At 45.8% G+C, this 288,358-nt stretch overlaps 3 protein-coding genes, 1 non-coding gene and 1 pseudogene across 4 annotated transcripts in view; 3 read left to right on the top strand and 2 right to left on the bottom strand.

The window, feature by feature from the left end:
• Positions 1–1,235: 1,235 nt before the first annotated feature.
• Positions 1,236–1,423, top strand: LOC126527785 (U2 spliceosomal RNA). Its single transcript, XR_007598839.1, has one exon. It is a non-coding gene; the product is annotated as a U2 spliceosomal RNA (small nuclear RNA).
• A 12,350-nt stretch (positions 1,424–13,773) lies between these two features.
• On the bottom strand, positions 13,774–13,955 carry LOC126527788 (U2 spliceosomal RNA; annotated as a pseudogene).
• Positions 13,956–81,825: 67,870 nt separating this feature from the next.
• LOC129383906 (uncharacterized) lies at positions 81,826–219,205 on the top strand. Its single transcript, XM_055068918.2, has 8 exons — positions 81,826–82,655; positions 180,173–180,399; positions 190,676–190,920; positions 192,099–192,259; positions 208,291–208,572; positions 212,125–212,562; positions 217,582–217,716; positions 218,579–219,205. Exons 1-8 carry the CDS (start codon positions 82,556–82,558, stop codon positions 218,920–218,922), a joined length of 1,932 nt encoding a protein of 643 aa, XP_054924893.1. The 5' UTR covers positions 81,826–82,555; the 3' UTR covers positions 218,923–219,205.
• A 1,226-nt stretch (positions 219,206–220,431) lies between these two features.
• On the top strand, positions 220,432–250,796 carry LOC126527649 (adhesion G-protein coupled receptor G6-like). The gene is made up of 11 exons (XM_050175460.3): positions 220,432–221,387; positions 222,569–222,663; positions 224,215–224,431; positions 226,370–226,556; positions 228,153–228,275; positions 238,252–238,346; positions 241,694–241,818; positions 244,050–244,318; positions 246,293–246,362; positions 246,952–247,669; positions 248,718–250,796. The coding sequence occupies exons 2-11, from the start codon at positions 222,581–222,583 to the stop codon at positions 249,252–249,254; spliced, it is 2,424 nt and encodes an 807-aa protein (XP_050031417.2). The 5' UTR covers positions 220,432–221,387; positions 222,569–222,580; the 3' UTR covers positions 249,255–250,796.
• A 25,356-nt stretch (positions 250,797–276,152) lies between these two features.
• Positions 276,153–288,358, bottom strand: part of LOC126527648 (uncharacterized) — a 279,332-nt gene continuing 267,126 nt past the window's right edge. Inside the window, exons 17-19 of the mRNA XM_072284527.1 lie at positions 285,254–285,323; positions 283,429–284,161; positions 276,153–282,730 (exon numbers count right to left, since the gene is read on the bottom strand). Of these exons, the coding sequence (XP_072140628.1) occupies positions 282,206–282,730; positions 283,429–284,161; positions 285,254–285,323 (1,328 nt within the window). The 3' untranslated portion in view covers positions 276,153–282,205. The remainder of the gene's footprint in view (positions 282,731–283,428; positions 284,162–285,253; positions 285,324–288,358) is intronic.

The raw sequence follows: 288,358 nt of genomic DNA, 5'->3' as shown, positions 1-288,358 counted from the left end.
AGCCAGATCATGCTAGACGCTCGCAGAATCCCTTCTACTCCCACTCAAGCCAATCGCGTGGGTGGAAAGCCTCTCTTTGAAGACGAAATTTCGGAGTTACAAGCTCTTGGTGTTTGGAGCTTTCCGGCGCTACCTTATGCGCGTTCTGAAGGCGCAAGCAACATACTCCCGTGGTATCACTCTCGCCAATCGCGCGTCGCGTTTTCCACAAGCGTGAGTACCGAAAGAACATTGTTGCGGGCCCATAAAAGGTGCTACAAGCTTATCCCTGTAAAATTCGGTGCACGTGAAACTAAACGCGTCGCCACAGCCGAGCTAACTTTTCGCTAACTGCGTCACAACGCCAAGTGCGGCGAGCGCGCCCGGAAAGTACCGAGATAAGCTACAAAAATGTTGAGGCTCATAAAAGGCGTCGCAGGCATGTCCTAGTAGGATTCAATACACGTCAAACTAGCTGTTTTTCACTTGTTTAGCCACACCGCCGTTCAGCGCCTAAATTGCTTTAAATGCAGCGCAAACTGTAAAACGGAATTTCTCACCTTGTCGCAATCCGCAAGCGCAGAGGCGCCGTATCGAAGTACATACGAAACGCAGGAATACGCCGAAAGCCCCAGAACCCAGGGTAGATAAACAAAAAAGACAGAGAGAAAGAGAGACAGACGTGTCGCCGAAAATGCAAACGCGATGGGGGCGAAATGCGAAAACACCCGTGTACTTAGATTTAGGTGCACGTTAAAGAACCCCAGGTGGTCGAAATTTCCGGAGTCCTCCACTACGGCGTGCCTCATAATCAGAAAGTGGTTTTGGCACGTAAAACCTCATAATTAATTAATTAAATTAAAAATGCAAACGCTCACATGCGCAGTCGGCCGCGCTCACTTCGGTGGCGTCTCTGGAACACGGCACACGCATCTGGCACGTCCGGTACGTCATTGGCTTGTTGCTAGGCGACGCAGGAAAATCATGAGTCATTCCACTCTGTGAAGTCGGATGACCAGCGAAGCTGTTCAGCACGACAGAGACGTGACACAAAATTTTGAACAAAATTAACAAAGCATTTACCATCATCTTTAAACAAATTCGCGTGGACGACGGTGCCGCCACCTCGAGGAGCCGGAGGAAACCAGACACCCGTGACGTTTCGACGGGACCGCCGCCAGGGGAGAGTAGAAGGAAAGGAAAGTAGATACGCAGGCACTTGGAACGCCGACAAAGAGAGGGCGGTGCGAACGTAGATACGGTCAACGCGAGTCAAAGTGCAATATCTGTTCTTATCAGCTTTATATCTGAAACGGGTTCTATTTGGACCCTAGAATTAAACTTTTTTTTTTTTTTTGCAAGTTGGTGGAATGCTTGAAGCCTGCTTCACCACCGCCGCCGGTCGGCCCGGTATTGCACTATATCCGGGATCGGCGCACGGTTTTCGCCAACGCAGACTAAGATGCACGGAATCCTAGCCAAAAACAGCTTTGCTGTAAAAGTAAGTCGCAGAGTATACGTTTATTTATACGCAAAGCTTTCTTTTTTCAGTTTAGCGGGAAAGAATACAAGAATAAGACGTTGCCTTAACTTCGTTTCACAGCGTTTCTTTTTTTTTTTTGCGATGCTCACGTCAGCTGTACCTTGATGTGAATGCTAGCGTGACGTATTTTTTCCTGTATGGTTGCGCCGCTACACCCTCTGCCACTTCATTACCGACTCACAGCATGAACTTCTCCGACACGGAGTACGCCGTATGTGTAGAACATAAAATGCGCACAGCAGGCGAAAGATGCAAGCCATAGTCACGCAGACTCCTCGACTGCGTTAGGAGCCGGAATGTCAAATCACATCTGAACATGTTGCCTCAAAGAAACCTCCTCCTTGCACTGGCTTTCCGAGTGGCATGTATCAATGTAACTATCAGAATGCGCCGCAGCTTTGCCAATTAAGAATGCAAATGTGTGAACTTGGTGTAAAGAATATGTCTTTTGTCTAAATGCACTGAACCGTTATGAATTTTTTTCGCGAAGATTCAATTTTTAGTCAAATTATTACATTCTGCACTTATGACCGGAAAGCTGCAAATAACTTGCTTTTTTTTTGTTTAATGTGAAATCATCATATGTTCCATGAGACAGTAAAGGTGACGTCGTCCGCAACGTGTGTCAGGAAAGATCACCAGTGTGGATTGAGGCGGTTTAAATTGAATTAATATGCATTAGGGTGGATTAAGGCAGATTAGGATTGATTAAGACAGATTAAAGCGCATCAGGGAAGATTAGGGTGAATTAAAGTACATTAAGCTGGAATAAGGTGCATTAGGTTGATTAGGGTGGATTAAGATGAAGTAAGATGCACTAAAGTAGAATGAAGTGGATTAAGGTTGGTCAACTTGGGTAAAGGTAGATAAGGTTGATTGAAGTGCATTAAGATGAAATACAGTTGATGACTAATGTATTAAAGTGAAATAACATGGATTAAGGTGGAATAAGGTGGATAAAAGTAGATTAACGAAGATCAAAGTTGGTAGAAATTCGAGCAACGTGGATTACTGTAGATTGAGGTAGAGGTTTAATTTAAAGTGATAATTAGAGAAGTCATTATGCTTTCGAATCCAGATCACAATGGGATATTTAACTAACTGTCAATTTATTGTTTGTTTCTTTTTTATAGCGGTAGCAATTATTTCTGCCCTCCAGCCGTATTTCTATGGCTTGCTTTATGTTTTACATCCTCCTCCGCTCATCATGCGCCTCTTTTTTCCCTCTATCTTCCTCTCTTTCCCTTCCCCCGGCGCAGAGAATGTGGCAGGAGGAATGCACGTTAGGCTGAACTCTCTCCATTTCATATCATTAAACATTTCTCTCTCTCTCTCTCTATCTATCTATCTATCTATCTATCTATCTATCTATCTATCTATCTATCTATCTATCTATCTATCTATCTATCTATCTATCTATCTATCTATCTATCTATCTATCTATCTATCTATCTATCTATCTATCTCTCCCGTCGTCGTGACGCTGCGCATAAAGTCTAAGGGCGATAGCATCGTCTGTAAGTTCGACCGACTATGGCGGCTCAATCTCGCACGCGCAAGGGAGGAAAGCGGGGTGGACTGGCGCCATGTTCCGTCGAGCGCAAGGCATCGGGTGGGCGGGAGGGGGGGGGTAGAGTGTTCAACTTTGACGGCTGCTGCGTATGGCGCAGCCGCGCTGGCCCTATCTCGAAAGTGATCTGCGGTGAGTACAGTGTGTAGGTGAGCCGACAGCTCAACGGTTTGTGTGCGGCTTAGTTTGCGTGGAAGCGAGATGCAGCAGGAAGGTCACTTCGCCCGCTGCTGCTGCCGCCATTCCTTAGAGCGAGTTTCCGCGCTCATCGTAAGAGATGTGTTCACGTTTTCTTGCGCGCGTGCGGCACCATGCTTCTTAGTTTACTTTGTAAGAGAGAGAGAGAGAGGAAAGGGAAAGGCAGGGAGGTTAACCAGAGGGGAAGATACGGTTTGCTACCCTACGCTGGGGAGAGAAGGGAGGGGGAGGTAAAGTGATAACAAAGTGGAGATGAGCAAAGAAAGGAGCGTAGACATACAATCACAGTCGGTCACTGTCGCCGCATACTGCCACCGCACAGCACAGTAGCACTTGCAGCACTATAAACATCTGTTCAGGCTACAGCCGCCTGTCCAATTATGTTGCCTTTAAAAACTTCAACAGTGCCCTCGTCGCCCTCTGCGGCGATGGCTTGTGATGGCGGCATTTTAAAATAAGTTCCTCTGTTAGAGGTCTTCGGTCAAAGCGCGCTATCGCGATTGCGAGTGATCGTCTGTGTAGATTATAGCGCGGACGGTCACAGAAAAAGTGTTGAAGAGTCTCCTCGTTACCACAGTCATCACACGAGGCGTCGTCGGCCCATCCGATTCGGAAAGCAAAAGCCTTGGTGAAGGCCACCCCTAGCCATATTCGACAAAGCAGGTAGCTTCACGACGGCAGAGCGAATGTTTACAAGTTCATACGGTCGATGAAACTAGTATCCTTACTTCGTATAGCTGTCTACTAATTTGCTATCGCTATTGATGCTTTGTCTTTCGGGCGAAACTGTGACTTTTTTTTAGGGTGAGACGAACGCATTTCGCGGTGGTTGCAGGGTTTTATGTGCTTATTTTGTCTTTTGACGGCTTACCATGACATATCTTGATATAAAGAGGGTTTATTCGGCGTGGTTCTAGCTAAATTCGGCGAGACACGGTCATTACGTGGACTGCGACCATTGGACCCGGCTCAACAGCGCGTGCATCAGCCGGTTTGTAATCACTATATGCCTCCGACATTGATGAAGTGCGGAGAGCTAGACTTGTAAACAAATCTTATGCCAAGAATCCGCGCTGTATATTTGCCACGCAAATAAATTGTTCACCTTAAAACAGGATATGCTTGGTGATTGCTTGCGTGGTTGAGCAATTCTGACACGGCACTGCAGTTATACAGGGGGCGACAGCTCTCTGATTTAACAAGGATAGGCGGGCTAGTTGGTGGTCGATATGGGAATGCATCATGTAACCGCGCAAACAACAAAGGACAAAGAAGGAAACACACAGGACAGGCGCGGATTTGCAGCACTATATCCGTGCCTGTCCTGTGTGTTTCCTTCTTTGTCCTTTGTTGTTTGGGCGGTTACATCATGCATTCCGATATCGACCACCAACTAGCCCGCCTGTGTCTGTTCCGCGCCTGTCCTGTGTGTTTCCTTCTTTGTCCTTTGTTATTTGCGCGGTTACATGATGCATTGCAATAGCTCTCTGATAAAAGGAGAAAAAAAAAGAAATTGTAACACGCTGAAGCTTCGCCTTGAAGAGTCGAACGCAATAGCATTCAAATACCCCTGCCTGGATTTCACGCCTCCCGGCAACTGCAGCTTGTGTAATCGTAATGTTTACCGGAAAACGCTGGCGGCAAACGATAGGCACGAAGGTGAGTTTCTGGTAGAAAGGCGGCCTCTTGTGTGGTCCGAGATGCGCGGAGGCGAGCGCCATCTAGAGGTGTCGCAAGGAACCGGGCGCGCCGCTCTAGGAATGGTAGAAACGCTGGAAAACGGGTTCATGTTGGAGATTCCGCGTGACAGAATCATGTTTTCTCGTTCATTCAAATTACAATCCGACACTTTCACGGGTGGAGGTTGTGGTTTAGTCGAACTTTACAATTCTTCTGACGCATTTTACTTTGAGAAATTCAATTCATTCAGTCAATTATCTGGGCCACGCGGACGGCCTACGTAGTTGGGTAAGCGTGAATATGAATTATTTTTCGCGGGACGGTGGTAGACGCTGGACGCGGGACGCGGATTCCGGATTTCCTGCGGCATGGGCTCCTTACCGCTATGACGTTAGCAAGAAAGCTGCATACCAAAATTGTTCTGCATTACCCCTTTTTTCGAGTTCCCGTGGCATCGAGTTTTGAAAAGCCGACGCCGCAGCGCGTGAAATGCTGTGCGTTGGAGGCGATTACGCTCGCTAACCCTGGTAATATGCGCCACAATCTGCCGTTCTTTTCTCGTCTTCACTCATCGTTGCGTACGCTGAGGGTCGATTTTGCGTCGTGCCTGCCTTTGCATCACGTGAACCACTATCGAAAGTGCTTGGATTGTGGTTTGCGGCCTGGGGGGTGAAAACAAGAACACGTGGCAATTAGCGTCACTTGCGGTGAGGCGGCGTCTACGTAGGCTGAGACAGTGCTGCGACTGGTGGTTCCTGTACTCGTGGCTGGTGTTTGGCGCCCGCACAACAACTAATTTGCATACAGTGCCGCTCGCTCGCGCGCGGGCCTCGGCACTCGGCGCGCTTTCGAAGGTTGTACGCGTTCGGCGGTCGTCTCGCGCCACCGAATCGATTCGTGCTCTTCAACCCAGCGTCCGAGTAGATTATGCGGGCGCTAATCATTACGCCACGCTTCGCCGCGTAGTCAAAGGTAAGCGGGCGTGGTAATTGCTTTTCTTCCGGCGAAGTGCGTCGACTGACGCGAAAATTGAATTGACGGTGCGGTGCCGTACGGGCCGGGACTGTTCGGTGGGCTGAGAGGGGTGTCGAACATGGTGGAACATCCCCCGATTATTATCTCCTGAGCGTTTTCACAAACGGTGTGCTTAGCAATAATAACCCCAATTTCATGATATTTCCCTAGCCATATGATCGTCCTCGCCGATACATATATATATATATATATATATATATATAAAGTTGTATATCCTGGGAGCTTTTAACTGTTACCTTGCCTCTTGCTTTAATTTAAAGGCAGCACTAAGTTGGCAAGTTTGCTCTAACTCCTGTTCTTTGGCCGTTTTTTGTTTGTTTGTCCAACTAAATCTATGGAGTCCATCTATTATCCTAATGTGATGAGATGTGCCACGCGCTGAAGCAAAAAAACAAAGTGATCTTCAAAAATAGCATGCGCAAGAATTTAGGAGGAATTGCTCTGAGTTTTGTGTAACATAAAAACGTTGTTGAGAGGTTTCCATGGAAACATATAGGGGAACTTCAAGTGAGACGGTGAGCGAGAGAGAAATGCTTCTTTTCTCCCGTTTGCTTGACTGAGAGGTATCCCTTAGTACAGTGGCCGTCTGCCACTCCACTTTGGGATGGGTCTGTCTCGGTGCTTCAGCGCAACGTTCAGTTTTCGGGCCGCTCTTGGTCACGTGTCGAAACGCTTGCTGTGGACGTGTGCAGTCATAGAATGACATGTTTTTGTCGCTCATATCTCGCCAAGTTACCTTCACAAGTGGTATTCTTATTGAACAGCAGTGTCTTAGTATTCCGCCCCACATTTTGCAATAATATTGGGCTTTCATATAAAAAAATAACCTCCATGCACTGCCCCAAAAAAGTATACCTCTTGCAGAGGTCTTTAATTCGCTTATAAATAATAATTTAATTGTTCTACCTGCAATATACCTTAAACCTTTAACAACTGGGGGCACATGGCAAAACCAACCCCAAACTTTTAGCTCGTGTTCTCCACGTGCAAAGGTAGTCAAATATTGATCTTTTTTTTTTTCCACGAGCAGGTACGACGGGCTTCTGGCACTGATTAACTCGTACGTATATTTATGTCTGTTTGAATGTTACTTCTTTCCGCTTTGCTTAGACCTGTACATGGTCTGCAATACGTTTAGGTAAACAAGTGTGTAAATAAAAAGAAATTCGGACCCCACTCTCATCGAAGTGTGGACGCTGCTTCAGGGAATGGAACTCAGGACTTGTTAAGCCGCAGGACACCGTAGCCATTAGGTGACTTTTAGAGAGCCGTCAAAACGAGAACATTAGCGTTTTTGTTTCTTGAATAAAACAACTGCTTGCTCGTTTTCTCCAGCACTTAGCTTTTATAGCACTGTGACTGACGTGAAGCAGTCACACGCATAGTGCCGTGGTGCTTCGATTTACCACGGGTGACGTTGTGTGCTCGCGCACACAAGCACGTGGCACTACGTCATAACGTTTCAAAAAGTAGCATACGAACCATGTTACGTGAGCCAAGCGGAAATCGACAGATAATTACCTAATGATAAGATCACATGATACCATTACAATGGAATCCAATGTGTCGAGCGTGCGCAGCTGTGATTTCAGAAACGGACGGAGACGGAAAGGCAGGAAGGCTAGCAGGGGGCGTGCCCGGTAGGCTGCCCTAAACTTTGGGAAACGAGAGAAAGGTAGATAAGAAAAAGGAAAGATAACAACAGTGATAAAGACGCATTCACTGTGAACACACCGTCAAGAGAATGGGCGCTCAAGAGTCGTGCAAGCGTGCGTACTAGTCCAGTTGCCTTCAGGAGGTGCACTAGGGCTTTTGTGGCCTTTGCGCATGCCACACTGTGCTTAAGCCAAAGTCGCGGGATGTTTTCCTCCAACCACAGTATGTCATTGAAGCGGCGCAGGTTAGCTCGTAGTGGGCTTCGTTGAGCGTCGAAAGATGGATTGCTATTGTGACCGCAATACTCGTGATAGCGTCGTTGTCTATTCACCTGGCAACCTGTTTAGTGGGAAGGGCGATTCTCGTCGAGCCACCACTACAGCGTTGTCGCGGTTAATATTTGTTAGTACGCCATGCGAGGCGGTCTCGTGTTTACAGTTTGCGGACCTCCACGGTTCTTGCAGCGGCGCTCGGCCGCGTTGAACCAAACAACACGTTTCGTCCTGATGACACGCTAATCGCGAAAAGAAAAGAAAAAAAAACGCAAAAAACGAACATACATTAAAATGACACAGAACGCGCCACGGCTTTCGGTTCGTGGAGCACGCGTCGTTGGAAGAAATTTACGGTTTCCACGCGACCTCAGGTTTGCGTGGTGAAGGCCACGGCGAGACCGTTTCGAGGGGCTTGGCTAGCCAACCCTGTCCAATCGGGAGCGCTAGCGTCACGATTTCGTGTCGTTGGCTTTACTTTTGAACGTTTCCTTCTGTGAATCTGTTTTCCTGTACCTCACCACTGCAACGTTCGTTTCCTTTGTCTCTTTCACCCCCTTTTTTGTCGCTCTCTAATATTTTTCTTTCTTTTTGTGTGTGTAGTGCAACCACAAATAATGAAACACGTTTGCGTGTGACTCGAAACGTGGCCTTCGTTACGCTGCGTAACTCATTCGGGAAACGCATATCGTGTTTCCCGTGTTTCACTGCTAACTCTTTCGGTGGCGCAGTTGTTAAATTTCCCGGGATGGCACGTGCTCTTAGCGTACAAGAGAAATACATGAGGTCACAGAAAGTGTGTCTGGACGAGGGGAGGGCAATAGGAACCGAAATCCATTCCGCAGGCTTCTGGATGTAAGTAGGTGAACCGAAAGTAAATTTTTAGGTGACGACCTTAAGAGCTCGAAACTGGGTTTCCCTGCGTCCTTCCTGCCAGCAACAGCCTAGTCGTCAGGCGTCCTCAGTTTCACCTATGACGACTAAGAACAAAACATTGCTGCAAACTACCGTCTCATAGATAGCTTGCACCTGACGTCACGGACGCAGCTCCTCACCGTGTTGGGTCGGATAACATGGCGCCTAGGATGACGTCAGTGAAAGCCATCTATAAGCACCCTGCAGTGTAGTTTGCGCGCGACCTCTGCGCCCTCTACAAGTGAGTCTGGGGCGGCCGACGCTTCTCAGGGTTGGCAGCAGCGCCATACCACACAGCCGAACGAGTGGCGGAAGCGCAACGGCAGAGACGCTCGCTGCCTGCATTCGCCGTGACACTTTCGATCGCGTATCACGAGGCAAAACTATCGGAGTTATGAAACAAAAAGGCGAAGTGCGCATGTTCTGCACATGGCTGCACACGTTCGCGATCGATATCTGAAGCGCGAACTATTGTGAGCTTGATCTCGTCAAAGCGCAGCGCATGGCACTCAGGCGGGTGTCGGAAGGTGAGCCACTGTCGTCTGGAATGGCGAATCATTTCCATCGACTCTCTAGCGGCTGGACATTCGGCGATATTGGGGGAAAAAAGGCGAAAACGTCGTAGCGCCCTCTGAACGGTGCACGATGCATGTTGCATTTCGGTATGACGTCCCTGTTGCAATGTGCAGTTCGAAGCCAGACGCGCTAACCAGTCCTCTGTCGAGCCGATCTGGTGCTTGCAAACTTGTTGGTGGTGCTATCGACGCAGACTCTTACACTGGTGGTACGTCTTTTTACTCCGGAAGCCACGACAGGCATTGCTGTGGTAGACGAAGTCAAAGGTTGCTTGGATCGCGAAGTTGTTCGTGAGGTGTTTCCGCTGTAAGAGGTAGGTGCTGCTGCAGTGGCCGCTATGGGTAATTGATGTAGCTTGGAGGCGGACAAATAATTGAAACTGTGAAAAGTATTTTTCTTTTTTTAAACATGGAAGGAAGTTGCCGGGAAGGACGGCGCTGTCATTCACTCATTCGTTCGCTCATACGCTCGCTCATTCGTTCGTTCGCTCGCTCTCTCCTTTGTTTATTCGTTGGTGCGCCCATTTGTTCGCTCTCTCGTTCGCTCATTCGTTCGCTCGCTTGTTTGTTTGGTCCGTCATTGGTTAACGTTGTTCGGTTACATTTACAATCATCGTCAGGGGTTTCTGGACAATTTTCTTTCTTTTTATCTCCACCGCGAGTAGAGTGCGGCCGCTGAGGCCGAGTGTCAAACCTGCCGACTTGTGCTAGTTATCGAACCTCCAAATCCGCTGCTTTTTTCTTGTTGTTTTTGTTTTTGTTTTAAAGGTGGGGGGCGGCGTACTAACCAGCAAGGCGAAAAGCTGCGTAAACACACAAAACGTGACAGAACGGCATGCAGGCGCGTCTCGCGCAGAGCGACAAATCGATAACCGCGACAAGCCGATCAATAGATGGTCAGCGTCAAAAACGAAAATGCATGTGCGATGAATCTGGCACACCGACGTTATCGTGCCCGCCATGTTTGGGTACAAGCAAGGCTCTAAGTTGCGCCTGGGGACCTCCCATGAAAACTATTTACAGTGTGTCGCGACATATAACGCACCAATATTTAAAAATATGCAAATGCCACGTAGCTGGAAAGACCCAGTTAAGGTAATGTAATTTGGCGTCGCTTGGAGATACTCAGATTATTTTGTGCATTCCGCTTATTTAGACAATCATTCTTAATTAATTATTCGACCCCTCAATTAGCATAATTAGATGAAAAGTGTCAATGAGAGAATTGTACGGTAACATCAAAAGCTCCCCGTACTGTTCTCTGTTGCTGAATCATCATCATCATCATCATCATCATCATCATCATCATCATCATCATCATCATCATCAGCCTGTCCAAGCCCACTGCAGGGCAAAGGCCTCTCCCATACTTCTCCAACTACCCCGGTAATGTGCTAATTGTGGGCATGTTGTCCCTGCAAACTTTTTAATCTCATCCACCCACATACCTTCCTGCCGCCCCCTGCTATGCTTCCCTTCTCTTGGTATCTAGTCCATAGCCCTTAATGACCATCGGTTATTTTCTCTCCTGATTACATGCCCTGCCCATGCCCATTTCTTTTTCTTGATTTCAACTGAGATGTCAGTAACTCGTGTTTGTTCCCTCACCGAATCTGCTCTTTTCTGATCCCCCCAACGTTACACCCATCATTCTTCTTTCCATAGCTCGTTGCGTCGTCCTCAATTTAAGTAGAACCCTTTTCGTAAGCCTCCCGGTTTCTGCCCCTTACGTGAGTACTGGTAAGAGACGGCTGTTATACACTTTTCTCTTGAGGCATAGTTGCAACCTGCTGTTCATGATCTGGGAATGCCTGCCAAACGCACCCCAGCCCATTCTTATTCTTCTTATTATTTCCGTCTCATGATCCGGATCCGTGGCCACTACCTGCCCTAAGTAGATGTATTCCCTTACCACTTCCAGTGCCTCGCTACCTCTCGTAAAGTGCTGAATACATGCTACAAAAAAAAAGTATTTTTTCTATCGTGAAAGGAGCCCGCGAATACACGCAAAGTGCCTCGAGCGGTCAGTCGCGCGCCAATTTTGCGTGTATTCGCGGGTTTCTTTCTCACTCGGAAGAAATACTTTTATGTAGCACGTATTGAGCAACAGTAAGCTGTAGCGGGAGTTTCCCAAGTTGCTCTACAGTTTTATCATTGACACTTGTTATCTAACTATACAATTTGAGAAGCTGAATAATTAATTGAGACTAATTACGCAATTAGGTGGTATGCAAAAATAATCTGAGTATCCCCACGCGACGGCAAACATTACCTTGGTTCTGCCCAGCTACGTTGCATTTTGCGTACTTCTTTAAATCTTGGTGCATGATAGTTGGGACACCCTATATACGAGCTGAGTCGACCATGCCGCCTACCTAATCGTAAGGACTCGAACAGGATGCAGCCATAATTTTCAAACCATTCGCCCACTCCACAAAGTACCCTGAAACCGCTGCACCCCCCTCCCAACCCCCACCCTCTCCCTACACACATTCGTCGAATTTCCATGAACCATCAACTGAGGAACGAATCAGTTCGTGAAGCACGGCTGCCGTCCATCAGTCAGAGCGGCGTAAAAAAACCTCTGGACGCTCATATTTAATGTAGCCTGCGGTGGACACCGCGTATTTGGCCGGCTTAGGCGCGTATACGTATCTCGTCCCTCGACCACTCACAGGCGTCCGCATGAATAAGCGAGTGGGTTCGTTCCGAGCACGACATTTCCGCCCGCCGGCGAATCCTTTCGTGTCTTGCGCGGTCGTAAGGAATTCATGACCGGTAGCGCGGAGATGCGATCCACCCTCCATCAGCACGACTGCGCGGACACGCGCATTTCGCGAGCTGTCCGTCCGACCCTTCCTTGCCCCGCGACTCGCGCCGCGGGCTTCTTTTTCAAGCTCGCGTGCCGTGTGGGAGAGCCAGATTGATCGCGCACCGACTCGACGGACCGCTTTGACGCTCTGTTTGCCGAAAGTAAGCGCCCGGTGCTGCTGCCCACGCGCGGTAACTCGAACGAAGTCCCCGACGTATCGGTCGATGCCGCTAACCTGACGTGACCTCACTGGCGCGAGATCCGCTCAGTGGCGGTTGGAGAGAGAGAGAGGGAGAGAGTGACACAGAGAGAAAGGTAAAGGAGAGACAGGGAGGATAAGCAGAGATTATCTCCGGTTGGCTACCCTGTACTGGGGGAGGAGCAAGGGGATGCGATAGGAAGTAGTAATGCTGCGAACTGAATCTTCGAAAAAATGGTCCATCTGTCCGCGTTCTTTTTCTTTTTTTTAGCAGTGTTGTCCTTTGCACCTACTAGAAGTGTACGGGTGTGCGCCTGTGTCTGTTCCGCCTTGAATGCGCCATGGTGACGACGTTGTAACTGTATGAGGGTCAATTAATTCAGCTCGATGTGATATGGTATGATTTTTTTTTTACAACGAAACTGTATATGGCTAGTTTCCAGCGGATCGATGTCCGTAGACCAAGAACGTGGGCCGATCCCGAAGATAGTGCGATACCCGGCCCACCCGCGGCGGAGGTGAAACAGATTTCAAGCACTCCGCCAACTTGCAAAAGTAAGTTCAATATTAGGATATAAATACAACCTGTATGAGATATTAAGCTTAAGTGCAAGTCATAACCGCGGAATGCCGTGAATTAGACTGCAAATCTCAGCTTTGCAGAAAAAAAAATTCATAAAGGTTGAGCGTATTTAGACAAAAGACATATGCTTTACACCAAGTACATTCATGCGCATTCTTAATTAGCAAGGCTGCGACAACATTGTAAAAATGACATTGAAACATACCGCTCAGAAAAGCAGTGCGAGCAGCGGGTTTCTTTGATACAACATGTTCAGATGTGATCTGATGGCTTGGCTCCAAACAGATTGCAGCACAATCGGCAACGCAACCATGGCATTCTAAAGGTTACATTGAAACGTCGCACTCAGAAATACATTGCAAGGAGGGGGTTTCTTTGAGACAACATGTTCAGATGGGATGTTTTGTGATCTTCAGATGCGCCAACTCCGTGTCCAAAAAGTTCATGCTGTGAGTCGGTAACGAAATGGGAGAGAGTGTAGCGGTGCTGGCATAGAGAAACAACATATGCAAAAGCGGTCACTCGGCGAAAACTGGCAACAGAAAATACGTCCCGCTATGCTAACATCAGCTGATAGCTGACGCGAGCATCGCAAAAAAAAAAAAAAAAGAAAGTGAAATGAAGTTAAAAAGGAACGTTTTATCGTTTTATTCGTTCCCGCTAAAGTGAAAAATGTTTTGCGTATAAATAAACACATACCTTGGGACTTACATTATACAGCGAAGCTGCATTTGTGTCCACCCGTGCAAAAAAAAAAGAACGCGGGCGGATCCCGGAGATAGTGCAATACCGGGCCGACCTGAGGCGGAGGTAAAGCAGCTATCAAGCACTCCTCCAACTTGCGAAAATAAGTTTAATAGCTTGGCTGTAAATACAAGCCGTATCATATAGTGAGCTGATGAGAACAGATATTGCACATTGACCTGCGTCGGCCATATCTACGTTCGCACCGCGCTCTCTTTGTCGGCGTTTCAAGCGCTGGCGTATCTACTTTCCTTCCGCTCTCCCCTGGTGGCGGTCCCGCCGAAACGTCACGGGCTTCTTAGTTTCCTCCGGCTTCTCCGGCCGTCCCGTCGTCCACGTGAATGTATATATAAATAAAACGAAATGTATATATAAATATAACCAAAAGGAGGGATTATGTGGGGAATCCATTTGGTCTGGCCTGTATTGCGCGTGACCGCTTCTGGTTGTTGAGTGACCTCACAACCATTACTGCACTGCGGGACGTCGACCAACGCGCGATTGCCTCGGCTACGGTGAACCAGTGTGTGCCCTAGGAGTGCAGTGAGGTGCGTGTCTCTTCTGCGTGCCGCGATTCGTTAGTAAAAGGTGGCGCACCGCATTTTGCAACAACACATGGGTGTGTATACCCCCCGGTGCCTCATCATCTTCCGAGGCTCAACATCGTGGAGGAGTGACTAGTCTCGCCTCGCCTACCATTTATGTGCACACGGCGTTTGACGCAAAGCAAAGGACAGTTCGGCGTTTAGGGGCCCACATACACAGCTTCGCTGGTCATCCACCTTCACAGAGAGGAATGGCACTGAATGTCTTGTCGTCTATCTTGGGAGCCTAGTGTTGACGGTTGCTTGTGATTTTCGTCTGATACCTGTACATGATCCCTGATTTCACACAGAGAAGTGTGCAACCCTTGCCTCCCCCCCTCCCCCCCTCCACCACCGCTCCGCCTCTAAAATGCCTTGCTGACGCTCAGGGTAACGTGATAAATAAATAAATAAATAAATAAATAAATAAATAAATAAATAAATAAATAAATAAATATAAAAACAACTATATATTACAACTATAAGTGCATTATGTTCGTCTTGTATACTGTTTTCCGCTCTCTAGGCCTGCGCTGCGTTCCATTACAATCAATACGTCTTACGTTTGAGCGTCGTTTTGCATTTCACCTTTTTGATTAAAGACACACAAACACACAAAAAAAAAAAAACAGGTCCTCATGCTTCGTTGAAGTGATTGTGACATCATAGCATTACGAGATCCTGTGGTTTGATAAAATCTTTTATCGACATTCACTTCCCCCCCTTCTGCCTCGTGGTCATCTGAGAAGTCACTCATTACGGTCGTCTGCAGTCTAGTGCACAGCTTTTGCCACGTCTAAAAGGTCGCCTGTGGTCAGCCGAGACAAAACAGCATGACCGATTCTCGTTTGTTCCTCTTCAACGGGATACATACAGAAAAAAAATTAAATTGTGGGGTTTCACGTGCCAAAAGTACGACCTGATTATGAGGCACGCCGTACAACTCTGAAAATTTGGAACACCTGGTTTTCTTGAACGTGCACCGAAACCTCAGTACACGGGTGTTGATTTCCCATTTCACCCCCATCGAAATGCGGCCGCCGTGGCTGGGGTTTGATCCCGCGGCCTCTTGCTTAGCAGCACAGCACCACCACCATAGCCGCTAAGCAACCACGGCGGGTGGGATACATATAGAGTGATCCATGTATCATGCACGAAGCTTTAAGAATGAGAGCCGACCTACGCCATGCCGATAAGACCAAGTGCGTGTCGTTGTGAGCCAAGCTGAAAAAGTGCCAGCAGAACTCAGCATCCAGCATACAATTAGTAATTAAAGGTAATTGCTAATCTGTCATTTTTTTGTTATTTTGTTTTAGTTTGTTGTTTTGTTTTATGTTCGGTTGGTGCTTATATCCAGCTTGCGCGTGTTGGTAGTCACGTGATGTTTCTTATATTTCGCAGGCTCTCGCTCTCTCCCCGCCAGTAGAAATAAACACACGCGATGTTTACTTACCGTGGGTAGCTCAGTGGCTGTGTCGTGACGCTGCTGGGCGTCGCGGCGCGACCTGATTGAGGTCGTGGGTTCGATCCTCGCATTCATATGGGGACGGGATGCACAAAAAAAAAAAAGACGCTCGTGTACCGTTCATTGTGTGCGCGGTAAGAAACTCCAGGGGGTCAAAGTAATTTGGAGTCCCCCAATACGTCGTGCCTCGTTACAGTATAGTGGTTTCGACGCGTGTAAACCATAGAAGTTTTCTTTTTTTTGTTTTTAAATTGATAAACTAACGTGATGTGCACCGTTCTGGAAACCTCTCATTTGGACGTCTCTTACGGTTCTCTACAGCTCCCTAATGTACACATTAACAAGTGTAACGATAATAAACGTTACCTAAATAAGTTTAATTTACTAATTCGATGTTGAGGACTAAAAACATCATTGGAATTCATTAACAAGACCCCGAACAACGCGTACTTTAAATATATTCGCCCTGAGTGATGCGTCTTTCTTTAGCAGCTTCGACCGGACAGACGGAATGCCGTGTATACGCGAGAGCTGTTTTAACATAACATGTCGCACTGATTTCAGAGGCGACTCGCCCTCACATCATTTGAGTGCACTGCCTTTGGGATCGGTCCTCATTCCAATCTAGCGTAAAAGTCGACTGCTCAGTTTCGATCCCTAAATGCTATCGCGTTGAAAGAAAGAGTCTCAGAGTGGTGATTCAAGGCGAGTCTAAAGCTTACTTCGAGCCTCCATCACATCTCGTCAGCTCAACCCAGCTGATCGATTATTTGGTTTGCTTCACCCGGCTGAAAGTAACATTGTAAGAGTAAGGGACGCCGCATCGGCATGTTCGAGAATTACTTGGGCAATTTGAGGTTCTTAACTGTGCGCGCTTTCAACTCTGAGAAAAGGACTACTATCGCCGTTTAGGCAAAGTCAAGTTACAAGCGAAAACATGGATAACCTGCTACGAAAGAAGAAAAATGCTGCCGCAGTGTAATCCCCGTCGTAATCTGTTTCGCACTGACACTGCCAGTCCTTCCCGCGTCGGGATCACGCTTCTATGCGAAGTCCGCTCCAATGCTCTAAATCAAAGCTCCATGTAAAGACAAGTTAGGAGACGTTAAGTTCACTGACCCTTCTGTTGTGTGCATCGTACCATGCACGAGAAACACAATTTTGCACTTTTTATTATGTTTCTATACACTGCGCGAAGACATAATGAGAACTATATAAACGACCAAGACAATACGCCTGTCTTACTTTATATTTTCTTCCGGACATATAGCTTGCGCTTCCCTTAACTTTTTTCGTTTCGTGCTCAATCTCCCGGCAATATAGACTCCGGGACCTCCTGCTGTGCATAATGTGCCAAGCGAAAGCGCACGCGAAAACGAAGAAATAAACGATCGCCAAGTGAGCGAGGCTGGCGCAAGAAAAAATGATATTCCGTCGAGACAAGAGCCTAGCGACGATCGAAGTCAAATATACGAGAGATTAGGAGGAAATAAGAGGAAGATATTAGGGGGAGCGGAAACGGGTGAAGCGTTCCGGAACCCCCGATGCCAGCCGCCTACGATGAGGGTGTCGAGTAGGGCGAAGCAAAAAGACACCGTCGCCGAATAAGCCGTGAAGCGATCCTGAAAAATGAGAGGCTCCCCCCTTGAGCACAGCTTGACTTCATGAGGCAGGGCGCGGCAATCCTTTCTCTTCTCTTTTGGTGCGCATGTAATTCGACCCCCCCCCCCCCCATCCCCCCACCTCCCAGCACTGTTTTTTTATTTTTTCGTCGTCTTTCTTCCATCGTTTACCCGCCGCCTTGCTCCATCCGCCTGCAACGCGTCATTTTCTCGTCTCACCTTTGCCGAGCATTCGGTTAGAAGAGAGAAATGACACCAACGGATAACTCCGGGCTCCGTCAGCGTGGAAGTTTATTCAGTCGACGTGATCCGATAATATACGACAGCTGTCGCTCTTCACCTATGTTCAGCTCCAAAATTTTTTTTTCTACTTATAGTTACTTGCGTTCCTCAAACCGTGTTCACTGCACAGAGTAGATTGATAGATTCCTAAATTGATTTATGGGTTGATTGGCTAAATGACAGAAGCAGTTAGCGAGTGATGGAGTGATTCAGTCGCTGATTCATTGCCTGACATGGAGACGGACTAACTGACTGACGTATTGATTATTTCAGACATTGATAGATGGGAGGGGAGGGAGTGGAGTCGGTTGATAGATTCAAGAATTTACCGACTGGTGCGTGGTTAAGCCCAGACCAATAGTTTGTAGCATGGGCGAATGGACGGCTTATTTGAAATGTCTGCATGGGCTTTGTGATTTTCTCAACTTCTTTTAAATGAAAAGCTTTTCAAATTTTCTGGTGCTTGGTAATGGCAATCCTCAATATACACACCAAGTATTGTTTGAAAATATTTAGGTGTCAGAAGTGCCAGCTTTCGTAACTATCTGTGTGTATTTCTGTGTAAGAGAATTTACGAAATAACGCATCCAATTATAATGTTCAATATACCGCCAAGTATTGTTCACCAAGTCAGCTTTCGGCTGAACTGAAATATTACCGTTCACACTGTAATTTGCTTCCAAGGAAGTTTTTCAACCTTGATATCTAAATATGAAACTAATGTGGCAGTGGAAAATTTTAAATAAGAAAAGTTCCTTCTTGAGGTAGCACAACTGTTTTGAAATAGATGCATTGGACACATTACAACAATTGCGCAAGATCTCGCCGCAATATTAGCTGCGCAGATAATGGTCCTTCTGTGGCAAAAAAAATTACTGTCTCTCCCATAATCGAGAGTAGACGTAGGCATGAAATGGCGACCGGCAAAGCACATCGGTTGGAGGCGATACTGTAGCCACAATACTAAAATGGACCTAGTGCGCGTTCGCAACGACACACCCCACCACACCACGCCATACTGTGCACTGGTCCATATGGAAGCTGCCCAGCTAGAAGAAGAAAACCGGCTCTAGGTGGCGCGACAGGCAACGAAGGACACCAGGGAGGCAGAACGCACTGTCTAGCTAGAAGAAGAATGTATTCAATTATGAGGTTTTTACATGCCAGAACGACGATTTGATTATGAGGCTCGCAGTAGTGGGGGACTCCCGATTCATTTTGACCGTCAGGGAATCTTTAACGTGACCCGAACGCACGGAAGACGGCCGCTTTTTGCAAGTGTTTGCAAACGTGGCCGCCGCGACAGGGATTTGATCCTGCGGCCTCGTGCTTAGCAAAGCAACACCATAACCGCTAAGCCATCGCGGCGGGTAGAGGCGCCTGAAGGAGTTGCCACGCAGCGTGGCGCCATCTCTTGAGGCGACGCCAAACGCGCGCCGCGGAACTCGCGGACCGCTGACGTTCAAAAGAGCGCTCCGCGCCCAATGAGGACAATGAAGTATGTCGTGCTCTCTATCTGGTTTTTGAACGTCGCTATTGGAAACGACGAATAAAACTTCCGCGTAGTATAAGTTGCAACTTGAGTGATATTGTGAACAAAAATTACGAAGGACTCGGAAGCAATATTTTTTGTGACTTGTTTTGGCAGTAACTAGCTGATTGAGGCGGTCCTGTACAAAGAGATGGGGGTTTGAGACTGTATTTTCCTAAATTTTGACTGGTTACCCGGTTGTTCTCGTTTGAGCGCCCGGATAACGGCTCTGGATTTTGGCGCAAGGTCACTTGAAGGTCGCCGACAACGGGAGATAAAAGCGTTTCATGCTTAAAACGCTGTCTTACAGAAATTGGATTGCGAACCACAGAGCTTAATATGAACCAGGGGCACAATAACCAGCTTCATCTATCTCGAATTCATTTGCAAAATCCTTCCTAGCTCTAGATCTCATTAGAGCGACGCTGTCTTTGCTTTTTCCGTCCACTGTTCCGCTGCTGCTGCTGTATTGCCCGTCACGTCGGAAGGCGATTCAGAGAGTGCATATACATTGCCGGAGCGTAACAGAGAAAAAATGGAACGTGAGAAGCTCGTTTGGTTTGGACCTTTTCATCGCGTCCTCACACTCCTCTCTGGAGTTCCCTGAGCGTCGCTAGGGTACCCGTTTGACGGCTGCAATTATCCGTGAGACCCCTAAAATCCATTGTAGAAATTGCAGCGCTTGCTTTTCTAGTAGCACTCAACTCTAGAGGCGAGGTGGGTAGAATGGTAGAGAGGACGCGGGTAGATGTAGACGCAATCAAGAAACGAGGGAATAACAGCATTGCCACTCTTTACTCGCAGCTCCCATGCATGGAGGGAGGGTGGGAGAAGGAAAAGGCGACGTAAGAAGGCGATGAAACGCTACCACTAGTCACGACAGCGTTTGCGGACAGACCGGATAAATTTACGTTACGATGCGGCACGTTTCTGCAGTTCCCGAAAAATTAACACCGTGCAAATTTGTCAAGCGCACAACTAACGCAATGCGGGCAAACGCAAAGCCTCATTAAAACACCGTGGCGTCTAGGCAACTTATGGAAGCGGCCGCACGTCAAATGAACCCTTCTGTGCCCGCCGTGGTGGCTTTGAGCCTATCGCGTTGCTCGAAGTCACTGCTTCGTACCCTACCACGGCAGCCACATTTCGACTAGGACGAAATAAAAAAACCCAAGTATACTCACACTTAAATGCGCGGTAAAGAACCGCTATGGGGTCGAAATCAATCCGGAGTCCTCCGTCACGTGTGCCTCATATTCCAGTTGTGGTTTTGGCGCGTACAGCCCCGTGATTTAATTAAAGTTTCGCCCTTCAGGCACGATACGACGTCCCGTGTGAGGCAATGACAGTGGTAACTGTTTCACATGTTATGAACCATGTCGCACAACAACGCCTCAAGCAAACATGTCTCACTGTGCGTTCTGTGTACTGCACAGATAAAGATAACAGTGGCGCACGCAAGGTAACATTTAACTTCAACCAACCACTCTCGTATTGCACTAAACGCTGAATGAATCAAACATTCGCCGTCAACATCACCGCTAGTTGTAGCCAATCAAAGTAAAGCGCACATGAAGCTTCGCTTACAGCGATTCCCGCAGTGCGTGGGACCGTCGTGATTTTTTTTTTAGTTTGCTTTTGAGCGAGACCCCATTGATGTTCGTGGGACTAGTCCTAGCGAACGCGGGCTGACCACGTTATTGACGCCGTGTGGCATATTGGTTACCGCAGATTCTGCGATCGAGCTCGCCATTTTGATGAGAAACGAACAACGCTTCTCTTCTGAGTGTGGCATGTGCACTCCACAATTTTGTATGTATTGAAACACGGTGACAATTTCAAGTACGACAAACAAAATTGCTGGTGCGCAACTAAACGGGCTTCCGCCAACGGTCAGCAATGCCATTTTTGATGAATAATAAAAACCTCTGAAAAAGGTAGAATCTGTGAAGCGGAAAATCGATAGAGAGAAAGCGCGCTGCCCGAAACTATGGAACTAAAATCAGTTACGAAGCCGCATCCTGAATTGCGAGACCGAAAGAACTACTTGTTGCAAATTTCTAGCTATCTTGAAGAAGTCGGGTAATATCGCTTAGCCTATTTTCATCGACACGCAAGGTAATAACAGCGCCATTTCTGGCGACGCACTTCTAGCGTTCGTTTCAGCATACGGCATGTCATTTGGAGAATACATTCGCCGTTAAATGAAGCACATTTCGCAGCAAAATTGAAGAAACCGTTTCAGAGGAATACTACTTACCACCTTTCTTTTAAAGTTGGCGTGCATTTCAAAGAAAAACGCCGCAACATACAGGATCGCTGCAAGTGTTACAGGCGACAGGTTGCTTGCAAAATCTATTTGCCCAAACGCATTGCAGCTTCCAGCCTCTCTGAGTAGGCGAAACGGTGCTTCACAACGTGCTTCCAGCACACGTGCGGCCGACCTAGGAGCGCTGGTTTTTGGCAGCCAGAAATCTTAGCCCTGAAAATCTGGCGGGCCGTTCCGCGAGACCCTCATATATAGCGTGCAGCTGCTTCTCGACGCTGACGGCTTTCCCAAGAGAAGTTGCCGGACAGAAAAAGAGATGGATCGCTGCGAGGTGATGAGAGGGCGCGTTCTTTCATCGTGGAGCGCCCATTGATGGCTGACCGCACGCGTTCTGCAGCCTATACGTGACCTGCCTCTTTCAGCGGCGCCCTCGAACAGTGCTGGCTATCCATTACTGTCGGCCGCGCAACCTACCAAGCATACGAGCATCCTTTCCACCAGCCCACCGCGGGGCGTACGCTGAGATGTGACGTTAGCTAATAAAAAAAAAAAAAAACGCCGCAGAAACTTCGGATGACACTGCGCAAGCATCGTGTGCTGATGGTGAGGCCATCAGCAGACGATGCTTGCGCGCGCCGCTCTTTCCCCTCTCTACCCGCCACACTCTCTCTCGGAGAAGGTCACGTGTTTTTTTTTTTTCCCACTCGACTAGACGCCGCGTTCTTTTTTTCAAGGCCATCGTGCAATGAGCCACTTAAGGCTTTCGCCTTAATATTCATTCACAGTAAACAATGTGCACAGCACCGACCAACGTTTAATTGAAGTGAATATATTTTGCATTGGTTAGCGCTGTGTCTATAATTTCCTTCCCTGATAAGGCAGGAGTAAAGTTTCGTTCGTTCTCTGTTGTCCTCGCTTCTCCGTTGGAACTTGAAGCTTCTCGGACGATGATCGGCAGTTGTTGATTAAATGCAGACAGGAAGCGATGGAGATCAGATGTACAAGAAATATTTATAGTTGAACTTTTCTATATACATGGCAGGTAAAACAAATACATTACAAACTTGAACAATTGAGAAACAAAGTCTCACTCTTCGACTGTCTCCATGACTGTTAGAGCCCACACTCGTTTTAACATACCTAGTACGGAGGCTCACTGATCTATCAGCAATTCTGATTTCAGCCATGTCTGAGGGACAGCATGTCGTCCCGATTTTTATAGCCCAAATATACAAAGAAAAAAAAGCGGTAGCGCCGTTGGCCCGTCCCACAGGTTCAGTTGCCAATCAGAGTCAACCGTTTGTTAAGCCACAACCCACAGGGATGGGCTTACTCTTAAAAATAAACATATTGGAAAACAAAGCTCTTTTCCTTCTTCCCTAAAAACTCCGTTGCCCTCTCATTTCTACGTAGTTAGTGACGGGCTCAGCAAAACACGCTAAGCCCGAACAAGTTATCGCTAGGCCGACTCAAATCCCAAGGGCGTCTCTAGGCCACAAATGTCTCGGAAGCAGGGGCATCGATACCACGTAGTGCAGCTGTACTCAAAGTTTGTCCGTGTGGGAGACTGATGGCCCTCCTGGTCCTTCAAACTTGTTGTCTACAAGACAAAGTTCTCCGAGTGCGTGTTTACAAGACGCCGCCGTCCGAATGCACTCTTCACGTGTGCACCGCATCCCTACAGCGTGCACTGTAAGCTGGCCTTCGACACCACACAGGCAGTCGCACCCGACAACAAGGCTGGCGATTGCGTTCCGGACGCATAGAAGAATAGATCCCTGCTCCGTATATGCGGCACGGGGTCAAGGTTGCTAAGCCCTTCTTAACCTCGGCGGCGCCTCCATTTAGTCAGGTACTCGGGAGCCAGACCCACAATACCGTGTACAGCGGTCTCTTTCAAGGCTGGTCTGTGTGGACTCGTGTGACCGTCGGCGGACTGCCAACACCGTGCGCACAATACCGACTTCCCGGAATCGGCACTCGCCCTCCTGGCGCCTGCCGCGACGCGTCACCCAACACCGCGCGGTCCCTGTGACCCCACATAACACAGAAACGGTTGCCCCGTTGACATGGGGGGGAAGTGAACCCCCTCTCTATACACAAAACACGTGGCCGATTCGTGACACTTAAGAACACGAACAATCAGAGCGACCTTACAGCGGGAGTCCCAGACCCCCACTTCCTAATGTTCATGCACACGGGAAAGGCCATTGTTCGAACTGTGGTTGCCTACCGTTATTACTGTTCTATCTATACTTTCACCGTTAAGCTTAATGTTATACTTCCCAAGTAAGGGAGGCGCTAAGAAGATGCATTGTTGGGGCTCTTCATGTCGCCAAACGCCACGACACGTGTATGAGCTACAGCCATCGGTAGTACAGCACGAGGGAGCATTATCATCTTTGGAAGGACGGCATGTAAGTGGAGCATAACCTCGAGCGAATAGAGAAGAGTGCTTGTATGTTAAACTTCTGTGTATGTGTGCGTGCGTGCGTGTGTGTGTGCGTTAATGTTATAACGTGTAATGCTCTTCTTTTGGAAATAAAACTTGGTTGCGAGTTGTAGTGTTAGTGTCGTCCTCTTCTTTGTGTGTATTTCTTCTTTTTTTTTTTGTACTCAGCCCCCTTTTTATGGGCACCCAGATCTCTGCGCAGGCGTGTTATTGCATTCGGCCGGGGTCAGAATGAAGTCTCACCTGCCATGAGCTGAGCTCACGACTTCGTCTCGGGTGGCAAAACAACATAGGTTTTTGGCCAACACGGTGGTTGAGAAATCCCTGTATACTATACTTCTCGTTCTCGTTCACGGATGTCGCAGTCTTTCTTTACCGCTACGTTTTTGAACGCCGACTTAAATGTCTGACGTATTCGGTACGTATCTCTGTAGTCGCATTAATTTCACCACTGGTGAGGCCGGATAATGTGGGCCGACCGCGAAGGCGCGTGCGGTCAAAACGCGAGCTGCCGCTCGGGGTTAATGCGAGAAACGCACGCAGCGTGACGTGCGTGTCAAACGCCTCAAGGTTGGTACAAGGGAAGTGCGCGCGCGATTGTGACCTGGTGATTCGTGTATCGGGATGCTGTGCTAAGTCAGAGGTTGAATTCCACGCCGGTCCCGTATATGCATTTTGATTGAAGAAGTCCGAAAGGAGGGGAGGCAGGAAGCCACCCACTCAGTGACATAACCAGGGGGTGGCACACCGGAAACGTGCACCCCGCCGCGAAAATAATTCCGGCTACGCCACTAAAGCCACTTACCTACCGACCCGCGGCTTAGTGTCTGGAAGGAAGCAAAGGATGATTCGCATTAAAAATACACAAACTTGATTTGACGTATAGCAATACAACTAACTAGTATGCCAGATACGATCAGCAGAGCACCTAATACGTTTGCTAACTTTGCAGTAGCGTGAACCAGTTCAGTGGATGTGCATTTCGATATAGCACTCTGGGAGCGGAACTCCCTTTCCGACTCTGCTTGGTGGCGCCGCCTACAGAATCGATTGTGGGGCACGAGGAACAGGTTCGTGCGCTCGTCGCTAGAGGGCCACTAACGGGTGCTTGCTCCAGGGAGGCCTTGCTCTACCGCGCTTCTGCATGAATGTTCCCGTGCCTCGCTTAGACTTATGTACTGCAGTCCTTTTGTTTTCTGCGTTTCATAAGGACCCAGTCGCAGGATCATTCTCAACGCGGGGAGGGCCAACAATTACCAATTTGCGGTGTCCGGCTCCATTCGTGTCTTTCTTTGCCCAAAAGCTATGTGGCCCTCTTTTTGGCATAATCATCCGTTCTTATGTTTATTTGTCGTTTTTGTTATTTCAAAGCGAAGCCTTCTGTGCCTATGCCCGCGCGTATCGTTGGGTGGTGGGTCAGCCAGAATAACGCCGCGTGCTTTGTTGTGTATATAGCGCAGAATTTTAGCAAACTATGCAGTGGTAGTGAGCGCGCCTGTGTTCTGCGTAATAAAACAATAAATCGCGAATAAGACCTGTACCATTTGTTAACTCACAGGTATTTGTTCAGCGCACATGCCTCTCAATGGAAAATCGAATAATATTCAAGGTTTCTTTGACTTAAATTTCCTAAACTTGGGCTACTTCAGTCCTACTTTACTCGGAAAAGGGGAGGCACGCATACAACTTGGCAATTATCGCCGGCTATGTGCCCATCTTTGGCCAATGCTCCGGAGTGCGTACGTGTGCAACTGTGACACAACTATAGCATGCTTAAATGGGTTTACATATGGGTCGTACGTACCTCTTTGTGCATACACTTGTCATCTCTATTCTTGGATCTACGAGAATCGTACATCGTCTTCGTCCTTGTAACATGACGGAGTCCAGGTCTCACACAGTGCTTTCGCCTGAAGTGGTGCTTGCACTTCGGCCTATATAGTGAAATCTGCAATGCATCCACCTAAATATTGCACCCTATTAATTGTGGCTGTGAGATAAAAACAAACACACCCGCCGTGGTTGCTCAGTGGCTATGGTGTTGGGCTGCTGAGCACGAGGTCGCGGGATCGAATCCCGGCCACGGCGGCCGCATTTCGATGGGGGCGAAATGCGAAAACACCCGTGTGCTTAGATTTAGGTGCACGTTAAAGAACCCCAGGTGGTCAAAATTTCCGGAGTCCTCCACTACGGCGTGCCTCATAATCAGAAAGTGGTTTTGGCACGTAAAACCCCAAATATTATTATTATTATATTATTAAAAACAAACACAATTGATTGCATCGAATTTCTTTGTTTAGCATTGAATTAGCTGCTTTTCTAAAGTTTTGCTTCACATAGATTTCAACCTACGCTTTGAATCTGTACTAGTTTGGTGAAGCCCTTCCGTGCTATATGCTTAGAAATGCCAGACGCTTCGTTTCAAAAGCGGGACACAATTTAAATACATGCGGTGTGTCCACACAACACCTACCCAAATAAATTCATCAGAGCAGTGGACACCAATCTCGAAGGCATTGCTTTTGACCATAGTGTGCATGCCAAACGGAATTGCAGCCACCGTTTCTCATGCATCGCCCCTGTGGGCTATTCACTTTCTTGATCTTCAAGTTCACAGATGCAGAAGCAACAAATGGAAAGTATAGATTTTTTAGAAGTATTCGTTTTATTTGTTGTTGTTTACCTATCTGCGCACCTCCAGTTATAATCGAGAAAAAAAAATCAAGAGACAAGAACTGGCCTATCAAATTTAAATTCATCTTTATTTCTAACATCACACATACCCGAAACTGATGTCAAAGCGGTCGGTCAAAAAAAAAGCCACAGAAAAGGCGTCACTGAGGCTTACACACCTTGAGGTCTGGAGCTTGTAATAAATTAAAGCGAAGTTGAATTTGTGCTTGCGTTTAATAGCAGTTAACGAGAAAGTTGTATTTTCTTAAAAGAAAATTCATATTTGTTGCGCTCCATTCTATTTTGTTTCATCCTTATACGCCAGTTTCTTACAGGTTGCAACATTTGCTGCCTCGAAGAATAGAGGCGCTCTCCCTCCACGTAATGAACACGACTGCACGCACGTCTGCTTTCATGTTCCTTGAACCGCGAACATGAAACATGAGGTTCTTTACCATGCCGGTATTTCGAGCAGCAAAATAAAGCTGGAACTCTGCGCAGCAAGCGCTGTGCGGAAGCAGAAAGAAAGGGTAATGCATGCGTACGTAAATTTCATAAGCTCCTTCATGCTTCGAAGCATGTATAAGCATCACGGAAGAACCGTCGTGAATAGAAATGTTTCCTCGCGCGACTTAGGGGCTGTAAAGCATACCCCGAAGTGCCCACTCTATGCCATTGTTCGCAGGCGTTTTGTAGCTTCTGGTGCTTTGCGCTGCGCGACAAATTACGCCAGAGTCTTCGAAAAAGGAAAGAAAAGGAGACGCAGAACAAGAATAACCAGCGTGGGCTTCCACTTGTTTGAGAATGAGGGCTCTTGCCTCTCGCGAGAAGTATGCGTAGTTCGTGCTGCAGTAGAATGGACGTGTTTATTCATCTACATTGAAGAACTAAAAAAAAAAAACAGAAACAAAAAAAGAAAATCAGCTATGAAAAAGAAGGTAGGGGCTTCGCCGTCACGGTTGGCATGTTTCGGTGGCCATGTAAAACAGAACGCAGGTCGCTCCCGTTCATGCTAAGGCTTGCATCACGCGATAAGCTCTCAAAAGAGTCTCATTAAGGTCCGCGCTTGCGAAAAAACTTGTGGAAGCTGCGTTCAGGTTTTGGCTTCGAGCTCGCGCTCTGAAGTTCGGAAGTCTTTTCCCCTTTTATTTTTCTCCTTTGTGAATAGCTCCAGTTTGTAAATCTTCGCGATGCGCTGTCTTTTACTTTGGGCCGGTTCGAGAACAGCGTGGAACTTTCCTCTGGTTTTCGTTTTGCGCCCGCGAGTGACAGTGTGCGTGTTTGTGCGTGTGTGTGTGTGTGCGTGCGCGCGCGTGCGATTTTGCGTCTCAACGCGCAAACTCAGGTGTTTGGGACACTGTATCTGAGCACGTGCTGTTATTTTGCCCTAAATGTTAGCTCTAGGAAACCGTGCAAACAAAAAAGGTTCCTTTTTTTTCTTTTTTTCGGAGCAGTGTCTGTTTTCAAACATTCAAGCTTGGACCTTTCTTGTTTTAGTGACTCGAATTATACGGGTTTGAACGATAACGCCGCTGCTTCGGTGTTTCTGTTGTTTAATTGATTAAGAAAAAGAATGCAATGTGATAGGGCTGCTATATAGCGGCGAGGGTTGCAAGATGTGCGTCGCTTGGCCGCTCTCGAAAAAAAAAAAAAAAATAGAGGCTTTACTCAGGAGTAGATTTGTCCTTGGAAGATCTCACCGTTTCTTCATCACTACTACATTTTTTTTTCCCTTTTGCCCCAGAAATAGTAGACGGGTTAATGAGCGGGCCGCTTCGCTTCTGTTTTTTTTTTTTTTTTTTTGTAGGTGATCGTTTTTCAGCATTTCTCAAGCTTAATTTGGTGTAGAGAGGAAAGCAGGTGAGGTTGGTTAGTGCTTGAAGATTACAGCGCACATATGGACGGGCGCACACAACGGAGTAGCGTTCTCCAGCGATGCCTTTTCGTTCCGCTCATAGCATTTGTGCGCTGTAATCTTCAAGTACTAACCAACCTCACTTACGTCTCTCTCTAGACCAAATTAGGCTTGAGAAATGCCGAGAGCCATGCGATGCCCACCAGTGACAAACAGATTCTGCAGTGGAACTATCACTTCAAATGCATACGACATAAATTGCAAGAATAGTAGGCTAAACATCAACTTTTTTAATGTACTTGATTATAAAGTGACGTACTTTTCTTCTAAAGAAGTACATTCCTGCGCGAAAGATGGGACCACAATACGAATGCACGCGTAAGCGGTACAGTTGCTGTCTTGCCTCTGTGTGTATTCCTATCGAGCTCGTCTGCTTCGCAGAAGAGTCTCTACTCATACACTGTCACGAACCTTCTGGTCCGGCGTCACGCTATTCTTGGTTTTCTCGGTTCGACTTTGTTCAGTTGTTTGTCGGTTGCTGTAGAAGCTTGCAGACTCAAATACTCTGGCTACGCCATTTAGCTGAGCTACACGGAAAAAGGCGAATTATGACAGTTACATTGAAGATAAGACTATCTCTACGTAGGGTTCTTTCTCTCTAATTTTATGCCAAAACAAAAGTACGGTATGCGCTTCAAAGTCTCTAATCTTTGGAAAAGGAAGCTTGCGTCTTGCGAATTCGCCCCTTCGCCTTCCACCGCTCGCAGCATCACGTGACGATGAAGCCTCCCCCGCCCCTCCCCCGCCCTGCTATCAGGTCAGATGGATGACCGCGAATTACGCCTCAAGAACCAGATAAAGCTATCGCTTTAGAACTACACGTTTCGATATTAATAATTTTGGACGTTCAAACACCTCCTGCAAGACTGCATTAGACCTCCAATAAATGTCTATTCGACGTGAAGTGACCGAGAATAGAAATAAGTAAAGTAAGAAAACATATATAGTGCTCTTTGAAGCGGAAGGTTAGGTTAGGTTATGTTAGGTTAGGTTACACGAATACGCCCATCCAGATTCAAAGCATTCTAAGAAGGCTTTTTTAGGTTTTTATCGCCTTATCTTCTATGATTACTTTTTTTTTTCTTTGCACCCTACGCATTCCTGAGTTTTTCTTTGCCGTGCACTCATCAGTTCCCAGTCCTTCGTTTCGTAGTGTTTATTTCGAGTGCCGCTTTTATTTTTCTCTCTCTCTCAAAACGGATGCATTGTTTCTTTTATTTTTTTCCCGATGTTCTTATCTCTAGCCACTAAGTCCCACTGAAGCCCCTCGCGGCTAACGTGGCTGTCAAGCGTCTCTGGTCACCGTCAACAATGAGTCGGGAGCGACGGCTGCTATCTATCTCTGTGCTCCACCGACACGGTCGCCTTGACATTCCTGGCAGCTCTGACACCCGCGTGACATGTTTGCCGTTCATCTGGAGATCCCGCCGTATAGTTTGAGAGTGTGGCATTTTATGTTGCGATAAAAGTTTCCTTCTATTTTTTTTTTTCATTCCCGTTATTTTTGCCACTCCGACCTAGTTTCTAGCCCTATGTTCAGGTATTCTATTGAATGTAGGTGTTTTAGTACGTGCATGCGTGCATGTGCGTGCTTGCCTTCTAAGGACAAAAAACAAACGAAACCAAAGAACATGCTGTTATTTTTTTATGGTATGGACTAGGGCAAATACTTTTGTTCTGGCGGCCCAGAAATTACCCCTCCTATTATATTATAATATAGTATAATATCATCATCATCATCATCATCATCATCATGTTTTATGTCCACTGCCAGGACGAAGGCCTCGCCCTGCGATCTCCAATTACCCTTTGCTCTGAAAACCGATTTCAACTAGCACCCGCGAATTTCCTAATTTCATCGCTCCACCTAGTCTTCTTCCGTCCTCGACTGCGTTTCCCTTCTCTTGGTACCCATTCTGTAACGCTATTGGTCCAACGGTTATCAAACCTGTGCATTACATGACCTGCGGAGCTCCATTTTTTTTTATCTTAATGCCTATTAGATAATCGGCTACACCCGTTTGCTCTCTGATCCAAACCGCTCTCTTTCTGCCTCTTAACGTTATCCCTAGCATTCTTCGTTATTATATGCGAGGTACGATATTCAATTTTTTTTACGACACTGAATATATTTTTGTCCCCTCTCGTCGTCGTTGCCTAATCTCTGTTTGGGCTGTATAATAGCACGGGTACGCTTTCAGCTCTCGCACAGAATTACTTGATCGATCATCGTTGACACTAGCCCTTTGGGACTTCACGGATGGCCTGCTGTCCTCCCCCGCACGACACGCTTGAGATTACTACATAGCGGGGCTCGACTGCCTCGCCAAATCTGGAATGTCTAGTGCAGTATTGGTGTGCTGGCACCTAAGAAAAATAAAGTAATACCGCAATATCGAGACAAGGATAGTTCACGCGAGGCACGCAAGCGCTGGCGTTCGACAAATGTTTATTGCAATTAGGAGGAGGAACCTATGGCCTCCCGAAACGAGTAGGCGGGTCGAGGACATATCGTCTCAAGACGTTTCTTATCAATTTCAATGTTTGGTTTTTTTTTTTTTTTCAGAGGTGAGACGCCTCTAGAGTCGGGTTTTGCTCGGACAATATAAAGCGAGCACAATGGTTTATTTCTGGTTACGCAGGAAGGCAAAAAAGAAAATGGGACGGGTGATAGCAATTGCTCTCCTTGTGTGGTCCTCCCATTCCTGTCTCACAAAAGGAATGTCAAAAGAAAGATGGCTGGCGGGACAGAAATGCGGAAACGTACGGGTACGTCAGTGACAAAGGAAAGATCATTACGGACTAGGGTGTTGCAAATACGGAAAACCAATTCTTCGTTAAAGCACCAGGTTAGGTTGGTGAAGAAACGTCGAGAAAGTAACAGCAAAGTATTGTTTTTTTCTCAAAGGGCATCACGGTATAAGTAAAGAATCTGGGTCTCGCAGACACTAGATATTAACTTTCTTTTTCTATTGAGCGCAACAGATGCCATCAAAATTGGTCAAGTATTTGCACAGATAAATCTTTTTTTTTTATTTTCCAAGTATTTGGTAGGAGATCTCTAGCAAAAGCTATGTCGTGAAGGCAAACTGTTGTGCGTGGGAATTTTCGTAAAGATACGATTCATTCAATCACAGGGGTAGAACACTGCGTTTCCAATACGCTCACGAAAAACCACCATAAAATTCGTCCAGAGATATGTTGTCTTGTTATCGTCTATTTGTTAGACTAGTACTGTTTTTTCTTTCTACTCACTTGTGCTAAACTTGTAGAGTAGTCTAGATAGTGCTGTACCACATTTAGTGGTTATGTGCATCATGCTCCGTATAGCTTCTGACATTTCTGCTTAGAAGTATCGGTAGTATTATAAATAAGTAATATAGGAACACAAGGATCAGGAGAAAAGAGATGTCTTGGTGTCGTCGCATGCTTTCATTTTCTTGCTTTTTATTATGTCACTGCAGCGCAAATTTCCTCATTTAAAAGGCGTTCCGCGCCAATAAAACGTACTTCTAGGTGAAGGCAAACTAAAATATTGAAAGTTGCATGCGAATAAAAATAATTCTGCCGTTTTACATGCCACAACCGTGATGAAATTATGAGGCACGCCCTAGTGTGGAGCTCCGAATTAGTTTTGATCACCTGGTGTTCTTTAACGTGCATCTAATGCACGGTACGTGAGCGTTTTTGCATTTCGCCACCGTCGCAATGCGACTGTCACGGTCGGGATCGAACCCACGACCTCAGCAGAGGAAAGCCGTAGCCATAGCGCTACCACGTCGGGTACAGTTGCCGAACGAACATCTGTTTTCTTTCTTGTGTTTCTATGCCACGAGCTTCTGTAACAAGCCAATGTATTCGTGATACTAAGGACCGTCGTATTACTTAGCTGCTCCACTGGAAAGCTTCCACTGTGGGATTTAACAAGTCGAACATTAGGCGTACCACCCGGGGTGTGCCATTATATGACTTTGCTTTGCGTTGAGTATTGCTTAGAATGACAGCCATAAAGACTTGCAGGTAGTAAACACCACAGCCACCCGCCGTTCACAAACGTTGGATTCCATGTCGGGCAAATGACAGCTGTGAACTGGAAGCGTTGGGCCTTGATATCTGTCCACGGAATCTCACTTTGCAGATAATGTCGGGCTGCTTGGCCATATGGAATTCTTCAAAAAAGGCTCTCAACTATTCTGCCTCAGAAATCCATAATCGCTGGGTCGCTATTACGTTTATTTGCGGTTTTTTTATCTATAAAGGTCCGGCGGAAAGTAAAATGTCAACTTTTTATTGTGGCAGTGACTAAGCCTTTATGACTGTAATAGTTTATGATAGTTTTTTATGTTCCTGACGTATCTTGCGTTATGTGGGGTTGTTGCTTCCCTGAATTTGTTAAGTACGTTGAATGGAATTCTGTGGTCTTACGTGCCAAAAATCACGATTTGATTATTAGGCACGCCGTAGTGGGGGACTCCGGAATAATTTTGACCACCAGGGGATCTATTACGTGCCTCCCAATGCACGGGGCACGGACGTTCTTGCACTGAGCCACCATCGAAATGCGGCTGCCTCGGCCCGGGACTTGAACCCGCTACCTCGTGCTTAGCAGCGCAACACCATTGGCGCTAAGCCACTGCGCCGACTAGTTGTATAATTTAAATGCACACTTTACATAAGTAACTTACCTGAACGAAGTACCTCGATTCGTCGATGTTCTAGAAGCGTCGCAGAAATCGTACACATGTACACGCGATGAATAACACGTCAGCCACCTTGGCATGTTCTTTCGTGTTTATTCTTTTACGGGTCATCAACGAAGACAGTTGAATAATAATGTATAATCGTCTGCATACGCGAGCTCACTAGTACATTCCGCTTTGATCTAGCTTTTGATCAACTACTTAACTTTTTTGAGCTGTACTCAAATGATTTCTTTTCATTTCCCAGCGCCTTGTTTGTACCTGTAATATTATAGCGATGCTCTTAAGGAAACGGCAACAACCGTCATTTATTTTTATGGTGAGGACGCGCTGTGGTGCGCTCGCTGTAAAACCTCGATCAAAGAACATTCAACCATACAACTTGCGTCGGAGTCCCGAATTCTCACTTGGAAATGTTATCAATCACTATAAGATAAAAATTACTTCGAATACACAACTTCCTTGCAGAAATTTTCTTTTTAATCCAATTATCCGTAATTATTGCTTGCCGCTTTTACCTGCTCAGTGTTGGAGGTCAGTTACGAGTTCGTAGAGCTGTGGCGCTTAATGTTGGTGGCGTTGTCCACCAAGGCGGTCAGCCTGGGATCCCCGAAGCGACTGTACCACCAGGACGTCGCTGGACACATGCAGATGGCGTCGGTGATTAATGATCCCTTAGAACTGCGAGCAGACAGACCCCCAATACTTGCGATGAATGGTTTGCTGCCTTTCATGCATCAGCTGTTCAGATTAGCATACGCCTGCGAAATTAATTTTCGTGCTTGAGCATTAGGAGTGTCAGAGTAAAGAAGTGGTATCTGTGTGAAGTGCGGGAAGATGGTCACATGGCAGAGATAGAGAGGGGATCGGAGAGCTATGAAGAGCCTGTATATATATATATATATATATATATATATATATATATATATATATATATATATATATATATATAAACTTGTCAATGAGGGTGGTCTGCTCCAAATCAGCAGTGTTTATTCGCTCCTCGCAGACAAGACGTGTGTCGAGTGAGCTTCTGAATCAACAGTACTTTACAATGTGACAAACATGATTCAAATCCGGAGCCTCAAAGAGGCGCGACATAGCTAACGCATTTGTTTGGCATTTAGCGCTAAATCTCCACTGAACATTTTTAGGGGTGCTTGCGAAGCAATAATATTGAATAGTATTGAATACAAATATTTGATAGAAAGGACCTTCTACTATTGAATCGCCTAAGGGATATTCAAACTTAATAGAAAAGGGAAATGTAAGGTTCCTGGGAGTCTGCTTTGCAACAAAAGGCTTGTTTACGTTATTTCATCCGTGTAATACCATTAACAACTGGATGTATGGTCCACTGAGAACCTTGTAGATAAGGAACAGGAAAAATGGTCTTATCTGGTGCACTATGACAACTCCAGTAATGGAAAAAAGAAGAAACAGGACGTATCAAATGTATGTTGTCGACTAGCGCTTTCTGAATAAGAAAACGGCTACACTCCATCACTCCGCATAATAGTGGTGAAATTCAAACATCGTGAGTTTTGTCAAATAATCAATTGCTTCGTTTAAATAGAGACAGCCAATCCATAGGCTGCCTAAAGCGATACGTTATTTCTCGATGGCTCGAAGCTATTTGGTTTGGTCACCTTCTCAATCTGCTCTTTCCGGAATTGGATCGCCTGTGCAACAATCGCCTTTAACCTGCGCCAGAGTCCTTTGAGAGAAGTCCCAACTTGCATCAGTCTTTTTTCCTGTAGACTAAAAATACTTTTCCCCTAAAGTATTCAGCATTTCGAATATTAGCACACAATTTGTTTTTCATATAAAGCTGAAGCGAATGCTCTACGTTTACGCAAGCTTTCCTGGCGCTGTTTGAGGTATAGTTACATGAGTCTGTGCTTGCTTCCAGATGCGATGAAGCACAATATCGCCAGCCTTTTCCGCCCCCTGCGTTCCGTGCGTTCCGAGTATTTCTTTTGTATTGACTATCACTGAAAGTTGTTTAAAAAAAAACAAGCAAGGGCATCCCGCGATTCAATTGCCTCCATTTCTGCTTCTTAAAAAAAAAGAAAAATGCAACGAAGAGTTTTGTTTTGTAAAGGATGCTCTGCGGTAGTATCAATCACTGTGAGGTGAAGCCAAACCTAGGACGTCCAAAGTTGCCGAACGTACATTTTGTTTCTTCCACCCCCCACCTCCCCAACTTTTCGGAACGTGCAACACGTCAGTTTCGTCGTGACCGAAAACGGACAAAACTAAACTCAATGCACGAGGGCCACGTTAACGCAGAATTCAGACCAAAGTGTCTTACCCAAGGCATATGCAGCGCCGCGAACCTAATAACTGGCAGCGCAGTTTCGCTACGTAAGCCACTTTTAGAGAGATCAGCATTTATTTTTTCGCAAACTGTGTTTGGTAACTTTCACTTCAGCACCTCCGCTTTCCGTACAGCTGACTCGCGACGTACCTAAAGCTTTTTTTTTTACAGCAAAAGCACACAGCTAAGCACCGATGAAACCTGCTCGGGCCCATTTGTAAGCACCCCATCTGGCCCTGACACGACCTCGCCTCCGAAATCAGGCGTCTCCCTCCCCCTCCCCCTCTCTCAGCACCTTCGTGCGTGTAGCCTGTCCGTGACAGCCCTCGAAATTGTCGTAGCGATGGTTGCGCACATTCGGGTTCCACAATGGGAGAAGTGCCTAGCGCAGGTGTGCTAGGCTTACAATGGTGCGCGATAGGTGAGGGTATTGTTCTAATCCACTCTCGGAAGAAATAAAGAAAAAGAAAAGCTTGCTAGAAGCTCGCGCTATTCGCGTTGACATCGAACAAAATACGTGCGTATGCAGGTGTCGGGGATAATGGGGATTCTGGCACCTTTTCCACTGCGGAGTAAACTCGCCTACTTTGAGAGGAAACTCCGCGATCAATTTCTGCAGTGTGCGTACTCGCAGTGAAATTGGTGTGTGTGTCGTTCTCTCATATGTGTCGCGAAGTATAATTTAGACGAACAAGTATGTTTATAGTAACCTCAATGCTGTTCTGAGCTTTATAGCTTTGTTTATGTATGTCGTTGTTCATAAGTTCCAACTTAACTTCGTCTGCTTGTTTATTGTTTTTCCTTTCTTTAGGTAATTCTTTCATTAAGGGTGTAGAAGAACATGCCCTGTTGAGAACGGGGCTTTATGTAGAGAGGACGTCTGGTCGACGCGATCAGCTTTCGCTGTTCACGCATTTGGAAGAACTTCTGTACTCTCAGATTTCACAGTGCAATTGCAGGAGAGCTTTTCCATACCCAACAGCTGTAACTTCATCTTGGTACACTTGTTGATGTGTTTTTTTCACGTTCTGCTCAACATGGCTACGATCTGGTGCCAACATTGTGAAGAATTCACCAAAAGCTCTATTTAGTTCATCTGACAATGCTTTTTAATTTCGCGCACTGTACTCGTGCTTCTAATGCTTGAACCGCTTGGAAACACTGCCCATGCTAAGAAAGATAGCAGGAAATACATTGCAGAGAAAACATATATATTTACCTAATAAGGAAACGTGTGTAGTTAGCCGCGTTATCTTAATTTTTTTTCTCGTGTCCTGAATGCAAACACAAAAACTTGCACTTCTATTGACTGATAGGTACGACACCCTTGTTTCTGTGCGACACGTTACAAATGACGATCGAAACGTTATTTAACGTTACACTGTGGGAATTACCCTTTGGTACGATCCCAATATGCAAATTTTCATTACTAAAAGTGCACGTGTTATGTCAAAAACGCACAACACAACGCTGCGCTGACGTTGCTGACGCAGCAATACCGGGGCAGCAAGCCGACCGCATTTCAATTGAACAAGGTTAAAAAAACCTCAAGAAGAGCTCGAGCATGGTACACTTGGCGAACCTCACTACAGAGAAGGTTGCGCGACGTTATTTGCTTCTTAACATAACGGAGAGACTGACCTCGACACAGAATGACCGTCGCTCGCAGCGGTGTACTGTCAGTTAAGAAAGGTCCCTTTTGTTACAGTGTTGTCCGTGTGACCAGACGCCCTTCTCTCCCCACCCCCACTACTTTTTTTCTTTCTTGCAGAATAAATACATTCAACCGCCATGGAGGGCTAGCGGATGTAGTATTGCGTTGCTAAGCACGAGGTTGCAGGATCGAATCCCGGCCACGGCGGCCGCATTTCGATGGGGATTAAATGAAAAAAAAAAAAAAAAGAAACGCCCGTGTACCGTGCATGGGAGGCACGTTAAAGAACCCCAGGTGGCCCAATTTATCCCAGAGTCTCTCACCATGGCGTGCCTCATAAACATATCGTGGTTTTGGCGCGTAAGAACCCCAGAATTCAACACTTTCTGTTTGTTCTGGAAAATTTTTCTCTTAGGTTTCGAAGCTATTTCTCTTTATTTTTGTGCACGCGAAGGCACCGAACTATCTGCTGCAACAAATTCCGCAATATGGCACGCAATAAAAAAAAAAAAAAAAAAACGAAGGCAAATGATGCCAGCGCCGGTTCTAAACATATGCCACAAAGTAAACGCCCACTCGACGATACTAGCCATATATCTCTCAGCTTTTTATTGACTAAAGAAAACCGGAACGGGTTATTGCGAGCGAATGCACGTTGAAGGACGACATCAGCATGCTGCTCCCATTGTTTAGAGCGGCAAGCATTGTTTAGAGCGGCAAGCGGCAAGGAGACACAAGCTCGCCTGCCTCACCCCGACTCTTTGCGCGCGCTTGTTCACGTGTCCTCCAATGTTTTGCGCGGGAAGGCGGCGGCGGGCATGCAGCCGCCATCCCTTCTTGGCTCACCCTCGTACACTTTCTCTCACACCCAAAGCATACGGCGGGCGGGGTTCGGTTGGGCCTTTCGCTCTCGTACTTTATACGGAACACCATGGCGAGGGCCAAAATTACCTGGGTTGTCGCTATGATTGCTATCGGATTATTAAAGCAACCTCTACAAACGCTTAGATCATATCACGGCCATCTCGACGAAAGCAACAAGGCCGAAATCCAGTTATCTTGAGCGGAAAGGATCGCCTAGCAAGAAAAAAAAGAAAAGAAACGTGACGATAAAACACCTAGTTAATGCGGTAATGGCGTGTATAAGAAAGAAAGCAAAGGGGGAATAAAGCAAATCCTCCACGAAGGCAATGATGCTATAAGGGGCAGCCTGTCGGCGTCTCTTCACACTATCAAGCAGTTAAGCCTGAAATATGCAAATGTGTTTTTTTCTCCAAATTTGCATTCCAACGAATCACCGTCGACTCGGCGATTTCGAATGCGCGTGCAGCGCGTTCCTCCCACACCGAGCCCCCGCTCTTCGTTTACCCTCTTCAAAGGATCCTGGCCGGCATTTAGCGAGAACCGTTTATGCAAAACTTCCGGAAGGGTAAACAGTGCGCATCTGTTTTTGCGAGCGCTGGCGTGCGGCTCGCATGAAGTGTTCGTGGTTTTCTTAGTCGTTATCTTAGTACTTCGTGCAAACTCACACAAACGTAAACTCATACACGTGTGCGTGCATGTTTCTACGTATGTGTCACGTGTGTGCTTGTGTGTATGTTTGTGTGTATGCATGCATGCACGCATATTGCATACACACGTGTGCAGTCGCGTTCAATACGAGCTGCGGAACGGCGCCGACGATTGAAAGGAATGAAAGACTATACGGCGCTGCCGGCGTAAGCAAATTGGTTTAGCTATTATCAGTACTCGAAATGGTGTTTAGTTCTCCAATATTTTTTTTTATGTCGGAGCCAGCTGGCAGTCTTCGAGCCCTTTCAACTACGAGCACCGTGTTGCAGGCTTATACTGCGCGAGATTGTATGCACGTGTACGTACGGGCACAGAGCTCAGCGATTGTAACTCCATACTGCGACCACATAGCACCCAGCGCTTATTGCGCCGGGGGTGTGCGTTGGGTGATCACTGGGCTCGGGCCATATGCGGCGGAAATGCGTCCGAATACTTGTGCACCATGTATACATTCTGTGTCCCCAGAGCCCACCAGTAGCTCGAAAAGCGCCGGCAATCATGCGCTCCCAGTATCGCGTTTCAATCGCTGAGCCCTGTACATACATACATACATACATACATACATACATACATACATACATACATACATACATACATACATACTTACATACGTACATACGTACATACATACATACATACATACATACATACATACATACATACATACATACATACATACATACATACATACATACATACATACATACATACATACATACATACATACGTACATGCGTACATGCATGCATGCATGCATGCATGCGTACATACATACATACATACATACATACATACATACATACATGCGTACATGCATGCATGCGTACATACATACATACATACATACATACATACATGCGTACATGCGTACATGCATGCATGCATGCATGCATGCATGCATGCGTACATACATACATACATACATACATACATACATACATACATACATACATACATGCGTGCATACGCGCACACACCCGCACACATATATACGCGCGCGCACACACACACGCACACATATGTACACACACACGCACACATACATACGCGCGCACACACACACACGCGGTGCGCTAAGCTTTCCCTCGAAGACGCAGTGGCTTAACAAAAAATGATCGCAAATGACAAACATTCATGTATAGATGGGAAAACCCACAAGTGACAATATGGGCAGTAACACTTTTCACATTAGCCAGTACGCATTTGCGAGATTGCAAAAAAGAAAACATTGTTTGCACATCTGCCTGCTTTAGCTCCCACTTCAGCATAATTACGGCGACGATGAGAAAACGTTTTATTTTGAATGTAGCTTGAAGCAGTGCGAAAGGACGAGGATTTGAACATGAAAACAAGCGCGACAGGACTAGGGCTGTCCTGCCATGGTTGTTTCCTTGTTCTTGTATCCGCGTCATTGTGCTGTTTCAAGTGATGTTCAAAACGAACCAACTCGCCTAAAATGAAGTTGTTACAGCTACGTTTTTATTACTTTAGCAGTGAAAGGATTCCAAAGGGAACGGAACTCGAAATTCAAACAAGCAACGACAATAAACGCGCCGAGCTTTGCTCGAACCTGAAAATGGCGGAATGCGCTTCAATTACGCGGCTTAAAATCGGGCGCACCGGAAGAACGTTTACGCGGAATAGTGCTGTACAACTTCTTTTATTTTAGAGGCTAGGCGTATTGAGTAAACAGTACGATGTGAAGCGTCAAATAAAAGCACGCAGATTTACATGATGCGCCTACTGTAGGAACGTCTTAGAAAATTTATTTTCGATAAATAACAATACGTCTCTTTGGTCTCTCTCTTTGGGTTTCCATAAAATATTTCTTTAGGTGGTACCTTTACTTTACTTCGTCGACTTGCGTCAAGACATATTTTGAACACGTTTCGAAGCGTACGACCGTCCACGTTATTTTTTTTGTGTGTATGTGCGTGAACTGTACAACAATAGCGTATGAGAGTTCATTAGAGAGTTTAAGCGCATGTGGTATTCCGGTATACTCAAGCGCTCTCCCCTGCCTAAACTGAGAAAGAAATAGAGTATCCAGAAGGTGTACGGAAATAGAACATGGCATGTTTTCCGCTTATAACTTAAAACCATACATTTGGAAGCATTTAGGAGTATTGTTTATGCTCCACAATAAAAGTAGAAAGTTACCTATAAAGAAAGGGGTCAGGCAAGGCGACAAAATCTCTCTGATGCTTTGCACTACATACTTGGAAGAAGTGTCGGAACTATTAAACTGGGAAGGCTTAGGAGTGAGGACAAACGGCGAATATCTCAGCAACCTTCGGTTTACAGATGACATTGTACTGTTCAGCAACACTGGGGACGAATTGCAACAGCTCACTGAGGACCTCAACAGAGAAAGTAAAGGAGTGGAGATGAAGATTAACATGCAGAAGGCAAAGATAATTTTCAATAGCTTGGCAAGGAAACAAGAGTTTAGGATCGCCAGTCAGCCTCTATAGTCTGTATCTAGGTCACATATTCACAGAGGACCCTGATCACGAGAAGGAAACTTACAGAAGAATAAAAATGGGTTGCAGTGTATACGGCAGGCATTGCGAGATCCTCGCTGAGAGCGTACGACTATCATTGAAAAAGATGTACAATCACTACATTCTACCGGTGCTAACATATGGGGCAGAAATTGGAGGTTGACAAAGAAGCTCGATAACAAGTTAAGGACCATGCAAAGAGCGACGGAACAAAAAGAAGTTAGCATTACGTTTAGAGACAGGAAGAGAGCGGTGTGGATCAGAGAGCAAACGGAGATTGTCGATATTCTAAATGACATTAATAGTAAAAAAATGAAGCTGGGCAGGCCATGTTATGCGTAGGATGGACAATCTGTGGACCAATAGAGTTACAGAATGGGTGCCAAGACAAGGGAAGCGCGGTTGACGACGGCGGAGAACTAGGTTGGATGATGAAATCAGGAAATTTCTAGATGCAAATTGGAATCAGTTGACGCAGGACAGGAGTAATTGGAGATCGCAGGGAGGAGCCTTCGTACTGCAGTGGACACAAAAATAGGCTGATGATGATGATGGTTTCTGCACCAATTTGAGAGTTAAAAATGTCGTTTGGGGGCTCAATGCAGTTGTGAAAACGCTGACAGTTAAAGAAAAGCTTTGGGTTGTCAGCATATAGAAGGAATGATGAGTGTTTAATTGCTGAATAAATGTTATTTATGTACAGTAGGAAGAAAAAGAGGGCCAAGAAAAGATCCCTGAGGAACTCACTAGTGACCTCACAGCTAAAAGAGCTGTGTCCATTAATACCACAAAACACGATCTATTGCTTTGGTGATTAGGTACCAGGGCAGTGATAGAAGAAGGTACGAGCATTTGCGTAAACTTTGTAATGAGGAGCTCATGGCACGCTACATCAAATGTTTTACTTATATCATTCTAAAGAGCGTGTAATTGGCCCCTCCTGTGTACCACTACCACAGTGAATGCATGGGTCATAAATATGACATATTTCGTTGTCGTAGGGCACCCTAATGCAGAGCCCAGCTGTCCATCTGTTAATGCGATTACGATTCGAGCAATGTAGGGACGCACCATATTACTGTAGTCATGTTTACTTAACATCTGTAGTGGTTATTCTGAGAATTCCATTGCTTTAGCTATAGCGACATCGGTATCATCCCAATCTTCTATGGCACTCGTTTGCCAAGGTCATCCATGAGCTTGGCTGCACGATGATGGGTGTATGACGTCGACGCCACCACGATGAAATGACGTTGAGGGAACGTAAACGGTGGCATGATGACCACGACACGACGACAATGAGATCACGACGAGTGTATGACCGCGATGGCGTGACGGCACGACTACAACCGGATGACGAAGCCGGAACAACAACGAGGGAACTGCCGCGAAGGCATCGAGACGGCTGTATGACAACAAATGCATGACGAAGACGCAGTGGCGACGGTGAGATGGCAACGGTAGCAGGACGTCGGAATGCGATTGTGTGATGACGACCGCCTCGCAAAGCGTGTATGACGACAAAAGCGTCACGACGATGGAATCACAAGAGTCGGATGACGAATTTGGAGTGACCGCGACGGAATGACATTGGCGGCCTTATGCCGCCGGTGGGGTAACAAATGCACGATGGCGAGTGCCTGGCGACGACGCAAGTGACTACGATGGCGCGGCAACATCGGTACAGTCACTCTGACATTGGTACAGCGGAACATACGAAGGAAGAAACAAGCCTGGCCGGCCATTTGGAGCCGAGTTGGAAGTCAGCACTCTGTTCCTCCACCTGGCTGGCTCGGCTTGTTTCTTCCTTTGTACGTTGCGCTGTACCAGTTTTAGAATGCAATACAAACTCGCCCAATCCGCAACCCTAGGCACAATCACGACTGAATGATGGGAGCATAATTACAATAGAATGACGAAGGAGGATTGATGTGGACGTAAGGACGAATGTGGTATGACGACGACGGTATGAAGACTATTGGATTACGTTTGTGGAGTGATGGCGATGGTAAAACGGCAGCATGGGGTGGATGGATCGGATGGATAGAGCAGGCAGGCAGGCAGGCTCGAAACGGCTGAAGTAGGCAAAGAGTGCTAATCTCATTAATGAACTAGACAGATGCAGAAAGAACGTACAAGGTGTACGAGAACTCCATAAAATAAACACGTATGCTGCGAGAGCACTTACACCCGCGCGAAGAATCCGAGATAGCTCCGTTGTTTAGAGGCAGCGTATTTTGATTATTACGTTCCTTTAAGGTCCGGGCCTCAGAGCTTTGGAAGCAACGCGTAAAACTTGGGAGTGCCTTATACAACCGAGTACGGCAAGCCTGCGGGCATTCGAGCTGTCGTGCGTGCTATAATTCAGAGGAATGAGCGGAGTTGCAAGAATGCGGCTCGTCGTGGCCTTGCGAGTTACGGTTACTGTAACCAGAGCACTTAGTGCTAACTGCTTCTCGCAGTTTCAAGAATTACACTGCTCCTCTACTGAGCTCACTGCGACTCGCGATGAACAAAGTTATGAGCTCGCATAGCGTATACCTTGTTTCCGTTTTCGCTTCGAATTGCTACAGAAGCGCAACCACCGACCGCGTACCTCTCCAGCTTGCGCAGTAAAATTTGTTGAGCCTAGATTAGAAGTTGCGCATACCGCTATAGGCTCCTGCACTTGCGAGCGGTTGAGCCAGACGTCTTGAGCTGTTAAGACGACGCCATGCACCACATCGTACGCAACATCTACTAAGGAGACTTACGAGCATGCATAATCTCAGTTTGTTTCAGTGGCGAAACCGGGAGTGTTTCTGTGCAAGGGATTCGGGAGCGGAGCTCTGTCTCAGCGTCATAATTCTCACGAACTTCGCTGTTTTCATGCGACTCTGGATTGTGTCCGTCCTTTCGAGAATATTCCGCACTTAAATAATTCTTCTGGGCTTGCTTAAGGACGTAGGCTTATTGGGGATAATAAATGGAGGAATTCAAATAAGTCACGTTGAAGGTCCTGCATATTCACACTTGGTAAACAGAACAGCTGTTAGTGGCCGCGACTGTAATATATCACCAAGTACTCCAAGATATCTTGGATACAGTAAAGCCCAGAATGACAAAAATAAAGAAAATCAATGAGTTATGGTTCTGAGTAAGTGCTAGTGAATAAAATTTCGGCTGAACGTTATGACTGTCTTCGACGATGCAATTAGCATTCGATGCAGGTTGCTACGCACCGTGTTGATGAAAACAACTTTATTTAGAATATGTAACGCTCATTTGGATATTTTAATTCCTTTGGCTATATGCGACTGCCGTGTACTGCCGATCGGCTCACTATTTTATGACATTCGCTCACCCAGGTCGGACATGACCACGATAGCACGACGACGACTGCAGAATGGCGATACGGTGACGTTGATGGAACGGGGACTGAAGAATGACGTCGATGGAAGGACGAAGGCAATGTGATAACCATGAAAATGTGATGACAATGACATTACGATTCTGCAACGATGACGATGCCATAACGGCAATAGCGTGACGGCGAGGGCACGAAGAGAATGGGATGATGGCGAGTGTTTCATGACGATGCCTTGACGATGACGGTAGGACAAGGATGAAATGAGGAAGCGGAAATGACGAAGACGGACCGATCACGACATCGCCACGCAAACTTCCTTTGTTTATGCAATGCACCGTTCACAAAGCTAAGCCAAAATTCAAGCACTAGTTTATGCGTGCCCACCCACACGGTGAGGTTTCCGAGTTCTCGCGAGGTCGAAAACGACGTATGATGTATGGGAGGGAAGAATGGTTAGGATAGGCGTGCGCTAGGAAATACGACACATGTGAACCACATTTGAGACTCCTATTCTGGTTGTATCACAATCTACAGAAAAAAAAATGCGGCAGGCTGGGTGTCGGGCACAAGACTTTTTGTTATGGAATAGGAAAGAAAAACCAAGTTCAAGTTTCTGAATGTATCTGTCGTCTTGCGCTTTCACTGAAATTTTTTACATCTTTGTGCGGTAGAACTTGCTAAATAGGACAATTGGTTACATTGTCATAATGTTCACCTTGCTTAAGCAGGGTCTGCTGGGAAATGAACAGATGGCTCTGCTTCTGAAGTGGTGGTGTTTACTTCAGCATTCATTAGTGCTACTCCCGTGAACAGACTAAGCTTGCTTAGTCACACATATCCTGCACTAAGGAATGCTATTCCCACAGAGAAAACACGTAGGGGAGGCTGTGCCTATAATGCATTCAAGACAGGTACACAATTCACAAAACTGATTTGGAGGAATGGCTTCGTCGACCCAGTGTTGATATACAGGGTGTCCCACGTAATGTAGCACAGCGCGGGTGGTCGAAATGCTTTCGCATTCATCCGCGTAGGAATAACTAAGTGCCCCTCGACCTTTTCTTCCTCCGCAGTGGTCGCTAGATGTAGAAATCCTTCGGTAATACATTAAACTCGCTCCGATGAAAAGCATGTGTCCATTCTAGTGTGCAGATTGCACCAAAGACTTTGCAATATGGCATACGAATGACCTTCGAATGCAGCAAACGGCGAAAATGACGAAATACTTTTCTCCACAAGGTTTCTGCCTCCAACTATTGGAGCGCTGCAACTGCTTCAAAACTGTGTTTACCATAAAGGCCGAGAAGTCATCTATCCTGTGAAGACAATATGAAGGTTGCAGTCTTTTTATTACTCAACCTGTTCATTTGTGCTTGCTGTTATTCATTTCTAAAAATACTGCCAACCCTCTTCTACTGTTAAACAGTGGGTATTATAAAATAGACATGCGGATCAATCAATGTTCTATCAGTAAACACGGAAGCAGCACACAAGCAGCACAGTGAGACTCTATACAAAAACAAGCACACAAGAAATATATCCAACTACTTTTACAAGGGTTAAGTGAATCACAACCACAAACAAATTCACCGACGATTACGATACTCCCTTATGCAAAATTTGAGCGCAGTTCTATATGTGTTTTCATTTCGCGTGTCAATATTTCTGTTTTATGATCATATAGGTACATGGTTTATATTAGGCAGGGAACGCAGTGAGTAGTGCAGTTGTTTTCATACAGACGACGCGCATTACTCTGGCGTCATATCCTAACTCATCGTCGCCGCACAGCCCGTCTTGCGCAGCACTGTGCCTCTCTTCTCACGCTTTTGCTCCACCAACGAGGAGAGCGGCTCCTCGTCGCGAGGTAATCGTGCCACCAGTGTACGCCGCGATAACAACCAAGGAAGCGTCACATCGAGCCTAACTCGTAGCCGCTCGCCATCGCCCCTTGCCGGAGCAGTGATCCCCGTCACACAAGCTGGTACCGCGGAGTGATGGCACCACACACAAGCGTAGCACTCCCCACCTTACGATACCCTCCCCACTCCCCCCACTTCGGAAGCGCAGATGAGACGACCCACGCGGCTGCGGTGGCCGTGGCCATGTGCAGGCCGTCTCTCTCCAGCGCTCTTTGTCTGCCTCATCCTTTCACTGTGGCGTCCTCCTCTACTTTCCTCCTCACGCGCTTTTCTTTCCTGCTGCGTTCCGCTTTGCTTTCACTTTTTCTGTGCTCGTTCGCTCGGTTATGCCACCGAGGTATGACTTCGAGGCTCAACGCAGGAATGGGCGTCTAAAAGCTGCGCTCTAATATGACTCGAGTTAGTTTATTCCAGTCTCTTTTGGTATTAACGAGTAATGAATGTTTGAAAGCGTCGACTCCACAAGGAAAAAAAATTCACAGCATGTTGGTAGCCGGCACTTGGTGTCACACTGAAAAAAAGATCGTCGTCTCGTTGAGCGGGAAAGGTGTCTCAAGATGTCACGAGTTTCAAGGAACATAGTGACGCTCTAAGAAAGTATTACCGTGAAGTTCTATTTCTACAGGGAAGCTGTTAGCCTCTGTTTTGTCGTCATTTTCTGTGTCAGGCATGCGTCAGCTAAAATGTTGGCCAACCCCGGAGGTAGAGCAATTGCGGGCCGAGCCGCGGCGGAGGAGAAGCAGGCTTCAAGCGCTCAGCAAAATGAAGCGCATAGCGCATACATTCTTTTGAAACAAGCATACAACTTACAGAACAGAATACGTTATAATAAGGAACAAACGCAAGCAAGGATCTGAACTACATAATTGATGATAAGGCGCTCCTTATAACATTGCAAAGCGCGTAACACTCCCTGAGTGTGTTTCCCGGTAAAGATTACTGTCGGGCAAGCTGCCGCGGCGACAGCAGCAGCTTGCGACGTTAGGAGTAACGTCACTAGTCTTTCATATATAAAATAACGAGCCTAGCATTAGATTTCATTGTTGTTGCAGCACCGCTAAGGGCAGTGGTGTGCTGTCAAAGTTACAATTAAACCCATTACTCCCATTATTAGCGTTACCCTAACGGGAAAACACCCGCGTACTTAGATTTCATCATCATCATCAGCCTAGTTATGCCCACTGCAGGGCAAAGGCCTCTCCCATACTTCTCCAACTACCCCGGTCATGTACTTATATAGGAGGTACTTAGATTTAGCTGCACGTTAAAGAACCCCAGGTGGTGGAAATTTCCGGAGTCATCCACAACGGCGTGCCTCATAATCAGAAAGTGATTTTGGCACGTAAAACCCCATAATTTAATTTTTTGTATACATTACTCTAAACCAATCAACCATTGCATACCCCCCTCAGCAGCTGCAGTGGTGGTTTTCAACAGCTTCGCTGGACATATACTTTCTCAGTACTGGGATGGTGAGTAAATCTTTTTAAGTGAATATTTTCACGCTATTCCGTTTTGCGTAGTTCGGTAGTAGGGTATACATTTACGCGGAGCATTTGGCGTATAAAACTCATATTTGAAGAAAAAATATTTCTAAAATTTTTTAATACGACACATAAGTTAGTAATAAAAAGATGCCCTTCGGCTTTCACAATTGTGCTCAACCACCCGCAGTGTCCGTCTACAATATTTTAATTATAACCCATTTGAGAAAAGCAAAGGAGCTTACTTGTGTCCTGTAGTTAATTTTTAAACAGATGCTGCTGCCTTTGTTAAACATTTCCACTTCATCGTTTTTCTTTTGCACTTCATCATCCTACTCTAGGGCAATTTTTACCTGTTACTTCGGCGCAATGCTTGAGAATACGTCTTCGCCATTTTTTACGAACATCATTAAGTGGCTGCGCGGGAAATTTGTACAGTTTATGATTTTATTCGCAATTTCTGAAAGCAAATGGGTTTCCCAATTTTTCATCTCTCTAAACTGAAGTTCTAGAGGGCCATTCAGAAAAGTCCTTGCCGCACCTAATTAAAAACTTTGCCTGAAACTCTGTGATACATCGCTCGATATACTTCAGAAACCGCCTGCCGTTGCTCCCCCTGTGCGAGACGAACAAAATGGGGGTAGATTTTCATCTTCGAAGCGTGCCTGCTGAATGCCTCGCAGGAGCAGTAAATCTTCTAACCTCTCTGTAACGCATCATCAACTCACGAGTAATTAGCTACATCTTCGTTATGTTTTTCTTTGTTTCTCTTTTGCTGATGTCTCGGCACGTTTCAGCGGAAGCCATCTTTTACCTGCTGATCGTTTTCGATGAATAGGCACACCGAAAGGATCTGACCACCATGATGGAATCCACCGAATGGAGCTATGGGGAAGCAACGGCACTCTAGGTTCAAAATCCACTTAAAGTCTTCGCTTTAGAGCATTTATAACCTGCGCGAATGAAAGCCATTTCGTCGCTGGCAGTACGCATTCATCTTTCGCTGGTCTTTAATACCGGGTAATGTAAGAAAAAATGAAAGCCAAAAGCATGTGAGCGAATATATGGGAAAAAAATCAGACCATCACATGATTTATTCCGCCACCAATGCTTTCTTTCCCGCGCTTAGGATTCGGAGAGGAACTTTTAGAATGAAACGCTTTCTTGCTTATTTTGTGGGTTGTTTTTTTAATAGATTGGATTATATTGATGAAGTATAGTGTCACGAAGCAAATCAGGCACTACGAGAGAGGTCGTAGTTAAACGAAAAGGGGAGGGAGTATCCTGATTAATTTTGAGCCACCTGTGGTTCCTTAACGTTGATCGACGCAACGGAAACCCGAGCGCTACCGCATAGCTCCCCCTTCGGAATGCGCACTCCGCCATGGTCTCTGCTGAACGCAATATCCTTTCTTTTAGCCCACCCTACCTCACTTTGGTCTTTCTATAAGGCCTCGATGCGATGACCGCGTAAACTGAATTATGAAAATCCAGCCCTTACGATGAATCAAACCGGGGCTTGCAGCGTCGCATGGGATTAAGTATACTCGGAGCCACGCCAACAGTTGAGAAGGAGTGCGAAATACGTGTGGCAGTACAGTAGAAGAGCACCACCATCATCGTGATGTGACGACGGTGGCGGCGACCTGACGGTGACCTGACGGTGACCTGACGGTGACCTGACGGTGACGTGACAGTGACGTGACCGTGACGCAGCGATGACCTGACAATTACGTGGCGGTGACGTGGCAGGGACTTGACAGTGACGTGTCAGTGACCTGCAATGACACTGACACGCCAAGTTCTTGAGATGAATGCGAAGAAAGCATCCGTCTAATGAAGGAATTAGGAGCTTCAAAGGCGTATATTTGTTTGAGCAAGAATATTATAGGTGCAATGTGTTGCTTTTCGCGAAGTTCAGCACTTCAATGTGGAACTACGCCTACAAATGTTCCAGTGATCGGTTCTGCGAAGAGAGTCGATCACTAGAAAATTCGTAGGCGTAGCACGGATATATAAGCCGATTCGTTTTATGTGCAGCACATGCGCTTCATATAGCATTCGCGGTAACAGGACAACCAACCACACATTCACTGAAGGATTGGATCGTCGCGAGGAGAGACAGAGAAGAATTTATTAGAGGAAACGCCGACTGTCTGGCCGGGGATTAAGGAAGCCACCACGTAGGAAACATTCTCTTAGGCAAGACATTTATATTGGTGCCGTGCTTAGGTAATCACGGAAGGAGTGTGCACGGCGTTCACATGTACTGCTTAGCTTACGCATTCAATAACCCGTTGTTTGCGTTCCTTTCCAACTTCGCAGCGTTGATTGATGCAATGCAGCGCCGTGTCAAGAGCTATAGAAAGCTGTCGAGGGTGGCGGGGCAGCCTGCCGTTCATATCGGGACCCGTGACAGGACCTCGCCAGCAACTACTCAGACACATGGACAAGCTCTTGTTTACGTGTGCCACCTTAAGCACATATCTCGAAGGGGTGTTCACGTCTTTTGTTCTCACTACACATAAAGAACTGGATGAAAGGCGCGACGAACAGTCGGCGGCGAAGTAAACTTTCACGGGGCGCGAAAGAAAAGCAAGATCCAGCGCGCTTGCCACGGCTCGATTTTCGTTTTCCCGCTGGCACATCTGCTTCTTTTTTTTCTTTTTTGCGAGCAAGCTTTGAATCGATGGCATGTTTTTTTGTTTGGCTTTTGGTGTTTTGCTTCTGCGGCATCGATTGACGAGACGTGACGGTGCGTGTTGTCTTTGCCCCGAGGTGCTGCGGACGACAGTTCGAGTTTGGTTTTCTCAAGTTCCTTTTTTCTTACCTCGTTTTTTCTCTCTAGTTGTCGCATTAGAGATATGATAACGGCGTAACAATATAAACAAAAACGTGGTCAAGCCTGAAGCAGCAGAATAAATGAACCGAAGATATTTGGCGATGTATTCACCATCATTGATTTTCTTTTGTAAAGGAGAGAAAACCTCTCTTAAGACGTTGTGCGGAGAGCGTTAGTTCATTATTCCTTTACCTTAATCGCCTTTCCTATAAAAGAAAAAAAAATATTCTTAAGCATTCATTTTTACTGTGGACGATCATAAGGTATAATTATCTGGAAGCGCATGTAACAATGCATAATCACATTGAAAAACTTCAAACTATCCTAGAAGAAAGAAATTCTGAGTTCAATGGCGCACCTTGACTTTCTCGTATTGTGTACAACTACGCAAAACATTTCAATGTGATATTCATTTTGTTGTTGCATTCGCTCTTGGATACTGATGTACATGTGTTCTTTGACGTGTGCTGTATTTTTGTATATGCTAATGCATATATGATGATTATTCATGTACGTATGATGTATTTTCTTATTGTTCACTCCACTCGTCTGCGACCACTAGCCTTGGGCTTGACATTACTGTAAATAGGTTAGACAGCCGACTATTTTTAGTGACAAATAACGACTTTTCAGAGCTGCTGCCGATTTGAGACTGACGCGTAAGGAACTGATACGCAACAGGTTAAAATTTGCGCGAAAATGGGCCATTACATTGTTTGTACTATTGGTTTCCTTTTTTCTTAAGGTCACCGTAAAGGTGCAGCTTGTTGTGAACGGCACCGGTCTCGAATGTTGCAGGACTAGCTTCAACACCTTCGATGGCAAAACGTAGTTGTTTGTGTTTATCTTTCCTGTATCCTAGCCTCAAACATTTAGGATAGCCTTTGAGGACAGGGTGATGTCCTCTTACACCTGTTCGCTGAGGGTCAGCACCTCCCCTTTCCTGCCTTCAGTTTTCTGGGCATCACAATTATGCTGTCTTTCTGACCTATGTAAGTAGATTTTGTATCTCATGGTGAGCTATGACCAATTATACTACTACTACTAATACTACTACTACTACTACTACTACTACTACTACTACTACTACTAATAATAATAATAATAATAATAATAATAATAAAAATAATCATAATATTAACAATAATAGGAAGAAGAAGAAGAACTACACATTTTCCTACTTTTAATGTTACTATTACTACGGCTAAAGCTTTTAGGCGAATGCACTTTTGAGATTGTTCTGTAAAGCGTGCTCGGCCACAAGCACATCTTTAATGTAAAAAAGCCAGCATGCCAAGAGCAAAACCATAGCTGGCAAATGTTTAAGCCAGCACTTTTGGGCACTGCAAGTTCACAATAACTTCGTTTGCTTGCGTGACCTCTAGTGCTTTACTTGCCACTCAGTTAACCATAAATATAAGTGACAGATCGCAGGTCTATTTATTATCAAATTTGGAACAGTTTTGAAGCTGTAGGATTTACAGAGGAAATCACACGGAATGTATGGCCCGCAGAACTTTAGGACAGAAACGGTGTACAGAAATGTTATAAGAATTGAAGGGGTCTTTGTAAGGCAAAACAAAGTTTGGATAAATCCGTGTACTGCTCATATGCTTCCTTTTTTGCATGAATAGCCGCAACTGTCGCTTTAAGCAGACACAAGTGCCTGATTTCCCTCTAGTGGTCTTGCTACGAAACTGGCGAGATCAGCAGACGAGAAGCAGACGGCGGTAATCACTCATGTCGTCTGCTCGCGACGGTGGTAGCAACCATTAGCGCACCTCTACATGCCCCCTGCGCGTCATGTTCACACGTGTAGCGCGGTGGAGCAGCCTTTCAGCGACGCCTCCGTGATGCGACTGTGGAATTCGCGTTGTTCCACGTGCCGTGCTAGATGCCCGAGTTGTCACCGCCACTGATCTGCTGTTGCACGCTGTTCCAGTCGGAAGCACGTGCACTCCTAAGAATGAATGATGGCGAACAGAGAGAAATTAGGCGGCCACAACTCGGGCACGTGATGGAGAGGGTGGTGTCAAGCCGCCGCGACTGTCACATATATGTGCTCTAATGCGCTGCCAGCTCTGAGAAAACAACGTCAGAGAAGAGGCATCTCACTCGTTACTCCTTTCTTTCTTTTTCTTTTGCGTAAGTTGCAGCCACTGCAGTGAAAGCTGCAGTGGGGGTCAAGGGGAAGCCTGTTGAAGCAAAATAAAATAGGAGAGTTTTCGCACTTGCAGTCCTTAAAGAAAAGACGCAAAAAGAACGATGCAGGAAACGGGACGTGTTCTTAATTCACAATTAGACAAATGTGTATACATAGAAGCCTATAGAGTTTACTACAAAAATTACTAGAGGTAAATCTGACGCGGCGATCGATTAGCCACTATTGCAATTATGGATAGTTTATGGCTTGGGACTAGATATGTATGTTACGGTGGTGTTATTTCTTGTATTCTGTGCATTTAACTTACCAAGAAAATGTCTTTAACGCGTGAAAGCACGAGGTTTCCGCGCATGTGCATTATCATCGAAAATTGTGGCGTTTATGGAGCACTAGATTGTTGGAAATTATCGCGTTGCAAAGTATAGCGCTCTGTCCACTGCACTCTATCTTGGTCCTATTTACCTTCTGTATCAGTGAAATACTTCCTTGTTTTATTTTCTGCTATGATCCAAATAGCCAGCACCTCCATCCCTCCTCTCCCTCCCCCCCCATGCTTCTCCGTAACACGATTTGCTAAGCACTCCTCATCTGAACTCCGAGGTAAGTGAACGTCGACATAGCTTACAGTTATACGTCAAAGCTCAGGTAGGAGCGGAGTTTGTTTCTATTTAAGACGAATTGAACAAAAAAAAGCAATCGTTAAACACTGCAACGCTGGTTAGCAGTGAAACGTCCTTTAATCAACTCGAGCTCCACCTGCGCTAGCGTTACCATCTGCCACAATGTTTCAGCTTATAGCAAGCTGTGTTTCGTCAACAATAACCACTGCTAACTGCTTCTCGTTAATCCTTGCCTTCTCGACATTGACATTGACACTGACGTTCAATCCATCTGGTGCAGTTGCAGTCGAGTAATGGTGTACCCGCGGTGCCGGTCTTGAGCACATATGTCATCTTGGTTTAATATGAACAATGCAAATAATTTCAAGCGCCAGGTTACGCGGGGCTACGCATTCTGCAAGGCTTGAATTCGTACCGCTCGATTACGCCGTATAAACCAATGGCAGGCTCGTATCAACGAGCAGAAAACAGCGCCGCTAAACTACAGGACGAAGAGAGGGACACAGACCACAGCACTGCAAACCAACCAGCCCGAATGCGCACTCTTCGTATCAACCAGTTGTAGCACAATTATTTTCGCAGCGTAAATGCATAACGCCGTGTTTCGCAACATAACGTTAAAGCGCATGCGCGTGTTTTCACTCAGGCGAGAACGTTAAAGGTGCATTACGCAAGGCTTTACCGAAATGCGGGCCCGTCACGTGTTTCTACGTGCACAAGGGCGGGCACTTCAGGAGTTCTCTATGGTGGTTGTTTATGATTGAGCACGCATCTTTCTATTGGGAGGAACACGCAGCTCAGCGACGAGGCGCATTAACGCCGAGGCCAGACGGCGACGCGAGCAGACGGCGGCGTCCGCATCGTCTCACGTCTCTCACATTCGCGCGCGAGAACCCGTAGCGAGTGATTGATGAGAGACCACGTGACCCTACTTCCTGCAGCTATCGCTTCCTGTGTGCCGATGCTTTAGTGGGTGTCGTCGCTTCGTTTCTCTGTAGTGCGCTGTGTTCTTCTGTTCCGCGTACATTCGCGAAGCACGCGTTGGGAACCGACGTCTTTTTTTTATTTGGTCAAGTTTCGTAGGTTCGTTTGTTGGCTCGTAGGCTGCAATAATTTTTCGTTAGTTTTTTTTTTTTTGCGGGTGGAGGGATGGGGGGAGGGTGCGTAACTGCGTAGTCTAGGCACGTACATATCACAGATGTCAGTCTTCGTTCTTGTCAAGGTTGCGCAACACATTGCTGGAAGCTACGAGGCGAAGTGAGGAGCAACATCGGGCTTTCGCAATCTGCGCTATGTATTGGGCGGACCATAGTAGGGATCGCTCCTATTTTTCCTCTGGACGTTGTGTGCTATTGAAGAATCATCATCTTTTACTGGAACGATAGACTGTATTAGAAGAATACGCGTGCTTCCCAGTGTAGGCTGTGCAGTGTCATTCGGTTCAAACATAGCTTACGTGCTCTTGCAAATACAGTTGCGCGGGCTTGTGATACGGTGATTAAATTTTTTTTTTAATCTCAGAAGTTTTGGTGGTGGCGATGTTGGTCATGATCGATCATTATTGCACGGCATATAGCTCAGCGACATTGCCGGAATGCAATATAGTTGTAGCAGTGGCCAAAGACGACAATCAACTTCCCGTTTCAAGAATACTTGAAGGAAGGGGCAGTAAGTGAATGAATCAGGAGTGCATGGAGCAATACAATACGCTTTGCTCGGATGTCACAGATGGGCGTACGGTTGTCGCTCGAAGGCCAAGGACGAAATGATTGTTATGGAAAGGTTGTTGAACAAAAAAAAAAGATATAACGTTATTTAGCATTTCTCACATTACCGCGTTTTGAATGTGTATACAGTAAACTAAAAAAAAAATATTACCCCCTGCGACAAAGCCTAAATTCATGTTCCACCTCACAGATAGTATCTCTTTGGCACGAAAACAAAAATCAAGCATCTCACAAGGCTTGTCTCGGTTTAGAAATGAGCGCATTTCCCTTTATAGGCACTGCGCATGGGCCAGATGACGTTCAGGCTGTCTTGAACTTCTTAAAGCTGCCGCCAACGCCAGCAGCTCGTGTTACGATGGAAATGACACGACAGTCGGAGCCGTGTGTTTGATGACTTGCTTGAACTTGATAAGCGAAGTGTTGCACAACCTACGAAGGTGTTCGAATACAAACGGCATGTACCGTACGTATATACAGAACGTGGAAACGCATTCCTCGACATGAGCAAAAGGTTAGAACGCACTGTAAATACGTAGCGTCTCCTACAAGGTACGATTCCTCCTATTGCTATAGGGTATGTCTGAATGGAGTACTTCAGCTCACAGTGCCTATGCAGGCGCTCTGCACAGTTTTCCAGATGAAAGAGGCGGACGCAGACAAAACAATAAGACACGCGTTGTGCGAAGTTCCAATATACCGAGTTTTTTTTTGTTACTGTAACCAAACTTTAAATATAATGTGGCGCACCTTAGATGATTGAGACCAACAACGTATTTTTTTTTTTGTAGTCCTCCTGAGGTACTATTACTTGAGAACTATATTTGCCAGCGCAATCAGTCAGCCTGTCGCTTACGTTTAATTGCTACAAAATTTATTTATTTGTTTTACGGTGTAGGTTCTATTAAAAAAGTTATAGCGCGTGCTCAGGAACACCGAATAAAGTTGTTTCCCTTACGTTACCTTTTAAGTGGCTTTTTTTCCCATGCCCTGCCAAACAGGACAGGGCACATACGTAAATTCAGGGGATGCTAAATTGTTGCGAATGAGGTCCCGAAAAAAAATGAAATAGAAGTGCGTGGAAACAGTTTTTGATTATCATCAAGGTAAGCGAACGAGAAAACGCTCTTATATTCAGCTACTCGCCTTATCAAAGCAATGAAGCCCTTCAATGGGTATGTCTCTCGCAGCGACGATATTCAGGTAGCGTGTGTTGTTTCATCGGGTAATTTCGCAGAGAACAGAGCCGTTAACCGTCACACATGTCTGGTTAGTAGTGATGGCTGTATGTATAAGCCGTTTTGTCATCTTTCCTACCTCCGCGGGTGACAGAGAGATAGGGAGAGAGCAAGGGCAGGAATGGCAGGGAGGTCAACCAGACGAGCACTCGGTTTGCTACCCTACACTAGGGGTGGGGAAAGGGGAATATAAAGAGGGAAATAGGGTGACAGTGAGCAATGAGTGCGTGTGGGAGGATGCACAGGGACACTATAAACGGTCTCTTAGTGTTCCTGTGCCCACACGCACTCCGGGGGTGGGTGCGCCGGCGCGAAAGGCGGCTGTCATCCATTTCTCCAACAAACCACCACAAAGGTAGAGGGCAGTGGCGTGGGGAGGAGGAGGAGGAGGAGGAGGAGGAGGAGGGCTGCACTTTCCGGGAGCTCCGCCACCGCGTCTAAAACCTCCAAGCACCGCAAAGCTGTCTCGCTATACAGCGCGCGCGTCTCAAACTGCTATAACAGCTGGCGTTGCGGCGACGTCTGCACCCACGAACTCCGTTGCGCGCGCAAAGCACGCATACCGTTTCGCATCGGCGTCGTCGTCGTATCGGGGGTTGAAAAGTCAGACCACCACCGACAACCCGAGGGCGAGAAAGCCAAAAAAGTAAAGCTATTCGTTTTCGAAGCAAAGCGCGAACGAGCATTTAGCTGGCCAGTCGAGCCTGGCCGCCTGCCAGCACCCGGGACAGAAGTCACCGTTCCGGAACGAAGCTGCCTGATAGCGGTGTTCACCGCAGCGTCCCTCACTGACTGCGTCGTCATCTGTTTTCTCACTGTCGACGAAGAGAGCGAGGAAAGAAAAAAAAAAAAAAGATTGCGGCATCGACGTGGGAAACGCGAAGAGCATAGAGCTGGCGATCTCTCACTCCTCAGCGTGCCACTTTCAGGGTGCGTTGATTGGTCATGCCAGTTGAATCGGGCATCCCCTAATTAACACGGTAAAAGAAAGGGCTTGTTGATTACAATAGAGCGACTACAACCTCTTTATTATTGATTATTTATGTGTCTCGGTTTCTGAAGCTCTAAGCAGATCAGGAATTTGTGAACACTGCCAGATGCCCGAAACACTGCAACACGTACTGTGCGACTGCCCAGCATATGTGCTGGAGCGAAGGACGTTAGACAGTTTCCTAGCCAGCGTTGGCAGACAACTACTGTCGGAGGAAGCTATCCTCGGCCCATGGCCTGACACCGCAACTTCAATGCGGTCAACTAAAGCGCTGTTGAAGTTTCTGCAGGACGCCAAGCAAGACGAGCGGCTTTAGCAGGGCCACTGTCTCGTGTACATAAGCACTCACCACTTTTCTTATCGTCATCAGCCATCCCAGTACTTTCACTCCCCTTCCCTCTTCCCCAGTGCAGAGTAGCAGACTAGAGCGCACTAGCTCAGGTCGACCTTTCTGTCTTTCTTATCAATAAATTCTATTCATTCATAATTTAATTATAGGGTTTTACGTGGCAAAACCACTTTCTGATTATGAGGCACGCCATAGTGGAGGACTTTGGAAATTTCGACCACCTGGGGATCGTTAACGTGCACCTAAATCTAAGTACACGGGTGTTTTCGCAAGTCGCCCCCATCGAAATGCGGCCGCCATGGCCGGGATTCGATCCCGCGAAGCAGATCAGGAACAGACGGTGGGGAGAAGGGGGGAGGGCTCGTCAGCCGCGGTGATTCACGGGTTATGACGTTCTGCTTTAGAGCAGAAGAGCGAGGGTTCAGATGCGGCTGTGGCTAAGCGGGCATGGCGTGCCGCTGCTAAGCACGAGGTCGTGGGTTTGATTTACTGCAACCGCGCGCGTTTAGATGGGGGCGAAGTGCTAAGAACGCCCTCATTTGGCTCGAGCCAGCGAAGCTCGAATACGTGAGATAGTAAATTATATGGGGATGCCAGGAGCGCAGGAGCGCTACGCCAAAGCCACGGGCCTACTACCACGGTGCAGAAAAAACACACAGTTTCATGCTGTTTGTTGTTCTGTAAACTTCTAGAGCGCTCATCCTGAGCAGCATTTGTTTTTTTTCATTGATTTAGCCTTTCCCCTCAAGCCATTGTTTGAACTTGTTGGTATAAGGCATTTAACCGTCAGCTCTCTGGATTTGGGCTTCCGTTGCATTGCAGCGAAAGGTGGCGCGCTCATGAACCTGTAGCTAATTACTCTACGGCGTGCCAAACTTTTAATTAGGTTACCTACCAACGTTTGCCCTGTGGCATGCACTCAGCCCGGGCTCGCATTAAACAGGTCTTTCCGGAAACAAGAAAAACGAAGAAGGGATGATGCGTTTGAAGAAGGTAGTGTATGTGGCCAAGAACAAAGCACCAGCAACGTGTACGTCGAACAGGAGCCTTCCGATAGAGCTACTGCAGCGGCCGGGGTCAGGGTGGACACCGGCTCGAGTGGGGAGATTAATTGGCCACCTAACCTCCCATGTCAACAGCGATCCGGTCCATAAATTAGAGCTCGTGGCAGCGAGGAGGAACCGCAGCAGTAAGAATGCTTGATTACGTCGGTTTGGGTGTGCCCTTGGGTAACGTAGTGTTTCGGCGAATCTGTGGTTTGCGATCGGTTGCAATCGATTTCGCCATTTATTGCCCGACACGGGAACAATTTATCGCGCGGGCAGAACCAGAAACCCCGTTCGCTAACGTTCACGCGATCGACGTTCTTCCCACCAGTAACGAAATGTAACCAACTCTTGAGAAATCTCTCGAGGTTATGTGTTGCTGAGAGAACGTGGGGGCGTACGATACACAAAGCAAGAGTTTGACGTAGTAGTTCTGCGGAAACCCGCAAGGTGGAGAGAAGTAATGAATAAAGGGAAAATCAGACATCCACCCGTTCCTAGCAATTGCTTTATTCGATACACAAAGCAAGCACAGCCCCATTGTGACTAGGTATTTTAGTCACTTTAGGAAATGTTTTCCTTGAAGATAACCTGTGCACTAAGGCCTATGCGTATAATTTATTTGCCTAAAGTTCCTTCTCACATTGTAATCGTCATCGTCATCATCCTGTTTCACGTACACTTAAGGACGAAGGCTCCTCCCAAAAATCCCAACCTTCGCGTTATTCTGTCAGCTGGCAGAATACTGTAAAGTCTGCAAATATTGTAATACCAGCCTTTTCACCTCTGCCTACGATTTGTCCTTATCTTTGGTGCACTGTCTGTTAATCTCGCAGACCGCCGGTTATCTGCTGAAAGCACTACGCGACCTTTGCGGCTTCATGCTTTCTTTTTGATGTCAAGCAGCATATCAGCTACACGCGTGTGCCCGGCAGTTGATGCCGCCATGCTTTCTATCTATTAGCACTACGCCTATTAGTGTTGGTTCCGTCTGGTAATGATGTCAGCAAATTACAATATTGTCTGTGTTTTTGTTGTTGCTGAGGCGACGCAGTGTATTTGTGTGGGTTTTAGCAAACGCAAGCTTAGCTTTAAGGGCGGGTATTGGAGAAAAGTAAGAAAAATTGAGAAAGTGAGAAAGCGACAATCATGGACACAGCAGCGCCGTTCGAGGCTACTAAAAGTCAAAGAAATGATGAACTGCGGTTAAGCGCGTTTCTAACAAAGTGAATGCGAACCGAAACGTTCTCCGTTATTCCACTGACATCGTTATGAACGCCGCGTCCTTTGGAGTGCTCTATAAAGAAATCTTAAGCTTGCTCAAATAAATTAAGCTTTATTGTGATCATGCTGAGATGTTTGCCTTTGAAAAGCAGTGATTTCTTTCTGCAAGCACCGTTCCACAGAGACACGTCCGCAGATACATAGTCTCCGAGGCTTTAAAAAATGTTCGACTATGCCAGCTGGAATAGTGCCGGAACAGGCCGTTGAGACTACTTGTGTAGCAGGAAGCGCAAAATACGTAAGGAATATATATTGGCGGGCTTTTTCGGAAGTATTACTAAACTAGCACCTTTATTATTATTATTATTATTATTATTATTATTCAATTTCAACATCCCTTTCTAATTAGTGCAACGAGCGCAGTTTATGTCCCCTGTTTCTTCGTGTCTGTATTTTTCCTGCCGACGCACTCTATTGTTTGAGGACATCTTTCTTTAGTCTTTGTGGCCTGTCATATCGTTCTTTATTTCCTCTGTACTTGCATCCTTCCTACCTTTAACATCTGTTTCTATACTCGGCTTGCCAAAAGGCAGGCAGGCGTTGTGCCTCTCTTGGTGGCAGTTTCCAGCCAGCTCCCCTCCCTGTTGACCGCTCTGTCCATGGTATATGTTTGTTTTCGCAACTAATAATAATACGTAATTCACAGAGCAATTGACAATACCACCGATATCACAATCGAGAGGTTTAGTTTACGAACAACCTTGTTACCATTTTTAGGCTGCCGCGTTATTAGAGCCGCGAATAGCAGCAGCGCAGTTCGTAGCGACACCATGTGGGGTTTCGTCAAACTACAACGTGTATGGAAAACAAAATTGGCACTTCAGTGTTCTCGTCGAATGAGAATAATAAAAGTACTGCTAGTTAGCGATTATGTCACTATACCAACGCATTTAAGCGGAATGTGCAAGTCAGCACAGCATTAGCTCAGCGCGCCCTCTGGTTCGACTCTGCGTCATCAGATGTCGCTACCATCGTTGTTGCTACCGTATACCTCTCTGCTAAACCGCGGTTCCGCAAAACCGCAACATGCTATTGGACAGACTAAAGCACTCCATTGTGCAACGCGATAGCATGCTCAGAACTTCCGGCAGTGGCACGAGGGAGAGCTTAAGGTAGTGAGATACCGCTAACGCTTTCCGATTTATCATTACTATTATCATCAGTATTCATTCCAGCCGGAACCCCGTTATTGCCCTTAGCGCAATCTGAATATCGTTTCGCATAGGTTTCATTAGGCATGTGGAAGATATTCACAAAAATGTTTCGCTTGCCAGGGAAATCTCTATGGAACGAATGTCCTCGAGCGTCGGGTCTTCCTTCGGTCGAGCCGTTTGCTACTGTTATTGCACGTCACTCTTAATATCATACTTAATATAACTCTTAATGTCACATGTTGCACTAAGCAGAGCATCGTATAATCGTTTTACGTAGGTTCCAGCAGCTAAGTTAAAAATATTGGCAAGTATTTCGCATTTCCTTCGTGACACCTATGTGGAACTGAACTTGGATATTTGTCACTGAATAAACGTTAATGATGCCAGCGCAAAGTCGCAATAAAGAGTCCGTACTGTGGTGTACCTTCACTCTGAAGGACCAAAGTCTCACCAGGGACGCGTGTATTATTCCGTTAATGAGGCTAATCGGTTGTAAAGTTCTTTATTATAGTATCACTCGCCATACTGATGTAAGACAGACATACAGCTACCTGGTCTGGCCGCGTAGTCCTCTTCGTTATACAGGGGAGTTCGTAGTAAAGCGGTTCATTGTAACGGCATTCAACTGCATACTGCAGATTGCAGCAGTAAAAAAAAAGCGGCACAACTATACGTGTACCGTGTATAGATTGTGCAGCTCACGCTACACCCATGGAGTATTCATTGACTGAATCAATGGGACAACAAACTGCCTAGTCGACATTTATATTTCTTAATGAATGGCGAAGTAATTGGGGTAGCTGTGCAACAGTTTAATATGGTTCAGTCAATCAACCAGTCAATGAATCTGCCTACCGAGAATTATCAGTCTGTAAGGAATTAGCAGTGGTGACGACTCACAGTCAGCTCCTTCCAAGCAGACGATATTCCCACGCTAACTTTAGATGACGGCATCAGAGATTTGTTAGTGTATATCGTGATTTGTTTGAATTATTGAGAAAAAACACGAAAGAGTGACAAATACCAAAGCTACCTAATTTTTTAGATTCGCGCAGTTTGGTTGTGCAGATTCGCTACTGAAGGGCGTTTCCAACTTTGATGCTGATGTACATTGAAGAACCACCCAGCTGTTCACTTTATACCTTGGCTTCGATATAAATCGCGCCTTTTTCACTAATTAGATTCCTGCCTCCTTATTCGCTCCAAAATGAAATAGTCAGTTCAATCATAACAAAAACTTGTATAAGTGTCGCGACGTCGCTGACGTCTGGAGAGAGATCGGAAGCACACGCTAAATAGAATGAGACTGAAAACATGTTTCTAAGATGGCGGTGGTTTAAGCTCGCTGAAACTTCGACGACCACGGCATGGCGCCTCTTACAAACAGATACATACCCGAACCCGGTGGCCTACCACCGCTACTATCCGGACCTTTACACGGATAGATGTAGATTCTGTGAAGAAAGGGCGGACCTACAACATATGGTTTGGGCTTGTCCTCGTGCACCCATACAAAATAAAATAATTAAGACCAGAGAGCACTGGGAGACCGCGTTGCTCAGCTGTGCACCAGAAGACCACCTCAAGGCAATCCAGCAGGCCGAAGATGCCGCCAGGGCACAAGGGCTCGAGGCCGTCATTTAGGTAGAGGCCTAGGTCTCAAATCTTCTGTGCACAAATAAAGTTTATTCCTGCTCCTCCTCCAAAGTGGAAAATGATAACGCGGAAAATTAGGAAATGGCCTGCGCTCAAAATTAACCCTTAACAAATACATTCTGCAAGGTGCATAATTGTTGCTATCCTAACGCAACGCCCCCTCACGTCTCTCCAGCAAACCTCAAAACGCTACCACACAGAAATTGTCTCAAATGTCGTTCTCCTTCATTCTTACAGTCGCATATACAGTAGAGACTATTCCCACGTTCGGCGCACAAGAAATAATGCAACGACTAGCGCCTACAAGCGCTGCCATCTTGCGGAATTTTGAGAGCCTGATTTTTAGATAGACTCCGCGCTCGAAAGCTGGGTCTCACCATTATAGGAAAGCCTTCGCTGCAGTCGCTCATGGCGAAAGGGTAAAAAAAAACATACAGCAGGGCACGGCATAACAAGCGACATTCTCGAATCTCAATGCAGACAAATACTTCCCATTGCATTTTCTGGCGCGGTAAATCAGGATTGAGAGACGAGGCGCATTCTTTGCACGTCGCAGCCACGCCAGCTATGCGGGCCTTTACCCTCCGATAATATGGTTCACTCTTTGATTTGTCTGTTATTTCTATTCGTCAATGGTATTGAGATTTTATTCTAAAATGGGGCCATTATCGCTATGTTTACTGCCGGAGCATCAGACCTTCTGGCCCTTTCTTTTCCCTTTACTTTGGGCATTCCGATTCTGGCATCCCTTTTGCTTAGGACCTCTGTTCTGAGGCAATGTCGTTAGATTTTTCCAATTCAGTCTGACGTGGTGCTATTATCTCGCTATGTTTACGACCTGTGCACGAACGGTTCCTCCTTACATTGGGTATTCCGACGCTGATATCACTTTTGTCTTTAACATCTGCCCTGCGATAATGGCCAAAGGCGCTGTGACCTATGACCTTAGTTCACGACTGTTTCAGATGTAATGCAGAAGCGCTAAATTTCACACCTAATGCTCACATTTTTTTGTCTTCTCACGCGTTCAGTATGACAGCATACTCAATGAGAACCTAAGCTTGAATTAATCCGTTGTTATAATCGAGTGTCGAAGAAAACACGCTTTAATCCTTGTCGCTCTTGTTCGACGTTTTCTTCTTCTCTTACGTTTATTACTGTTTAGTCTTTTTTCTTCTGTTATGTATAACGAAATTTTCAAAATCGTTTGGCACTGTTTGGAAACGGATGTTACGAAATTTTTTCTAGTCTCGCAATTTATGCCTAAACAGGTACGCCTTCGCTGCAGGCCTGTTTCAACAAATATGTCAAATTATGTGCCCCGAAACAATGCGTAAGATTAATTTGCCGGAAGTTCGCCGAGTATATCAAACGTAACGTTGCGAATTGCCTTGAAAGAACTGTATGCGCCCATTGGAGCAACCGAGATAAACAATTAGAATCTCCTTGTGACGCAAGTGACGTTTGAAGAAGTTCGAGTTTTGCGATTAATGAGGAGCAGCGATGCAATCGCTGGCGCAGTAACAATATTCGCCGTAAGTCGTACGTGTTTTCGAATAGTATCGGCTGGCGTAAACATTTGCGGATGTGCGCGGTAATCTCGTTACGAGATGAAGCAGAAAGAAAAATGCCGGCTTTATAGTTTCGAGTTGTTAGTCTTCATCGTCGTGTTTGTCTGCGTAGGTGGCACACTGGTGGCAGAGAGACAGCAAGGCACAACTTCTTTCTTTTACGTCTTTCCGATTCCTTCTTTCGTTTCTTACCACTGACTTCATACATGTTCTTTTTTTTTTCGCGTAGGCGCTGCTTTGTGGATAGCCTTCAAAGCAAACCGTCAGCCAGTAATCTTAGCAAGCGCTCAAGTGACCGGGCACCATGTTCTAACGGTGCAGTTACCGTATTCGGTGTAGTATTGGCGGAGTTGTCGTGAGCTATATGGGTATGTTCGCTCGGCCATCTGAAGGCCCGGATGTTTAGCACTGGTGGTGCACCGCGGCCTAATAAAGCGAAGTTATCCTTGCCACTTCTCTCCCCGTTTGCTGGCGACGGCTCCTGCTGTATTCGTGATTACACAACAGGTGGAGCCACATCGTATGTGCCTGAACGAACAACTCGGGCCACTCTGTCAAGGCAACTGAGGGTGCGGACCGGAGTGTTTAAACATTCTTGGAAAATTGAACCGGATTCGACAAGGGCTATTCTGTAGCTGCCCGAGCAGACGAGCAGAACATCAGCTATATAGTACAGAAGTCGGCAATAAAAAGAAGACAGAAGCTGACTGCGCAGAAGAAGTTGGTTGCAGAAGTCGGCAATAAAAAGAAGAAAAGACAGAAGTTGACTACGCAGAAGTTAAGAAGTTGGTTGCAGAAGTCGGCAATAAAAAGAAGAAAAGACAGAAGTTGACTACGCAGAAGTTAAGAAGTTGGTAGCATAAGCGTACGAATGTGCAGAAAGAAGTTAGAGGAACAAAATTGGACTAGAGCACGCATTCAGTGCGGACCGTTGAGCAACCTATAAGTGAAGAAGCAGTAGTGAAGACAATTTATGAAAACATCAAAGAAAACTTGGCTTGTAACCGATTCACACATGTGCGTGAGACACCCCGAGTTTTTTTCTTTCTTCCAAAGTTCTCGCAAACCACTTTGAGATTCCAGTAACGGGCACAAGCTGACTGCAAAATGACTAGAGAAAGGAGCTCATCACAGTTATCGCTGTAGAAACACATGTTTCAAGTACAGAAGTAAACACACCGAGTGCATATTTCCGGCTAAACCAGCTAGCGCTATGAACAGTTGTCACCATTCGTAAAAAAAAAAAAAAAAGAAGGAAAGAAAAAAAAAACCGCTGCGTGCCTGAAAGCTGCTATCATTGGCCGGCGACGTGCCGCATATACCCCCTTAATATGGCGGGGCTTTGACATTTGCGCTCCTATTAAGAGACATCAAGCGATCTACCCTGTCCCGCGAATGGAAACGGCGGGATAAACACGAACGAAACGAAGAAAAAGAAGGGAAACGCGCCATTATCACCGAAATCGCACTTTGCGGGCAGATTGTAAAAGGCTGCGGTAAAGCGTGGCGCGTGCGATGGGAAAATGATCCGCACAAATCGCGGCGTATGACACACAATGATTCTCGTACACTCTCTAATGCACCCAGCACCCGTCGCTCGTAACGATTTCGCGCATATCCCTGCTTCGTGAACTGCGTACATAGCATACTTTAGTGCTCGCTATGGTGCGTATTTGCGTGTATATTTGCGGACGCGCATAGCTTGGATGGCAGGGGTTCTTTTCTGTAATGACCCCCGGCAATAACAGGAAAACGAGCACTTTATGTTTGCTTTATCTAACACAAACAAGACCCGTGTTTGGTTAGAACTTGAAAACTCGAGCAAACAAAACCTGGGCGTATTTGACCGCGCCAATGCCCTCATAATTTCGGGAAAATAAGGTTTTATTTTGTAATAATATTCGTCGAATAATACTAATAATAGTCTGTAATATTCGTTTCTGTAATGAGATACCGTTGTGTTTGTCGTATATTGTTTATTTCTTTTCAGCGTGGATTTTTGCTTGTTTCATCGCTTCTGGAAAATGGTCACTATATAGCGCATCCCGACAACGGTTCACAGCGTTCAAAAGAAATTGCAATTGCTGTAAACAGTCGCTTACTGAATAAGTGCAACGTGGTGTCACCCACCGAAGGACACACACAAAAAAAAATAGTTTATTCGATGACTGCAAGCACCTGCAGTCCCAGCGTTGCCATGATCAGGCAGCAGGTATACAGCGCCCGTGATTGTCCCGAAAATGAATTACCTGCGCTGCCGCTCCCACCACCATTTAACATGTGCCGCCTCTCGAAAACATTCAGCAGATCACGTCACCTCCGACGCTGGGCTCCCCGCGGAAGACGGCGAGGATTAAACCCCCAGCCTTCTCGGCACGCCCCTGCGCATGCTCACTCATGGAGCCCGCCGCAGATCACGTGACCTCGGACACACAGCGCTCGGGCCGCGTGTGCGCTCAGCCGCGCGGTCGGAGTATAGCTCAGCGGGCTGGACCGCGCATGCGCCGTAGCACACGGGACAGCACAGAGACGTCGCGAGCACGCCTAGCGTATCCGTAAATTGCTATCGCGATGAAATGATATAAATACGTAGTGGGACATGAAAGGGGTTAAATACTAGCTCATTGAAGCAAAAGATTAGAGCAGGTTAGGCTGCCTCTGGAGACGGTTACCTTTGTTTTTGCCATTGAGCCGGTCTCTGCGCAGTCGCCTGCGCCAGGACAGTGCATCAAAAGCGAAAGCACTGATGAAAAACGTTACTATTTAAAATGTCTCGCAAACATCTAGAAACGCTTCTGATAGGACCCTTGCGGCAAGCTTAATGTGCTAGGTGTTCTCAGGGACAACGAGTTGGAAGGCACGACTGCCCTAGGAAGCACCGTGTGCTCAGACCGGCTACACGGGCAGGTTATTACGAAAGTACGCCAAGCTTTTTGCGCGTTAAAAGCTGCTGATAGATGCGAAAGCGCACGGTCTTTTGCACTCACCAGAAAAGACGCTTTAGATCTGAATGGGACCCTGAGAGCCAATTACATGTACTAAGTTGTCGTCCGTGTTTCCTTCTTTCTCCCTTTTCTCGCCAACGTACTACGCGACCCCCTTTACGAGAAAGTTAAATTTAGCCATGCGAAGCAGGGCTTTCTCCTGAACTTCGGTCTCAGGCTCTCCTAAGATTTCACTAAAATATAGTGATATAGTAATACTCATATACTATAATAGAATACTGTAATACAATAATAATATACTAATATACGTAGTGTTCCTTTAAGTGGGAGAACATTTGTTCACTTACCCTTGCCTTGCCGAACCTATATATACTGCCATAATGCTCTTCTGATGTTAGTACCTGGCGTGTGTCCGACCACGGATTGGGGGAGGGAACAAACGCGAGTTAATGACATCTTAGTTGAAATCAAGAAAAAGAAATGGGCATGGGCAGGACATGTAATGAGGAGGGAAGATAACCGATGGTCATTAAGGGTTACGGACAAGATTCCAAAGGAAGGGAAGCGTAGCAGGGGGCGGCAGAAAGTTAGGTGGGCGGATGAGATTAAGAAGTTTGCAGGGACAACATGGCCACAATTAGTACATGACCGGGGTAGTTGGAGAAGTATGGGAGAGGCCTTTGCCCTGCAGTGGGCGTAACCAGGCTGATGATGATGTGCGTCCGACGAAGACGTCGCATGGTGGCACTGGACTATGGCGCCGATATTGCTGCGGCGGCTGCTGCTGATGGTGATAATAATAGTTATGATCATGGTAATGCGATGACGACGAGTGTTTCAGATATTCCGCGCACCACATGATGACATGCGGGATGTGGGACATACCAGGGCGCGCTGGGCCAAATTTAAGAACCAAGCTTACTTACGCGATGCATTCACGGTTGCCGGCTCGCGCTTTGGTTTATGCTTGTGCACCGCCGAAAATGTAAACAAACAGTGATTGGTGCTGGTCGACAGCAGGTTCACAGGACTGTGACATGAGAGCCTGTCTTTTTCCTTTTTAAGCCAACGGCATTTAGCCGCCGCAAGAGATTGCTTGCTTGCTTGTGTTTCGTGACCTGAAATTCGCAATGTGACTATCTTTCATAATCAGAGACAGTCATCGCTGTAACACCCCGTATGTTTAAAGTGAAATTCGCAAACTGAAATCCAAGAGAAACTTGCAGGGAACGACCACTGAGACTATTTCTGTGAAAGCGTTGCATTTGAAAGACAGAGCCCAGTTCTATTGTCCTATTGTAGATAAGTTTCGAGTGATTTTTTAAAGAGATATTTGTACCCACCTGTTTTCTCTCCTTTTCTGTCTTTTCACAGGTGAGTCGGCGCCTTTCTGCTCAAGTGCGGTGAGTGTTAAAGGGCTCTTCACCAGGTCCCATACCCGCCATGGTTGCTTAGTGGCTATGGTGTTGGGCTGCTAAGCATGAGGTCGCGCGATCAAATCCCGGCCCCGGCGGCCGCATTTCGATGACGGCGAAATGCGAAAACACCCGTGTACTTCGATTTAGGTGCACGTTAAACAACCCCAGGTGGTCGAAACTTTCAGAATCCCCCACTACGGCGTGCCTCATAATCAGAAAGTGGTTTTGGCACGTTAAACCCCATAATTTCATTTACCAGGTCCCGCAACAAATTTTGGTTATAGGCTGTAAGTTGTTACGTGCCCTCTAGGGAGTGTTCTGCCGCAAGAATTTTTCAGATCGGCTCATTAATAACCGAGACATAAATATGTCAGTGCCGCGAGCCCATGATTTCAGGAGGCGAGCTCCACTGCCAAGCGAGACACTCTCTCCACTCGCCCCTTCTAGCCTCCGCAAGCGAACTTCCTTCCCTGCGTTCTCCCATACCCGACCACGAGGATCGCGTGACGCATACGTCACGGGCCCCGGCTTCATTTTTTTTTTTCTCCTCGCTCTTTTGTGGCGTGGCGCACTTCCGCTGACGGCGTCGCGCGCGAGCTGTATCGATTGTCTCATTTCCCACAGCGCACGATTTTGCGCGCTGTGCACGAGGACACCTGAGCAGCGGTATAAGTGAGTGCTACACGATTACTGAGGCAGACACAAGCGGCTCGCAGAGCATGATTCCCCGCTGGAACATGGCAGAAATTGACATAGTCGCGGTGTCTGCGCGCGCGACTGCACGACGTGGGAACAAGCAGACGAAACGGAAGTACGTCTCTCTTGCTGCGGTGCTAAGTGGAACAAAAACATGCAGACATTCGGTTTGTGTGTTTTATTATTTCTCTAACCTTTAATTCGTTTATTAAAGTAGCATATTACACGAATAAGATATCTTGCCTTGAATAATTCTCGAAGTTACGTCACCACAAGTGACGTCACAGTGCAAACACTTGTACGTAGGCGCAATAGCACGTGTACGTCATCCTACGGCCAGGAGAAGGGAAAACAGCGTTCGGTTTGAAATTTCAGATCTTTCCGCGGCGCGTAGCAATGTAATACTTTGCAGACACTATCGTTATCGCGCAATGTATTCTCTGCGCTTGTCAGCTCAAAAGAAGGGCCAGACGTGGTGAGAGGTCCTTTAAGGAGTTCTCAGGCTATTTCTACAGTTTGTGGTGCTGCCACGGGGATGAGAGTAGCCACCAAAAGGGATAGGAAATTGTATTTACAAAATATATACAGGGACAGACGGCTGCAGGCTAGATGGCAGAACAACACGAGCGCTACTCTGATCGTCGCCTTCACCGTCTTTGTGGCGCGTTCTTCCATGGTCGGCAGGATGCGTGCTTCAGTGCTCGGGAATGGCGCGTAACATTATTTATATATTGCCGAAACAGTAGTGATGCCATTCCTCTTCGCGCATTTAGCGCTTTGTGATTGAACATGATGCAAATATACAGCTCAGCCTTTACGCATGAAGAAGGCACGCACCAGTGCTCCGCCTGCGTTATCGATCAGACCAGCTGAGTGTGAACGTCGGCGATAAGAATGGCATAGAATGAAGTGGGAGGTATTGCTACAATATGCCGGCCCAGGACCGCAACAGCAGTCTTCATGCCTATAGTTCGCGATCGACGACCCTCGCACCCTTGAGGCGACAATGCTTCACTGCGGCGTAATCTTCTTCATTGCAGCGTTCTAAAATTATGTGGATTAACGTGCGAAAACCACTTTCTGATTATGAGGCACGCCGTAGTGGAGGACTCCGGAAATTTCGACCACCTGGGGTTCTTTGACGCGCACCTAAATCTAAGTACACGGGTGTTTTCGCATTTCGCCCCCATCGAAATGCGGCCGCCGTGGCCGGGATTCGATCCCGCGACCTTATGCTCAGCAGCCCAACACCATAGCCACTGAGCAACCACGGCGGGTATTGCAACGTTAAGTCCTGCACATGAACACATGCTCGGATACTGTGCCGATGTCCTGATGTTCTCATATCCAGCCCCCTGCCTCCTCACCTTAAAATTGGCGTGCGCAGCGCCAGCGTAAGGCACGTGACCGACTCATGAAGTCCTTCCTCTCGGTTTTTACTCTTCTTTTGCAGTGGAGAGACGACAAAATATTTAACGTGTATTGAAGAGAAGTCGTGAGCCCGTAAGGAACTCGCCGTAAAGAAAGTTGGCAAGAATGTCGAACTTGGCTCTGCCCAGCGAACTACCAGGCAGAAAGAAAAGCTACAGCTTTATTATTATTATTATTATTATTATTATTATTATTATTATTATTATTATTATTATCATTATTCTTGACCGCACCTGGTCCAACGTTTGCAGTTGAGAATCTATGACATGTGACCAACAAGTAAAATGGAACTGTAGCCACGGCACAAGACCGACCTACGTTCAGTTTTGTAAATAACGCGCACTTGAGAGCATCTGCCGTTGTATAAGACACAACGCTGGACGTTGTATCGGAAATTTATGCAACCCAACAGAGGCCTGCGTGCCTTCACTGCTGCTCTCGTTTAAAATGAAAAACAAATATGTTGCCGAGTCTACCAAAGCGCAAATCTTACTTCCTTTTATGGAGGAAGTGATATAGGAACACAGGAGGGTAGTTTCGACAATACCTTCAAAGATTTATATTTCCAGAACCTCCAACCTGCCAAGAAATTGTCAAATCTGACAAGTTCAACAGTCCTTTCAGACGGTTCATGGCGTTGTTGGTACAAGCATTCCCACGGGGCAAAAAAAGTAACGAAGAAAAGAAAATTAAAAAAATTGTCGCTTAAGTTTATCAATTTCTATAGACATGGTAACGAAACAGTTAATTAGAAAAGTTGCACATAATTACTTAAGCTCAAGTTTCTCCTATTTTCATGCGTTATGCGAGCTTTCTGATGGTAATCTCCGGTGTCCTCTGGGACAGAACACGTGCCCTTTTTTGTACTTGGTGAGCATAAGGGGCTCGTTACGGATAATGTGTAGGCAAAGTTCAAAGTATGTGAGCTTTATTGCGGTATTCCCAATAAACTACGTATGCGGATGCTCAGGACTGAGTGTGTTTTGCGAGTGGCGCAAAATTTTGCCGACCGCTATGAGCTAAGCGCAAAAGTCATCAGAGTCTACATTAGCGAACATGGAGGGAACGCTGTGGCAAATTTATATATGAAGTTACATGCGTGTGGAATAAATGTAGCCTGTATGAAAAAAAAAACATCTTTTATCAAATGCTAAAAAGCATCACGTGAATATTTTACGCTGGGATTTCCCAGTGTGCGGAGGAAACATTAGGGCAGACCAAGTTCATAATTGGTGAAAACAACAAGCACGTTATGGATTATGCATACCCAGAGTTCGAAATATATGAGTTCATTATGGCGTGTGCAATAAGTTACGTATTCAAGAACTACACCCGAAGCGTTATCATTCAGTTTTACAACCAGCGAAAAATTTAACGTAGTAGTTGTTCTGCGGAAACGCACAAGGTGGAGATAAGAAACAAAGAATTAGCGCAAAATTTAGTACCCAGGTCATGACACAACAGCAGATTCCCGGAGAAAAAGAAAAGGAAACAAAAATAGAAAAGCAAACATAGCAGTTGTGTAAAACGAGTCTATTGGAAAGTCTTAGGTGGACAAATTTGATTAATGAATTTGCAGCATAAGCGAAATTGCTTTACTGTGTGCAGGAATTACGTTGGAGTCTTGCCCACAAATTTAGAATGTATTTCAGGGTGGCGTATAAGACCTGAATTTTATCAATATTCAATATGTTGCAGTTGGTTGGGTTTACATATTTGTGACATCCCTTTATCGCTAAGCTATATATCTAAGCTTAACACGCGAGTTTTTTCTGAAATTTCGTAATTTTTCGAGAAAGATCTAAAAGAATATATTTCCCGAATTGAAAGTTCACTAACTACAGTTACAACAACATTTCCTTTTGGATGTAACAAGCCGCCGAAAATCACTGCACCTGCTGGTTTCTCCGTTGTTATGTTTCTGGACAGGAGCATAGGAGATGAACCTTCGTCTTAAGGGATTATGCCGGTGCAGCTTTCATTAGTTTCAATGAAAGCATTTGCCTCGGCCTCCAGGCTGCAGCTTTATGCTCTGTATGACTGTAACACAATCACGCGCACAAATCTGGGTGTGTGAAAAGGGGTAGGAATTTCTCTTCTCTCACCTTCCACCGAATAGCGCCACATTTGTCACGTGACTGCCTGCGTTCGTGTGAACATTTTAGTGCGAAAGCATTATATGACCCATTACGCGAAAAATCCCTCGGCAGTCGGGCGAGTGGCCGAGAGACGGCGCCCAATATGGCCGACGGCGCAAATTAAGAGGGAAAACAGGTGAAAAAATGCTCGGACTGACGTCAGGCTTCTCAAAAAGGTTCCTGTAGACGAAGTAAGTTAATTGCTTTGAAAAGAATATTTCGCACATTTCGGTAGGATGGGAATCTAACCCGAGCTTCCCGGGTGCGAGTCGATCACGGTTCTCACAGAATAAATGTGTGCGAAGTTCGTGCGTTGTTGCTCACGTCACGTCGCATACATCTGGCTAACTACACTCTGAAAACAGTTGCACCCTTTGGGGTGTATATTTGCCACACAACAATAATCGTCATCTGTCTGGTCCGCATTTCCTCTCTTTAACGCGGCGAGCCCGGTATACTGCCCAGTAACGAACGGCATGCGCGTTATCAGCATGACATAGCATTCCCGACAGGAAAGTAACGAGCGCAGCGTTTTCAAGAAAGGAAATGCGGGCGAGACAGACGAAGGTTATTGTTGTGTGGCAGATATACACTCCAAAGGGTGTAAACTTTTCTCAGAGTCTAAAGGCGTGGCCTAGTGAGTGCGTCATTCCGCACATGATGGCGCAGCCAATGAGAAGGTGGCGCCACGTCATGAGGGTACAAAATGAGTGTATAATATAAAAGCATCTCACCAAAGCGACTATAATGCTTTCGCATTTCTACACACGTAAGTACAGCCTTCACCTTGTCCGCCGAATTTTTATAAGCGACGCTGTTAAGGGCTAGTACCCCCGGTATCGTCTCCTTGTGTAGACACTAAACTATCATCAGCATTGGCTCCAGTGCTGTCGTTTTCCACGACTGGCTCGTTGGCGCCCCTCGGCGGTACTGCGCGATCGTGCTCGTGCCACTGCTCTCGCGTTCGTCGTCGTCAATAATCAATTATTAAATTAACTAAGAAACACGAAGATAACCAATTCTACAGCGAAGCTGTTAAGGGCCAGTTCCCGCAGGATCGTGTCCGTGAGTAGAAACAAAACCCCCCATACGTGCGCCGATCCCGAAGATAGTGCAATGCCGGGCTGACCCGCGGCGGAGGTGCAGTTCGCCGTCAAAGGACCCACACACCCAGCTTCGCTGGTCATCCTTCAGAGTGGAAGGGCACTGACTTTTTTTTATCTTTTGCCATTCTTGAAGCTATGGTTCATCGCACTTATTTTCTTTGTAGGCTACGTCTGTCTCTCCCCAAGTTTAAGGAGGAGGGTCAGCGTAGTCATTTGCTCACTTTAGCGCTCAAAAAAGGAGCGAATAAATTCGGGCGCATAGAAAAATAGTCGGGAGAAAAACAGCGGCTTGTTGATATAGTCGCCACTGCACAATGTGCGCATGGTTAATACTAATTAAGTTATACATGTTGCGAGGAAAGAGCACTTGTCTGTTTATTTATTTATTTATTTTTCGTCTTTTTTGTAGCCTATACCTCAGCAGAAATGTCCTTAATTTGCTTGTGCTGCATAAATCGCTGCTCACGGGTTTGCTTTGCCAGCGGCGCCAGAAATATGGCTGGCGCACGCGTTCGGCTTGCGAGGTTGGCGCTACAGAGTGTCTAATTCTCTGCTTCCCATTAGCCGGCGCTTCGAGTGAGCCCAGCTAGCCTCCCGCACCGGTCGCTTTACGCTTCTGCTTCGCTATCACTCACAGCGCACAGAAATGTTCCGCTACTACAGGATATTTCTCTCTCTCTCTCTCTCTCTCTCTCTCTCTGTCTCTCGCTGTTCTTCTCGCATGGGCGTTTCTTTATTTTTGGATATTCGGGCGAGAACCCACACGCACTAGTGCACGTGCGTAATTTATGCGTGCTGCTTTCGGTCGCGGTCGTGCAGGCATCGGAAGCACCCAGCCCCCCCCCCCCTATATAGGCGATCAAGCCCACAAACCATACGCGCGTTCACTTTTTTCTGCCACAGCACTCGCCTACGCACGCACGTGCAGACACCTCCCCCCCCCCCCCCCCACACACACACCACGCATGCGCGCACGGTCCCCTCATGTAGCGCTGACAGTGACACGCATCACGCATGCGCAACATGCGGGACGGCGGTTCCTGGCTGTCTTGCGTTTGTATACTTCTAGAAGAGGATGGTGAAAGCTGTGGGTGGACGTACCCTTGCAGAGGAATGCCGGCATTGAAAGCTTATCTAGACCCGCCGTGGCTGCTCAGTGGCTATGGTGTTGGGCTGCTAAGCACGAGGTCGCGGGATCGAATCCCGGCCACGGCGGCCGCATTTCGATGGGGGGCGAAAACACCCGTGTACGTAGATTTAGGTGCACGTTAAAGAACCCCAGGTGGTCGACATTTGCGGAGTCCTCCACTACGGCATGCCTCATAATCAGGAAGTAGTTTTGGCACGCAAAATCCCTAAACTTTTAAAGCTTAACTAGAGACTGAAGTTACGAATGCGGGAATGTCCGCCATGGGGTTCGGCTATGGCCCTGTGCTACAGTGCTCGAGGTCGAAGGTTCGATCGCGGTCGAGGCGGTCGCATTCCAATGACCGCGGAACGCAGAAAAAAAAAAAAAAGAACGCTCGCGTACCGTCCGTTGGGTGCACGTCAAAGAAGCCCGGGTGGCTCAAAACAATTTCGCGCAGTCCCACGCTGCGGCATGCCCCACTATCATATCGAGGTTTTGACAAAATAAAACCTCGGATTTCGCGGATTTTGTAATTCCTGAGTTGGAAATTTTTGCAATATCTTGCGTCCTCTCTTCCTGCTTATACGCGAGGAGGCGCTGGTGGGCCTTATTCGCGCTTTCTGCGTGGGTTAAAAGTGAAAACGTGCTTTGTAACCGGTACGTAGCTTCTTAGTGTCCATAAAAAGGGCACTTAGTGTTCAGTGTCCGAGCCTGCTTAAGTCAAGCAAATCACAGACTTTACTGCTTCGCGATGCTCTTCTACATACATTATTTACATGACTTGCCAAGCGCGGCCATTAAGGGGCCGGAGAAAAGCCTCTTCCACAAGCCGGAAACATGGGCGGGCCATAAATGATTAAGGCCAACCTGCATCGAGATAGACGGCGGAATTGCGCATATTGATGAGCGGGGCCGAGACATCAATGGAGATGGGAGTAAGAGATTTAGGCAGCGAGGGCAAACTTAAAAGCGCGAGTCCAATCGGTGGACACGGGTAAAACGCACTTATGGCTGCGCGGGGATGAATAATGTACATTATGTATAGCAGGCCTCGTTCGCAATGGTCAGTGAGGTACACTTTCTAGGTAGCGAAGAGGGACTAGTGCAAACATGGCGCCCACGTCACAGACGGTGATCGTGGGAATGCTTGCTTGCTTGCTCTCGACTGAGTGCGCTTTCATTGCATATTCTGGCTTCGCTGGCTCTTTTCCATTCTTGTTGAATGCCCATGATATTCGGAATTTCTTTTTTGTCTGTGTGCGTGCTTACGTTTCAAAGCGAGCTATGGGTCACGTGGACACGCACGGAAAGCGAATAAATAAAGATGATAGAAAGTGTAGGCGTTTTGGGGTTTCGACGTAACTGGGACGTGGGACTCGTTCGAGGAAAACAAAGTGTCGGACAGACGATGTAGAAATCGGCGAAATAAATTACGTGGACATACTCCTTTTAGAGGAAACACTCAGGCTTTGCCGACGTAAGCTCTATCTACAAAGTGGTATCTCGCAGTCTTACTATTTTGCCCTGGGCCCTGGGGCCTGGAAATACAAAATATTTCTTCGTTTATTTGAAGCTCAATGCGAGCGGGCCGAGTCGGAAGTCAAGCGGACCCAGCCTTGACCCGACTGTTTCTTATACGCATCTTGCCGAGCTGGTTGAGCGGGTCAAACCGCACTTTGCAGGCGGGTTGATCGAGCCCTCCTGCACGCTCGCTGCAGTACTGCAGTACGGAACTGCAAGTACGGTGGGTATAAGGCCGGCATGGGAACGATAGTTGGGACGTGTTGGTTATCGCAGTCATGTTCTATTGTACTAGAGGGCGCCACAGGTGGCCCCTTACTTGTACATATTTCCGCTGCTAACTAATAAAGGTGCTTTCGTTAAGCTGCCGCCGTGTATGCTTGCTTGGGTTGAATGTCGTTACCCACGCGCCAGCCGAGGATACAAGTGCATACCATATCGACCTAAATAAAGACAGAGACAGCGGGAGAGAACACATAAACAACACGGGCGGTTCTCTCCCGCTGTCCCCGTCTTTATTTTCGGTAATATGATATGCAGTAAACACCAATTAGGCCAAACTGAAGTTCTTCTGGAGGATACAAGTGATTTGCCTAAAGTCAGTCTTTGTGGCTTTATGCGGCTTTGTGACTTTGCAAACTAATCATTTTCATCGCATTGGAACCGGGACAAAATTAGATTAGATATCAGTTCGCATTAGATATAAATTCCCGTTGTTTTAGTGGGTTCTGGCTAATCTTGCATGACTTTTAATGGTCGGCTATTAGTCTCAATCGAAACTATGGTTGCGTGATATAAAGAGAGACTATACCTTAAATTAAACGCGCAGCTTTCTGGCTGTGTCCACGTAGTCGCCGAAATGCCATCTCGCATGGGGGAGGGGATGAGGGATTGAAAAACTCTAGGACAGAGAGAAGGCGGAAGAAAGCAAACAAAAACAGAAAAAGAAAGTGGCGTCAAAGAATTGTTGCGGGGCGCAGAAAAGAAAAATGAGATACCCCGCTATAAAGAAGCTATCTTACTTTTTCATTGTTTCCCATTATTTTCCTTCATATCCTTCTTCGTTCCTTCCATACGTTACATATATACATTTTTAATAACACTATTCTTCGTATCCTTGTTTGTTTATACAGCTCTTTCTCATTACGTAATTGAGTGCATTATTCTTCTCGGTTCTTTTCTTGCCTTTCCACGACTTCATGAGCCTAGAAAAGCCGTTCGAGTACGCGGCATAATGAGATCATTAAAGAAGAGTCGAGGTAGAGCCCCATCAACCTCCCTAAAATTCTTACCAGGGGCTCAGCGTCCCAATTTCGGCTTCGCGTTTAAATGTCTCAGATTTAGCAAGGAGGACTCGTTTCGGGCTAAGCTCTCCATTCGTTACGCAGCCGCTGACAGCGAGAGGAAGCCCACACAGTGTAAGGACCATCAGGGACGAGTAGCAGCGGTGAGATTGGAAACTGAGATGGTCGGACGTTATCGTGGAATGGAGCGATTTCGCCGCGAGTGGTTGGAGCGCGCAGAAATGTACGTGACTTTCGCTTCATAAAGCGTGCCTATTTTCCCTTCTCGTTAGCTTACCTTATTTCCCATCTGCTCTGCACGATTACTGCGATTGCTGTGAGCGATTACTGTCGCTGAAACATTTAGAAGCGGTTTTTGTTTTTCTTCTTGTTTCACTACACATGTTCCGACTTCCGCGTGTAGCAATAAAACTCGTATAGTAGAAGAATGGAATAAAAAAAAAGGTTATTGCTAACCCCCTTGTCTTAAATGACTTAGCCTGCTTAATGAATTCTACGTCGGTGTTTTGACAAAAAGTAAAAAGAAAAGCGATTTGGAAATCTTGACGTTTCATAACCCCAAAAGAAAGATAATTATTGGGAAAACACTTGCTGCCCGTTTCTTAAATACAGTAATACGAATCTGAAACCCTGTGTGTGTGTGCGTGCGTGCGTGCGTGCGTGTGCGTGTGTGCGTGTGTGCGTGTGTGTGTGCGCGTCCGTGCGTGTGCGCGTGTGCGTGTGCGCGTCCGTGCGTGCGTGTGCGTGTCCGTGCGTGCGTGCGTGCGTGCGTGCGTGCGTGTGTGTGTGTGTGTGTGTGTGTGTGTGTGTGTGTGTGTGTGTGTGTGTGTGTGTGTGTGTGTGTGTGTGTGTGTGTGTGTGTGTGTGTGTGTGTGTGTGTGTGTGTGTGTGTGTGTGTGTGTGTGTGTGTGTGTGTGTGTGTGTGTGTGTGTGTGTGTGTGTGTGTGTGTGTGTGTGTGTGTGTGTGTGTGTGTGTGTGTGTGTGTGTGTGTGTGTGTGTGTGTGTGTGTGTGTGTGTGTGTGTGTGTGTGTGTGTGTGTGTGTGTGTGTGTGTGTGTGTGTGTGTGTGTGTGTGTGTGTGTGTGTGTGTGTGTGTGTGTGTGTGTGTGTGTGTGTGTGTGTGTGTGTGTGTGTGTGTGTGTGTGTGTGTGTGTGTGTGTGTGTGTGTGTGTGTGTGTGTGTGTGTGTGTGTGTGTGTGTGTGTGTGTGTGTGTGTGTGTGTGTGTGTGTGTGTGTGTGTGTGTGTGTGTGTGTGTGTGTGTGTGTGTGTGTGTGTGTGTGTGTGTGTGTGTGTGTGTGTGTGTGTGTGTGTGTGTGTGTGTGTGTGTGTGTGTGTGTGTGTGTGTGTGTGTGTGTGTGTGTGTGTGTGTGTGTGTGTGTGTGTGTGTGTGTGTGTGTGTGTGTGTGTGTGTGTGTGTGTGTGTGTGTGTGTGTGTGTGTGTGTGTGTGTGTGTGTGTGTGTGTGTGTGTGTGTGTGTGTGTGTGTGTGTGTGTGTGTGTGTGTGTGTGTGTGTGTGTGTGTGTGTGTGTGTGTGTGTGTGTGTGTGTGTGTGTGTGTGTGTGTGTGTGTGTGTGTGTGTGTGTGTGTGTGTGTGTGTGTGTGTGTGTGTGTGTGTGTGTGTGTGTGTGTGTGTGTGTGTGTGTGTGTGTGTGTGTGTGTGTGTGTGTGTGTGTGTGTGTGTGTGTGTGTGTGTGTGTGTGTGTGTGTGTGTGTGTGTGTGTGTTTTAGGTCAGCGTTTGGAGGTGTAATGGCCTATGAGATGCGTTATCACTCCAAGCAATACTTTTCGTCCATGTGCGCACACTCCTTCATTTCACGCGCCAAAATCACAGCAACCAATGGTATATTATATGTGCAACTGCTACTCTAATCATGCGACGACGTCGGCGAAAACTTCGCAAAAGCAATACTGGATTTACACTTAAAGCGGACGCCTCGGTATTACGAAATCGCACTTGCACGTGCGACAGAATAGCGTAGCCATTACGAAAAAATCCAGCTTGCTGTCCATTTGCTTTGCCATCATCAACAGAAGAACTATAACGGGGGAGAATAACGGGGGCCAGCGGTTTACTTTCATGCCAAATTACAGTGTGCTCAGGCGCGAACTTATTCGCAAGTGCGCAAAACGAGCTTGCGTACTTTACAAGATGGCCCTTCAAGCAATCCGTGATTGCTGGTGCGAAGAGAGAATGAAGAAGGAGAAAGTGAGGAAGCGATCGTCCATTTCTGTCTTTACTGCCAAGCGCTTCAGACGCGGTCCCAAGGCTTCACTCCCCTCTTTGCCACCACCGAGGCATTCTTTTAATAAAACTTATCTCCCGATACGCTGCCCCTTTCAATAGGGGACTCCTCAGCAGTGATCGTTGGAGTAGCGGGCCATACGTAGAAACGGACTGCAGTGCACGTCGATCAACGAATGCAACGAATAAGGAAGAAAGTGCTTCCTTAAGTAAAACGTGAAAGAGGGTAAGGAAGGGGGGGGGTGCATATTTTTGTTTTAAAAAAAGAAGAAAAGAAAAGCGAATGGGCGGTCATCTTACCAGGAGTGTGGTAGTATTGGTGTACTTTAGAAAAACAGAGAGGGAAACTTAAAATGGGGGGTGAGGGTTGATGTGTTGGAATGGAACGGCGGAAAAGAGGGTCATATAAATTTGGCCCAATTTTGTTTTCTCAACAGCATGCCCGCTGTCCACGGTGCTCGAGCCAAGTGTGCATTATTACTTCGCGGGAGTGTTTTTATGGGTCTGACTCTGTGTGCGTTCGTGTGCTTGTTTGTACGGGGATAGTTTTTATTTCTTTTGGTCTGTCTCAGTGTGTCTGTATGTGTGCGCGCGCGTGTGTATTTGTACATGTGCATTTTTGTGTACTTAGTCCCATGATTCGAACCACGTTGTCAAAGAAGATCATTTGCTTCGGCTTCTTAGCTGCGTTGCGTGTACTCCGATCGTGCGCTCTTTTAACATTCCTAGCCGACTTCGCGCATTTTCTGGGGGCTAAATATCTATCTATGCGTGTTTGTGTGTTACCGTAACATCATCCTCTTCGTACGAGGTGTCACGCGGCTTGCTCTATTTTTCCGCTACTCCGTTGCCGCGCTGCTTGAACCGGCGGCCGCTGAGCGGCGTGAACCGGCGGCCGCTGAGCGGCGCCTCATTCCCCTCCTCGTTCTTTCGAATCATCGGTGCAGCTCTCCTATAATGCTGGTTCGCGCATGCGCACACACTGGGAGAACGCGCTCCTGTTACTATTGTCTCTTCCACTCCACTTCTTTCACTGCACCTCTACGACCTTGCTCTCTCCCTAGCTTCTCCTCGCCTGTCTCGCTCACCCCGCCAGCAGCCTCCGGCGCTCTCTGGCCCGGCGTTCCGTCGAACGATCGCCGAGGCCAAGGAGAGCCCATTCGGCTCTGCTGGGGTTCGGTTGTGCTATCGCAGCTTCGTCTTAGCTCGGACGCGCGTTATCTCGGTCAACCTGCACCTCGTGTCGACGCTCTCCGGGTAGTAAAGACTGAGGCCTGCGGAGTCGGTCAAGCCAGGGCCCTGGCGCTGTGTGCACAGAGAAATTCCACAAGCTACACTGTTTACCTATCGTTCGCGTTATAGCCCCTATTATCGCGCGCCTGTCAGGTGCGTCGTCTGCTTCGCACGCTCTTGATTCAAGCCGTCTGCTGTGCGGCGGAGTCGCCGCAGTGTATAGCCTTCTGGATTGGCTACGGATTTCTGGTCATTTTTTACCACCGTTTCGTCACTCCCATGGCCTTGTGTTTTCTCGCGTGAACGGGAAGTGAGCGACATTGCGACGTGTATGTGTCACACCCGGACAACCGTTTATTGTGTCCTGGTCGTGACAAATCCAAGAGCCACCAGACGTCAATTTAGTCTCTGAAGTGCAGAGTTGGACTGCATTACGACACCGGGTGTCATTTAAGATTGCGTCACCGTAACGTTGTTACAGAAACAACGTCGCTTTCGTTGACATTCCGCTGAAAGAAAAAAAAACGTTTTTCTTCTGGATTTTTTTTCCTTTACTGATAAATTCTCGCTCTTCACTGCCAGCAGCAATGCCGGACATCTTGCGACAAGTACTTCTTGTGAAGTGTTCGTGACTTCGTTGTGGCTAAGCAAGGGTGGACCGCGTTACTGCATCTGTCCATCGGTGTGAAACAATGGATGACTCTTGTGTTTTCCGAAGACCTCTTGGATTTACGTCCATGCTAGTGCTGACGGGATTGCTTTTCCTGTGCCAAAGCGCTCTTGCCAGAAGGGGTAAGTGGCTGAACACTTGTTGCTCTGCGCGAGTTTTTCAAGTTTTCGGTGTATCTTAAAAGGGAGGTTGCTATATTGAAGTGAACACCTAAGGAATGACGTCAGAGCGTGTTACAAAAGATGAACCATTATGCCATCTTGAAACTTCGTGAAACACTTGCAGAACTTTTTCTTTTTTTGCGAAACGTGTGAAAAACACGTTTTTGTTCACTAATATGTCTATTGTAGCACTTACTAAGGATTGTGATATGTGTGTGTCATCAATAGCTTGCGATAGACTACGATGCTGCTTTTTCTTAAATGCATTTTACTTCGAGATACAAAATGCTGGGCCCATGTTCACAAAACTGTTCTTAACGCTAGAGCGCTTCATAAAAGCAGATGTCAGCCAATCGCGATGCTGCGCTGGTGAATTACAATCGGCAATAAAAGCTTTTCTGAATTCGACTTCTGGTTGATGCTGCGTCGCGTAAGACTGATACCAACAGGCCGCGGTCGCTTTCTAAGTTCGTCTGTTCAAGTCACGAGGTACACCGGGGCAGCCGGGACTAAATAGTAGTGAGTTCCAGACGTATTTCCGTTGGCGGAGGAGTACAACGACGCACGCTTTTGCGACCACCCTGCGTAGGGCTACCCACACGTCACAACTACACCAACCATTTCGTCGCCGACCACCTGCGTAGGTCTGGGCGGGCCCTCACCACTTCGCCACTGCAGGAACTCTTGGTTATGCCGTCGCGGAGAGACATCTTACGGATGCTGCGTCACAGCAAGCCTGGTGAGGACGATTTGAGGCATTATCTTTTTTTGTTGCTTTTATCTTCTGTTTTGCTTTATTCTCAGCTACACGTGTTCAATAGTGGTCGTCTGCGCTTATTAACGATTCTGAACATCACGCGAATATCTGTTCAGACCTGTAGACCCACTGGTGTAAGATCTAAGCTAAGCTCCCCCAATTTGTACTCCTGTGCTTTGCCCATTCAATGCCAGATTCAAGACACTTAGGCACTGCGACGACTTGCGTGACAAGGACCATGAAAATAGTAAAATTGGGGAAGAGAGCACGTTGGTTAGGTGGCTTTAGGACTACAGCCCGACTTTGACGTCAATACTGCGTGCTGTGACGTCGCATTTACGTCCTGCATTAGTATGTTATTGCTTTGTTTGCCGTTTTTCTGCTGACTACCTAATACTGCTTGCCAAGAAAATGAACAAAATCAAGATAGGGCAGTCGTACGTAACAAATAAATAATAAGCATGTGTGACGCAAGGCAGGATATGTAATATTCTAGTTAGGTAAGAAAACCAGGTACCGAACGTTGAATTCTCAAAGACGGCAGACTGTTGACCACGAAAATGAAAAGAACGTAGCGCAGTTCCGCGTTATGCAAGTAACATTCACTAAGCGAAATTCATCTTGCGTTAGTAAATGCATAAATATTTTCCCTAATATCGCATTCCTCGCCCGCGTCACTGGAAGCTCGAGTTATAGGGCTCTCATTACCTCCTACATGCACGCGCCTATCACCACCACTAGCACAACTCGGAGATAAACGTTGCCTGGATAAGAGCAAATTGGTCTCGGCGGTCAGAGCCAGAAAGAGAAAAACTGAACCGCCGGTCAATAAACATAATTGAGCAAATGTTATGCGCGCGTTTTTATGTTCACAGCTTACACGAGGCCCGCTTACAGAGCAAGTAACCGGTGCCGCAGCTCGCTTCTTCTCTGATCTCCTTCGCAGTAAATAGAAAAGAAAAAATCAAACCTGCCCACCCACTCGTGAAACAACTTCCGTTGAGGCCACGATGCGGTCGGTGGCGCTCTTCTTCAACTCGACTGTGTGCCTTCGAGGCTTGTAAACAGATAAGTCTTCGAGGAGCTGTCGTAGGCGCTTGTAAACATAACGAGGCACGGACGCCGCCGCCAGCTTTTCCGCTGGCTTCCGTTCAAACTGGGATTTGTTGCACAAACAAGCTCCTACAGCTCGTACGAATGTCCAGTTGGAAAAAAAGAAAACTAAAAGTATAAAATTGCGAAGGAAGCGCCTGTTGTTTTGAGGTCAGCGGCCAGACCTTGTTGGTTAAGCGGACGTGTTTTTCAGCGGTCCCTATATCGTGCTACGTGGGCTGCTATGTTCATTCGCTAATGTAGGTGGTGTTACACTCGTCCCAAGTGAAAGAGCATGTATTACAAAAGTGGCCTTGCTTTTCTTGTGCCAAGGTTATCGTATAACTTCCGCATTGCGCGACGATCTACGCAATGTTTATTCCTCTGGAAGTTTGAACAACGAATGTAACCGGAAAAGGGGCTAGTGCTTAAATAGAGCTCGCCGTGTGCAAGCTAAGAACAATACGTTCGCAAGTAAGTCGGAAGACGCGGAATACTTAATTTCTTGAACTATAATAGTTCTGAATGTGACGCCACAGCTTTCCCACAATTAATGCATGGCCGTGACATGCACGGCGGCCCGTAAACTTTGCGAACTTCAAGACAGCGAAAAAGTATAGTTTTTTTCTTTTTTCCTTAAACGTGCATCAAATTCGCCAAAGCGCATAATGCAACGCTAAGGTACAACCTCTCACACTCCGAGAACTTTTGTGAACATGTGTCTGTAAGAAACAACAAAACTGAGAAAGAGATTGGTTGAAAGAGAAGAGGAAAGGCCTGTCGATGGCACCGTAACAATCTAGCGCGCGGCCGACACCTGAACGTCCGTCAGCACTGTGAAGCAGGAAGGGGCAAGGGCGGAGTGGCCTTGCTAGTTCTTGCGACAGCAATTATGTAAACCCTCGGGGCGCATCCCCGTCGCTACCGTGGTCCTTTCACTGGGTCGACACGCACGGGGAGCCAGCGCGTCGCATGGTGCAATCTCCAGAGGCGCAAAGTGCGTTTGGCTGCACAAGCGAAGGAGGAAGGAAGAAAAGAAACCTTTTTTTTTTCAAAATGAAAATTAGGCAAGCGGTGTTTGGGCCCTTAGTCCAAGGCTACATTGGCACGTGCGGCTCGCTGGGTTTGGTCCAGGAGAGCCACTTGGCTCTCCTTTCCCTTCGTCCGCAAGCCACGCGAAAGCGAAGAAGCCAAGATGACTCGCGGTCCCGCTCTGCTCTATCGACTCTGCCGGTGCCAGAGCGGAGTTCTTCGCACAGACACTTAGCGTTCATGCTGACCTGCTGTGTGCATGCCAGACCGTAGGGCATACACAGTTGTCTAAGTGGAACGGATAGGCAACTTCATGCTGTAGACCTGTCTGGTCTTTTTCGCAGGACGCCGACAAACGCTGGTATCAAACTCGTGAGCATTCGAGATGCGACGCGTGTAACGCCGCTACTGCCGTCCCTCGCCGTATTAGCGTTGTGAGACGCCTGGTTCCTGCCAGGGTGCTGTTCCTGGTGCGCAGTAGCAATTATCTCGCGCGCCACCTCGCACCGCGGGCCACCTCGGCGGATTGTTTGAGCACCGTGTGAGGAGCTTGAGCGGATCGCTAAGCTTTCATGCTTTCATGCTTTCATGTCGCTTTCAATGCTTCGACCATCGGAACAACCTTAAAATTTTTTTTTCTTTTCGTGATGATGCTGCCTGCCCATGCCTGCACTCGTACTTCATCGCGTAAGTAGGTTATGTTTGATGGCAGTAAGTGGGTTTGTCTAATATTAGTACTTTGGCTGACTTTCTTGTTACGTTATTCATTACACTCTGTATTTCTAAATTACCAAGAACTCACAGTTTTCTGTACGCAGCGAGGGATTGGAGTGCGCGGGCTCCTAATCAATGCAAATTAGGGCATCCACAAGTCACTATGTTGTCGAAAATAAACAAATTCCAATGTCACGAAGCCATTTGAGGCCAGGAGGACGGAGTTTAAGCAAATTCACGCACTACCCATAATTCCCATGCTGGTTGAACCGCCGTACATGTCCTGCAGCTCCTGGTGACAGTAATGCGCCGTAGTTCCCTCCAGTACTTTCTGCAGGAAAGTACCGTAGAGCCTCGTTATAACAAAGCTGAAGCGGGAGCCGAAATTACTTCGCTATATCGATTACTTCATCACACCGATTTTATTTGCACGTACTGTACGATATAAACCTCTATGCGGATTTTGAGGGCAATTTCGCTTATTTCGTTATGTCCCTTATTTCGTTATATCAGGTTTTGTTATAACGAGCTTTTGACCGTACGTGGTCATGATAGCGGGACAGTCTGAACAACGTTGTGACGGAAAGCGTTACAGCCATCGCTGAAGCGGCAAGTGGAGCGGCGAGCATCCTGCACCGATTAATATAGGCGTCGATGGAGAGGACGCCTTGTTTAGAGCACTTTGTGATTGACAGCATTCAATGGCGCACGCATTACCCTTCACAGCGCCGCATGGTGGCGAGAAGGTGTTGGAATTCTATGGTTGCGTAGATGCCAAACGCGGAAAGGTGTGAATGAGGACGCGAGTGACACGTGCGAGTTTAGGTTAGTGATGGCTGAAACGATTTCCAAGCGAGCCGCCCGTCTGAAATGTAGATGTAGGTCGTTGTGCTCTACTGGCGGTCTGGAATGTTCCGCCCACATTTTCTTCCTGGAAAACACTCGTAGTTTTTTTTTTCTACGCCCACGCTGAAGCTTTCCTACTTAAGAAGAATGCCAAAGAAAGGCCCCTTCAGTTGCTTCATGCGTGAATAGGACAAATCTATAGCTATTCATAATGTTGCCAGCAAAGATAGCTCACGTTTCTCTGCACACGTAATAGACATACATCGATTGACTCAGATAACAAAAAAGGAAATTCTCAGTCAGTCATTAAAGTTTCTATGAGAGCAGTGTGTCGCATGATTTTCGTTTTTTTTTTCACGTTCACTGAATGCACCACACTCGATGTTGCTTTCCGACGAATTATGTCTCCCAACGCGGCTGTCATGGAATTTGTTGTCCCTGAATTTTCGCACGTGCAGCGCACTTTATTTTAAATTCCTTTTATCGGTTTAGCTAGGCATTTATTATTTTCGCGTCTTCCTGTAGGCCCCACTTCTCTCCGAGTAGATATATAGAACACTACTCTAGATGTCACTGTCACATTACAAAAAAAAAAAAAAAAAAAGAAAAGACGCTCAAGTTACGAAAATTGCACCTATGCCTTGAATTCACCTTAACTATTCCTAACTCCCATTGGGCGCACTGATTACGGCAGAGAAGTGCCTCAATTAGTCCCAACCGTACGAGTGGCCGTGCATCCTTGTAGCTCCATGAAGGGTTCATTGATTTCAAATCGAATTGCCTTCATTCGCTTTGTTTGCATGCCGCTTCAAGGTTTGTACCATGACAGGCCACGTCACCGTTCTCATGGAGCTGTAAGTGTCATAGCCGCATACGGAAGCTGCCGATCGGTCATCCGAGTGGCTACTCCGGTCATTCTTATCAATTTTGTTGTCCTTCAATTGTAAATATCAATACATCATCATCATCATCGTCGTCGTCGTCCTTTTCATGCTACAGACATTTTATCAATCTCTTGATGTCCGCCGTAGGGACAAAGCATCTCCCTGCGAATCTCGACTTACCCGCGTTAGTTGTCACAAGGGTTCCCACGCACCATCTCAATATTGTCTGGCGCCATCAATTCAAACCTTCTGGTGCCCTCGTTTCGCGTTCCATTGCGTTATCACCCGTTCTAATGCTCCAGCATGCATCTTGAGCCATCTGTTGTGTTTGGCGATCGACTGGCCTGCACAGCTGCACTTCTTCCTCCCGTTAACCTGACGAAGACTACCAGTAAGTCGCGTCGTCGTCCTATTTGTTAGCGCGAGTCCCATCACTTTTTCTTTCCGGTCGCTCGTTGCGAAGAAAGTAAGCACTGTTTGCATACAGGACGAAACATACATATATAAAGAAGCCCGCGTGCACGAAACGAAAAGAAAAAGAAAGTCGAAAGACAGCAAGTTTATAGGAGGGCGCGACGTTTCCGGAGCGGGCGCAATTCTGGTGAACCTACGCGACGTATGGGTTCGGTCGCGGCCGGCAGAGGCATTGTCGCGGCGTAGCCACCGCCTCGCTGCCCGCGCGCCATTTTTTTTTTTTTTTTTTTATTTGATACTGTTGACCCTCGCTTGAGGGTCGTTACAGGGAGGGAATACAATGTACAACAATGTACAATTTTGTACAACATACAAAATTCATATATCATAATCATCAAGTTGGGTGCTCCTGACAAAAGATGTCGATAGAACGTTCGAACTTGTGCACGTCCGATTGCTCGACAACTTCAGCAGGCAAACCATTCCAAATTTCGATCACCTCAGGAAAAAAAGAAAAACGAAAAGCATCAACACGTGACTCGTAAGGCTTGATGGATCGTGTGTGGTTTGTTCTCGCGCTCCGTTTTCCCGGAGGCTGAATATATCTATTTGATTTAATCTTAAAGTGCCCTTGAATTATTTGAAATAAAAGCTTTAGTCTTGATTTTTTCCTTCGATTTTCAAGTGACTCGAGCCCACATGAGTTCAGCATTTCCGTCACTGAATCCCTTCTTCTGTATCTTGACGAAATAAAACGAGCGGCCATTCTTTGAATTCGTTCCAGTTTATCTTTTAGGACTTTTTGGTGCGGGCTCCAGACAACACAAGCGTACTCCAAGGATGGGCGGATGAATGTTTTGTAAGCTATCAGCTTGACTTCTTTTGTTGCATGTTCCAATTTCTTCCGCAGAAAGTAAAGTTTTTGGGAAGCTGTCGAGCACACATTATTAATATGTTTATGCCACTGCAGATTATGTGCAATTGTAACACCTAAATACTTGAAGGTATCAACTTTTTTTAGATTATTTTTTCCAATATTATAAGAAAATAGCTGCACAGTCTTCTTATTAGTTATATGCGTAAAAGTTGATTTTGTGTAATTAATTTCCATGTCCCATTTTTCGCACCAAAGATGCAAGGAATGAAGGACACGGTTTATTCTAATTTGGTCGGTAGCTTGTGTTATTCGAGAATAAATTAAACAGTCGTCTGCAAAAAGCTTCAATTCTACGGGAGATTCGGTAACCTCGTTAATATCATTAATATAAATTAGGAACAGTAATGGAGCTAAAACCGATCCTTGAGGAACGCCAGAAAGTACTTCTAGTGTAGAAGAAAAACAATCATCCACATGCACAACCTGCCTGCGATTGTTCAAATAGGCTTTAATCCACTTAAGAATGGTTTCGCTAATTCCTGCTCTGTATAATTTGAAAAGTAATTTACTGTGTGGAACCTTGTCAAATGCTTTTGCAAAATCTATGCAAATGACATCTATTTGTTCTTGGGCATCTATGGCTGAACTAAAATCATGTATCGTTTCTATGAGCTGTGTTATGGTAGATAGCCCTCTTCGGAATCCGTGCTGATACTGATAAAAGAACGCGTTATCCTCGAGGAAAGTTAGTATATGTTTACTTATGATATGTTCTAATAGTTTACAGCTGATACTTGTCAGGGAAATTGGGCGATAATTGTTTGCGAGTAGTCGGTCGCCGTTTTTAAAAACAGGTGTTACGACTGCGCACCGCCAATCTTGTGGCAACGAGTTAGTGTGTAGGGACTTTGTAAAGATTATTGTCAAGAAAAATGATATCCACTCAGCGTATCGTTTTAAAAACTGGGTTGGAATCCCATCCGGCCCGCTAGCCTTTTTAGAATCCAAAAGTAACAATTGATTAAACACGCCGGCCTGAGTCACGACCAGGTCTTCCATCGAACATGAGAGGGAGGAAGGCGGGTACGCGTCAAAGTCGTCATTGCTTGGTTTAGAAAAAACAGACTGGAAAAAGTTATTGAAATGATCTGCTATTTTTGTTTTTTCTGTTACTATGTTGTCACTAATTTGAATTCTATTTATTTCCTCTTTGTTGCCACTAAGGTAAAGCCAAAACTTCCGAGGTGCCGTTTTAACGAAGCTACATAGTTTTTTATTAAAAAATTGCTTTTTTGATTCCATCAGAGCCGTTTTTAAACTCTTTCGTAATTTCGATACCTCAGCTGAGCTGTCTTTTCTCCTGCGCAGCCTCTTTATCTTGCGCTTGATGTGTATAATAGGTCGATTAATCCAAGGGTTACGTGGTTTTATTTTCTTTTGTCGAGTTGGAATGAATCTGTCAACGCAATGTTTTATGATATTCTTGAAACGTAGCCATAGATCTTCAACTGGTTCACAATCGCAGGCAAGTTCGAATTCACTATATGACATTTCTAGGAAATCTTGAATGGATGTGTCGTCTGCCTGCCTATAAGCCTTAAATTGCACAGGTACAAAGGGTTGGCCACGAGTGTTTGTTCTGATCGGAATGTGCACAGAAACCATTTTATGGTCAGATATTCCGTCTTTAACAGACACAGTATAGTCACCCACTCTGCCCGAGAGAAACACCAAGTCCAAAAGTGACCGGGATTCGAGTGTTACCCTCGTGTCTTCTTCCACGATTTGTTTAAGATTGTGCGAAAACATTATTTGCAGCAGTGTTTCGGAACTAGAAATTTCAACGTTCCCAGGCATCAGTCTGTCCCAGTTGATGCCCGGCAAATTAAAATCTCCGGTCATTATTAGTCTGGTGGTACGGTTCAAGTGAGTGCATAAGAACATATTAAGGTCATCCAAAAACTCTGGTGAAGTGGCAGGCGGCCTATACACTGCACCAACAAGGTAAGTAACACTCGCATAAGTAATTTTGCACCAAACTGTTTCAGGCAAAGTGCACTCGACCGTTACTGCATCTATAGATCTTTTGACAATGATTGCAACACCCCCACCACGAGTATCCCTGTCCCATCTGAACATCTGGTAATTTGGGGGTACCATACAGTGACTAGGCACACCGTTGTTTAGCCATGTTTCGCTTACGACGAGTACGTGTGGACTTTCTGTCAGTAATACATATTCTAATTCGGTTACTTTGTTAAAAAGGCTACGAGCATTCAAAGATAAGATTCGTAGCTATGACGGGGTAAGTTCAGCCATTGATTCGCTGGAATTATCTGAGATGTCAGGGCCATCATGCGAGTTGCCTGCTTTTCTAGTGCGTTGCTTGAACTTATCTCGAGAGTTCAGGAGCGAGCGTGCGTTCTTCTCGTTGTCCCATGTGTATAGCTTGTCATTTATTTTGAGCTTGTCGTCGATCAAAAAGACTTTCTTGCCCTGCGCCCTTTCAGCAGAGGCACTTTCCCACAACTTCCTTCGCACCGCTACCGTTTCCTTTGCATAATCATTGCTTACACTAACCGATTGTCCTTTCAGTTTATTGCAGTTCTTTAGCACTTGTTGCTTTTCTCTGCTGTCATAAAATTTCATAATAATTGGCCTAGGTCGTTCTTTGTTCTTTTTCCCTATACGATGAATTTTTTCGACGGTTTTTACTTCAACTCCCAGCGTGTCGTGAAAAATTTTATCTATGACAGCTGCCTTTAACTCCGTCTCTGAATCGCCGATTTTTTCAGAAACACCAAAAACCAGCAGATTGTTACGACGACTATAGTTTTCATATTCAGTCAATTTCCTGGCCTGTTGCTGAACTGTTACCTCAAGATATTCAATTCTTTTGTTCAATTCTTGTATCACTGCCAAGGAATCAGTCAGTCTATCAGTCTTTTCATTAAGTTGACCAATATCCTTGCTGATATTAGTCAACCGGCAGTCAGACGCGGCTTGATTATCAATAATCGTCTGTAACAGTTCAGCTGTCTTAGGCCCGGGGTTTTCTTCTATGTCTCCCGACATCAACAGCATCAGCACGGACCAACAGTCAATAGCAATGCAATGAAGCCTACCAGGGCACGGCAGGACAACTAAAAATCTATTGTCACTATGGTAACAGCAGTCTGTGGATGGGGAACCAACCTGCACAAACAGCAGCAGCGGGTGAGCCATGCTGTCCGCAGGCCAGATGCCGTGCCCTCTGATCTGGTCGGTGTCGCGTCGTTCCTTAAGTAGATCGGCTGCTGGTGACGTCACACCTCGTGGTCGATATCCCTTGAATGTGCTGTTGCTTGTAACGTGGCCCGCGCAAAGCATCAATGGTTGTATCACGGTGATGTTGGTCGTTGATACCGGGGTGGGCGTTGCATGCAAAATCCACGGCAGAACCTGCACAAACAGCAGCAGCGGGTGAGCCATGCTGTCCGCAGGCCAGATGCCGTGCCCTCTGATCTGGTCGGTGTCGCGTCGTTCCTTAAGTAGATCGGCTGCTGGTGACGTCACACCTCGTGGTCGATATCCCTTGAATGTGCTGTTGCTTGTAACGTGGCCCGCGCAAAGCATCAATGGTTGTATCACGGTGATGTTGGTCGTTGATACCGGGGTGGGCGTTGCATGCAAAATCCACGGCAGAACCTGCACAAACAGCAGCAGCGGGTGAGCCATGCTGTCCGCAGGCCAGATGCCGTGCCCTATTTTCCCGATCGGGGCGCACCCTCGTCCTTAGGAAAACGGAGACTTTCTCGGCCAAGAGTTACGAGCGCGACGCTTCGGCGCGAAGAACAAATATATACACACATACATATATACATATAAAGGCCGCGTCGCGTTACTGCGCACGCGCCATTGACTCCGAGGCGGAAGGCGCCCAACGAGGCGGTGGCCATCCTAAGGCGATGCCTCGTCGACGGAGACCGAACGGCCGTTTATATGCATAGCGGAGGCGCGGGCGCCGCACTGCGAGCTTCCGTCCCTTTGTTTCAGCGCGGCGCCCGGAGAAAGTGTTCGCCCGTGAAGGGGGGGCTCGGGCCGGTGGTTCCGCTTTCGATGGCTCTTCTTCTTGGGGTCGCCGTTTACACGCGCTTCTTGAGTGGACGAAAGAAACTGAAGCTCGGATGATAATAGAAGCGGACGTACAGCGTCGAGTCTGTTTATCCCCGTACAAGGCGTGTGAGCCGAGGCTGCGCGGAGAGACACGAACGCATGCAAACGCACGTGTACGAACACCCATACCGGCGTGCATGTGTGCATGCGTAAACACAAGTACATATTTACAGTAGGTATGTACGTGTACATACATACATACATACATACATACATACATACATACATACATACATACGTACATACGTACATACGACATACGTACATACATACATACATACATACATACATACATACATACATACATACATACATACATACATACATACATACATACATACATACATACACACACATACATTACTGCAGTGTATGGAATACCGGGTATCGTCTTATCCCTGTTGATGAACCCCATCATGTAACCATGTTCAAGCGAATATTGTAAATTGTTAGATCAGGACCAATATCATCTCGTGCCCCGCAAGAATCAGTGACCTAGCTATTTAGACCGACGATACAAATGCTTAGTTTTACTGGAATAGACGTAACTTCCATGACGTTGTAACTGACAGGATGTCTGAACTTGCAGTGGCAATATTCATGAAATGTGACGGTATTAGTTAAATGAGGTTAAGACACATATCTTTGTTGTTCTAAGCTATAAGAACAGAAGACTCCTCGTATTCTATCTTTTCTTGCCAGTTCTGCTCTAGCAGAACCCTCAGAGCCTTCTATCTGTACTGGACTAGCAAGTCTATCCTTTAATAACAGTTGCTTCAGGCTGAGCAGATTTTCCATGTAGTATAAGATTACGCGGACCCAACCCACATCGTCGAATCTATTACAAGCGGTCATTCAAATGCTATACATTTACCCATGTCATTCCTGTGTCACTGGCGTAAAGTAAACACGGGGCTCACGCACGGGCTCACGCACGGGCTCACGCACGGGCTCACGCACACTCGTGTTACGCAGTGTGATGAACGCAGCGTTCATGCCAAATAGTTAGTTGGCGTTAGCATGATGAAATATTTGACAGTGACGTAATGGTTAAAGGCATCGGGCTGCCACTCAGAGGGATAGGGCTTAGGTAGGTCCCACCATTGGGCTTCTAATTAAACTTATTTAAGCGTGAGTTGCTCAGCGAGACAGCGGCACCATGCAGCAGCCACGGTAAGAAAAACCCGGGAGCGTTGGCAAAGGAAGCCTAGCTTTAAAAAGCTGGATTTAAAAGTCCTATGTGTAAATGTTTGCGTACCATTACTCTCCAATTTAATGTTACATTTCCTTCTATTCTTGCCGTTGTAGGTACATTCCTCCCTGTGATATTAAAGTTACATTAACAGGAATGAAGTGTCTCAGAAAGGCTGGAATACGTTTCGATATTTGGACCTATCTGAAGGCCTATCTTTGATAAAGATAGATCCACCTATCGAAATGTAGGCGAGCCTTTATGGGGCACTTCATCTCTGTTTATGTAAGTCTTAAAGCACACTGGGCTACTCCATCTGCCGACCTTCACCTTAATTTTTGACATTTCTCCCTTTTTGTATTTATTTGAACCACAATAAATATAGTTACGAGAATATTCGAACTCCATAAAGAATCTGTGCGACCGATTGCTAAAATGAAAAGCATATTCTCCGAATATAACTGCTGTCACTGATGTTTTGATAGGGTGCTGGCCATCCACTTGAGTCACCTTCATCATCAAACATAACAGGGCACCTAAATATCGGCATTTGACATCCGCTTTTACTCCTAGTGTTACGGGTTCACATTACTCGGTGTTTTTAAGAAAACTTAACTTTACGCAACGTCGATTGAGCTCATGCAGGGAAATGCTTGAAATATTATTGGGATAGATGTAAGCAAATAGATGATAAGTACCGATTTGTACCAGGGCTGAGTCCCGCTATTTACGCTCGAGTGCGGAAGAAGGACAAAAAAAATACTGGCGATGAAATATGACCGCGACACACCACAGGCATGAGTGAAACATTCTGTGACCTCTTTTGCAGACGCTCGAACGCTATGAGGTCCACCAATTCTCGTGTTGCTCGCGCTGCCTTTTTTTAGACTGTAACCAAGGACAAGACAAAAAAGGACAAGCGCAAAACAATAGTCAGTCTGGACATACGCTAATTGATGACTGAAGTTTGTATTAAAAAAGAGGTGCTTGCATAATAAGATATTAGAAACAATTAGACAGGATTGCAGAGCCGGAAAAGTTGCAATATAAAAGAAACAACAATAAAGATGTAGACCTTTATCATAAAGAACTTTTTTGAAACATGGGTTGCAGAAAGCGAACAACTCTACTACCGTCACAGATGAGGTGCGCTGTGAAGGTACTTGAATTTCTTGTCTGAGAGCAAAACAGAAGGTTCACGAGTATACACCGCTCTCCACGGTGTTTGCACATTGTCCTTGGGTAATACGGCTAACCACCTGATTGAGAAAGATGGCGACATTCGGCCAGCCGCGACGAAGACACCACAAGTTCGGGAGGTCATCCCTCATCGTTGGTTTCCTAAACTTAATACAGATACGTATAGCAAACCCACTTATGTTTATCAGCGTCAAAATAAGTGTTGTACACAATCTTTACGATACCTCAGCATGCACGTTTCTGTTCTCGGCGAAAACTTTCCGAGTTGTGATTTAGCGCATGTCCGATCTACTTCTTCTTTATTTTCGCCTGTCCTTTAGCGCGTCGCAGTTTACAGTATACGAAGAGGCCGCAACTTCAGGCCGACTTGTCAGTTCAACTGTTCTATTCACTTTTAGCGGTTATGTTGTTCTTTATAGCACCCAAACTTAGAAGGGAGTGATTCTTTCTTTAACGAGAGAGGCCTCGCCCTCCTGGAATGCGCGGCCTGCCTGGTCAAGATTGCCTCAGTTTCTACAGCCTGTGCATAGCAAAGCAGGGCTGAGGTGGGAAAGGCGCAGTGGCGAAACGCTAAGAAACGAACAAATGCGGCTGCGTGCTCACCCAGGAGCAGAGTCACGAGGTGCGTGTATGTGACGGGGGAGGAGTTGAGGAAGGGGAGCAGGGAGGGGTCGGCATGGACAAGAGAAGTGAGTGATTGCGGCCCGGCTCTTCTCTGGAGAGGTTCGCGTCTACTGTGCAACCCGCGCACGTGCCCCGCTTACGGAACGTTGTTTCTCCAAAAAAAAGGAACAAAAAAAGAGCAGTCCTTCGTCGGCTTTAACGAAAAGCCAACACGTGCGACGGCCTTTGAATACAGTTTGCGGGACCTTCCTCGCAACCCTGTGCCCCTGGAGCGCAGACTCCGCTGCGGAGAACTTTAAAGTGGTTTTGGCCCCGGGGTTATCCACCGCGAAACGCACTGCTGTCCTCCCGGCTCTGCCACACGCGCGAGCCCATGGCTTGTTTTCTTCTTATTTTGGGCTGTCTGTCTCTCTCTCCTGAATGCCTTTCAGCTTTTCGTTTTCCTGCGGTAGCTGACATTCAACTGATATAGACGCGACATTCGTGCTATCTTTTGCGTTGTGTTCTTGCTCATTCGGTATTTTATAACTCTCAAGTTATATTGTATACAGAGAACTTTACGCGCTCTAGGGCTGTTCTTTTGTGTTCTTCCCTTCGACTCACTTGTATGCTAATGAGATTGTTGGTATTCAAAGCGTCCATGCTTCCTTTTAGTACAGTGTTTCGCGAATCTCGCATTCGATTGCCAGCTCTCACTGGGCCCTGCGTATTGCGCAGGGTCCAGTTTCGAAATTTCGAAGACAATCGAGTCGACTTTGCTAGTCCATTTCTACTCGATTCGAGGTCAACTGTTGCAAATTATCGAATATTCGTTTCTATTTTAGTGCGATGGATAACAACAAGCATTGCAATCTCGATGGACATAGACGCATGCAAGTGAAGACTGTTAGGAACAATTTTACGGCACCGAATTCGCGACCGGCTCTTGCGTGTGGATGCACGGATTCTTGTGCGAACGCATGGGCAGATAATTCCTGCTCAGCAAGTTCCAGTTACTCAATAAGAATGACCTTTCTTATAGGCAGGCTGTATAGGACTTTCTTGTCTCGATTTAGACGAAAAAATTTATTGTTTAGCCTGACTCGCCACGTTTGCGTTTCTTTTGAACAATCTGCGAGCCCACGATGCGGCCAGGGAGTTACAACTCCGGGTCCCAACGTGGGAGTAGCCCGCTCTTTGGGACTTGCGCCCCGTAGCTCGCAGGATCATTAAAGTTACTCCATCCATCCATCCATCCATCCATCCATCCATCCATCCATCCATCCATCCATCCATCCATCCATCCATCCATCCATCCATCCATCCATCCATCCATCCATCCATCCATCCATCCATCCATCCATCCATCCATCCATCCATCCATCCATCCATCCATCCATCCATCCATCCATCCATCCATCCATCCATCCATCCATCCATCCATCCATCCATCCATCCATCCATCCATCCATCCATCCATCCATCCATCCATCCATCCATCCATCCATCCATCCATCCATCCATCCATCCATCCATCCATCCATCCATCCATCCATCCATCCATCCATCCATCCATCCATCCATCCATCCATCCATCCATCCATCCATCCATCCATCCATCCATCCATCCATCCATCCATCCATCCATCCATCCATCCATCCATCCATCCATCCATCCATCCATCCATCCATCCATCCATCCATCCATCCATCCATCCATCCATCCATCCATCCATCCATCCATCCATCCATCCATCCATCCATCCATCCATCCATCCATCCATCCATCCATCCATCCATCCATCCATCCATCCATCCATCCATCCATCCATCCATCCATCCATCCATCCATCCATCCATCCATCCATCCATCCATCCATCCATCCATCCATCCATCCATCCATCCATCCATCCATCCATCCATCCATCCATCCATCCATCCATCCATCCATCCATCCATCCATCCATCCATCCATCCATCCATCCATCCATCCATCCATCCATCCATCCATCCATCCATCCATCCATCCATCCATCCATCCATCCATCCATCCATCCATCCATCCATCCATCCATCCATCCATCCATCCATCCATCCATCCATCCATCCATCCATCCATCCATCCATCCATCCATCCATCCATCCATCCATCCATCCATCCATCCATCCATCCATCCATCCATCCATCCATCCATCCATCCATCCATCCATCCATCCATCCATCCATCCATCCATCCATCCATCCATCCATCCATCCATCCATCCATCCATCCATCCATCCATCCATCCATCCATCCATCCATCCATCCATCCATCCATCCATCCATCCATCCATCCATATCCATCCATCCATCCATCCATCCATCCATCCATCCATCCATCCATCCATCCATCCATCCATCCATCCATCCATCCATCCATCCATCCATCCATCCATCCATCCATCCATCCATCCATCCATCCATCCATCCATCCATCCATCCATCCATCCATCCATCCATCCATCCATCCATCCATCCATCCATCCATCCATCCATCCATCCATCCATCCATCCATCCATCCATCCATCCATCCATCCATCCATCCATCCATCCATCCATCCATCCATCCATCCATCCATCCATCCATCCATCCATCCATCCATCCATCCATCCATCCATCCATCCATCCATCCATCCATCCATCCATCCATCCATCCATCCATCCATCCATCCATCCATCCATCCATCCATCCATCCATCCATCCATCCATCCATCCATCCATCCATCCATCCATCCATCCATCCATCCATCCATCCATCCATCCATCCATCCATCCATCCATCCATCCATCCATCCATCCATCCATCCATCCATCCATCCATCCATCCATCCATCCATCCATCCATCCATCCATCCATCCATCCATCCATCCATCCATCCATCCATCCATCCATCCATCCATCCATCCATCCATCCATCCATCCATCCATCCATCCATCCATCCATCCATCCATCCATCCATCCATCCATCCATCCATCCATCCATCCATCCATCCATCCATCCATCCATCCATCCATCCATCCATCCATCCATCCATCCATCCATCCATCCATCCATCCATCCATCCATCCATCCATCCATCCATCCATCCATCCATCCATCCATCCATCCATCCATCCATCCATCCATCCATCCATCCATCCATCCATCCATCCATCCATCCATCCATCCATCCATCCATCCATCCATCCATCCATCCATCCATCCATCCATCCATCCATCCATCCATCCATCCATCCATCCATCCATCCATCCATCCATCCATCCATCCATCCATCCATCCATCCATCCATCCATCCATCCATCCATCCATCCATCCATCCATCCATCCATCCATCCATCCATCCATCCATCCATCCATCCATCCATCCATCCATCCATCCATCCATCCATCCATCCATCCATCCATCCATCCATCCATCCATCCATCCATCCATCCATCCATCCATCCATCCATCCATCCATCCATCCATCCATCCATCCATCCATCCATCCATCCATCCATCCATCCATCCATCCATCCATCCATCCATCCATCCATCCATCCATCCATCCATCCATCCATCCATCCATCCATCCATCCATCCATCCATCCATCCATCCATCCATCCATCCATCCATCCATCCATCCATCCATCTGCGGCAGTGTAACAACAGACTTATCTCATTCAAACAACACAACACTATGCACTCATCTGGTGACGTGCTTTTCGCTGTTACAACCGTTTGAAAAAAAGAGAGAACGAAGCCCGAAAAGGCACAGGGTAACTTGCGTGTCACGTCGAGCTCAAATGCAGAAATAATGGGGCAGAATTAAAAGAAAGTGGACGAAAAGACGACATGTTGCCAGCGCGAGCCGGACCCTAAACTTCCACATTACTCGCGCTGCGTTTTATCTATTAGGCTTTACCTCAACGACCATCCTACCGTTCCCCTTTTCTTCGGTATATGTGCAGACGTACAGGATTAGCTCCAGGAGTGTTAGCGAGAGCCACTCGCGGTCATGGCGGCGGATGTGGAACATCCTTTTGACCACTAGCGTCACGGGGTGAGTGAGCTTAGGCGCAGGCAATTGGTGAACGAACTTTCATTGACTTCACCTCGCGCCATCAAGGTTGCCAGAGTTGAGGTCCTCGCTATGCATCGAGCCAGAAGAAACTACGCCCGTATTCTCCAACGATCACCAACTAGCTCTTCCTCGACTCTGCCAAGTGCAGTGAAGGCAACGTAAAGCCCCTTCCTAAAGTAGCGACACGCTCCTCCTCGGCCTTCACTCCTCCTCGTTTCTTATCTCTTTCACTCTCCCTCCTCGACCGTGGCGCAAGCTACATCGCTCGAGCGTAGCAACGGCGCCAACATGTGCTCCTCGCCACTCCGTAGATGCTTCTCGAGCGAAAATGGCGCTGAAGCACGGCGCGAGGGCCCACGCGATGCTATTCGGCCAATTGCGACGCGGCGTCGGCTTCGGCCAGAGCGCGCGAGAAGGAGACGGTATTCTTCAAAGCGTGGCGCTACTTTGCCAAGTTTAAGGGGCTTTAAGGAAGAGTGAGGCGCGGCTCCGCCTGTCGACTGACCAAGGCACTACGCGTCTCAGGATTTGCCGTGGAGTGTCAGTGAGGCGCAGTGACCGATTCGGTTGGAATGGTGGCGCTGCTAATAATTTTCTTGACTCGAGATGGAGCGTGGAGTGGAGGAAAATTTTATAATACAGGACGCAAGATTATTCCGTGGACTAGATTTTCTTTCTCTTTAGCCACATCAATTCAATAGAATGTCAAGCCAGTGAAGCCATAAGGAAAATTAATCGTGCTGTTTGATGGAAATGTAATTGAAATGTCGAAATGATTACTAAGAGGAAAAAGAAACATGGTCGGTTATTGCGCTACGAAGCAGCGTGTCCAGTCGTGAGGTCTCCTGTTTACGCTATGGTTGATGTGAGCCGAGTTTGGAGTATAGTGGAAACATTGCAAGGGTAGGTGTCACCTTGGCTTACTCACGATCGAGACACGTTGCTTCGTACTTGCGTGCTGTTGCGTCAGTTTGTCTTCGCTGTCTCATTTCTTATCTGCAACTTATATCTGCCCCGCACAATTTATTCTGGGGGAGGGGGGATGTTTGTATTTGTTGGATTTTCGCACAGCGCTATTTCCGGTGAGATAGAGAAGTCGTGACTAGCTGTGACTGCCGTGAAGAACTTGAGCTATTTAGACGGCGGATGAGCGTAGAGTTCTGGGGAGAGGGAACAGGGGGAAAGTCAGCCTTATCTATATCGCCGGAGTGTCGCCTAGATAAATGATGATAGAAACGACGCGAAGCCATGAAACTCGTATGTTTGTAGCGTGGACTTGGCAGAATAGCACGGAATGTTCTATATAGAAACTTTGTCCTTGGGGGCAGCAGGTTCATAGAATTCCGTAATATGGCGATATAACAGGAAATAACACAGGAGTCGTTAGGGCACCGGTTGAGAAGCAAGTTTTGCCGCTGGAAAAAGAAAGTAAATTTGTGAAGGGTGCTCCGCGTTTACTACCTACTCCAAGTAAGCCGTCATTGGAAGCATCCTTTTTCTCTCTGCTGCTATTTTCTTGTCGTACGAGCCTGCTGGGAAGCACTCATCTCAATCTGGGGCTTTCTGTTCAGCCGTGACGTGACTGCAATAACCCGTTATTTAACGGGCTGATCGGAAATGACGCGCTAAAATGAGACCTTGAAATGAATGCGCTGAACGAACTGTTACGAGTCTCGCTTTCCACTAAACGTGCCCTGTCAAGTGGCCCGTAGTTCTCCCTAATATGAAGGAGAAATGACAACCTTCTGATCACAGAAGAAAGCTCTTACGCTCTTGCTTTCCTGGTTCCTGTTTGTCTTTAACATGAAGCTTTCTCTGCCTACGATACCATGGTTGCGCCTGGGCCGGCCGCTCGGTCAGCCGGTCGGCCTGCCTGACACTGGTGAAGTTGTCGCCGAATAGAAAGGCTAATTTGACGAAGGGGTTCAAACCTCGGCTTTAAAGCCCGATGATGATGAGGATGATAGTTATGATAATGATGATGATGCCTTAATTAAACTCGCAAGCCCGCTGTGGGGGACAGACCAGGAATTGGGCGCTAATATGATAAAAAATAAGCAATGAACAATTATTTATTATTCGAAAATGATAAGGAAACCGATAATAAATTAAATACTTTGTAATGAGGCTGTCAGTCTTGCAAAGTCGGATGATCTAATTATTAAGCCAGAATCTTCTTTTCCTTTGTTTTCCTGCTTCTCACAATCACACTTATACTGCTCTCGTGCCAACATCAACTGTGGTCGCCAGGTGCCGATTATGAAGATGATTTTTGTACTCTGGCGAATGCGGCCGCAACGGGATTTGACCAATAAACGGGCGGTACATGTCACGTCACCAACAAGCTCTTTGAGATGATCTCAGCAGGTTCATGATTGTTATGAATTTCATTCTACGGCGTGTGCTCACAGCGGGACATCGGCCACAAATAATGTCTGCATGTTGTTGATGATGATGATGGTATGATGTTCATATGATGACACCTAACCCAAACGGAAAGTTGGCCAAGAAGCGGGTGGTACATATTGTGCCCACGCCAGCTAGCTCTTTGAGGTTATCGCCGCGCGTCGATGATAAAATATAAGTTACGTACTATTTTACATTCCCCCAATGGGCGATCGGCTATGAAGCGACAGATGCACTTAGAACAAATAGGAAGAAGTAAAGAAATACCAGCCAGTATAAGATTTGTCACATTGTGTTCCACAGATGCACGAGAGCAGAGGTGCGCGGCAACTTTCTTTACCCTAGCGACGAAGGAGGGATGTGAGCAAATTTGTAGCACTTCATTACTGCTTCACAAAAGTTTGGCTTCATAAATATTTCAACATTTACGCTGGGTCTGTACATCGCCTTGTTCTTCTTTTACGAATGAAAAAAGTCTCAGTTTTTTCCGATGGGGATGCATCGATTGCGATAGCGAATTATTAATCTGGTAGACAAAGTAAGAGTAGTAGTTTTATCAGCCGTGCAAACTTGGAGACATTCACTTACTGACTAATTTAACAAGCATGGTTTCACGCGCGCAGAGGAATACATGACGTTGGCGTGAGGAAGAGCGACTGGAGGAGCGAGCCAATTGGCCTTCGTGCTGCCTCTCACTCCAACGCAAACTAAGCGGCGAGAACACAGCGCACACGAAGCTATCAGTGCTCAGCGCGCGTAGACTAAGCACCCATCGCAGACCACTCTAAAGATATGGCTCGCGCAATCGTGCCATGCGCAGCCACCGCAGGAGTAGAACGTCTTTCACCCCACTCCCCTTATGCCTTGCGCGCAATGGAAGATGGCGCTCTTCCTCCCTGATTTCCCCCCTTGCGCGAGCGAGAATGAGCCACCGTCCTCGGCTCACCCTCGCTCACCCTCAACCTGGCACGCTTTCACTCGCATCCACAGCATACGGCGCGCAATCATGGTGTTATCGCACTTGGAGTTTATACGGAACGTCACGGCGACGCCGCCGACGACGACGGAAACGCGCCTGGAGCATCTATGTAAATGCACACTATCGCAACTAAAAAGCGAAACAGGGTGCATACACTTAGACCATGACCTTAACGACCTGACCATGGTGACGCGAGAACTTAGGCTTAGGCGGTTAGTCAGGCGGTTAGCCAGACAACCGAAGGTTCAGTTTTGGTTTGAGAAGCTTTGTGGATTGAATAATGTAGCATCTATTGAAACCTAGATATAAGCGGAACCCGACGGCAACGCCAGCGCCGACGGCGAAAGTTCGCCTCGAGAACGGAGAACGGAGAAGGGAGAACGAGAACGGCATAACGGAAAGGACGCAGATGCAGAAAAAAGCCAGTTTCTAAATTTATTATGACGTTACTGTAGAGAAATAAACCTTTGCGGACTTAACTGTCATCGTATTTACCAATTTATTTATTTACCTATTTATTTATCTACTCAGTTATTTACTGATTGAGTAACATTCATTTAGGTGCACAACAAAGAAAGCTGGGCCGTCAAAGTTAAAACGCAGCCCTCCACTTCAGCACCTCTCATAACCCCAGCGTGGCATTACCATTTTAAACTCCATGAGTCGGACGTAATCTTTTCAGAAAAGGCGCTGCTTTTAAGGAAGCTTATGCGGTAAGACTGAGCTTCGACATCGATCTTTTCTCTCGCCATGCGTTCACTGAAGTTCACTTCGAAAAATGGGGAGCTAGGGAGCAACTGTATCCGTCCCAAACGACCTCGGTCTTTGCGCAGCCTGCTTTGCTGGTTCACGTCTTGGCTTGACTAACGTCTAAATTGCGTCCAGCCTTAGCTCCCTCGCGAGCCGTTCCAGCGGCCACGCAACTCGGCAGAACCCCTTCAATGGATCGGTTGGTCGTGCCCACTGTTCGATGCGAACCGATCGACATTTTTTTTTCTCCCTTGCATTCCGAGACTCTCCTGACTTACCCTGTCCGGCACAGAGATAACTCCTTTTCAGGGTCTCGCCACTTGACCTCTTACTCGCGTAACGACTAGTTTAACGCTAGATGCCGTCGTGTTATAACTCTCTTTCGTGAACACATACACTAAATTTCTTCATGGTTAGCAAGAAATGCAGATATCTACTTTACAGTGGAGCTTTCTTAACGAACCTTCGTGGACTTTCTTGACCGTGGCTGCTGCTGCTGTTGTTGTTGTGGTTGTTGTTGTTGCGGTAGGCGTCGTCGTCGTCGTCGTCGTTGTTGTTGTCTTTGCTGTTGTCTTGCCAAATGAACACGTGTGCAGGCGCGCCACCCTCCATTAGGCCACTGCATCGAAAGACGCTTATTATAAAAGGCAAGGGTTGGGGAAGCAGATGGTCGGGGCACCTCGTCCGGGACTCCATAAGCCTTGTGCCTCCTTTTCCTCGCTGGTGAGCCTGGTCTCCTAATGCTACGTTCTGAGTTTTTTTTTTTTGTTTTTTGTTTTTGCGCCGGAATTTCGGGTGGTCTGATTTCGCATTCACCACGGAATGTGGCCGGGAATTCACTGGCCTCCACACCACGGGGAAGTATACCCACGTATATGCGGAGGGACGGACGGCACGTTTAACCCGGGGGTGCGGGTAGGTATGTCTCCTGCACGCGCCACTTATGCGCTTCCCTTACGCCTAGCTAAGGATGTGGCGCGGGGAGAACGCCGTCTTTCTCGAAGCTGGTGTTTTAGGACACCCCCGGTTTGTGTGGGGGCGCCTGGGGCAGCAGAAGGCTGTCTGGACGAGGGACAGTCGCTCTGTGAATAAATAGCTCGAGGACAAAGTAACAAAACTAGGAAAAATAGTGGTCAACCTTAGCACTCTGTCCTTCGCTTCACACTTCAATCAGCATACATCTGTCCTCATCGCTCTTCCTTTCACAAACACCGTCTAGTCATGATGAAGCCACTGCGTTGAAGCCGCACAGCGTGCGTTCTTGTGAATAGTAGTGCATAAACACAATCATTGCATCACGTTAAGGTTGTGACTGGTACGATACACAAACATAACCATTTCGCAAGCTAACGCATTCCATAGATGACAACAAAGACAATGGCATGGCATTTATTTTTATCAAGGCTTTGTGTAATAGACTGCAACCAGGGTGTTTGATCTGTGTAGTTTATTTTTCTGCTGAGTTCGTCTGAGCTAAAGCTTCCCCTTAAGGGGCAGCTTTGGCGTTTTAAGCGAATTTTCAATATTAAACAATTTAGAAAAGAAAGACAGTGGTCTAAATCCAAAATCCTTTTCCATGTATATAAATAGGAGCTTCCGAGCTAAATCTTCCTCAAGAGAAAGCCTATTCTTAAGATAAAGTCCTATCTAAATTCATGGAGAGGGAGAAGGTTTTCTCAGGAACCTCTGCACCAAATTTGCTGAGGTTTGTTGGATTTAAATGAAACGTTGCAATATCGTGACTGTTGGAAATAAATATTTATTTATGCCGTCTACTTTTTAATGAAAGGTCTTGAAGATCGCCCTTCTAAATGTAAGTCGCGCTTCTTACTTAAATACAAAGGAAAAGAGAAATTGTTCTGTTCGCCGACCACTGCACCGAATTCATTGAGGTTTGTTGTATTTAATAGGAAAAGTTTATAGCGACTTTAGTTAGCGGATATTTTATTTAGGCCGTAAATTTTTAATAGGAATTGAAAATCTCCAAATGAAAAAAATGAGACTATCAGGTTTACAACTTAGCTCAGCAGTGAAAAACAATATCACCATTCTGTCAACTGCATCCCATAGCAAACCCAATGAAGGACAAAATCAGTGTAAGATTCGTTGCTCTCACAACACAACTTGCGTGTAAGTTATATGTGCAACACCTTCGTAAACATTGCTACAATTTCACATAAGCAGTTAATAATAATATGAAATTTGCCTGATCGAATTTATCTAATGGATGCAGCTTAGAGAACGGCGATATCTGTTTTTGGTATACAGTTACGTAATTATACATTTCTTCCTTCTATTTTTTTTCAAACTTACCACCAATTTTCCGCATTTGCTGTAAAAGGTTCCGCACACCATAGTAACCACATAGTAATCGAAAAACGACATTTTCTATTGCTACAATCATTGGAATTTAACTTTCTCTCTTAAATGCGACGAATTTGATTCAAATCAGTTCAGGGGTTCCCTTATAAAAACATTAGTCGTTGCGATTTAGCTGCGAATGCGAGAGAAATGCCTCAGCATTACGTCGCACCTCTTTCAGGTACCGGATTCCTTATTTGAACCAGTGCATGCCAGGAGGTCACTCGGCACACTTTGAGTGTGTCAGGTCTCGACACTCGACAAACTTGCACGTCAAGTGCAACTGACGGTGGTCCGGTGCAGACTGCCATCATATATATATATATATATATATATATATATATATATATATATATATACACACAAATCTAATATCACACAATATTCCCAATATTCCCGATTTGCCACAATATTCCCAAAAATGCATGACAAATATAGGGCTTACCCTGTCCCCTTGTGTTACAAGGCTCTTCCCTTCTTGAAGTGAAAGCTGTGCTTTTAAAATATATATAGTGGAAACTCCATCTCGCCCTTCATCAATCCTTAAAAGAAAACTAGAATTTTCACTGCACAGAAAATACATTAGCAAACACACCTCCATCCTGCAGTTTCGTGTGCTTGCTTTAACTTGCTTGCTTTAAGTGCTAGGTAACTTCCGCATCTGCGGCGGGCTCCTCGGCTACTTTTGTCCAAATGGCCTTAATCGTTTTTTTTTTTGTTCGAACCATTGTTACACGTGCATCATAAGTATTTTGCTTCTGCCGCACGCATCTTTACTTATTATACCGATAGTACATTGAATTGAGCTGTAAAATAGTACAATAATACAAGAAATGTGATTTTGCTATGGAGATTGCGCATTCTAGTCATTCTTTCTACGAGCATTTCTCTCCTTCTCTTCTCTGTCTTTTTTGTCTGTGTGTTTATGGGTGTGTGAGCGCGTGAGTGTGCGTGTGTGTGTCTGCGTGTGTGTTTTTGCGTGCGTGTGTTTAGGTGCGTGCGGATGTGCGTGTGCAGGCGTGTGTAATTGCACAAGCGCGCGGCGCGTCCGTTTCCCGAGTGCTCCATCGCAACATCTGAACCTTCAGAGTCCCCAGAGTGCTTGCACGGCAAAACTTGCGCTTCTCAAAGGGTTGTAATGTTCAGCGTTCGGACTCGCTTGCGCTATAGGACATGCTGCCTGTCCATCGGCGCCTCGTGTATCGGCCGTCACAATCGGACTACCGCGACAACAGATCAAACAACCTGCAAAACTGTATTTGGACGTGGCTAGTGGTAAGGGAATACATCTACTTAGGGCAGGTAGTGACCACGGATCCGGATCATGAGACTGAAATAACCAGAAGAATAAGAATGGGTTGGGGTGCGTTTGGCAGGCATTCTCAAATCATGAACAGTAGGTTGCCACTATCCCTCAAAAGGAAAGTGTACAACAGCTGTGTGTTACCAGTACTCACATATGGGGCAGAAACCTGGAGGCTTACGAAAAGGGTTCTGCTGAAATTGAGAACGACGCAACGAGCTATGGAAAGAAGAATGATGGGTGTAACGTTAAGGGATAAGAAAAGAGCAGATTGGGTGAGGCAACAAACGCGGGTAAACGACATCTTAGTTGAAATCAAGAAAAAGAAATGGGCATGGGCCGGACATGTAATGAGGAGGGAAGATAACCGATGGTCACTAAGAGCTACGGACTGGATTCCAAGAGAAGGGAAGCGTAGCAGGGGGCGGCAGAAGGTTAGGTGGGCAGATGACATTAAGACGTTTGCAGGGACAACATGGCCACAATTAGTACATGACCGGGGTAGTTGGAGAAGTATGGGAGAGGCCTTTGCCCTGCAGTGGGCGTAACTAGGCTGATGATGATGATGATGATGATGTGGCTATCATATTCAACTGCTGAAAAGTAGGTAGTGGGTGCGACTGCCAGCAGCGGCGTGCTCATTCCAATGGTGGCTGGATGGCAAAATGTCTTCGGCACGTTAAAGTTCTAAATTTAGTTATACTTTTTTTTTACGAGGGCGTATTCTCTTTCAGAGTGTCGTTGCAAGCACACCCATTCTCATCCTTTGTATAGCACAGAAGGTTTAGGAAGACTCGGCTCCTGTTGCTATCTACCTAATGCGAAGCACACTTTGTTTGGCAGAGAATGGTTGTTGTAAATTGTATGACTGCTCTACAGCGAACGGTTAGTGCAGTGGCGCTTTCAGACCGGTGCAATGGACTGCCGCACGGCCGTAGCTATTAAGCCGTCTCGTGAAACCTCGCTCACCTGCCACAGAAGACTCATTAGAGTGGATGGTTCGAGGTATTGTGCGGATAGGTCTTCGTCTTTTTTTTTTTTTTATTTTGAGAAGTTTTCTAGCTAACCGTAGTCTGGTTCTCAGGCTATATTATGCGGCGGTTGCGTTTGTTTATTATCTCTATAAACGCTAACTTGTGCACAAATCTGAGGATTTTCGTTTACGTTGTCGCGGTTACAACCCACGTTATTGTTTAATCATTTCCACGAGCCTTGATAATAGTAGTGCAGAAGTGTGATGGAATCGCGTTATGGGTTTGTGGCTACTGCACTGAGAAAGAAGGTGCAATCTTTGGCGTTATAATCGGTTCGCGATGTGAAGCACACGTGGAGTGTGTTTTAATGCACCGCGTACGCTCGTCGAAACGTCAAATTTCGAGGGTTGTTCTTCACGCTAATCGCGCCTGATCGTTACTACCACTGCCTTCGATTCGTCCTATAGGCATACAATTCGTACAGCGTTCGGTTCAGCCTCTCGCAAAGCTCGTGCGCTGTCGGTCGCGCCATCGGACACGTCGCAGGATTGCCCAGCACCCGCCTCTCCGTCCTCCAAGCTCCAGACTCCGCGCGTCGAGGCGTTACCTGCGCAGCAGTCAGGCCGGACGAGGGATAACGCTCCATTGCAGTTTCCTCGCCCGAGGAAGCTGGCGTTATAGCCCGAGCTCAACGGCCGTCGGAAAGCCTCTCGCGAGAGTATGTAACATACCTCCTGCACGCACGAATGACACCGTCGTTGCTGTTGGGATGGAAGGGGGAGGAGGAGGAGGGGGAGGCAGGAGTGGCGAGCACTTCTTTTCAGCGCTGTTGCCGAAGCCCTGATCCCTCGACCTCAGGCTCTTTATGGCCAATGGCACTTTCCTTGAATGGCCGGCAGTGTGCGCGGCCTGTAAGGTGGCGGCGGAGTTCTAGGTGAGTGGCTCTAGCTGCTGCCACATCGCTGCTTCTCGCTGCTCCCGTGCTCCTGCCTACTTGTTCTCTCGTGCTGGCTTCTTTCTTCTTTTTTTGCGCTTCGTCTCTCGAGCATGGATGCCGAAAGCTTTCTCTCGGTCCTTCATTCTCCATCTCCTTCTTCATTTTTTTTTAAGTGTGTGTAACATTTCTTTTCCCGCTTCAGTGCCTGTGCGGGTGCCGGCGTTTCTTTATTATTATTATGTGTGTTTGTGCGTGTCAGAGGCAAACTTGCTTCTACTCCATTTTCATCGCGTGAATGGTCTTCCCCGGTTCCCTGATGCACTCTGAGCGATGGCACCCAGAAGCATGTGAAACACGATGCGACCGCCTTCGCATTATCGACGCTATTGGGTGTAACGCATTCGCGCACTAATGTGAATTCGACTCGCATTACGAGTCGACCCGCTCGCGTATCGTTCACGTAAACGAATCTACTGTCTTACTTATTACGATGCTTCTTCTTCTATTCGTTTAAAATTGAGCGTTGTGCAAGTTTGTGCTGCACTGCCAGAGATTCCCAGCGCGTCAGACACGGACAACAAGAAGCGACACGAGCAGAGAGAGAGAGAGAGAGAGAGAAATAGAAGACAGGAGAGGCAGGGAGGTTAACCAGAAGCACCTCCGCTTTGCTACCCTGCACTGGGGGAAGGGGGTATGGGGATGAAGAGAGAGAGAGAGAGAGACACGAGCAGCTCTGTGAGTGTCCATTCTAGCTGACCGTGAATGATGCACTGTACTGCCTAGAGGCAGACATGATAATTGAAGGCTGGACGCTGTACTTCCCTACTTTGTGCTTTATCTAGTGACATTAGTGATGTAGAAGAGTTTGTCTCGTCATGCCTGCAGTTGAAAGAGGAAAAAAATGGCGTTAATTTACGGTTTAGAAAAGAGGGGGCACTCCACATGCGGACTTTGAAGACGTGGCGTTCCCGGAAGTGCCCGTAGTGGTAAAAAAACAACAACTTTGCGCCGTTTGATTGCCTATCACCGAGAGGCCTGGTTGATGAACATTTGGTGTCATTATTCGCATCATCGCTTTGAGAGTTTCTTTTTTATTATCGTGGTAGTATTGTGACTTGCATGCGATAACGCAGCTGTATGTTGTATGTATATGCAACCTGCTCGAGAGCCAAGGAATACCTGACGCCGTATTTGTGCACCAAAATCCCTTAACTATCCTGTCCGAAAAAACCCAGAAACTTTTGGAAGGGCACCCAATAGCGTAAGATCCGCTCAGAAGGAATAAGGGCTGGTGGAAGACCCCTGGCTAACGCCGCCTGTTGTGGCAGCCTAATCAATACCACGGCTATGTAGCCGGGTTAAGTAGAAAATGATTCCTTTATTTCTTACTTGCGTACTGTCGCAATGGACGGGCAAACAGTGAGATAGAGAGAGAGAGAGAGAGAGTATATTAAACAGCGGTTCAAGTTAAAAACCACTGAGACATCCCGTTTTTTTAACTCTTGCTATTGAAAGCAGGATATAATGGTAAATACAGACCAAGAGGAAAGACATGGACGCGTGCAAGACAACGCGCACACACCGCTACGTGCAATATGTCACTTGAGCATGCACAGTTAAATAACTGAGGCGCAGCACTCGAGTGGTGGCTTTCTGCGCCATCGAAATGCGTGCTGACCAGTGTCGGAGAGAGGTCACGTGGCCAACCTTTGACCAGATTCAATGCTGGAACATTGTCTCTTCGGTCATCCGCCGACTTCGCACCCGTATCATATGGAATGTTCCGCAGTGGAGAAGAGTAACATGAGATGAGGGAAGATTGTTGGCGCAGGGGCAATGAAAGAAAAGAAACGAAAAAGAAAGAAAGCTGAACGAACGCAAGACTACAACTTTTGGTCATTACCTTAAGGTAGAGAGCTTTAGAAATGCGGGGACTTGTTACCATTGAACGTGGACGTTTGAGTTCAACAGAATACGTTGTGGCTTTCGCTCTCTTTCTCTCTCGGTGTGTATGTGTCTTTGTTTGTGTACTTCAGGCCGTACCGCCAACAATCCTTTCTTGCAAGTTCTCAGAGCAAAATAAATAAATAAATAAATAAATAAATAAATAAATAAATAAATAAATAAATAAAGTATTAAGGTCCTCACACCAATTCTTTTCCGGAACATAGGTTCACATCGTTCATCTACGCTTTCAGAATACGTGCCTGTCCACAGACTTCAAAGACAAGCACAAATCAGAGTGGAAAGCAAAAGCAAGTGAATGGGAGGAGCCGGAACAAACACACAGCATACAAGGCACTGGGCGACCGTATGAGATCCATTAACCCAGTGAATCGAAAACCGAGGAAGAACTGTGCTTACCGGACTGTATACGTCAGGCCGGCGATAGAGAAAAAAAGAAACGAAAACCCGCTAGGAGCGACCAATGTTAGCATGTGAAAAACTTCCCGCCGGCGGGATCAAAGTCAAATTGAAACAGATAGGGCAGCGCTACTCGAGAAGGCAGGAATCGGGCGTCTTCCAGGCACCCCACTCTGATTCCTAATGAACACCTCATTAAGACGGTCCGTGCCAGAGACAACGCCTCCTTCGCAGTTCGTGTTTCTGTCCCGTCGCCAGGTCAGGCTCCGGGGCGCTTTGTGCGCATTTAACACAGGGCGCGTAACCCCCCCCCCCCCCCCCCCCCCCACTTTCATGATTGCACACGTTCGGGAGGCATTCCTTAATTTGCAGCGCGGCTCTCTTTGCTGTCGTTGGGAGCGCGTCCGGCGTCCGTGAAGAGGCACGGGCAAGTTTAGCGGATGCACGGCGTACACCGGCCCTTGACTGCCTAAGATTTAGATCTATGGTCAGAGTGCTATAGCCCGTGCGAGTTTGTTTCTTTCCTGCCTTGGCTGCACGTTCACAAAGGCTTTTTTTTTTCCCCGCTTCCGGCAGTAACCAAAGCTGGCGCCTGCATTAATACGGGTTCCTTTTGTTACGGCTAACAAGCCATTTGTTAGCGCCCCCTAGTCTATGTAGACATAAAGATATCGCTCGTGTTTTCACTTATATTTCTTTCTCGTTATCGTTCGTCGGTTTAAGCTGCTTTTGTTTTTCGTGTCTGCATTATTGTCTCCGTCAACGCCTCGTGTTTTTTCTTTATTGGGCCTTCTGGGTCACAAGAACGACAGTGGGCGTTATCGAGTGTGTTACTTCTCCGTAAACGTATCACCGTTTACGGAAAATCGCGTTACCGGAGCTGTGGACGTCAGTGGATGGATGAAAGAGTGCTAGGAGCGTCCCCATTGAAACGGGCTGGTGGGTTGTTCCGCCAAACTTTTGTTCTTATTTTGCCTAATCTGCTACCTTTCCTTAAAAAAGAAGATAAGAAAAAGACACTGAGAAATATCGGTGTCACACTTTCTGAGCCACTATAGGGGAACTTCGTATTTGTGCACCTCTGTTGTTCGTGGTCACCCTACTTTTCTGCCACCTATCCTCCACGCGCCTCTTACTAATCGCTGTAGCGGACATGTTCACCTTCCCCCTGTTATGCTTGAGCCCAAGGGCTTCAAGGAGGCCAGCGGAACCTGAACCGACAGCTGGGTTCAGGTTCCGCGTTCTCCACGTTCTAATAAAACGTGTTCCGTCGTTTCCCTAGCTTTATTGCCACAAGCACGCGCTTCTTGTTCCTTGGTGTACTTCACTTTATAACTGCGCGTTCTTAGGCATTCCGATGTGGCTTCGAAAAGTATAGAGCTTTCAACTGAATTGGATTCTGGGCTGTTACATGCCGAAACCACCATTCGATTATGAGGCATGCCGTAGCGAGGGACTCTGTAATATACAATTTTGACCACCGGGGGATCTTTCACGTACCGCCAATGCACGGAAGACACCCGTTTCTTTTCTTTCTTCTCTGTTTTTTTCAAATTTCGCCCCCATTTAAATGCGGTCAGAGCGGCCGCGATTTGATCCCCCACCTCATGCTTTGCAGCGCAACACCATAGCCTCTAAGCCACAGCGGCGGGTGAAAAGAGTAAAACTTCATTTGGGCCTAGTTGGTACATAATTCTCAACTTTACTTGAAAAGAGGTTCGCTCCGAGTTATCATAAATTGTATCTGTAGAAACGCTGGTGGCGACATCTTGCAACGCTTTGTCCAACTACAACGAGTTAGCGGTAATTTTTTTTTTTTTTACGTGGGTGTTCTCGTACAGTTGAAAGGAGAAACATTGAACTGCATGTTAACCATGATGCCGTTGTTGACTGTTTGCACCAGCAGCTAAGTACAATGTGGCTGGTCACCACTGCAATAACAGCTCCGGGTCGGCTGTGGTTAAACACTGTGCCGCAAGATGGTGCCACCGTCCCGGCCGCTGACGCAAATGCCTCTGGCAATCCGGTATTCTGTAAACTGAAATGGATTTCTCGGGCGCCTTAGAACTCTATATTGTTGAAGACTGCTGAAAACTAGACTCATTAAGCTTTCACTGCAGGAACGCCAACCACAAGTTGAAGGTGTAGAGGTATTGATTACACACACACACACACACACACACACACACACACACACACACACACACACACACACACACACACACACACACATATATATATATATATATATATATATATATATATATATATATATATATATATATATATATATATATATATATATATATATATATACACGAAACGAAGAAGTAAAGAAAAATATCGGCGTATCGATGTCGGTGCTGGCAACAATGTTGAGAAGTGTGCGCAGGACATATAATATGGAATGCGACACAGAAATGCAAGCGGATTAACAGTAAGTAATAACCTCTGGCTACGAATGCAGAATCTCTCTTAGTTCACTTTCGAAGCTGCTTCTATTCTTAAAAACTTTTTTTTTCGGGGCCTTGCTCAAAGGTGTTCGACGTTATCAACTGTTCTGTAGAGCTGCCACATGCACCTATGTTAGGTAGATAACTACGTCATCCTTACGGAGCACATTTCGCTCATAGCCGGCTGTCTAAACGCTCCCGTAAACTGCTGCTCTGGCTTTGACAAATCTATAACGCACTGGACAGTCTTTTCAACGAACACTACTGCGTGACGCATTTCAGAGAGGACACTTTAGGCCTTTTTTTTTTAGCACATCGCCAGTAAGGATAGCAGAAAAGGGAAAATATTTCAAATCCATTGTGTGGGAATGTCCTTACAGGTTAGGAGAGTAAACGTGCGCTAAATGATGAGCGGTCATCATAAAGGAACCATCTCTAAAGCCAGACAAGAAATAAGATGTGCACGCAGTGCTTCCCATACTAACTCGTTTTTGTGGCCGCGTGCTTTTGTATCGTGCCTTGTTTTTCCCTGGTATACTAGCGGCTATTTTTGGTCGCATGACGGCAAACAAAACGAAATCAGGAAATGTGACCGAGAACGCTGAATGTAGTTGGAGTCTAAGAACAGTAAGTTCTGCACATCAGTCCAGGAAGCAGCACGAGATACTGAGATAGCACGACGCTGAAGGCAAAGGAGTACAGTCCGATAAATAAATAGAAGTACTTGGAATTGTCCGAGCCTGCGTATTCAGTTTCGCGGTCGAGTGGACTAACACAAGTACGCATGCGTAACAAAGTACATAACTACTTAACAGCGTATATAACGAGGTTTGGCTAACACGACATGTATCCGCGTTGCATTCACGACGTTCTTCGTTCCCTAAATGTCTCCATAACCAAAGTTTTCTCGCGGCGCCAACCTATGCAGCGAAGACGATTTCTATGTTCTTCCGGGTCACGCCGGGCGACCCGTTAGAGCGCATTAGCCACCTGGGACGGGCACTAATTTTAACGAATTAGAAAGGAGTGCTATATGCGCTCAAACGATTCAATAAGATTCGTAGCACTCGCAGGCGCCCACCAACGCCAAACCCACCAAAGCCATTCGACCGCGAGGCACGTTCGACAATTGTGTCCTTTCGCTGAGCACCGGGCACCAGCTTCCTGCTTCGTTTCTTCGTTTCTCTCTCTCTCTCTCTATACGTCTCTCTCTCTTTTCTTTTTGCGTTCTTGTCTTGCATGCCATCAGGTCGGTACAGTCCCCTGGGAAACCGAAGAAAGAAGTGTCCGTCTCTAAGCAGGATTTACGCGATGTAGCGGTAAGGAGGGTGCAAGGGGGGGGGGGGCGCTAAGGAAAGAGAGAGAGGGAGAAAGTAAAAGACGACATGCCAGGAGCCAAGCGAAGGGACCATGAAAGTCACATAAGCGGTTCCGCGAACAACGGTGGTAACGGGGATCCCGTCTGGCTACTAATTCCTTCTCTCTATCGTTTTTTTTTTCTCTCTCTCGGGCAGTTCCACTCACAGTTTCTTGTAATCTTGGTCTGCAAGGTACTCCTACTACGCTACGCTGGTTCTCTCAAGCCCTAGGGACGTTCTCGGAATGGCTTGTAAGGAAGCAGGACCACGTTCTCCCCCGTAGTATCGTGGTGTACCAACTTTTTTTTTTTATTCATTTACTTTCGGCCTTACACGACGTGAAGATGGTCCCTTCTGGGATAATCTCTCTCGCTAATAGCGTGCTCCGAGCACGCCGGTGGGCACGCTTTAGACTATGTAGGCCCTGCCTACAACTCATTGTTGATTGATGAAGCGACCGTGATCAGGTGCTTTGTAGTGTGTCAGAAGAATCGCGATTTTATCAGTTAATAACTAATGAATTCCAACATGATATGCAGAAGAATGTACCGCAGTGATTGGCTGTATTGAGGCCTCTTACCGGAAATATACAAACATGGTTTGAATGAAATGGCAGAGAAAGAAATTATACACTAAAGGAATCAAAATCGCAAATAATGCCGAGATAAACGAAATAGCAGGGACACGCACATTTGTGACAACTGGAAGCTATCTGATGTGTATCTGCAAGGAATATCTTCATAAAGGAAATTCTTTAGGCATAAAACCAAGCAGACAATCACGCTTTACAAAATAAAAAAAGAAATATAACTATAGATTAAAGGGAATCAAGCAATACACACACACGCTGTCAGATGTAAAGGAGAACTATACATAGAAATCACAAAGTCTTAAGGTATGTTTTAAAGATATGTAGTGACTGAGAACATCATATCAAGAATGGTGTTGAATTCTGTCATGAAATAGCTGCAAATAAAATGGACCGTTTCCTTACCATAATTCAATCGTACTTGTGGCAAGATGAACTTTCTGGTGTGAGCCAACTCGATAATATCTTCATTTTATTTGTTTTTCAGAGCTGACGCATGAAAATTGTTGCACTTGTACCATCAGTAAAAAGAAAAAAAAAATGAAAGCGTTGGCGGAGAGTTGCGGGGAACATCGATGGGATATGTATTAAGTCGCGTGTTGCAGAACGATGGCATTTGATTTATTGATTTTTAATGCGTAAGCATTCTAGGGTTACTTCCGTCGGAAATATGTCTGCCCGTCTGCCTGTAATGCATGACGCGAATATATATATATATATATATATATATATATATATATATATATATATATATATATATATATATGCATGCAGGCAAGAGACGACGAACCTTTTGGAAGGCGTACTTACTTAACCTTTTCGGCTGGTGGACCAGCCTTCGTCAGAATACGAGTACTCTGACGAAGACTGGTCCACCAGCCGGAAACGTTAAGTAAATACGCCTTCCAAGATTCGTCGTCTCTTTCCTGCATACGTTACGTGTCGGGTCGTGCGTGCTGAACTTTGAAGAAACCCCCATTTATATATATATATATATATATATATATATATATATATATATATATATATATATATATATATATATATATATATATATATATATATATATATATATATATATAACTCACATTGGTGCCTGGCCAGAGAATATATATTTCTCGTTCTGCTTTTGTCACATCTGTGATTCTTTTAGCAGCGCGGAACCAAAATAAATGTATGAATTATAGAGGGTAGTCTTCTTTGCTGGATGTATGCCATGTGAAGCAAATATAACCCCCAGATCATTCCTAATAATGACATAATCATGGTTTGCTACAATAAATGAAGACAGGGAAAAGAACAAAAAGCTTACTGATTTCTTTCAAAGTAGTACTTTTATTTTAGCAGTGAGGAAGAAGTGGCGGGAAGATTTATGTTCTTGAAACGCGCGACTCTTTTGTCCATGGGGTGCATCTACTCGCGACCTCTTCCTAGCACATCTGCATTGTGCGAAGCATTCTACCCAGCTTTGTCAAGATAATTAGGTCTTCCCAGACTGTGCGGTACTGGGACCACACACGCGCACGCAGGTGATATATATATCTCGCGTCCTTTTTTTCTTATATTTATGCGTGACATAGACGAGGATAGATCCCTTGGATATTTGTACAGCCTATAGGACGCCGCCAGAACTGTGTTAGAAGCGTTTGTGGGTGTTTCTATATGTGCTGACAAGTGTTCTTCCAGCACAACTGTTTTGTGTGATTAGATCTTTGGGAGGGAAAAACGGTGGAATACTTTTTACACATCTATATATTGCAAAGCAGGTCGTACACCACATCATATTTTTACAAGATCCTACACTTCAAGTGGTTGACAGACCGCTTCTGTGATGCGGTGTGGCGATGCCCTTATATATATATATATATATATATATATATATATATATATATATTATGTTATATGCAGCATGTTATTTCTCCCTTCACAGTCTTGCATGGCTCCATTACAAAAGGCCCACTTGAAAGCCGGTTATAACGCGTATTCATTTTAATCTTGAGAAAGCATGAAAAATGTCAAGCACTGGAAAATATAAAATATAACGGTAGCCACACAACACTCGAGACAATTCAGGCATAGGGTATAGCGGTTAACTCGTGAGGCTGAATCTGCAAGAGGTCCGCAGAGGTATTTCGAGCGTGGAGGCAGCGGCCGCGGCTCACTTCGCGTATTTTATTTATTTCCTTAAATACCCCACACGGGGATGTTACAAAAGGGGTGGGATTACAACAATTGCGAAAACAATATTAGTTATGGTGAGAGAATCGATGACACTTCTTCCGTGAATTCAGATGCACTGGTGATGGCAGCCATGTCATAAGGAAACCAACTTTTTGGTTATACCGACATTTTGGTTCTTGTGTAAGCAACGACTATTTTTACTATACGGGAGGAGGTCCGCCTACAGGACTCGGGGGCGGGGGAGGGAGACAGTGGGCAGTGTGACTTCTATAGAACTTGCGGAAGCACTCGACCCACGAAGCGCCGGACTCCGAATTCTCCCAGGGCCTTACTTGAGCCTAATCCTTCGGCCACCTGCCCCTTCCCCCCTTTCAATAATGTTTACCATCAACCCCACCTAAACCTGACGCACGGTTCCCGCTCGTTCCGGGCATATAAAGCCGGCAAATCGACAACGCGCATGAGAAGTTTTAATCGTGGTTCACCTCAAGCGCAAGATGATTCGCAACGCTCTATTCTCTGTACCATGTGGGTGTTGAGGGCCAAACTAACCCTCTAATCTCATTCCGAATAAATCCCGATTAGTAAATGCAACATTTTTTTTAAGGAAGGTTCCACTTACTATGTGAAACTAATTGAAGTTCTGTTCTGTCACGTTGTATAGTTTGGTGTAGTGGCAAGATGATCCACCAGTGGAAGAGCGTTCGCTCAGGTGCATTCGTTACGAACTGGTGCCACTCGGTAAGTGGAACGTTTTCGAATGCACGTTCCACCTAATTAGGAGAACATGTATGAATCACTATGAATACTGTAGGCGAAGTCGATGAAACAAGGTTTTCCGGCCTCTTAATAAGTGCAAGTTTAGATCAGGTTTCATTGAATATGAAGTGTAGATTTGTTGGCTGCATCGTCGCACCAAATTGTCCAAGACCATTGCGCGGAAACTTTCTTCGCGATATGTCTGATGTTCCGACTTTAGAAAAGGACAATGGGCCCATTGCCTTGTTTAGATGCCTGTTAGGCCATTTCGTCTGTCTTTGGCTGAACTTTGGCTGGACGCCTACTGAAGTACCACACCATGTGCACCAGATGAACAAACTTCCTGAATTAGCTATACTTTGTTATTCAGACTAGTGGTCACGCGTGTATCGTACTTATTCGAAACTGTAGGGCATGTCAATACTTTCGAATGTGTTTGCTTAATGACGAGCTTCAGACTGCCACTCGACGTGATGCTGAACAGAACGAAGGGAAGAGCTGCTGTTTTCCAGGTTGTTTCTTTATAATACGGCCGTTTTGTTTTAATAATACTTACATTATTGAGACTTCATTTTATTCCCCTTTGCTGGTTTTTATTTTTTACAAATCCTCCCTATTGCCGCTTGCTTATTGTCCAATCCGCCGTGTATACCATAATTGTAAGGATCATTATATGAGAAGCGAGCAAGCGAAAATCAACTCCTCCCTTTTTTTTTTTTTTTTTTTCAAGAATCCGGTAAGAAAGCCTAAGCACCCTTGAGGGATGGTCATAAGAACGTTAACTATATATACAAAACGAAACAAAAATCATTACGGGTTGCCTTCAAAATTTCTTGGAGCACAATTTATTCAAGAGAGTTGCCTGTTGGCCATGTTTATACCTAAAATTTATAGAAAAGAAACTGCAGCAACTACAGTCCTTTTCTCCTTAATTTTTCATATTTTGGTTTCTAAATCTCAACATTTCTCTCTGCAAAAAGACCTGTTTGTCATAATAGCTCTCTACCCTTGGCGGCGTTCTTCTATTTTTCGTTCATATTCTAGTAATGATTAGCTCTTATTAGAACTTCAACGCTCGTTGGGCCACGCGTGATGTGATTATAGCCTCCAGACGTGAGAGAGAATAAAGTTGGCTCCATGCCACGACCGGCTCTGTTTCACGCTAAATTAACTAAAATCGGCCATTGCCTCGGACGATTCGCCTAATTGGACGCTCTCAACTACGCCTGCCATAGTAAGAAGCAGAAGAAAGAAGGACTGTAGAGAATTGAAAAAAAAAAAAAGAAACGCTAGAGGAAGCTACCGCGGCCGCGTCTCGAAGGTTATAAAAGCCTCCTCAGAGAGTACACCTCGGCGAAGGACCTTAAGAGGGCTTATCGAAAATGGAAGCGCACTTAGCGATGAATACGGGCGCAGAGGAAGAAGAAGCAAAAAAAAAGAAGTTAGGCTGAATGCCTCCGCTAATCGAAACGCCGGGCGTTGCAGAGTATTCAAAGAGAGCAGTTCGAAAGAATACTTTTGGGTCGACTGCACTTCCCCAGTCGGTCCAAATAAGTTTTCGCGGCTCGAGTTCCACGAGAAAGAAAAGTGAACTGCTGCCTCTGCTAAGGCTGGTCGTTTGGGGATTTATTGGACCATTGTGCTACCAGCAGACTGTAGCGACTGAAACCTTGAATGCGAGGCTTTAGCGTCGGCGTGTCTGCGCTTGCAGCGCTCGCTGTGTCTGAAAGGTGAACCTACGACTAAATTTGACAGACTTCCACGAAAAAAAGCGGCAGGGGGGCGGGGGGGGGGGGGGGGGGCAGGAGAGACGAATCGCTGAAAGCGATAGCAGTAGTTAGCGTTGCGCTGAAGCTTCTCGCATGGCGTTCTACGAATGCGCGAGGGCGATACGTTTGTAGCCACGCAAAAGGTGAGACCAATGTCGATGTGGCTCTAGGGATGAAACCATGCGCAAGCGAGGATGTCCGGCATGTGCAGTCCAGCACTCGATATCCATTTCAACGATGACCGGCGACGCCCATCAGTAAGACAACAGCGCGGTGCCGCAAAAGCGCGTCTGCGAATTAGGAAAACGGTCTGTACAGGGTTAGCTGAAAGAGGTGCACTACAGCAGAAGCGCTGGCAGTGACACCTTGCGCCAGAGATTTGAACCAGAGAGCACTTAAAGCCGCACTCGGAAACCATTTACTCCGCCATCGGGGGTGACCTCTTACGAGTAGTGGACCAAATCGACGCGCCAGGACAGGTCTGCTGGCTCTCATGAGTGCCGGCATCTTACCCTACAATTACCCTTCCCCCGCATAAATTCCCCCGCTCCTAGGCTATGAGCCAGTCCTTGTGAATAACCTTTACTAGGGCTAACACTACTGTGTCCTGCCATATCCTACTCAAATGCTGGCTCAAAGGGCTGGTAGCGACATATTCTTCGTCGTGAAGTCTTCTTAGGATTACTCTTAGTCGAGAACGTTGACACGATACAAACATTCTTTTTGAAAACGTTGTAGTTAGATAAAGCGACGCAAGATGTCACGATAAGGGTTTTCTACTCGCGTCTAGGGTTCCTGTAAACGGATGATTCGCACGAAGCTTACGGACAAGGTAAAACTTCGTTTCGAGACTTTCGCGTTTCAGGAACGTTGTAGCTGTGCTCCATGGGGCGAGATTGTGTCTGCCAACTTCAGGCTGAGTCTTTATTCCCAACATGCATTGAGACGCACATGCCCTTTAAGTTCGAATGTACCTTGAGATTTTACTGAAACAAAAACGATGTTCTGGTCCTTGTGTTCAAAAAAATAATAATAAGGAAAGACATCCGCGTGCCACTCGCCATTTGCTAACTCTCAACAGGATATTTTGAAAGTGTGTGGGCATGTAGCTCGTGTGCCCCCTTTCCAAGGATGCGTTCATTCCCGGGCTCGAGCGAGACTTTATAATTGGGTTGCGTTCCAATTTGTTAGGAGACTCGCGCGTGTTTACAGTTTGCCTGTGCCGAGCAATCACCGGCTGTGTTTGCGGGGAAAAGCGGGACAAAGGACCCATTCGGCGGGTTTGTTTAATTGCGCGAGCCGTAGCTCGATTTACCGAGTCAGGATGGAGAAATAGGACAGAGCCAGTCGCCACGTCACTGCGTCCCGAGTCTATGCAGCGTGGTTCAAGCTAGAGCTTTTTGCATGCAATTGACAATGCCTGCTTTCCCGGATCCTTGTTGAAAAGCTCTGTACAAACTCTATAGACTTTTGGGCATAATCTATTACAAGCTATCCGTACAAACACTGAATGATCGAGGCGCTCATAACTTTTAATCACTTGTAAGATTGACGAAAGAGTTAGTGTGGAAGTAATGTGCCAGGTAGGCTAATTGAGTAATACTTGTTGGGGTCTAGTTGGTGCATGTTTCCATAAGAGGGTTGTAGCGCCGAAAAAGACGACACATAGCAAGCCTGTCCCGTTTCGCTAGCTATATAAGAAGTAGGCCAATCGCCTGTTTTGGCAAGAGTGTGTCCTTTCTGAGCTCAGTTGGCCTTACTAGTTTGGTTGCACCTTGAATACCGCTTTACGCGGTGGCTCTCGACGTTTTTACTTTCTTATTCGCTGGGTTCAGGGTCCACTAATGAGATATGTCTACGGGCGACGTACGAGTGCAATCTGCAGTGGTCGTTACTCCAAAAGACGTCTGCATGTCTGTGGAAAAACTATATGTACGTTCTACCAAAATCTGGTTTTGTTATGTAGTTCCGGTTTCGGCAACGTGCCCCTTCACACCATGATTTATACCGTCCGCTGGAATGTGGGGGTCCGTGTGACGCATTAGTGCTACTTGCATATTCTTAGGTTTCTGTCTTATGACCGCTTCTCAACATATATTTATGGTCATAGCGCACCTCACTTGTTCATTTCATATTTTTGGGACGTATATATTTTACGCATATATGCAGCGACTGATCTTAGGCTCCTTCTACAGCCAAGTTACATCCTTGCCCCGTGTACCATTGTTATCTCACTACGCTATGGGTTCCGCACTTTTTGGCGACAACTAGCATTTGCGAAATTAAAATCAATGAATCAATCAATCAATCAATCAATCAATCAATCAATCAATCAATCAATCAATCAATCAATCAACTATGAGGGTGTATAATGATGGAGTCCGAGAAAAAGACGGCTGATCATGTGATACATACAACATTACGCATTTCCTCTAAGCACGAAGTGTGCGAGAATCTGGGAAGGCGCTAGGCTTGGCGTTGCCAGCGGTGGCGATGACTGTAGTTTTGTTGAGTTTGGACGGCACTGCTTCAGATGGCATTGAGAAACACGCTAAATCAAGGCAAATATATTTAAAGATCTGTGCGCATCACGATTCACACGGAACCCGCTACTAATGCTACATTCGCGAATGCATATCGTCGGACACTATGAAAATTGATGTCTCGAAACTGGGGCAGTCCTGAGAATTCGCTCCAAGTGGATACGCCTTGCGAACTCACTATCTACAATTCTTGGATTGAAATACGTAGCGTTAAATGATTAATTCAGAAATTTAATTAGCGTAACCGTGTTAATTATTCAGTCAAGTATATTTAGTTATAGCATAAGTAATGTCTGCCTCACCGAGTAATTTAGGTCGAGAGTTACAATAGTGCTATAGGCCACATGCATTTGTTCTTAATATTTGCTGCAGCTAAAAAAAAACCACACTGTATTAGATTACGTTACACTAGCGGCGCAGTATAAAGCGGCTGTACTAGCCACGACAATACCCGCGCGAACAACGGAAGCTGAAGCGGCCACGTGACCGGAACTCGGCCATGAGCTCGCTCGTGCCGTCGGGGCGAAGGTGAGAGCTCCTCCGAGCGCTCCGAGCCGGAGCGCAATGTTCTGATAGAACCATATGGCTACCGCGTTCTGATCGCTCGAGTTGTGCCCATCCGAATGTGTCGCTCCGCAAGAGAGCTCTAGAGCGCTTAAAAAGCGACCGGCCGAATGTACCGTAAAAATGGCCTGACGAAGTTCTCATTACGGCACCCACCGCGCTCACAGCTTCATTTGCGCGACACGTGCAAAATAGCTGCGGACGCCAAATTGCACTAATCACGACAATCTACGAGGAAGAGCCTGAATAGCAGATCGTCGCGTTTCTACGGAACGTGTCAAATCGCCGTGACTTTCTCGTGCGCGTTAAGAATTTCAGTATGTGAAGTGAAGGCCCAACGGCTTGAAAGTATACTGTTTAATACTAATGTCGGTGTGTTAACGAATGAGTGCTTCCAAGAGCCGAAATGCAAGAAAGCTCGTGTAGCTCGGTTTAAGTGCACGTTGAAGCCACAATTAAAGCCTGAACATGTTTCCACGCCAAGGAAAGTTTGTACTTGTTCGCCATTACTTCTGGCGACTGATAGTATATTGGCGCAACAAAAGGCACAGTGAGGTTATATATGCGTAAAAAAATAATATTTATGGTTGAAAGTAGTACTAATTGATTGTAATGAATTGCTCGTACACAAATGCAAATTCGCTCCGCATGGACGTCGAGGCTGTTTGTGTCTGTATACTTGACAAATCTACTTCATCTGCTGCTGAAGTGTTTATTGGCAGGGGGTGCCTATGTCCTTCTTATGTGTACCCCACCCCAGCCAATCAGAGCTTGAGCAGCAGACGAAAAGCAGCAGACGACCTGTCCACTAGGTGGACGCTTACAGACTTATCACACCGAAATCACTAGTTCGGGCTTTCCGTTGTCCTCTGCACCTAAATCAGAAGTTAGACTTGTCAAATTCAGTACATCAAAGAATTACATGCTGTGTTTTGTGGGACGAAACAATCTGAAGTGGTCGAAATTGACAATCCGAATCCTTTCATAATACGGCGTTCCTCATAAACTACCGTGCCGTTTGCTGGCGTTAAACTTGATATTTTCTTTCTTCTATTATAAGTGAGCGACACGGGAGGCATGTCTGGGATGTGTACCATTCTGCTGCACATGACTGCGACCTCAGCACGCCTCCTGGATTAACTAGTTTAGTGCGAAGTATATCGAAAAAATGGCGAACAAGTTTGTTTGCTCGCCAGCTCGTCTCAGCCAGCGTTTGCTCCTGGCTTATTCAAAATGAAACACCCCGACTCCCGTATGTCCCTAAAGTTCGGGCAAACGGGATTAGGCCCGAAATTGGTGATTCACGATGGCTTTATTGCGCTGCCCAACCTTTCTGTCATGCTTTCATGTCTTTTCTTGTTTCTTCTACTTTTGGAACAGTTTTATTGATTTCCTTGTTTCTTTTTTTTTTTATTGGCAATGTAGTCGAGGCGATTTCCTTCCACCTCGACAACGAAACAATTTTCTAAAGCTAATTTGCAAAGGGAGAAACTTAGCAATTGTCTCAATTTTTAATCTTGTTTTCCTGCGCTCCCGTTGATTCTATACTGTAGTGAAAAGTGTAAGAGAATAAAAGGTTGGGGCAATTGTTCGGAAATGAAAGCCCGTTATTAGAAACTCGTTGGTCGCTGCCGCTTATCCTTTTCAAAAGCTCGAGAATAAAGTGCAGTTTCATATCAAACCTAATTAGTTTTTTGCTTATTTTAGTGAAGAAAGAACAATATATTACTAGGAAATTAGCCTTATTCGGATGTCTAAGTTATTCGAAACGACAGGAAACTTGACTGTATTGAAAAAGAATGCCTGCCTGTGCACGCGACATAACTAGAGCGGTTTAGGCAAATTAGAAATTCCCGCCTCATTTTGTTTGAACTCCTTTTTTTTACATAACCAAATCTTTATTGCATATTTTTCCTTCTCGCTACGCAGTGTCCGCCTTCTGAGAAAATTTTATTCCCGCCGAACCACTCGAAGCATTACTGTATTCCATCAACGCGAGAAAATGGGCTGTTGGCCTATTTTAACAAAGAAATAAGCTCTCGCTCCACGAAGCCGTCTTGAAGCTGGGATCAAGCACTATAATAAAGCATTAGTAAGATGGTTAAAAGGTAAAAAACCCGGGGCACTTCGCCGACCAAATAAAGACTTAAAAGAAAACAAGACGTTTCGAGAGAACAGTCTTTATTTGGTCGGCGAAGTGCCCCGGGTTTTTTACCTTTTAACCATGTTTCATCCCGACCAGACGGGCTTCCGTCAAACACTGAACTTCATTAGTAAGATCTTGATAGGGCTAGTTGCTTCATATTTAGAACTGAAGTTGAACAGCGCGAATAAAACACGAGGAGTGGTATTTGTTTCCTCTTGTCCTTGTTTTATTCGCGCTGTTCAACCTCAATTCTAGAATTAAGCCTTCTGCTTAAGTAATATTGATACTCAAACATTCTGAAAACGTTTCTTTGCGCTTAGCATTGTAAACTATTTTGTACGCTATAGATACATTGATATAGAAGTCCTTTCAAGTAAAAAAAATCTATTTACTCCCTGCCTCATTCCTGACTCACGAGGGAAATATTGTTCACATTGCAGTACTTCAACAGGCAATCTCCAGTGTTCTATTTTTCTCCCCGTAGCAAATATGAAGCTTATGAAACGAAATTCCTGCGCCTCCAATGAATCTCGGGCAGTGTTGCCATTTTAGTGGTCTTTTTCGCTATAGATTTAGCAACTTTCATATCTGTAAAGTGACAAAATGTTGTATTTACTGATCTATGACTTCATTAGCGACATGAAAAATACAATTCGCGACATTTTAGTGACTGCGAAATGAGGCAAATGACCTCAAATGTGACTTTCGCGAGCATACCTTAAGATTAAAACAAAACTACAACTGGCCCAAACTTCTCGTATGACGTGTGGGTTCTGTGACCATGACGAAGCAATGTTTTTTTTTTTTTCTAACATCGTTGGTTTTCCCATTGGGCGTGTGCTTCACAGTACGGTGGTCTTAACAGGTTTCCCACGGCGCCAGCACAGTACGTGTTACTTTTTTTTTTGATAGAATCGATTTGAGTGGGTCTTAACACTGCCGCTGTTCAGTTTTAGTAAAAAATGTGTTTGATTGACGAACATTCTAAACCGCAGCAGTCAACTAATTTACGAAAACTACTAATGATAAGTTGTACTACGAGATTTAGAGCACAACAGATGCGTTATCACACAAACCGACCGCAGCAAATCGGACTCATCGACGCGGCTGCGCTTATCGACGCGAGTATGAACGCAACGCCAGTGTTTCTCACGGTTTTTCGGACAACCAAATAATGTATGTGGATTTCATGTCCATCAAGGAGCGGAAGTTAGTATTTCACACACCACAACCAGGAGAGGGAAGGGGGGAGGGGGTTGCTATAGGGAGCTGGGATCTGGCATCTCGTGTACACAGACGTGCGCTCCCGACGACCGGTCGTGGAACCGTAGACAAAGACCACGCATCCTGAGTTGCACTCTTCGAAATGCAAAAAAAAAAAAAACTGTGGAGGCATAGCGACCATAAATCGCATGCTCTGGGCTTGCCCATCACTGAACGGTCTACGTGGGTACAAAGAGTCATGGGAATCCTCCCTCCATAGCCAGGAAGAACAAGCCCAAAAACAAGTCATCGGTCAAGCCCAGGCCGCCGCCGGAACCCAACTGATTCCGGTCGACATCTAGGGGGGAGGTAGACGGTGAAAGCGGGGGCTGCGTCTCACCCCGATCACCCATACTGTCTGACGGGCATAAGTAAAGTGCTTTCTTTCTCTCTCTCTCTCAAGACCACGCAATTGTCATGGAGGTGTCAACAACGTACGACCAAGCGCATGTCGAAGAACCTCGTTTTCGTGGTGTACGAGAGCCGAGAACTCCAGCGGTGGGCTGCGTATGGTGAGGTTGAGCGCGGCCGCGCAGGCCCTATCTCGATTGCGATCGGTACGGAGTTTAGGTGTGCCGAGGGCTGATAGGGTAGTGGGTGCTGTGTTCCCGCCACTCAGTTCGTGTCGAAGCGAGAGGCAGCGCGAAGGTCAATCCGCTCGCTGCTGCTGCCGCTCTTCCTTGCGCCATCGTTTTGCCCAGCGGGAGTCCGCGGTCATCGAGTGAGATGTGTACGTGTTCTCGTGCGCACGCGTGACACCAGGGTTGTTAATTTGGTTAGTAAACGAGTGTTTACAGCTTTATACGGCCGATAAAACTACTGTACTTACTTCGTGTAATTGTCTATTAATTGGTATCGCAATTGGTGCTTCGAATATCGGGTTAAATCGCGACCTTTATTATTATTATTATTATTACTATTATTTTAGTACTATATTTCTACAGGCGTGGTTAGCCTGTACCATGCCTAACCACGCTGTAGCCTGTTGCTACAGCGTGGTTAGGCATGGCTGACTATGGCTCCGATTGGGAGTTTGTTTCCATGTCATAAATGTCTGTCAACATGAGCTGATCAATCTAGCCTCTAGTAAAAATTTGAGTAAAATTGGCAACACTCCCTTGAAAATCATCCGCGCTTCTTTCAAGTAGAAACGCGGTGTACCTTTGCGAAAAAAACCTCCCTCTGATCATGCTCTCCGGAAGTCTCTTGCTTTCGGAAAGAGAGTGCTTGCAGGACGAAATGCCGTGCTCTGCATCGCTAACTTTTTTGCAGCTAGTGGAGCAACGTGAACGTCTACCGTTTATTTATTATTGCGATAACACTCATATGGACACTCCAGGCGTATTTCTACCGTCGTCCTCCACGTCGCCGTCCGCGTCGCCGTGATGTTCTGTATAAAGTGCAAGTGTATATCTTTAAATAGTTGCGCTTAATCTACCTTCCCTACTATTCCTCCTCCCAAGCATTTTACTCCCTAGCCCGTCCCCCCCACTGCTGAACTCCGCTGACGTGTCTACAGTGCAGTAGCAGTCAGTTACAGTGCAGTTACTGTGCAGTTACTGTGCAGTTACTGTGCAGTTACTGTGCAGTTACTGTGCAGTTACTGTGCAGTCTGCAGCAATTTCCTTCCCTTCCTTTTTATTTATTTATTTATTACATTTAGTCATTCTACAACCAGTTACTACTACTACTACTACTACTACTACTACTACTACTACTACTACTACTACTACTACTACTACTACTACTACATGTTGTGGTGATTACAGCTATGAAGATCGCGTTATTGTAAAATATGACTTTGAATATCGCGTTGCCGTTCTTTTTATTTTGTGACAGACATGTTGAACTACAGGGCTTTTGCTGCTGGCGGGGTGGTTTGAGAAGGCTTCTTCCACCATTTCGATGATACGACAGTGACACGTCAAAAATTACACAAATATTGGCGTAGTGACTGCGGCGGCTATCAGCGATAAGATCTGGCGTTATAATTGCAAAAATTCGCTCAAGCAGAGTTTGCGCCGAAGTATCGGTACGCGATCATCTGTGTCGGTGACGATGCGATGTTCTAACCTCGTAATTGTAAAGCTGTCTGGGATGCGAGACGTAATAGCGCGCTCTCTGCTGGAACATGTAATGACGTTCCTCGGTTCTCTGATTGGCGACTCGGGGAGGGGGGGGGGGGGGGTGCGCTTCTCGCATTTGCGTATTCCTCTTTGCGCGTATTCCATCTGCATCTGTTCCGATGGCCATCTGCGGGGGCATGTCGTTCCTCCCGCTCTCTTGTGCCGTGTGGCCCTGCCGCCTGATTTGGAGCCATTTGGAACTAGCGGGGATGTTTACCGCGCAGCAGTTCATGTCGCTTACGTGATAACGCAATACGATCACGCCATGCGAACGTGCTCGTCTCGTGCCATTCTGAACAAAATGCATGTGTGGTCGTTACCATGAAATAACGCGTTGCTGGGCCTGTAGGGTTATACTTGCAGCTTTAGCACCTCCTAATGAATCGCAGATTTGGTTACACAAGTGGGTGGGCGGTAGGATGCAAAAAAATAAAGTTTCGCTTTAAAGAAAAGGACACAGCATAGGTCCTCAGAGGACGCTTTTGAAACTCAAGCGATAGTTTTGGGCCATTTCTGCTAAGGTATGCTTCTGAGGCACTTGTTGATTAGCTTGATTGATGAGCGGCGAGAGGCATGCAGATGTTCTGAGTGTTGTGACGCATGGCTGTGCTGGAGTGCGCTAGGCAGTTACCGTTCATCCTCAGCGTGTGATGGAGACGACATACACGCCGATGTATTCGATCTCCCCGAACCCGTGGGGTCATACAGCGAGGCATGCTGTGTAGCCAAAGTCTCATGAAGCGTTGCGCGCGATAGAAAGTGCTTTTAAAGTGAAGATTTATATATTTTTGGCCTCTCCCCGTGTTCGTGTTGGTTTGGAGGGTAAGCCTACAAGAGGGGTGTTGGGGAGGGGAGGGAGGGGGGGGGGTGAAGTAGAACTGATCGTACCGAAAGCATCTCGTTAAATAAACGCACACGAAGTGCTTTCCACAATTCCTTCCCGGTTCCTCCGAATGCGGTTTGACTGATCATGCCATGTATTCTCTATAACAAAGTATGTACCGACATCTCCATTACAACGAAGTAACTTCTCGTTCCATATTTTAACTCGCCTTTGAAAAGGTTACTCCCTGTTTTCGAGTGTCGTGTTTACTGCCTTTTACAGCGAAGCTGTTAGCCTCTCGTCGGTTGGCATTTTTCGTGTCCCCGTCCTTGGCCGAAATTGTGGCTTGATCCCGGAGGTATTGTGATGCCGGGCCGACCCGCAGCGGAGGTGAAGCAGGCTTCAAGTATTCACAAAAATGAATCGAAAAGAGCATACATTCTTTGGAATCAAGAATACAACGTACAGAAGAGCATTCGTTTCAATAAAGAACAAACACAAAACGAGCATCCGAACCACATATTTGATGACTAGCCCGCGAGAAATTCACAAGGACGTTCCATGCCGCTTCTCGATGCATGCGTCCGCGGCCTAATGGTTTTAATATAGCGCCTCTGCACTAGAGGTCCTGTGTTCGAATCCTGCCGTCAAACAGGCTCCTGTTTTTGTAAGGTCCAACTTTGAACTCGCATGCCTCAGCGACCCCAATCAAACAACCACGCGGCACAGATTGTATTGGAATTTGGCCTTCGCCAAGAATGTAGCGAAAATTGTCGCGGAACCCATCCCGGTCTACCGCAGCGACCAAAAAGCTATTATTACTACCATTACTCTAAAGTAATGAAATATTCCATAGCCCCATCAGCAAGTACTAGTAGTGGTTTTGCAACAACTTTGCTGGACATCCGCTATTTCAGGGCCGGGACGGCAAGTCAATTTTTTTTTTTTTGCGGTTGAAACCGTGTTTAGGAAACCGATACTTAGTTGTGAGGAGTAGACTCAGTAATAGAGAGCCACGTGTTTGACTCCACTGAACGGTGCACTATTTTTACAGAAAGAAAAAAGAAAGAAAGAAATACACATTTTGCGGCTCATTTTCCACTAGCGCAATAATCGTCATCAGGTTTGTGCGTGGAGCCCTTGTTTAACTCTCTGCACACGTCTCTTCTCGCCTGTCAGCAACGCTACATTGCGCATAGACGCGATGAATTTAGTGACTAGAAAGTAGCAGGCTCTCGGAGCTAAAGAACGAGCTGCACTCACCATTGATGCTAAATAATAATGTAAGGTATACGATCAGCTCCAATGGGAGCAAACGGGAGTGAATGGGAGCACTCACTCTATATTTGAAATACATTTATTTTATTCCTTTTCTTTTTTGAAGGGTTTTCTTCATATTAGCAAATCCCTTGATTCCCCTCATTTATTTACACTTGACTCTTTTCTTAATTAGTGCTTTAATTAACTGAATTTTTTGAAGGGATGTGACACGACGTTGCTCCCTTAAGGAAACAAAATTAACGCACCTTGCGGGGCAAAGCCGCATTCGAAAAAAACATTGTCCCCCGCTCGAAATCTTCGCCAGCCTGCCTTTGAACTTTAATCTGGTACATATCTCTGGATTCGCCTTGCAGTACAGCTGTTATTCCCGCCAACACCAAAAGTGCATTAGGTAATTTAACATAAGAATAAGTACGCGGGGTGGAAAAGATAACTCAGCGCAAGTTATTTCACGTTTTCCAATTACCTCAGCCTACTCCTTACATCTGCACTGCTTTCTTGTTTTCTTTTTGTTTTGTTTTTCTGTCACAATGGCAGATGTTTCTGGGAATTTCGCTCGGAATGCGAGATTGAACGTCACATTAGCTCGCTGGGCCGATGCGAGCGGAATAATTTATTTCGAAAGGGTAACAATCTGAGCGTCAATGGAATTCTATAGTGCGGGCGGTTTCGCCATTCCACTTCCATTCTGAAAGCTCATTCCGCTCTTCCGTCGATCGCCAGCTGAATACCTTTTAATTAAAGCTCGCTCGCGCACTTCCGTTTCGAGGTGTTTACGATGCCGCGTATGAACGCAGCTACGCGTCTAAACTTCGCAGCTCAGCCGTTCGTCGAACGACTGCTTAATACTTTCGAATTTGCAAGCTGACTGCTCGGGAAGATGCCTGTTCGGAAAAGAAAAGAAAAAAGAATTTTAGTGTGACGTTACTCGTGTTTTTTTTTTGATGTCACAAGGCTGCTCGGAAAAGGAAAAAAAAAATTAGAAAAAGAGAACTTGGATATGACGTTACAAGCGTTTTTGATTTTTTTTTTTTCAAGGCAGAAATGAGGTGGAGTTCTTTGTGCTGGCACCATGAGGTACTGCGTAGAGTTGGACTGCGACTCGTACGTTTTCGGGTTGCGAAGAACGAAAAAAAAAACCTACGTGTAGATAAACGTTTATTCATAAAAAGCAGGAAGGTCAACCTGAAGTACTTTCCTCTAGCCAGCTACTCTTCGGTGGTGAAAACGTAAGCAGCAGAAGATGGGAGATGGTGACAACATTGTGAAGAGGCAAAAGACACAGCGGGCAGGTCTAGTCATAGCCTGTAGTACAGGCCCGTACTTAAAAACAGTACACCAACGAGGCTTCCATTGTATTTTAACTAGATGTACAGTCACGTCAAAGGTCGTACCTAAAATATTCTGACGATGGTCGACAGCCGAGACGGGTAGCCTGTCTCAGTGTTCGATGTACTGAGAGCAGTAACGTAACAAGTGCTTTAGAACTCCATACATGTGGCACAGCTCAGGGTCCGAAGACTTGGTCTGTCGCATTAGGTGCATGTGACGGACTATTTGACGGACTTGGTCCATCGCATTAGGGCATGTCACGGACTATTTTTTTTATACATCGATGTCTGCCTGATGCATCATATGAATAACCTTTTTGGGATGGTCGAATAAACATTCCGGGTATAAAACATTCATAACGAATTAGTTGTTTCATTTAAACGAACGCATGCTGTAGGTAAGCAGAAAGAAAGACGTGTGATGGACACCGGAGACCGTGCAAAATCCTGCTAATGGAAAATTAACTGAGTTTAGATTGTAGTTCCAGTACCGTTTCGCTAGCGGTGTGAGGTTAGTCCTCTAGTCATTAATCACGCGGCAGAACTGCTCGTTTTCTACGATAAATTTTCTGTAGGCGATGCGTAGACTCCTTTAAAATGACTAAACAAAACTGGGGACTGCAGGCCAAAAAACTCCATTAAGCCCGCTTGATTGCAGTATTATATTATTCTTCGTGCACTTAATCCTACGCCCCGGAATAATAAAATTACACAGCGAATCCCGAATGACCCCAGAACTAATGTAAAAGTGATTACGAAAATGCTAAGCGCAAGAAAGAGGCTTAATTTCAAGCTCTTCACATCAAACAAAAAGCGCTTTCTTTTATTATTATGGCGATACGCAATTTTAGTAATCTATTCGTAGAAAGTTCGTTAATCCGCGGTGAAACCCGAGTTTCTCTTGTCTACGTTTTCTGTTATCAAGTATGCTGCGCAAGATTTTGCGGCTTTAAGGAAATCCTTCTTTCGAAAGACGAGATTGTCAACCCCCTTGTCTTTGGCGTCCGTGCACTTATCTCGGAGGCCACAGTAAGCGATACTGTTGTAGGCGAAGACGACACTGTGAGCATGCGCATTGCAACAGAAACGACGTTGTCGCTGAGACGTTCTCGAGATGTGCCTAAGTTCATTGGGCCGCCCAGTAGGTTGCGCTGCTAGGTTTGTTCATTGTAGAGCTATTTTCTAGGGACACTAAAGGGAAAGCATGAACCAGTTTACACGGACAAAGTATCTTTTGGTAACTCTACTTTCCTTGATTTCCATGTGAGAGTTTGATTATGATAGGAGAAAATTTCGCTCAAAAATTTCATTCATAAATTTCGCTCCTCAACGCCAGAGTCAATACGTCATTGTGACGTGACTGATTGCAAAGTATTTGCTTTTTCTCATTTCGGCCGTTGTCGTTAAATAAAATTTCTGTAAAATTTCCATGCTCGCTCTTTGTGCGCTTTTAGAATACGACGTAGTCCATGTTTACCGATAAAAACTTGAGCCCTAGCACATGGCATAAAAATCTGTGACGTCACGGTGGACCTGTGCGGTAATTTCACGGTGGCGTCTCCACCCGTCTGCTATAGCGTCTTTTCTGGCGTACCGAGCGTCTTCTATCTGTAAGAGTGTTACCTTTTTTTTTGCATTGCGGAGTGAAAATAGAGGGTGACCATTTCTAAAATTTATGGAATTTTCAAAAATAGCCTGTTGCAGATAACATAATTATAGTCCTTGAGCTGGATTATTCAGAGAAGCAAACATTAGTTGCACGAGAAATCAAAACACATAATCAAATAATTAACACAAATCCACTAATTACCTTTTGAATTTATACCCCATTTAGGGGCCTTTTAAGGTGTTTCACAAATAAAAAAAATTATTACTTCACGGCACATATTGCAACTCTCCAATTGTACCCGGTGAGTTTGCAAGTCGTATACTGTTGCAGTGAATTTCAAGAACGACGCCAGGTTGAAGGTATGAGCCATCAAACTTTCCGTAAAAATGCACTCTTGTTCCACTTACAACTACAAACCAACACATACCCCCATTTAAGCAGACTACACGCAATACACCCTACACTATATTCATACAAATGTCCCCTTTGTAATGAGTACACCTCCCTATATCACACCACATGGGCGTGCCCCAACGTGAAGGCGGCCCCGAAAATACCCAACCCCACACCCGAGCAGTGGGAGGCCGTGCTGACTAGTTTCTGCCCTCGTAACCAGCAGCAACTGGTGCGGCGGGCCCGGGAGACAGCAAGAGCCGCAGGAGCCCTGGACTAAGGGCGCCTCCCGCACAAGCAGAACGACACCTGCTTGTCCTATCTTTTTAATAAATGTTTCTCCTCCTCCTCCTCTCCACTTACTTACAGAACGCTCTTTTGGGCATTGAAGCACAAAAGTAACTGGAACGCCCTCGTATTTCGTTCCGCACTTTGAGAGATATCTCGAAACTCGTTTCATCCTGGAAATGCATTTCAAGAGGATACGTATCGCAACTCGCCGGCTATAATTCGTAAATTTTGATAGATGTCGTCAAGTAAGTAATTAGGAGGATAATTAGGTCTTTCTTGTTAATTAGTTGAACATTTGTTTATATTTCGCTCTTGTAATGCCCACTTCTTCGAATAATCCAGCTCAAGGAAAAGAATTATGCAATCTGCCACAGGCGATGCTTAAAAATTCAAGATAACTTAGAAATGATTATAGCGCATAACACAAACAGTTCGAATATTTCTCTTTTTCCCTTTGGAGTCACTTTAAGTACGCCATATCGGAAACTCTGTCGTCCTTTCGTTACCGGATGTTCTGTTTCTGTTTATTTCTTGTAGCTGTCGTTTTTACGTTTACTTTTCATCACTAACAGTGTGGCTTATTCCTTTCGTGGAAATCAACCATTTTTTTATATTTTTTGAAGCGTAGAATTAGTATACTGCCATAAAAAAACTGCTCGAAAGAAGTGGCAACCGCAAAGATGTCGCGATGTTGCTACTCGCCCATTTTTTGTAACGCTAGAAATATTCAGAATATGATGGAAAAAAAAACAACCACTTACACGTAGCACATACGTGTGGGCAAACTGTAAAGTTCATTTCGTACTTTTTCTTTTTTGAAAGATCCCATGGCTACTTAGAAAATTTCGATGTAAAACTTGCGGTGCGTGAAAAGGCGCACTTGAAGGCGCCTGAACTAGATGGCGCCATTATACCGTGGGAGGATCGGGATCACGTTGACTGCGCGTCTCGTCTGCTTCGCATCTAGTCGTCTGCGCATGCGCGCCCGCACGGCGTAGCAACATGGCGGCGCCCTTGGCGCGACCGATTCCGATGCATGGGCGCTGTGGGGAGCCTTGCCTCTAGAATTGGTTATAGTAACTGTATACTTTGAAGGGAGCAGCGTGAAGGGCAGGACAGGCGTATGCAAAACACAAGCGCAGACGTTGTGTTTGTCGCATGCCTGTGCCCTTTTTTGCGCTGTACTTCTGGAAGATGCTGCCGCACCGGTTAACTCAGCTCTAGATCTTAGTCTGTGTGTTTTGAGGCCGCAAGTGAAACGACAATGGCTCTGTCTGCAGTGCGAGCCTGCTTCAGTCGCAGTAAATGAGTCTACAGCTGGAGAAGTATAACTCATCTCTGTTCCGTTCTCTTTCTTTCTTTTTTTTCAGCACCGCTGATAAGAGCGGTGCATACTGCGCGTGTCAGAGGAAAAAAAAAATGTTTAGTTGTGAGTCAGCACTCGGTGTTGGTTATTCTCCAGGCGTTGTTCAGCTTTATTGCGCTGTTTTAAGCAGAACTCGCTGGCTGTAGAGAAATTTTTTTTTCCAGTCGGCGACGTCTACAATGGCGGTCAGAAACCATACAGCCAACTCCGTTTGTTGCAGTGGGTCGTGGGTGGCTGTAATGATGAGGAGGCCGAGGAAAGCGAGGGAAAGGGCACCGATAATTCGCAACAACTGGCGACACCGAATAGTTAGGTGTTGAGGGAGGGAGGGGGGGGGGAGGGGTGTCGAATACGAAGCGGGTCATTAATCTGCTCGGACGCTCAAAACTGCCGAGTGGCCTAATTGGCTCCGGCTTCGTATAGACACGCGTACGAGACAAGTCGGCGTCCCCATTAGCGTTCAAAAGCCATCGGCGAAATATGGCGGTACGTCGTTGCCGGCGAGCACTCGCACGTGCAGCGTTTCACCCTCTCCTTCTCTGTCTGTCTCTCCTCCTTCTTTTTTTTCTCGCTCCATTTCCGGATTCATTTTCTCTCTCTCTCTTCGCTCGCCCCTTCGGTGTCTAGCCTTCAAGCACAACAGTGTTGGACTTCATAAGCTAAAGTTTCCACACTTGCGTCCTCCTTTCTCCAACCAAGATATTTGTATTAGCTTAAAAATTTCACATTTTTTTTCTTGGCATGTGAAATCATCACATCTAAATGAGACATGCGCAACAAACAAAACATGCGTACAGACCGAACATATATAACAGGCACTTCTTATTTGTTAAGTTTGTGCAGTGGACTGCTGTAAACGCGACGACCTGATATTATGCCGGCGCATACATTTCCAGGGTCAGTGTCCTCTTTCAGGCTGCGTGGTTGTAGTCCCTGCTTCCTGTCGAGTGTACTAGAAATCACTAAGTTAAATAATAAAATGAAATTGAATCAAAGTTAAAGATATCCAGGCTTTCGAGCGGTTTTTATGTACTTGCGTGCAATGCTTATAGACGTGTCTTCATTCATCACGTCTCTTGATTCAGCATTATCTATTCATGCAAGATAGCAGTGACGTCCATTATAGATACTGAGGATTCCGGCACTTACATGCATGTTCCCGTTTTGAACCCGCGGAAGGATGTTTTGTAAATTGTAAAGGCAACTGCATTTGTTATTGATTGTTTTATGCAGGAGATATTTGGCTCTGTTCGCATCTCGCATGTTTCGCATCTCCAATTTCCTGTTCATTGACGGTCTCAACAAGTTTTGCCTTACGTGTCGTCGGCAAGCTTTTTGTCGAACTTCTAGAAGTCTACTGTAAGAACAATCCATCAGCTTAGTAAACATTGCCCAAATTAAGTCTGGATGGCAGGCCCTATTCTTACTACTCCGCTGATTGTAGACTTGCGGCGAAGTTGCTTACGTACGTCAGTCAAGAAATAATAGTGGGTGCAAAAAAAAAAAACGAAAGAAATCTCAAAATTGTTTACCTCTCTTCCTCGAAATGACCAAAAAAAAAAAAAACAATGTTGGCGCATCAGGCTGAAATCTTTAGCGTTGCTTCAATGCAACGTTTTCGGTTGTCATGAAGGTACTGTCATCAATGGTGGTGTGCTATAGATACTGGACTAGATTATGTCATACGTCCAGGATAGAGTTCACATCTAGTCGTGTCAGTGGTTATAGGTTTAGGACTTCCTATCACAGGAAGGTTTTGATTGGGATTTTTCTCTCGATGGCGCCGAACAACCTAAATCAACGCTGTCTCGACGCTGTGTTTTCAATCAGAAAATCCACTAACTGTGATACCGTCATGCTGGTAGCCCTCTGCCGTCAATAAAACTGCCGCATCGACACGTCTGTCGGGAGGCCCTGGGCTCTGCTGCCATGATCGGCGTGGCATATAGGAACACGCTCTAAGATCACCATTTGCTGCCTGTTCCAAGCTTCTGATGTTCCCTCGCGATTCTCTGCTGAACATCTCGCGACCCCCTTGCGCGTCTCCCGGAGTTTAGCAACGGGTGCCTTTCGCCGTGGCGTAGTATGTACATGCCACGTAGCGCCAAGCACTCAGGTTAAAATTTTGATTCACTCACCGATGTCCTTATGAACTTCCTCACAGCAAGGGCAACAATGAAAAATTTCGCCGCACGGTACCATCTTCTCTCGCTGCGTGTATGTGCTCTGTTACGCCAAGAAAAGTTTCTTGGTGACCCTGTGACAAAAATTTCGAGGCTCACACTACACACCTCCTTGCAGTTTTCTTTTACAGCGAAGCTGTTCAGGGCTACTTCCCCCAGGATCGGGTCCGTGTGTCTACACAAAACTACTATCATGATTGGCTCCAGCGTCTTCGTCGTCTTCCACAGCTGACTTGTCGGCGCTTCCCGGCGCATCCGCGCGAACGCGCTCGTGCCACTGCTCCCGCGTTCGTCGTCGCCATAAATAATTAATTAACTAAGAAACACAAAGACGTAACCAATTTTCCAGCGAAGTACAGCGAAGCTGTTAAGGGCTGGTTCCCCCAGGATCGTGTCCGTGTGTAGACACAGAACTCCCTATACCTGGGCCGATACCGAAGATAGGGTGATGCTGGGCCGACCCGCGGTGGAGGTGAAGTAGGGGTTGAGCGCTCCCCATACGTGGGCCTAACCCTAAGATAGGGCAATGCCGGGCCGTCCTGCGGAGGAAGTGCAGTTCGCCATTAAGGGGCCCACCGACGCAGCTTCGCTGGTCATCCTTCTCCACAAAGCGCAAGAGCATTGAGTTTTTTTATTAATTAGTGTTTTGTCCGGTTCTCCTTATTCGTAGCCCGAAATTGCTTTTTTACCCTTATGCAAACGCAGCGAGACACGAAAGAGGCCACACGTAAGAGGTGCCGACGGGCTGAAGAAATTCATTGGCTCAATTTGGAGAGCCCTTTACCGAGAAAGAGACACTCCAACGCCGTGGCTATGATAGATACCTCACGGTTGGCAGTAGTCGAATGACAATTGCTTCTTATTTATTCTTGCGTCGTGAAACATTCTGCATAATATATCTGTGATCGTGAGAGCTCTGGAAGTTATTGCAGTCGTCGCGTGCAATTCAAGAGAACAATTTTGTAATACTACAAAGGTGTAAATCAGTCGTGACGCAAGAATGAGTGACATATTGAGAGTGCGTTGTGAGAGAAAAAAAAAATACATAAAATTTCATAGAACCGAATACAGCTAAAAAACAAAAAGTGAAGTATAGAGCTGAAGTGCGAATGGAAAACTTGAATTTAGCAATACTACGACGTGTCTTGCAAAAGGTACCGTCTATTTTGGAGTCTAGTTTGCCCTACGGAATGTTATGGTGGCGGAATTGAAGAAGTAGCAGGACATTTCGAGAGCGTCACAACGAGCAGGCGAGACCGAGGCGACGTTCGAACAACGTGCGAGCTAAGATTAGGAATCAATTGACGAAGAAACGTTGCAAGCGCGCCTACGCGCTTGCAACGCTTTTCTTTCGACGCGCCCACATTCGCGTCTTCAAAATGAGATTTCTCGCAGGCCGCTGAAACTTCGATCGAAAGGTTTCATTTCTACTTCTCTCGCGAAACTCGTGTGACAACGAGAGTAATACTGCATAGCTGGTCTTGTGTTGGGCGGAAGTTTTTTTCCCACGGCTTTGTCCTAAGAGTTTCATTTCAGCAAAGAAAGCGGGTGGAGGGGGGGAGGGGGAGCTTCCAGTCGCCAGGAAGAATTTAACCAAAGCATAAAATGAAATGCACGGCACCAAGTATTCACCCACACATGGAGCTGTGTCCTGCCGGCCAGAGAACTCTGAAGACAAAAGAAAAAAAACGTGTTCGAGAGATGTGAAGTTGTCTGAACATGCCCCTTTTATTAAAGAAACGAAGATGGCAGACAGCTTAGCCAGTGTATATGGAATATATATGTATATATTCTTTCTTTTGCTCGAACTGTTGTGCCAAATCTGAAAGAACCCTGACCGCCTAAATCTGTGCCAGCAAGCTCTTACTCAATTATTTGCCGCACAACGACTGTACAGACGTGCCCACATGCCAGCTCGTGTCTGTTTTGTCACCCTAATACGTCGTCAGTATCAGTAGAGAATTTCATCATCATCATCATATTTTATGTCCACTGCACGACGACATCCTCTCCCTGCGATCTCCAATTACCGCTGTCCTGCGCCAACCGATTCCAACTAGCACCCGCAAATTTCCTAATTTCGTGACACCACCTAGTCTTCTGCCATCCTCTACTGCGCTGCCCTTCTCTTGGTACCCATTCTGTCACCCTAATTGTCCAACGGTTATCTAATCTGCACATTACATGACCTGCCCAGCGCCATTTCTTTTTCTTAAGGTCACTTAGAATATCGTCTATACGCGTTTGCTCTGCGATCCAAACCGCTCTCTTTCTGTTTCTTAAAGTTATGACTAGCATTCCTCGTTCCATCGCTCTTTGCGCGGTCCTTAACTTCTTCTCAAGCTTCTCTATCAGTCTCCAAGTCTCTACCGCATATGTCAGCACCGGTAAAATGCACTGATTGTATACTTTCCTCTACAATGATAACGGTGAGCTCCCAGTCAGGAGCTCACGATGTCTGCCGCATACTATCCAACCCATTTTTATTTTTCTGCGAATTTCCTTCTCATGGTCAAAGTTCCTTGTGATTAGTTGACCTAGGTAAACGTACTCCTTCGCAGACTCTAGAGGTTGACTTGCGATCTGGAACTCTTGTTCCTTTGCCTGGTTACTTATCATTATCTTTGTCTTTTTTATATTAATCTTCAACCCCACTCTCACACTCTCCTTGTTAAGGTCCTCAATTATTTTTTTTAACTCGTCCGCAGTGTTGCTGAATAGAACAATGTCATCGGCAAACCGAAGGTTGCTGAGGTATTCGCCGGCGATCCTTATTCTGAAACCTTCCCAATTTAATAGCTTGAATACTTCTTCTACGCACCCAGTGAATAATTAGCATTGGAGAGATTGTGTCTCCTTGTCTGACCCCTTTCTAGAGAATTTACGGCGTATAATGAATGCTTTCCTCAAATAATGACTTTCCCAGGGCACCGAGCAAGTCATCGGTGAGTGGGCCTACTATACTTCCGCCTGAAACACACATCTTTCAGAAATGCGCTTTGCCTCGTCTGAAAGTTTGCTCGACATGCAAATGAAAAGGCACGTGCTCAGCGTATTCTATTGCTCTATTGTGACACGTGCAGCGCCCGTCAGGTTTCGCTTTCATACGATTAAGAGCAATGATTAAAGAAGGCGAGATGTGGGAGCTATCGTGTTGAACATAACAAAGGAGGGGGGGGGGGGGGGCATCTCAAGGTCAACAACGACATCACATCACGCACCACGAATTTCCACGGGCAATCCTCTGCGATAAGGATGGCAGTAAAACCAACTAATGAAGAAAACATAACATTAGGAACTAAAGAGATACAGATTTTTCTCGCGCCTGCTGACACTCCGTCACAAAGTCACCACAGCTTCTTTATGATATATAGGTCTTATTCTTTGAAATGCCTCTGCTTAACACATATGCACAAGAGAAGGACCCTCTCTCCCAACAATAAGTTGGTCATGGGTCTCTAGCACAGCTTGAAAGTTGCTGCGTTGCTTCTACCATTTTCTTCGTATGATTCCCCAGGGAACCTAATTAAAAGCTTCAGCTGCAAACCGCTCATTCTGGCTTTGCTGTGTTGCACTCCTCCCTGTGGCCTTCGGTGTTATAAGGGACGATAAAAAAATGAAAAAACCTACAGATGCTGTCCGCAAAATGCACATTGTTGCATATTTACGGATAATTAGCTTAGCACGTTTGTATGCTGGCGAATGTAGTATAATAATTATGGTACGAGCGGCAATAATTAATTACCAAAATTGCGAGGAACTTAAGCGACCGTAGCCATCGAGCCATGCTACATTGGAGGCGTCACTGGAAGTAATATTTGAGGCATCTCCACGGGCGAGTAGAAGTGTGGGGACAAACTTTACAGAGTAAAGTTGCAGTGAACCTAGATAGGATGGCCAGACTCAGCAGCTGAGGGCGAATTAGGCTCTCAACGTTTCAGAACTTATGTAAACAAACACGTACGTTAGTTATCTGTTTGAAGACACTAGCTGACACGGCTTGACACTGTCCTTGATGTGTGCTTTGTGGGAAACTCGATGACTCTGTTAATTTCGTTCATCGCTTTTATGAGCGTGATTTCTGGGGATGGAGGGAAGGAGAAGGGAGATACATATCGGCCATCAATTTTCCCGCATTGCACTTACTGTCAACTGTTCGTGGATCGACTCGTAAATTCGATCTTCAATTTTCTTAAGTATATATATAGTACATTTGGCGCACCTGACAACTACTTCCTTTCGTTCGTATTTCTTTATAACGATGGGCATTGCTTGCATGACTAAGCGAAAGTGCGCCAAGCTTTTCTTTCGCTTCGGTAACAACTTACTGTTTACTTTTGCTTCTGTCTCTTACCGGAACGTTCTCTTACAACACGTTTCCCTGCGGTTGAGTTCGTTGCATCCTTTTATTCCCCGTACCGAACAAATTTATTCATGCGCTTCGTTTATTTATGTGCTTATATGTCTTCCGCATATACGCTAAACTGCGACATTTTTTGGCACCTCCTACCAATTCTTCACGTCCCCTAATGCCTAAGTCGTTTTTTCTCGTTGCACATTCCTTATCAGCGTCTTCTTCTTCTTTCTGGCTGTCGCTTTTTGACAAGAATACGGTACTGTTCTCTTCTTTTGGGGTGCGCTGCTGAGGAACAGAAGCATAAATTCTCAAAGCGCTGTGCTCTTTTCTAAACAAGCAGTTAAGAAGGGGAAAAGCTTTACTAAGCAAAGTCTTCTCGCTGTTTTTGCCGACACGAAGAAAGAAGCAGGCAACCGCCAAACTTCTATAGCAACGCTTGCTTAGCCGATATACGCATCTGTTTTAAACGCATCGCGCGTCTGGCTCTGACGTGTAAGTTTCCGCATTATCCGTTTCTTTTAGTTTACGTTTAATCAGCCAGCACTTCTATTAAACGCAGCTGCGGGCTGTTTGCTTCCGCTTCTGGCTTCTCTTCATGTTTATACTGGTCTTCACCACCAGGCTTCTTCGTTTGAACCGTATGTATGTACGCGTATGTTGTGCGCTATTTTTCCAGGCCATGATAATTTTGTACCGGTTGCGCTACTTTTTCATAGGACTCGAGCGCGCTGTCATGCTTTAATTTTTGGCCTGTGGCCTGGCACTGCAACTGCGACGCAGACAGCGGAAGCGCTGTTAAAGTTCCCGCATGACACAAAGCTTGACGCGCGGTTCTTGTACGCCCTCCGTCGATGTACATAAGCATTCGTTGCTCTTCTTCTGCTCATCGTTTGTCCATCCCAATTGTTTCGCTCTTTCCCTCTTCACCAGTACAATATAGCAGACTAGAGCGTACCGGTTCAGGCCGACTTCTCTGCCTTTCCTGTCAATAAATCTATTCCTCTCTATGCATGCAGTTGTCTATGAACTGGCACTATTGACGTCGCACAGCTTATACATAGCGTTAACGGCTACGAGAAGAGGACCCGGGAATGCAAGTCGATCCTAATGGTTGGGGTGCAGTCGAACATAGCGCGCGTGAGCGATAGCTGTCCCGAGCGAAGAAGCGATAGACGGGAACGTGACCCACGCGCGAAACGTCTCAAAAGAGCTGGTTAGCTTTGGCACAAGAGATCAAGTATGTGCGATCAGTCGTGGCTTAATGGTTAGAGCATTGGCACAGGCACAGACCCGAGACAAGAGTCTACCTGCCGGGACGTGTTTGGATTGAGGCAAAGAAGGCTGCGCATTAAGAAAACTGCAGACTTCAGCAATGACATCGACTCTAAGCTTTCTGCCTGCGACAGCGGCAAGCTATTACAGTAGACAACGCCAAGCAGCGTGCTGTCTTTGCTCTTTAAGAGTGCTGTATTCTATGAGAAAACAAAAAACAACTTCTTTGCGATCTGCTGAGCGCCTTGTTTGCTCGGCACAACATTGCCTTATCTGCCCTCCAGAGCACTCTAAGAGTCATCGTGCGGTTCACAAAGCACCGGACAAATTGCAGGGAGCAAGTTTTGCGTGATAGTTCAGTGGTTATCGCGTCCTGCTCGAAATGAGTAGAGGAAGAGCAAAAGTTATGCGATGAGTGAGAAAAAAAAGTGTTCCCTGTGCTTTTGTGCACCGCTTGTATTTAGAACGCGCTGCGTGCACTAATCAATGAAATTCTTGTATTGCAGTTTTCTTGCGCAGGAAACTGCGGTTGGCGAGAAAGAAAGCAGTCCAAACGACTGCTTGACAAGATTCACCAACCATACAGAAAAACAAAAATAAACAAAAAACAACCGACATGTAGTGATGGGCTAGTTTAACAGATGCACGCCAAAACCCGGGCTGATATTCGACTTTTTCGCGAAGCAAACATCGTGTAAACTTTGGACACCCTACCTTGCCACTGTCGCACTGGCATGACTTTGACTCCCAGCGGCAGAGTGTTGCTTGTCTTCGCCATATGAAGATGATCAGAAGCTGTGGCCTGCTGAGGATGATGACGGCGGACCACCACTAGCGTCCAAAAAAGGACGTGCGGACACAATTAACAAATGCAGTTTAGTGCTTTGGTTGCTTTCGCTGTGTGAAATGGCAGTTCTATATGAAACTCGAAACGGTTGGCGCTTCGATAGCTTGAGCGGATATGCTTCGCTCGTCGCCCTCTTTCACATCTGTATTCAAATTATTGCTTTCTGTAAACTGTATATGTGACAACATGTGCGTGGCTGCAAAGTTCACAGCAGCAATGCGCCGAATTTCGATGGCATTGGATAAAAGACAAAAATTTTCTATGTTGTGCTAACCTGCGGTTAGCACATATAGACATACGCATATCACAGGCCTTCTTCGTACCTATCTCTTCATTTGCAGACATTTACTGGTGCCATAATTCGGCAAGAAAGGAGAAAACGTTACTGAATGTAGAAATGTCGATATTATGGCAGCTAACTTATTCAACAATTGGTGTGCTCTTCTTAACGAAAGAGATAAACCTTGGCGAATACGGCGAGATACCTAAGCTGGCGGCCTGGTATGCGACTCCATACGTGCGTTGAAAGGTGACGTAACACACGGACCGCAGATACGTGCCCGCAGCAAACGCAAAACATGCGCACGCACCTAAAGTTATGTATACAGATCATCATCAAGTCCCGTTGTCCCTGGCAGCGCAACTCCGCATTAGTTTGGTGCAGCATACAAAAGTGTGGTTCTTCACGCGGTTGCCGACGTTCTAGGCACAATTCAAGAAGCAAATGCTGTGCAGCTTTCAAACGACTGTCTACGGGTTTAAACAGCGGCTGCTGGCACATGAAGCACTTTGCGAGTTGTACGCAACAATAAGCCGTATAGTACGGCGTGTTACCAAAACGCAGCAGGGGAAGATCTCAATCTTCTTGCACAATTGTGGGCGACGTCTCTGCGAACGGGAGTAAGTCGGAGCGGGCTGAAACGGACAGAAAGATAGGGTAGCGCAGCGGAGGCTCAAGCCGAAGGCCTTGGATGACGCTAATTGGGAGGATTGCCATCCAAAACGGAAGCGCACTCTTTCTTCTCTCTCTCTCTTTCTTTGTTGTCATAGTCCCCGTTTCTGCGCTTGTGCTTCGGATTGGCGCAGAGGACGGAAAGGCGCGTCCCGCTGCCTCGTTAGCAGCGCATCGTCCGTCCCGCTCGGCTCAGCTGTTCTCGTGCGGCAGTTGGTTATGTTGGTGTCTTTGTCGCTGCGCTTCGTATTCACTCTTTCGAGCAGACGAAGCGGACACCGCCATGCGATCAACCAGCGCGGAAAGTCAACATCGCAACGATACCGAGGGAAGCCGTACGAGGATTAGCAGTGTTGCTCCTTCTTCCTTTTTCCTGCTTTTGTTTTCCGTCCTTGTTGCTCTGTTGAGGTGAATATGTGTCGTTTTTTGTTTACTTTCGCTTACTGTAGCGAAAGGCGCGTGGGTAGAAAACAGAAGAGAACAGATTGTGCCTAGGGTCGGAGACAAACTCGCGCAACTCATCACGCATAGAGGAAAGCGTTCAATAGCGTTTGCTCTCTCAAATAACCGGAGGGCCTGCGCATGTAGTAACACATTTCTTGATGGCTAATACGTTTTCTGCGTGTTTTGATTCGTCACTGACTTTCGACTGAATCGCACGGTGTACCCGTACGGCGATGCCACTGCCAACAGGTATGCCGTTTGCCCGCAGTATTCCTGTTTGCTTGATTGCGGAAATAAAAAAAAAAAAGAAATAATTACCTTTCAAGTTTCTATTCTCACCGAGGCACTAAAAGGCACGCCGAGAACAGGAAATTGTCCGAAGATGCTTTAAATCTTGAATGTTTTTTAATGCGGAGGTTGAAATATTTCGGGAAAATTTCCGCATGCAACTAGAGTGATAACTATGGATGTCAAAGATGTGATTTGATTCCCGCGTGCCAACGTATGGGAATCGTAATAATCAAGACTCGGCGATCATTTTTTTTTTTTAATCCTTTCTTGGCCGATCCCCCGTAGTGGGTATATATAATACTTTGAAAGTCAACATCACACTCAAAACGTGGCGGCCACCTGAAAGTGCTGGTTGATGTTTGTGCGGCACAAGCGTACGTTTGCTCGTGCCCTAATGGTTAGAGCATCGCTATGTCGCGATTACAAGGCACTTATTTCGTTTCACCGTATCTTGCTCAACAAGAACGACAAAAAGATGCTAACAATAATAGTATTTACACCGCCCGATTCCTGGCCGGTCCCTCGGGGTGGGTCGCGTCATATCGCTAGGGAACAAAAACTAGCAACGTGCTGCTGCGCTGAAGGGTCGACGATCGAATGCTTCTGCCGGACGCGCTTCGTTTCTTTTTTTTTTTCCTTTTGATTGAAATCTACTGGGCGAGATTACGACCGACCCAGGTGGAAGCATGGAATGATAGGCAAAGATAGCCTTGCTTCAATTCCAGTTGAATGAAGAGCAGATACGAAGCGCTCGCGCTACGTGTCGGAGCTCAAATTTCGCGGTGTCGGATGAGCCTGTAGCAGTTATCGACGTACGAGGACGTTTTCCTAGACTCCCGCGTCTGTTTCAAAGAGGGCCCTAAAAACCAGCTAGAAATTTGCGGCTTCCTTCCATCGCATTGCTGATAGGTAAGGTCAGCCGAGACAGGCGGCAAGGTGAGAAAGAAAGTTGTGGCCGCCCGTTTCTCGTCGCATTTTCTTCGAAGACGAAACTCGACTGAACGTAATGGGAGCGACCGATTGAATCGTGCGGTTTCAGGGAGTTCGGGGTCGTTTTGACTTTTTGAACCCCTCCATCCGGCCGCTTCCAACCAAGTCGGAGTGGCCAATTAAAGCCCTGCCCCTTTTCTACCAGGCCGTTGTTCCGTCTAAGAACGGCGATTTAGACCGTGTCCTGCTTCTGGGAATCACGTATACTCGAGCAAAATAATGTTAAATTTGTAATGAGACAAAAAAAAATTTAAACAATCGCTTTCCTGACGTCCAATCGCAAAAGGGACAACTTCCAATGCCGTTGACCTTTTTTGGTGGATGCTACGTTCGCTTCTTGCGAATCCATTTGAGCTAGTTCGCACTTGCTCTCCCCTTTCCCCCTTCTCCCCTCCCCCTTTCCCCATGACTTCCCTACTTCAGGCACTTCCCTCCCTTCTCCCATTCGCTTCTCCTTGGGGCCGGAACGTTGAACAAACCTTGGATGATTTTTGTAGCGATTGCTTTCTCCGAAGTGTTCTGGGTCAGGTCTTTTATGGGAGTGTGATCGGGCTATTTCAACCAGCGTCAGTCATGCAATAAGTCGCTTAACGCGATATCGAAAGGCCTACAGTCATGAGAGGAAAATAGTTTTTTTTTTCTGTGTTCTTGTATTGAAATTCTCTCTCTCTCTTTTTCAACTCACGCTCGTTATAACCCGATTGAGGCGACGCAGAAAACACTGAATTGAAAGTTGTAAACGTTCTTTTAGTGAAGTACCTCAGGACAGTGTCAAATTTCCGAGGAGACAGAAATGTGATAATCCCGCAGAAGAGAGGAACGATTTGTTGCGCGTTTACGGGCGCGGTACAGGGACGTGATTGCTGAAAAGAGTAAACAAAAAATAATTTTTTGGTTGTCTTTGCGATTTTATGCACGAAATGAGTGTATACGTATTTGGCGGAGAGCAATACGGCTCATATAATCGGTCTAAGAGGTTGTTTATAGCAGTAGCTTAAGTAAAATGACAGCTGCGATAGGAGTGTTTTGGTACGAAAGAAGCAGTGCAGGTTATAACCGACGGGTAGGGCTGCGATATTTATTGTAGGCTGCGGTACTTCGAGCTTTCAGCTTGCAGATGACATTAGGGATAGCGTGTCATGGCTAAGTAATTGGCTGCGGATACCTCAATTACTTGTGCTTTATGGTGGCACCTGGCACTTACCCTAATGTTTATATCCGCGTTGTTGTTCATTTTGCAGGCGGTAGTGCTGCACTCGCGTGTATGCATCTCGAAAATTATTTGCCACACTTTGTTTCTCCACGTGACAGGTGTTGAAGTGGAGAAGCATGCCTTCAGGGAACACTACACAGATTAAAATGAAGCAAGTAAGCATATACGTAATTCACCTACAACGACAAAAAGCTTTGTTTTGTGGGAAAGTGCAAATCAATAATGGGTAAAAAATGTAACTACCCGTTTGCCAATCACGATGAAAGTGCTTTCCTAAGTGCCACGCATGAACAAATGGCACATGAACGTTGCGTGCATAGCCACTGAAAAAGATTACTAGACAACGGGGATGTTTTCAATCGGTTTGTGTTAGGTAAAGCAAAACAAAGGTAATTAGAGATGACTGGGAGATGCCTTCTTCCTACTGCGGACATCGTATTGGCAGGTGATGATGATAATCACGATAACGACTGCGGTGACGATGATAATGTCGTTCATAAAATGCTGCGACCTTTTGCTTTTGCTACAAAAGCGACAAACGTCGTGGACTTCGATTTTTCGGCTAACGACTACGTGCTGCCTTATCGCACCTCAGCGGGTTAAATGCGCTGTTCGTTTAGACGCGCCGTGTTTGAGAGAGCACTCGGTAACCGTGAGCAAATTGGCAGTCACGTGCTCTTGTATTTTTTGTGGGCTAACTTTAGGACATAGAAAGAAAGCTATCGCGGTATAAGTAGGAACTAAAGCAGTTCTCAGACACATGTTCTATGTTCTACAGTTTTCTCACACGAGTTTTTTTTCGAAATTTGAAAAGTTGCGAAGTTTATTCAAGATGCCTGAGGACATCTAAGCCGTCTTTATGAGTTGCGAATGCGAAAGCAATAACGCCGAATTGAATGACTCCGAGCGGTCCTTCGAGTTTTTGCACTTCGAGTAATTTTTTTTCGAGTTTTGCGAATAACTTTGTGCGAGTTGTTTTTTTTTTTTTGCAGTTTATACGCTAGCACGTTGGCTCTAGACCGGAATCATATGGACGATATCGCTGAGAAATCGAGGATGTCGCATGTCCCTGACGTCCTGCGCGACGAGATACCGAAGAACCAGCAGCGAACACCGAGGCCGGCCGGCGCGCGTACCAGATAAGTCCAGTTTGGGTGAGAGAGAGAGAGAGACCGCGTGCCGGCTTCCGAGAGTGAGAGGGTGGCAACCGCCCGCGCGGGTCACGCCACTGTCTAGTCAACTAAAACCCGTCTGGCTCAGCCATATTAGGTCGCCGTAAATGCTCTCTCAAGGCACGCTGGTGACGTTGCTTCGTGGTGACACCCTCTTCCCTCCCGCAACACCTTGGCGCGCCAACGGGGCAGCATGCGTTCCGATTCGCCCGTTCTGCTCCATCGAGGCGCGCTCGTGACGGGCGTCGCAGCCAATGGGAATTTAGGTCCCGCTTCGCTGCAACAGACGCCGTCTTTCTTGCTCAGTGGCCATTTGAAGCTTTCGCATCGAAAACATTCCGGTAGGAGACGGCAGCAAAAGTAAAGAGAACATTGTTAGGGACGCGAAAGAAAGACTTGGTGCACATCCGCTCAGCCGTGCAAGCAATGCACATTGCTATAAATAATATGAATGAAACGAAGTTTCGCTGTTAGAGACGCTGGCGTTTTCAGTCGACAGACCGTTTGATGCTTTCGCAACAAATATCGTTGCTAAATATGCAATTAGGCAGAATATATAAAAAAAAAGATTCTAACAGGACCAACCATGGTTGATATCTTTGTGAGCGATAGTTTGTACAATACGAAAAGAAAGGCGTTGCAAGTTTCGGAGCGCGTGTAGACGAACGTTTCCTATTATGTGCACAGTAAACTCACGTATACGCCTGATGTATAATTTGGCACATTTCTCATATTTTGCAAAATGGCACACACTAACACTTATGTCATTCTGTTGCCGGCGCGAAGAAAGCGGGCAAGAAGCAAGAACAGATACAAACAAGCGCCATTGCAGACTCAGCTTTCTTTTATACACGTCTTTATTTCTGCCTTATCTAGGATTAAATCTTGTTGCAGACATTTTTATGTCCGATCACCCTGACCTACCCTCGGCGAATAACCGGCGAAGTCCTTCTGACTAGCGGAAGTATTATAGAAAGGCCTGTTGAAATCGCTGCGTGCCCGAATGTCCGAGGTATGGTCTCCTAGCGGTCTCGTCTACGGGAAGACATCGTCCTCTCGCGGACGGCTCCAAAAGGATGAGCACATCCATAGACGCGACTTTTGGATTTGTAACGATGAAGCCCGGCTGACGAGAGGAGCATGCCAGTTTGAGCGCGGCGAAGTCGATCGGCTTTCTGCCCTACGAAGTCACTGAGTGCCACCCTTGTAATCCTTCTGGCTTGCTGAAATGCGTGACCGTGTAGCAGAAGCAACTATGCGCACGTTGCCAGGTCGTTGTCACATTCATGACAGGCGAGCTTGGCTAGTGCAATGCAATGGACGATCATACAGGGGAAACGAGATTGTCTCCAGGCAAAGACGCGGAAAGAGAAGCTGCGCGCGCTGCCTGGTTTGGCACATCGCTTCCTCTGATCTCTTCGAATGCGTGAATCTCAACTAAAGCTTATTTTGAGCATAAAATGAAATTTGCGCAGGTGTGCGCATGGGAATTTTACCTTCAAGGATCTCTAACCGAGCCGTGAAGTGACGTGGTGTCGAATCACCGATATGACTCAAAAAAGAAAAGAAACGCGACAGCCACGATAGACTAGCGACTGGGGCGTCGCCCTATCTGAAGTCGAGGTCACAGGTTCAAACCCAGCGACGGTGGCTACATTTCAGTGGTTGCGAAACGCAAAAACGCTCGTGTTCTTAGATTTATCCCCCCCCCCCCCCAACCTTACGGTGTGCCCCCATATATAAATAGCGGTTTTCTTAACCTAAAAAAAAAAAGCTAGAAAAGCGAATTCGGTGGCATACAAAGAAACTGACGTCTCATTCATGCATTTATCACCACATTTATTACCATTTATCACCAGGCCCGAGCGGGTATTGGCGCGTGGAAACGCACACACCAACGCCTGGGCAATTAAGGACGAGATAAGGAGTGTATGAGATTTGACAACGTCGGAAAGTGCAAAGCAAAGTCTCAGCTCGGTCAGCGCGCGGTGGCTCCTTGGAAGACGCCAGAGCGGCGAGGCCTGGGCCAATTTGATGCTTGGTCGGTCGCCTAACGACGCCGGCCATCCTTCCGTACCGACCGCCGTGCTTGCGAGTCCCCAGGGCTGGAGGACAAGAGGCTGGTCTCCTCGGAGATCCCGTCACATTAAATGAAGGAACGCTGGCGCGTGACATCTCCTCGATCACGCTTCGCTGCCGAACAACTAGGAGGGGAAGGGAGGACTGACGGGGGAAAGAAGAGGGCCAAAAGGCCCGAGCGCGTTCTTTGTTCGATATTGTGGTATAGCGGGGCGAGAGGACGATAAGGTTATTGTAAGAGGTAGGTTATTGGCCGAACACTGATTGGTTGATTGATTGATAGGAAAGATGCAGATGTATTGTAAGATAGTTATGTCGACACATGGATAGATTGATAAGATAGATAAAATAGATAAGATGGATAAAATAGATAGATAGATAGATAGATAGATAGATAGATAGATAGATAGATAGATAGATAGATAGATAGATAGATAGATAGATAGATAGATAGATAGAAAGAAAAACAGAGAGAGAGAGAGAGTCGTGTTAATGAAGCGCAGAGCGTTGGCCTGAGGTTTGGCTTGTCTCGGGACGAAGAAGCAACAGGGTGATAAGTGATTAGTGAATTCCGAATTTGTTTTCGTATATGATGTCCTCATCGCAATCCCCCCCCCCTCCCCCCTCCCAGCGATTACTGAAAAATAATCTCGAACGCCATGCCCTGCCGTACTGCACGCGGCAGCAGGGACATAGCCGCCATGTTTTTAACATCGCCTACATTGTCGGGCGATGTTTAAAACCAGGCACGTAACAGAACTAAGTGTTATTATCGGGCGATTTGGACCATAACGGGCGAACTGGCTGCAAAACCTGTGCAAGAACAAAGCAAATGTAAGTGCATAATCATTTTTCTACGATTTTAAGAGATGTGTGTGTGCGTGTGTGTGTGTGTGTGCGTGTGTGCGTGTGTGCATGTGCGTGCGTGTGTTCGTGTGTGCATGTGCGTGTGTGTGTGCGTGTGTTTGTGTGTGTGTGTATGTGTGCGTGCGTGCGTGCGCTTTGTGCCCTGTTGAGTTATATCAAATCGTGTATTTTACGGAAGTCTTCGGGACACCTCGAGAAAAGCCGCTTCTACGAAGAAGAAAAAAAAGTCACGTTCTCCTTTTATGACACCTCAGCAACATATAGGCATATTATGGTGTTCCTGCATCGCCACTGACTCTCCATGCTGAATCCTAATGAACACTGTCTGATTGCCTCGGTACACTAGGTACACATCTTTCGAGAATCCCTTCCCAGCAAGAATCGCCACATTCATGTTCAGTACGTGCCACCTTATGTCATCGACAGCTGAAAAAATAGCAGCTCTTCGCGCTTGACTATGTCTCGCCAGCTGAGAATAACCTCAAAGGTGGTCTTTATTCCGCGATTCGAAAGCGCCGCCTAAGTGTTTGTTATGAGCCCCTCATCGCGGACCACACGAACAAATGGGGTGCGAGATCACAAAGACCATCCAGACCTTCGTCGAAGAAAGCCGCCATAGCACATTCCAATGGCTTCCTAGTCCCTACGGCATTACGGGTAACGATCATGCCCATAACGCTGTTCGGTCAGCTCTTGAAGACTGCATACAAGAGAGAAATCCATTGTCACGGTCAGGCGCAGCTAGAGTACTTCGCGCGCTGATGCGAAACATCCCATTCTGTGTGTGGTACATGCCAGCATTTTTGAAGAACTGATGGCACACACTGGATGCTTCTCTCCACCTCTGCATCCCAGGAGGACTCTGCCGACACGAAGATAGCCTGCTTTGTCGCCTACGGCTTGGAGTAGCCTTTACAAAAAAAAGTTGACCAACCGGACACATATCCGGACTTGGTGGCCTACCACCGCTACTACCCGTACCTTTACACGGATAGATGCAGATCTGTCAAAAAAGGGCGGACCTACAAGATATGGTTTGGGCTTTTCCTCGGACACCCACACAGAACAACGTAAACAAGACCAGAGTGCAGTCGGAGACCACGTTGCTCAGCTGTGCACCGGAAGGCCAGCTCAAAGCAATCCAGCAGGCCGAAGATGCCGCCAGGGTCCAAGGGCTCAAGGCCCTCATGTAGGTAGAGAGGCCTAGGTCTCAAATCTGTTGTCCAAAAATAAAGGTTATTCCTGCTCCTCCTCGCCATCCCGGCTTTGCGAAAGTTTATGTCCCGCGAAGCTATTGAAAACCGCCACTATAACTGCTGAGGGGGGTATGCAATGCTTTATTGTTTTAGAGAAATGGTAGTAATGGTAATTTATAGTAATGGTAGTAATGATAATTTTGACAGCACGCCACCGCCCATGGCCATGCTGCAACAACATTGAAATGAGTTGCTAGGCTGGTTCTTTTATATACGAAAGGCTAGAGACGTCACTTCCCTCGTCGGAAGCTGCTGCAGTCGGTGCAGCAGCTGACGCAACAGTAATCTTTACCGGGAAACGTACGCTGGGAATGCTACATGTTTCGCATTGTTATCAGTAGCGCCTTATCATCAATTATGTGTTTCGGATGCGTGTTTAGTGCTTGTCCTTAAACGAGTGCTGTTTTGTATGTTGTATGAGTGATTTCAAAGAATGTATGCACTTTTCGCTTCACTTTGCTGAGTCCTTCAAGCCTGCTTCACCTCCGCCGTGGGTCGGCCCGGTATTGCGCGACATTCGTGATCGGCCCACATTTTTCGCCCGCCGACGCGGACGCGAAAAATGCTGCGCGTCGAGAGGCCAAGAGCTTCGCTGTAAAGCTTTTACCTTCCGTATTGGTATCGCCGACAATGTTACTTGTCATGGCTATGGTCGCGAGGAGACACTTAAACGCGTTTTGGGCGGCGGTCCTCGATACAATGTACAGAGACAATCGCTCGTGACAGCGTTAGTTTCTATTGATGACAGACCATTCTCAGAACAAAACATTTTGGAATACCGACCTCACATGCCGTCGCAGTAGAGGACTACGAAAGCAATGTTTAAAATCTTAAGGACAATAAACTCTCACAAGTGACTTTAGCGCTCAAAAATGTGTACTGTTATCCTGTGTTGTGAACAGCAGTGATATGGTGTTTGTGCTCTCTTTCTCCCTCTCTCTCTCTTTGTATTTACATTTTTACCTTTCTACTCAACGTCTGATTGTCGACATGTCTATCGCGTACACGAACACCTAAGCGTCATTCATACTGTTGTTCACTGCCTTATCACGCACAGTTCGGCTAGCAACGCAACATCTCAAAACTTGGTATTCCGCGTGAGAATCGCGCACAGAAACACCTGTGTCCTTCACATCGTTGGTCAATGTTTCATTACGCGCACCTCAACGCTACGCTCAGAATCCAGTTGCGGCTGATGTGCACATAATCTCTATCCTATTATCTGTCTTCACGTCCAAGCTGCTTGGCGCAGGAAGGGCCTGCCGACATTTGTCGTATCGCGCGTACACCACCGCGTAAATGTTTCAGTTAACGGGGGACGTAGTGGCGCGCGTCTCGTGTGCATAATCAGAATGCGGCCCTGTTTCGGAAAGCGTGTGACACCAGGAGTCAGTGCGGTGCTGTCTCTTCTGGTGTCGATGTCTACAGCACTTTCCGAAGCTCAGCAACTGCGGAGTTGGGGCAAACGGAAACGCCATTGACTCCGGTGTCGGTTCGCCTCGAAGATTCGATTTGGGGTTGGGCTTGTGAGGACAGCGTCTCGAAACGGAAATTTGTCCTGTACCGGTTATTTTTTTTTGTCTATTACGTTTCACCTTTCCTTTTCGGTCGTTGATACTTTGTCCTTCATTCTCGACTGTCACACTTTTTCGACCCTGCCTTCGCTCCCTGGATGGCCTACTAAAGCTACGACAGCGTCCTTTGGTCGGCTTCGTGGCTGTCGCCAGCAGCAGCCACTCCCGACCAGCCTGAAAGAAAGCGAAATTTTCGCGGGTGAAGCAGGCGGGGGGGGGGGGGGGGGGGAGGGGGGGGGAGTGTGGCATTTGCTACGTTTGAAAGCTCTCCTCTGCTTGAAACTGCCCTTTCGGTACTTGCCCGGTTGCTGCTTAGATTATTTTCTCTTCAGTTTCCCTCTCCCTCGAACACTCACATTGATGCTCCTGTGTAGCGGACACCTTGAGTGTCGTTTTGTTCCCGCCAATGGCCTTATAACGGTGATGACGGCGTCTGACGACTTTTTCTTTCTCAGTTTGGCTTCATACAACGGCTGTCGTCGGTTGGCTTCGGTCATCAGCACATTCGCGTTGAGTGTCTCCCTTTCTCATGCCCCGGCTTCAATTTCTGTTTGCTCTTTCTTTCCATTACCGAAAAAGGAGCAAGTGCTGATGACCGTGGGGCCTGACAGAGACCCTTGCTCCTATTGTCGCTTGACGTGCAGGTAGACGCGCACGTGATAGAGGTCAGTTCAAATACGTTATACTGACACGCCGGGACATACATTTTTGTATGCACATTGCATGCATAGATCATTCACATGAACCTGCATCTGCATCTGATAAACTTGAAATCGAAACTTGAAACAAAACAATGTGCACACCTAAATCCCTTAACAAAACTTTTTTTTCTTCCAGAGTTGCATTTCTGATAGTATTACTACGTGTAAAAAAAGTCTTGATTTGTCAGATATATTTTTTAATTGTACTTAAGTTGGGGTGCATTCTGTTCGTTTCTTTTTCTGTTTTGCTTCTTTCAATATCTACGATCAACTTAACAAGGGAAATTGAAAACTTCACTAAAGCGAGTCTGTGAGGGAATAACTGCGAATTCACAGGTATCCGTCTGCGGTATTTTATCCTGTCTCTTGAAAAATCGCAGTCTGAGATTACGTGCAATAGCAAGAGTAATACGTCGCGGAACCAGCCTGTGTGCAAATTAACGAAGTTCCTCAAACAGAGTGCGATCACTAACAACTTAGTACTTACAACTTACGGATAGTACTCCACCTCTAGGGGCGTTTTAACCTGCCTGCTAACAAAAAAAAAAAAAAAAAAAAAATAACATGTGTGCTAACCTCTTTATCACATCACTAACGTCACAAAAACAGGTATCACGAAAACCTGTTTAGATTATCAAGTTTATCAGTAACTTTAGTAACTTTTAATTCGATAAAATATCGTATAATCAGCGCCAGAATTCAGACAATTATCGGAGCTACATCAACGCAACTATATTGCTTACATGTGGATGCGTTGCACGTTGTCTATTTCACGTAAATGGTTCTTCTACCTCTGTGTTTCATGGCGATAAATAAGCCGTATCTCATTTTACAATGTAATCTGTTTCTAACGGTACTTGCAAAACTTGAAAACCCAATCTTTATAAGAAGTTACCGTTGTATATCGTCTAACCTCAAAGAAGTCGTCCAGTAATGTCTATGCGCTCCCATGAGGTGTGGACACTGTGCTTTCGCGGTCTTTCTACGTCGTAGCGTCTAGAGTACTTGCTTATCAGGACTCTAAATTATTTGTAGGAATAGGCGTGTGTGTAGCTTAACGTACCTTAACGACAACGGCAACTAATGATACAACGATGCTTCTATAATAAGCGGTCCACCAGGCATTAGGCATGCTAATGAGGTTCAGAATCGATGGTTTCTTCGATGCTATGTAGTTGGGCCTCGACAACAGTGCGTATATAGTGTATCGTACTCGACCACTTTTTTTTTTGCGCTGATAGTATTACCATGGTGTGTGTAAATCATCTACCGATATGCTCAGCGGCTTTGAATATCCGGCGCGAATACCACAGCCGACGGCTATGTTTTTAGCTCCGCTGAAATTCAGTTTTATTTCACCTCATTCCCGATTTTTCTGGGCAAAGAACTGTTTCCAGGCCAGGCTTTAATCGCTGCGCCGCAAATACTACGCTAGTTGCTTCATTGTATGCGGATAAGTTCTCCATAAACGTATTGCGAGTGTTGATTTTGCTATAGTGGGTGACCCATCGTAGGCGGCGTACTGTTGTATCTCCTATACCTATGAATAGATTCCAGTGTAGTATTATTTGCGGGGGTTTACTAACTACTGATAACGGCTCTTTTTCATTTAGTTTCGTGTAAGTCACATCACCGGTGCACCCAGTGGGAGAAAAGTGGATGGTGTCTCTACAACGCGCCTCAGCGTATATATGCGTTAGAATATTAGATTATAATGGCACAGGCTCGCTCTGACGGGATCGTTAGGTGCTGCCCACAACAGCGGTATACCTACGACGGCATGACTTCCCGACTATAATCTCGGTACGAGGACAATAACACGCGATGACAAGCTGGACAGCTAGACAGCCTTTTATGTCGGGTTGATCGTTCTTGTTAATATTCGTTGTTATTCTGTTTCTTCACACGCTTTGGATTTTTTCATGTGTTTTTTAAATAATTAGTATTATTTTAACTTATGTATACAATTTCCTGTTATAATTAACTTGTCTTATTGTTATTATTATTGTTCACATGACCGTACCTCTTTGCTGTTTTTGTATAATGACCCTATTTAAGTAATTATAAGAGGTCCCCCTGGCAGTTTTCTCTGTACTTTGGCACCTCCAGCTGTAATACTATTACCATGTAACTCCAACATGACTGCTCCAATAAACTTAACTTGACTAAAGGAAGAGAAGGCGTACTCAAACACACACCAAGATAATTTGAGGATAGTGGAACGGGTCAAAAAGAAACGTAATGCGTTTAGAGTCCTTGCTATTGGAAGCCCGAGCAGGTTGCTTAGGGAAAAAAAAAAACATACAGGAGCACACATTCGCAGCAGGATGAGCCATGGGTATGCTGCAGCAGGGGTGAAACTAAACGTGATAACAACACGCTCTAGTTAACGTTACAGTATACCTTGCTAACAATCACTGCAAAACGCTCGCACCTTCCTGCTTGCTGCTTAGCGGGCTCGAGAACATAAATGATCGTATTTACACCGGAGTCCCATTCGCATCGCCATCTTCCTCTAATTTTATTGTTGTCTGCTGCACGTTTCTGAACTGCTACCAGCCGCACTTACTAGGGTTTAATCTGAGCTTGTTCGATTAGAAGGAAGAGAGTGCAAAAAACAACGACAGGAAAACAAAAACGCGAGATTGTGTTCTTAATGTGCGGAGCTTCGGGCTCATGCGGAACTTTCGTTTCCTCGTTTAGTTTTCAATTTACTCGATTGCCGGCTGAACGGTTCTTAATATTGTTGGAAGCGGTACGATAATGCCCGCCTCTGGAAGTGCTTGTTTGCGTTTTTTTACTTTTCTTTGTCGTTTCCCGAAACTGCGGCTCAACTTTTAGTGGATTGCGGACGTACAGACTTTCCAGGAATTGCAGAATCGCACTATAGCATTCCTGTTTTCTGCGCTAATTACGCAGATATATTCTTGATGTTAAAGTGGTGGTTAAGTTAGAGAAAAGTTTTTGTAGGAAACACTAGCGAAAAGGAAAGTTTATTTCTTTTCGATGAAAACAGGACCCCTAGTCAAAAGGCAAGAGCCTGACAAGATCCCGGTCACCCGTAGAAAAGCTGGCATTGTGCCCAAGTACTTCGCAACAATTGAATAACGAATTTTACAAGCGTTGTAACAAGCATGACGCAGTTGCTTTGCTTTTTGCTTTAAACACAGAACTTTGCGTCTGACATAGCAAACATGCTTGTATTCGTGTGGGCTAGTTATATAACCAGACAACCTAAGTTCATGCTCACAGAAAACTTGTTCTTGATAGTTGAATATTAGAACATCGTTCCGGCAACGCTTGCTTTTCTCTTTTTTTCCCTGGTGATGCCTATTTGTGTTCCGGTTTTGTGTTCCTTTCTTTTGCCTCTCACGGCAAACTTTACAAAGTTAATGAAATAATACTGTCTTAGAAAAATGACCTTTGTTTATTGTGCACCGATTATTTTGTCATTTCTATACACAGCAATATCCATTCGCTTCTTCCCAAAGCCGAACGCTTCCTAGCAAAAAAAAAAAAGGTAGAAAGAAAGCAAGTGCAAATTGGCGTGATGCAATGATGCAATGAGTTTCGTCTGCGGCCAAGTGTTTTCTTAAGTGTTGCGTTATATCAACAGTTCTTTATCGTGAACCTATGAACATAAACAGTGTGTGTAGTTGATTCGATAACAAAAATGTGCATTCATTCCCGAACGTTGTTAGCTCACGGTGTCCTATAGCTGCGGTGGGACATGCAATTTAGATCACATGCTCTGGTGGCGTCCCTCGTTACGAGAGGATAAGAACATCACTGAGCGGAAGAGGAACTGGGCCATCAAGAGCTCGGAATACCATCGTCAGCTCTGGGCTGTCCAGGGAGCCTGCGATGCGGCGGTTAGGTTAGGCCTAACTGTCCCCCCGTGGGAGCGGTCCGGGGTGTCGCCCTAAGGGGCAGCGCTTCTCAGGATCATTTTAATAAAGTTCTTCGTATCCGTGTCAGCATAGCATACACACTGTGGGGAAACCGTGTAGGCGAAGCTTTCATGACCCAGAGAAGCAAAATGCGCATTACGAGAGACGCGCTACAGATTTCAGTGACGAACGCATTCCTCAGAAAACCATGGCGGACTTTGAAGGGCAAGTGCAAGTTTTATTCGGCGATGAAATTAAGCAGGTCTAACCCACAGGCTGAAAGCGGAGAAGTGAAACTTTTGTTAAGCAGTTAAAAAGGACACCGTGCAACCGACGATATTCTGCACAGCGTTCTGCACCGTGGTGATTGCCTTGCCTACCAGTGAATACGGCGAGACGTGGAGGCCGCCCACCACGTGACCCACGTGACCGCTCTTTTTACCGTTTCCGCGGGATTGGCCCCATTCGCTATGGCACCGTGTTCTGGGGTCGGCACGTTGGCTATAGAGCGGTCTTATCCTGGAGGTACAGCAATAGTAAACTGGACTTTACTCGGCGAAAGATAGACCAAGCGGATGCGTCAAAACGCCAAACTCTAGGAAAATAGGCATAGTATATATTTGTTTTAATAAATGTATTATGCTCTTCATGATTTACATATGCATCAGCGAAAACATTTATGCATCGCGTGCTGTATCACTGCGTGATTCTCTAGAAAATAGGGCTTGCAGCCAGGACATATGTGAAGGTAGTGAAGGTAATAGTACTGTCCTGCGAGCGATCTATTCGGCAATGCAGCAGCAGCAGCAGCCAGTAGCAACTATCCGAAAAATTCCGGGAGGGTCCACAAAGAAAAGTTTGCGTTACCGAAACACAAGGCACAGCCTGCTCGACCTTGTATAATAATAATAATAATAATAATACTTTATTCCACAAAGTCACAAAAAAGCGGCGTACATAACAGGCCTGCCAAAGCCACACAGGGCTTGAGCGGCAGTGCCTGGCAGGCAGCGGAACAAGCAATTATTCAATAGAAATGTACTTTTCACATTTAAAGTAGTATATGAAAAAAAAGCAAAAAAACTAATGATTCCCTGAGGCGACTAGTCAATTTGCCTGAGTGCCTTTTTTAACTTGTATTTTGTTCGAGCGCGCAAGGCGGTTTGAGACAATTTGTTAAAATATACAGGAACATAGTAGTCTCGTATTCTCCTGCCATATCTTGTACAACGCCTGGGTACGAGGTAAAGATTCTTAGGCCGCAAACAACGTGAGGGAACGTACTTCACCCTGAAATTACTTTCCCAGAAGTGTTTTAGCACAACAGTTTCCAGCAGTAGTTTATTAAAGTCTGGCATAAATAAGGTTTTGAAAACGTCACTATTCTCATGAAGATTTAAATCATAGCTGATGTTCTTTAGTATAGAACGGAGAATAGAGTTGACCCTAGTTTGCCAACGAATTGCGCAATGACCATAAACAGTTATGCCGTACCTTAATACACTATAACACAACGCATGTACCACAACTTTTCGAACAGAGAGGGGCATATAATATCTCAAACTGTAAAGCACACAAGATACCGCACGGAGTCGTTTGCATACATAATCTAAGTGGGTGTTCCAGGAAAGATCACTGTCAAAGTACAAACCGAGGTATTTTACAGAAGTCACATAATCTAAAGGTTTACACAGACATGGTGAACACATTGAATTGTGTAGTACAAATGAGTAATCAGTGTCTATTTTTTTCAGAGGATTGTGAAAACAAATAAGTTTTGTCTTTGACGTATTAATATTGATTAGGTTAGCGCAAAACCAGTCCATAGCCTTAGTAGCCATTGCTTGTAAGGAAGTAATAGCATGCCTAAAGTTTGTTGATTGAGCTATAATGACAGTATCATCTGCATACTGATACAATCCTACAGGTACCATATCAGCAAGGTCATTCACATAAATATTATATAACAGTGGACTGAGTATAAGCGTGCCACAGTGCCCAAGTACGAAGAAAGACGCGCAGCAGCTTTTCGTTGCCGAACGCGTCCCGTAATTTCTCTCTTCATCTGCAGCTACAGGAGTAGCGCGTGCTCGTTTTTTTTAAACTTATATTATTGCTAGGTGACGTGGCTTGCAAGGCAATCAAGTCTAGCGCCCCATGACAATACGTAACGAAACAAAGGATCAGAATGTCCCCAGATGCATTCTCTGATTGTCTTGTTCTGTGAAGGAGCTAGGTATAACTTACGGCATCGCCCTTTCGTTTGAAGGGATAGAAATGTGATCAGATTGACTAACCTAAAAAATATCCTTCGCCTAAATACAGACGATAATTCGTAGGTGGCCTAACAAACGTGTATCCTTACTGAATGATTGGCAACTGTCGCACATCAATCAACTGCTACACGCGTTGATTCAGAGTTGGGTGCCTATTCGTTGCAACCGCGTCGTTCCTGCCTTGGAATCGTTCGGAATAGTCACGTGACACTCTAAGCAGCATTTTTAGCCATAAACACTAATATTTGTCGTTACCCATTACACTCGCCAAAGGCAAGCATTTCAGAATTTCAAATTCCCGCCGCTGTTTTCATGTCTCATAACGCTGCCCCTATGATTGTTCACTACCATCGCGCATTCCGCGGTTATTATTTTCTTGTCTCTCAAGCTTCCAATTAACCGTCAAACCTATCGTAATCGGTACAATCATCATCATTTTTATTTTATGCCAACTGGGGAGGACGAAGACATTTCCTAAAGGTCTCCATTTCGTTAATCCTTGCATTCGCCGACCCGGTCCTAGGCACGCAAATTTCGTAATTTCATCGCACCAACTGGTCCTCTACTCGATGTCAGATTCGAGTAGATGATCAGATCAGTTACCACAGTAAGTAAATATGACACAGAGATAACACTACCGATGACCAAGCACTGCATGCGGTCTTCGCGGCGACATCTCACGCATTTCTTCATGACTCATCCTACGTGAAAAAACAGCCTGTCAGCACGCCGTTTGCACCGGTCCGATGAAGTGTGGCGCCACTGCTTAACGACTGTATTACTGCGCAGTGAACCCTGTTTAACTCTTTACAACACAACCCGATAGAAGGCTTCTCGGCCTAATTGCAACAAAACAAGGACACGCCCTGTCGCGCACTCCGAGTTCGCGCCCCCCGCTTGCGCTTCCTTCACATCTCATTTATCTCCTGCAGCTCGCCCAACCAACCCTTGACATCAGAACGCATTTGTCAGCCGAACTTAGCGGGCTGCCCCCAGAATCGCCGTCACTTTCGCAAAACTTTCACGAGGGCGCGTGGTGCATCGCCGCCGGAACTTTCCTTTCAAGCATTCAGACGGAGCCAGCTGCTTAGTCAAGCCTAGCCGAAGCGAAGCCAAAGCAGGCTTCTGTCTGAAGCCCGGCGATCCAGAGCATGAGAGGAGGCATGCCCCCTCCCCCTGAAAAAAAAATATATATACTTATATATTCAAAGGACGTACACCACGGCCTTTTTGTCCGCTTTCACGTTTTCTTCACGTCTCTCTTGTTACGCAGTTGTTTCACCTTCAACTGTCATCCTGTTTTCTCCTGAAAACCATTCACCACGCCTTTCGCGTTCCACTGATTTTGCGCGCGCACTCTGGCTAGGGGGTAAAAAAAAAAAAAAGAGGCAACTTCGGGCGATTTAACCGATGTGTCAGTTCTGCCTGCTGCTCTTATCGGCGTGGATTTCCATGGTTGCCGCACTTTTCTCTCTCCCCCTCTCTCTCTCTCTCTTACACGCGTACACATTTCCGTACTTTTCTTACGTTTTTTTCGTTCTCCAGCTTGACGAGATGGAAGAGCCGAGAGAACTTTGTTTCTAAGCTAGCGGACCATCGCTCAATTTATCTCGCGAGCGTGGCCTCAGCCGCATTCGCTTGGACGTGGAAACAAATGGCCAATCTTTATTTTTTTCAATCGCATTTTCCTTTTTCTCTTTTCTTTTTCTGGAGGGCGCGCTTTGCCGTTTACGGGTCACCGCTAGCGGCGGGCATTGTTTGGCATTCATTTTGTTTTACTACAACTACTATAACAGAAATCTTTGAAAAGGAACCGAACACAAAATTGACTTAGAACGGATTATATCGAACGCGAATTGACTGCGCTTGTTTGTGACACAGAGTAAGTTTTTAAATGCCTTCGAGCAACGGCAGCTCCGGGCTGTCGTGTCGACGGGGACGGCCGTCATCGTCAGGGCACCTTCGGATTTGCCGTTTGTGATCAACGCAGATGACCACCTCTGGAACTCCACTTTGGTGTCACAGTGCTTCACTGCACACAGTCATCACTTCCTTTTTTGTTCTTTCTATTCCCCCTTTCCCTCACCCCCAGTGTAGGGTAGCAAACCGGACGCTCGTCTGGTTGACCTCCCTGCCTTTCCTCTCTTTGTCATCTCTCTCTCTCTCTCTCTCTCTCTCTCTCTCGCGACCACCATATAGCGTACGCCAAACAGTCACACAGGCATCGACACACACATACCCAACACTTTCACTCTCACTCACGCGCATGCACACTTTATTGATGCGCTTAGAAACTTCAGCAGCAGGGTGACGCAGCCTTCTGAAACAGACTCGTTGCGTTCCCAGCAATAGTTGTCCAACCTGAAACCAGTGGTAAAACACGGGGAGGTTACCTTTTGTTTCATATTTAGAAAAAAGAAAAGAAACGTGGAAGCGGGTTGAACAGATAATTTAATGCGCAATAGAACAATCCGTCGTTGTAGCTTAGTGACTATGGCCCTGTGCTGCTCAACTCAAGGTCATGGGTGCGATGCCGCCCTCAGCGGCCACATATCGATAGCGGCGAATCGCGAAAAATCCTCGTGTAATTTTATTTTGGTGCACGTTAAGGTACCCCAGGTGGTCAAAAATTTTTCCGGGGTCCCCCTACTACGGCGTGGCTCCTAAGCAGATCGCGGTCATGGCACATGAAACCGCAGAAGTTAGCCGTTTTAGACATAACAGAAAGCTTGTCATCTATCAGAGTGGCAAAATGGGTGCCCAGTGAAGGAAAACCCAGCAAAAGGCAACGGAAAATCGGGAAACGCAAAATGGATTTGTCCAACGCCGAGAAGTCGCGAGTGGAGATCTCTGGGAGAGAACTTGATTCCCATGCAATAAAAACGACCGTTGTTCTTATCCATTTTGCTGGCGATTTTGTTGTTCCTATCGTCGACGTCATTCGTGTTATTAGAGACTTCGCTTTGAATGATGCTGAGCACGATGATGACGATGATGATGAGGATGATGAAGATTAACATTTGAATGTGCTACAGTCATGGGACACAACGGAAAACGTCGGGCTTCGGGCGTGCTTTCAAGCTACCACGCCGGCGGCGAATTCTTATTGGTCTCACTGCCGGCCGCACAGGGCCATCTCGCGAGCCATTACAGATGCAGGGGTATGCAGGAAATAACGACAGCCTGCTCTGCGCTACCGAAATGGTTGTTCAATTCACCTCACACAACTTTCCTATCCCACGACGTGCATTTATCTCCCTACTCGAGGGAGCAGTTCGCGTTGTCGTACAGCGGCCAACCGAGAATTGACTGCGCCGCATTCCTATACCGTTTCCTTCGTCTCTGTGCTCAAACTAAAATAAAAGAGCGAAAGAAAAATGAAAGATGGTTTGGCCGCGCGTTACAATAGACCGGTTGTTTACATGGGCTCCAACGTTTTCCCCATACTCCGACGGGGGCCCACGCTATTGCTTCTCGGGTACTGCCGCGAAGCACACAGTACAGGAGCGAAAGGATAACATCGCCTCCCGCAAGAAACTGGAGGTGATTGATTTGAACGAAGCAACCGAAGCAGGCTGCGAAGCGAACGTGTTCAAGTTGTTTTTCCCTGTCCGCCCGTGCACGGTTGTCGTTACGAGCGCTCTCGCTTTTGCTCGTTTCTGTTTTACTTGTTTGCGTATTGAGTTTCTCGCCGGATTCAGAATGATTGCCAAGAAGCCCGAGAGAGAGAAAGAAGTGAGTTCGAACAACGCGAGTGCGAGAGGCGAGTGGTGAAACATTTCCCGAACGCGACGCCTCGAAAGCTTGCACGCGTTGTCCGGGAAAGTTTCATAAAGCATTTGTTCCCGGCACGACTCGGCGGCGTCCTCTCCTTCGCTTTCGCGCGCCTACAAGCTCCCGCGTAAGAACAACAGCTCTGCCGAAGCGAATAACTTGCGCGTTTCATGCGATGAAGAAGAAACAGTACGGTGGCGCGTTTCGCCTGATGTTATATTCCGGAACGGGAAGTGACTGTGGGCGCTCTCAACAATATATAGTGTGCGTAAGGGCTGCGTATCACCGGCGAGAAGTATCAAGAAGATGAAAGATTAGTGAAATGAACAGCAAGAACTAAAATTACGGTGTAAGATAGCAACACAGGGTCACACGAGCCCCCCTCCCCCATCCTTTTTCCTCAGCAGCCGCATCGAACATGCTGCTCCGGTGGATGGGACTTACTCGGTGCCTCGAAGCAGAATTGTTTTTTTTTTTCAATATACCCATCGAAGACCAGAGGGACATAACTTTTCCCCTTCTACTTCGTGTCCGTAGGCCAGCAACCGATAGCTCTGCCCTGTGCATAGTGTTAGCTTGGTCGGACGAAAACCAGAATGGTGCTTCCCACATCCTGGCTACAGTGCGATATATTGTAGACGAACGTTGTTATTGAGCCAAGTTGATGATTTAGAGCAACGAGCAGCCGTAGCGCCGGAAGACCACGACACGAGCAGATGAAACACAAACATTTCTTTCGAGCAAACTGAACAGAAACACGGTCGTTTCTTGCTGGTATTTGTCGCGTCCATGTGTTTGCTTTTCCCGCGTTTTCGAATTGTGCTTGGTGCCCGTTTGTCATGCCTGCATAGCGTCTGTGTTGGCTCAAAGTATTGAAATAAACACAAACAGACAAAAGTCTCTTGTTTTGTTGCACGTATCTGTGCCCAGCACATCTTAGAATATAATACCAGCTCGCCCTATAGAGTAATTGTTTCTAATGTAGGCGCTTATTTCTTTCGAAGAAAATACCAGCGCAACTCTATGTGTCCCCCCATTTTCCGAAAAAGAAGAAAAGGAGACACTTTCATTTCGCCGATGTGGTCCTGAGGATAGCGGTAATACGGCCTTCACTTAGAACAAAGGGTGTAAAGCTTGCGAGTTTACTCTTGACCAGAAATGATAGTTGCATCTGTTTTCTGTGCCCGCATCAAGCAGTAACGCTGCGTTCGCAAGGTAACTAGATATGTTGCGTCGCCACCGCAAACAATCGGTCGAGTGAGTCGCACAGAGAAGAGGATCATTTCGAAGGCTATTGTCGGGAATGTTTGTTGGCTTCTGTGCTGTAGACTCGCGCTCATATGAACCTTCTCCTAGCCTCATATCCACGGGCGTGATTGAATTTGAGATCGCTGCTTCCTACGCGTTCTTTTTTGTTTCATTGAGTGTCACTTTGAGTTCATTCGTTCTGTGCGCGCTCTCCAGTTTCACTATCTGGTCCTTTTTTTTTCTTCGTTGCTCTTGAAATCTTTTTTTTACTCACAAGACGAGGAAGTGAATTGGAACTCGAGACTTCCTAATGTTTCTATAGCGGCAGAAGCGAAGCGAAGGCTGAGGTAAACTCTTGCCGTTCGTTTCACAAAGGGGGGATCTTGCGTGATTCATTTTAATTTGACTTTCACTCCGTTTTCTTTTTTTTTTATTATTCAGTTCAATCTCTCGCCGACTATGCGGTGCACTCCAACGCGGTCTGCGAGGCACAACCGAATTACGCGACTAGCGAAACCGAGTTTCCTGAGAGGGCGCGTGGATCTGAATCGAAACGAGAAAACATTGCGTTGGGTAAGAGAGTGTCTTGAGACTCCACTACCCGCTAGACGGAAAGCTATACGTGATTTGCAAATAATTCTTTCTTTCGCCTTCTCTTTCTTTATTTTTTTTGTCTTTGTGATTTCTGCACGAGCTCGCGCGGAATCACAGCGTTGCGTGCGATGCAAGAATGGGTGACTCTTTGAAAGTTGTGTGTTGGTACACGCTGCCGACGTTCCAGGAGGTCTTTCGCGAATAGAAGGAGCACTGCAGCCAACTAGACAGAACTCGTGCTTCGAAGAACGTATAGCGCTCCAGTAGATATCTTAAAAGCCTTTTAATTTTTATTGTTCTTTTTACTCCAACTTTTATGCTCGCGCTTGTTTAGACACCTGTTTCTTGCATTGCAACGTGGATAAATTGAGGAGCCGAGGAAATTCAGACTCGATATCTCCAAAGCAACTCGTCGATAACAGAATAAACGCATTCGAAGGAATATATAGAGTATGCTGTCAGTCCCAGGGTTAGTTCCAGTAGACAAACATAAGTACTCCGGAAACTGTACGGGAAGAAGAGCGCCGGGGTAGCTCAGTTGGTAAGATCATCGCACGCGAAATGCGAAGACCTATATATATATATATATATATATATATATATATATATATATACAGATTCCCTCTTAAAACTGATACATATGGTGAGCATACCGAAGTGAATGACGCTGCCACTTCGTCTCGTGGTTTGGGCACGTTTGACGGGTACTGGATTGACTTGGCTTCGCTAGTTTTCGTTTCGAGGAGGAACTGCCCTCCTCGAAACGAACATATATATATATATATATATATATATATATATATAATAAGCTATTGAATTGAAATGTTTTACAGAACTGGCTTTTCTAAAATATGAAATCTGCAAAAGCCGTATATGTGCCGTTATTTTGAATGGGAACCCCTATGCAACGGAGAGAAATATAAGTATTATTATTTAATATCAACGTTTCTTCTGTCGCATTAAATATGCTCTCACCAGTACCAGTGTTGAGGTAAGCGTAATCTTTCATTAGGTTTAAAGTTGTGCAAGAACACGGACACCGAACATGCGCAAACAATGAAAGCTCAATAGAAATAGCGAACGGCACGTATTTGAGCCTCAATACGTGAGCCTTCTTCGCAATTATTGCAGCAGAATTTGACAGTCGACGCAGGTCTCTCTTGAGATTTTCTATAGGGTGTCCCAGCGAACGTTAGCAAAGTTCTTTAGCGATTAAAGAAAGAAACAGGGCTGAAAATATGATTTTAAGACCTACTGTGTTCGATCGTTTTACCTCTGACAACCAAGCACCGCAGGGTTTATAATTGTGTCTTGCACCGCGTTTTGGGAATCCGCCTTTTTTTTTTTTCGTTGGAGACATGTGACCAACGTTATCTGGGACACACGGCATATTCAGTAAAAACTTTTTCACTATTGCAAAGAATGCACTCATGTAGGAGCCCGACCAAATTCTTAAAATTTATTTTAGAATTGTAGGCTTTTTTTTTTTCACGTGGTCGATTTTCATATTTTTACACAACTACGTCATAGATCTTGTCGGTCTCCAGGTCGTTCTCCTTACGTATCAGAAAAAAATCACGCGGCACGATAGAGCAGTAAAGCTGCATAATTCAGACACTTATGACGCTGGAAAGAACACAGGCGCACCCACACACGCACCCAAAGAATTTAGCCCTGCACGAGTTTTGCAACCTGGAACGTTGGCTTGCTCAGGCTAAGGCAGTCTCAGTAATTCACGCCTTCTTATGCAAATGGCGCGAACGGGCTTTCAAGCATCCGCAGTGTGCAGTTTGCACCGGCACGTTGTGAGGCTTTTGTTGCAGGACATTGCTCCAGGGAGCGCGAGCACGTGACACAAGATAAATGAAGTGATGATGAAAACCTGCACCGGCACAAGCACTTACGAACTAAGGCGTTTACCACACCAGTTTTCCTCCGCCGAGGCTAAGCGTCTGGCCAACAAATAACGTCATGCACGAATATGCAGTTTCCTTGATGATCTTGTCTGCAGAACAAGCCGAACGTAAAATAAATGAAGTGAAAAAAAAATATAAATAAATGACGTCGGCGTCTCGCCACCGCAAATGCTCGTACGTCGCGCGTGCTAACTTGCGATACCGTCGTCTGCTCAATTTGCATCACTGGCCCCCACGTCTCTGGCCCTCTATAGCTCACTATATACAAGAAACAGGATGGAAAGCACGAAAGCAGAGAGGCAAACGCCACGGCTTATAGAACAACAAAAGAAAAAGTGAGAGTAGGGATACGTGCGAGAAGTAGAGGGAGCAGAAATTCATAGAAAGTGTAGGCAAATGAAGTAAATTCTAGAGCTCCTCGAAAGGACGCAGATTTGCTTTTGCTAAGCGAATCTCCTAGAGCAGACGATGGCACCTTCAACCGCCGTTCTGAAGATGCAGTAGTTCGTTGATTTCTTTTTTTTTCAGATTTAAGGTTGCGTTCAATATGCATCCAAAAGTAAAGTGGCGGGGACGTGCGATGAAGGGGCAATGAATATTCTGTACACTTAAAGGCGGAAGGGATGCGAGGTCGGTATGCGCAGCGATGATAAGTTCCCAAGAAGTTTGTTTGCGTAACGCACGGTATTCTTGACAACTCACTATAAAACAAAGAGGAAGAGAGAAAGAAAGTAAGGAAAGATATCAGCAGAGGAGTTGAAGCAGATACACAGAAAAAAAAAGCAAGATGTACCGAACTAGGCGAAGCTTTAGGAATCCAGCGTCGTCTGCATCGGCATGCCCCACCTCTCTTCACACTATCGCGCGACGCCCTTTGTTATTCAAAGACAGAGGTTGCGAGGCGTTGACCCCGTCCATGAATTATGCGCATTGATCAGGTGCCGAGAGTTCGAGGGCGCTGAAAAAAAAATAAAAAAAAGATTGAATAAACAAAACACACTTGAAACATCACCAGTATCGCGCCTCCTTACGTTACCCCGAAGACCCCACCACCGCCTATCAGCTACACTACGTCCAGAAGCTCACCTTTGTGTAAGTTTTTTTTCTTTCTCTCTTTTTTTTTTTGAACACGCAGTTCGCTCAGTCACACACACAGTTCTATGAGCTCCCGCCACGGTGACCTTAGCTGAATATTGGCTGAGGCGGCGTTTGCCGTCTTTGTTTTCCAGTCGCCACTCTTCACTTCTCAGCCGTTTCAGGCGCATTCGGATGGACGAATTCGTTGACTTCTGACGGGATAGAGAAGAATGCAAGGGCGCAGAAACACTACGAGAGGTTTGCCTCTGGCTTCGTCCTATAGAGGTCGCCCGTACGCCTTTCTACTTGCTTCCTCCCTATATTCTCCACTTCAAATGCACATAAGTACACATTACCAGAATACGAGGAAAGCTCTCTCCAAAGGAGAAAGTGTTCCTTCCGGAATGCTTTTGTTTTTCCTTTGTACTCAAATTGCGCGCGGAATAGTTCCTTTCCTGACTTTCAGTGAAGCTCAGCCTTTCGAATCTTAATGTTGGGTCTTTCTTTTCTATCTGCGCCTGGACAATAAATATATGGGGGAAAAAAATAACGATGAGAGGGCACTTTTCTGCCTCTCCTCTGGCCTACCTTCATTGCGACTGGTGTTTGTTGACACAAACCAGCGGAGAAGAGAATGCAGGAGCGCGTCTTTAGAATGCATTTATACACCTCGGATGCCGATCTGTATAGGTTCCGCCAGGTCCAGTTCTCGAATCCTATTAGGACTTTGTTTGTAAGTAATATGCTTCTTTTTCACTGGCGCTGTTATACGCAAGGACCTTTTCTTTCTTTATTGATTTGCTTTCTTTTCTTGTTTCCTGTTCCTGTTTGCTATGCATAGTACTTATTGCACGAAATACTTCGATCCGTCTTGTGCAGTTTCTTGCTTTGAAATTGTGAGTAGAGCGAAAGCCAGTAATAATAAAGAGTAGTAATAATAAAGAGCGTACCAGCCACAAATCTGCAGGTTCTAAAGGACAATTATGCACGTGGACCATGTATTTGGGGCACATTAAATATCTCCTGGAGTTCAAAATTAATCCGGAATCCGCCACTACGGTGTGCTTCATAATCACATCGTGGTTTTGGCACGTAAAACACTAGAATTCAGTTCAGTTCAATCCAAGTATGCTACATATTTTGTCACTTTATATTTGCTATTAGACGCAGTTTGCAGAATGGTGGAATCTTTTTTTTTTTCCATTGCTGAGTTATAGACAGGGTTTTACACTTGATAGCGTCGTTTTGGGAAAATATTAAGGTGTTCAGCAATCTTTATAAAAAAATTGCCTTTCCGAATAAAAATTTGGCTTGCAACATGAACTATAGTTTGATTTTCCCTTCGAATGCAACAAAACCTAAACACCGGCCGTGGTTGCTCAGTGGCTTTGGTGTTGGGCTGCTGAGCACGAGGTCGCGGGATCGAATCCCGACCACGGCGGCCGCATTTTCATGGGGGCGAATTGCGAAAGCACCCGTGTACTTAGACTTAGGTGCACGTTGAAGAACCCCAGCTGGTCGAAATTTCCGGCGTCCTCCACTACGGCGTGCTCCATAATCAGGAAGTTGTTTTGGCACGTAAAACACCATAATTTTTTTTTCTAGAACCAAAGAAAGTGGGTGCGATGTTGCCGACCGACGCGATTTCTTCGTTTTCCACGTATTTAGAAACCCGCACGAAATTTCCAAGCGCCACTGTCGCGCTATACTTGGTGTCCATTTTCACGCCCTAGCGTAGCTGTACATTAGCGTAGCTGTAGTATAGCAATACTTGAAGACAATCATTACAGCCAGTGCCAAGCAAGAAAATTACTCTTTTGTTTAGTTTAAATCGAGCACGCTGTATTGCATACACGATACGCTGTATTGCAATCAGTGCATGCGCCTGTATTCATACGTACCACAGCTGTACGTGTGCCTAAGCTTGAATAAAGCTTGTAAGCCACAGTTGCAAACTCGCTTCATCCAAAATACTTACGATTCGATGTCTGCCATGTTCCTTTGGCAGTTATCTCATGGTTACCAGAGGTGTGATGAGCGCACGGCAAGGGGTCATTACTGGAGCACGATTCACCTACACGGAAATGAACGCCACTAACCGTACGCTCATGTACAGTTTGTCGTACTCGAGTTCCGTGCTTTTGGTGCGCGCTAGGAATCAAATTTATTCTGCAACCTTCCGTTACGACGTCTACCATACCTACATTGTTAAGTTGAAGCGTTAAACTTCACAAAACGATCAATTAGAACAGTATAAATGAGCACGGGCAGTAAGAACACCTGTTATAATATTACCTGAAATAGCTGAGGATCCAAATTGTTGTTGGCCGGGATGAATGCCAGTAATTCAACAGTCGTATCATAAAAAGCAAACAAATTCACCAAGTACATCACACAGCGAGGGTTCTCGAAGCCAGCAGCATTAATGCATTCAGGTAGCATGCCTGGGCGAACCCTTGCCCTCACCCAAATAATTCACGCACACGTGAAGCCTGCCGCAGAAAGCATGCTCCACATCTGCCACCAAGGCTAGTGAGTGGTGGTGCTGGCTAACACCGCCGTGCTTAGTTCTAGTAGATAATCGTAGATAGCCCACAAAAAAGATGGGAAAACGCCGCCGTGGTAGCTCAATTGGTAAGAGCATCGCACGCGTAAGGCGAAGGCGTGGGTTCGCATCCCACCTGCGCCAGTTGTTGTATCCATCACTTTCATTTACATTGCTGTCTATCTTCCTTTTTTTTCATTCAATAAGTACACATAATTTCAAGTCGTTTCCCTTGTGCTGTCCTTGGTGTCTTTGTTGGCTTGTTATGATATGACTAATAAAAATTGGGCCTCTCGGTTTCCTTTCTTCTAGAAATTTAACAGGAGAGATGGTGACGGAATCTGGCACACGGAGAGCAAAAAACCAGTTAGGAAAACATGGCTAAGTCCTGTCTTCTCCAAAAGTTAGAAGGAAATAAAAGGAGGTTATCTTCAGAGATGTCCAAAAGCACGCGCAGGCAGAAATATTGCGTAGCTCGGAAATTTATGATTGAAACGCAAATGAACCTGAGTCGAGCGTGAACTTCGAGAAATTAAACATGGCAGGGTAACTTGAAATTTGGAGATCAGTGACAGCACAAACATAACTCGGCGCCATTGATAACGCCGCCAAATCATTCTGCTGTGAGATAAGAATCCGAACAAGTTATTAAAACTTTTTGCGAACGGAAGAAAAAATGTGGATTGCGAGAGCTTCAGAAATGTACGTACAGAAACATGCTCACTTTAGATATCTAGTGGAATAAGCCAAGCCTCCAGATAAAGCCCATGGTAAGGCACAATGCTTGGCAGACGAAGACACAGATGCGTTGCTTGCGTTTTCGGACGTATTAGGGGGCCTAGCTTGTGAGCTGCACATCCTGAAACATAAAACTAAGTCGGGAATGGGATAAACATAAAGCTAATAAAGAATAGTCCAATGTAGAAAGAAGATAGGGGTTCGGTCAATCATTTGCCCATTCATTCGTAGGATAGCGTTTTTAAAGCGTTCGATTTACTTGGCTCATTGCTCACTTTGGAGACATCGGCACTGTTTGCATTGGTGGGCCGATTCCGGAGACGCTGCAGTGTCGGTGAATGTGTGCCACTGGAAGATGTGTCACTAGGTATGTCGTCGTGCCACTGGCCATATGCTATCGTTGCCATGCCGTCGTCCTCGTCACATCTTTGTTGCCAAGCCATCGTGGTCATATAGTAGGCATCAAGCCATGTCATGCCATCGTTGTCGTCTAATTCTCGCTGATCTGTCATCGTTACCTCATCGCCGGTATACGTTCGCCGTCGTGCCGTCTTCGTCACACGGTCGCCATGATTCCTTCTTCGTCATTCCATCCTAACCACGCTCTCGTCTTTCCATCGCGATTACGCCGGCGTTATCGTGTCATCTTTGTGTCACTATGCTGTCGTCCCACAGTGACTCTCATGCAATCGTTGACTTGCCATCGCCGCGATGCCGTCCTAGCCGTTCCAGCGTCGTCGTTCCAGCTTCGCCGTCCGATTCTCGTTGCACTATCGTTGTACGGCCGTCGTCGTCATACAGTGGTCATCACGCCATCGACGTCGCACACTCGTCCCCATCGCGTTGTCCTGCAGTCACGCTGTTGCCGTTATACTGTCTTCATCATTTCAGAATCGTCCTCCCATTATCATGCCGTCGACGTCATGGCACTTTCGGCTGCGCCAGAGTACGCATACGGTACATCGAAACTGTATATGTGCGCGCGCGGTGTTTTTACCCTTTTGGAATTATTGTCGCTTGTTAGTTTATAATAAATCGGGAGTAAATGACGTCGACCAAGATGTGAACGTTTCGAAAGATTTCAAAAGTGCGCGTGAAGTTATCGTTTAACTTACGGCAAATGGGAAGTTCAGTTATCTCGTTTAGAACCCACCGCGCTAGCTTAGTGACAATGGCACTGCGCCGCTGACCGCGAGGTCGCGGGTTCGATTACGGACGAGGCTGCCGCATTGCGATGGGGACAGAATGCGAAAAATCCTCGTGTATCGTGCGTGAGGAGGTTTGGGTTTTGCCGCGCCGGGGTCACCAGATCGTAATTTCAGCGGGGAAATCCCCGACATTTGTTTAATTTTTTTTATCTCTGTGACAGCTATGCTAGTCCGCGGGAAAGTGCACTGCAATTTCCTTGAGTTGTCCTTTGCGCTGCAGTGCGCATATTTGCGGCATAGCAGCACCAGCTCCTCCTTGTATCCGAAGTACAGAACGTAAGCCGACAGGTTCTACAACTGTCAGTACTTTTCTTGCATATTTTGTTCCGCAATACTCCATCACACTGACACCGCAGGCGAGACAAGGTAGACAGCTTTACCGCATCGCTCCATCGTACTGAAGAAAAGTAAGCTTCTCACGCCCACACCCTTTTTCTTGTCTCCCAGCTTTCTCATTTGAGTGTTTTTTTTAAAGGTTTTGCTTACGCATTCACGCTGAGCCAAAAGGAAATGATCTTCTTTTTGCGCGCTCAACAGTCTGGTCGCTTTTGGCCTGAGGATCAACTACCGCACTCAACTACCGTAAAATTACGCATACAATATTTTTTCCTGCTTAGAAATAACAAGAAGCGTTGAATCGTATATCGATATAACACAACTAAGAGAAAGCGGGGGGATGTTTGAGTAGCACTATTTCAATCAAACAGAATGAGATCTTTCGGAACATTGACGTCTAAAGTCGACCGTAATATTTTTATGCATAAAACAGGTGTGGAAGTTGCGCGGAATAGAAGAAGGGTGAAATGTCATGTATTTCCTTCAGCATATACAACACTTATGTCACTTCTCCCAAATGTGAGAACTTGTACAATAACGAGAGCTTACAAGTCACCACAAATTCCGGTTGGCTTATAGAGAGCGCTTTAGGTGTGCGGTCGAAGATACGCATGATCAACTTTTAGTGCAGGCAGGCTCTCACGACCGTTGTGGCCTGGTATGACCGGCCATATTTCTTTAATTAAATGACAATGATAATAAGATATCAAATTTTTTAACCACTTGCTTTCAGGCGAAGAAGTAGTTCTCGAAATTTATAATTTTAACGTACTGCTAAATAAATGGTTGATATATCACCACGTAAAGCGAAAATCACATCCACTTTATTGTAATAGGTATAGTCGATATAAAGCTAGGCAGTATACACAAAGAAGATTCGCATTGTACGCGGGAATCTACGGTACGTTTCCAGCGTTCTGAAGCGAGAAAATGATCAAGACTCCGTTTCTCCCAAGCAACACGTCCGTCTGCTTTTTTTTTTCCACGTCTGCTTCCACGGTTGTGTCTTCTGTCAGGCGGTCTTCTATCTTGTTGGGTGTCTGCTGTCTTCTCTTTTCCTTTTATCGATTTTTGTGTCACTGTTGCTTACGTTGTCTGCATTCTCTGTGCTGATGTGTTTGGTTTTGTTTCTTCAATGTCTCGACTCAGACTGACGTTGTGTCGTCTGCCTTTCCGTTTCTTTACATGTGCACATGTCCTACAACGCATTTTTTGATGGTCGCCTGCTTCATGCTCACGTCTCAGGGACTCCAGTGTTCTTATTTTGCCACGCAAATCTTCTTTACAGTTTGAATTCGCACTAGGGAACATCGCCAATGTTGCTATACATTTGTCCACAGACCTTGTACCGGATGTTAGTTCTTGTCATCTTTTTATTCTGATTTTTTTTTCCTGCACTTGCTTCAAAGGTCGCATCCAGGTTGCTTTAGTGTAAAAATAAAACAACGGTTGCGTCTTGTTCAAATGTGGTTACTATTATTACTATTCCTGACAAGGTTGAGAACCGATAGGCCTATATTTGTGATTATATAGTAATATATAAATAGGACACCCAAACAATCAACATTAGTCAGCACAGCGAGCATAGCTGTGGAAACTGAGTAGTGACTGCTTACCTTAAGTTACTTAGTTCTACATTCTTGCAACATATATTATTAGGCTTTCAGACCTGGAGTTTGAGCTGAAAACCAATATATGTATATAAAGAAGTTTATTCTCTCCCAAACAAAAAGGAAATTCCATTCATTCTACATGTTCCCTGCTTTAGTGCCATTAATACTTTTGCCATTATTTCCTGTTTCAGGCGAATATTGTCTATTCTTTGGAATGCCTATTCTTCGGTATCATTTATAGAAGCGACTTTTTTTTGTCTGCTTTATACTTTGTAGGCATAACGTCTTTTGTGTTTGGGGGATCAGGCGGTTTTCTGCACAGTGAGAATGGTATTCTTTCATAAGCCACCGGGGGAAGGAATAGAAAAAGAAAAAGCACATGATGGCAGATCTCAAAGAATAAAATAAAACAATGACTTTCCCCTTTCCTGCCTTTCAAGTGTTTCATGTTGTCAAACTAAACAATATCATTACATCGAGAGATGATCTTTTCTTTAGAGAAGTTCAAAAACTGAGCTGCAGTCTGCCGCTCTGATATGTAAACCCACATCTGAGGTTGCCTATATAGATTCATTACACATGTCGCATAACACACATATTTCGCAAACATCTTGGGCTCTTGTTTATTTGCACTTGTAACGACTGAAATTATAAAGCAATTCCGTAAGGATTCAATGTCCCGAAAGAAGGCGTACGAACAGACAGAAGTACAGCGCAGACACACACACACACACAAAAAAAAAGCACCACACGAAGGCCTACCATCATCTGAAAGGTTGCACAATGACGTAAAAAGGGGACGACGCACGCCCTATCTGCGCATGTCCGAGGTAAAGCAGCGCCGTCCCATCCATTTTGGATAGGTGTGGGCACGTACGAAAGACAACTGCTTAGGTTAGCCAATTATTTGTGCAAAGATAATCGAGAATCGACTTACGCATGCGTTACCGATAATAATGATGTGCCATTCATCAACCACAGGGCGCCCTTGTTTGCTGTTATGTCTGGGTGAGCTCCAACGCGATCGCAAGTGTACTTCAATATTTTACAGTTTGGTTCTGCTCAGAAATTAGAAACGAACACGTTCATCTTGTTCCCGAGCGGCAGTTCCTAATGTAAAATCTAAAACTAAGACTTCGTCTTAAGACAGAAGTTAAAACCTTTTCCCAATGAAAAGCGTTTGGCTGACTCGTACTTACACATCTTTATTTATATTTTTTATCCTCATGCGTCTCTTGCCTTTTCTGCATGCTTGCGCATGCGCAGGTGTGCTGGTGTTCTGGTCTCCGTTCCACGACCCCCGGGTGCACGAGAACGCCCCGGCGGGTGTCCACGTGACCACGGTGCGGGCCCTGGACGAGTCGGCGCCGGGAAAGCCCGTGGCCTACAGCCTGCTGGATGTCAAGGACTCCAACCACTTCCACCTGAACCACCTGACGGGAAACCTGACCACGGCGCGACCCATAACCAGAAAGGTCGGCGACAAGTACGTGGTCAGTATACCAGCGGCATTCCCGACTTTCTTCTCAACGAATGTCTTATAGGTGTGGCATGGCATGGCAAGAACTTCATTTTAGTCCAGAGAAACTAGGGTCCGAGGGCACAAGCCCCCAGGCTAAGTCGGTGGCTCCGCCCACGTAGGCACCGGTAGGCCAAAGGCTTTCCCGATGTCGTGAGCTCTCCGGACGACCAGGATCTTGGAGGACTTCGCTGGATATGCGCCGACTCCAGTCCTCCTCACTGCTGAGATCCGAAGCCCTTTGGTTGGGGCACAGCCAAAACATATGATCAAATAGACACGGAGTGTGTCCACAACTTTTACATTCCGCGGGAAAATCCTGGTCAATTTTGTTAAGCACGAAAGGTGTGGGGTAAGATTTAGTTTGAATCAGTCTTAATGTGACTGCCTGAGCTCGGTTGAGCTTCTTATGGGGCGGAAGACAAAACCTCCTGCCGTCCCTATAGTGTGAGGTGATCTCGTGTGGATGCAGATTTTTTCGCACAAGACGAGGACGAAGACGAGGCTGAGACACACGAACGCAGTGTGTCTCAACCTCTTCTTCGTCCTCGTCTTGTGCTCAAAATGCTGCATTCATGTCCTATCAACATGCCCATATAGTCACCTTAGGTGGGAAGTTGAGCGCTGCATAAGTAGTTTGAAAAGTAAGGCTGGCTGCATTTACGCTATCTTTTGGAATATGTAAGCCTTACATTGCGAGCAGTTGTTCAACAAACCCTGAGATGCCCAAACATAATTTGCACGTCAAAGAAATGTAAAACAACTTGTTCAAATTTATTTACAGCCTTGAAGAGTACATTCTTACAAAAAAAAATGAGACATCATGTCAGCGACATCATTGGTAGAATATTAATTAGTGGTGATTGGTTGTCTGCAGGAGCTACTTCCTAAACCTCCTCCAGCGTATCAAAGAACGCTATGCGCTAAGCTTCCCGCGCCTAACTTATAGTTAGGATGCATCAAACTCGGCGAAGCATATCAGCATACATTCGGCATTGCAGGATAAAAATAAAGGTTACCTTACCAACAAGTAAGCATGCATAAAGGCTTGTGACAAGTCCTTAACTGACTTTATATTGTGCGTGATATGCACATACGTGCAAATTTCAGGCAGCATCATTCCATGTTGTGTTGCTTTTATCCCAAGTAATCTGAAACTTTTTGATTGATTTATTTTCTATCTGTATTGTTAACTCGGCTAGTGTTTGTTTATGTACAATTCTGTAAAGGTGTGCTCTTTAGGATCATACCTTCGACCGTGTGTCGCAATTAATTTGACAGACGAATCTATTTGCCAGTAACTAGAAAATGTTGGCAATTAATGTTTTCGCTAGCTTGTTGAAAAATTGGAGAAAGATAGTAAGAGTGGTAACATGCGATAGTTGAACAGAATGTGAGAATAAACCATCTTAAACATGAGTGTGCAGGCACGTACGCGAAAGAAACAACAAAAAGTCAGGCATACTCAACTGCAGCTTACATCTATACGTTAAGCAAAGCATCCTTGGCGTGAATGACTCATCAACAGTTCGTCTGTATATGAAGCGCGGTTTTCCAGGTATAAATATTAGTATTAAACTGCAACATGCTATACGAATTAAGAATTTTATTCACAGCGAATTAAAAATGCACTCGATAGAATACACACATTTTCGCGTGTAGCACATCATGTGCCGGGTGTTTCAACAAAGGAACTAAAGAAAGTGGTTAACCACAGCTGAATGAAAGCAAAGAGATATGGTTTGCCATCATGTGACGCTCCTTATAGTATGTTTTATATGGAGTTTAATTAGATAATTAACTAAGGTCGATTATGCAAAATTCTTATTATTGCTCTCTCTCTCTCTCTCTCTCTATATATATATATATATATATATATATATATATATATATATATATATATATATATATATATATATATATATATATATGTATGTATATATATAATATGTCTAAATTTTCAGTGGTGGTCAATAGTGTCGGGTTGCACTGGTGTTATTTCTGGTACGTCATTTTCCTATACTGCAACTGCGGCTCGAAACGCGTCCGCCGTCTCAAGGCGCTAACTTACTACCTGCCCATGCGACCTGGGCGCAATGGTTTCAAAATCAGCCTCCTATGCTGGAGGTCCTTCGTGCAAATCCTGCCATCGGACAATTTCACAAGTGGTTATTTAATCATCTACACCGACGTACTTCGTTGAAAATGGCGAGCTTGCAAAGTCGCGAAGCTAGTCAAAGTCGAAAGGACGAAGCTTAGGCAAATCCGCGTACTAGCCATAAATTCCTTGTTGGCTGAATCGCCTTGCTTGCATCTTCCGCAGACAGCAGCGCCACTGTTCCCTCTAGTAATTCTTGGATGCAGCTCTATGCTTGAAATGGTAAACTCGTAAACTACTGCTTGCCTTTACCGTGCCTAGATAGTGTCATCGTCCCGTTAAACGTGTTCGGCGTTAGAGGCCAGATACGAACGGAAGGGTGCCTCGAACTTGACAAGAACTATCGCTTTAACAAGTTCATGGTTCAACCGCTTTAGTGGTTAGAGGCATTTCCTGAAAACGTCACCGAAGGAAGGAAAATTCAGTAATGTGTATCACATTAAAAAACAACAATCAATTAAAACTCTGCATCTAGGTCACTCTAATTATCAATCATTCTATTTATTTAACGTTCCCAGGAACAACGCGAATATCTGAGTGCTGCTTCTGGCACACATGTAAAGTGAAAAGAAACTACAAGAGAATAAGCAAAAGAGAGGCAGTATATAAACAAAAGAAGTAGCAGTTTTGCCCTAAGGACGAGACATCGATTGCGATGGCAAATTAGCAGACAGCTATACGAAGTAAGGACAGTAGTTTTATCCGCCACATAAACTTAAAAACATTCGCTTACTAACTAAATTACCAAGCAAGGTGTCACGCGCGCACAAGCAAATCTGAACGCATCTCACTCGATGACCGAGCGCACTCGCTGTCAAAACGATCGAGTGAAAAAGCGCGGCAGCATCAGCGAACGAATTGGCCTTCGTGCTGTCTCTCGCTTCAACGCAAAATGAGCAGCGAGAGCACAGCGCACACGAAGCTATCATCACTCGCCGCACTCTCTTCAATGCATTGCGGATGGCTTTCAAGATAGGGTGCGCGTGGTAGCGCGCGGCCGTGCCATAAACAGCCGCCGCCAAAACATAACTCCCCCCCTCACTCCCCTCCTCCTTCTGGTGGCTTGCGCGCGACGGAAGACAGCGCGCTTCCTCCCCGCGTACCTCCGTTTGCGCGCGCGAGATCGAGTATCATCGTCGGCGCAACTTCGCGCGCTTTCACTGACGCAGAAGAGTGCGCGCGGCGACGGCAGAAATGAGCCTAGAGTGTCCATATATTTGTCGCAGTAAAAGTGTGTGTAAGAGTACAAATACCGATACTACTAATAATATTAACAATAATATTCATACAGTGTTCTATATTCTATGAGCCAACTTCAGGGAACGCCAATACAAGCATATTTTATTGTGCCATGGCTCGACGAATCCTAGAGATTTCTATTACATGTTTTTTTTTTCACGCCAGCTGACTCCGTATCCCATAGCCTGCAAATTTCTCGCCCCATTCCATCGCAGCACCAAGTTCTCTATCGTTTTAGACTGCGCTTTGAAGCAATTCAGTAACTGTTACTTTCGGAACTCGTAACTTCTGACATATATAATATGTTCTCCGCCTATAGGGGTTTACATGCTACAAAGTTCATCGCCAGCGTTCTGCAGCACCGCCAATTCCTTCTATGTCTTTTCAGTTTTTCCCTAGTTTTTAGGTGCACCAGTGCAAAAAATTCTGCGACAACTTGAAGAACATTTCATGCAGTCATTGGTTGATCTTGTAATATTAAGGAAATGAATGACTGGACTGGGCAACGTTACCTCGTAGCCTCTTAATTATTATTAGAGTTCATCGCAAGAAAGAGATACAGAAACAAGAAGAGGAAAAGCCGGGAGGTGTACCAGAGTAACGTCCGATAATATTTCTTGCATCTGGAGAAAGGGAAAGGCGTTGTATAAATAACAAAAGAAGGAAATTGCCAACAGTGCATGCGAGTGAGAAGATGCACAAGCTATTATAAACGATCATTCAGGATGGCGCACATACAAAACCTGCACTAGTGCGCCAATAGCTTTTTACGCCTGCGAGAGATGAAGCCATGCTTTCAGTACCTCTGTGCCAAAAAAGTGCCTCGAGTCCAGCCGTGTTAAACTTTTGCGGCGAGAAAAATACGTTAGACAAGCAGGATTTTAACGCCCTATAGCCTGACGTGCGACTCCTGTGGGTGTGATAGAAACCTTCGAGTCGATGTTTTGTGTATATCTGTCCTTAGAGTTCCTTGCAAAGAACCTACGATTTAACAATCACGTGAAACGAATTATCACTCGCGGATCCACTGTCTGCACTCAATGCAGCCAGAAGATTTTCTCCTTCACCTTATCCGTTGGACAATAAAGTTTATTCGATCTATTCTTCTACAGTCCTTCGTATAAGCCGTAATATGTGCCCCAAAACTATTCTGAATCAACATCTCTCAGGCGGCCGTTTGCACCGCTTCTATACAGGGGAGACTGCGAGTCAACTTGCAGCAGTTTAGCTGTGAAATCAGAGCGGACATGGAGGTCTTAGCGCGTCAGGTGTTTCCGACAGGCGGCGATGGATTTCATATCTGCCGCCATTAGCGGCCGATGGCCTCGACTTCCAGCGCAGCGACCTGACACGCAGGTCTACCCGAAATCTACCCGAAATCTACCCGATAATCTACCCGAAAGCCCTTCGGGTAGATTATCGCTTTGCAACCCGTCGGAGACGTGTCATTTGGAGCGAGCGAGAGAAACGGTTAGTCCGATCGCTTGGAATCTAAGCATCACGCTGTCGCGTCGTCGAATGAATTGAGGCCGAGTGTAGCGAGCAGTTTCAGAGAGATCGACCGGGCAGAAGAAATTACGCAGCCCAAGTTTTTTTTTCTTTTTTTGCGAAGAACCCTAGAAATGTGGTGCTAGTGTGTGCTACATGAGCACTCAACATTTCGATTGCAACCAGTGTACATGGAACTTCTTAAACTACGTCGTTCTAGTTTGGAGTGGCTGCAGATAGATAGATAGATAGATAGATAGATAGATAGATAGATAGATAGATAGATAGATAGATAGATAGATAGATAGATAGATAGATAGATAGATAGATAGATAGATAGATAGATAGATAGATAGATAGATAGATAGATAGATAGATAGATAGATAGATAGATAGATAGATAGATAGATAGATAGATAGATAGATAGATAGATAGATAGATAGATAGATAGATAGATAGATTGATTTTGGTTGGAAGATGGTAATGTAAGGCTGGTCTGGAATAATCGGCGTCTTTTGGGCGAGAGCGGTTATATTGACAGTGCTTACTTAAATTACCATAAATGATCGCTGAATCATTTTTAGTTTATTGCAGATACAAAATAGGCTGCCGCAAATGAAACATTTCCGCCCCCCCCCCCCCCCAATTTCTACTATCTGTGTAAAGGTATATGCGCAAATGTGGTAAATAAGTTGACGCTTAAACCAAAAAACTAGTTAGTTGGGAAGATGTGGCAATTAACTGCCCTAAATTACGTGTGCTTCAGCCGCCCCGCCGCACAAGCGACGCGCGAAGAAGTGTCACAGAATCTGGCAAGGGCCTTCTCTACAATCGCATGCCCAAATCGTGCAAGACATTTATGTGCTTACGATGATTGCGGTGGGGACTTAAAGACTGCAGGCCCAGGCCTTTGGCCTTGTAGTATACTAGCACGGAACTTTGTGCTAAAGGCAAACTGGAGTCAAGAAGGCTGTGGAGCGAGAAACACTGTCTGGAAACCGTGCTTAACGGTATCTTCGGTGAGCTCATTGGAAGTTTGAGCTTTCAAACTCTGGCTGTCGCTTACATCACTCTAATGGACACGCCCTATACCGTATGCGTCTTTTTCTTTCCCGATTGGTAGCAGAAAATTCTGGAGCGAGTTGTCTCATGCATTCGCACGTAAGCAGTCCTGACATTAACAAACGGGGATAAAATTTATCATCCTTGCCCATCGTTTTATGTATGTTCTAAATTTTTTTATTCTAAAGTTTAGAATAACACCGGTCTTAAAGAGCCAGCAAAGATCTACGTCAAGTTGAGGTATATTACTCACTTCTGCAATGCGGAAAATGGCTACAATTGTCTTGGCACAATGCAAACCGATTTACCCTTAATTGTGCAGATCGGTCTATAAGTCACAGCTTGACACCCGTAAGTGTGAGTCGGTTTACAGTGCCGTAGGTTCGGTAAGCCAGAAAGTACGCGAAAAGGCAGGACAGGTGGCGACACCTCAGTGTAGTTCGCGCACTAGCAGTCCTTGTAGACGTAGATCTGAGAGCACATGCAAGGCTTAAGTTAAAAGGTTCGCGGTAAAGTAGGACTGCATTTTTATCCTACGTGCATACAAAGGACTCAACCTATCGGGTTTTTCACAATTCTATGTTGCGGTAGAACGACCTGTGTGCGAGAGCATGCGTTCATATCCGTGACGTCACACTGACGTTGGGACACTTAGGCTCCGGCGCGACATGTTATGGGGGAAAGCTTGATATTGATTTCCTCAATCGCCAGTGAACGTTGTCATGAGAAAGAAGTACAATTAGAGTTTAAAAAATACTTTACCGATCGAAAAATAGTTTGCGTACTTCTTAGCCGTCCCGTAAGATACATTTACCTCTTTTTAGTTTTTTTTATTCTTTTTCTTATGTTTCCATTTTCTTATCTATGCATCCTAATTTCCCCTCCTCAAGTGTGACATGGCCAACCGGGCACGTCCTTGGTTATGCTCCTTACCTTGGTTCGCCTCCCTACAAGAATCCTTTCCTTTTTTCTTGAGTTGTCTAAGCGCTTTAAGAATTCAGCTTTTCTGTTTTAAACACCAGTTCACTTTCTATCACAGAGCAGTACGAATAGCAGTAGCACAGCAGCCACACGCATGCAAAATAAAGCAACACAAGGACTCGCACGAATGCGCGCGCGCAACCACAAACATCCGAGCACTTGTACGGCAAACGCCGTCAGAGAAATGTGGAGCAAAAATCGAAAGAAAGAAAAAAAAAGCATCTGCTGTTCACCTCTGCGTCCCAGTCGAGACGTCTCCCCTGGGCGGCGCTTGTCAAAAAGTGAGCAATTATTCCGAGAGCGCGGTCGTCACTTAGCGTGCAGGGTTGGAGAGTGACTGCGTTTGATTCTCAAAGCAAACTTCAGGAGCGGAACTCGCGTAAAAGAAAAGAAAAAATAAACAGAAAAAGCGTTTTTCGGGCCTCAAGACTGAAAGCCGCGGCCCGGGCGGGTACCCGACTGAGCGTTCTTCTCAACGTCCTCGGTTTCCAGCTCGTGTCAGCATTCCCTTTTGGTTCCTCCTGCGGAGTCCCTGTGTTGACGCTGTCAACGCGAGGTCTGCACAATCCACGCCCTCCCCAAGGCGTTCTGTCTGCTCGCGACTGCTTTGCTTGGGGGCAAATCTAGACATCTCGGTGACGTCGTCAGGAGGCGGGGCCTGGATATAGCAACGCCCCCGGCTTACAGCCGCCTCCTGTCAGCAGCAGCAGCATAGGCGGTAGCGTGGCTGCAAACACGAGTACTAGACGGTGACGTGTAAACAGCCAAGGACGTCGGGCGACTGCGAATGCTGCAGAGGTCCCTGCAGGGGCTGTCCCAGTTGAAGAAGACGCGAGAGAATGTCCCGAACTTAAGACGGAAGTTTCTGCATGCTTCCTGCTTTCCTTCTTCTCTACGTTCTTTTTTTTTGCGTCATGACAGTTTTCTGCCGTCACGGCAGCATCGCCTTGTCGTGAGAACGAGAACAAGCTGGAGCTACGCAAGGATCGACGTTGTTTTGACAGCAGCATGACATACCGTACGTCGGAAAGTTCTTCCAGCTCTGCGGAAATTAATGCTGCCTCGACACCTGCAAGTGACTAAATACAAAAGGAAAACGCTGTCAGTCGGATAAAGAACTTCCTAAACATGGATCCTTACCAACATACCTAGCGCTCATCAGTCTTAGTCAAGCACCTTCAGGCGTACTTTTTGCCATGTGTGAGAAAACAATTGAATGATTTGTTTGAGAGAGACAAGCAGAAGTGTAGTTAATGTTGCACGCAAGTACGAGGACGCTGGCACTGTCGCTTACCGGAATACTTGCCGATGAATTGTTTTGCTTAGCAACGTATTGCAGATCACTCTTCAAGTGAGAAATCAATTTTTGGCTAACTTCAGTATATTGAGACTTTATTCATTTTGCCAGCGTAGGGTAACAAACCAGGAGCAACTTGGTTAACCTCTCGGAATTTCCGCCTCTCTTTTACGCTTTCTTCATTTAATTAATTAGGTTAGTAGGTTTAATCAATTAGTATTGAGACTTTCTAACACAAAAAATAATCATAACAGAAGAATTAATACTCAGTATGAGGGGCTATAGCTGGTGGGAGCAGTAGCAATTATTTGGAGAAAGACGTTACTAGAAAACAAATTGAGGTGGCTGGTATGAGAAAGTGGCGTATCATTGTAGGAGGAAGTTATATGCAAGTAACAGCTCGGCGCACGGCCTGCCAAGTATGTCCTGCTGTGGCCCAACATTGAAATACTCTACAAAGTATCATGTGTGAGGTTATGAGGCGTCCGACCTGAGCCCTCTTACCCGCCTGTTAACTCGGTACAATATTGTGCAGGATCTTGTTTTCTTTTCTACATGCGTGTGTTATCTCTAGCCAATTCTTTATCTATCGGCTTAAACGAAAAGGAATGCAAAACACCCGCCGTGGTTGCTCGGTGGCTATGGTGTTGGGCTGCTGAGCACGAGGTCGCGGGATCGAATCCCGGCCACGGCTGCCGCATTTCGATGGGGACGAAATGCGAAAACACCCGTGGTACTTAGACTTAGGTGCATGTTAAAGAACACCAGGTGGTCAAAGTTTGCGGAGCCCTCCACTACGGCATGGCTCATAATCAGAAAGTGGTTTTGGCCCATGAAACACCAAAATTTAATATTTTTTGAATGCAAAACAAAATTTTAATAAGCAAGTTGATTGCTCACAAGTCTATGTCAGAGGAAAAAGAAAGGATGAAAAGCGGGCAAATTTATATCCCGGCAAAGGTTTGTGCTTTCAGGCCGAAAAAGAAAACGTTACTGCAGGAGCTGAGGAACGTTGTCATGGTTCATGCGATGACATATTTCATCGATGAACAATTCATTGTTCATGCGATGACAGATTAGTATGGTATAGAGTGCCCGAGTGTGATATCCACACCCGGACATTCCCACGCGAGAGGTGTCACTGCAGGAGAGACAACCGTGTAGCATCTCCGGTTAGTTGTGCTAGTGGTACCTGAGACATATTGCCTAGCACGGCGACTTGCGTATGCTCGCCATTCGGTTACAAACTCGATGTAATCTGTGCTGCTTCTCCTAAACTTTATTATCTAGAATAGTTTCAAAAGAGCTTCTGCTTTTATCTCTAGTGCGCTGCCACTAAAGCGCTACGCTGTTCATGTGCACTTGAAGCACTTTAAAAGAAATATAAGTGAAACGAAGGGAAATTCCTGTAAAAGTTATATAGAGGTTGCAACTGTTACGGGGAATAAGCATTGTACCACTTGAAATTTTTAGTTGGTACTTAGAAGTGTTTTGGTACTTCATGTACCACAGAAAGTTGCTGTAGCGAATGAACGGTTGTATTTCGCAAAATTTTTCACGCAACTAAAGCTAGTTCATTGATTGTCACTATTCATTTTCTGCCTCAACTATCCTTCAATGCGCCCGTCTAGTATGATTGCAATTATGACAAGCGTACTGCTATTTATACGTGACTCTTTCATTTAATTATTCATGTTTCGTTTTTGTATAATGTTTCTAGATTATTTATTTAGGCTGTATCGTGTGCGCGTATCACACGATACGTTTGTTTAGTTAAAATATGTTTAGTTACTTTATTCATTACTTGAATGTTTTTACACCTTCACCATTACGCATAATCTTAAATGCGCTTTGCTGGAAAATGTGCGTCATCATAGACCTGCACCAGCTTCGACTATTGGCCCCCAACATCTTTCTGGTATACTGTATTTACGGTGTGACCAAATAAAGCGAAGAACAATTTTAAAAGCAGCAGAACCAAACACAAGTGGTCCCCTCATTCCCCGCACGCTTTTCTTTGGTAGGTGATCGTGGCCGCGGTGAGCCAGGGTGTGACCGAGGTGAAGACGATGCAGATCGAGGTGACCGTGCCCAACCAGTACCCGCCCCGGTTCGAGTACCCGGTGTACCGCGCCGAGGTGCACCAGACACGCACCCGTCCCGGGTACAGGGTCCTGCAGGTGCGCGCCCACGACCCGGACCCGATGCCGTACAACGCCGAGGTTTACTACCACCTCGAGGCCGGACCGGAGTCCACAAGGGCACTCAGGTTGGTTACAACAGTGCAACAGTGCAAAAGTGCAAAAGCGAAATGTGTGGTGGTGTCTGACAGGAGGGCATCGGCACACCCTTGACGTGATATGAACGGATAGCCGTTGTCTTTCCTCGGAGATCTTCGTTTGTCTTCGACATAGTGAAGACATGCATGTGTGGCTGCTATCAATATTCTCTTAAGAGAAAACTTTAGCTCGGCTGCTTCCATCTAAATACATGTAAAAGGAGAATTCGTTTTTCTCGGCAACCACTGCACCAAATTTGACGGGGTTTGATGCATTTAAAAGAAACTTTTTAAATCTAGTGACGTTTGGTTTCGAATTCTTGATTTAGGTTTTAAATTTTTTATTAAAAATGGCAGAAATCAAAATTTTTCAGAAAACGAGACTGTCAAGTTTACGACTCCGTAACTCAGCAAGAAAAATTGATACCACAATTCTGTTAATTGCATTTGATGGTACGTCTAAAGCGGACAGAATTCATATGCTACACATGAATCTAAAATAATTGAGTAAAATGGAAATACAGCTTTTGTTGAACCCTTGTACACAACGTAACAAATTCACGTAGGATATAAATAAACATACCGAATTTGTTCGCTTTGAATGATATAATGGATGCCGTTTACAGAACCGCCATATCTGTTCTTGATGCAGAGCCATTAATTTATAAACTTCGTGCGTGTATTTTTTTTTCGAGCTATCGAATTTTTAAAAATCGTTTTCAGAAAATTCAGGCCCTAAATATAAAATCGGCTTGCAACAGTCACTAGAATTACACTTTCTCTCTCAAATGCAACAAATGTCATTAAAATCGGTCCAGGGGGTTATCTCAGAAAGACGTTTTTGCATTTTACATGTATTTGAACAGGCCGCGTCGGACTTCGGCCCGAGCTAAAGCTTCCTCTTAACGGCAATTGATTTGGAGTGCTATTAGATTGCAATGACTGCTTCAGTAAAAGACACCGCTGCCCTTTAAGCGAAGTCATCTTGCCGGACCGATAAGGAAAGCACATTTGTGCCTGCCTGTCTGTCTGTCCGTTAAAGAAATGATATCGTCTCTAAACGCGTTGATGAATATCGGAGTGAATACTTTTGAACTGCTGCCCATTTAAGTACAACACACGTAAAATTTTTCTAAGTGACTGTTCCTCTCCTGTTTAATTATCGGCAGGTACCTCGATCTCGATGGAATCACGGGCGAGGTTATGTTGAACCGCAGCCTGTCGGACGTGGGGGACTCCATGATTGCATTCACCGTCGTCGCCGAAGATGGCGGGTCACCCATGAAGCAGGACACAGCGCGCGTGGAAATACTCGTGAAGACTTTATCCGGTAAGCACTTTTCAGCGACTCAAGCAAATGTTTGTTTGTTTATTGTTTGTTTATTTGCTTATTGACAAAACAACGCTCAACATCGGTTTGTCTTGGTGCCAAGGCAAAAGGCGGCACTAAAAGCCACCTGACTCACTGTCGTTGCAACGGAAAATGTTCCGAATCGCGCTACTGGGTCATGTGACCGTGAAATGCAGGACCGAAGGCAGGGATGGTTGGAATGCAATCACGGAATTAGTGTTAGCGCGAAATACATACGAAGTCGGGGATGACGAGATCATAGTGCGTCATTGTTTTCTGCCATCTTGGTGCGTCACCCTGTGACGCCTTTCAGTTTCGGCCTTCTTTAGCGCTAGTCCTAAGCTATCAGAGGAGAACACCATACTACTGCGACTGTAAGGAATGACGTTAAAGAAGGAGAGATGTCACATTGGTCTATGTTTATCTTTGCCCTAAGTTTTCTAGCTACGATGCGTGACTGTACTTAGTTTAGAAACATCTTTTGGGGAATTTATAGGTGAAGAGCTGCTCATGACACACAAATCTGGCAGATAAAGGTTCGTGCAAGAAAAGAACACCTCCGTAGCAGTTGCTGATAATAAAAGGACATTATTTTACGAAGTACTCTCCGTTTTAATTGGTGGCTGAGGAAAGCTCGAAGGAACTTTCTTGGTATGGTCGAGGGAGTATCGTTGCTTTCATGGATGTTGTTGGTACGACAGTAACAGCACTGATAATGACCATTACATTCATAAGTGAGCATGCTGAGTACGATCGGGCGCTTTGCATTTCTGGCTGAAGTGACAACATTCCCTTGGGCGCGGAATTTGATAATTCTCGTTGCGTCTAGCTGGGGGCACACATTGAAGAAGCCCAGGTAGTCAAAATTAACATAGACCGTTTCCTTGCGGTGCACCTTTAGGTCTGTCTCTTACTGGTACATTAAAAAAGAGCTGCTTCATTGTTCGATACTTTGGGACATTCGAACCATTCTATAGATCAGTTGATAGATATATAAGTGAATCCGTCTATCGCTTAGTGAGGCAGTAACTCACTCGTTCACTCGCTCACTCAATAAATTGAGAGCAAATTTGCACTGCCTTAAGCAGTTGGAAAAGTACCAGGGAGGTAACAAAAAAAGTTCGCTTGTAAGGGAACGAAGGGGCTGCGACAGGAAATAAACTGCGAGCGCCAGAAACTGCCAGAGAAGCACAAACAGGGCCGCTCGACGAGTTCTGGGCCGAAATAATTGCCCTCGACGGGAGTGAGGATGTTGCAGCGTGTACGTACGGAGCGGGCGAGACAATGAGAGGGTGGCCATCAAAAAAAAAAACAAAAAGAGGAGGCTGAAGAAAGGCCGCGTTCTAGCGTTACGGCACCTGTGCCCTCTCAACAGACCCGCTCGCTGCTACCGCGATGTGTCGAGTCTTCCTTGTTTTTGCTGAGTCAGCTGCTGCTGACGCAGCTCTTTGTGCGTTTCGCTTCTCGATACCCGAGTTCATCTGTAGTCTCCTCCATATGGCCTCTATTTGCGCTTTCGTCTCAAAAAGCGTTTCTTGTTGTTTTTGATTTGTACGGTTTGCTCTGAGGAACAGCGAGTACACTCACTTTCGCTGCAACTTTATAGCACGACGAGAGAAAGGAACGAAAGGGTTGATGTACTATTTGACAGCCACGTTAACGGACTACGTCGCTCCAGTAAAGACGGTTCTCTAATGTGGCACGCGATAAGTGGGAACTGGGAAGTGGAAAACTGCTCGGACGGAGGTGTTTACTCGGAGACCCAACAACAGAGCTTTGCTGCTCGTTATAGAAGGATAGTTGCAGGAAGTCTGCAAACGTATCTTTTTGGCAATGGTAGCAAAGGGGCTGCCTTCACCATGCGACAGTGTTCACAGTAACTGATATCTTGATCTTGATAAAAATCGTTATTAGATGCTGAGTACGGCAGGAGAGGAATCTTCTGGGCGTCGTTGTAAAACTCTGAAAACAGATGTCATTAGTGCAATGGAATCGAAGCAATAAAACTCAAGCCATTCCTTTCCTTCCTGGTAAGTGACGTTTAAGTTCGCGATCCTAATAGCATGATTTTCGAACGTGTTGCGTGTCTGTCGCCGCATTCTTTCTTGCGATGGCTTCTACGTCATCGCAGGGCGGCGACGAATTGCTCTTGACAGATATTTGTGCAATCGACAGCCCTCCGTCCGGTATTGTGCAACATGTTAGAGCATGAAGTCGGTACTCATTACGTCACGAATGCACCCTTCCTGTGGTCGCTGCTTATTATAGCCTTTCTTGTAATTAGTGACACAGAGGTAATCCTCACCTTTTCTTTTGTCATCGCCTCAATCTTTCTCTCCATTCCCGTGTTTGGGGGACATTATACCTAGCAGTGCTTCGTCTTGTTCTTCGTAAAAAAAAAAAAAGAGAGAGGGAGAGAGAGAGAATAACAAAAAGAAAGAAAGACGGTCAGTCATGTGATCAGCCTCTGTCAGCAGCTTCGTTGTGATGATGGAAATTCTTCGGCAATGTCTTAAGCGATAAAAGACAGGCGATCATCAGACACGGATGCAAACACGCTCATTGGCTTTAGATGGGCATACGGGCTTCGTGCTTTGAAAACACGTTTGAAAGCGCATCAATCCAGACGCGCTAAGTGCGGTGTCGTCAGTTTCTCCCCGGGACTTTCATAAGGAACTGGGAAGAACCAACGTAAAAGATAATCTCCTGAAGATTAACTTATCGGGTGTTTCTGGGCACGCTATATACAACATTTAAACGGCTTATGCCCTAAAAGAAATATTTGATATTTAGCATAATTAAGTGCAACGAAATGAATAACTAATCGCACTTTGACACATAAACTGACTAACTCAAGACGACTACGCGCAATGAGCCAATAACCTACAAGTTTGTTTCAAGTCAGGTGAACGCGGTATACCGATAGTTTCAGTAGTCTCACTTGCGGCAACAACTATACTTTTTGATGTCGGCGGACACTCGCCGTTGTTTCGGTCATGTAAGGCTAGCTTTTTCATTGGCTGATGAATCCTAGTAAGCGACCAGCTAGAACACGGAGTAAAAGCTGCAGACGCTACAAACAATCAGCACATTTATGACCGTTTCTCACCCTTTCTCAACACGCGTATTTCTGTGCATACAACAGCGTAATAAATAAATAACGATATGTTGTCCAGGTGGTTGAACTAGCGTTGAGAGTTGAGTCACACTGAATAAGAATGCAGTCCATGTGGCAGCCGAAATACCTTTGCGCAGTTAATTTATTCCGAATGAGAATGTTGATTAAGGTAGTTTGACGACCTTTGAGCTGTTCAGTTACTATGAGTATGGATGCAGTCCTGATGGCGGCTGAAAGAACCTTTGACCAGTTTATTTGTGTTGAATAAGAATGTTGTCCTGATGGCTTAACGTCCTTTCAGCTATTAGGTCATCTTGAACAAGAATATATTCCAGGTTGTCAAACTGCCTTTGATCAGTTCACTTATCCCGATGACCGCTGCGGTACGCACCGTAGTACGACAACAAACAAAATATGCCGGTTATGGCAAGGTGCAACGCTGCCGAAGAAGGGACGAAAAGCAACAAAAAAAAAAAAATCTTCGACAGCATATTACAGTCCTTAACACGTGAAGGTGAACGCCATGGTAATGCAGTAGGTTATAGGATCGGGGGGGGGGGGGGGGGGGGCAGACTTCTTGCAAGGCATAGCGAGCCGCAGTAAACCTATGGCGCTGTGGGTAGACCTCCTCAGCGACACATGCGAGCACCTAGTGCACCACCTAAAGGTTCTTTCTTTCTCTTTTTCTTTCCGTCTTTCTTTCTTTCTTTCTTCCTTTCTGTCGTCCTTTCTTTCGTTTTTCTTTTCTTTTTGTTCGTTCTTTCTTTCGTTTCTTCATTCATATTGCATTTTTGCTTGCTTACGAGGGTATGAGCCATTCCTGATGATGACATTTTTTTTTATTTACTAGACTAGAAGCCGCTTTTTTTTTCGTGGATGAGCCATTTCAACGAACCACTGAAGGCTTTTCCCTTAAAAAACAAAAAAAAAATATGTTGACGGACCAGCTGACTGCATAATTGATTAAATAACTCCGTTATAAACGTCTAAGAAAAGTCAGCTATCCAGCTGCCCCGAAAACGGCCGTTTCTCTCTCAGTATTGTACAAATTGTAGCAAGAATGTGAAAGAGGATTTAGAGTTTTCTATTCACACGTTTTATTCAAGTTCTGTAGACACGGCGCCTTTTGTAGACGTCGAAGTCCAAACGCGTATGCTGCTGAATTGGCCAAGTTGTGCGTCGTTCTGTACAGACCCTCTTGCGCGTTGTCGCCGTCCACTGGAGAGTGACTGCATCTATATTTCCGTTCGGCTCAAATGTGTGCCAACTGCGCTCACAGTGTGTGCGCAGCACTCCAGGCTCCCCATAGCGACGCGGCCGAAGCTCTCGTTCGTGCGAGAACGTGTGTGGACGGGCGAGAGTTGTCAAATTTTTCCAGTGGCGCCCGTATACGGTCACTTGACACTGTGTGAAGCGAAAGTGGGACGTAGGACGGAGCTAGCATAAGAAATACGGTTAACAGTCGTCTAACAGCCCTGTCGTGCCCTATGTTAAAAAAGATGAGAACGTAGAAATCTTTCGTGGATGTGACTGATTATGATTTTGTTGCCATTTGCTTTTCTGCTATATATATATATATATATATATATATATATATATATATATATATATATATATATATATATATATATATATATATATAGTAGGTAAAGGGGAATTTTTCAGGCTCCCTTTCAAAGGTAAAGAACTTGAGCGGTGCTACAAGGTAAACAGAACAAGTATTTCATTTCAACACTTTCGACCGGTGGACCGATCTGCATCAGGGTTTACAAGAAAAACACCCTGATGAGGATCGGTCCATATATATACATATATATATATACGGTCCTAGAAACCGACGCTGTGATGTGACGCGCCGCAGCCTTGCTTTCACTGAGGAGGCTCACAGACTCTCATTTCGGTCTGTATAACTTTGGCAGCGAAATAGAGTAACAGAGCATAGGACGGGACGAAGGCCACGAATTGACGAAAAGCTGTTTTATTCAGTTTGACCTGCCTTGTGCACTCTTCTTCGATTTAGCTCAAACCTTTACCAGCGTCCTCAAATTAGCGCTCTTTTTCGCTATGGGAGACTTTCGGTGTTCGATGCTGCATCAGGTTGTGCACTTCCTTTTTTTTTCTGCCCCTTCTTTTTTTTTAATGTGACAGCCTTTTACATTGACTTCACTCGCTTTGAAAGTATCTAAAAGAAGACAACTCGAGGTGTGTTGAACGTACCCGAGCGCCTCACTTTGTGCATGAAGTCACAAGCTTGTAAACAATACGAGTTAAAGATGCCTCACTTTGGTCAGTAACAGCGTGCGAGGACATCCGCGAGACGTGGAGCTGGCGGATGCAGCTGAGGAGGCGTCGCAATCGTCACAATTTAAGTGTGCTGTCGCACACATAGAGAATTAGTGGTGCTAACTCCTGGCCCATTTCTCATTTCACTTTGGCGGAGCTTTTATTATTGTGGCTTCTCCATAACTTTTTTTCGCAGTAGAGAGCATCATCTATCCGGTATTGCAACGGCTAAACTTCCCCACTCTGTTCTTCCTCCTCGTCCTCGAAGAGGCTCTCCGTCGGCTGCCAACGCAAAGCGTGACGCATGCCGTAAACACTTTTGATGCGCTCGAAACTTTTGACAGGCTTGCGACATATTTGACCGACACGCCACGAAAGGGCTACGGCGCAGATGAAAAACTGAACTTGAAGGAGAGTCTCTTATGCGGAGGCCTTATTGCAAAAGAGAGGAGGTAGTAAATTAAATTCCCTTCGAGGTATTGATCCACTTTTGCGTCAGGCTGTCGCAACGTCACTCTACAATAAAGTACGACGGCGCTCCACGTGACCCTAGCGAGAGCGAGAAGTTCAGTCGCCTAAATTCGTTTGCCTTATCGGACAGGACAAATTGAGATGATATAGGAGAGATTCAATAAAGAGCATCCGGACCGCACGTGTAATACCTGAGGCCTATGTGTCACTAATTTGATTTCGCGAAGGAATATTTCGCAACGCGATAGAATAAAAATTTTCGCACTCAAGGACGTTGCATGAAAGTGAACGTGACTGGACTCGTCGGGAATGTTATCTCAGTTTTTTTTTTTTTTCAGAATTCTCGGTACTTGTCAGCACACTGCGGTACGTCGGTCGTTCTTGAAACGTTCTCGCACGAACCGCTTCAGATAGGCTCCACCTGACGTTGAGATCTCGCAGTATAGTTTTCTCTTTTTTTCATAAATCAAGTAAAAGTGACGAAATATACCAATTGTCTCGCCAGAAAATTTTTTTATAACGGGAACGGCTGCTCGGGGCGCGTGTTCTTTTTGCCAATTTCTGATTCACACGTCACGAGCAACCGTTGCTTCAGAATCAGAATGAAGTTTGTTAACGTAAGTCTATGCCACAACACTATGTTGTGATGTACACAAGGAGGTCCCAAAGTCAGTGACTGTACAGTGTACGACCTCCTGCAACACTGAACGAAATGCGGCGTTCCCCTGCCAAATTACTCACGACTGCAGAATCGCGTTGCGCTTAAAGCACTCTCAGACCGTAATTGGAACTGCGGTAGAGCAAGAAATGTCCCAGCAGCCAACGTTTCTACAAGGGGACGCCTCTTCTTCAGGGCAGCAACTGCTTTCCTCGGCAGCGTTTTTATCTACACGTTGCTCACTCGTCCCCATCCTCAATGGGGAAGGAAGAGCAGGAAAATAAGCTGGCGCGTGCAGTAGCCTAACTGCACTGAAAGTGTGGAACAAAGAACGGAAAAAGAAAGAAGAAATGAAGAGAGGGAAAAAAGGAAGAGGAAAAGGTTAAGGTTCAGATGTTAGTATTGATGTTGGGTTGTTCCAAGATGAGGGAATAACAAAAACGGAAAAGCAATTACGCGCGTACGCAGGCACTTCCGGGCTAGTGTCTCCCAGTTTTTCTTTTTCCTTTCTTTCTTTTTTTCTGAAAGCAGGAACTGTCAAGATAATCGTTCCGGAAGAAAAGGACCTGGGTTGTGGATATTGAATTCTATCATTACGTGTTCGGTTAAAAGTATAACAGGGAAATGGAAGCAAATAGCACGAATGCTCATGAGAAGACAAATCAATAAATATGATATGAGTGATGAACAATCTAGGTAGTTTAGCACCCTACCTCCATTGCCACCCTACGGTGCCACCCCACCTCCATTAAAGGTGAGGGAGAGTGAGCTACGCCTACATTAAAACGTTACTAAGGAAAGCGGCTGCTTCCTGAGGAAGGCAAGTATCGTTTGCCGAAACATTGATTCCAATGACATTCCTTGTTCTACCACTGTTCGTCACTTCAACGTGCACCTAGTACGTTGAAGCATGGCCTCGTAGATCCGGTGACGCCCGCTGTCTTGCGTGCACAGGTGGGCTTTCGGAAGCCATGCTTGAAGGTTCAACAGCGTCGGCACACGAGGTAACCCGTCGTGGTAGCGCAACCGGTAACCCGGTTGCAATGCTAAAGCCGAGGTCGCGCGTTCGACCCCTTGGCCACGGCGGCTGCATTCTGAAGGGAGCCGAATGGACAAACGCTCGCGTGGTCAAGCATTTCGCCGCGCAGGTTGAAGAACCGCACTAGGGCAGTATTAAAGATCGTGGTTTAACAAATAAAAGCGCATAATTCAATTTTAACCTAAGAGGTGCAGCTCTAAGCTCCGATCGCTTCGCTCTCGGTTGCCTTCGTCGCTACCGTACTGAAAAAACCCCGTATTCCCCATAACTCCTGTATTCAATAACATCGTATGACATATACGGAAAACGGGTTTTTGTATGGGATCATATATGTTTCATACAGGATTATTGGACATAGGAGTTATAGGGCACATGTATTTTTTTGAGTAGGGTAGTTAGGGACTATCATATAATGGGCCTGTGGTGTGCGACACTAGACGAATGTTTGTACCCCAGTGGTTGTGCGTCTCGACGCGATCAGGCATGTCGCACTCTCCATGCTTTTCTAGAAAGCAACTAACAATGGTTCACGTTTGTGGCGTATTTGTATTTCCATATGGCAAAGGCTCAAAAACTACATTTCTCTATTTTAACAATATTTAGTAAGCGCGGGACCTGCAGTGACCGGCCTCTGTGCATGACTTGTACTCTGTATGTTCTGTTCTGCTTAATTCTTTGATATTTGTCATCTTGCTCTTTCTTCTTGCTTCCCCTTCTTCCTATCTTCTATGGCAGGCGTTGTGCCCCTTCCAGTGGCAGTAGCCAGCCTGTTCCTCGCTTTCATTTTAAGCGTACACATGTTCGCAAATAGAATAATCAATCAATCAATCCATCCATCAATCAATCAATCAAAGGTGTTTAATAAAGTACCCAGGAACAACTTCGAGGTTTTTGGTGCCGGTGCACTCGGCAAAACAATGCACCAGAAGAACAATGCAGGCTCACACACACAGATACAGACACGCGGACACACAAAAAAATAATAATTTCGCGAATACAGACTTTAACAGAGCACAATATATGTACACGGAGAGAACACAAAGCAAAAGTGGAAAAACAAAATAATAATAATAATAATAATAATAATAATAATAATAATAATAATAATAATAATAATAATAATAATAATAATAATAATAATAATAATAATAATTCCCGTGGTCTGTTATACCGCGACGTAGTAAATGACCGGTCATTCGTCCAGCGTGCAGTCCAGAACGCTCAGTGGAACTCGGTTAGCCTTTGTGGATTGCGAATCTGCGAGACGATAGACTCGGCTATGGTTCCGGCAGGTCGTCCATTGCTTTCCGCGACGACGTCTCGCTTATTGCTCGGACGTGACACGCGGCTCACGACAAGGGTGGCGTGCCGGCCGGGCCCTTACCCCTAGGGAGACGAGGCGCAATCATTAGGACCGCGAAGGAGCTCTAACGTGAAGTGGCTCGCTTACACCCTGGATACGCTGTGGCATACATGCATTTCGATGTTTGTACGATTCACAGCCTGTAAACCCTAGAACACCGCAAGGTTATCGCGCGGTGATAGCACGCCCCTGCGTTCGCGGTAACCGACACGCGCGTTGGTCTTTCTTCGCGCTCTATTAGGGCGAAAGAGAGAGAGAGAAGGGAAGAAGGAAAGGCAGGGAGGTTAACCAGACAGAGTCCAGTTTTCTACCCCACACGTGGGGAGGGGAATGGAGAGGGCAATTGCTATTAGACCACACGCTTCAGCGAACTCACCGCCAATTTCGTTCCCTCCTCTCCCTCCCGGTCATCTTTGTTTTCCGCTCCCCATTCCCCCGGTGTAGGGTAGCCGACCGGACGTTATTCTGGTTAACCTCGCTGCCTTCTGGTTTTTCTCTTTCCTTCCTTCTTCCTTTCGTGCTGTCCATCGCACACGGTATACGAGACGCTGTGGACACGCCGAGAGCCTCGTCGAGAGCTGCTTGGATAGTAAATGATAGTAAAGGAATGAAGAAATCTCGTTTCGCTCGCAGTATTGATGACAGCGTTTTAACTCTACCGTATGGGGACCATTACGTATTGAAATGAAGCAAAACTGTGTCTTTCGGCAGAATTACAAAAAGAAAAATTCATTTCTTTATATCAAGGAAGCACTGTTTTCTTTCATTCTCATCTATTTGTTTTGACGTTACTTTTGCACACTGTCAGTAAGTCTTCAATTCTACTGAGCACTGTTTTCTTTTTCTTCTATTATAATATTTTCTTCCATTTCTATTTCTATTTGTTTTCACGTTAGATTTGTACGGTGTCAGAACGTCTTCTGTTTTACTGCCTGCGCCCCGTGGATCAACAGCATGAATATTAAGGGACTCTTAAGAACCTCCAGACATGTTCAGCGATTTGTTTCGCAAAAATTAAATTTGTCTTACTAGGTTTCTATTAAAGGCGTGCTCTTGAAATATTTTTGATGTATTTCGTTCGGCACAGGTGTCTTCTATTCTAACGAGCACCGTGATAAAAAAAAAAAAAGACTGCGGACGCCGACTCTTGTTTTGATGCCGCTTGTGGCTCGACTGGCGAAGCTCTGATCATCGCTTCCTGTTAATTAAAGCGCCTGATTACACCGCAAGCAGTGAAAAAAAATTGACAGTGGCTCAGCTCGGCTATGCCAGCATATACGTAGCGAGACCTAAGGCATAGCATGGTTAGCCTTGGTTAATATTGATTGCAGGTGCAGGTTAGTCTGGTTATCTAGCTTTGTAGCGGCGTTGAGCCAGTCGTTCGGCGCGCTGTTCGTCTGTTTCCTGGGCGATTCGTTTCCTCTTCATCTCGTTCCGATGTCGATTTCAGGCCTCCTCCTGCTTATCAGAATTGTCGCCTTCCATACTTCCGCCTCAACTGTGGTTGCGGCGCACGCGAGCTCTCCTTTTCAATCCTGCGACATGTTATCAGGCATGCGACGCAGCTGGCGAAGCGAGCGGGGGCGAGCGCAACGACGAGGAACGCGACCTGACGTCATACCAAACGGCGGCGGTTGAAAGGCGCGTCGCTGCGCAGCGGCGGAACACCTGTGGCTCCGTGCTACTAGTGGCGCATGCGCAGTAGTGACTAGGGAGCGAGAGAGAGAGAAATATTCGCGCCGAGGCGCACGTTGTGACGTCATGTGCCTCCTCGGAGCACCGCCACGGCGAAGTCGCAAGTTCGCGGCCGGTAAAGCTTTCCCTTTAAAAAGAGAACTACGCTTAAGTCATGACATGATGCACGTTCGCTATTCAACAGCTAATGGGTATTGTCGTTGAGGGGGTGGGGAGCTTGGGTCTTTTTTTCTATTTTCGATCATGAACAGAATAAGCTAGGAATATATAAACTAATATAACCTAGGAAGTGGCTTCTGTAAGTAATACCCCTGTCAAGCGGGCAAGTTAAGTGCACTTACGGCGAGTGTACTCGGTTTTTAAGTGCACTTTCCCAAATCTTAACGTCGCAGCGGAGTGTACTCTCAGATGAGCGCACTCAAGTCGGAGTACGTTCACGGAACGCACTTTGCTGGCCGAGTGCGTAGCCTCGCCGCCAACGGTTTGAAGGAGTGCCTAGCCTCGCCACCAACGCTTTCAACGACGCAAAATGTAATGCATAGAAAAAGGACACAAAAGTTCATTTCAGTTATTGAACAGCCTTTAACAATATAATTTGTGTTTAGCGAGAAGCGAAACAGCACAATAAAGAAACGAATTTATCATGTACGCAACTAACGGCGCCAGAATGATGCGGCACTGCGGCGCCGCCATGTTCATTCAGTTCGTGTTTATTTTGGTGCGAAAGCGTGCTGACCACGCTAGTCGTGCTTTGAGCCGTGTGCGTGGCATTTTGCAGTGTAGCTAAATATCGAACTCGCCGTCTTTGCTCATATATACTCGCTCATATTCTGTTCTAGCAGGATCATGAGCAGGATCAACTGCCGCACGCCGCCGTGTTCTTTTGGATTGGCTAGGCATTCGTCTTGGCCAGCATTGACTTGCAACACACTTATAATAAAAACATCTTCGTTTTTTGTTGAGACAAATAGATGAAGTTTGTTTTTATATATAATTCTACTTAAAACAATCGCTTTTTAGCAGCTTTCTCTTGTTAATTTACATCTTTAAGAACGCGCTCTTAGTCTGTAGCCATTTTTTTTTACTGCGAGTGCACTCTGTTTTCCCGTTAAGAAGCGCGTTGCCTAAAGTGTGACTCAAGGTCCCGAAGTGCACTCCCCGTAAGTGCACTTAACTTAACTTGCCCGCTTGACAGGGGTATAAGTAATAAAAGCTACGATGTGGGTTTCCCAGGTTCGTGAGCAGACACCTCTGTTCTTTCGTTTTTTTCGTCGTATTAAAGGTTCTTAAAAAAAGAAAAATAACAGAGGAAGTTTTGGCGCTCAGAGTGTTCGGTTACCATGGCAACAATGGCCAAAGTGGTTGGATTTGTTTAGCCTTCATGCTTGTGGCTTCAGACGCTCTTAGAGCAAAATTCTTTAGGTAAGATTTTTTTTTTAATTTCCGAGCAGTAGTATTTTTCTACACGTAGGAATCGAACAACTTTCTCCGTAGATGCGTAATTGTTGGAAATTGTTGTTTATAAAGCAATATTCTTTTTTTCTTGAAAACTGTTTAATAAGTGGTGAACAAAACATGGCACATATGGCGTGTTTCCGGCTCTGCAGCTGCTTCCGGCTTAGGCAACCGGCAAAAGCATTGCCTTCGATATCAGTTTCTGTTACGCCGGGAAAGAGGTCGCTTGGCGGAGCATTTTGGAGGTCACCTATTTGCGCATTCACGAAGTCTCTTGAGGCCAGGAGGAAAAAGCTTTTATGAAAATCCAGGTACTGCACCCATTATGTTTGTGGTGGGCAAACCGTCATACTTGCAGCTTTCATGAACTCTATAGCTCAGAGTTCCTTCTGACATTATTTTCAGGAAAGTACGCTTTAGCCTAAGCCCCGTAGGAACTAACAATCAGCTCCCCCCCCCCCCCCCCCCAGCACAAAAGAAAAAAAAAATGCCTCAGCAGGAATACCCGGAATAAATCAACGAACCTGCTGTTTCCAAACCCATGGTTTTAACCACTGTCCTATGGCTGCATTGCGCACATCACGCCAATTATGCTTGCCTTGCGCACATTGTGTGCGTATACGCTAAAACAAGAAGTGACGGGAACCTTTGCAGGACCAAAGTGACAAACAATGACGCGCCTCAAATTTAAAGCCAGCTGGCAGCGTAGACACGCCGTAGAATAGAAATGAATTGAATTTTATTCCCCGAACTAACCTAACTTTAATAGGAAACAAACGCATCAGGTACATTTCAATCCGTATATATCACTGCGCTAGCATGGATTCATATAACGCAAAAAAAAAGAAGAGAAAGATTAGTGGCTGTCTTCTTCCAATATTGATATGACTCCTAAACTACTTCACCGCGAATACTCCACCGATGTAGGAAATCTGCCAAACAGCATTTTCTTCTCCACCAAAGTGCAACGCCATCATGGTCTTAATGCCGGAGTCATCATAGTGTTCTGCTCCTGCACTTGTTTGCTCCAAGCACGAAATGAATCCCTCTTGGGTTTCTTTGAACTCAAGCTTGCGTAACGGCGTGCATTTTGTTTGTTTGTTGCCGCGTATCAGAAGCTGAAATTCGCAAAGCGCAACGCAAGTCAAGTGAAAAAAAATATGGAGCCCGTTGTCAAGATGAATACATAACGGCATATCGACATCAAAGTGAAAATCTATAAAATCCTGTGGACCCTTTGCAAAATATGCGATATCGCGTGAAGCAGACGAACTCGACAGAAACATAAAGAAAGCCGTCCGTGCGTGCTCTTTTCGTCTGCAACGTTTAGAGACAGACGTGAAAGCTCCTTTGCTGCATAATGTGGAGAAAAAGAGAAGCAATTTACAAAAACAGCGAGGAACACAAGAAGGCATAAAAGAAGTAAGAAATACGTACCAAGTTTCCGAGCTGCCGAAAACGCGTTCGACAGAGTCTGTACCCACCGGAGAAAATCATTTTGATCACGCTGTTTACGTTTTTACTCTTCACAAAGAGACCGTTCCAAACCTTGGTACCTGTTTCATTTTTTTCCTCACTAAGGCACGCAGTTCCTCAGGCGCCGGTATCGAAACAGGAAGATCGTTTGAGTGCACCACTTTTTCTGAAGTGGGACTTCGTCGTCATTCACAAGAAGAAATGGAAAGAAATCCAAGACAATTCGTTCGATGGAAACGGGATGCATATAATACCGAAAACCTACGAATAGCAACAGCTAAACTAACGCATGAAAGCACGGAAAACAAACATCACTGAGTGCATGGGAAAAGAGAAATCGAAGACCACCGGAAGCGTCTTTCGGCGACAGACAAAAAAATAACCAAAAAAGCATTAGAAGTAGATCGTCCCCAGCAGGTTTTGGTAGACAGGCGGAAAGGGCCATGGAAGCGAGTTTTGAAGGCGGCCGATATGCGTGCCGAGAGTAAACAAGGCAAGTACGCCGCAGAACGCAACAGCGTAAACAGGCGACATAAACAGGCAGCAGACGACGCGGTGAAGAGTCCTTGGAGGAAACAGACGATCGAAGTGTCTTCCCTCGCATGTGGATTCTCTCCAAGCCTGTGCCAGCAAAGAATACAGGGAGAACGCCTGCAGCATTCTCTAGTTGGCGTATTTACCAAGTCATGTCAATTTATTTGCTCATCTCGCAATTCGTTCACCGTTGAGTGACGTTTATTCGGCGGACGAAACAGACTGCTTAGTTTATTGAGATAGGATGCCAAAGGCAAAAGTCAGGAAGCTTAGCTTTCCGATATTCACGCAAGAGATAACTTGTGCGAAGATAGAAAAAAACGAGAAAAGTAGGAAGTCACAAACTGATAGCATTCATTCATTCATTCATTCATTCATTCATTCATTCATTCATTCATTCATTCATTCATTCATTCATTCATTCATTCATTCGCATTCATTCCGTTATGATTGCCTCCCCGTGCACTTCAACTGTCCTTCGTGAATCGACTCGATTTTCTGCGTTCATGCTGCGATTCAGCAGGACAGAAAACTTGGCCATTTCATACATACTTAACACGATACCCTGCAACGCGATAGATATGAACGAAGGGGAATGTTATACCGGAGTCACACAGGATAATTTCGATTACAATGGAGCCCGATCATGCTCGAAAGTTATTCGTGTGACTGGCGAATAACAGACGAGCATTAGGGAGATCGCGGAAGTTCACGCGTTGTAGGCTCGACATGCAGGTAAGTAGGCTTCGTGGTCATTGCAGCTTGATGAATATATTTATTTCTTTCTTTTTTTATGGAGGAGAAGGCTTGGCGAATACACGGAAACAAAAATACACAAGTACGAGCGCTGATTTCCAGCTGCTGCGGTTTCATTGGATGAGTACTATGGATTGTAAATTAAAGGTGTCTTCAGCAGTACGATATGCCAGTACTGTGCTTGACTTTTAATCGCGTCGACGTCGACATTCACCTTGAGATGGATTCTGCGGCAATTCTTCACTCACCTGGCATTGTCTGCTCGCGTACATTTCATTCAGTAAACCTCAACAGTTCGTAACATGTTATTCGTGTGTGTCTCGCCTTCAGCTCGCGTCGTGCCCTTCGCGTTCCAGCACGAACATGTTGCGTCCAAACCTGTAAATGTGGCCGCGGAAAGCTTCCTCGAGTGCGAGTGTCTCAAAACCACCCGGTGTGCGGCGACGTCACAAATACTAGCCAACGCTCGTCGCGTCGACTTGCGCTCTGTTCTTACCATACAGGTTCTCACTACATTACCTAGAGGGAAATCTGGCGCTGCTGCGCTGTGGTGCGCATGGGAACGCCGGTGCATTGCGACTTCGGATTGGCATCGTTCTCGGAAAGCCAGGCACGCACCGTTCCGTCTGTCACAATTATTCATTTTCTACTAAAAAAAGCGCGTAAGAAGCTTCTTTAGCTTTATTATTACACAGAAATATGTTTTCTTTAACTATGAGAACTTTTTGTTGCATGTACAGCTATATGAAACGTAAAAAGTATGAGCAGGCCGCAAAAGTTAGAGAACAGACGACAACATTCGTGCTCGCTTTGGAACAGTTTGTCGTCTTTTCTTGCTTTTCTTCGCTTGGTTATGCATTGCAGGTGAGTAAAAGTTCACTGGAAGATGTAATATGCGTGAATGGACATATTTTATGAAGATTTTACTTTAGGAACCCGTTATTTCGATAGCTATATCCTCGTTTTAGACGAAGCCTCTTAAAACACTAGCCAACAAAAGCCTCGCAGACACATATACCGTCATTCCCATGACGGCACAGCGCCACCTAGGAAACTACCATAGACGGTGGCGGCAGATTTCCCTCTAGGTGTTATAGTGAGAAACTCTATGGTTCTTACCTCTTTTTCACCGCTCTTTCTGGTCCTCCGCTCTTCAACGCAGATCCCCAGAACACGCGCGCTGTCGTGGTGAACGAGACGAGCGTGCGCATCTGCTGGCAGCGACCCCTGTACGGCAACGTGTCCGGCTACGTGGTCAAGTACCGGGCGGCATCGGAGAACGTCACCTCGTACCTCAACGTGACCACGGGCACCGCCGCCGACAAGTGCGTTTCGGTGCTCAAACTGCGGCCCTGGACCGATTACGAGTACCGGGTGTACGCCTGGAACGGCCGCGAAGAGGGCATCGGCAGTCCCGTGGACCGATTCGTCACGCGAATCGACTGTAAGTGACACGCGTCAGCACTCGGAACGATTGATTGAACTTTGGAGCGCTACGCCTACGAGGGCATCCCGAGACCAAATGCTGGCCTCATTGTAAAGTATAAAAAACTATTAGTAGTTAGGGTTGAACTGCAGCGTCACGTATGCAGGGTACTTTGTCATCCTCCAAACAGCGCCTACGGCTGCGATGTGTGCGTGGTGGCCACTCATGTGTCAGTTAGGCAGCATTCACTTGGTATGACGTTGAGAGCGCACCTTTCTGAACGGTTGATTACAGTATCTGGGTTTGTCTTGTTCATCGGTCTTTGTCTTTTTGTTTTCTTTTCTTTCTTTGTTTTCTTTTTTGGCGTTGGCATGCAATGGACAAGAATGTCACGCTGGTGCGTGGTTTGGCGTGAAACTGACAACAAAAGGTTTTATGAAAGGACTGTCTGTGTGTAGAGCCTAGAATAAGGTTTATGCCCATAGTTCGTATTTGCCGGTTCTCTACCGCGCAGACGCGAATCTGGAAGCGCTCTTATAAACACGAGTTTGCTTCAACAAAATTCTAATTTAATAGTAAAAGTGTGCCCCGTCATTCGTTTCTTCTTTCGGTTCTCATTTTTCTTTGTGGGTTTCACTTGTTCCACGCCAAAGCAAATTAACGGTAGTTACTAAGACTTCGCATATATCGCGAACTGATCTACCTATATTTACCTCCGTTTTCTATAGGTGTTTTATTTTCCATGAGAATTCCTCTATTCTTCAGGCAGAATAATATATCTTCTCTCCCATCAAACTCATTGATTTCCCTATCGCGTAATAAAGGAAATACCTATAAATTAGTGTAAACTATTGGACGAGCAGTTACTGAAAAAGGCGGCAGCGCAAAAAAAGAAGACAAGGACGGAGACGAGACAAGGAGGAACGCTGAACTTCCGACAAACCCGCCCTGGTTGCTTAGCGGCTATGGTTTTGGGTTGCTGAGCACGAGGTCGAGGGATCGAATCCCGGCCACGGCGGCCGCATTTCGATGGCGGCGAAATGCGAAAACACCCGTGTGCTTAGCTTCAGGTGCACGTTAAGAACTTCCAGGTGGCCGAAATTATTCCGCAGTCCCCTACTGCGGCGTGCCTCATAATCTGATCGTGGATTTGGCGCGTCAAACCCGATAATTTTATTTTGCTTTTAAATTCCAACAACACTGTGACTGATTCACGAATATATACGTGCTGTCCGAGGGATGGGTCATCATCTGCGCTTGCGTAAGTATGCCAGCTCTTTGTCTGAAAACATGATGCTTGCCATGCTGATCCATCTCTCCCCAAGTCTAGAAGTCTGTTCAGATTATGCGATTTCCCGTGCCACACGCACTTCGTACTCTTCTTGATAACAGAAGTGTTTACAAGGTCGGGCCAGCAGTCCTTGCACGTCAGATAAGGACTTGCCAGAAAATCTTCAAAACTTTTTCCTCCACGTGCATAATTTATTTACGTTGTTTGCGCGCTCCCTCAACCTATCGTTAACGCATCTCGCAGTTTGGCCAACGTACACTTTACGGCACCTTAAAGGAATTTGATAGACTACGCCTTCCGCGCATTCAACAAAACGTGTGTGTTAACGATAGGTTAATGGAGCGTGCAAACTACGTAAAAAATGCGAGTGGAGGAAAAGATTCTGAACGTTTTCTGGCAGGTCATTTTCTGACCTGCAAGGACTGTTCGCCCGACCTTGCAAACACTTCCGTTATCAAGAAGAATATAAAACGTATACTATATGTGTTTGTTGATAATGTTATGTTGACCGTTTTGTTCTGACTATATGTGATAATGCATTTACATGATGTATACACCACCCACTGTACAGAGACTGCATTGTTATGTGAAAGTATTATTTGCATTTACACGAAGTATGCACCGCACGCTGACAAGAGACTATATTATTAGATGACAGTATCATTAGTATTGTCGAGACTTTCTTCTACAGTAATGTGGAGCTATTGAACTTGTATACTGCATGTACCATGCATTTTGTACGTTATCGTGTTACTGGGAAAACGTTTCTGGTGCCTGTATGAGACGGTTGTTTGATATGTAATCTTGAACCTAATATGTTGTAGGCTAGACCCATTCAAGAGCTAAAGAGTAGCCGGTGTCTTAATTGTGCGGGGACATGTCGTTATATCATATCAATAAAAATAAAAAGATTATAAAACACGAGTGACACGGGAAGTCACAGAATCTGAACAGATTTGTATACTCGGGAAGGGATGTGTCAGCGTAGCCTCCATAACGCCTTCAAAGAAAAGAGCTGGCATATATTTCCGCATGCGCGGTTGATAACCCCTGGCTTGGACTGCACGTATATATTCGTGAATCATCCACAATAATATTATTGTTCGACCATATCGTCTCGTCTCCGTCCCTATCTCGTCTTCTTCATTTTTTTTTTTTTTTGTGGCGGGAAGGGGGGGGGGGGGGAGGTGTGCTGCCACCTTTTCAAATGCGCACGAACATACACAGCTCGCCCAATTAGGCAGTTGCTGCCCAGAGGAGTCGCCTTTGCACGTTAGAGGCGCAGTGCTAAACATTTTACGCCCTTTCTGGCTTTTCTTGTTTCCAAGGAATCATCGCAACTGACCTTTCGTGCTCGCACTCTGTGCTCACAAATATGCTGTCGACAGAAGCGCCCTGATGCGGGCTATTTGGCTCATACCGAATAAATAACGTGCTGCGCAAAAATACAAAGAGGGGCGAATCCGCTTCTTGGCACTTCTTGCAATCACTTTATCGCAGTCAGCACCCTGTGCGATCTTTCTGTTCACCCTCTTCCTATTTTGCGCACCAAGTTACTCGTGCGCTGTCTAGAACGCTGCGCCAAACTGACGCCCCATTAGCTGATAGTATACGCCGAGAGCTCAGCTGTAAAGAAATGAAATCCAACCGAAACAATGACGGCTATCTTAAAAAAAAAAAGTCATACCAGTGAGTGTTTTCTAACACTGTGGTATGAAGGTTATAAACAGGGATAAGGTGCCGCAGAAAGGCTGGCGAACGTTTGGATAGGAGGACCTATCTTCGTCAAAGGTGGCCTCCTAATTCTCGGCATGTTGGTTCTAAAAGGGTTAGTAGAGTGACGTCACGTGCGGTTGTTGTCGTTGGCGGCTGGTTGAAAAGGGAGAGACTTCAAAGGGATTGAGCGCTGTCGCCTGACGTCTGTGAGCGTGGTTCCCAAAACGAGGGTACAAGGAACCACGCTCACAGACGTCAGGCGACAGCGCTCAATCCCTTTGAAGTCTCTCCCTTTTCAACCAGCCGCCAACGACAACAACCGCACGTGACGTCACTCTACTAACCCTTTAAAACTAATATGCCGAGGATGACGAGGCTGCCTTTGACGAAGATAGGTCCTCCTAACGAAACGTTCGCCAGCCTTTCTGAGGCACCTTATCCCTGCGTATAACCTTTATACCACAGTGTGCTATTCCATCTGTCAGCCCCTTTCTTTATTTTGAACTTTTCTAGGAGTTTGTACAATCTACTCGTTGCTCACGCGATATTGTGTTACACCGCAGACTGCGTCACGAACGTCTGCAAGCACGGCTCGTGCGAGGCCACGGACGCGCGCCCCGGTTACCGATGCGTGTGCGACCCGGGCTTCTACGGCGAGGCGTGCCAGCACTTCGACCCGTGCTCCGAGAACCCGTGCAAGACGTTCGGCACCTGCGTCAACACCAGTCATGGCGAGTACCGCTGCGACTGCTTCACGGGCTTCTCGGGCCGCAACTGCTCCGACTTCAACCCGTGCCTGCTCAAGCCGTCCGCCTGCCTGCACGGGGGCGTGTGCCAGTCCAACGCGTCGCACATGTTCACCTGCCTCTGCGTGGACGGCTACTACGGCAAGACGTGCCACCAGTACGACCCGTGCTTCTCGTCCCCCTGCCTGCACGGCGCCCGCTGCCTCAACGAGTCGGACGTCAAGTTCAGCTGCCAGTGCCCGCCGGGCTACGCGGGTGAGTGAGCATTGTGTGCGGGGGGCATTTGCGAATGATGAAACTTCGCGTTGAAACGGTTATCTAGCGGGGCATGTCCTCCCCTAATAGCACGGTTCTTTTTGTGTGTGTGTGTGTGTGTGTGTGTGTGTGTGTGTGTGTGTGTAGAACGACGGTAGGTAATCAGTTGAAAGGAGCACTAAGCTACGCAGGTAGCAGAAACAAGTTTTTTTTTTCAGGGAGAAGGCTTCGCGATTGACCAACGTGATATGCCATTACTGCATTTCAGAGAGAAGCTTTCTTTACATGCCAGCTCTGAAGATAATAGGAAATGAAATGAAAGAGAGTATCACATTCGATAAGCATTTAATCAAAACTGCAGCGAAGTAAAGAGGGTATGCATTGACGTCATCGAGGCTGCCATATTGTCGTACAGTTATCAAAAAGCTATACTTTATATTGATCTACCTATCAACCGCAGTAAAATGGAAGCTATGAATGACACTGCAAAATGGCGTAGCTGACGTCTTGCTGCTACTCGCTATGTTGCGTTTCGGTACAAATCTAAACGATAAACAAGAGGAGTACATTCAGTAATAGAACAAATAGTAACTGTCACAGCAGTAAAGAACTCAATCGCACGCCTATGAAAGGGAATTGTCACGGAAAATAAACACAAACTTTCCGTTGGCGTGGTTTCGGATAAGTCAATAAAATGCGAGAAGAAAAATCGCAAAACGCTATCTGTGACACCATAGGACATTGATTTTTTTCAGGGTGCTTAGTAAAACTGAACAAGAGCGGTCTAATTAAGCCTGCTTTCTGGCGGCTTTCGCACCCCCGATGGTTCCATTAACGCACAATAATCGAGAGAGCTAGATGGATGAGGAAAGCTGGGAAGCTTGACTTTTAAAGCGGAGCTATCTTTGCCTCTTCGCCGTAATTCACGGCTTGCGGCTGCTGCTGCCTTGCTGATATTATGCAACTTTTGCCACTGGGAATGCTCTCTCTCTCTCTCTCTCTCTTTCTCTATCGAGAGAGAATTTGAAAGAAGTCGGAGAGGTCGGCCTGAGCTAGGCGCGCTCCAGCCTGCTACTCTGTGCAGGGGTAGGTGGAACGGGGACATGAAAGTGTGATGAGGGATGCTGATGACATAGAAAGAGGAATGAACAACGGTGAAAGCAAGTACAACATTCTGGTGGTAAACATTCAGAAATGTAATCCATGAAGCCACCGCCGGGTTCCATATCTTGTCTGTAGATACTCCCGAAAAGACAACTTGGGTCAGTGGGTATCTACCACTGGGTATGTAAACATTCTTGGCGGCAATTCCTTTCTAAGGGTATATATGTGCCACTGGGTAGGTTACCCGCATAGACAAGCAGAACTAAAAGAACGAACTTAACAAATCGCCAACAGAAAATTGAAATCGGCAAAGGAAGCAGCCGGGTGAGGAGAATGAAGTCGAATGAAGAAAGGGCCAGCAGAGAGCACTGTTCATTGAGCAAAGAGCGTTGATCGACGTAGGAGTAATGCAGAAGTGAACTCCAGTAGACATTTCAGTAGACATTAAAGGAAAGTTCGCTTACATATAACTGATTAGCAGACATGCGTGGAATCCACCAATCTTTTTTAAAAAGAAAATGATACCAAGGAAAGCATATAGCGGTATTGAACCCTTTGTGTTTCGTAATGCATTGTTTGATATTCAGAAATGATGTCTAAATTTACGGTAAACCTCAGGCGAAAGGAAGACTAGTGTGGTGGAAAGCGAACCCAGAACATACGCAAGGCGTGCGAAACGCTCTGCTAGTTGAGCCACGGCGTCGGCTGTGCCTCGGTTTACTTACGCGGACATTTATAGACAGGCATGCATTCATAACCAAGCCACGAGAGTGCTAACCACGGCCACTCAGTGCCGTAAGGGCCTTTAATATGTAGCTATCCAGTAGCCATGTCCAACGCTATCGGGTCTCATTTGCCTGCGGCGTGGGATAAATAGTTGGTGAAACCGTTGCTGTAATGCGACCAGTTCAAATCGCCTTCCGAATGCATCGCGACTTTGTGTGTCATTAGTCAGTGCACTGTTGTAGTCGGTAAAAAAAACACTGGGCCTTCAAAACACCAACTTGTTATAGCAATTAATGTGTCTGGTTTAAATGTCCCGAACCGGCGCAGTGGACTATGATGGATGCCGCGTACTTAAGGGCGTTAGACTAAATTTAACGACTTGGCGTTCCTTGACTAGTAAACGAAGCACAGTACACGAGCGATTTCGCATTCCGTCCCACCGCGAAATCAATCAACAATATTTTGTTCAATTGCAAGATATATCGAGTATGCAACGTAACTGATGAGCTCTAAGTTTCCCGAGAAGCGACAGCCGACAATCCTCGACATGCAAGACGATTCCTTGTAGATTGCGAACTGGGAAAGGGATGGGATGATTGATTGGGCGACTGAGAGCACGGGTCGAACAGCTCAGGTTCTTCCGGCGGAGCAGAAGTGGGGCACTGCGGATGACCACACCCTGCTGACTGCACTGACAAGGATTTACTTAGACAGTCTACGCGGGCATTCCCTCTGTGATACCTGCACGCTCGTCTTTTAGTGCCTTGTGAAGCTGTGGCGTTCGATTTGTTGTTTGACTAATACTTATTCGCAACAGGTACCGACAAAAATTACTGGAGAGTGTGCTGACGCTAGTGCCTACAAAAATCCGCAAATATGGTGGATGCGCCAACGTGGGAATAACAATAGCGCATCAATTCGCCTATGCCTTGTCGTTGAGGCTGCAGACAGCTTCGTGACTTTCTAAATTGATGATTTTAAAGATGGTATTGCGTTATAAATGCAACGATTGCAACGATTTTTCATGCACACCGACACAGCACATGCTTTAAGAAAACCATAACTTGGAGCTTAAGAAAAATGAAGTGCTATAAATTGCAGTACAAGAGCGCCTGAGGCCACAAGTATGAAAACTAGACAGATCCACGTATACTACCCCTCATTTTGATGCTATCCGAATGCACGCACCCGAGAGTTTTCTGTGGCAATTCTTGTAGGAATCACTGTCTATTAATAGACTTTGTGTACAACCCGTTAAAACGGCTGTAGGCCACACTATAGCAGGCTTCTTAACGACCATGACTTGTTAGCGACATTGGTCCATATACAATGCATAGATTTTCACACAACCAAAACGGCACGTCCACCCTTACCCCACTAAAGAGCTTTGGGAGAGAGCGTTGGCCAGCTCCGACCTCGAGGATCAGCAACGGCTGATTGCGAGGGCCCAGGACGCCACCCGAGCTCAAGGCATTCTAGAATGAGGACGCCTCTGCAAAGCTGCATTCACCCAATAAAAATGTTTATTCTCTCTCTCTCTCCACGCGTAGGCGAAGCTGTCTAGAAAAAGAAATCTGCAGAGAAACGGTAGACTTCACAGATTCATTCTTTAAATGGGTAACGCATCCGGCACTCCTTCGTGATACCGGCTGCTCAGCCCCTCCGTGCTCCGTCTAAGCGCTTCAATCATCGATGTCGGGCTACAGCTCGCACGTATTTTAACTTGTACATCTATTTATTAGAGATAGGCGAAAATAAACGTTTTCCGGATATGGATGGAATATAATAGTTATCGAATATTGAATTGAATATTGAATATTCAAATGGAGACGCATATATTTATACAAGGAATGTTTATTTCGGTATAATTAGGCACCACTCCTGTACTGACTAGAGCAATATATATACGGCCAAATATCATGGACAAAGAATCAGTTGTAAATATAAGATCTGATTGTAATAAAAAGAAAGTGCACGAATAGCGTTCTAACAGCTTCGGAGACTGGTTGCAATGATGTTTTCTAAGAAATAATGGCTGCTGTGTGACTGCCTTTCCGAAGAAGCTAAATAAATTGTTGATGAAAAAGAAATCACAAGTTGTGGGGGAAACAAAACTTCTGAAAGTCTTGTGTGCCGTAGACAAATGCAAAATGGCCGGTTACAAGAAAATCATCACGGGTTGTAGCGTGGAAGACAAAGCTGCCACCTTACTACGCTACACTACACACACTACAGTTAAAATTCACATGTTGTCATGCAGGCTTCTGCCGCTAAAGCGAAAGTATGGCTTGGATTACTTACATTGTTTCTGCGCTGCTTAGAAAATTCTCCTGTTTGTTCACTCGCGATAACTTGTGGTACTTTGTTAAACAGAAATGGAATAGCTACCAGCCTTTAATGTTCAGTTGTTGCCGAATATTGGGTCTAGTTTCAAACATTCAAAAATAACCAGCGGTTTCTCATTGAGCGGGAATATATAGTGAGTAGTATACTATTCCTATTTGAAACAATGAATATTCACCCAACTCAACCCTAGCATTTTGCGATTCAGCACTTAGACCACGAGTACTAAGCGAGTACAAACAATATCAAACGTGGCAACACTGTACCAGTATACCATCACGTGTTCTGAAAAGGTACTGCCACTATAACCGTTCCACATACTGAATACTGTGAACAGTATAGCCACGTGACCTGCCACATTCATTGTGTATGGCAGGTATATCTGTTTCGGAAATTTCGTGATTTAGTGGAGGAGCATACTTAAAACGACACGTTTACACATGCGTGAGTGATAAGGACACACACATTTCGAACGCGCATGGTGATAGTCATCTTCGTCTATGTATTGTTCTTTATTTTTGTTTCCTCGCCATGCGGCTGTTACCGCGCATGCGCTATTCCAAACGCTTAGTAAAAAAAGCCGTGTCATTGAGCAATAAATCAATAGCTGCAATTGAGCGCTTGTCTGCATCCTCATTATTCGTGTTAGTGTTAGAGTGTTTTTTTTTTTTTTCAAGTGCACTGCTTAACCAAATCACCGATTACCGATGGGCCGTCGGTAGCTGTTAGAAGCAGCAAATCCTGTTAAAAGATGATCGGGAGGAATATCGTGAAGCACGAGCGGATGAACCCAATGCGTATACTGAATTGCGTATCTAGTGTTTGCACCTCTATGTCGAATCTCAGGTGAGCTGTGCCAGGAGGACGTCAACGAATGCCTCTCCAGCCCCTGCAAGAACCGCGGCGAATGCGAAGATGGCATCAACAGCTTCACTTGTCATTGCCCTCAGGGCTACGGCGGACCAGTGTGTGAGCTCAGAGGTGGGTTAGACCACGGCGATTACTGCGATGCCGTGTGCGTTTTACTATGATCATTTCCATTAGATTGAGTAATATCAGCACGACTCAGCGGTTAATCCTGCACTGAATTTATTAACTGCCCCAGCAGCAGTCTCTCACAACGTGCGCCCCGCTGTCTTCTGGAGAATAAATACGATGCGCACGACGCTCTGTTTTGGTCCATAGCAGACCGTGGCCTCCGAAATACACGCGAAGGCGCTGCCGCTCTCGGAGTCTGCGTCGCGCGCCACACGGCGCACGCATTGAGAAGCAACCGAATCTGCGCGATGGCTCAGTGCTTAGCGCTAGCCGACTCGCAACTTGACGTTGCCGCAGGGCGTGGGTTCGGTGCCCGGTACCGGTGGTGGGCTTACTTATGAATTCATTAGCCGCGGCGTAATGACGGAAAGTGACCAGCTGTGTTAGCAAACCCAGCTTCGAGCTTTAAGCTGCTTTCGCAGCTATATCGTATGCTGCGAATAAGGGGGCTAGACTTGATCAGGTCACCTACTTGAAATAGCGCTCATTACGTTAGGGAACAATACAAACTGCAAAGTCCTTTTACTAATTTACCTTAGAATTGTTCATTTTAAGGCAACTGCTGCAATAGGGAATTGAAAGCTTCGGTCGCACGACAGAAGTGTCCCCATCAGCTGTCCGTGCCTTCTGCTATATTAACTCCCCACTATTGACCGAGCACAGTGTTCCTCAGCTGCGATCTTCTAGCGAGTACCGGCGTTTTAGTCCCGACGGGATAGATTGCATTCGTTTCGGTTTTCCTTTCTCATTCCTCTGTACACCGCAGTTTTACCTTACTCGTGCCTCGCGCGGTCCTCATCTTCAGACACGTGTCCCGAGGAGTTCCAGCAGACGGACAAAGGCACCTTCCACTGGCAGCCCTTAGCGCACGGCTCGGTGGCCAAAGCGGAGTGCCCGTACGGCGCGTACAATCCGGCCAGCGAGTACAAGTACGCGCGACGCAAGTGTCGTCTGCTGGCCGACGGGCAGACGAGCTGGATGAAGGTGTCGGCCCAGCACTGCCGATACAAGGCAAGTAAGACGTTTCTTCCCGTGATCTCTTTTTTTTTTTTTCGGGTGTTTCTAAAGAGCCTGTACTTACTCCGCCCTGTACTTGTTTGTTTACAGCCGAACGCCTTTACACCGAAGTGTTTGGGGAGTTCAAGATGATTCGCCATATAGGCCTATTCGTTGTAAGGGTAGCGTACTACAAAGCTCACAACAGAACCGGGGTAAAATCGTGCATTCGTTATACAGGTCACTTCGTTGTACAGAGGCGTCCGTTGTAAAGGCGCTTGACTGTATTATGTTTAGAAGATTGTGTGGAGGTTGACGTGTCAAAACCACGTTCTCCTTCCGCGGAACGCCGTAGCGGAGGAAGAGCCTGGGTTAATTTTGACCGCGCGAGGTTGTTTAAAATGCGCACCTAATGCATGGTACGCGAGTGTTCTTGGATTCCGATCCCATCCCCTCCCGCCCCCTTCCCCCGCATCCTCGTCGGAATGCGGTCGCCACCGCCGGTGTCGAATCGGCGATCCCGTATGCAGTCTGAAACGCATTAGTCGGGAGCGGTGGATCGGCCGATTTGGCCGCCTTGTTTCGCAAAAGAAAGACACGGGCCTGCACAGCAATGAGACTACGCATGGTCATGCCGCATGCTAGTTCAATAAGCTTTAGCGTAAACATATGTGGAACCTAGCAGCTGCGGTCGGCTGCATGGGGCACTCGTCATCCTGCCCCGCGACCACTCTAGGCAAGCTTGATTCACAATGTTCTCAGCAATGCAACGTCATTGTCATTAAGCGGCCGCAAGGGGTTATTTACTTATTTATTTATTTATTTATTTATTTATTTATTTCAAGTACTCTCAAGGTGCGAAGGCGTTACAAAGAACTATTGTAGAAACAAGAAAATGAATGTGCGTTTAATTTACTAAGAAGTATGGTAAACAGTAGATTCGAAGTTGTTACGATCTGGGATGGGAGCGATGGAAGCCGGAAGGTAGCTCCTGCCCACGCTTATCCTAAGGATGACAGGTTCGCTTATGAAGTTGGTAATGCAAGCAGGCAATCCTACGCTAAAGTTGTGGCGTCACTTACATAGAATTAGGTACAAGAGGAAAACACGAAGATGAATACGTACTATTTTAAGAAATAACTGGTGCTTTACACGTACGATGCATAGCAGACCCAGATAGCATCAATATTTCTTTTTTTAACCAACGGTAACTAATGGATAAAGTTTTTACTTGGTTCCATCTATTTCGTAACGTTTTGGTTTAACTTTCATGACTTCTCGTATTGTATTTCCATATTCAACGCATTTATTTGGGAAGTTGTCTTTTCGAACGCAGCCTTTTTGTTTTGTTTTTTGATTTGTTGTACTTTTTATAAATCACTTCGTGTATGATGCTCCTGCCAAAACGGTATGATATAAAGTAAATAAGTAAACAAATAAATAAATAAAGAAAAAGAGGAAAGCTCTAGATTCACCCGCGGAGCTTGTTGCGTGATCACAAAGCCGCGTGAAATAATGATAAATTTTATGGGGCTTTGCGTACCGAAAGCTTTACGTCACAAGCTATGCAAACAGGGGGGGGTGGGGGGGGTGGAGTGCACCTTAGTGAAGGATGCAGGATTAATTTTGACTACCGGGGTTTGCTTTCTCTACGTGCGCTTACATGCACGGGCTTGAGTGTTTTCGCATCACAGTTTCCCCACCCCCATTGCGTATGCTCGGGAAGCCGGCCGTAAGACTTAGCAGAGAGCACGCAGAGCCCTAAACTAATGCGTGGTTTAAATTTTGTATGCGCCTCCATGCAAGACGGCCCAGCTAATGGAACCGCCCTTGCCCTGCACCAGCTTCGTACTCATTCTTTCTCTCTCTCTCTCTTTGTATTTGTGTGCGCGCGTGTGAGAGCGAGTACTATGGATGGAATTAGGAGCGGCATTTTCGTTGACTATATAACCCTCCCATGCATAAAAAAAAAGATGCCGCATGAGAGAGCCTTTGCCATGTAGAATCACGTGGAGCCAACTTCAAGTTACCCATTTAGGTATGGGAAACTGAATTACAAAAATATCCCTAGTAGCGTTTGTCGTTAGGCTAGTGCGAGAGTTAGTTTGTGCGTAGTCCTACATTCCTAATGAGCGATGAAATGTTACAGAAATAAACTCTGCTCTCTTTATATATTAGTCGTGTTTTTTTTGTTTTTTTTTACTACGAATGTACTGCACTCCACAGCTGGAATGCAATGCGAACGAGTTGGTGGAATTTCCCTCCGTGCTAAATGCTGCACGGGCTTTTGCGGGGTTTAAAGCACCTCGCGGCATGCAAGGCAAAACTCATGGCTTGCGCGAGGGTTTCTCGATATAATTTTGTTTATTTGTATACACGTGGTTTAATCCCGCGCGACAGCACAAGTGAGCTGTTTTGACCGCTCACGTCGCGTGCTCGTTTTGATTGGCCGCTTGTATTTCTTTGGTATTCCGCCACAGAGCTTCCAGGCAGCCGAGAACGTCACCTCGGAGCTGGAATTCTTGACTCACGACCCAAGAAACATCCGGCCGGGCCAGCTGCAGGGCTTCGCGGAAAAGATCGAGCCAGTCGTCGACTACGCGGTCAAGGACATCAAGGTGACGCAGAAACTGCAGAACGCTTCCCTTGCTAAACCACCAGGGTGGCTGAGATTTGTGGAACGTAGGGCGCAAACGTCAAAACCTGAAGTTCTTTTCTTTTATTCATGCAGGACCTATAGAGCGCCACTAAGGCATCATTACGGAAGGCGAACTGCGAGGAAGCATGGTGTAGCACGCTATGAAGCACAATACGCCGGCGACGTGTTGTGCTTTATCCATTAAGTGAAATATCGCGGTCGCTGAGTAGTGAATTCCACGTGGCAGTGGTTCGCTGGAAAAGTAATATTGAAAATATCTGTCCTGTTAAAAATAGTGGCCGAACCAAAATAATGGCCTCCACCCAAGAAATTTGAACGGGAGGTTTCAAGAGGTCGGCTGCGCAGAATCAGAACGTTTAAAATGTCTTGCATAACTATAAACACACTGCAGCTTATTCATGGAGGTTTGCTTAAGCCTTTAGGCGCTTATTTTATGTTGCAATTTTGTTAGCGTCATTCCTTCTTTATAACTATACAAGCCATTTTTCTTCTAATAGATGAAGTTATAGATTATGTATGTATGTATGTATGTATGTATGTATGTATGTATGTATGTATGTATGTATGTATGTATGTATGTATGTATGTATGTATGTATGTATGACGTGTGTTTTTACACATTACATATCACTTAACTGCCACGTATGCGAAACAAAACAAAGATGGTCCATACTTATATAGTCCAACTGCTCACAAATATGAATTTAGAAACATGTGTCACAATATGTATTTGTTCTTATATATATATATAATAAATAGCCGACATTTGTGCAGAAGTTTTGACCAGAGCTTGTTCATCTCCCCTATACATAGAACACACATTTCTTCTTGTTTCACCATGCCATGGTTTGCGACCGGTTAAGTAAGTTGAGTATCTTCCGAGAGGTCTTACCATCCAGGTTTGGTTTTCTTTATTTCCATGAAGCAATTTTAACGCTAAGCTCCCTCGGCCTCTATTCTATTGGGGCTTTGGAGGAAGGTCATCGTTTCCTCGTCGAATATATATATATGTGTGTGTATTACTGAATGTGAAGGTGAGAGCCGGAGGGCCTTTAGCACAAAGGCCGCTAAATTGTTTTTTACGATGGATGCGATTGTCAGCTTTTAAAACCTCGTAAAACACCGTGTTTTCACTTTCAGATTGCGCAAGCCATGATTCACGTGATCAGCAATTTCCTCGCTCTAAATGACAGTGTCATCAAAGAAGGAGATGCTGACGGGATTGCGGTTGAAAAGTAAGTTCTTTATTTCAAGTTCGAAAACATAATAAATATATATTTTTTGTAAACAATGTAAAACATTATCGCCGAATGTTCTTAAGCCACACTGCATGCTAAATGACCTTTGGTTGTCAAGTGTACGTTGTCCAAACTTTTGTTTCGTTTGCTTGGCTGTATTTGCTACACAACGTATCATTATGAGTAGTACGAGTATCACATGGCCACTTCCTATCGCAGTCGAACGTTATCCGGATCGAAATTCATGACCGCAAATGGCTCCTTCCTGCAGCTTGTGTAAAGGAGCCAATCTTCGCCGAGGAATTCCATCCCGATCGGGGTCGATCGCTATCGAAAGTGCGCCCTGTGACACCCGTATAAGTCACATTCGATTTTCTTCGTGTCGGTGTGATATGGTTCGAATTATTATTCTTAATGATTCTCTGACTGAATGACTGGTGACCATTTGTGAACACTGTATAGATTCCACCTCTATCGTTGGGTACATTATCGAGTGTAACAATGACCCTCTACAACCCCTGGGCAATGGACCAGATGAACGTTTTATTTGATGGTTAACGATTTATTCGGTACTAGTTTCTTTGTTTCGGGCAATCATTCCTACACATCGACCCACTGAGTCAAGCATGCTCAGCTTAAAATTATGCATACAGTTTCTGGCAGATCGCCTCAACATTAAAGGCTTATTTCGCCGTCTTAAGACCATTGTATAGGATTTGTTGCTTGACGAGGTTTGCCTCTGTTCCTGCCCGTCACAGTTTTTTGTTCCTCCATATAGAACTAGAATCGTATGCGGTAGAAGAGTAGGGTTCACATATAAAGACAGCTAGTGCTTAGCTTAACTAATTTAAAATAAACGCATGTAATCTAAGTTATGGCTGGCTGCTCCTTTCGCCGTACCATCTCACCCCACTAGCAATTATATTTAACTAATGCAAGACGTCGTAGATGTTGCTTTCAGAACAGAACCCGTAAAGCAAAATCTCCCTCTATTATATCGTCAAAGGGTGGCGGCTTATCGCGTTTAAGACGGAGATAAGAGGAAAACAATAACTGTACTGTTAACCCGAGCTTACCTTCGGTTGGCAACTCCAGCTGTACTGGACGACCGGGAATGGGGCTGGAAAAAAGATGCGAGAAAACAATGAGATAAAGAGAAGAAACTGACGGTGCCTGTGGGAGCACTGTCACACACAGTCCTTCCAAGTCAGTGGCAGTGATGCAAAAAGAAGCGAACGCTTCGGCGATTAGACTTCGTCAGGGAGTTGCAGCCGTGACGAAGGCAAGTCCGTTGTCGAAACAGCCACTCCAGTGACATTTTGCTTTTGATTTTGTTTTTTCTTCTTAAACCAGCGTTATTCAGTTGAAGAATCAATCTTCCTGTGGACGTCTGTCCTGCGTAGTCAGTCATATTAAACGAGGTGCAAATGCCGTTACAGACTCTTATTTTTATTTTCATTGGAAAAAAAAATTCAAACTCGGTGCCCCTTTTGTGGGGAGGCAAATGCGTAGCGGCGAAATGCAGTGGTGCCACTGCCGAACACGCAGGCTGGTCTCGGTCGTGGAGAGGTTCGCCTCCGAGGTCGTCCTCGATTCCGGGGCGCTCATCATCGAGAACGAGAACCTCGTGGTGAAGGCGGTCGCCTGGTCGCCCAAGCTTCTGTCGCAGGGCCGGGACTTCCTCACCTTCTCGCTGCGCTCCAACGGCGACCACTACCTGCACGAGGACTTCTCGGGGGACGCGGACGAACAGGAGGGTGGCGACGTGAGTGAAAAAGCCAGCCTTCGATTACTATGCGGGGCCTGTTTTGTATTGTTTTGACAATGTTTTGACGATTGAGGACGACGCAACGAGCTATGGAAAGAGTAATGATGGGTGTAACGTTGAGGGATAAGAGCAGATTGGGTGAGGGAATAAACGCGAGTTAATGGCACCTTAGTTGAAATCAATAAAAAGAAATGGGCATGGGCAGGGCACGTAATGAGGAGGGAATATAGCTGGTGGTTATTAGGGGTACGGACTGGATTCCAAGAGAAGGGAAGCGTAGCAGGGGGCGGCAGAAAGTTAGCTGGGCGGATGAGATTAAGAAGTTTGCAGGGACAACATGGCCACAATTAGCACATGACCGGTGTAGTTGGAGAAGTATGCGAGAGGCGTTTGCCCTGCAGTGGGCGTAGCCAGGCTGATGATGATTATGATGACAATGTTTAGCCTCCTTGTACATATACTTTTTTTTCCTGACATGATAGAAAGTGATGTCGGCGCGCACAAGTGTAGGACGCCTGCTACAACTAGGTTCGTGAACGGGTGATGAAGTGCCGCACGTAGTCTATGTACATTTTGTGCATAGTTTTTTTTTTTAGGAGGAAGAGCAGCAAAGCCGTGAATCACACGCAGCGACGTTACCATATAGCAGTCGAAACGACGACACATAACAAATAAGCACTCAGAGCAACAATGGGAGCGGCAGATACGTCACATATTTGCGCGGAGACTATACGAAGAAAGAGCGCTGGTATAAAGAGACGATTTTAATGGGATCGTGAAAGTGACAGGCTCTCGCTCTCCTTATAATCCTCCCTAATTATGGCAGATAGTCAGCGCAGTAGTTGCGTGCCGATAGTTGCGTGACGGCCCGACCAAGAACGTGAAAGATATACAAGTTGAAGTTCGCAAGCTTTTTTCATTGGACGACGTTGTGCACGTTGGATATTGTAAAAGCGTGGGATGCTGAAATAGGGCTAGGAGTTACAAAGAGGGTCCCTAGACTGTATTGTTTTATGCCACCATAATGAGCGTGTGAAAGAAAAACAAAGAATGTTTGCGACAGTGTAAGTCCATTGTGTTTTATCGATTTATTGATGCAACCTTGAAAGAGCAGGCAATACAAAAGCATGCAAAGCAATCACTCACATCTACGTCATTCCGCACACCATACTAAGTGAATATTTTCTTACTATATAGGCCGCTGTGTACACTCGGCCACAAAATTTGATGGAACACGAAACCTGAAAAAAAGTCTGAATATGTGCGCAACCTCGCAACGCAACCTAGTACTCGCATTTACAGCCTCGACCAGTATATGTGAGCAGCATGGTGATGTTCGGTTTTACTGACTACTGTCGCAGGCCGCTCGGAACTTGAACGTTCTTTTTTTTTTTAGATACCGTGGTCGGTAAACTTTTGTGGTTGACTGTATCGACCATACATGCATCTTCTCCCTCTTACGCAACGTCGGAGTTTCGGGCTGCCAGGGTCGATGAATAGAGAATGCTAATGACGACCGTTAGCAGTATCGCGGCGTAGCTCTCTTACCACGTTTCCTTCTCACATCGTGCCCGTATTTTGGTGGTAGAGCACACACAGCAGTTTGCTTAGAACTCGTCCCATTACGTCGTGACGTCTAACATAAATTTTAGATCGAGCACTGCTACGCTTGATAAAAGCGACTGGCCTCAGTGACCGATTATAGGCGGCAAGTTATGGACAACCGCGCGTGCTAACACCGACAGTTCCTTTTTTCCTCCATCTCCTATCTTTTCTTCCCTTATACCCCTTCCCCTGTGTAGGGTAGCAAAACGGACGTGCGTCTGGTTCACCTTCCTACCTTTCCTTCCTTCCTTTTCATCCTCCTCCTCCTTATATCGAGCTGAAGAGAAATGTGTGTGTGCGCAGTCGTCACGTTTACGCATGGCTGTGCAGAACATTGTCCTCACCATCCCGTTCGAGGCGCTGTCGATGGCGATCAACAGCTCTCGGCTGGCCGCCGGCGAACCGTACCGGCCCATACACGAGGTCGAGAAGGGGCCTCGCATCTCGTTCGTCTCCTACCGAAACGACAAGTTTTTCCGGCCGGCTCGCCGAGACGACAAGTCCCTGGTAAGCGCAGGTAAGCGGCAGTGATGAGCGACCACACGAGTTCGGCTCCGTAACCCTTGCACCAATTTATTACCTTCTCGATCGCGCCATTGTCGCGATTGAAATTTTCATATCGCGCCGCTACAATCTTGAGGTAAGATGCACACTGTAGATGACAAGTATTCTCTGTTATGGGCTTCGGCTAGCCCGTTATTAAATCACACGGAAAGTAATCGAAAGAAGAAAAACGTTCAGAAGCACGCCTCCTCCGCCTTTTCTACTACAGGCTTAAAACTAAGTCGCCGGATAAAAAAAAAAAGTAGGAAATAAATGAACTCCAATAAGTAACACTAGTAAATTACATCAAATAATTTAGGACGATGAGCAAAAACGAGAACGGGGTAAAAGCGGGAGCCAACGCTCCGACGAGTACGTTGGCTCCCGCTTTTTCCTTGTTCTCGTTTTGCTCATCGTCTTGACTTTCCATCTCCCGCCTTCCCCCGTGTTTTCCCTGGCTCATATAATTTAGTTAGTGATTCAGAGATTGATCGATCGAGTAGATGAGGAACCAAAAACACTGATTTATTAATTATTTGATCGATCGATTATTGACAGAAAGTGAGCAAGTAAGTGACGTCACAAAACAGCACCTGGCTTATGTGGGATGCCATAGTCGTGGGCTCCGGATAAACTTCTAACCCCCAGGGCGCTGATTGCACGGTGCGTAAAATCGGGAGACAACAGAAAACTTATACATAATTAGAGTTATGCATACACGAATAATAAAGTCCGTGAATACATCACTTCTCTTAGCTCAGGAACGCAAGCTCGAAAAGCAACGCGCTAATTGCTCAAGTTCCTGGAGTGGACAGACCTCAGTGCCAACCGATGTAAACCAGTCCCGATGTAAACCTCCGGATGAAATGGTAGCCCCCACTTAGTGAGTCTTTATTCACCAGCCCTAAGTGTTTGCATCTTCATTGTTTGAGTTCATCCCATGACAACCTTGCCTCTATCGGTGGCGACGACGTGACAACCTTGCCCTTGACAACCTTGCCTCTATGTAGGGTAGCAAATCTGAAGCGTGTCTGGTTGTACTCCTTCTTTCTCCTTTCACTATGCCGTTTTCATTTTCATTTTCTTGCGCTAAAGATCCCTAAAGAAGTGGTACTGCATAAGGAGTTGGCACAAAAGTCTTACATATATTGTTATAGAGTGTACAAGAGCGATAAAGACATAGTGAAGTCGTTAATATTCCATATATGATAGTGATCGGCGTGCTAATGAGACAGTTACTACGGATATGTCCATAGGCCAGCAGTGCTTACGAGAACTTACGAACTTACGAGCACTTACTTACTTACGAAGCGAAATTACGCACTACAACATAATACCCCTGTCGCAAGTTCCAAGCGCTACGTTTTAACGACCGAGTGTTTCAACTGCAGAATTGAACAAGCGTTTGTAAAATTCCGCGAGTTTCGCCATCACTTCGTTGAAAGTATTCCAACTCGTATTCTTTCCGAGGGCGACAAAAGGTTGTGCGGGAAACGTACACTGTGTAAGCACTCTGATGCTTCGGAAGAGCCTGTTGAATGCCGACGGCGTCCTTCTTTCGCTCTTACAGGGCAAGTGGTCCTGTCGGCCAAGATCGGCGATAGCAAAATCGAAAACCTCACTGATCGCTTGGTATATTCGTACCCTACGTGCCGTGCTGGAACGTACGTCTGCGCCTTCTGGGATGAACGCCGTGAGTACTTAGTTGGGCTACTGTAGCTCTTCGTTTTTAATTGTGTTAACTGAAAAAAGAGCTTGCCGTCTTTACGCGGCGCAGGCTTGCTTGTCGCGCAGCAAACTGGAATACAAAGCGTACGAATCTTCGAGAATACTGAACTCAGTCTGAGGACACAGGTATACGTGCAATTGTTTTTATGCGCGCGGGAGTTATGTATCAACAACCTACGATTAAACTCCCCATTTTTACGCTGAAGAACCCTTTCCGTAAGTAAGACTCACCCGCATGACAAACGGTATGGCACGGTCTATTCGTGGCCTCCGAGATTTGGTGGCGTGCACGAACACCAAATGTCACCGAATCTCGGAGGCTTTTTAGTGAATCGCTTGGCACATGCGGCAGCTTCTATTAGATACGCGCGCAGGAATGAAGCGGGGAAAAATTTACTCAAGTTTACCTGCGTGTTTCGTGTCTTGTTTCTCTCAGCATAGATCTATCTTTCCCAGTCCTTCCTCGAGAACCATCACCTTATACCTCGAGCCATTCCGCATCAACGTCTCGCTCTGCAATCGCATGAACTGCTGCTGCTCGGCTTGGATTGTGAACGGTGTTGCTCGTAAATATAAACACGGCATCACGGTACAGTTGTGACCACTACGGTGCGCAAAGGCAGACATTGTGTGAGATGGTACGCTGCATATATGACAATAAAGAGAACCGTACGCGTCGCATGTATAGTTCTGCAGCATTTAAGGGAACTCTTCGGAAAACGTTAGATTGAAAGAATATTCCAACATGCGAGTTGGATCTGAACATTCCTTTGATCAAAGTAGAATGTGTTGAGGAGTATATACGGTTACTTCAAAAGAGGTGGAAAGAGAAAGAAGGATAAAATCTATTACGCTTTAAGCATATTTCATATCGTGGGACCGTTTTTAGCCGAGCGTATCGTCGTTTAGCTTCACTGACATTTCTTGTTCTCGAGCACTTCGCCTGCTTCCGCATTTTCGATGAACACGTTCCCCAGAAACACGAGTGACGCGAGGTCAGCTTGGCTACAAAACAAGAAAGGCATGTTGGTGGCGCGTTTCCTTCGCACAAATGGTACTCGGCAATCGTGAAAGATCGACAATGAATTCGGTGGTTTTCAACAAGCGCGTTCAACTATAAAAAGTAAAGAGTGCCTCACTGGGGATAGACCTCTTATTGAACGGCGAGGCTATTTTCAGGTACCGTAGCGGAGGGAATCGAAAATTACTAAATATACAAGTAAGAGAAGGTTTTTTTTCCCCTTTAGGAAGGCAGACAATGTTAGTCAAGAGTGAATCCTTTCATGGCATTGAAAACGTTCACGGTGGCTGTGTGGACCCAATGTGGAAGCTCGAAATGAAACGGGAGAGGGACATTCATGCTAAGGCAAATATTTCTGACACGAGAAACCTTAAAGCTGTGTTCACACTACGCAGTAAACCGTCATTTTACCTTGCGTATTGCCAATTAAGAAGTCATATACGTCACCAGTGCCCTCTGCCCTCCCTCTGTCTCCATGAAGCCATCGATTCACGATACGGCGGAAAGTCAAAAATCACAGTCCTGATTGGAGATGCACCGACAGCAAAACGCCTGGCAGCAACCATCCCTCGAGTCCAGTCACTCGGGAAATTTAAATGAGTGCAGCGGACGCGTAGCTCACGCTGTTCGTTCGCCGACCGCGTTGGCTTGAACGCGTCCCGCGCTCCAACCGGCTTTGCGCTGTCGCCCATGCATCGAACGGACAGCGTGGTTACGGTGAACTATAATACTCCGTTCCATACATAGCAGCCAACGCTGCGGAATGGATGGATGAATGGATGGATGGATACAGCTTTCTTGTACGTCCGGCTAGGTTTAACGCGACCCGGGCTCAGGTCTCCCACGGGGGAACGTCAAGGCCCTGCCTCAACGCCGCCTCACGGGCTTGCTGGACTGCCCACGTCTGCACGCCGAGGTCTGAGCTGAGGAAGCTACGCAAGAAGTTCGGTCAAGAAAAGTTATCACTCCGCGCGTCCCGTCCGCGCTTCACAGTGCCCCAACAGCGTTCGCTCGCTCGAGCATGCACGTGAAGGCCCCTCGCGACGGATTGAAAATAAATAAAAAACCCGGAAAGAACAACAAAAATAAAAAAAAATGATCTAAGATAGCGCATTAGCAGCCGTTATAACACAGTGTGTTTGTTTCTAAGAATCAAAACTTGTTTTATTCAATACTGAGTCTATAGAAAAAATGGTTGCGCACAGTTGCGGCCAAAAAATCAAAAGAAAGAAACATAAACGAAAGAAATCCTCGAACTACGTCCTAGTACTAGCGACGTGACTGCAAGAAGTCTCTCTAGCCTCCACAGCGCTGACTGCTATGTATGCAACGGAGTATAGTAGGCTCTTACCTCCATATTCAGAAATGCAACTTAAGTTGAAGCTCATGCTTGACTTGATCTAAGTGACGCCTATCGGGAACGTGCTGAAGGAAACGCAGTGAGCGTCTTTGGGCACGTTAATGCCAGGCGTCATATAAATCAAGTCAAGCATGAGCTTGAAGTTAAGTTACATTTATGAATACGGCGGTTAGTATGGTCGGTCGTGTACCACGGCCGTGTTGGAACGTGAGAACGCCGTTCGCGTTTCAGTGCGGCCGACATCGTACGCGTACGTGTCATATCTCACGTGACTAATTTGCCCGCGTAAAGCTCGAGAGCTCCCATTTAATTACACGGAAACGCAGAATTTGTTTTTTTTTTTTTGTCTTGGCCACAACGGTGCCGGTTTTGATCTGGTTCGAGGTATACAAACAAAAATGTCAGCGTTCTGACTGTAGGTACGGATCGGTTATTTGTGCTGTCAAATGTTTTCAATCAAAAATAGCCTCGGAAATTTCCAGATACCAGCCGTGGTTGCGTAAGGACGGCTCGACGACGTCGGCAAGCGCGACCAAGACAACATCGGGGCAACGGCACGACGACGGCACGACGACGACGGCATTACAGCGGCTTTGCACCCAAGCACTTTCTTTTTTCGCTTGTTTTCTTCACGGAGCGAGAGAGAGAGAGAGAGAGATAACTTTATTTGCCATTGCAGGGTTGGTAGTTAGGGCAGGTAGGCCTAGTGTGGCTCCCAGGTGGGGGCGACGCCTTGGGCCCGCGAGCTGATGACAAGAGCAGACAAGAAAACACAGCTGGCACTCGTCCTCCGCGGAGGCTGCGTACTCTTCCGACCATTCCTTTCCGAAATTACGAAGATCCCCCGCACCGTGAGAAGTTTGCCTAAGCGAAACTGCGGCGCACCGGAAAGATGAAACGGCGCAATTTCGCATGAGACGCGCGAAGCGCACTTTTGCCATCGAGCTGCCCAGCAGTCCCCATCCCCTTGTGACGGAGGGACGGGACACAGCGTGGTCACCACCGACCAAAAAAACCTAAACCTCCATACGCCACAAGGCGCTCTTACGACAGTACTTTGCATCTCTGAGGTATATCGCATGGCGTTAGGTGCCGAGACTCGTCTCGCCACCGGCTTATGCGCGAGCGCGTGCCCCTTCCCTCGGCGCCCTTCCGTCGGTAGAAAAAAAAAACAAAAAAAAAGAAAAAAAAAACCGGTTGCTGACCACGAGGATAGGCGACAACAGGCGAAAGAGCTCAAGAAAGTTAATTCGCTTTAAATTTATACGAACTCGAGAGCCCCACACTAACAAGCTAGTGAATTGTAAGCGTTAACGTCAACGCTCAGTGGATTCCCGTTTACTTCGTGAGCGCGCCTTCTGCCTCTCCCACTTCTGCCCGAATATGCTAGCCGACATTTCTGTGACATTTTTGCTTGCTTAAGTTGATGCCCGTTTGAAAGGAAGCATTCGGATAGAAGGTCGGTGCGGGTATCGAAATTTTCTATATTTGCTGCGGCATTTTATTGCCGTTCAGTAGGTTTAAGAAGTACTCGTTCAAACTCGTCTCGACTGGTCAGACACAATATTCGAGTTCTATGAGATGTCGACAGCCACGTACCAGGAAAAGCTACGAGTTTAGTACCTATTTATTTCATCATACGCAGTATTACGTTTCTGAGTGTTGCCTATTTCGTAACTTGTTAGCTGTTTCTTCTTGCGATCCATAAAATGGCAATGTTAGCTATTTCACTCGCAGCGTACACACTGCGGCGGTTACCCGCTATCGTCGTTATACCATCGTAATGACATCCGAATCTTCATCTCATTGTAGTCATGCCGAGGTCGTTATACCGCCCTGTCTTGTGCCAGTGTGCTTGGGTAGACGGCAACCAATCGAGCATCGCAGAGGAGCGTTGTCGTTTCAACCGGAACGCTATGAAACACCAGGGGTTCTAAAGCAGACCATTCAGCTAGTACTAGTACCCGACACGAGCTCTGTATTCGGAGCGAAAACGCGTAGCCCACACCACAACTAACGCTTAAACATTTGCCGTTCAAGCTCGGTATTCGGAGTGAAAATGCGTAGCCCACACCACAACTAACGCTTAAACATTTGCCTTTCAAGCTCTGTATTCGGAGCGAAAACGCGTAGCCCACACCACAACTAACGCTTAAACATTGGCCTTTCAAGCTCGGTATTCGGAGCGAAAACGCGTAGCCCACACCACAACTAACGCTTAAACATTGGCCTTTCAAACTCGGTATTCGGAGCGAAAACGCGTAGCCCACACCACAACTAACGCTTAAACATTTGCCTTTCAACACTGGCAACCGTCCCGAGAGACTCGTTTCTTTTCTTTTTCTACGGTATTCTCGCTGACCACATTGCGTGGAAATGAAAGAAAATCTACAATGGCGGAGCTTCTGCACACGTTTTACTGAGCAAGTTTCTCAATAGCGTTCGATGGCGTTTTTGGTTTGTTGGAACGGATACCGGGAATCATCGTACCTTCCACAGGCGATAGTATTGCGTTTAGCCAGATGTGGGAAAGAAAAGCTGAAATTAAATAAAATTTAACACCGGGTGATGTATATTGCAGTTTTTTTTCCCTCCAAGTAAGGCGATCATGTTAAATTTTTCCTACCTGAACTAAACGAAGGATTAGAACGTGGGACTATTTTCCGGGGCGCACTTATGTGCGCGTACTTTGCCTCCGTAGCTTTCCCTTCATTGCCTCATAAAGTCCCACGTAACTGAGCCAAACTTTAAAAATAAGGATATACCACGTAGTTGGACGGAACCGAAGTAAAATTACTTGCCTTCGTTTGGAGATACTCAGACAATGTGTTGCATTCCGCATAATTAGATAATTAGCCTTAATTAATTAATCAACTTCTCAAATATTACTAGGTGAAACGTGGCAATGCGAAAATTGTAGAGCGACATGAAAAACTCCCGACGATACAGCTTTGTTGCTCAATACGTGCTACGTAAAGGTGTTTTTTTCCGAGCGTGGAAGTAGCGCGCGACTACACTCATGTGCCTCGAGCGGCCCTTCACGCGGCAATATTGCGTGTATTCGCGGGCTTCGCGAATACACGCAACATACGTTGCCTTTGTAGGACTGGAACGTTTTCACCACTCGTCGTTTGCGTTCGTTGTCTCCGAATATGCAGATGCATCTACCGCCCGGGTTACCACGACGAGAACAGGCCACGCCACACCCTGTGTGGCTAGGCGTAGCATTCACAAGTTCCTATGACTTCCTTATCGAAATGGCCAAACAGCCCCACGTGCGACATGTGCATCAGCCGTGAGACGCTTGCACACATTAGGGTCTTTCAGCGGTGCTACGGAAAGTACGGTATACGGTACGGTAAGTGCGTAATACCGTACCGGTCGAGGGCTGCGCCTGTGCGAACTTTAACGTACGGAATGACTTTCCGTACGGCATACTAGGCGGTAAGGAGTCGGTAAGGCTCGGCTGGCACCGTGTGTCGCGAGCCGAGCTGCACCAAGCCAAAACAGTGAGAAGCTGGTGTCGGCCACAGAGTCCATGTCTCGCGTGCTTTTTTTACCATGGTGATACCAAGGCGAGAGGTTACTTTAAATCACCTTCTGCGGAGCGACGAAATGACAAGTAAACAGTGACATAAAAAAAAAAAACCAGATAGGTGGCGCCATATAGTGATGCGGAGTTTACTTAGAGGGGACGCAGAGTTTTTATTGCAGCACTAACTATATTCTACTTATCTGCTGGTGTAGAGCGTCAGCCGCGGTGCAATTTACAAGAAACAAACCCTTTTTTATGTATTGATTAGATAAGAACACCTATGTAACAAAAGGTTTCACGTGTTGCAGGACGAAGTGTCACAAGATGTCGCTACCGGCCTTGTGACTGGCGTCTAAGTTTGCTGTAGCCGGGCACTTCTGTAAAGAATAATGCGTGTATGGACAAGCTAAAGCTTTCTAGTATTCGTCAAAATGAATATTTCGCACTCAGCGCATAGTTGTAGTATTCTGCAAAGCCCCAATGTTAGCCGCTATCATCATTATCACATTACCGTACGCATCGAGCGGCCCACGCAACTAAAACGTCTTCGGTCATCGCGGTAAGTTAGTACGGAACCGTAATACCGTACCGCATACCGCACTTACCGTACCGTAATACGGCACTGCTAAAACTCTCTATTATCTGCGTCTGCCCGCGCTATAGTGCGGAGAGGCAAGTGATGCGCGGAGTGCTGGACCTATTGGACAATCGTCCACTATCCGAACTGAAAGCTCTATGCTAGTGCTCCCAAAGAACATCCGCGCGAAGGCCTCATTCGTGCTACTAAGATTCCTGTGATCTGCGGGGCTTCACGATAGACTTAAAGAACGCCGCCTCCTGCCGCGCTGTAGTGTGCACGGTTTGTCTGTGCTCGTCTCTTTCTTTGTCTCTCCCTTTCGTTCATTTTCTCTTTTTGTGCCCGTATTCTTCCGCCCGTACATGGTAGCCAACCGGAACTCTTCAGCAACTTTTCCTTCAGAAGAACACTTCTTATCATTTTCGGCACGACGACTCACTATACAGACTAGTCAGCTCCGTGATCAAAGCTGTCTAACTAGATGAAAATTCGGTTAAAGGTTAGGTGTTTAGCAGCGTCCGATTTGCTTCCGGTTCAGTTCCGATTCAGTTCCAGTTCGGAGAAATAAATACTTATAATGGTTCGCGAACCGGTTCGAAATAGTGAACCAGTAAACACAGCAAACTTCATCCTGCCCTGTGGCGGTATGCTGCGGAGTGCTATCGACTTGCCCGTGTGGCGCCTGTGCATGCTTTGTAAGGAGATCAAAGAGATGGGTCTTGTGGCCCAGGGGAGACACAAAAAAAAATGTTTTGCGCGTGAATATCAATGAATTGTAACGTTATACAACTACAGCAGCCATGCAAAAAAAAAAAAAAACCAAGAAAGGAAGGCTGTCGTCTTAGTTCATCGCAAAAGTGTGTGACACGCTCTGCGGCGCCTCGACGCGTGCTCCCCCTTTCCCACGTCTACTTTTATTTTCATCCATAATGATCCTTTTTAACCAGTTTTCAAATTATCGTAACGTTTGTTCGTAAATGTCACGTTGTAATTTGGCCGCATTACGTTGCAGCCTTAAGAAAAGAACAACAACGTTGTCGTGAATATACCGAAAAAAAAAGGCATTACTAAATCTGACATACTAGCGTAGCACATGCACTGGGGCAACAAGCGGAAATCTCGAAGAAAGAAGACTTAAACTAGTCTTAGATATGCAACTATAGCTCCTTACTTTCTATGCGTCACAAAGTCCACAGATAAACTACAAATATGAGCATACACTGAGCGGGGGGCGCGATAATCAAGTGGGCAGCTCAAATCACCTCGCGGAAGACTAAACTCTGTCTGACAGAATAAACGTAAGCAAAGAAGCATGACAAGAGTAATTACTTTCACCCGACTTTGCAAATATCTCGCTCCCGCTATGCGAAATGCTCCCCAAGTTCACCTCGTCAAGCGAAATAGGATGCCGCCTCGATTCTGCGCAAGACAGCCTAAAGTAACGTGATGACCAAGTTAACTACGATAAAATAAAGCACCAATGAATTCTCTGCTGATTGGCCTCGGGCAGGCAGCGCAGATCCAGGCGTCCCGATGCCGACAACGCGAGCAGCGGCCAAGCGGTTCAGTGCTGTCCTAGCTACATTTATTGCACACTTTCGAAGTGCGATGTGTGCCGCTTGCTACCATCCCCGCGATTCTAGCGATAGCGGTATTGAAAATGAGTTATCGGAAAACAGTCGAGGCCACCTTGATGAGAATGAGTAACGAGGCTTTCTTTCCTTTTGTTTTTTTCAACAACGCGAAGTTGAATGAATTTCGCAGATACGGAGAACTTTCTATTCCTTTTTTTTTAAAGAAGATTATATGGTTTTACGTGCCAAAACCACTTTCTGATTTTGAGGCGCGCCGTTATGGAGGACTCCGGAAATTTCGACCACGTGGGGTTCTTTAACGTGCACCTAAATCTAAGCACACGGTTGTCGGAGAACTTTCTATGTGCGTATGAAAGACAGATTTATTTAGTGAGTTGACCTGCGTCTTCGAGGAATGGCTTTAGCGTCCACGCCTTGATAGTGGCCTAGTTAAATTTCTTTTGCTTCGAGTATTTATTACTGCACTGATGGTGAACAAGCTGTGGCAAAGCGGCGGATTCTCACTGTACTATATAGATTACAACTCTAAACTGATGTAAGAAAGAAAAAGCCATCAAGTGACGTGTCACTCAGTTTTCAGCTTATTTAAATATGAAAGAAGGCGAGTACATCGATGCGTCTGAAACGCGATCAAGCACGATTCTCGCTAGACGCGGCGACGATATATTTTTACGCAAATACACGTGGCCCAAAAGCCTGCGCTGACTAAGCGCAGACTTAAAAATCCAAGTCACGCATATTGTGCACCGAGAATGATTTGCAAAAACCCGACAGCATTATTCTGGGCTTGGAGGCGGCCAACATGCCTTTAAAATGGCACGCAACAAAAGCGCATTTCCCTTGCCCTTTGCAGCCGTTGCTACCACGCGTTAAGTCGGTGACGGCATTCGTTAGGGACCGCAGTGTTATTCTTGCAAGAAGCCGCGCGGATAAACTAGTTGTTCTCCCGCTTTCTATTTTCGAGGGAATCGTCAGTTTTGCGATACGTGTGTTCTGGGGCTACTAAATACTATATCTAGTATTAGTAGTCAGCTGGCCTAACGGCCATTGTGGGAGCTTCAACAGAAACGGTGTTTGTGCGCTGCCTTTGAAACATTTCGGTGGCGGAACACAAGTGGCACGGCCGAATTCATAAGTGCAAGCGCGTATGCCGAGGCGGCCGTATAGTTACCTGCACGTACCGGGTCGGTCAAAAAATTTCCGAGCCACTGCTTGCGCAAAAAAAAATTAAAAAAATTGCGAGACAATTCAATAAAGTTATTACTAACCAACCGACAGCCTGCGCGAACTTCGGGCCCTGTGGCGTGTCATGCATCGGATTTTGGCACTTGGAAGCTGTGACTGGTGACTGCAGTGTCCCTTTCCCTCTTCACAAATACCTTGGGGCTATGTGTCTTATAATCCGACTCATGACACACCACAGGGCACTAAGTCAACGTGGTCGCGCAGACTGTGGTTTTGAAACTTTTGGCGAAGCCTGTACCTACCGTCTCTCCCACATCCCGGGCATGACACCGCTCGTGAGTCGCAACGATGTTCTCGTGGTTTGCGCCGACAGAAAATTGATTATTTCGAAGAATCGCTTATGTATAGACATCCGTTTTCACCCTGTATTCTTGAACTCTTTCGTGCCGAACCAGTGACCGTTATTCTTTTTTTTTTTCCGGTTCACGCTCGGTTCCGGTATAGACACGTTCGACGAATATCGGTTCGGGTTCGGCTTCAGTTACAGCTAGGATTCCATTTCTGGTACTGTTGTCGGTACGGGTTCGTGTTCGGTTCGACACCCTGATATAATCTAATGAAGTGTATTTTTTTTTATGTTCTACGCTCATGATACCCTTTCGTTGCAGGGAAGGAGTGGTCCACTGCCGGCATCACGACCAATCAGACCGGAAATGTCACCCTGTGCAGCTCGACTCACATGACTGTGTTCTCGCTTTTGTTGGTACGACACCCACACCAGTTGCTTTATCGCATTCTTTTTTATTTTTTCGCTTGCTGTGACGTTTACCAACTCAGAGCTGAGTCATCGTCATTGTATCGGGTGGCAGTTTCCAGGCCACCTGACAATTATTAGCTTTAAAAAGACACTGCGACCCGCCCGAGAAAGCTTGTCGAGCGGCATCGATATCAACATCACGATGCGGTGTTTTGTATTCTGTTGGCAACGGACGGGACGTCGAGGTGCAGGCAGATCATCATAATTAAATGTGTAATGGAGGATTTACGTTCTCTCCGTATTGCCGGTTCTGCCAAGAAAAAAAACTATGGCTATACGTCTTTATGGCCAGGTTAGTGAAGGGTAAATAAAACGATAGTCTTATGGAAGGTGTTGTAACTTGAAAACGACGACACCAATGCGCCAATCACATGGCGCACCAACTTCAGCCTCACGGAAGCTGTTGTGACCATAGAGATGACGCCGTCAAGAAGCTGAGCAGGCTTGACAACCATGGCGGGCCAACGATACGTAAAACCAATGCCATTCTGCTATTGGACGCCGCAATCCTAAGTCATGGGAGCACCCAGTAAAGCAAAACTTGGAAGTCCAGGGTTGCGCTAATTTTGCTTCTATGTTGTGTTTACACGACCAAAAACTTGAGTTTGCGTTTGTAATTATCAGTGATTACCACAAAACCTCTTGCTGTGTCTTACTTTTGGGATATACTGATTATAAATCTACAGCAGTAATGGTGGCCTTTGAAAAGGGTGGCGGAACCCCTTCAACCCTTTCTATACGTGAAAATAAAGTAAAGAAACAACTTTGTCCACCACAGGGCATTCAACTCGTGTCCTTTCCGGCAGAGTGCAGTGAAAAAACCGAAGCGCTGGCAAACGCGCTTTCACGAGGCCTTTTTTTTTTTTTTGCAGGGAATCAAAAGCAAAGAACATAGGGAAAACGCATAAGCCAATAATCGGGGAACATAAACGCAAATTATAGAGGTGAAATTAAGAGCTCCACTAGAGCACTCGTATATACCACTGTTTCTGGAAAGTGCCCTTAATTGCTCACAGTGACTCGGCATTTTATCTATCATTCTTTCTCTCTGGAGCATATGCAAGCCAACAAGAGATAGGTTAATGTGAAGCAAGGTTTTGTCTTTTATAACATCAAAGTACCTGTTAGTCATTGGACTATTTCTAAGTATTTTTGAAGTTTTCTGTCTACCATCTTGCTGCTACCCCCCCCCCCCCCCCCCCCGCCAAAAAAAGAACATGCCAATAATCATTAAAATGACCAATACTTTCGGGTATTTGCATAATCTGCAGGTAACGAAGAATCTCTCGATCTGCCAGGTCTTCAGCGGAAGCGTTGAGATCTCATTTGTGCCGGAAATAGAGCGTAACTCCATTTGTGGGAATGGCTGCTCCTATACAATGATTTCAGAAGCCACGCCACTCAACACTGTAGTAGGTGAAGAGGACGTCGTTCGAATTAAAAAGACTAGCCTATCTTCTAGATTGAAGTGGTATCCAGCATGATAACCTGCTGCTGTCGCCGTGAATGAGTTCAAATCGAGAGGGACTGTCGCAGTCTGCTGTTTCTTTTGTCGTTGTTCCTTTTCTTTGCCATCACGTAATAGAAGTACCACCATTCAGCTTTAGCAGCTTATTGATTATGCGCATAAGCAAGTAGGAGGACCATGGTTCGTAAATAAAGAAAAAAAGGAACTTCCGACAGTTGCCTAATCGTGTTGAATGGATTTCGAAAGGAAGCAAGAAGTAACGCAGTATACGCACAGGGCTCGCTGTGTCCTGCCTGTGTCTTTACTGCGTTCCACGTTATATTTGCCTTTTGTCCTCAACCTGCCAGCGTTAAGTACTATTCAACGCCACAATAAGAGCACGTCTGTGAGCATAAGGATCCCTCGAGTCGCCCTAAGAAGATCCGTCGGTCCGGGATCATTCACTGTGCCAAGCGCAAGCTCGCCTTCCCTCGGGGCTCTCACTATAGACAGGTCAGACGGAAACCTATCGTCAGGTTAAGCCTATCCGGCGTCGCTAAGCACACTGCAGTCGACGTACTGCGCGCGAGCGATAATTGCTGAAGGTGGAGACGTCTTCGTCACCGTCAGTTCCCGCTAGACCCCCCCGCGGGAAGTGAAGCTCTATCTGGGTGTCCCGCGATGTTTCAGTCAGTGACTGCCGGCAAGAAAAAAAGGCCCAGGCCCATTACTGCGACAGACCTCGCTCTTAGCAGGCACAGGAACGCGAACGGACGGCAAAGCACGGCGCAACGATAGAACCGGCAGACTTCACCGATTCTCCGGGCTTTAAACTCGTTTACTGCGACAGCAGCCGAGCTGTCGCAGCCGGCAGCGCCATTATCTCGATAACTTTTCTTTTTTTCCTCTTCGTGACACACTTAACGTTGTTGCGTTAACTTAACGTTGTTGTTAACCTGCCGCGACCCGCGAAGTACTACAAGCGCAGACGCCAACACTCTCACAGTCTGCGTGGCGCCCTAAACATCGCGCAAGATTGCTAAGCACGAAAGCTTTGTCGAAGCGCCCTGGTTAGCGCGTCTGTCTCCCCTATAGCGCACATTGTCGAATGTGCGCGCGTTCGACCCCCAGTGCGAGTGATCGCTAAAGCTTATTTTTTATTTATCGCTACTCGGCCAGGCGTGAAACACAGTAGGGTTTGGCTACGGGCTAGTTGGTATTCCATTGCGAATTGGCATTCCATTGCGAAGTTGGTATGTCATTGCGCTGTAAGTGATGTTCGCAGTAAAACAGAGTATGACAAGGAGTTGAAAACGATAACGTAATGGAAAGGTCGGATGCAAAACCGAGTTTCGAGCCTCTAACTGCTGTCAAATCAAACGAATTACCTGTAGGTAGTGCGACGACCGATCACCGTATTAGATCAATTAAATGTGCGCTTCCCGGAGCGTTATTCAATCATTCAGAGATAGTGTCACGCACACACTTTTCAATGCGATGTGCTCCTTTCAGTTGCAGTACGGCTGCCAGCTAAAAGATCAGTTTACTCGTAATGGCAAAGCCTTTAGCGCAATTCAATAGGACAGGCACGTGACAGAGACACAGGAAAGCGCTATCTGTCACGTCCCTGTCTTTTTTAATTGCGCTAGAGGCTTTGTTATTATGAGTAAACCGTACCAACTCAGATATCACATAATGGCCTTGATACGACTGGCTTCGCTTCTACGTAGCCGGGTCAACTGGATTCGTGACACTGCAGTGAAAGGGCACCTCGATTTCAGTGTTATTATTTACGTCTGCTGGGAGTGTTTTTGGCTCGTGCGTTGATACTCGACTCGATCCGCAGGATCCTATGCCGGGGATGGCCATGACACCGCACCATTACCGCGTTCTCTCGATCATATCCTACATTGGGTGCATCATGTCCGTTGTAGGCCTGTTCTTCACCATACTGACCTACGCTCTCTTCAGGTAAGCCTGTTGCGCGATATATTAGTCAGGTGCGTTTTTTCTATTTCGGGATGAAGGGCTTATTATAATTTTTTTAGCCATAAATATCTACATAGCCCGTCATCCCATCATAACTCTATTCTTTTCGGTAAACGTTGGAGAAATGCTCCAGTTATGTTGGCTTCCTTATATGTTTGCGTGTTGCATTTAATAATGGGTGACATTGTACATCTTTCAGGATAGCTACGCGTGGAGTTGCATCATTCTAGTTCCAGTATATAATATAGTGCATGTAGTTACTAGCAAGGCTCTTCCTGGGCAACGTTTTTAGTGTGCATTTTTAAAACGAAAGGTTAACCACTCGGGTTCCTCTTAGTTATTCGCTTAGTGTGTGGCATAAAATGATTTACCACGTAATGTAGGAAATATTAACCACAGGTACGCACTTGCGGTATCGTGGTTTATTCTGTGTCGATAGTATTGGATTTTAGCAGGGATCTGGGGAATGGCAGCTGTAAAAACACGTAAAGTGCGCAATCCATGTATGGTAATACCAACTGGACTTTCTGGGTTTCGGCGCTCTGTCTATTTTACGCTTTCATAGCAAATAAATTAAAAGACGTTTTGTTTCATTTCTGACAGACGACGAGGAGGAGGGCGACACACTGTTCTCAGAGCAGTGGATGTTACCCTCCAATATGTTGACTTGTTAAACTTTTTCATCCATTGTATATAGATATAGAGATCTATTCCTTCAATTCTGTGAATTTTCTTGACACTACTGGTGTGCTTACGGCTATTTGTCGATATTTTCCTATAGCATACCTGCAGGTTTTCCGTTTGCAAGCCCGTGGACAACAAAAAGTTAACACGTTAAAGAAATTTTCCAGTCGTCGATATGGTTAGAAGTAGAACAATAGAACAAAGAGATCGATGAAGGATCTTTGTACAGTCTAAGTATATAAACCCCTTATTGAATATGAAATTTTCATATGCCAACAACGTCGGTGAGTGCAGCCATGTTTGTGAGCCGTAATGTTTACCCTGCGCCATTTATGTCACATTTCATTTGGAGAAAGCAGAGGCCGATCGAAACCCTAATGGGATGCTTTAATGAGCGTCTTCTGTAGTATAATTACAATGTGTAGGTAGTATTGTCGGTAACCTTGGAATTGACGTGCATGATTATAGGTGTAAACCTAGGTTTGAAGACAAACTGTTGGAGAAAAAACTGCGCATAAAACTACTTTAGAAATCTTGAAAGCAGCAGAGGCTGTGCATCTAGGTGACGGTTTTGTAAGTATAGCGTTCACGTACACACAACAGAGCTGGCATTTGTGTCACGGTCGCAAGGAGAATTCGGCTTCTAATTTTGGTTCTTGTCGTGTGCTATTGCGCGCAATCTTTCCGCTTCTTTATTTCTTTCTTTTTTTGTTGTTTTTGTTCTTTTGTCTTGTTAGTTTTGTTTCTTGTCTAGATAATACAACGAATACATTTTTATGTGGCATGAGTACAAATAACATCATTTGGAAGACAGCGCTTTGTCTACCTTCTAGTCTTTTTCATTTCCGTCCCGGCGTGCGTATGCTGCGCTAAAAGCTGATGTAGATGACTTTTACAAACGAAAACAACTTTATACTTACACAACTTGTTCTGTGTCGCGACATCATGTGGAGTGGGTGTTTATTATTGATATTAACATGGTCCGTTCGTCATTCGCATAAGATTGATGAATGCTTGCTGAGTTCGTCTCATTGGTGCATACGCACGCGTACTGCTAATAAAAACGCAAGCTTACATTGAACAGCGTACGTTCCTCTCTTAAAAGGTAATACCAGAGAAGTATTCAACCTCAGCTAAGTGTAAAAAATTTTCTCTCTTTAAAAAGAAAAATTGGTTAATTAGGCAGACTTCGATATAGCAGATAAGCTTTGGGAAGCCCTCAAGGTGAGGAAAAGTTCATTAATGAAAAAATTGTCGTCCTCGCGATTTTCGATCTTGTAGGTAGACATCTATTCATAACAGATCAATGCGGACACCATCTTCGCCAAGTTGAGCTATAATCTATGCTGTTCTGCTGATAGGTATTCTCTTTACCAACGAAAAAGAGTGTATCTCATCACACTGCGTCAGTCTTGCCGTAGTGCCTAAAGTGGGAATTACTACTAAAGCTTGCATAGCCGCTTCGGTTACTAGACCTTTTGTCGCTTAATCAGTAACAGCGGCGTTTCCTCAACCTCTGCTTCTGGCAGGTGCCTGAACAAGGACCGCTCGGGCAAGATCCTTCTCAACCTGTGCTCAGCCATGCTGTTACTGAACCTGGCCTTCCTGGTGGGTTCCCTGCACGAGCGCTTTCCCAAGCTGGAGCTGTGCATGGGCACGGCCGTGGCCACTCACTACTTCCTGCTGGCCTGTCTAGCCTGGATGGGCGTCGAGGCCGCCAACATGCACCAGATGCTGGTTCACGTGTTCGCCACGTCCGAGACGTGCTTCATGCTCAAGCGTGTCCTCATAGGATGGGGTAACGGAGCCTCTCACTTCCTCTTGGCATCTAAGTCGCACGATGGTAGCCGAAACGCATAGTTAGATGCCTACCGGACCCACGTTAGTCTTTTACTTAAAGGGGACCTTGAAACACTTTTTGAACGTGGTAAAAGAAGACGTTCACAATTAACGAGGCTCCTGTGAACATGTGAGCCAAATATTATTGCAGTTCATACAGCAGGGAATTTACCATCTCGGGTCAAATGCAGTGAACGGTCGCTCGCTCTCGCGTCCACAATGACGTCATCGGAAGCAGCCGGCCTGCAAACGCTATTGGCTGATTTCGTGATCGCGAGAACATTCTCGGTAAGGCATAATTGGTAATTCTTATGTAAATACATTTTTAAATATATATATATACATTTCTGCGATGTCAAAAAGACAGAAAAATAATTTCACATTCGCTCTGCGCGTATCTGCGTCTGCTGCGCGTGGCCTACGAGATGGCAGCTGCGTGCTGCCTAGCGTAGACTACCGCGCCTGCCACGTGGTCTCGCGACGAACCCATTCGTTAACGCGACACAACTTCTGGCATTCTGCACTGTGTAGGTTCCAGCGCAGTAGCGGATACGAAACGGGAGCAACAGCCCGGTATGGGTGCGATGATTCCAGCTATAGTGGAGATTCAAAATATTTGTGCGGCATCAGATTTGTATCACATTATTTATTAGTGAGGTCATGCTATGGTTAGTCGGAAAAGTGTTTCGGGGCCCCCTTTACGTGATGACTGCGGAGCGTAACTTGCCTTGCAATGCATTCATGTAAATTTGACGTCTCACTGACGACCTCGGGTCGGTAAATAATCAGTCATGGCATAATTTGGAATCTCAGTTTGGTCCTGCCGTAAGCATCACGTGGTTTTTGATGTACAAGTGTAAAGAAAGGCGAGAGCACATAGTGCAGAGACCTGCGTACAGAGAGCGTTGTAATGTGTACAATATACGTACGGCACTGAAAAGACAAGACGTTGTCAAAAAGGCAGCTGTGACAAAAGTTGATGCGGTATGTGCGATTTCAATTAATGCGAATAACAATTTCCAGATAGTCAAACCACGTTTCTTTGTGGCCATCTGGCGATCTAGCTTTCCAGCTATCCGATCAGAAAAGTAATTCGATTCCTAAGTTCGCGCAGTCTAGAAATATGGACCGATCCCCGTGGTTGCGCAGTCTAAAAACGTAGGCCGTTTGCTCGGGTATGTGCCACCGGGTATGTATCGCTCTTCAATGAACCTTTGACGCCGATTCGGTTATGCGCCACTGGGCGTGGCCCGGGGGCCTCTGGAATATGCCACAGGAATGCACTATTGGGGGAGTTACGCTCTTCAACGAACCCTTTTGACGCCGATTTCAGTCACTGTGTTATGTGTAGGGTATGCCTAGAATTCACGGTGGCGCCACCAGAGGGCGCAGCGTGTCCAGACGGAAGCAAGAGACTGGAGCCCAGCACGCCTCATACATGACGCCTTTGAACTATTCGCCTACTTGGATGGTCATCGTAGATTGAGTTCTGCATGAATTTTTTATGTAATAGGTCAGCAGTGTACCGTGCCGCATAACAAAGGCCCGTCGGCTGCTTTGACTTTGAATCTGTGAGCGTTGTCTTAATCTCTTCGGTGACGCAAGAAATCCCGAGGTCTTGCCTAAAGCTTTGATGACTTGCAGACGCTGCGGGATGTTTAAGGTGGTAGCTACTGATTTTGCGTCGGCAGCTAGTAAGTCTTCGGCAGCTAGTAATTTCTCTCTCAAGACGGAGCTTTTGAGTACAAGTAATTTTCCCGGTGTTATGGTGGGTGTCAATGTTTGTTGGCTTGTTATGATATGCTTAATGAAAGTCAGGCCGCTCGCTTAACCCCATTTTTTCTCGTTCTATACCAAAGCTGAATGTTATTGCAAGGGTGGCTGTAATGAAGTTTCCGCAACCTTTTTTCCGACTCCTCTCTTTTTATTCCAGGCATTCCAGCTGTAATTGTTGGAACGTGCCTCTCCATAGACCTGGAGCCCTACAGGAGTCACGATGACTAGTAAGTAGAGCTTCGTCAATGACCCTCTGGGGAGGGAAAATTACTCAACTATATGCTTCTCAGAAAAAATGGTTCGTTACAAGGGACACTAGGCCCAGCATTTTTGTATGTAAAGAAGCTCTGGCCTTTCATTTGAAACAAGTACACCCCGGAAATATATCACTAGACCAAAACAAAAAAAATGAGGCTAGCGTGGCGGGTACGGTAAGCAGAAAGCCTGTATCACACACAAGCTAATCTGTTTATTTTTTTCACATCTTGCGCAATGCTACCCTCTTCACTTCGAGAGCATTTCATTAATTGACGGACTGATTTGTTGTTAGAAATGTTAGAAACATTTGTCACCGCCTTTCCTAAAATATTTTATTATCACTCGATTATGGATAATTGACACGTGGAAAGAGAGAGTTCAAGAAACATGTGTTTAAATACGTGCTAGAAAATTTCGTTCGCATAGACCTCAATTTCATTGTGGGCACACAGTAAAGACACGATAGAAATCAAGCCTCACCTATAGCGAACACTGCTTTGCACCATAGAAGTGCCTTCACAATTACTGATTGTTTGTACTGTCTTTTCATCTCCTCAGCTGCGTGATATCATCGAGAAACCAGTGGATCTACTACATCGCATTCCTGGGCATCTCTTCGTGTATTCTATTCGTTAACTTGATCGTCTTCATCATGGTGACGAAAGTGCTCTTCAAGCCGCGAATGGCCGGAGCTGCCGGGAAGTCGGCCAACAACTCCGCCTCCAGTTCAAGCTCCGGCGTTCCCAACCCCCTTCCCATCACAGCGGCCCAAGTTCGCGGCGCCTTCACAGTCATGACCCTGCTCGGGGTCACCTGGATATTCGGCATGTTCGCCGTGGGCGAAGCCAGGACCGTGTTCCAGTACGTCTTCTGCGTTTGCAACTCGATGCAGGGATTTCTCATCTTCGTCGTGCGAGTGCTTCAGTACCCGGAGGCCCGGGCAGCCTGGGCCCAGCTGGCAACTACGGGCACGTTCAAGAAGAACCGCGGAGGTGCGGTGCCCGCGGGGTCCTGGTGCACCAACTCGAACACCAAGCGCAACAGCCACACGTCCATGGTGCGGGTCACGTCGGCCAGCACGGACAGCACCAGCACCGTGGTCTTCAACAGCAACATCTGGAGCAAGGGAGGAAACGGCGGTCCCGCTGCTTCCAAGCACTCGACCAACAGACTACCCCGCTTCTCTAGTGTCGGTAGCCTGCTGAAGAACTGCAACCTGCAGAAGGACGACAAGATGACCAACGCCGGAACACTGTCTAGGAAGCAGAAGGCAAAGGTTTGTGTAATTTTATATCAAGTTGACTGTACATACCTACGTGCACGCGTGCTCAACAGGGGACTAGCAAGGGAAGCCTTATTCTGGAGCCAACGTTTCAGCACGGCGAGATTGTGCACTAGCGAATGCAACTTTTCTTGTGAAAACATTGGCTGCGAACGAGGCTTCCTTTGCCTGCCCACTGAAGATGGGCTACCTCCATCTTGCTGTAGTTATTGCGTTTTTTTTTTGTGTAGCGACGTACAAATAAGTAATGTTAATTGGGGATATCGTTCGAACACCGGCGTTCGTAATTTTCTCGTCGGTGCTTTGCCGTCGTTCGCGAGCTTGAAAACAAATTTTTGGCGGAATATTATCTTCATCGTAGCTGTCATTAGGAGCCTATATGGAAGATTCTGCACTGCTGGAAGAAGGCCTCTTCCAGCGATCTGGCAGAATATAGACGAAGGCGTCTTTGACATTACTGCGAAACTCCCGCCTGCCAAAGCACCTAATATCGTCTGAGGAGGCAGCCATCGACCGTTTGTGGCATGTAGTCTTTTATAATTTTTGGCAGCGTCACTCACACTTATGACATTGCGAAGTAAACAGCACGCCTGCAGTATAATAACACTGAATGGTTGTGCCTATGTTGTGGGATATACTATTTCCAAGATAACCAGCAGCTAGCTGGAGCAAAGGAGCGGACCCAATGCAATCAGATGGGACACACCCCATAGGCTCAAGAATCATTTTTGAAGGCAGAGAAAGAAGTAGTCACTCACTCGTATATAAAAAAAAATTTATTATAATTTTGCCTCTTTTATTGGTAAAAGTCATGCCGTTCCACTTACACCTGAGCTGTAGCATAACGCTGCCATGACATTTGCATCCACGCGCTACCTTGTATACTCCCCTTCAGAGTAACTGTTTTCAAAATAAGTTTCAAGAACATTTCGCACGATCCGTTCGCCATTTAACGATGTTCATTTGAAAGCTTATTTACTTGCGATGAAAATGCAGCCATGTTTTCTAACCCTTTTGTAAATGTGCTTTCCACTCACTTCAGGCGATCACCGAAGAGTCTCATGCCAAAGAGAACCACAAAGAATTCTATTCCGGCGACGAACAAGTCGCAGCCGTGGTCCCAAGCCTCTACGTTGGCCAGGAGCAGCACATCATCAAGAGCAGCAGCCTGAACGCATCGGACCCACACAACTACGTCGACGAAAGCTCCCGCAGCGCAGCTACTACGCTCACTTTCGCGCCCAACCAAAAGACGCACATTCTCTTCGCCTACGCCGGTGGCGAAACAACTCCCATACGGATCAACGGTATCGTGCCGTCGCCAGAGGACAAGCCGAGGGTCGAGTCCTTCAGCACGTTCCAGAGGTCCTCGCCCGTCCCTAGTGCGCCCCAAATTCCAGAGCTGCCCCAAGCGAGGACCTGTCCCGTAGCAGCAGCAGCAGCAGCAGCAGCAGCAGCAGAACCAATCAGCGTCGCTGCGACGGAGAGTGAGCCAATTCGTAGCTCGCTGAAGACGACATGTAGCGATGAAACATCATTCCTAGTTACGGATGGAGCAGCCACGACATTCGTGTCTTGATAAACCAGCCGCGACAATCGCACGTTGCTATGCTTTGGCATCTCTTGTGAACGTCGGTCGGCGACAGACTAGGACGGAGTGCCTTCTAGCCTCGACCGGAACCCTGGTAGGCACCGAGCTCCTTGTCCCGGAAATGAATAGCGTCCGCAGCCTTTACAGCAAATGCACCTGCACCAGATATGGTGTCCTCGACCGAGACACTCACTTTGTCGAGTTGGAGTGCTGCAGCATGGAATATTCGAAGACACAGCCCGGTCATCATGGAAAAGAAGAGTCCCCACGCGTTTTTGTTTGCGCATGAAGGACATTAAGAACCAATATATTTCCTTCGGCTCATAATGACCCAGTGCAGCTACATCAATTATAAGTTGCTGTGCCTGAGGAGCTGTGGTCTTCCCAAGAACAGTGATCTCAACGTCTTGTGATTGAGACGGCGATGGTGACTTGTTAGTAGCCGTTGTTTCTTTTACGCCGCCCTCTTTTACGTGCAGCCCTGCACTGGACAAAGGCAGTGGCGTGCGTAGCAAGCGTGAATTTCACAACCTGTTATAAATGACATAGCCTGCTACAGACTGCGCTAGTCCTTCGAACATTTTACTGAGATTTCTCTTGTCGTGCGCCTTACTTGTGAGACAAATCAAAACTGAGACCGTGGGCCATGGCTGTGGGCGGCCAGGTACGTTCCTTTATGCCTTTTCCATCAGCGGATTATTCAATCGTGTTCGCTGTAGGGTGAGCCAAAAGACACGTTGTGATTTCTCTACTAGGTCAACACGTTGTGAACTTTTTGTTACTGTGACAGTTACCGTTCTGCCTATATACTGTGGAGCATATATCCCTTTACGAATATATTCAGGACTGCTTCTCAATTGGCGATACCTGTTTCATATAACAGAAAAAAAATATTTTGCATGGAGATCTCCATCTCAATTTACAAGCTCTACTTCTGCGTGGCCTGCTATGTCCTCTTCTACGCATGTACCGTGTGTCGCGACTAATGTTAGCCAAGCTATTCAACGAAAAAAGTGATTTATAAACGCGGTGCAAGGTAGAAATATAGGACCAATAGGGAACAACGCTGATTCTTCTACTAGTTTGTACGCTGTACTCATAATGGCAAAGCCTTTACCGCAGTCCAAAACGACAGGGACTTGACAGAGACACAGGACAGCGCCTGTCGTGTGTCTTTGTCTCGTCAATGTCCTTTAGAATTGCGCTGAAGGTTATGATTATATGAGTAAACCTATAGGGAGTTCGGTCGTCAGCGTTCTGCTAACCGCACAAGGTGTGTTCTAAATTGATATCTTGCACTGTGTTTTTTCAGTCATTGTTTCCGATTAACAGCTTGACTAAAGTTATCTGGGACAACCTATGTATCACTGTAAAGTTACAAAAATTGGAGGCAGTTGTCTGAGGGATAATAAACCACATTTGTGTCTGAACCATCCTAATGCTACAATATCTGAACACTGCCCGTATTGCTGCCGCAAAAACCACTGGTGTTTGAATTTTTGTAAGTAAAATGAATTTTACCTCTCAGAAGAGCGACGTCTCGTTCTCTTTTTTGTAAGCAGTACCATTCATTGTCCTCACGGACAAGAGTATGCTTTGATAATACATTTCATTCTATACGAAGGACGCTTATACATCTTCTTCTTATTTCGGAAGTTTTCCTTGCAGCATGAAACATCTGATGCATGCAAGTTAAATGTAGATGTATAATTTATTTCGTTGGATGAAGTTCAATAGTGATATGTGCGGCAGACCATAGATTTATTTATCTCTGTACGGCCCTAATGTACAAATCTGCGGCTCGTGCTGCCAGTTTCGCAGTTTTACTGTCCTCATCGTGGCAGAATGCCCACAATCTACACGCACTAACATGCAATTTTATCATCGGTCTCTTGCCGACTAATTAGGCCGCACCAAACGTTACATTCTCGAGTATATAGGACGTACTCGCCAACAGTCGCCAGCTTATTGACGTTGTTGTGGCTGTGCCCCGAACACCATAAAGTTTGGAGGAGGGAAAGTTCATCGGACGAAACACAACGTCCAACTTCTGTTCCTTGCGCTTCCTCATACTGGCGCCTGTGAGAACGCCTTCACAAAGTCTTACAAAGACAAAAAATAAATCGGGCATATACTTCGTTGGAACTGCCGCAGGCACATAGGCTTAAAGGGCGCAAAGGGCATATGTCACTTGCAGGAAGTAACCTTGCAGGACCTACACCGGCACAGCCACGCCCACTCGCTTCTGCGGAAAGCGGTGCTTCGGCATATGCAACACTACCAGTGACAATGCACGTGCTCACGCCGATTCTCGCCGTGTATGAACGAAACGAATACGCGCAGATGAGCTTTCGCGCAAGAAAAAAAAAAGGTAAGTGCATGTAGCCCGTTACAATCACGGCGCGTCCTAGTCCATTCTCCATAAAGGCCTCGTTCAGCTCGAACATCACTCCCCTTGCTAATACACGTGGTAACACCAATTCACGCCACGAATAACAGACACGTACAGATTGGCGTTCGAGGGAAAAAAGAAAGGTCAGCCAACAGCCCATTACAATGTAGGCGAAGACAGATCCAACTACAGTGTGGAAAGAAGGTTTCGGCGCATACATCAATCCCCTCGCTACTGGACATGCAAACGTAGATCCAGGTGATGCATAATCCCATATGCTCAGATCATCCATAAGCCTATAGTCTATTAGTATGTCCGCTCAGCCAGGTCCACTAATTTCTTCAAAAACTGTTGGTCTGGCGGAAGCTTCACTCCCCATGCTTAATGCATGTGCGGACACCGAATCGCACGATGAACTAAACGATTTCAGCTAACACAAATTTCTTACCCACCGTGGTTGCTCATTGGATATGGTGTTGGGCTCCTGTGCACGAAGTCGCGGGTTCGTATGCCGGTCACGGCGGACGCATTTCGATGGGGGCGAAAACACCTGTGTACTTAGATTCAAGGGCACGTTAAAAAAAGCCAGGTGGTTGAAATTTCCGAAGTCCTCCACAGCGGCGTGCCTCATAATCGAGAAGGGGTTTTTGCACGTAAATCCCCGTAATTTAATTTTTCTAACAGAATTTTCCGGGTGAGAAGGTTAGCCTATAAGCCATAGAATGTATGCGCAGCCAGGACAACTAAATGCTCGGGCAGGTGTCGGCGACGCCCACACTTAGCTCACCATGGAAATACATATACTCGTGCCAATTCACACGAAGAAAAAAAAACAATTTGCGCTGGTCAACTTCACCGGTAATAAGAAAGGTAAGGCTTTTCACCCGTGAAAATGTTCGCCAGCCAGGTCGACTAACTGTTCTGGTAAGTGCAGGATTGGCGCATACTTCACTCACCATGACAATACATAGGCAGATCCCATATCACAAGATAAATAAACCTATTTCCGCTGCCCCACCTCTTCCTGAAACCAAAGGTCAGAATTATTTTCTTAGATTAAACAAATCGGAAGAATATGGGCCCAGAAAATACAGTATCCCGCCATGTCCAATAAGTCCTCTCCAGAGCGCTTCTGCGCATAAATCACTCCCCACAGACGCGCTGATCCTGTTTTACGCGATGAATACGCGAAACGGCAAATATTTATTTTCCCGCAAACATTGAAAAAAAAAAAATGCTTAGCCCATGAAAATATCGTCGATGCCAGGTTCAACAAATTCTTACGAAAACGCTGGTTGCACGCATATATCACTCCCCACGCCTGCGCTGTTGCCTTTTTATGGGATAAACACAAGAACACAGAAAGATTATCTTATCAAAAAATGAAGAAAAAGTTTAAGAGGAAGCTTTAGCTCGAGTGCTCCTATCCAAATACATGTAAACGGAGAATTCGTTTTTCTCGGCAACCACAGCACCAAATTTGACGAGGTTTGTTGCATTTAAAAGAAAACCTTAAAATCTAGTGACTGTTGGTTTCGAATTTTCGAGTTAGGTCGTCAATTTTTTATTAAAAATTGCCGAAAATCGAAAATTTTCAAAAACGAAACTATAAAGTTTACAACTCTGTAACTCAACCACTAAAAATGATAATACAATTCTGTGAATTGCATCTAATAGTACATCTAAAGCGGACAAAATTGATATGTTACACATGAATATAAAAAAAATTTAATCATAGGGAAATACAACTTTTGTAAAACCGTTGTAACCAACGTAACAAATTCACGTAAGATGTAAAATTGCATATTGAATTTGTCCGCTTTGAATGATTTAATGGATGCCGTTTACAGAACTGCGATATCTGTTTTTGATGCAGAGCTATGAATTTGTAAACTTCGGGCTTCTATTTTTTTCAAACGGTCAAATATTTGAAAACTGATTGAAGAAAATTCAAGCCTTAAATCGAAATTCTGCTCCCAACAGTCACTAGAATTTCTTTCAAATGCAACAAATTTCATCAAAATCGGTCCAGGGGTTATCTCATAAAAAGGTTTTGGCGTTTTACATGTATTTGAATAGGCCGCGTCGGAGTTGGGCCCGAGATAAAGCTACCTCTTAAGCCTGTCCGCATAAAATTTTCTACTGGGCCGGGCTTAATAAACCCACTTGAAAACGCTGGTTGTCCGCATATATCACTCCCTACGCAAGCGCTGACGCTGTCTTCGCGATAAGTACACGAATATCCAAAGATTATTTCTCTTGTGAAAAATGAAAAACCGCTAAGCCCATGAAAATGTCGTATTTGCCGGTTTTAATGAGTTCTGTCGAAAGCGCTGGTTGTTCGGATATAGCGGTTCTCCGGCACGCGTAGACGCCGTTTAACGCGATAAATAAACGACTAGGCAAAGAATAATTTTTCCCCGAAAATTGAAAAAACACTAAGCCTATAGCCCATGAAAATATCGTTTTTCCGACGAAAAATAAAGTGAGTCGAAAGCGCTAGTTCTCCGCATATATCAGTTCTCCGGCACGCGTAGACGCCGTTTAACGCGATAAATAAACGACCGGGCGAAGAATAATTTTTCCCCGAAAATTGAAAAAACACTAAGCCTATATAGCCCATGAAAATATCGTTTTTCAGACGAAAAATAAAGTGTCTCGAAAGCGCTAGTTCTCCGCATATATCGGTTCTCCGGCACGCGTAGACGCCGTTTAACGCGATAAATAAACGACCGGGCGAAGAATAATTTTTCCCCGAAAATTGAAAAAACGCTAAGCCTATAGCCCATGAAAATATCGTTTTTCCGACGAAAAATAAAGTGTCTCGAAAGCGCTAGTTCTCCGCATATATCGGTTCTCCGGCACGCGTAGACGCCGTTTAACGCGATAAATAAACGACCGGGCGAAGAATAATTTTTCCCCGAAAATTGAAAAAACACTAAGCCTATAGCCCATGAAAATATCGTTTTTCCGACGAAAAATAAAGTGTCTCGAAAGCGCTAGTTCTCGGCATATATCGGTTCTCCGGCACGCGTAGACGCCGTTTAACGCGATAAATAAACGACCGGGCGAAGAATAATTTTTCCCCGAAAATTGAAAAAACGCTAAGCCTATAGCCCACGAAAATATCGTTTTTCAGACGAAAAATAAAGTGTCTCGAAAGCGCTAGTTCTCCGCATATATCGGTTCTCCGGCACGCGTAGACGCCGTTAAACGCGATAAATAAACGACTAGGCGAAGAATAATTTTTCCCCGAAAATTGAAAAAACACTAAGCCTATAGCCCATGAAAATATCGTTTTTCCGACGAAAAATAAAGTGCCTCGAAAGCGCTAGTTCTCCGCATATATCGGTGCTCCGGCACGCGTAGACGCCGTTTAACGCGATAAATAAACGACTGGGCGAAGAATTATTTTTCCCCGAAAATTGAAAAAACACTAAGCCTATAGCCCATGAAATTATCGTTTTTCCGACGAAAAATAAAGTGAGTCGAAAGCGCTAGTTCTCCGCATATATCGGTTCTCCGGCACGCGTAGACGCCGTTTAACGCGATAATTAAACGACTGGGCGAAGAATGATTTTTCCCCGAAAATTGAAAAAACACTAAGCCTATAGCCCATGAAAATATCGTTTTTCCGACGAAAAATAAAGTGTCTCGAAAGCGCTAGTTCTCCGCATATATCGGTTCTCCGGCACGCGTAGACGCCGTTTAACGCGATAAATAAACGACTAGGCGAAGAATAATTTTTCCCCGAAAATTGAAAAAACACTAAGCCTATAGCCCATGAAAATATCGTTTTTCCGACGAAAAATAAAGTGTCTCGAAAGCGCTAGTTCTCCGCATATATCGGTTCTCCGGCACGCGTAGACGCCGTTTAACGCGATAAATAAACGACTAGGCCAAGAAAAATTTTTCCCCGAAGATTGAAAAAACACAAAGCCTATAGCCCATGAAAATATCGTTTTTCAGACGAAAAATAAAGTGCCTCGAAAGCACTAGTTCTCCGCATATATCGGTTCTCCGGCACGCGTAGACGCCGTTAAACGCGATAAATAAACGACTAGGCGAAGAATTATTTTTCCCCGAAAATTGCAAAACCACTAAGCCTATAGCCCATGAAATTATCGTTTTTCCGACGAAAAATAAAGTGAGTCGAAAGCGCTAGTTCTCCTCATATATCGGTTCTCCGGCACGCGTAGACGCCGTTTAACGCGATAAATAAACGACTGGGCGAAGAATAATTTTTCCCCGAAAATTGAAAAAACACTAAGCTTATAGCCCATGAAATTATCGTTTTTCCGACGAAAAATAAAGTGCCTCGAAAGCGCTAGTTCTCCGCATATATCGGTTCTCCGGTACGCGTAGACGCCGTTTAACGCGATAAATAAAAGACTAGGCGAAGAATAATTTTTCCCCGAAAATTGAAAAAACACTAAGCCTATAGCCCATGAAAATAGCGTTTTTCCGACGAAAAATAAAGTGTCTCGAAAGCGCTAGTTCTCCGCATATATCGGTTCTCCGGCACGCGTAGACGCCGTTTAACGCGATAAATAAACGACTGGGCGAAGAATTATTTTTCCCCGAAAATTGAAAAAACACAAAGCCTATAGCCCATGAAAATATCGTTTTTCAGACGAAAAATAAAGTGCCTCGAAAGCGCTAGTTCTCCGCATACATCGGTTCTCCGGCACGCGTAGACGCCGTTTAACGCGATAAATAAACGACTGGGCGAAGAATAATTTTTCCCCGAAAATTGAAAAAACACTAAGCCTATAGCTCATGAAATTATCGTTTTTCCGACGAAAAATAAAGTGAGTCGAAAGCGCTAGTTCTCCGCATATATCGGTTCTCCGGCACGCGTAGACGCCGTTTAACGCGATAAATAAACGACTGGGCGAAGAATAATTTTTCCCCGAAAATTGAAAAAACACTAAGCCTATAGCCCATGAAATTATCGTTTTTCCGACGAAAAATAAAGTGCCTCGAAAGCGCTAGTTCTCCGCATATATCGGTTCTCCGGTACTCGTAGACGCCGTTTAACGCGATAAATAAAAGACTAGGCGAAGAATAATTTTTCCCCGAAAATTGAAAAAACACTAAGCCTATAGCCCATGAAAATATCGTTTTTCCGACGAAAAATAAAGTGTCTCGAAAGCGCTAGTTCTCCGCATATATCGGTTCTCCGGCACGCGTAGACGCCGTTTAACGCGATAAATAAACGACTGGGCGAAGAATTATTTTTCCCCGAAAATTGAAAAAAACACTAAGCCTATAGCCCATGAAATTATCGTTTTTCCGACGAAAAATAAAGTGAGTCGAAAGCGCTAGTTCTCCGCATATATCAGTTCTCCGGCACGCGTAGACGCCGTTTAACGCGATAATTAAACGACTGGGCGAAGAATAATTTTTCCCCGAAAATTAAAACAACACTAAGCCTATAGCCCATGAAAATATCGTTTTTCCGACGAAAAATAAAGTGTCTCGAAAGCGCTAGTTCTCCGCATATATCAGTTCTCCGGCACGCGTAGACGCCGTTTAACGCGATAAATAAACGACCGGGCGAAGAATAATTTTTCCCCGAAAATTGAAAAAACACTAAGCCTATAGCCCATGAAAATATCGTTTTTCCGACGAAAAATAAAGGGTCTCGAAAGCGCTAGTTCTCGGCATATATCGGTTCTCCGGCACGCGTAGACGCCGTTTAACGCGATAAATAAACGACCGGGCGAAGAATAATTTTTCCCCGAAAATTGAAAAAACGCTAAGCCTATAGCCCACGAAAATATCGTTTTTCAGACGAAAAATAAAGTGTCTCGAAAGCGCTAGTTCTCCGCATATATCGGTTCTCCGGCACGCGTAGACGCCGTTAAACGCGATAAATAAACGACTAGGCGAAGAATAATTTTTCCCCGAAAATTGAAAAAACACTAAGCCTATAGCCCATGAAAATATCGTTTTTCCGACGAAAAATAAAGTGCCTCGAAAGCGCTAGTTCTCCGCATATATCGGTTCTCCGGCACGCGTAGACGCCGTTTAACGCGATAAATAAACGACTGGGCGAAGAATTATTTTTCCCCGAAAATTGAAAAAACACTAAGCCTATAGCCCATGAAATTATTGTTTTTCCGACGAAAAATAAAGTGCCTCGAAAGCGCTAGTTCTCCGCATATATCGGTTCTCCGGCACGCGTAGACGCCGTTTAACGCGATAAATAAACGACTGGGCGAAGAATTATTTTTCCCCGAAAATTGAAAAAACACTAAGCCCATGAAATTATCGTTTTTCCGACGAAAAATAAAGTGAGTCGAAAGCGCTAGTTCTCCGCATATATCGGTTCTCCGGCACGCGTAGACGCCGTTTAACGCGATAAATAAACGACTGGGCGAAGAATAATTTTTCCCCGAAAATTGAAAAAACACTAAGCCTATAGCCCATGAAAATATCGTTTTTCAGACGAAAAATAAAGTGTCTCGAAAGCGCTAGTTCTCCGCATATATCGGTTCTCCGGCACGCGTAGACGCCGTTTAACGCGATAAATAAACGACTAGGCGAAGAATAATTTTTCCCCGAAAATTGAAAAAACACTAAGCCTATAGCCCATGAAATTATCGTTTTTCCGACGAAAAATAAAGTGAGTCGAAAGCGCTAGTTCTCCGCATATATCGGTTCTCCGGCACGCGTAGACGCCGTTTAACGCGATAAATAAACGACTGGGCGAAGAATAATTTTTCCCCGAAAATTGAAAAAACACTAAGCCTATAGCCCATGAAATTATCGTTTTTCCGACGAAAAATAAAGTGAGTCGAAAGCGCTAGTTCTCCGCTATATCGGTTCTCCGGCACGCGTAGACGCCGTTTAACGCGATAATTAAACGACTGGGCGAAGAATGATTTTTCCCCGAAAATTGAAAAAACACTAAGCCTATAGCCCATGAAAATATCGTTTTTCCGACGAAAAATAAAGTGTCTCGAAAGCGCTAGTTCTCCGCATATATCAGTTCTCCGGCACGCGTAGACGCCGTTTAACGCGATAAATAAACGACCGGGCGAAGAATAATTTTTCCCCGAAAATTGAAAAAACACTAAGCCTATAGCCCATGAAAATATCATTTTTCCGACGAAAAATAAAGTGCCTCGAAAGCGCTAGTTCTCCGCATATATCGGTTCTCCGGCACGCGTAGACGCCGTTTAACGCGATAAATAAACGACTGGGCGAAGAATAATTTTTCCCCGAAAATTGAAAAAACACTAAGCCTATAGCCCATGAAAATATCGTTTTTCCGACGAAAAATAAAGTGCCTCGAAAGCGCTAGTTCTCCGCATATATCGGTTCTCCGGCACGCGTAGACGCCGTTTAACGCGATAAATAAACGACTGGGCGAAGAATTATTTTTCCCCGAAAATTGAAAAAACACTAAGCCTATAGCCCATGAAATTATCGTTTTTCCGACGAAAAATAAAGTGAGTCGAAAGCGCTAGTTCTCCGCATATATCGGTTCTCCGGCACGCGTAGACGCCGTTTAACGCGATAAATAAACGACTGGGCGAAGAATTATTTTTCCCCGAAAATTGAAAAAACACTAAGCCTATAGCCCATGAAATTATCGTTTTTCCGACGAAAAATAAAGTGCCTCGAAAGCGCTAGTTCTCCGCATATATCGGTTCTCCGGCACGCGTAGATGCCGTTTAACGCGATAAATAAACGACTGGGCGAAGAATTATTTTTCCCCGAAAATTGAAAAAACACTAAGCCTATAGCCCATGAAATTATCGTTTTTCCGACGAAAAATAAAGTGAGTCGAAAGCGCTAGTTCTCCGCATATATCGGTTCTCCGGCACGCGTAGACGCCGTTTAACGCGATAAATAAACGACTGGGCGAAGAATAATTTTTCCCCGAAAATTGAAAAAACACTAAGCCTATAGCCCATGAAAATATCGTTTTTCAGACGAAAAATAAAGTGTATCGAAAGCGCTAGTTCTCCGCATATATCGGTTCTCCGGCACGCGTAGACGCCGTTTAACGCGATAAATAAACGACTAGGCGAAGAATAATTTTTCCCCGAAAATTGAAAAAACACTAAGCTATAGCCCATGAAATTATCGTTTTTCCGACGAAAAATAAAGTGAGTCGAAAGCGCTAGTTCTCCGCATATATCGGTTCTCCGGCACGTGTAGACGCCGTTTAACGCGATAAATAAACGACTGGGCGAAGAATAATTTTTCCCCGAAAATTGAAAAAACACTAAGCCTATAGCCCATGAAATTATCGTTTTTCCGACGAAAAATAAAGTGAGTCGAAAGCGCTAGTTCTCCGCATATATCGGTTCTCCGGCACGCGTAGACGCCGTTTAACGCGATAAATAAACGACTGGGCGAAGAATAATTTTTCCCCGAAAATTGAAAAAACACAAAGCCTATAGCCCATGAAAATATCGTTTTTCAGACGAAAAATAAAGTGCCTCGAAAGCGCTAGTTCTCCGCATATATCGGTTCTCCGGCACGCGTAGACGCCGTTTAACGCGATAAATAAACGACTGGGCGAAGAATTATTTTTCCCCGGAAATTGAAAAAACACTAAGCCTATAGCCCATGAAATTATCGTTTTTCCGACGAAAAATAAAGTGAGTCGAAAGCGCTAGTTCTCCGCATATATCGGTTCTCCGGCACGCGTAGACGCCGTTTAACGCGATAAATAAACGACTGGGCGAAGAATAATTTTTCCCCGAAAATTGAAAAAACACTAAGCCTATAGCCCATGAAATTATCGTTTTTCCGACGAAAAATAAAGTGAGTCGAAAGCGCTAGTTCTCCGCATATATCGGTTCTCCGGCACGCGTAGACGCCGTTTAACGCGATAAATAAACGACTGGGCGATGAATAATTTTTCCCCGAAAATTGAAAAAACACTAAGCCTATAGCCCATGAAAATATCGTTTTTCCGACGAAAAATAAAGTGTCTCGAAAGCGCTAGTTCTCCGCATATATCGGTTCTCCGGCACGCGTAGACGCCGTTTAACGCGATAAATAAACGACTAGGCGAAGAATAATTTTTCCCCGAAGATTGAAAAAACACAAAGCCTGAAAATATCGTTTTTCAGACGAAAAATAAAGTGCCTCGAAAGCACTAGTTCTCCGCATATATCGGTTCTCCGGCACGCGTAGACGCCGTTAAACGCGATAAATAAACGACTAGGCGAAGAATTATTTTTCCCCGAAAATTGAAAAAACACCAAGCCTATAGCCCATGAAATTATCGTTTTTCCGACGAAAAATAAAGTGAGTCGAAAGCGCTAGTTCTCCGCATATATCAGTTCTCCGGCACGCGTAGACGCCGTTTAACGCGATAAATAAACGACCGGGCGAAGAATAATTTTTCCCCGAAGATTGAAAAAACACAAAGCCTATAGCCCATGAAAATATCGTTTTTCAGACGAAAAATAAAGTGCCTCGAAAGCACTAGTTCTCCGCATATATCGGTTCTCCGGCACGCGTAGACGCCGTTAAACGCGATAAATAAACGACTAGGCGAAGAATTATTTTTCCCCGAAAATTGAAAAAACACCAAGCCTATAGCCCATGAAATTATCGTTTTTCCGACGAAAAATAAAGTGAGTCGAAAGCGCTAGTTCTCCGCATATATCAGTTCTCCGGCACGCGTAGACGCCGTTTAACGCGATAAATAAACGACCGGGCGAAGAATAATTTTTCCCCGAAAATTGAAAAAACACTAAGCCTATAGCCCATGAAAATATCGTTTTTCTGACGAAAAATAAAGTGTCTCGAAAGCGCTAGTTCTCGGCATATATCGGTTCTCCGGCACGCGTAGACGCCGTTTAACGCGATAAATAAACGACCGGGCGAAGAATAATTTTTCCCCGAAAATTGAAAAAACGCTAAGCCTATAGCCCACGAAAATATCGTTTTTCAGACGAAAAATAAAGTGTCTCGAAAGCGCTAGTTCTCCGCATATATCGGTTCTCCGGCACGCGTAGACGCCGTTAAACGCGATAAATAAACGACTAGGCGAAGAATAATTTTTCCCCGAAAATTGAAAAAACACTAAGCCTATAGCCCATGAAAATATCGTTTTTCCGACGAAAAATAAAGTGCCTCGAAAGCGCTAGTTCTCCGCATATATCGGTTCTCCTGCACGCGTAGACGCCGTTTAACGCGATAAATAAACGACTGGGCGAAGAATTATTTTTCCCCGAAAATTGAAAAAACACTAAGCCTATAGCCCATGAAATTATCGTTTTTCCGACGAAAAAAAAAGTGAGTCGAAAGCGCTAGTTCTCCGCATATATCGGTTCTCCGGCACGCGTAGACGCCGTTTAACGCGATAAATAAACGACTGGGCGAAGAATAATTTTTCCCCGAAAATTGAAAAAACACTAAGCCTATAGCCCATGAAAATATCGTTTTTCAGACGAAAAATAAAGTGTCTCGAAAGCGCTAGTTCTCCGCATATATCGGTTCTCCGGCACGCGTAGACGCCGTTTAACGCGATAAATAAACGACTAGGCGAAGAATAATTTTTCCCCGAAAATTGAAAAAACACTAAGCCTATAGCCCATGAAATTATCGTTTTTCCGACGAAAAATAAAGTGAGTCGAAAGCGCTAGTTCTCCGCATATATCGGTTCTCCGGCACGCGTAGACGCCGTTTAACGCGATAAATAAACGACTGGGCGAAGAATAATTTTTCCCCGAAAATTGAAAAAACACTAAGCCTATAGCCCATGAAATTATCGTTTTTCCGACGAAAAATAAAGTGAGTCGAAAGCGCTAGTTCTCCGCATATATCGGTTCTCCGGCACGCGTAGACGCCGTTTAACGCGATAAATAAACGACTGGGCGAAGAATAATTTTTCCCCGAAAATTGAAAAAACACTAAGCCTATAGCCCATGAAAATATCGTTTTTCCGACGAAAAATAAAGTGTCTCGAAAGCGCTTGTTCTCCGCATATATCGGTTCTCCGGCACGCGTAGACGCCGTTTAACGCGATAAATAAACGACTAGGCGAAGAATAATTTTTCCCCGAAGATTGAAAAAACACAAAGCCTATAGCCCATGAAAATATCGTTTTTCAGACGAAAAATAAAGTGCCTCGAAAGCACTAGTTCTCCGCATATATCGGTTCTCCGGCACGCGTAGACGCCGTTAAACGCGATAAATAAACGACTAGGCGAAGAATTATTTTTCCCCGAAAATTGAAAAAACACCAAGCCTATAGCCCATGAAATTATCGTTTTTCCGACGAAAAATAAAGTGAGTCGAAAGCGCTAGTTCTCCGCATATATCAGTTCTCCGGCACGCGTAGACGCCGTTTAACGCGATAAATAAACGACTGGGCGAAGAATAATTTTTCCCCGAAAATTGAAAAAACACTAAGCCTATAGGCCATGAAATTATCGTTTTTCCGACGAAAAATAAAGTGAGTCGAAAGCGCTAGTTCTCCTCATATATCGGTTCTCCGGCACGCGTAGACGCCGTTTAACGCGATAAATAAACGACTGGGCGAAGAATAATTTTTCCCCGAAAATTGAAAAAACACTAAGCGTATAGCCCATGAAAATATCGTTTTTCAGACGAAAAATAAAGTGTCTCGAAAGCGCTAGTTCTCCGCATATATCGGTTCTCCGGCACGCGTAGACGCCGTTTAACGCGATAAATAAACGACTAGGCGAAGAATAATTTTTCCCCGAAGATTGAAAAAACACAAAGCCTATAGCCCATGAAAATATCGTTTTTCAGACGAAAAATAAAGTGCCTCGAAAGCGCTAGTTCTCCGCATACATCGGTTCTCCGGCACGCGTAGACGCCGTTTAACGCGATAAATAAACGACTGGGCGAAGAATAATTTTTCCCCGAAAATTGAAAAAACACTAAGCCTATAGCTCATGAAATTATCGTTTTTCCGACGAAAAATAAAGTGAGTCGAAAGCGCTAGTTCTTCGCATATATCGGTTCTCCGGCACGCGTAGACGCCGTTTCACGCGATAAATAAACGACTGGGCGAAGAATAATTTTTCCCCGAAAATTGAAAAAACACTAAGCCTATAGCCCATGAAATTATCGTTTTTCCGACGAAAAATAAAGTGCCTCGAAAGCGCTAGTTCTCCGCATATATCGGTTCTCCGGTACGCGTAGAAGCCGTTTAACGCGATAAATAAAAGACTAGGCGAAGAATAATTTTTCCCCGAAAATTGAAAAAACACTAAGCCTATAGCCCATGAAAATATCGTTTTTCCGACGAAAAATAAAGTGTCTCGAAAGCGCTAGTTCTCCGCATATATCGGTTCTCCGGCACGCGTAGACGCCGTTTAACGCGATAAATAAGCGACTGGGCGAAGAATTATTTTTCCCCGAAAATTGAAAAAACACTAAGCCTATAGCCCATGAAATTATCGTTTTTCCGACGAAAAATAAAGTGAGTCGAAAGCGCTAGTTCTCCGCATATATCGGTTCTCCGGCACGCGTAGACGCCGTTTAACGCGATAAATAAACGACTGGGCGAAGAATAATTTTTCCCCGAAAATTGAAAAAACACTAAGCCTATAGCCCATGAAATTATCGTTTTTCCGACGAAAAATAAAGTGAGTCGAAAGCGCTAGTTCGCATATATCGGTTCTCCGGCACGCGTAGACGCCGTTTAACGCGATAAATAAACGACCGGGCGAAGAATAATTTTTCCCCGAAAATTGAAAAAACACTAAGCCTATAGCCCATGAAAATATCGTTTTTCCGACGAAAAATAAAGTGTCTCGAAAGCGCTAGTTCTCGGCATATATCGGTTCTCCGGCACGCGTAGACGCCGTTTAACGCGATAAATAAACGACCGGGCGAAGAATAATTTTTCCCCGAAAATTGAAAAAACGCTAAGCCTATAGCCCACGAAAATATCGTTTTTCAGACGAAAAATAAAGTGCCTCGAAAACGCTAGTTCTCCGCATACATCGGTTCTCCGGCACGCGTAGACGCCGTTTAACGCGATAAATAAACGACTAGGTGAAGAATAATTTTTCCCCGAAAAATGAAAAAACACTAAGCCTATAGCCCATGAAAATATCGTTTTTCCGACGAAAAATAAAGTGTCTCGAAAGCGCTAGTTCTCCGCATATATCGGTTCTCCGGCACGCGTAGACGCCGTTTAACGCGATAAATAAACGACTAGGCGAAGAATAATTTTTCCCCGAAAATTGAAAAAACACTAAGCCTATAGCCCATGAAAATATCGTTTTTCCGACGAAAAATAAAGTGTCTCGAAAGCGCTAGTTCTCCGCATATATCGGTTCTCCGGCACGCGTAGACGCCGTTTAACGCGATAAATAAACGACTAGGCGAAGAATAATTTTTCCCCGAAAATTGAAAAAACACTAAGCCTATAGCCCATGAAAATATCGTTTTTCCGACGAAAAATAAGGTGTCTCAAAAGCGCTAGTTCTCCGCATATACTTTATTTTTCGTCGGAAAAACGATATTCGGGGAAAAATTATTCTTTGCCTGGTCGTTTATTTATCGCGTTAAACGGGGTCTACGCGTGCCGGAGAACCGATATATGCGGAGAACTAGCGCTTTCGACTCACTTTATTTTTCGTCGGGAAAACGATAATTTCATGGGCTATAGGCTTAGTGTTTTTTCAATTTTCGGGGAAAATTATTCTTTGCCTGGTCGTTTATTTATCGCGTTAAACGGGGTCTACGCGTGCCGGAGAACCGATATATGCGGAGAACTAGCGCTTTCGACTCACTTTATTTTTCGTCGGAAAAACGATAATTTCATGGGCTATAGGCTTAGTGTTTTTTCAATTTTCGGGGAAAAATTATTCTTTGCCTGGTCGTTTATTTATCGCGTTAAACGGCGTCTACGCGTGCCGGAGAACCGATATATGCGGAGAACTAGCGCTTTCGACTCACTTTATTTTTCGTCGGAGAAACGGTAATTTCATGGGCTATAGGCTTAGTGTTTTTTCAATTTTCGGGGAAAAATTATTCTTCGCCCAGTCGTTTATTCATCGCGTTAAACGGCGTCTACGCGTGCCGGAGAACCGATATATGCGGAGAACTAGCGCTTTCGACTCACTTTATTTTTCGTCGGAAAAACGATAATTTCATGGGCTATAGGCTTAGTGTTTTTTCATTTTTCGGGGAAAAATTATTCTTCGCCCGGTCGTTTATTTATCGCGTTAAACGGCGTCTACGCGTGCCGGAGAACCGATATATGCGGAGAACTAGCGCTTTCGACTCACTTTATTTTTCGTCGGAAAAACGATAATTTCATGGGCTGTAGGCTTAGTGTTTTTTCAATTTTCGGGGAAAAATTATTCTTCGCCCAGTCGTTTATTTATCGCGTTAAACGGCGTCTACGCGTGCCGGAGAACCGATATATGCGGAGAACTAGCGCTTTCGACTCACTTTATTTTTCGTCGGAAAAACGATAATTTAATGGGCTATATATAGGCTTAGTGTTTTTTCAATTTTCGGGGAAAAATTATTCTTCGCCCAGTCGTTTATTTATCGCGTTAAACGGTGTCTACGCGTGCCGGAGAACCGATATATGCGGAGAACTAGCGCTTTCGACTCACTTTATTTTTCGTCGGAAAAACGGTAATTTCATGGGCTATAGGCTTAGTGTTTTTTCAATTTTCGGGTAAAAATTATTCTTCGCCCAGTCGTTTATTTATCGCGTTAAACGGCGTCTACGCGTGCCAGAGAACCGATATATGCGGAGAACTAGCGCTTTCGACTCACTTTATTTTTCGTCGGAAAAACGATAATTTCATGGGCTATAGGCTTAGTGTTTTTTCAATTTTCGGGGAAAAATTATTCTTCGCCCAGTCGTTTATTTATCGCGTTAAACGGCGTCTACGCGTGCCGGAGAACCGATATATGCGGAGAACTAGCGCTTTCGACTCACTTTATTTTTCGTCGGAAAAACGATAATTTCATGGGCTATAGGCTTAGTGTTTTTTCAATTTTCGGGGAAAAATTATTCTTCGCCCAGTCGTTTATTTATCGCGTTAAACGGCGTCTACGCGTGCCGGAGAACCGATATATGCGGAGAACTAGCGCTTTCGACTCACTTTATTTTTCGTCGGAAAAACGGTAATTTCATGGGCTATAGGCTTAGTGTTTTTTCAATTTTCGGGTAAAAATTATTCTTCGCCCAGTCGTTTATTTATCGCGTTAAATGGCGTCTACGCGTGCCGGAGAACCGATATATGCGGAGAACTACCGCTTTGGAGACACTTTATTTTTCGTCGGGAACACGATATTTTCATGGGCTATAGGCTTAGTGTTTTTTCAATTTTCGGAGAAAAATTATTCTTCGCCCAGTCATTTATTTATCGCGTTAAACGGCGTCTACGCGTGCCGGAGAACCGATATATGCGGAGAACTAGCGCTTTCGAGACACTTTATTTTTCGTCGGAAAAACGATGTTTTCATGGGCTATAGGCTTGGTGTTTTTTCAATTTTCGGGGAAAAATTATTCTTCGCCCAGTCGTTTATTTATCGCGTAAACGGCGTCTACGCGTGCCGGAGAACCGATATATGCGGAGAACTAGCGCTTTCGACTCACTTTATTTTTCGTCGGAAAAACGATAATTTCATGGGCTATAGGCTTAGTGTTTTTTCAATTTTCGGGGAAAATTATTCTTCGCCCAGTCGTTTATTTATCGCGTTAAACGGCGTCTACGCGTGCCGCAGAACCGATATATGCGGAGAACTAGCGCTTTCGAGACACTTTATTTTTCGTCGGAAAAACGATATTTTCATGGGCTATAGGCTTAGTGTTTTTTCAATTTTCGGAGAAAAATTATTCTTCGCCCAGTCGTTTATTTATCGCGTTAAACGGCGTCTACGCGTGCCGGAGAACCGATATATGCAGAGAACTAGCGCTTTCGAGACACTTTATTTTTCGTCGGAAAAACGATATTTTCATGGGCTATAAGGCTTAGTGTTTTTTCAATTTTCGGAGAAAAATTATTCTTCGCCCAGTCGTTTATTTATCGCGTTAAACGGCGTCTACGCGTGCCGGAGAACCGATATATGCGGAGAACTAGCGCTTTCGAGACACTTTATTTTTCGTCGGAAAAACGATATTTTCATGGGCTATAGGCTTAGTGTTTTTTCAATTTTCGGAGAAAAATTATTCTTCGCCCAGTCGTTTATTTATCGCGTTAAACGGCGTCTACGCGTGCCGGAGAACCGATATATGCGGAGAACTAGCGCTTTCGACTCACTTTATTTTTCGTCGGAAAAACGGTAATTTCATGGGCTATAGGCTTAGTGTTTTTTCAATTTTCGGAGAAAAATTATTCTTCGCCCAGTCGTTTATTTATCGCGTTAAACGGCGTCTACGCGTGCCGGAGAACCGATATATGCAGAGAACTAGCGCTTTCGAGACACTTTATTTTTCGTCGGAAAAACGATATTTTCATGGGCTATAGGCTTAGTGTTTTTTCAATTTTCGGAGAAAAATTATTCTTCGCCCAGTCGTTTATTTATCGCGTTAGACGGCGTCTGCGCGTGCCGGAGAACCGATATATGCGGAGAACTAGCGCTTTCGAGACACTTTATTTTTCGTCGGAAAAACGATATTTTCATGGGCTATAGGCTTAGTGTTTCTTCAATTTTCGGAGAAAAATTATCTTCGCCTGGTCGTTTATTTATCGCGTTGAACGGCGTCTACGCGTGCCGGAGAACCGATATATGAGGAGAACTAGCGCTTTCGAGACACTGCCGCAATAATTCTCGGTATACGACGCGCATGCGCAAGTGTCCTAACCTGTCACCTCTCGCTGTATCCCTATCAAGCAGCGAGCAAAGTTAAAGCTACTCTAGTGTCGCCAAAATCGGCCCTATTTACCACTGCTGAACGATAGTGTCTGCGCACGCCTCGTACCACGACAGTACTGCAACGAGCCTGTGAGATGGAGTATAGCTTTGTCGTCGTAGCATTGAAACGCCGTCCGCCTGTCTTGAGAGCCTGTAATTCGCAGCGCGCCAGCCGGCGCAACCGGCCTCGTCGGGACAGCACGAGGGGTACGACGAAGGGACGGCGTGGGCTCGCCCGAAGCATCCGTAGAATTGAATTGAATTGAACTTCAAGCTCTATGAGGTTTTACGTTCCACAAGCGCAATTTGTTTTGAGGCACGCCCTAGTTCGAAACTCCGGATTTTTTCTTTTACTACCGGGGGTTCTTTAGCGTGCCCCTATTGCAGACGACACGGGGATATTTTCGCATTTTACCACCATCGATATGTGACCGCCGCGGCAGGAATTTGATCCCGCAGCTTCATGTTTAGCAGCGCAATGCCACATGCGCTAAGCCACCGCGGTGGGTCGGGTAACTGCAATCTCAATGGCAGAGATACCCCCAACAATAACACTCAACCATGACAACTGTAATAGTGTCATCCTTCAAGAGACTTTCCACGCTACATATACTTGTTCTGGTGTTAACAGCGCAAAGCGTACACAGGACACGAGACGAGAAGGCACCACAAGTGAACAACAGCGCTTGTGGTGTCTTCTCGTCTCGTGTCCGGTCTACGTTTTGCGCTGTTCACACCAGGATGGAAAACCAACAAGCCGAAGCTGCTATTCAAGCGATACACTTGCTGGTGAGGAGTAAATGTTTTCACTTGTATCTGCCTGTCAGTGTGCTATTTCTTTGGCTGTCTTTCTTTTGCTTTTTTTTTGGTTTCGTTCATCTTCTGTCAAATTATTTCTCGTCCCCTGTTGGTCGCCAAGCCTTAGTTTTGTCTACTTCTGTGGAATTTTCATTCGGGCTTGTTGCCTGGTGTGTTTTTTTCTTTATGTAATGTATCATACCCGAGCTCCGTTTGTCTTAAACTTTCTTGGAAACCACCAGCAAAATACAGAGAGAGAGAAAGGCAAAGGAAGTACTCAGAGGTTAACCGGAGAATACCTCCAGTTGGTAATCCTGTACCCAGGGAGAGGAAAGGGATACGATATATGAGAGAAGCATACGAGAAGAAATTAAGGACGCGGAGACATGCAATACAGAATTACAAGATGTGAAAAGCAATAATAGGGCGTACACGACGTACACTATATAGCCGTAGCGGGCGGCGTTCTAAAGGTCTGTCTAGAAGGCCCGTAGATGGCAGGAATCTTAAGAGGAAGCTTTAGCTCGGTTGTTTTCTTTTTGTTTTGAATGCATATACACAATTAACAGGAAAGGGAAAGCGAGGAGCAGGCTGGCGACTGCCACCGTAAGGGGCGCAACGCCTGCCTACTCTTCAGAATGGAGGTGACAGCAACACAGAAATGGAAGATAGGAAGGAGGGGAGGAACAAGGAAAGGAAGAGCAACAGGACAAATATAGAGAATAAAGTGGAACGCAGTACAGATCACCGATAGTAGGGCAGGTCACTGAACGTCACGCTACTAGAGAATTTAATACAATAGCTTCGGCACTACAAACGTGAACCTAATTTAGTTAACTCTAGAAAAGTAAGTAGAGCGCGATGAGCCAGATCACGTTTAGACGCACAACCACTGGGGTACAAGCCTTCGTCGAGTGTCGTACACCGCAGGCCAAGGAGATGATAGTCCTTCGCTAGCGACATGCGCTGCACAATGAAAGCGGGACAATCAAATATCCTATCTAAATGCACTCCTATCTAAATACACTCCTATATAAATACATGCAAAAGCAGAATTCGTTTTTCTCGACAAACACAGCCCCAAATTCGGCGAATTTGATGTATTTAAAAGAAAAGCTTATTAAAGTCTAGTGTCTGTTGGTTTAGAATTTTTTATTTAGATGGTAAATTTTTTATTAAAAACTGGCAAAATCGAAAATTTTCAGAAAATAAAGCTATCAGGTTTGCAACCCTGTATCTCAGCAATGAAAAATGATATCACAATTCTGTGAATTGCACCTAATAGTACATCTAAAGTGGACAAAATTGATATGTCATACATGAATCTACGAAAGTTTCATAATTTGAAAATACAACTTTTGCAGAACCCCTGTACTCAACGTAACAAATTCGCGTAAGATATAAAATGACATATCACATTTGTACGCTTTCAATGATCTAATGGGTGCCGTTTAGAGGACCGCGATAGCTATTTTCGATGCAGAGCTAATGTTGTGTAAATTTCCTGCTTCTATATTTCTCAAATTGTCAAATATTTGAAAATCTTTTTGAGGAAAATCAAGCAATAAATCAATATTCTACTTTCAACAGTCAATAGAATTTCGCTTTCTCTTTCAAATGCGACAAATTTTATTAAAATCCGTCCAGGGGTTGTCTCAGAAAAGCTTTTTTGCGTTTTGCATACATTTGAATAGGCTGCGTCGGGGCTGGGCCCTAGCTAAAGCTTCCTATTAATAGCACGAATAGGGCCTTCTGCGCGCCAGGCAACTCGTCACGGCCAGAAAGAACAACACCCTGGCCTGTACCAGGCGTCTCACAACGTGGGCGTAATGAGCAATGCCCGTGGAGTTGCAGAAGTCACACCTCCACGGTGCTCGAGCAGAGACCCACGGCAAGGCGCGGGCGTTATTCAGTGCCAAGCGAAATATTAGGCGGTGTTATACCTTTGTTTTAAGCGCGCAACAGAAGATCGAAACGACAGCAAAGCACCAACACTAGTGCGCTTATACAGTGTACTTGCGCTTAATACTCACTCCAGCAGCAGAAGGCAGAACATTGCTCTTGCTTCGCCATCACGGCGGTTGAGCGTAGCGTAGACGGTGCGGAGTTCACTTCGCTTGGTCGTTTTTGCAGCCAAGCGCACTCCACGTCTCTCGAAGCCTTTGAACAGTCGGCGAGCGAGCCATACGTTGGGCGTCCGCGGGACGGCACGAAAACGTCGCTGGCAACGCTTACGCGCCTCGAGCAACCGTATAATTGCTATATCGCAGTAAAACGCGCACGCCGTGCCAACCAACGCACTTACTCATTGCCAATTAACCAAAGCTGTCCGCCACATTCCTCGAAAAACAAACCTGGTTATCGATACGTACCCCACGCACATCATCTATATGTATAATTCAGCGGAAGCCTAGCGATGTAGCTTTATGGTACCGGAGACAACGCGTCCCTGACACAAGTGTGTTGCTTGCCTTGCGAACTTTTAGTGTATTTTAGGTGCTTGCTCATTAATGTCTTTATGATAAGCGTCGTTCGCATAGAGTATGAAATAAATGAATAAGTGGTCACATTGTGTCAGTGTTTTCCGGGTGTCTCAGTTGCCTTATCTATATTATAGAATAAACAAGGCAACGTGTTAATTCTGAAACAAAAGTTTTCATAAAGACCTTTCTTTCTTTTCTATTTTTGAACGTTAGCGCACTAATACATATAGCACAAGGAGAGTGGTGTCATCCGTCTTTTACCAATATTTTTCCAGTGCAACCATTATCTAAAATCGAACATGTCAAACAACATTCCCTTGTCATTTGTTGGGGCAACATTACAGTTACGACCTCAATTGACTGGCGCCGGCATGGCGCAGCTCTCGAACCTGCTGCGACGGCGTTCTGCGACACTCGCGACGCTTGGGAAGGCAATGATTTATGGCTCGCCTCGATCGGCAAACGCTCTTGCATTCGAGGAGCCCCGTGCCGTTGCTGTGCTCAGAATACGACGCCACCGTACACGCGTCGGTCGTGCGATACTATATCGAGCAGGTCATGGTTCATAAGCGAAGAGATTTCTCTCCAGCAAAAGCATTTGCAGTACACGTGTTGCTCCGGGCGTACATGCCTGCTTCCCTGCAGCGCAGGAACTACGGCCTCGATATAGAGATCTGATAGGCTGTCGCTGCGGCCAGTGGCATTGATTAACCGTTTTACGGTCCGGAACGTGTACATACGTCAAGGTACAGCGAAACGTGCTTCTGTGCGGCACATTGTTGAGTTTCTTGTGACTGCCTGAGGCCGTCTCCCCCTTCTGTAAAATATCTGAGTGCCCGAAAAGAAATCGTTTCGACAATATTGGGAAAGCAATAGTATACAGACGCTCGATCGCGCCTCGAGCGCCTCTGTTGGTGCAGCCGTCGTTGCGTGTCACAGCGTCGACGCGCATGCGTGACCGCACGTTTGGGGCTAAGTTCTGCTAAGACGCGTAGCACGTTTGGCTGCAAAAATGACAAAACCAAAGCAGAGGCACCGCCGCTATCGATCGCCTCTGCAGTGGAGCCAGGACAGAGTTCTTCTGCCCATTGAGGGCGCGAACGTTCCTGCTGATCGACTGTGCGCATACAATAATGGGGTCCATAGAGTGGCCTGAGCGCAACGTACAGTGCCCTTCTAGCTACAAGTTTCGGTCTAATCGTATACGCGCCACTGAGGTGCGGCGCCTACAACACCGGTGACGGCGATCCTTGTCAAGCCAGCGTTGTGAGACGCCTAATAGCTGCCTGGCCGCTGTTCTTGCCGCGTAGAAGTAGTTGGCTGGCATGCTGTGTCGCCGCCAACATCTCGCCCATGCGTGCTCTTAGAACATCGTTTTAGGAGCTATAACGCTGTGCTAAACCTTGTTATCGATTTTCATGCTTCGCCCTTCGTGTGAAACTGTCAAACTTTTTGTTATTCTCTTTGATAAGCAAATTCAACAACTGATTTTCGAAATTCCGGCATGTACGCAGTGTTATAGGTATTGACTTTGCTTTATGAATGCTTTTTAGGTCTCTAATATAACTATGGGCGTCGGAAGGGGCACAAGGCCCCAGTGGGAGAGGGAGCTGTGAGGCTACGTTTTGTTCAGCTGGTCCAAGGTCCATTTGGTCAACGTCCAATTCAGTATAGAGAAACGGCTTGTTTTTGTGATGCCGGAAGCCGCTCAGAGGAGCTACTCATCCGTCTCCTTACGCTACTCTGTGCAGTCCGTTTTCGTACTCATATTTGGCAAACATTAGTTGTGCTCCACAATCAGTGAAGTATTCTTCACGAAAATATGTATTTGGGGGTTATTGAAATGTCTTTCTTTCAAACTGGAGTGAGATACATTGTAAAATTACGTTGGCAACGTCCTAGGGCCAGCGCAATGTGCAGTTTCATTTTATAAAGATGCAACATATAGCCTTCTGTAACGCTGTCGCATGGATTGTTTCACCATTTATATCTCTTCTTGATGAGTTGCAGTTTCACTAATGTTTCCGTGTACATAATTTTGTGCTATGATTTCGCCAAGTGTGAGTTCAATGTTATGGAAACGCAGTGCCAGAAGTCGCGGTTTGGCGTGAGCTTCGGGCTGCATTAAGTAAAGATGGGTTATTACATGGGGCTACTCTCACACTATATTAATTGTGCGTTTGGGTCATCTCTCCAACAGTTGTCAGCCTAGCTTAATAACATAACTCAGGAACCACTCTTCACACACTTGTCGCTGTATCCTGGCCAAAATCATGAAATTTAGGGAGCTTGAGAAACTAAATCCCCACTGGTGCTTGAAAACACGTCACAACCATATTCTCTCTGTTTATAAACAGAAGGTTCAATGATGGTTGAAAATTAGCAAAATTTTAAATTATTTCCAGAAGGTGATTTAATAAGATTGAGATAAAAGCTGAACGGCTTCTCAAGAGACGAGGACAAAATAAAACGAAACACCATAAGCACGCGTAGCTGTGGCAAAGAATATCCACAATACAAATGCGCAAACTCCTGACAAAGGCCGAAAAAATGTGACGAAGTGTGAGGACGCTATAAATAAAAAAAATTTCTCCGTCACTAACTAAGCATAAAAGCGACCGAAAAGACAAAGCACATCACTTACCTATGTCTGCGTGTAACGTACAGTGCTCAGAGATTCAATCGCGATACTCGGAACGCATGGCATGCCGGGATATCTTTAGCCATCGGCGGGCACTGAAGACCCCGAGTTGAATAATTCTGGTACGCGATGAAAGTGAGAGTCTTTGTCCCACGTAGTCAGTGCATTTGATACTCCAGTGGTCACCCAGGAGTCACAGGCGGTGCAGAAAGTGCCGACGGCCATGCCGCCCAATTACCGCGTCTGAATCTCTGAGCACTGTACGTACTACGTGCTCTGTTGTAGACGTATGCGACATAAGCACACGTAATGCGAAGACTGTGGATTTGTTTTCCACCGGCGGCAAACTCTGTTTTCGTCCACTTTCACGTCCCTTTAATGTGTCATTTCTACACTTCAATTAAAAACTACACATAACTTCACTGGCATCATTTCCTGTTGGCTTTCTATGGTTGTAGAAATACAGGTCACGTTTGGGCATGGAAGCTCCTAGTAACCTTATATAGGAAACATTTGCGCTAGAAAAGCGGGTATTTAGCAGCGAAAGTTTTAGTTCTGTATCGTGTCTTTTGAAGTTAAAGTTACAAATATATCGAATTGGACAAGCTTTTCTTTCAAGGAGCCAGAGAGGTAATTTTGTAGAGATGAAAGGTATACGGCACTTTGCTAACAGTTTCAAAGTATATATATATATATATATATATATATATATATATATATATATATATGCCTATCAACTCTAGCTTTTCTTACAATCTCACATATGGGAATTACGAATGCATTCTTGAATAGCACTTTAAGCTTTAGGGGAACCTTTTCATCGGCAAATCTTATCTAACTGATATTACAATCAGAAATGTTATCGTTTGGTCACTGCTGAGCTTATTTGAATAAACTTTATGCACTTAAGACAGAAAACATTCTCGTGACTGTTGGGAGCCGAATTAATAACTGATCGCCCTTTTTATTTTTCGCAGCGGTCGCCGGAAATAGGCAACCATAAGAACTGTGAGCGTCAAAGCTTAATCTTTTGGAACTCCTCAAAGAGAGGGAGGCGGCTAAATCCTGTTGGTGAAGGGAATTGTGTGGTGGGGATAAGCGTATCCTGCTACGCCTGCAATGTTGTAGCGTTTCGGCGAAATTGGGGCAAGAAACACGAAATTCCCAAACGTTGGGCTCACAGGTTCGACTGCAATCCGTGTAAGTCGTGTACCAGTGGCATGGGCACACTCGAGGAACCGTAGCTTCTTACACTTCATCGAAATCGACACCATGCCAACCGCTACAAGGTAATTCCTCTTGACCTTAGCCTCCTCTACGGCCTGTTGAGCGTGTACGTCGGAGAACTTATGTTTGGATCTTCAAACTCCGTCCTTCATGTGCTCTCTGTATTTAGGAAAGACAATTTGACATCAGGTTGGGAAGGGGGGGGGGGGCTATTCTGTAAGAGTCCACCTAGTGGACTGTCCATTTCAGCCGCTGCTGATTGGATGAATCTGTACGAGCGGAAAGGAGACGAGTGGCCCTGGTCAATCAGCAGCGGCCGAAATGGACAGGCCACTAGATGAACTCTTACAGAGTACCCTCCCAGTAGGACAGCGTAACAGCGGGAAATGAACGAACGGACATAGTAGAGGCTTGGATTCGAGCTCTTTCAAGCTGAATAGTTTCCATTGGCCTGTAACACGCATTCCAAAGCCCACTGGCAGATACAAAATAAGCCACGCTGTTGCTTTGGTAAAATGAACACATCTTTATTAATGAATTCGTGGTGGCTTTCTTCTTTTATACTACACTTAAATTATCACTATACAGCATTTGGGCCCCCAGATAAGTTATACAAGGGCACAACCACGCGGGGGGACGGAGTTACACTTCTTCATGTCGCGTAGAAAAGGAGGGATATATAGAACATTCTAAGGCCGCTTGCACGAAACGCTTTACGTCTGGGCAAATTTACCCTGAGGTTACAAATCTTCGCACAACATTTTATGAAGTTGCTGCACAGAAAGGGTACGTCCCAAAGCCGTGCTCTTAACATGAAGACAAGAAAATAAAGACACCTTGCTGGATACTGAATGGAAGCCAGCACCAATGCTGACTGCTTCGCTAAAGATGTGCCCGGTAAAAAAAATGTGTCCGTGTTGTTTATGTGCTTTGCACTTGCGAATGGTTGCTAAAGAAGACAGGCGTTCCCCGCTAACAACAGTGAAAACTTCGCCTGAACTGAATGCCATAGCGTGTAGGGTCCCCATTTCTTTCTTTTTTCTTTCGCGTTTTGCGGCGCGGCGCACTTCCAGAGGTCGTCTTTGGCTTTAGGCATTGGATGATTTATAGAAGTAACGTGCCATATAATCACTAACGGTGCAGCCAATGAGTTTTACATAGAGGAGTCTATATGGGTGTGACCTTGATCTTCCGGGAGGAAGTGAAGTTGCCCGGAGGAGGAGCGCGCGTGAAGCTGTGTGAAATTTGAGTTTCCTTTTGCCCCCCCCCCCCCCCCCCCCCTGGAGCGGTTCGATACTTTACAGACACGATCATTAGCGCCTGATCTACGCGTCGCGCTTGTCTGTTTACAATGCACAAACCTGGTGAGAGCGCCTTTAGGGGCTCGATAGCAAAGTGATACGACACGGAGCTCAAGTGAGCGCTATTGGCGAGGCTCACGATCCTGCCGAAGGCTCGCTGACGTGGTTCACAAATGGAACCTTAAGCGCGAATGATATTCAGGTGAGAATTACCAGACGTATAAAAAAAGGGCAAGTTTTGGTAAGAGTTGTCGACGAGTCGTCGTAGAGCGCAGGTAGCTGCAATCATTTACTTTATGGAACATGTTAATTAGAACCAACTTTAAATGATACCTGTACGAAGTAACTGAATATTGTTTATTTCTGCGGGATATATAACCATATTACTAGCAGTAACATTTCGGTTCAGCTTTGCATGCCTAAGTGCGCGCCAAGAGGGGAACGATGTCATGGTCTGTTCGTGCTCTGATACGCAGAGAAGTAGCCGTTTCTCTTAGATACCAAGTTATGAAGCCGTGTTTGCTGAAACGAATTGGAACACACCTCAAGCTGCCGAGTGTCCTGGAAGGTATTTACGCGGCGTTTCACGCTAGCAGGTTCACTGGACAGGTTAGTGCGCTACAAGGTACGCCCACCTACGCGAAGATCGTGACACGTGGATAATTTGCCCATGGCTAAAACGTTAGGAGCTAGCGGCCTCTCTTATGTTTAAAAAACACTTCAAATCACGCACGCACAACATACATACATAGAGACACATTAGTGAAATCCTGGGCACAAGCCACGCAGAAGAGATACCTACGCCCCATCCGCCAACAAAACAAGCTAAACGAGTCTGTGGGCACTACTTTTGCATGCAGGACAGCTTCAGTGAACAGGGATAAAACAGGCAATAGAAACTAGATTGGTCGTCACTGGAAATCATATGACACTACTGTGGACGAGTAAATCAGTAATGTAGACAGTGCCACTGTTTAGCACACAGCTTCTTCAGTTTGCTGACTGTAAAGACACGCCAATATTCATTCCGAGGCCTTTCTGTAGGAGTGGAGGATGCGTAAAAAATTCTTTGTCCTTAACTACAATTTTAAGAACTTTCCGTATGGTAACATAGAACCGTATCGGTTTTTACCATTGGATCCTATGTGGCACGAGTGAACACGAAATATGCGAGGCGTGGAGACAATTTTGTCAGCGAAGGACTCCTATTCTCAAATATTTCATCCTAGTTGTGCATTCTTGAACTAGCTCGCGGTTTGATGTGTTACCGTTGGAGAGGCGCGAGAAGTGCTAAATGAAAATCAGTTTAGAAATGGAGCTATGTAGGCTGAAAATGGCACAGATATGTGGGTTACACTGCACACGGATATGCATGCAGACGTCCTGATATTGCAACTAACAAGAAACTGGAGTTTCTAGATACGTGACCTGAGCGTGCTCACTTCAGTGATTATTAACAGTCATGCCTGCTTCAATATTTCAGTTATACCCAGTCTCCCTCCGCACTTGCTTAAAAGTTTTCTAAACGATATCTTCCGGTTTTTCGCGCACACTAAACCGTAAGACTGTGAATACAAAATGATAGCCCTCCTGCAAAAATTTCTGCAATCGCTTGTCTGTGACGTTAATTTCAGTGGATCATTGCCTGACATTTCGATTAGCTTCACTTGCTTATCGATTCGATTGAGTAGGTTGAGGGAGGTCGCAACAACCTGACACACATACACACAATAAATAAGACAACAACGGAGCTAGGGAAATACAGACCTGAAGCAGTCCTTGATGCGCAGTCCCTGATGCGCACTGCACCACTTAACAGCCTGGACAGGAACATTCATTTACAAGTTTCGAAGCACTTCCATAGTTTTGCAAGAATCGGGTCAGAAAAGAAGCCCGCATGGGCATGGCGTATTTCATTACTTCTTTTTCGAAACCTCGTTGGTGCTTTGGAACATTTAGAAGGCTGCATAAACACGAAAATCGACCGGCCCCTTTCATTGCGTTATTTATAGCGGCTACATTACATAATGAGAACCATCCGGTATCGTTCAAAAATAAACGCCCGCTCTCTTCTCACTCTGGGAAGCATGTAGCGATTTCAGTACTTGCAGCGGCAACACTACTGCACCAAGTTTTTTCTTCGTAGCGACAACCATTGCAACATGGTGTAGATGGCGGAATACCCTGTGCGAGTACATACAAAGAAGGCCTCAAGATGATCTTAAACAGGACACCTAGACCGTGTTAACCCTACGGAAATTTATTCTAAGTTGAAAATATGCCAGAGAAAATATGCTTTCCTCCACATTCCTAAACTGATCGCGAAGATGTTACGTTATAAATCCGCTCACTCCGTTGAATGCAACATAAGAAGAACGGAAAAAATCTAAAGCTTTGCGCTTCAACTTGCCAAAGGAACACACGGGTTATGAGAGACGCCATAGGGGTTGGGGCTCTCGATCAATATTAAGCAACTAGGGTTTTTTTCATCATCATCATCATCATCATCATCATCATCATCATCATCATCATCATCACCATCACCAGGAGCCTATTTTAAGTCCCCTTCAAGACGAAGGCCTCTCCCGGTGATCTCAAGTTACCCATGTCCTGCGCCAACCGATTCCAATTTGCGCCTGCGAATTTTTTAACTTGATCACCCCACCTAGTCTTCTGCCATCCTAGACTGCCTTTTCCTTCTCTTGGCACCCATTCTGTAGCCGTAATGGTCCGCCAATTATCTAGCCTACGCATTACATCATCTGCCCAGCTCCATTTCTTTCCCTTAATGTGAATTAGAAAATCGGCTATCCCCGTTTGCTCTATCCCCGTTTGCACCTAAATTGAGTTTGAAATCCAATCTGTGACAGACAGTGGCATTGTGCGATCCTTTTCATCTCTGCAAACAACCGCCTAGAGCATTTAACCAAACTCGGAAATTTACCATTTTTGATTCAATTTACAATTTTGGATTCAAGAGGCCAATTTATTAATTCTGGGAACTTGGTCAACCAGTTCATAGCGAAAGCTACGTCCAGTGCGAAGCATAAGGACTAACAGAGACGTCACACACCACACTGAAGTCAATTCACACAGGCAGTGGGGTATAACCCCAACGCGTGAATGAAATTTGTCCGCATATATTGTAAACAAAGCAATTTTTAAGCTAACATGCGAGCTGATAGATAACATCACTGCATTTCAAATTCTTGAACGGGAGAAGCTTGCAATGTTACAACAGATGCTCTTGAATCAGGCTACTTGGCTACTAGGATCTTGGCTAGCTTTTGAAGGTTACATGTTTCCAGCAATTCACGAAATAAAATTGAGGATAATCAATGTTCCTTGTTTTAAATATGCAGAACTCGCTTTCATATTTTCAATGCAGCACGCTTGCTAGCATGTCGGGAGCATTTGTTCGTTTCACACGAAACTGAATACTTGCTGCAGTGACTCATCAGATGTGCCGTTTTGCTATTGAGCGCGAGGTTGTGGGTTCGATTCATGAACGCCGCAGCAACATTATGATGGTAAAATCTTATGATGGTTTGATGGAATGTAAAAACCTGCCGCAAACCAACAGTCCGGTACACGTTAAAAAACTCAAGTGCTTGAAATCAATCCGGAGCTTCCTGCGTATTTTACAGCCTTTGTGTTGTCTTGGCAAGTTGAAACCCCTCATTTACCAAAAACCTCAAATTGCAAGTTGTCTTCGGGCTAAAATTTATGTTTTGGAGACCACTGAATAAGCTGCACGTGGGAGAGGAACTCAAATGACAAGGAAGGATGGGTGCAGCATTTTGATGAAATATCACATTTTTCTAAACAAGTTTGTCGAAATAAGGGGAATTAAGGAATCTCGTGAAATCACCAACCGTAAAATGCATCTAACATACCGCGTAAGACAAACAAAAGATAGTGCACTGCATGGTTTACAAAATTATCTGTTTCATGTGCATGTTTTCCATGATCACTGTAATAATAATTTCTTAGAGGCACATAATGACTCAATTACGTCCAGTTTCGCGGACTATTTGTTGTCCTTAGATTAATGGCAACTCAATATTAATTAGCGTTACAAGATTATTCGAATCGTTCTTTGGCCCGTTCCATATTACAATAGGTTTTGCAGTTTATTCAATACACAAGGTAAGATGATTCCTCCCACAATACGCAATTTCATATGCTCATCAGTTGTACTACACATCATCGAAAGGGGTCAAGAGCATTCTTGCCAACGCCTTGTGTTCTTTCCTCATTTAGGGAACTGGCGATGCAAAACTTCCTTTCGAATTGCTAGGCGAGTGTTATGTATACGTTCCCCCATTCACCTCAGCCCAAACACATACTTACGCATTCTCAAATACGAATACAATGACTTCATAGTGCACATAAGAAAAAAGATACGTACTCATAACGCTCTATCATTATTAAACCTTTATATAGATTTCTGTAGTTGTGTAGATAAATTAAATGCAGTCCAGAATATTCGGGCACACAGAGACATTACCTAAGAATATGTATATACACACAAGAAAATGGTGCTTCATGCGTCTATGTCGCACCCATATTGTCCCACAGATCCCCACGCAAACGAATAACCATGGGCAGAGGCAAATACAATGGACGTCCGTTATTCACTCAGTTTCACTGTCGCCGGGCCTCTTGGTTTCTGATTCGTGGCATACATAAGGCAATGGGGAAATGGAAACCGTAGGAAGATGCCACGAGGGACCAGGAAGGGCCCGCAGAAAGTACCGCGGCACAGAAACGTGTGAGGCGCGCAGCACCACTGTTCTGTCGGTAGCCTTCGGCCATGGGCAGATGTCAACACAGAAGGGCGCGGCTTAAGAGCAACATTGAAGCAAACACCAGTCCTCATCGTAGAACGATGGCAATTCTAAGGGACACAGCTGTCTAGCCAGGCGCCTCAGTGCACAAAACAAAGACTCTGCTCCAAGCCCTCATGTTCATGCCTGTGTTCATGCCTCGCTACGAAACACGCTACGTGTTCATGCCTCGAGTTGACCAGCACTCAATTGTAGGTAAAGAGCACAGCTCCTATTTGGCGACTGCTATTGCACATCCCGCGATGACGACATGATACCTGCATGAAATCTTCACTCAAGGACACGACGCTCCGCGTCTCAAAGATGGGAATTCTGAATAAAAGGCACGCTGTCCTAGCTGTCTCCTATCCACGGATTTGTTAATTAGTGAAGGGAACACGATCACGTGTTCTTGCTGTCTACAACTCTTCAAGACGCGGCGACTGCGATGCTCGTTTTCCTGGGCGTCACGAACGACGTCTCCTCGGTCGCCGTCATCTTTGTGGAGCTACGCAGGGAGTCGTGGTCCGAGACGACGCCGTCCACGGGTCCAGCGCCAAGCGTCGCCGCAGCGTTGTTCCAGGACCGCGGCAGTTCGGGAATCTTGGGCGTGCTGGCTGGAACTGGCGACGACCGCTGGAACGTGCTGAAGGACTCGAGCTTCGGCTGGTCCAGCGGCGAGTGGACCACACCGTTGACGCGTATGGGAGTGGCCTCGCCTCCCGTGTAGGCGAACAGTATGTGCGCCTTCTGGTTGGGTCCCAGACCCAGCGTCGTGACCGTGCTTCGAGAGTCGTCGTCGATGTACTTCATCGGGTCGGACGCGCCGACGCTGTTGCTTTTGATTTGATGCTCCTGGCCAGCGTACAGGTCGGGTACCAGAGACGTGACTTGATCTTCGGACGAGTAGAATTCCTTGCGGTTCTGCTTGGCGCCGGCTTCTTCGGCGATTGCCTGTAATTGAAAAAGCGTGACCGTCATATGCTGAGCAACGAAATAAACTGTCGACTGATTCCGGTAAGACCCTTCTTAACACCAAATGAAATATGTCGCAGGACTAAGATTGCTGGAAAAACTGAAAGGATTGCTCTTACCCATTTATTGATTTGGACAAGAGCTCAGAAAGTTAACAAAAATGTAGTCGGGCGTGCAAAGCAGGCGTTACGCTGTTGCAAAATATTTGATAATGTCGTCATCCCGTGACATGTGTCTCAATGCCTGGGCCTTTTTTGCATACATAGTCTATCTGCTAAAGCTTACGATATGAAGCAACAAAGACTGCCTCTACCGCTCTGGCTGTGAGGGGCACACATCTGCGGGAAAAACACTTAGCTGCGCATATTTTGCAATCTGCAAATTCTTCAAGACATTATTTTCTCTCAAATGGCGTCCATGCCGTCAAATTGCGTCAATGGAGTAAGAGCTGGGGTTAGCAGCGTGTATACTGATCAAAAACAGACATGCACAAAGAGGGGTAGACGTAAATGTTACGGATAAAGAACCGGTGCAGAAGTTACATGGAAAAAATGTAGCTGAAGACTTGTGGGAGGCACGACAGCGCGTTCATTTAGGCTTGTAGCATTTGCAGTGGGATCTACGCCAAACGAACGCGCAGCTGCGAGCGAAGTTTTGCGAAGCGGTTGAGCACAAACCTTGGAGGAGGCCTTGTCTTTTCTATTCAGAGTCGCGGTGCCTTTGTCAGCCTTCTGCAGGTTGCAGTTCTTCAGCAGGCTGCCGACACTCGAGAAGCGAGACAGTCTCGAGGGGCAGTCGCGGGCACTCGCTGGGCCGCCGCCGCCACCGCCTCCGGTTCCCTTGTTCCACATGTTGCTGTTGAACACCACCGTGCTCGTGCTGTCGGTGCTGTTCGAGGTGACCCGCACCATGGAAGAGTGACTGTTGCGCTTGGGATTCGAGTACGCGCACCAGGACGCCGCCTGCAGTCCGGAGCCTCGGTTCTTCTTGAACGTGCCGGTCGAGGCGAGCTGGGACCAGGCTGCCCGGGCTTCCGGGTACTGCAGCACCCGCACCACGAAGATGAGGAAGCCCTGCATCGAGTTGCAGACGCAGAAGACGTACTGGAACACGGTGCGGGCTTCGCCCACGGCGAACACGCCAAATATCCACGTGACCCCGAGCAGGGTCATGACGGTGAAGGCGCCGCGGACTTGAGCCGCGGTGATGGGGAGCGGGTTGGTGGAGCCGGGACCGGAAGCGGAAGTCGAGTTGTGGTTGCCGGCCTTCGTGTTGGCTCCAGCCATGCGCGGCTTGAACAGCACCCGGGTCACCATGATGAAGACGAGCAAGTTGACGAAGAGGATAAAGCAGGAGATGCCCAGGAATGCGATGTAGTAGATGAACGGGTTTCTGGATGATATCACGCAGCTAGAGAAAAACAAAGGGAAAAAGGAGGTATATACAACGAAGTTTTTGTCAGTGCGTGTAATATGAATTCGCGTTATTCATTTAGCTGGTTTCCTACGTCGCATAATTTTCAGTGTGGAGAACATATCGGCGAAGTTTACGCAATGTGTATGTATGATGAGAATGTAGCACTGTTTAAGCAGTAGCTTCTGTGTGTATTGTGGAATGGAGAATGCCTGCGTAACTAGCCATGAAAATACCGAAAAATAAAAATAACACAAGACGGAGGAACGCCACGCAGTACAACTGCCGCACTACTGATTTCTTCAATCGTTGAAAAAATTAGAACTGGCCGAAAATGTACGCTTTAGAAACATTGGGAGCACCCAAATAACGACGCCACAACTTGCCACAACAAATACATGTCGTTATTTAGTGGAGCGAGTCTACTTGACTGCCTAAGGTAAACAATTTCAACGCATTACTTTGCAGTTTGCGGCACATTCTTTTCTGCATCAGTTTTGCAAATGTTTTATCAAAAAGTGTGTCCTGCCAGATAGACAATATAGATTTGAGACAGCTGTTTCATTTTTGCCAAGTTTCAAGGTTTTAAACTTGACGCTTCAATATACTTAGATTTTCTATCCATATAACAAAATTTTGCAGTTTTACTAAATTAGATTTCTTAAAATAAAAACTACCTACAAAGGTTCGCAATAATACGGCCATTTTATTTTAATGCAGCGAAATTTCATTCGAATTCGCTCAAAAGTTCCCGAATGATAGCATTTCTTCTTTCCACAGGGAAGCAAGCATTAACGGTTCCATAATTTGAACTTCACGTTGCAGCATGCACCAGTAACTTTAGGCATTTTGGCACGAAGTTAATGGCATTCCAGCTTTAACACCTATGGCTAAGATTGCCCATAAGAAACAAAGTCACACAATAATGTATTCACTGATTAACTTGCCAGAAGAGTGACAAGAATGCGATTGAGTAAAATTTGCTCACGTGAGTTCTAAAGCTAAGGCTCTTGAAAATTTCACGTGCATGTTATCGTTTTGTTTTCGTTTTTTTTTTTAGCATAGTAGTGTGGGTGAGCATAAACTTACTAGTCATCTTGGCTTCTGTAAGGCTCCAAATCTATGGCCAGGCAGGTGCCAACGATAGCCGCTGGAATACCTACAATTCGGGAAGGAAAGCGGCAGAAACACAAATAAGAAAAGCGTTATTCGAATTAGCATGGAGAAGAAGCAGGCAGTATGTCAGATTTGTCAAAAAAAAAAAAGAAGACCAAAACTGACTTTTGCTTACCCCGAGTAAATAAACTGAAGCTTAAAAAAGGTATTTCCAAACACACCATAGTAGTCTCTTTTATCAAGCTGAATCACAAACTATCCCGCCATTATTTAAAATTAGCGAGGACTTCCATATTAGAAAAAGCGTTCATATCGGCGTGTCGGATTCCCTTACGTCTCTGTCAGAGGGCGAGACTGAATTATTTGAAAATGCCTTTGTTTTACTTGGAGCACGCTTGTTCGAGCTGGGCGCTGTTTGCATTTCCTTTCTTATTAGGCGACGCTCTTGTTTCCTCTCATTAGGGACGCTGCCCGCCGGCAGTACAAAAAAAAGTGATAGCAAGAAGGTTCCTTTAATGAGAACGTGAGGCATCTTATTAAGCTATAAGCAGCTTTTCTACGAGAAGAAACACGTTGAAGGCCTCATGATGTTATTGTATTCTCCTGTCATCATTGGAAGCCTACGACCATGAAACATAAGCTGTTTCGAGACTCATTTTTCTGTGGCGTAATTCGTGTTTCCAAGGATGACACGTGCTGTTTCCGCTGTGGAACGCAGGAGTCACTAAATTACAAACAGCCAGAAAATCTTACCCGAGCTCACTTAAATGAAAAACGGCAAGCAAACGTGACGAAAAGCAATTTTTGAAAAACGGTAAGGCGAGCAATCGCGCCAATATTTATTGAAGTATGCAAGTCATCCCGTAACAGACGACAGCGTGTGCAGCACCGCTGCACGATAAAGCGGATGTGACGTCGATGTGACGTCGCATCGATGAGGATGTGACGCGACGTGCTACAGAGCTGCTCCAGCGGCACTTTTGTCCATTCAAGGATGCGGTAAGTTCTTGAAATGCTGGCCGCACGCATCATGTATTGAGCGTGCGAACCCCCTAGTAAGCTTGGCTGCGACATCGAGGAATATGATCTATAGGTTCGGCATCACTTCCGGCTCGCTCTAATGGTGGGAGTCACGCAGCGGCCACACCGAAACATACCTGTTTCGGCATGAATAAAAAAAAAACATTCCACTCTGTGAAGAAGGAATGGCAGCGAAAGCTGGTGACATGCAGTCAAAGCTCTCAAACGAAAGGAAAGTGCTTTCGCTGCCATTCCATCTTCACAGAGTGGAATGGCTGTAGCTCGCAATTGTCGTTTTCGTTCAGCGTCGCGGGAACGTTTTTCGACTGTGGTCGTTTCGCGCAGGCGCCGTTTACATTCTCGTTGCTGCTCCCTCCGGCATTCCTCGTACGCATGTTGTTCTTCGGATGTCCTAACTATGTGTGTCCGCCCCATCGATAACGCAGCTGTACTTAGCGCCGATACCTCTCCTGCTTATACGCTGGGATAACCTTGACGTCACGCTGTTATTCAAGGCGAGGAAAGTGAGTAGCCGTTGCTCACGAGGGTATGAGCCATTGATTTCTGTTGCCGGATGCCGAAGAACATACTGGTAAAAACATGACTACAAAGGAAGGGTACCTTTGTCTCTTCTGTTAACTGTCGCCTTTGTGATGTACCAGAGACAATTGAACGTTGTTTTATGAGCTGCACCGACGCATTCCTTTTTTGGGATGTCCTCCAACGGACTTTACAGAAAGACTGAGATTAACGCTCATACTGTGCGATACCTGCTGCCAACCTCTGATAATAGTGCAACTTTCGATATGTTTTTTCTCATGGGAATGCACAGGTCGTGGAAAACGCGAATGATGGACCGAAACGCCGAAACGGTGGCACCTACAAGGGTACATTTTATCCAAATGACCCTACACCTAAAACATGTTTTTGATGGACTCGATATACAACCGGACTGGTGCCCTATTTTGGTGAGGTGCTTATCCTTATCACCCTTCTTAAGTGAAACCAACGTTTTTACTCACAGTATAAACGCTGCCTTTTCTGTGTGTAACTTCCATTGTGCCCTCCATTCTCTGACTATGCAGAACTGGTGTATGTTGGGTTGAATGCTACTATAATAAATACCATGAAAGAAACAAAAAAAAAGAAACTACGGAAGGTTAGTCATATACAGCTTTAACTGTAAAATGACTTTTTTTATAAGCTGTTCATAGTCTCACGGCTAGCATTTCGCAAACATATATCTTTTTTTTTGCGCTGAACCTTTTCTGCAGGAGGACTAGCACTGCAAGCACACTCCTCGTGCTCACTCAGCGGCTATGACGTTCCCACTGCTAGGCGATAGGTAAGGGGTTCGAATTCAAACCGCCGAATGGAAAAAGAAGCTCCTCGCATAGAGTTATTTGGAACACTTTACAAAAAGCCACAGGTGGTCAAATCAATCCAGACCCTTTCACTACTGCATTCTTGAAAGCGCACTGCACAGCTTGAAAACTAAACCTCCCAAATGAAAGTTAGTATCGCTGCAAGTATACATTCTACGCGATGCAATACTTCGCAACGCAGCTTTTGAACAGCTAAAATATTTTCCAGTACTACTTTTTGCTTACCTTTGTGTTAATAGGCTGAATATTAGGAGAGAAAATGGAATTCAAGGTCTCATTATTATTTTTTTCGCGCCAGCAACCCAACGACAGCAAACTGGTCTGATTTCACGAATTTAAACGTATTTTCTCGTATTTTCTGTACTTCGCCACTGAGGCTTAGCAAAATTTGCCAGCCGGGGGGCGCGGTGAATAATGGTGGTTTTGGCACTTAAAAACCAAGAATTTTAGCTTATTACAATTTGCTTGAATCTTGCTAAACCGAGCGTTTGGCTCTTGCAGGATACAGTGTGATCTATGTAAAATGATCAGATATGAAGGCTTGAGGATACGGTATCAAAATTCAAAACGTCACGGCGTACTGGTCAGGCAATCTGAAGGCGACATCACCACTCATCATTCAGTTTCGCACTTTATTTTTTTCCTTGCCGAGTCACCTCTCAAAGTAAAAGTT

The sequence above is a fragment of the Dermacentor andersoni genome, chromosome 9 (genome assembly GCF_023375885.2).
Source record: "Dermacentor andersoni chromosome 9, qqDerAnde1_hic_scaffold, whole genome shotgun sequence".
In the NCBI taxonomy this organism is placed as follows: Eukaryota; Metazoa; Arthropoda; class Arachnida; order Ixodida; family Ixodidae; genus Dermacentor; species Dermacentor andersoni.
The sequence above is the reverse complement of the archived record's forward strand: the minus strand, read 5'-3'. Positions and strand labels throughout refer to the sequence as shown.

What these genes read in the sequence shown, in the direction of transcription:
- LOC129383906 (XM_055068918.2), top strand. Translation starts at nt 82,556, where the DNA reads ATGGATGACTCTTGTGTTTTCCGAAGACCTCTTGGATTTACGTCCATG. An exon ending in AGGTCGGCGACAAGTACGTG is followed by an intron (nt 180,400 to 190,675) that starts GTCAGTATACCA and finishes TTTCTTTGGTAG; the next exon opens with GTGATCGTGGCCGCGGTGAG. An exon ending in GAGTCCACAAGGGCACTCAG is followed by an intron (nt 190,921 to 192,098) that starts GTTGGTTACAAC and finishes AATTATCGGCAG; the next exon opens with GTACCTCGATCTCGATGGAA.
- LOC126527649 (XM_050175460.3), top strand. Translation starts at nt 222,581, where the DNA reads ATGATTCACGTGATCAGCAATTTCCTCGCTCTAAATGACAGTGTCATC. An exon ending in CAAGTCCCTGGTAAGCGCAG is followed by an intron (nt 226,557 to 228,152) that starts GTAAGCGGCAGT and finishes TCGCTCTTACAG; the next exon opens with GGCAAGTGGTCCTGTCGGCC. An exon ending in CTGACCTACGCTCTCTTCAG is followed by an intron (nt 241,819 to 244,049) that starts GTAAGCCTGTTG and finishes TGCTTCTGGCAG; the next exon opens with GTGCCTGAACAAGGACCGCT.